The sequence below is a fragment of the Loxodonta africana genome, chromosome 10, assembly GCF_030014295.1.
Source record: "Loxodonta africana isolate mLoxAfr1 chromosome 10, mLoxAfr1.hap2, whole genome shotgun sequence".
NCBI classification, from domain to species: domain Eukaryota; kingdom Metazoa; phylum Chordata; class Mammalia; order Proboscidea; family Elephantidae; genus Loxodonta; species Loxodonta africana.
In genome coordinates this window covers 110129278-110396463 of record NC_087351.1, presented here as the reverse complement: position 1 = coordinate 110396463, position 267186 = coordinate 110129278, and the positions used below count along the sequence as shown (strand labels likewise).

Here is a 267186-nt window from a genome sequence, read left to right as displayed (position 1 = left end):
GCAAGTAGAAGCTAGAATCCTGGAACTCGAAGATAAATCACTTGGCACTAGTAAGTTTGAAGAAAAATCAAATAAAAGAATTAAAAAAAAAGAAGAAACGTTAAGAATCATGTGGGACTCTATCAAGAGAAATAACCTACGAGTGATTGGAGTACCAGAACAGGGAGGGATAAGAGAAAATACAGAAAGAATTGTTGAAGATTTGTTGGCAGAAAACTTCCCTGATATCGTGAAAGATGAGAAGATATCTATCCTAGATGCTCATCAAACTCCACATAAGGTAGATGTTAAAAGAAAGTCACCAAGGCATATTATAATCAAACTTGCCAAAACCAAAGATAAAGAGAGAATTATAAGAGCAGCGAGGGATAAACGAAAAGTCACCTACAAAGGAGAGTCAATAAGAATAAGCTCGGACTACTCGGCAAAAACCATGCAGGCAAGAAGGCAGTGGGATGACCAATTTAAAAAATTGAAGGAAAAAAATTGCCTGCCAAGAATCACATATCCATCAAAACTGTCTCTTAAATATGAAGGTGAAATTAAGACATTTCCAGATAAACAAAAGTTTAGGGAATTCGTAAAAACCAAACCAAAACTACAAGAAATACTAAAGGGAGTTCTTTGGTTAGAAAATCAATACTATCAGGTATCAACCCAAGACTGTACCACTGGGCAGAGCAACCAGAAGTCAACCCAGACAGGGAAATCCAAAAAAACAAAGCAAGATTATTAAAAAAAAAACCTCAAAACAGGGTAACAGTGATGTTATTATATTAAAAAAATACAACATTAGAGTAATAAAGAGGGACTAAGAAATGTAATCATACACCTTCCATATGGAGAGGAAGATACAGTGATACAAAGAAATAAAAGTTAGGTTTAAATTTAGAAAAATAAGGGTAAATAATAAGGAGACAAACTATCCTGCTCATCAAAATAATATACAAGAAAAAAATTGGGACTCAGCACAAAAAAAATCAACAGCAATGAATATGAGGAAAGGACAATATATAAAGATAATCTATTCAGCACACAAAATTAAGTGGAGAAAGAAACTGTCAACAACACACCAAAAAAAGATGTCAAAACGATAGCACTAAATTCATACCTATCCGTAATTACCCTGAATGTAAATGGACTAAATGCACCAATAAAAAGACAGAGAATGGCAGAATGGATTAAAAAACAAGATCCGTCTATATGCTACCTACAAGAGACACACCTTAGACTTAGAGACACAAACAAACTAAAACTCAAAGGATGCAAAAAAATATATCAAGCAAACAACACTCAAAAAAGAGCAGGAATGGCAATATTAATTTCTGACAAAATAGACTTTAAAGTTAAATCCATCATAAAGGATAAGGAAGGACACTATATAATGATTAAAGGGACAATACACCAAGGATATATAACCATATTAACTATTTATGCACCCAATGACAGGGCTGCAAGATATATAAAACAAACTCTATCAGCATTGAAAAGTGAGACAGACAGCTCCACAATAATAGTGGGAGACTTCAACACACCACTTCCGGTGAAGGACAGGACATCCAGAAAGAAGCTCAATAAAGACATGGAAGATCTAAATGCCACAATCAACCAAGTGGACCTCATAGACATATACAGAACACTCTACCCAACAGCAGCCAAGTATGCTTTCTTTTCTAGTGCACATGGAACGTTCTCTAGAATAGACCACATATTAGGTCATAAAGCAAGCCTTAGCAGAATCCAAAACATTGAAATATTACAAAACATCTTCCCTGACCATAAGGCCATAAAAGTAGAAAACAATAACAGGAAAAGCAGGGAAAAGAAATCAAACACTTGGAAACTGAACAATACCATGTTCAAAAAAGACTGGACTGTAGAACACATTAAGGGTGGAATAAAGAAATTCATAGAATCCAATGAGAATGAAAACACTTCCTATTAGAACCTTTGGGACACAGCAAAAGCGGTGCTCCGAGGCCAATTTATATCAATAAGTGCACACATCCAAAAAGAAGAAAGGGCCAAAATCAAAGAATTATCCCTACATCTTGAACAGATAGAAAGAGAGCAACAAAAGAAACCCACAGGCACCAGAAGAAAACGAATAATAAAAATTAGAGCTGAATGAAATGAAATAGAAAACAGAAAAACAATTGAAAGAATTAACAAGACCAAAAGCTGGTTTTTTGAAAAAATCCACAGAATTGATAAACCACTGGCCAAATTGACAAAAGAAAAACAGGAGAGTAAGCAAATAACCCGAATAAGAAATGAGATGGGCGATATTACAACAAACCCAACTGAAATTAAAAGAATCATATCAGATTACTACGAAAAATTGTACTCTAACAAATTTGAAAACCTAGAAGAAATGGATGAATTCCTAGAAACACACTACCTACCTAAACTAACACAAACAGAGGTAGAACAACTAAATAGACCCATAACAAAAGAAGAGATTGGAAAGGTAATCAAAAAACTCCCAACAAAAAATGCCCTCGTCCAGAGGGCTTCACTGAAGAGTTCTACCAAACTTTCAGAGAAGACTTAACACCGCTACTACTAAAGGTATTTCAGAGCATAGAAAATGACGGAATACTACCAAACTCATTCTGTGAAGCCACCATATCCCTGATACCAAAACCAGGTAAAGACACCACAGGAAAAGAAAATTATAGTCCTATATCCCTCATGAATGTAGATGCAAAAATCCTCAACAAAATTCTAGCCAATAGAATTCAACAACGTATCAAAAAAAATAATTCACCATGACCAAGTGGGATTCATACCAGGTATGCAGGGATGGTTCAATACTAGAAAAACAATTAATGTAATCCACCACATAAATAAAACAAAAGACAAGAATCCCATGATTTTATCAATTGATGCAGAAAAGGCATTTGACGAAGTTCAACACGCATTCATGACAAAAAGTCTCAGCAAAATAGGGATAGAAGGAAAATTTCTCAACATAATAAAGGGCATTTATACAAAGCCAACAGCCAACATCACCCTAAATGGAGAGAGCCTGAAAACATTCCCACTGAGTTCAGGAACCAGCCAAGGATGCCCTTTATCACCACTCTTACTCAACATTGCACTGAAAGTCCTAGCCAGAGCAATTAGGCTAGATAAAGAAATAGGGGGCATCCAGATTGGCAAGGAAGAAGTAAAAGTATTTCTATTTGCAGATGACATGATTGTATACATGGAAAACCCTAAGGAATCCTCCAGATAACTACTGAAACTAATAGAAGAGTTCAGCAGAGTTTCGGGATACAAGATAAACATACAAAAATCAGTTGTTGGATTCCTCTACACCAACAAAAAGAGCACCGAAGAGGAAATCACCAAATCAATACCATTTACAGTAGACCCCCAAGAAGATTAAATACTTAGGAATAAATCTTAACAGAGATGTAAAAGACTTACACAAAGTAAACTACAGTACACTTCTGCAAGAAACCAAAAGAGACTCACGTAAGTGGAAGAACATACCTTGTTCACGGATAGGAAGACTTAACATTATAAAAATGTCTATTCTACCAAAAGCGATCTATACATTTAATGCAATTCCCATCCAAATCCCAATGACATTCTTTAATGAGATGGAGAAACAAATCACCAACTTCATATGGAAGGGAAAGAGGCCCCAGATAAATAAGGCATTACTGAAAAAGGACAAAGTGGGAGGCCTTACTTTACCTGATTTTAGAATGTATTATACCGCCACAGTAGTCAAAACAGCCTGGTACTGGTACAACAACAGATACATGGACCAATGGAACAGAACTGAGAATCCAGACATAAATCCATCCACATATGAGCAGTTGGTATTGGACAAAGGCCCCAGAACAGTTAACTGGGGAAAAGACAGCCTGTTTAACAAATGGTGCTGGCATAACTGGATATCCATCTGCAAAAAAATGAAACAAGCCCCATACCTCACTCCATGCACAAAAACTAACTCAAAATGGATCAAAGACCTAAATATCAAATCTAAAACGATAAAGATCATGGAAGAAAAAATAGGAACAACGTTAGGAGCCCTAATACATGGCATTAACAGTATACAAAACATTATAAAGAATGTAGAAAAAAAACTAGATAACTGGTAACTCCTAAAAATCAAGCACCTATGCTTATCCAAAGACTACACCAAAAGAGTAAAAAGACTACCTACAGACGGGGAAAAAGTTTTTAGCTATGACATTTCTGATCAGCACCTGATCTCTAAAATCTACATGATACTGCAAAAACTCAACTGCAAAAAGACAAATAACCCAATTAAAAAATGGGCAAAAGATATGAATAGACTCTTCACTAAAGAAGACATTCAGGTAGCTAACAGATACATGAGGGAATGTTCACTATCATTAGCTATTAGAGAAATGCAGATCAAAACTACAGTGATATTTCGTCTCACTCCAACAAGGCTGGCATTAATCCAAAAAACACAAAATAATAAATGTGGGAGAGGCTGTGGAGAGATCGGAACACTTATGCAGTGCTGGTGGGAATGTCAAATGGTACAACCACTTTGGAAATCTATTTGGCACTTCCTTAAAAAGTTAGAAATAGAACTACCATAGGATCCAGCAATCCCACTCCTCGGAATATATCCTGGAGAAATAAGAGCCTTTACACAAACAGATATATGCACACCCGTGTTCATTGTAGCTCTGTTTACAATAGCAAAAACATAGAAGCAACCAAGGTGCCCACCAATGGATGAATGGATAAGTGAATTATGGTATATTCACATAATGGACTACTACGCATTGATAAAGAACAGTGAGGAATCTGTGAAACATTCCATAACATGGAGGAACCTGGAAGGCATTGTGCTGAGTGAAATTAGTCAGTTGCAAAAGGACAAATATTGTATAAGACCACTATTATAAGATCTTGAGAAATAATTTAAACTGAGAAGAAAACATTCTTTTGTGGTTATGAGAGGAGGGAGGGTGGGAGGGTGGGAGAGGGGTATTCACTAATTAGTTGGTAGATAAGAACTGCTTTAGTTGAAGGGAAAGACCACACACAATACAGGCGAGGCCAGCACAACTGGACTAAACCAAAAGCAAAGACGTTTCCTGAATAAACTGAATCCTTTGAAGGTCAGCATAGCAGGGGCAGGGGTTTGGGGACAATGATTTCAGGGGACATCTAAGTCAATTGGCATAATAAAATCTATTAAGAAAGCATTCTGTATCCCACTTTGGAGAGTGGTGTCTGGGGTCTTAAACGCTAACAAGCAGCCATCTAAGATGCATCAATTGGTCTCAACCCACCTGGATCAAAGGAGAATAAAGAACTCCAAAGACACAAGGTAATTAGGAGCCCAAGAGACAGAAAGGGCCACATGAACCAGCGACTACATCATCCTGAGACCAGAAGAACTAGATGGTACCTGGCTACAACCGATGACTGCCCTGACAGGGAATGACACAACAGAGAACCCCTGAGGGAGCAGGAGAACAGTGGGATGCAGACCCCAAATTCTCATAAAAAGACCAGATTTAATGGTCTTACTGAGACTGGGAGGACCCCAGTGGTCATGGCCCCCAGACCTTCTGTTGGCCCAGGACAGGAACCATTCCCAAAGCCAACTCTTCAGACATGGATTGGACTGGACAATGGGTTGGAGAGGGATGCTGGTGAGGAGTAAGCTTCTTGGATCAGGTGGACACTTGAGACTATGTTGGCATCTCCTGCCTGGAGGGGAGATGAGAGGGTAGAGGGGGTTAGACGCTGGTGAAATGGACACGAAAAGAGAGAGTAGAGGGAGAGAGCGGGCTGTTTCATTAGGGGGAGAATAATTGGGAGTATGTAGCAAGGTGTATGTACGTTTTTAAGTGAAAGACAGACTTGATTTGTAAACTTTCACTGAAAGCACAGTAAAAATTATATAAAAAAAAGAAGAAAACCAAAGACACAAGGGAAACAGTCCAAAAGACTAATGGACCACAACTACCGCATCCTCCAACAGACTGACTCCAGCACAACTAGATGGTGCCCGGCTACTACCACTGACTGCTCTGACAGGGATCACAATAGAGGGTCCTGGACAGAGCTGGAAAAAAATGTAGAACAAAATTCTAACTCACAAAAAAAGACCAGACTGACTGGTCTGACAGAGACTGGAGAAACCCGAGAGTACAGTCCCTGGACACGTTTTTAACATAGTACTGAAGTCATTCCTGAGGTTCACCCGTAAGTCAAGGATTAGGCCCATAAAACAAAACAAGACTAAGTGGGCACACCAACCCAGGGACAAGGATGAGAAGTCAGAAGAGGACAGGAAAGCTGGCAGTGTTCCTGGGGAACCCAAGGTAGAGAAAGGGAGAGTGTTAACACATTGTGGGGTTGGTAACCAATGTGGCAAAACAATATGTGTACTAATTGTTTAATGAGAAACTTATTTGCTCTGTATACTTTCATCTAAATGACAATTAAAAAAAAAAGTCAAAGTGGCTTTGTTAATGAAGAGATATACCCGTTTGTAAGGTTTTAAGTATAATGTAATTGGTCCCAAAGAGATTCCTTCTGGAACTTAATAAAATGCTTATAGTACAAAGATTCAAAAAAAAAAAAAAAAGAGAGAGCAATCACTGGGGAACTTCTCTCTCCTTGGTCAAACGTTCTGAAACAGACGGTATGTGAGGGGATCAGCCTTCTCGGTGTCAGCTGTGTGGACTGGTCACCTGCTCAGCTGCGCCGCTCAAGTCCTAAATGGATGGATAAGTGAAGTACAACAGGCCATTCACTGATGGTGGGAATGTAAAATGGTGTGGCCTCTGTGGAAAACAGTTTGGCAGTTCTTCAAAAAGTGAACACAGAGTTACCATTTGTTGCTGTTAGGTGCCCATGAGTTGGTTCCAACTCATAGCGACACCATGCACAACAGAATGAAACACTGTCAGGTCCCATGCCGTCCTCACAATCATTTCTATGTTTGAACCCATTGTGGCAGCCACTGTGTCAATCCATCTCGTTGAGGGTCTTCCTCTCTTTTGGTGACCCTCTACTGAGCATGATGCCTGTCATGGATTGAATTGTGTCCCCCCCAAAATGTGTGTATCAACTTGGTTAGGCCATGTGTAGTTGTCGTCCATTTTGTGATTGTAATTTTATGTGAAGAGGATTAGGGTGTGAGTGTAACACCACCCTTACTCAGGTCACCTCCCTGATCCAAGGTAAAGGGAGTTTCCTTGGTGTGTGGCCTACACCACCTTTTATCTCTCAAGAGATAAAAGGAAAGAGAAGGAAGCAGAAAGTTGGGGGACCTAATACCACTAAGAAAGCAGCACCAGGAGCAGAGTGTGTCCTTTGGACCCAGGGTCCCTGTGCCTGAGAAGCTGCTGACCATGGGAAGATTGAGGACAAGGACTTTCTTCCAGAGCTGACAGGGAGAGAAAGCCTGCCCCTGGAGCTGACACCTTGAACTTGGACTTTTAGCCTACTTTACTGTGAGGAAATAAATTTCTCTTTGTTACAGCCATTCACTTGTGGTATTTCTATTACAGCAGCACTAAGGCGATGTCCTTCTCCAGGGACTGGTCCCTCCTGATAACGTGTCCAAAGTAAGTGAGATGAAGTCTTACTATCCATATTCCTAAGGAGCACTCTGTACTTCTTCCAAGACAGAGTTGTTTGTTCTTCTGGCAGTCAGTGATATACCCAGTATTCTTTGACAACACCATAATGCAAAGGCATCAATTTTTCATTGGTCTTCCTTATTCATTGTCCAGTTTTCGCATGCATGTGAGGCAGTTGAAAACATCACAGCACGGGGCAGGCATACCTTAGACCTCAAGGTGACATCTTTGCTTTTTAATACCTAAAAGAGGTCTTTTGTAGCAGATTTGATTTCTTGACTGCTGCTTCCATCAGTGTTGACGGTGGACCCAAGTAAAATAAAATTCTTGACAACTCCAGTATTTTCTCCATTTATCATGATGTTACTTATTGGGAATCTTTTGTTCCGACTTTTGCATTCCAATCACCTGTAATTATCAATGCATATTCATTGCATGTTTAATCAAATGCAGGTTGCAAAAGTTGGTAAAAAGCTTCAATTTCTTCATCTTTGGCTTTAGCGGTTTGTGCGTAAATTCGAGTAATAGTTGTGCTAACAGGTCTTCCTCGTAGGCATGATGTTAACCTATCACTAACAGCATTGTACCTTAGGAGAGATCTTGATATGTCCTTTTTGACAATGATGCGACACTGTTACTCTTCAACTTGTCATCCTGGTAGAGTAGACTATATGATTTTCCGATTCAAAATGGCCGGTATCAGACCATTTCAACTCACTAACGCCTAGGGTATCGATCTTTATGTGTTCCATTTCATTTTTGACGACTCCCACTTTTCCTTGATTCATACTTTGTTCATTCCATGTTCCAATTACTAATGGATGTTTGCAGCTGTTTCTTCTCATTTTGAGTTGTGCCACATCAGCAAATGAAGGTCCCAAAAGCTTTGCTCCATGCACATCATTAAGGTCAACTCTACTTTGAGGAGGTGGCTCTTCCCCAGCCACATTTGGAGTGCCTTCCAACCTCGGGGGGCATCTTCCAGCACTATATCAATGTTCTGCTGCTATCCATAAGGTTTTCACCAGCTAGTTTTTTCAGAAGTAGGTCTCCAGATCCTTCTTCCCAGGCTGTCGTAGTCTGGAAGCTCCGCTGAAAACTGACCACCATGGGTAACCCTGATGGCATCTGCAATACCCATGGCATAGCTTCCAGCACCACAGCAACATGTAAGCCACCAAACCAAACTCACGGCCGTCGAGTTGATTCTGACTCACAGTGACTACATAGGGTTTCCAAGGCTGTAAATCTTTACGGAAGCAGACTGCCACATCTTTTTCCCGCGGATTAGCCGGTGGGTTCAAACTGCCAAACCTTTGGTTAGCAGCTGATCGCTTTAACCACAAACCACCACAGTCTGACAAACTGACAGACAAGTGGTGGGAAGAATTACCATATGACCCAGCAATTCCACCCCTAGGTGTATACCCAAAAGAACTGAAAACAGATACTTGTTCACCAATATTCATCGCAACATTATTCACAATAGCCAAAAGATAGAAACATGCTGTCAAAATGTCCATCCGCAGATGAACCGATAGACAAAATGTGACGCATAGAGTGTTACTCAGCCATCAAGAGAAATGAAGTTGTGATACATGCTACGACACAGATGGACCTTGAAAGCATCATGCTGTGTGGACTATCCACTGTCATCTCAACTTTATAGGACAGAGTAGGACTCCCCTATACAGTTTCAGAGGCTGTAATCTTTATGGAAGCAGACTGCCACATCTTTCTCCCTCAGAGCTGCTGGTGGGTTCGAACTGCTGACCCTTCAGTCAATAGCCAAGTGCTTACTTAACCGCTGCTTTACATGTGCACCCATAGGACCAAGCTGCATCTTAGAGTTCAAGTTTAACCCTCAGCATGAACACTATCTAATTACAACCTCTTGGACTTTTTGAGTCATTCTAAAACTTCCTCAGACAGTTCATCCCTTATCCTTACATTAGCACTTCCCGATTTCCCAAGGTCCATGGAATCAGCCATGAGGCTATGCTTGGCAGGAAGCCTCAGAGGTTGCTATTGTTACCTTCTGCTGAGCATCTCTCTCTTTTTTTTTTTTTTTTTTTGTACATTAGGTGAACGTTTACAGAGCATATTAGTTTTCCATTGGATAGTTCGTACATAAAGTGTTCCATGTGGCTTCATTCCCCACAATATGTCAGCATTCTCCCCATCTCTGCCCTAGGCTCCCTCTTTCCTTTCTTCCTGATTTTCTACCCCTTCCTGCCTTCTTATCTTTGCTTTTGGGCAAATGTTGCCCTTTTGGTCTCATATAATTGATTATTCTAAGCAGCATTTGGTTCCTCTCGGGTATTACTGTTCTGCTGAGCATCTTAATTAATGTTCAGACAAGGAAATCGAAGTTAGAAAGAAAAATGAGGTATGACAGATGTTTCACTGGTGAGGAGGGTAAAATGCAAATCTATCTAAAGATATTGGAAATTAGATTCATTTTAGAAAATAATAGATGTCAGTGGAAGCTCGGCCAGGGATATGAAATGAAGAGGGAGTGAGAAGACAATCGACAATTCAAATTGACACAAAGACGAGTAGTTAACCAAGCCCTATGAAAGAGATCGTGGTTGAGAGCAGACGTCAAAAACAGGTAAACCTCAGTGTCTTAGTCATCTGGTGCTGCTATAACAGAAATACCATAAGTGGATAGCTTTAATAAAGAGTAGGCTAGAATTCCAAATTCAGGGTGCTAGCTCCAGGGGAAGGCTTTCTCTCTCTGTTAGCTCTGGAGGAAGGTCCTTCTCATCAACCTTCCCCTGAACTAGGAGCTTTTCCATGCAGGAACCCTGGGTCCAAAGGATGCACTCTGCTCCTGGTGCTGCTTTCTTGGTGGTATGAGGTCCCCTGTCTCTCTGCTCACTTCTCTCTTTTATCTCTCTAATGAGGCCAGCTTAAAACACTATCTAATCTTGTAGATCTCATCAATATAACTGCCAGTAATCCATCACAGTGATAGGATTTACAACACATAGGAAAATCTCATCAAATGACAAAATGGTAAACAATTATACAATACCGGAAATCATGATATGATACACATATTTTTGGGGGGACACAATTCAATCCATGACTCTTGGAGTAGAGAGAAAATCTGCTCATCTCTGAGAAAAAGGCACTTGGGATAATACAGTTAGATTTTTTTTTTTAAGTGAAAAAAACCCATTGCCATTAAGTCGATTCCAACTCATAGTGACCCTATAGGACAAAGTAGAACTACCCCATAGGGTTTCCAAGGCTGCAATCTTGACAGATGCAGACTGCCACATCTTTCTCCTGTGGACTAGCTAGAGGGTTCAAACCACCAAACTTTTACTGAGCAGCTGAGTGCTTAACCACTGTGCCATCAGGGCTCCTGGACACTTTGCTAACTCAGAGCTGAAGCCACTCCCGGACCCACTTTTCGGACAAAGATTAAACAGGCCTATAGCAATGAATAAGGAAGACCGAAGAAGAATTGATGTCTTTGAGTTGTGGTGATGGCAAAGAATATTGAATATACTGTGGATTTGTAAAAGAATGAACAAGTCTGTCTTGGAAGAAGCACAGACTGAATGTTCCTTAGAAGCAAGGATGATGAGACTTCTACTCAGATATTTTGGACATGTTATCAGGAAGGGCCAGTTCCTGGAGAAGGACATCATGCTTGGTAGAATGTCAGCGAAAAAGAGGAAGACCCTCAACAAGATGGATTGACACAGTGGCTGCAACAATGGGCTCAAGCACAGCAACGATTGTGAGGGTGGCACACAATTGGGCAGTGTTTCTTTCTGTTGTACATAGCGTCGCAATGAGTCAGAACTGACTCGATGGCACCTAACAACAACAATGCAACATAAAACAAACAATAACACATATAAGGAATGTACTTCTTAGTTCAATCAAATATAGAAGACAAAATGGGTAACTCTTGCCCAAAAACAAAGTGGGAATGGACAGGAATTGGGTGAACGGACACAGGGAACCAGAGTGGAAAGGGAGGTAGTGCTGTCACATTGTATGGATTACAACCAATGTCATAAAACAACATGTGTATAAATTTTTGAATGAGAAGCTAATCTGAGCTGTAAACTTTCACCTAAAGCAAAATAAAACCAAAAAGAGAGAGGGAGAGAGCAGAAAAGGTTAAAATTCAGCTCTTAAATTGGTAGGGGTAGCCCCAACCAAGTGACAGGACCAATGTTTTCTCTGTTCTGTGAGGTGAGAATAACAGTACTCACTCCACATGGCTGTACCAGGTAAACCAGCTGCCATCAAGTCCATTCTGACTCCTAGTGACCTCATGCACATCAGAGTGGAACTGGGCTCCATTAGGTTTTCAATGATTGATTTTTTGGAAGTAGATCATCAGGCCTTTCTTCAGAGGCACCCCTCGGTGGACTCAATCCTCTAACCTTTCTGTTAGGAACAGAGTACATTTAACCGTTTGCACCACCCCAGGACTCCTCCAAAGGGCTGTAGTGAAGATTAAAGGAAATGTCTGTGAAGCACTGTGTAAATGCTGGTTGATTTTTGCTCAGAGTCCAGCACAGAACCTGGCACAGAGCAAGTACTTGGTAAATATTAATATTTGTTGAATAACCAAGAAGCCCATCACCTACTCTGTCTTTCCTCTCTGATGCGGGTTGGGCCAGATTTTAAATGACTACTGAGAATTCAGGACAAACTTTAACCTTTGACTGTTGTTGTTAGTTGCTGTCCAGTTGGTCCAATTCATGGCTACCCCATGTGCAAAAAACAAATGTTGCCTGGTCCTGTGCCATCTTCACCATTGTTGGTATGCTTGAGTCCATTGTTATGGCCACTGTGTATTTTGAGTGCCTTCCAACCTAGGAGGCTCATCTCCCAGCACTATATCAGACAATATTCAGTTATGATCCATAGGGTTTTCATTGGCTAATTTTTGGAAGTAGATCATCAGGCCTTTCTTCCTGGTCTGTCTTACTCTGGAAGTTCCACTGAAACCTGTCTGCTGTGGGTGACTGTCTTAGTCATCTAGTGCTGCCATAACAGAAATACCACAAGTGGATGGCTTTAACAAACAGAAAGGTATTTTCTCACCATTTAGGAGGCTAGAAGTCCAAATTCAGCTCCAAAGTCCAAAGCCAGCTCCAGGGGAAGGCTTTCTCTCTCTGTTGGCTCCGGGGGAAGGTCCTTGTCATCAATCTTCCCCTGGTCTAGGAGTTTTCACAGAGCAGGGACCCTGGGTCCAAAGGACGTGCTCTGCTCCTGGCTGTTGTTGCTTGGTGGTAATAAGCTCCCTGTCTCTCTCCTTGGGGCTCTGGTGATGCAGTGGTGAAGCATTTGGCTGCTAACCAAAAGGTTGGCAGTTTGAATCCATTAGCTGCACCTTGGAAACCCTGTGGGGCAGCTCCACTCTGTCATACAGGGTCACTATGAGTTGCAGTTGACTCCAGGGCAATGGTTTTTTTGGGTTTTTTTGTTTGTTTCTATGCTTGATTCTGTCTCCTTTTATCTCTTATAAGATAAGAGGTGATGCAGACCACACTCCAGGGAAAATCCCGCTTACTTCAAGTCAAGGGTATAACCTGATTCTCTCTAATACAACCTAATCTTGCCTCTTTAACCACAGGCAGAGACTAGGATTTACAACACATAGGAGGAAAATCACGTCAGATCACAAAATGGAGGACAACCACACAATACTGGGAATCATGGCCTAGCTAAGTGGGCACACATTTCTGGGGGACAAAATTCAATCCACGACATTGGCCCTGCTGGTATTTGACATGCTGGTGGCACAGCTTCCAGCAACGTAACAACAGGCAAGGCACCACAGTATGACAAACTGACAGATGGGTAGTAGTTAACCCTTGACAGGGAAGAATTAAACAGGCAGATGAGAGAAAAGCTTGGCTAAAGCGAGTTGCAGAAGCTATGTGGTCTGTTGTTAGAGACGCAGAGAGGTAAAGCGCTTTGCCAAGGTCATTTCACTTGCTGGCAGTCACCCTGGGCTCAGAACCAAGCCTTTGGCATCCAGATCCCTGCTCCCTTCTGGCTCTCTGTTGCACCTGTGTCACATGCAAAAGGGACAAAGAAGCTCTGTAGTCAGTGTACACACCTTAAGGAAGGACATTTTTGTAAAGTGCCTGGAACCAACTGGTTTGTTGTAGCAAATCAGAAGCAACATCTGAAAAATCCTTCTGTTTGTCTGTTTTTCTTTTGTGTCTTTTAACAGCTTCGACAGAGTAAATATTGTACAATAAAACATTTCACTCCTTGGCGTCTGCGGTCTTAAACGCTAGCAAGTGGCCATCTAAGATGTATCAATTGGTCTCAACCCACCTGGAGCAAAGGAGAATGAAGAACACCAAAGACACGAGGTAATTATGAGCCCAAGAGACAGAAAGGGCCACATAATTCAGAGACTACATCAGCCTGAGACCAGAAGAACTAGAGGGTACCCGGCTACAACCAATGACCATCCTGACAGGGAACACAACAGAGAATCCCTGAGGGAGCAGGAGAGCAGTGGGATGCAGACCCCAAACTCTTATAAAAAGACCAGACTTAACGGTCTGAGACTGGACTGACCCTGGAGGTCATGGCCCCCGGACCTTGTGTTAGCCAAAGACTGGAACCATTCTCAAAGCCAACTCTTCAGACAGGGATTGGACTGGACTATAAGATAGAAAATCATACTGGTGAGGAGCAAGCTTTTTTGGCTCAAGTGGACACATGAGACTATGTGGGCAGCTCCTGTCTGGAGGGGAGATAAGAAGGCAGAGGGGGACAGAAGCTGGCTAAATGGACATGGGGAATACAGGGTGGAAAGAAGGAGTGTGCTGTCTCATTAGGGGGAGAGCAACTAGGAGTGTATGGCAAGGTGTATATAAATTTTTGTATGAGAGACTGACTTGATTTGTAAACTTTTACTTAAAGCACAATAAAAATAAAAATAAAAAATAAAAAAATTCACTCCTGCTCTCTTTCCCTCTTTCTTCCCTTTTTTCCCCAGACTTGACTGGCAGGAAATCAGCTTCCACATTGTAAGTCTTTTGCTGTCTCCTCTGTGTGCAGCCAGGGCCTTGAGAGAAAATTAAAAAAAAAAAAAAAATGTAAAAAGACAGTTGGGGGATAATTCAAGGAAATTATTCAAGAGATAGACAAAAGACATGGTAGACGTGAACCACAGAAAAGAGAAGAAAATTTAGAGAATCAATCCAGGAGCTCTGACCCCTGATGAAGAATGTTCCAGAAAAAGAAAACAGAGACTACGGAAAGAGATTATTAAAGAAATAGTCCCAGAAACGCTGCCAGAATGGAAGGGTGTGTTTCCAGATCGAGAAAGCTCACAGAGTACCCAGCACAATGAATTTAAAAGTCATTTAACAAATATTTATTGAATACCTACTATGTGCCAGGCACTGTTCTAGGCACGTGGGATACATGAATAAAAAAGACCCGCATAAAGGAACATCTCCTGAAATTTCAGAGCAACAGGGATACTGAGGAGTTCCTAAAAATGTTGAAGAACAGGTTATGTCCAGAGGACTGGGTCCCTGCATGGCATTGGTCTTCTCAGCAGCAACGATGGGCAGAGAAGACAGGGCAGCCAGCCTCCAAGTACTGAGAGACAGTGACTTCTGTCCTAAAATCCTCCACACAGCCAATTATCAACCAAGGGTGAGGGCAAAAGAAAGATATGTTCAGACTTGCAAAGACTCAGAACATTTACTTCCCGTGTGTTCTGAATTAAATTGTTTCCCCTAAAAAGATATGTTGAAGTCCTGACTTTTGGTGCCTGTGAAGGTGACCTTGTGTGGAAACAGAATCTTTGAAGATCTTATCAGTTAACAAGAGTTCACATTGGAGTAGGAAGAGTCCTAATCTCATCCAAGTGCTGTCTTATAAAAGACATGAGAGTTAGAAGAGCGGCCACGTGACAACAGAGGCAGACATTACTGCAAGCCAAGAAATTCCACCAGAAGGTAGGAGACAGGCAGGGAATAGAAATCAACACAGCTGACACTCCGATCTGGGCTTCGAGCCTCCAGAAATGTGAGACAGTAAATTTCTGTTCATTAAAGCCACCCAGTATGTGTGATTTTGTTTAGGTAGACCTAAGAAATGAAGACATTCTTTCTTGGGAAGCCACTGCTGGATGTCCAGAACCCAAACAAAGGGTAAACCGAGAAAGGCAAAAACCTGGGATTGGGACACAAAACAGAAAAGTGGAAACATGGTAGGGGAAGGTTGGTGGTGAAGGGCAACCCAGGGTGAGTGGTGTAACCTGTCTGTCCAACAACCAGTCCAGATTGGAGCAGGAGGGTAGAGGGTTCTGGAAGGATGCATCCAAATAAAAAGGAACTGACATACCCTGTCATGCGTTTTATTATATTTAGTGGAGTTTCATGATGCCGTTAGAGGGTCCAAACCCAAAAACCAAACCCACTGTCGTCGTGTTGATTCCAACTCATAGCGACCCTATAGGACAGGGTAGAACAGCCCCATAGAGTTTCCAAGGAGCACCTGGCGAATTCAAACTGTCGACCTCTTGGTTAGCACCCGTAGCGCTTAACCACTACACCACCAGGATTTCCGTCAGAGGGTCAGTGACTACAGAAATAGAAAAATAAGCAAACCAAAAGTAGGAGAAAAAAGTTTTATGAAAGAGAAATGTGTTACAATGAGGGGAAAAATCGCACTCCTTACGGGTACAGCTGATCAGTGTAATTGCTGTCAATAAGTTGTACTCCTGTAAAAAGTTGTGTGGCAGATATATTTACAAGAACAAAAGAGCAGCTGCTGAGGCTGCTTATGTACAAGCAAACACCTCGTGGGATTTGGTTTCTTGGTTTGAAAGTTTAGAGTCATGGTTTCGTTGGACATCACAGTTAATAGGCCTAATATTGTGTTTAGTGCTTCTCCTAGTTCATTGAGTAGTGACTGGGGTCTTAACAGCTTGCAAACAGCCGTCCAAGGTACACCAACTGGTCTCTATTTACTCGGAGCAACGGAGGAAGAAATAGAGTCAGGAGCAGAAAGAAATGGAATGTTTGGCTAATTGCCTCCATGAACAACTGCCTCCTTTGCCATGAGATCAGAAGAACTGAATGGTGCCCAGCAACCATTAATGAACATTTTGATCATAGATTCTATAGATGAATCCTGATCAAAAGGGGGAAAATGCAGAACAGTATTTCAAAGTTTCAGGGAATCCATACTTTATGGAGCCATGGAAGCTGGATGAACCCCTAAAGCGACTGCCCTAAAATAATCTTTGAACCTTAAACCAAAAATATCCTCTCACATCTTCTTAAAACCAAACAATACTTTAGCTTAATTAGTAAAGAATGTCTGCCTTGAGCATTGTGCTCTTTCAAGAACTATCTACATGGGATCAAACTGACAACAGCAATTAAAATTTTAATCAGAGAATAAATAAAAGTGTATGTTTTTTATTTTCATACCAAAGATTCCAATTTATAAACAAAATGACACATTTCGTAAGTTCAGTCTAAAAAAATAACTGCTGATTAAAAACCCAAAGCAGCTGCCCGCAACCCCCACCCCCCTGCAGACATTTAAAAACCAAAGATACAATTTTGTGCCATTTAATTCTGATAATGTATAATTGTTCTTTTCTAACTCAAAGGCTGAACTATAGGGTTTGTCTTGGAAAAGCTGTGAGAAGCGGTGAGAAGTGGCGGGAGAGATCCGGAGTTTTAAGTCTGGCTCTGCCAGTAAGACCTCTGGCCCCTCGGATCCCTAGCTGCCTCCTCTGTGGGGTGAGATGCTCAAGCCCTAGAAGAGACACCAAAAAATGTCTTACTCCTTTGCAAGCCTCTGCGCTGCCCCCTGCCGACTCTGCTCAGTCACTGCGCCTTGGGCAGTGTGGGCCTGGCCTTGCTCACTCCAGATCCGCCTCCATGCAGGCGGTGAACTAACCTGGCTTCTTTCAACCAACTTTGATTGGCCACCTCCTCCACTTCCACCCCGCAAAGGCAGGGAAAGAGGAAACGTCGAGACTCAAGAGCGTTTACCGGGGTCATAGCACTAAACCAAACCAAACCACGCTAAATCCGTTGCCTTGGAGTCCATTCCGACTCATAGCGACCCTATAAGGCAGAGTAGAACGGGCAGGTTTCCAAGGAGCGCCTGATGGACTCAAACTGCAGACCTCTTGGTTAGCAGCCATAGCTCTTAGCCACTAGGCCACCAGGGTTTCCGAGCACTTGAGTCGGTAGTTCAGTCCCTCTGTCCAGCTCTACGCTTAGAAGCAACCTGGCACGTGGTTGATGCTCAATAAATAGACGTTGCGTGAACGAACCCTCAAGAAGTAACGTGGGATGCGCAAAATCTTCGCAGTTATCGTAGTATTTCTAAGCGTAAAATCTGCAATCGGTCCACGTGTCCATCCACATGCTCGTGATGGAGAAACAACTTGAATATGGATTGGGTTTTTCTGTTAATCGCGTTATGCAAAATAATGATATAATTTCCATAATTTAAAAGTTAACCAAGAGGGCAAAATAAAGACTTTTGCCAGACACGGAGGAAAGAAGGAAGGAGAGGGAAATCATGGCGTATCCACTTAATGAAACACAACGGAACCATTTGCGACTGCTTGGGGGTATGGTTTTGGGGGTATGGTTACGAGAGAATATTAAGTTAAAAAAAAAAAGATTAAAAATTACATTTTGTTTTTAGCAAATATCTATATTTTACTATCTACCCTATACAGTGAAAAGACTCCTGCGGCCGCTATTATTGGGTGGTGGGGAATTCGGTGGTTCCTCTGTCCTTTCTCCGGTTTTTTGTATTTTCTAAGCTTTACTTAACCTTGGTAAAGGCTTTTGTTGCAAGCTGTTTCCACGCTGCGAGAATTCTCGGAGATAAAAAACAGCACTCAGTTGGAATCTTGGAAAACAGTTTTACTCCCGAGCTAAGCCTCCTACTTAACAATTTGCATTTTTCCTGCAAAAACCCTCGACTCGCTGTAGGAAGCGGCTCCCTTCCCCCGGAAGCCCCGCGGGTCTCAGTTTCTGCGTCCAGCCAACGGGGACGACAGTGGGGGAAGCGCCGGGACGCAGCACGGAGGCGTGACGATCCTGGTAGGTTCTGTGGCGAAGAGCAGACGCCGGGTGGCCGGTTAGCTCAGTTGGTTAGAGCGTGGTGCTAATAACGCCAAGGTCGCGGGTTCGATCCCCGTACGGGCCACGGGAAGTCTCTTTTTGTATTCTCAAAAATATGCTTTTTGAGAGCCCAGAGCAGCGTATGGACAGAACAGAGCCGCGCGTCTTCATAGACTCGGCTCAGAGGTTGTTCCAGGCGGCCGGCGGGAGGAAGAAGGCTGGATCCCCGTGCCTGTTTGCAGGACTCCTGTCACCACGCTCTCAGTCGCCTGAAGGTCTTTTTTTTCGGAAGCCCTAACGGTTGGTCTTTAAAAACCTGTAATACTGCAAGAATGAGAAGTGGTTTTAAAGGGAACGCAGGCCGTCTGAACCGATGTAAACAAAGCCCCCCTTAAGTTTGCTGGAGGTGCCACACAAATGAAGACGACTTCTGAGGGTCCAGAGGCAAGGCCCCAGTTTTCATGCGGTTTTTAGAATTGAAAATTCAAGCCTGGAATTAATTCAGTCCATAAATATTGAGAGACACCCCCCCCCCCCCCGCATCTCAGGCAGGGAGCAAAACAGTAAGCAAACCCCTACCCCAGAGTGGGTGACTGGCCAATGACTGCTGTATTTCCCAATAAGGCTTCCACTTGTGGAAGCATCTGGAAACCTGTTGCTACTTTTTACTTTCCAGAGAGAGCTTTGTTGGTAGTCGCTATGAAGTTGGCTCCCACTCGTGTTGACCGCATGCACAAAAGAGGGAAACTGCCTGGTGCTGCAGCACCTCGCTGCGTTTGTATGCTGGATCCGCTGTTTCTGCCGCTATCTTGAGTGCATTCCAACCTGGGGGCTCATGTTCCCGCACTATATTTGACAGTGTTCTGTTGTGATCCATAGGGTTTTCACTGGCTGGTTTTTCAGAAGTAGATCGCCAGGCCTTTCTTCGTAGTCTGTCTTAGCCTGGAAGCTCCTTGAAAACCTGTCCACCATGGAGGACCCTGCTGGTATTGGACATAGCAGTGGCTCAGCTTCCAACATCCTAGCGACTTGCAAACCTTTCTCTTAGTTCTGCATTTTGTAGCCAGAAGCCGCTGGAGAAATTTCTCACTCATGGTTAAAGTCTCCATGCCTGGTCAGGTTTGTTTAGTGTAACAAAAGCCAGTCTCCTAGGGCCAATGTCGGGATCCAACAGAGGCTCCGGCCATTTTAGAAAAATCTCCAGTGAGAGCATCTACTAAATCATTCATTCTTTTCTCAAGTATTTGTTAAGGTCTGACTTCAGCAAGTAGGAGTTCAAATCCACACGCTGCTGTAGAGGAAACTCACCGTCTGAAAATAAATGGAAGGAGGTTTATTAAGGATTTGAAATCAGTTTAAACTGGGAACAAGGTGGCCCATGAAAATGACATCACAAAATCTTAGGCACAGCAATTTCAAAGACAATTTTATAGGGCTGAAACAAAGAAGGGAAGGAGGCTTCAATATTCTGATTGGTTATTCATTAATACATCATTGTCAAAGGGGGGATAACAAAAGCAGGATCTTTACAATGATTGGCTTAAAGAGTTTTTGTTGATATGTTACCACGTGGAGCAGTGGTTATAAGCTCAGGCTACTAACCAAAAGGTTGGCAGTTCAAATCCACCAACTGCTCCCTGGAAACCCTATGGGGCAGTTCTACTCTGTCCTATATAGTATCGGGTCACAATGAGTTGGACTCAAAGGCAATGGGTTTTAGTAACCACTTGGTGATATGTGTTTTGTTGATTAGCTACTGCTTAGTGACTATAGGGAGTTTACAGGAGACGGGCTTATAGGACATTTGCCAGACAGTCATTTCTGAAAATGTGGAGCTTCCATAAGCTCCTTGGGAACAATTTAAAAACATCTATTTATTGACTTGGTTACAAAGAGAATATTTCCTTAAATACTAGATAACTGGCACAGCTGCTCCGTAATTATTAACCAGCTCAGTTTTCTAGTTGCACAGATTTTCTACACAAAATGGATTTTGGACCTGGGCACCATCTTAGCTCCCTCTACTTTGGTCAAGCACCTCATATAGTTTTAGGGTCTCCATATCAACACCATGGGTGTAAAGTTGTTGGCAACTACTCAGTCTGCAGCAAAAGTGCTCAATAACACCCCTCATGAGATTGTTACTATTATGGGCAAAATTAGCTAGAAGCAGAACCTGGAGTTGCTGATACCTAGAGTAGTCACATGTAGACACATTGGATGTCACATCTTGGAATGCATGTGCTAGGCACTGTGTTAGTCACAGGGACACAACTGGTGGACAAGCAGCTGAGGTTGCTGTCCTCAGAGCACGCACTTCCATACACAAGGGCTACAAAGATTATAAAATGGAGTACATGTTCTAGTTGGGGTGGGGGAGTGGCTGGGGACAGGGGTTCTTGGGCTTAGGGACCAGAGAAGGAACTTTCTGATGCCTAAGGATGGGAGGATGAGAAAGACTTTGTTTCAAAAGTTAAAAATAATAATAAAAAAAAGGATTAAGCAATTGAAACAAATTCCACAAATCTGATCTTCCCTCCTGCAGATCCTTAAAGGAGGCTACTCATGAATAAATCATGCTGCTGGGAGCATGGTGAGCAACACTAGGGTATTGGTGATGATGATGATGGTCCTGTGCAGAGCCTTCACACAGACACCAGGCTGCCCTCCGGCACTCATAGTACTGTGCTGCAAATGCTAGTTTTCTCCTTCCTCTTCTTGCCTAGACTGTAGACCCCTCAGGGGCAGAGACAGCGGGGGCTCAATAAAGCATTGACCTGAGTGGCGTTACCAACCTCCTTGAAGTGGGAAGCCAAGACACGTGCAGCTACAAGACAAGATGGGAAGGACATCCAGGGGGTGATTAGGAAAAGCTGGGTTGAAGATGGGGCTGTGTAGCTGGGATGGATAGGACAGAAATGTGGGATGAGGTGGGGAGGTTCATTCATTTGCCCACCCATATCTATCCATTCATTCATCCGTCCATATCCATCCATGCATTCACTCAGGGCCTGTTCTGGGCACCAAAGGAGTAATACATAATTCTTGCCCACAAGGTGGCACAGTCTGGGTGGATGGATAGAGATGTTGTAGGTCTGGGGTGGGTGGACCTGGGGACGATTCGGGGGGCGTTAAAAATGCAAGTTGTGGGTCCTGCTCTGGGTTAAATTGTGTCCCCCATGACGGTTAAGGGAGCCCTGGTGGCACAGTTGTTAAGAGCTTGGCTGCTAACTAGAATGTCGGTAGTTCAAATCCATCAGCCACTCCTTGGAAACCCGATGAGACAGTTTTACTCTGTCCTATAGGGCTGCTGTGAGTCAGAATCAACTTGACAGCTACAGGTTTGGTTTTTTTGGTGATGGCTAAGGATGTGTGTTAACTTGGCTGAGCCATGATTCTCAGTAGTTTGGCAGCTGTGTAATGATGTAATGATTTCCATGATGAGATCTGTTATGAGCAGCCAATTAGCTCACACTTCTTGGGAGTGTGGCCTGCATCCAATATATGTGGACTTTCTGGCAAAGCTCACTGGTTTTTGCCCTGTTCTGGATCCTGCGTTCGGCTCATCATCATCTGGCCTCTGGTTCTTGGGACTTGAGCGAAAATCCTTCTGTCTTACCTGCTGATCTCGGATTTATCAGCCTTCGCAGCCTGTGAGCCATCAGCCTGCCACCTGACCTTTCAATCTTGGGTTCATCAGCCTCTGCAGCTGTGTGAGTCAGGAGAAGCCTCCAGCCTGATGCCTGACCCATGGACTTGGAACTTGCCAGCCTCTACAACCGCATGAACCATTTCCTTGATATAAATCTCTCTATATATACATACACATATACACACACACACACATATATATATACATACATACATCCATATATATATATATACACACATGATTTCATTTTACTTGGATCCACAATCAACACCCATGGAAGCAGCAGTCAAGAAATCAAAAGACACGTTGCATTGGGTGAATCTGCTGCAAAAGACCTCTTTAAAGTATTGAAAAGCAAAGATGTCACCTTGAGAACTAAGGTGCACCCGACCCAAGCCATGGTGTTTTCAGTCGCCTCCTATGCATGTGAAAGCTGGACAGTGAATAAGGAAGACTGAAGAAGAATTGATGCCTTTGAATTGTGGTGTTGGTGAAGAATATTGAATATACCACGGACTGCCAAAAGGACGAACAAATCTGTCTCAGAAGAAGTACAACCAGAATGCTCCTTAGAAGCAAGGATGGTGAGACTGCGTCTCAAATACTTCGGACATGTTGTCAGGAGGGATCAGTACCTGGAGAAGGACATCATGCTTAGGAAAGTAGAGGATTAGCGAAAAAGGGGAAGACCCTCAACGAGATGGATTGACACAGTGGCTGCAACAATGGGCTCAAGCATAACAATTGTGAGGATGGCACATGGGGTTGACTCGATGGCACCTAACAACAACATAGGAACCAAGTATGGAGTCCTGGTAGTGCAGTCGTTAAGAGCTGGGCTGCTAACCAACAGGTCAGCAGTTTGAATCCATCAGCTGCTCTTTGGAAACCCTATGGGGCAAATCGACTTGATGGCAACAGGTGTTCTGGTTATATATATATAAAAAAATATACATACATATAGGAGCCCAAAATTATTAGTGGTTACCAGGGGTGGAAGGGAGGGGAAAAGGGGAAGTTTTTGCCTAGGGGGCATTGAGTTTACATCAATGGTGGAATGATTTGGAAAAGGACAGTGAAAATGATTGTACAACTTGAATAATGTAATCAACTCACTGAATTGTTTATGTAGATATTGTTGAGAGGGTGTATGTTTTGTCATGTATATCTTCACCACAATAAAAGAAAAAAGAAAGGAGGAAAAAAAAAAGAGGTTATTAGGGTTGGCCCTAATCCATGACTTGTCTTCTCACGATGGGAGAGGCCCTGTGACCACGGAGGCAGAGACTACAAGCCAAGGCACTCCAGGATTGTTGGCAACCCCCAGAAGCTAGGAGAAAGGAATAGAACCAGTTCTCCCCTGGAGCCTTCAGAGAGCAGGGCTGCCCCACCTTGATTTCAGACTTCTGGCCTCCACAGTTGTGAGAGAACAATTTTCTGTTGCTTTAAGTCCATTATAATGATTTGTTATGGTAGCCCTACGAAACTCACAAAGGTCCCATCCCAGATCTATTAAATCAGAACGTCCGGGGTGGAGCCCAGGAATTTACACACCCAGACAGGAAATTCAGCTGACTCCGATGCACGGTGACTTTGAGAACAATGGGATGGTGTGATAAGTGCGAAGCCGGTGGTGGGGGTAGGGGTGGGTTCTGGATCCCCGAAGACCTCCGCCTGGGAGATGCGAGACGGCTCCTGGAGGAGGTGACATCTGACAGTGAGACACGGCCATGACAGGTAGTGAGAAAAGACAGCCTGTCTACTGAGTCCACTCAGCCCTCGCGAACTGGTGTAGGCAGGTGGCTGCGCCCTGCTCGCCGGCCGGGCGCGGTCGCCTTCCGATGTGTTTTGGCCTACGCGGCTCCCGTAGCCCGCCCCTTTTCTGGTGACGCACATTTCAGCCGCCGCTCATCGGCGGCTCCGCGACCCCGGTTCGAGTCCTCGGCTCGGCCGCCATGGGGGACGCGGAGCCGGAGGCTGAGGAGAGCAGCGAGGACGGCGGCGGCGGCGACCGCCGGGCTCCCCTCGGCCCGATCGGCAGAGCCGCGCGCGTGGCCCCTCTGGGGCCCGAGCAGGTGCGGCGGGTCCTGGAGCAGGTGACGAAGGCGCAGCCGCTTGCCGCGCCGTCGCCGCCGCCGCTCTTCGTGCTGCAGGACGCAGCGCGGCGGCTGCGGGACGCGGCTCAGCAGGCCGCCCTGCAGCGGGGCCCGGGCGACGAGCCCCCGCGCCCGCCACGCCTGCTGCCTCCTCAGGTGAGACACCGGGAGGGGCTGGGGAAATTGAGTCCCGGGGCCGGCCGGCCGCGGCCCCGCTTCACCTCCTCGTCGGCCTTGGAGCTGCCAGGCCCGAGAGGCCAGCCTCCGCCCGTGGTGAAGCTCAGGGCGCCCCAAAGCTGAGCTGCTTAGGAACGGCTCTCCGACCCCACCTGTCACGGCCCCAGCGCTGTCAGCATCTCGGACCCGCCTCTCTCTCTCTGAGCCTTTGCCTCGCTGGGTCCTCGGCCCGGGGCGCCCCTGTGCCGGCCTAGCTCCTAGAACAGGCCTGTGCTAATTCATTCAGCATTTATTGAGCACTTAGTGTTCCCGGCGGGGCCCGAGGGGAGGAGAGGCAGCCTTGAACACAGTAAATGAAGAATATGAGGCAGGGGCTGGGAGTGACCAGAGGGCTGCGTTAAGGGTCAGGAGTCCTGTAGGCCCGACACTGGGAGCTGAGACCCAAATGAATTAAAAGGAGCGAAGGTAAAGAGCTTTTCAGGCTAAAGGCAGGGAAATGGTGAAGTCAGGGACTGTGGACAGAATTAAGCATATTGTAGTAGTTTGGGAGTGGCAGTGACTGTGATCTGTGCCTCCACTACCGAGCACAGTGCCAGACGCACAATAGACTCCGGGTAACTTCTTAAGGAATGAAGTATGCAAAAGCACTCTGTAAGCTACCAGACATTGTCACACAGTGGAATTGTCCTGGGTCACACAGCTCTTGGCTGCTAAGAGAGCTGGATCTAGAACATGGATCTCCCAAGTCTAGAGGGTCCACACATCATCTATAAAACCACAATCCTTTTCCTCAATGGGGTGGTTAGTGACAGGATGCTCCTCACCCCCAAATTGCCATAGAGATGCTTCTTCCACTAGAAGAAAGAGGGTAAGGAACAAAAATCAAAAACCTTGATTGTCCTGGTTGGTCGACTGATTTATGTACTGACTGAATGATTTTGGCAGCTTAGGGTATACCTGGAGTCCCTGGGTGGTACAGATGGCTAAGGGGTTCAGACTCACCCAGAGGCATCTCAGAAGAAAGGCTCGGTGAACTGCTTCTGAAAGGTCACAGCCATGAAAACCTTACGGGGAGCAGTTCTACTCTGCACGCATGGGGTTGCCATGAGTTGGAATCTATTCAGCGGCAACAGATTGGCAGAGGGTGTATCCAGCTTGCCATCAAGACTGGAGTGTTGTCTGTCACTAAAGTTTGGGAAGATGAGTCTGATTCTGCCTAAACACTCCATCTGCAAGAGGTGTGATCTTGAATCACTCAGTCTCTTTGGACTTTGGTTCCTCATTTGCAGGTGGGATGGTTGGCTAGATGAGCTCTGGTTTGTACTGTCTGCAGAAGAATCATATGTCTCCCCCACAGGCTGTACAGCAGTGAGGCTGCAGAGGATTGCACAGCCCACCCCGTTCCCCCAGGATGGGGTCTTAGTGGTTGCCCAGTGCAGAGGGCACTGTGCTGGCCTGCTTAATTCTCAGCAGCCACAAAACGGTTGTTGTTTCAGCTTTTAGAGATGAGGAACAAGCTCAGAGGTTGAGTGACTTTGCCCAAGACCGCCCCCCCGCCCCCCACTGTGCCGTGGCTGCATTCCAGGGCCTGTGCACATCCTACCCAACCCTGCCTGCCGAATGTGGCCATGTGGAAATGGCTTTTTAAATTTGGTGTGGTGTCTTAGTTACTTAAGAAGAAACACAAGCGGATGGCTTTAACAACCAGAAATTTTATTTCCTTACAGTTTAGGAGGCTAGAAGCCCGAATTCAGGGTGCCAGCTCTAGGGGAAGACTTTCTCTGTCAGCTCTCGGGGAAGGTCCTTGTCTCCTTTCAAGATCTGTGGGCCTGCGTTCCTTGGAGATCTCCGTGTGTCTTGGCATCGGTCTTTCCCTGGATCTAGGAGGTTCTCAATGCAAGGACCCCAGCTCCAAAGGACGCACTCTGCTTTTGACTCTTCTTTCTTGATGGTAGTGAGGCCTCCCCCCTCAGTCTCTGCTCATTTCTCTCTCCTTTTATCTCTTGCAAGATAAAAGATGTGATCAAGCAAGGCTGTGACTTGAGTGATTTGAGCCTTGTAAGGCAGTGACTCAAGATACATTCCACACTGATCCTGCCTCATTAACATATAGAAGTTAGGATTTATAACACACCACAAAATGGAGGATAATTACATTAGATCACATAATGGAGGACAACCACACAATGCTAGGAATCATGGGCTAGCTAAGTTGACACATATTCTGGAGTGACACAATTTAATCCATGACATGTGGCAATTTGGGAAAGAGTCCAAAAATTACACACTTTCCATAAAATGAAAGGAAACTTAATTAAGGGTAGGCAGCAGAATGGGACTGTGTTCTGTCACTAATCTAATTGGAATGGCATCAGTTCTGCCTGCATTCATAGTAACGTGGTGCCTTTGTGCCCATTCACCTGACACTCTGAGCCCCAGCTCTGCGCAGTGTCCACAAAGGTAAGCCGTATGTGTGCTTTGACCCAGATAACTTCTAGACAAGGTCAGAAAGCTATAGATAAAGAAAAAGATAATAGGTACAGGATGAAATGCATTTAGAGGAAAAGCGAGATTATTTCTGGCTGAGGAGATTAGAGACTTGATCGAAGAGGTGGCATTTGAACCAGATTTGGAAGGGTGGGTCTGAGCTGAAAATGCAGAAGTGGAGAGGAGGGGTTCCAGGGAGGCACAGGAGAGAACCCAGGCAGAAGGTGCCACTGTGGGGAGAGTGGGGATCAGAAGCACAAACCAAGTAGACATTGCCCTATTGTTGGGCCTCGCCCCTGCCGCACGCCAGCCACACAGACGTTTCCAGTTCCCTCCACCACACTGTGCTCTCTCTCCAGCGTCCATGCCTTTGCACATTTTCCCTTACACCTAGAATGCCCTTTTTTACCTGGCGAACATTCTACGCAGCCCTCAAGGCCCCCTCAGATCACCTCGTCTGGAAGCCTGCCATCCCTGGGGTGTTCCTCTTCCCGTTGCTTGCTGTGCCATGATGTCACGGCTTTTCCTTCTGCCTGCTTGCCTGCCTGCCTGCCCACCCACCCTTCTTAGGGAACCTTGTCATCTTCAGAATCTCAGCGGAGCTTCTGAGAGCGCAGATCTCGGGCTCCATCCCAGGAGGTCCCAATCTAACAGGTGTGCAGGTGACTGAGGCATGTGGGGGAACCACCACCTCCTCAAGGGTGTGGCTAGGACTCTGCTCAGGTAGCTTATGTGTAGGGCATAAAATGTTCTGTTTATTTCTTTCAGGTTGTTGAAAGAAATAAACATAACAAAGTAGTGTTAGTACCCACATGGTAAGCCAGTCTGGAGAGCAGATAAATAAGTTATTACTTATTTAAATTTATTTATAAATAAGTTAGTACTTACTTATAACCTGCAATGCCACTGTGATAATCCTAAAACAGTAGGATTTGATGTGTATGTGTGTTTAATGCCAGTATGTGATGATGTCCCAAGAGTTTAGAGAAATATTCTAACTGACTGGTAGTAAAATGAAACAGCATGGATCTGGAGAGATGTGTAAAGTAAATCCAGTTGTCATTTGACCCACAATTGGCCCAGGGACACTGCAGGCTCGCGGGGCACTGGCACCGGCTCTGTACACTTCTTCAGAAACCGAAGTGTTGAATCGTCTGTATTTCTAGTAAGTCGTTCAGACAAGAGATGTATTCAAATGTGATTGCAGCGAGGGTTTTCATTCTGCCATATTTATTGACTTTCCACTTGGTAGAGAGCTGAGTCCAAAGAGAGCCTCTGGTGGCTGTAGATCAGTGGTTCTTAAACGGTGGTGACTTTGCCCCACCAGGGACTTGTGGCGATGTCTAGAAACATTTTTGATTGCCACAAGTTGGGGGGTGCTACTGGCATCTTGTGGGCAGAGGCGAGGGATGCTGCTAAATTTCCTACAATGCCCAGGACAGCCCCCACAGAGAGTCCCTGGCCCAGTGTCAGAAGTGCCAGGGTGAGTGATCTTGTTAGGCGGTCCGTCTCCGCTCCCTGGAGGAAGAGGCCCGTTATTTCTGCTCAGTGAGGGCAGGAGCCTTGTCTGTTTTGTTGTATCCCTAACTCCTGTCACAGTGTCTGGCATGTGGTCCTGCGCAGTAAATGTTTGTGGGATGCTGAAGGCTGCCCTCCCCAGTGGAGGGTGCTTTGCTGTTGACTCAGTGCTGCCCTGAGCCTCCTAGGACACACACCTTTGTCCCTGTGGGAGTGTTTCCTGTGGAATCCTAGCACGGAATTGCTGGGCCAAAAGGCATATGCATTTAAACTTCTGGTGGATTGAAAAAAAAAAAGAGGTTGTTGAAGATGAGCAGTCCTTTCCTTGGTGTACCCACAGGAGAATGGTGCACTTGTCCTGCAGGGAAAGTGGGTTACCAAGAGTCCCGTCCAACAACACGCCGGCTTTCACAGCAAAAAAGGGAGTGAGAAAAACAAACTGAAAAAAAAAAAAGGTCAAGTTGCAGAAGATGATATCATTTATATGAAGTTTAAAAACGTGTCAAATCTGCAACTACATATTTACCAGGGATGTCCATGTATGCAGCTAAAATATTAAAGTGCATGAAATAGCAAATAGTGTGTCCAGAGTAAAGCTTACCTGGGGAGGACGGGAGAAGGGCACGTAGGTTGGCAATAGTAGAGGGCTTCACCTGTACCGGTCATGAGACGTGTCTTAAGGCCTTGGGATACGTTGTTCTTTATGGCTTTTTGGTTTCCTAAGAATTTCATTAAAAAAAATATATATATATACACACACACACACGTGTATACACAGACACACACATATATATATGGAGCCCTGGTGGTACAGTGGTTAGGAGCTACGGCTGCTAACCAAAAGGCTGGCGGTTTGAATCCACCAGCCACTCCTTCGAAGCCCTCTGCAGTAGTTCTACTCTGTGCTGTAGGGTTGCTATGAGTCAGAATCCACTCGATGGCAGTGAGTTTTCTGTTTTATATATACGTAACGAGCCCACATATTAAATTGAGTCAATATGTTGTATTAAGAACTCAATAAAAAAGGATATTACAGTAAAACCTGTGAAAGCCGGAACCTGTGTGAGGCAGAAACCCATCAGAGAAGAAAGACTTAAATATTTTCCACTAAAACAAGCGATAGAGAAGGGGTAAGAATGCACCCTGTCGAAGGCAGAAAACTTTCCAGACCCATAAAAACAAGGCAGTCAAGTTCCGGCTCTCACAGGTTTCACTGTATTATTTCTGGATCATGAAATCAATTTAGTGGATTATGACTAGAATTTTTTAAAAAGTCATGCAGAATGGATAACATTAGAGAGCATTAACATAGAAATGGTAAGTAGTTTTATGAAATTTGTATTTCACTAGCATAAGCAAATGTTTATGTACGTGTATGCTAGGCTGTGATATAAAATGTGCTACTATGGTCTGTGGTCACAAAAGTTGAAAAAACACTTCCTTAAGCAGTACAGGTACATTATATTTTCATATACGAAAGATGTATTTTATAATTTGGAAAAAGAATTTGAATAGTGGATTTAAGATGAGAGCAAAATTGCCAATACCTTCGCAAGCGTAATGCGTCTGTCTCTTTCCTGTTCTCCTGTTTCTGTGTTTAAGCAACTGGAAGCCATCTGTGTCAAGGTAACATCTGCAGAAACGCGAGGCCGCGAGAGACCATTGCCTCCGCTGGCTGCCATCCAGCCCAGAATGGCACGGTCGAACCTGCCGCCTGGAAGGAACCACAGCCTGCTGGACCCTGGGGTCACCAGTCCTCAGCTGCTCAGGGTCCAGCCCCTGGTGAAAACTGGGCCACAGCCATGTCACCTGAGCAGCCCACCTCAGCCTCCCGTTCAGGTGTTTCTGCAGAGACCACTGCCCACCCTCAGCCCAGTCTCTGTGAAGCGAACCGCGGCCCCCAAGGCTCCAGGTGGACAGGGAGCCACGTCGGCTCCTCCACCGGCCTCCAACCCACTGGCATTAACGTCTCTTTCACCCAGTTCAGCAAATGTGTTTATTTCCAACTTGCATACAAAACATACTGAGAAACTGAAAAAATCGTTAAAAGTGAAAACCCGCTCTGGACGGATCTCTCGGCCTCCCAAGTATAAAGCCAAAGACTACAAATTCATCAAGACGGAGGATTTAGCTGATGGCCACCCATCAGACTCTGACGACTACTCAGAACTCAGTGTGGAGGAAGATGAAGACCAGAGGGGAAAGGAGGCACCCTTTGACTTTTCTAGCTGCTCTCTGCGGCCCAAAACCTTTAAGTGTCAGACTTGTGAAAAGTCGTACATAGGAAAGGGGGGGCTGGCCCGGCATTTCAAACTTAACCCAGGCCATGGCCAGCTGGAGGCCGTGGTGCTGCTGTCTGAGAAAGCCAATGGGTGCATCCCTCAGGTATGTGCAGAGCACAGGGCCATTGGCCCGGTCTCCCTGGAAGCGTCCGCCCCCGCCACCCTGAGTGAGGAAGGGGTCCTCTCACAGCATGCCGCAGAGGCAGAGTCCACCCAGGCCGGACTGCAGGTAACCTTTCTGTCTGTGTGACAGTCTCCTTACCCTGTCCCTTCCTGCCTGCCATTCTAAATTCACCTCGATGATGTCTGATGAGGGTTCAGGCAGAGACTTGAGCAGGACCAAAATTGTCATCGTCGAGCCCCTGCCCCCTCTAGAGCCTGCACCCTTGGCTGCAGTGCTTCCAGCCAGCGGAAGACAGGTGTCGTAAAGGGCCCTGAGCACTTCTGTTCGTCAGCATGATCTAGTGAGCGCATTTGATGGAACCCAGCCACAGGTTCTCAGTCCTGGTTAGTGAAAGCCAGCCCATAAAACCGCACTCCAGTCTGACGCTGACAGGACAGGGTCTGGGGAAGGTCAGAATTGAGGCGGTCAGGTGGTGCTTCCTGGCACGTCACCAGTGACATGCTGCTTAGTGCTTCCTCTCCCCATTCTTCCCTTCCCAGACTCCCATAAAACAAAGCAGATAGAAGTCAACATGAGTTTACATTACCACAGCGAAATTTACTTACTGGAATTTCTGGTCAGTGAACACGCGTGCTGTGTTATGTGATGTACCCAGTGTGAGTCATTTTAAAACGACGGGTCACTCGAACATGCCTCACAGGTCTCTGTCAGTCACCCCTCATCCCACTTTCCATTTCCTTTGACTGTGTTTGCTGTTATTTTTGTGTGTGTGTGTGTGTGTGGCTGTGTTCTTGGCTAGATAACTACAATAACGTTAATTTGTAGCATTTGAAATATTCGATAGAAAAGCCAGCACTGGAATGAGTGACAGGGAAGATGTGGAAAATGAGTGCCTGCCTCCTGGGGACACTGCAGTGCTCCTGCAGTGAACAGGGGTCTGAGGGCTGGAGCAGACATGTCTGGGCCCAGGAGATATGTATTTAGATCCAGTGTAGGACTTTGGGGGGGCCTTTGTATTAGCATTCAAAAAAGGACCTTTCCCTGTAGCATTACCCTAATAACAGACAACAATAATAGCTTCCTGTTTTGCATTGCATTATATGCCTACTTTAGGCAGTCTGTGTGCTAGGAGGATTAGATAAATGTTCTCAATCCTACGACAGCCCTGAAAGGTAGGCGTCATGCCTCCTACCTGAGATAAGGGCCCTGAGCCTCAGCAGGGATGACTGACTCTCTCCCCCTCAGGTCGTGGCATGTCTAGGAATCTGCCCAGGGTGGGGATTAGACCCTGGTCTTCTCCCTCCAAAGCCCACACTCTAGACCAGCCTACCTCTTAGGAGGTTCTAAGCCTCTGATTACTGGTAGAAACCCAACTTTTGTAAAACTTTTCTATTTTTCTGAAGTTGTGCTGGGGTGGGGGTGACCATATAGTTTATCATCCAAACCAGGATGTTTTGAGAATGAAAGGGACATGGTTCCTAATGGTGAGGAGCAGCAGACACACCCAGGACTGTCTGAGACAAACTGAGTGACCACCCTCACCCTGGCACTTCCAACTTCCTTCAATAAAGGAATCCTACAGCAGAGCAAAAGAAACTTCTGGAACTCTGTTTCCTGAGCATAGGCATCTGGCCTCTGGAGTGGTGGCCGTCCAGGTTGCTTGTGAGGCTGAGGGTTCCTGAGCTCACTCCCTCCAACTGCTGGGGTGCAGAGGGGTCTGCTGTGGAGGGACGTATGGTGCTTAACACTGTGGATACACCCAGTTCAGGGCTTCCAACTGGTTTGAACCAGTTCAGTCATGGCTGACCAAGTGAAATTGGAACAGAGCCAATTTTTTAAAAATTTGGGTGAAGCAGAACAATAAGCAGAATGAGAAAAATTACGGGTCAAAGCCCTGGAATGGGGGACTTGAAAGAGTCGTAGTGAGCCCTTTCAGGAACTTGATGCATGAGGTTGGATTATTGCCAGGACTGTGAAGCGCAAGACATATTCAAAGTGGGGCAGTCAGCCGCCGTCTTTGAGCAGGTCACTGCTGTTTTTCTGACTCTGCCGATTAAAAGAATTGGTTGCTATGCAACTCGCGTGCTGCCCTTGTTTTCTAAAAGGGGGATTAAGTTTCTAGCAGGGCTCAGACCTGTAATTTTTCCCATTTTGGTTAATGTTCCACTTCACCCACGTTTAAAAAATTCAGATCCGTTTGGGTTTTGCTTAGTTTGCCATGACTGAACCAGGCAGAACTGGTTTGAAGCCCTGGCCCAGTTCTCCTGAAGTGCCCATTGTAATTGGATATGTGGAGGGCAAGCTCTTCAGGGCCCAGTGAGAACAGTAACTAAGATTGGGGAGAATGTGCCACATGTCTACCATCTTGTGGAAAGCTGACCCTCCAACAGCCCTGGGAGGTGTAATGTACTATTATTCCTATTTACAGAGCAGGGAGTGGGCAAGGAATGAGGCAATGGAAAATGTCAGATCCAGAATTCTCTTTAAAAAGCCATACAAATCCATAGAGACAGGAAGTAAATAGTGGTTGCCAGGGGCTGTAGGGAGTGGGCACAAGGTTTGATTTTGGGGTGATAAGAATGTTATAGAATTAGATAGCACTGATGGAATGTACTAAATGCTACTGAATTGTACACTTTAAAAGAGTGTCCCTCGATTAAAATAATTTTTTTTTTTAGAGACCATAGATAAGTTATGAATTAGAATGTAAAATTTGGGTGCATTTTCAAGATGAAAGTAATGTCAGAGAAGCTTCTTGTTTCATTTTGGGTAACACCCCAGAGTTACAGTCAGCCCAGACTTACTGGTTGGCTAATACTTACCCAGTATCCTAAAGAGGTACTTTGTTAAGACACACTGATCATAGTTAACATGTCATAATTATGCAAATAAGAAATAATTTTGCGAGTTCGTTGCTTTCGCCTTGACATTTTTCTGCTTTAAGGTTTTCCCTGTGGCATTATAAAGCATGATTATTTTGTTTTGCATTTTGGGTGTGCATTCATTTAAAACGGTCAGTCTGTAGAAGTTGAAGAGGCTTTGGTGTCTGAACCAGAAAACGAAAGTTACTCAGCCCTTTGGGGACCAGGGAGACACCCAGGACCCAGAAGAGGCGGCTATTCCAAGGTCCCTGCCAAGTCTAGTGTAGCCGCCCTCCAGCAGAGTGGAGCAGCTCAGCCGCCCGTGGACCCTGGAGCTGAAGCGGAGCAGAGTGCGGCGAGGAGCAGAGCCAGGCTGAAGGAGGTACGTTGCCTGATAGCCCTATGCTTGAGCTTAGGCGCTGCGTTGGTGTGGTACGTCTTAGTTCACTGTTAGCTTTCTGAATTTCAAAGTAAAATACTCAGATCAACTGAGTATTCACCTGCGATGTACTTGGATGAAATATAATGAATTCAAGGACAGTGTTATCTGTAATAACTCACAAACTTACTTGTTCCAAATGACCCTAGGCCTTAGCTGTAGCTCCATGACTGCTTGCCTTTATGCATTTGGGAATAATTACAACCTGTTGTCTTAGTTATCTAGTGCTGCTATAACAAATACCACAAGTGGATGGCTTCAACAAAGAGAAATTTATTCTTTCACAGTTTAGGAGGCTGGAAGTCCGAATTCGGAGCACCAGCTCCAGGAGAAGGCTTTCTCTCTATGTCAGCTGTGGGAGAAAGTCCTTGTCATCAATCTTCCCCTGGTCTAGGAGCTTCTCAGCTCAGGGACCCCGGGGCCAAAAGACATGCTCTGCTCCCAGCTCTGCTTTCCTGGTTTTAGGAGGTCCCTCTCTTCTCTGCTTGATTCTCTCTTTAATATCTCAGAAGAGATTGACTCAAGATACAACCTAATCCTGTAGATTGAGTCCTGCCTCATTAACATCATAGAGCTAGAATTTACAATGCGTAGGAAGATCACATCAGATCACAAAATGGTGGACAATCACACAATACTGGGAATCATGGCCTAGCCAAGTTGACACACATTTTTGGGGGACACAATTCAATCCATAGCACCTGTGTTTGCACGAAAGCAGTTTAGAAAATAATGGAAATGGTTTTCTGTTTTTCCTTAAAAATCTTCAAGGGATCAAAGCATGTTTCGACTTTTGGACCCTAGAGTCTCCCGTTCCGCGTCCCTCAAAATAGGTTTATTAAGTTTAATTGAATCAGCTTGGGAAAGTGGGACCCTAAACTTACCCAGATGGTTTTTGCCTAGAAATGTATGTATTTGCTTGGTAATGGCAATATTTTAAAGAAAAGAAGTGAAAAATTATAAGAGAGAGCCTGAGATAATGTATTAATGAGACAAATGGCCTCAGAAAGAGTGGCTGTCAGGGGCCCAGAGCTTCCACCCTCCTACACACGGGGGAAGACGTGGTTTTCAGAGAGGAAGTGGGTTTCCTAGAAGGTTTTCTAGGCAAAATGTAATGTTACATTGTTAGGCTGCAAGTACAAACCCTGGTGAGTTATCTTTGCTCGCATTTTGGGCTTGTATAATGATGATCCCAGATGATTTGTTATTAGTAGTCCTTGGCTTGATTCCTTCACTTTGTATTCAAAATGGCTACCATTGTTTAGTAAGCCTTTTCTGTGTGGCAGCTCAAAAAAACCGAAAAAACCAAACCCGTTGCTGTAGAGATGATTCCAACTCATAGCAACCCTATAAAAACCCAAAACCAAACCTGCTGCCATCGAGTCAATTCTGACTCATAGCTATTCTATAGGACTGGGTAGAACTGCCCCGTAGAGCTTCCAAGGAGTGCCCGGTGGATTCGAACTGCTGACCTTTTGGTTAGCAGCTGTAGCACTTAACCACTACACCACCAGGGTTTCCGGAGTAAAACTGCCCCATAGAGTTTTCAAGGCTGTTGTCTCTACGGAAGCAGTCTGCTGCATCTTTCTCCCATGGAGCAGCTGGTGCATTTGAACTACTGACCTTTTGGTTAGCAGCCAAGCGCTTAACCACTGCCCAAACCCTGGTGCACCGTGCTAAGTGCCAGGCACACCTCATTTCATTCATTCCACAACAACCACTCTCCTAGCATACCATACTTCATTCATTCCACAACTGCTGTCCTAGGTTTACCTCACTTCATTCCATAACAGCCACTCTCCCTGGAACAACTCACTTCATTCATTCTGTAACCACTCTCTCAGGCTCACCTCACTTCATTCATTCCATAACAACCACTCTCTCAGGCTCATCTCACTTCATTCATTCCACAGCAACCACTCTACCGACTTTATAGGTGAGGAACCTGAACCTCAGCGAGGTTAAATGACTAGCAGGCAGGGGGCAGATGAGAACGTGAATCCAGGTTGTTTGGTGCTGACCCAGTAGGGGTATGTGAGGGGCGTTCTGGGGTTGGTGAAGCCAGCTGGTCTGCACATCAATGACTCTTATGTGCGGGTAATGTCAACTTGATCTGCATGGCTACACCTGTCACACGGAAAATTTGAGGACTCTAAACAGGACAATCATCTGACTCTTAGAGATGAGAATTTTCCAGAAACAGATATTTACACACCAAGTGTCCACCAAGTGGCAGGCCCTGCTCTAGGTGTTGAGGGCATAGTGGTCATAAGGTAGATGTGGCCCCCACATTCACGGTATAAACTCTGGTCGGGGAGAAAGACGAGTGCAAACCAGGAGTTGCCCAGCAGAGCTCAGGTGGGCTGAGTGCCGGCCGAGGACTGAGGAGCTCCTTGGAGGCTGGCACTAAGCTCATTCGAAATTTAGGCCGGGCTGTGCGAGGGACCCCTATGTTCTGACCTTTCCACACTACCTGTAGAGGTGGACTAGATAGGGCTCTCTACCTCCAGGGTTTTGGAATTCATAATTAAACATTCTTGTCCTGCAAATGAAAAGTTTCCCTCTGGCTTTTCTGACTGTTCTCTGAGCATTGTGCCTCTCCTTTGAACCCCTTCCAGTTCGTCTCAGTGTCCTAGGGCTGCTGTCACAGAAGTACCCAAGTGGCAGACTTTAAAGAACAGAGATTTATTTTCTCATAGTTCTGGAGGCTAAAAGTCACATCCGGGCCTTGGCCATGCCGATTCCTTCCTTGTCTGCAGCCCCAGATGTCCTGGCTCCTTGGCTTGCAGACAGTCCTCACCAGGCACCTGAACACCTGTTTTTCCCCCTGTGGGCCTCTGTGTCGGATCTACTCTTTTTATAATTTGGCAATGATTAGGTTTAGGGCACACCCTACACTTGTGGCTTCATTATCATAACAAAGAAAACCCTATTTCCATACGGGATTATATCCAGAGGCCTTGGGGTTAGGATTCCAGCACATATTTTGAGGGGACTCAGTTCAGTCCCTAACATAGTTGTTTGCAGCTCCTCTCTTCCTGATCCTGGTCTCATGACCTCTGAGGCGCTATCTCTTCCCTGTGCCTCAGAAGACTGTCTTTCTAAGACTCTCAGCTTCTCCTCACTTCCTGCCTCCCTGGAGCACCTCACCCATCCTGGTTTTACAGGCCATCTGCCTTGAGCCAACTCTCACCCTTACTTCCTGTGCCGACTTCCCTCCAGAGCAGCAGAGTTCATATTGCAAACATCTCCCTCTGGTGCCCTGGTGCCTTGGAGACCCCTCAGCCTCTTCCACGTCTGAACAGTACCACCTTCTCCACTCACAAGCTGGCTTCCTGTCCTACCTGCACATGGTCAAGAGCTCTGTCTGCCCAGGTGTCCAGGCTGGGGGCCTCAGAGGCATCTTGACTCCCCTTTCTCCTTTTCTCCGCCCACCCTGTCCATGCTGTCTAAGCCCTGAGCACTGTGCCTTCGTGCCCACCCATCCTGCCTGGGTCCACCGAGCCCTCGTGCCCACCTCGTCCCACCTGGGTCCACCATACCCTCGTGCCTGCCCCATCCTGCCTGGGTCCACCATGCCCTTGTGCCCACCTCCATCCCGCCTGGGTCCACTCTACCCCTTGTGCCCGCCCCATCCTGCCTGGGTCCACCGTGCCCTCGTGCCCACCTCCATCCCGCCTGGGTCTGCTGTACCCTCATGCCCACCTCTATCCCGCCTGGGTTCACTCTACCCCCTTGTGCCCGTCCCATCCCGCCTGGGCCCACCGTGCCCTCATGCCCGCCCCCATCCCACCTGGGTCCACTGTACCCTCGTGCCCGCCTCCATCTTGCCTGGGTCCGCTGTGCCCTCGTGTCCGCCTCCATCTCACCTGGGTCCACCGTGCCCTCGTGCCCACCTCCATTCTGCCTGGGTCCACCGTGCCCTCTTGCCTGCTCCATCCCACCTGGGTCCACCATGTCCTCATGCCTGCCCCGTCCCACCTGGGTCCACTGTGCCTTCATGCCCACCTCCATCCCTCCTGGGTCCACTGTGCCTTCATGCCCACCTCCATCCCACCTGGGTCCACCATGACCTCATGCCCACCCATCCCACCTGGGTCCACTGTGCCTTCATGCCCACCTCCATCCCACCTGGGTCCACTGTGCCCTCATGCCCTCCTCCATCCCACCTGGGTCCACCATGACCTCATGCCCACCCATCCCACCTGGGTCCACTGTGCCTTCATGCCCACCTCCATCCCTCCTGGGTCCACTGTGCCTTCATGCCCACCTCCATCCCACCTGGGTCCACTGTGCCCTTGTTGCCTCCTCCATCCTGCCTGGGTCCACCATGCCCTCATGCCTGCTGTCCTGCCTGGGTCCACATCTTCTGGAGCCCAGGTCTCCTGACTGTGCTGCCTCTGGGCCCTTCTCTGCACCCTTGTTCCAATGACTGCCAAAATCTCTCTCCTCTGGTACCTGTAGAAAGAAATCCAAGCCCTCGGGCCCCTTGCATCCTGCCCTGGACTTCCTTTCAGTCCCGCAGGCACTGCCTCTACTGCGCCACTCTCCTCTCCTCCTGAGGCCCAGCAGACAGCCTTGTCTTCACCTGGCTCCCGCCTCACTCGTGCCGCTGCTCATTGTGGCATGGCTCCTCTCTTTGTGTCTCGTCTCTGCACTAGTTGGCCAACCCGAGAGGGTAGGACCCATAGTTTCCCATCACAGTGTGGGCTCTCCAGGGCCTGGACACAGTCCATCTTTTATGTTCTGTGTTGCATCAATTTGTTGGCTGTTAAGAAACTCTTGAAGGGGGTTCAGAGATGTCAACTGCCTTCTTCTCTAGTTCCCCCAGCAGTGTGACCAGGAAGATGTGGTGGAGCCGGCTCTGCCTCAGCTGACTTCGCTTGTGACCGTGTATGAATTTCTTCTGATGAAGGTGAGTCTTCTAAACAACATCCGGGCTGGTTTCAAGTTACTGACCTTAGAAGGAGCCTGGCTGTTTGGCATTGTTCTGTCTCTGGGACAGAGCTGGAGGAGCCTGTTGGTCACGGCCAAGTGCCTGGCTGGGGACCAGATGACACGTGGCAGGGTCTCTCAGGCTGGCCACTTGTCTCGCTGGACTATGTTAGTGTAGGGAGAGGGGGCGGCAAAAGGGGCCACTGCAAACCGCGGCCAGCCCTCACACATTTCTTTCCCAGCCCCATCTGCCCTCGTGGACCCCACAACCTCGGGCTCTGCTCTCAGGTGAGCCCACTCTGGCAGTGAGACTGGGGGGCCAGCACCCCACACTCCACCGATGGCAAGCATAGTCCAGGGGGCACCGGCATGGCTTCCCTGTGTGCTAGCAGTGCCCCTCAGAACCGAAGGCTGGCCCTCCTCCTGCCTTCCAGGCTCGTGGACACACATCCTCTGGCTTTCCTGAGCCCTCCCCGATCCCTCAGCTGCCTTCCTGGAGGTGGCCCCACTTTCCACTCTGCAGTTATCGCAAGGGCCCCATTCCTTTTTCCCCCAGCGCAGAACACAGCTCCAGGACACAGCCAGTTCTTATGGGGAGGGAAGGAAACGCCTGAGGAGCCATATCCTTCCGTAGTTTAAACTTCCTCCGTGTTTTCCGTATCATTGCCCCGGGCTTAAATATTTCTGGCCATCTGTATCTTCACTAAGGTCGGAAGGAGTCATCTAGCAAAGCCTTTGTTCCCAGCCGTGTATAAGGAATTTGAAGAGTTGCATGAGATGGTTAAGAAGATGTGTCAAGATTACCTCCGTAGTTGTGGTCCTTGTTCCCTGGAGCCCCTGGAAATAAACAACAGTAAGGTAACGCGCTCACGTGGGCAGGAGAGCTTTGCTCTTAGCCAAAAGAAGGGTGTCCATCAGCAAAGGGGAGTGGGAGAGGGTGTGTTCAGTAGCGACATCTTCATAGTCAACATCTTTTTAGCTCTTTTTTCCATCAAATGGATTTTTTTCTTAAGCAACAAATGCTTGTTGTGTAAAACTCAGGAGTGCAGATGAGCTAAAGCCCCCATCAGCCTCCTGCTCACTCATGGTCACAATGAATACCTTGGTGGATCGCTTTTTTCTTCATGTAGGTTTTTAGGGTCGGGCTGTACAGGGAGTGATAGTTACTAAGTGTGGTCATTTTGACACAGTTCATGTTTCAGTGTCATTGTCACCTTCAAATTGCACTTAGCAATGTTGGCTTCTTTACAAACATGTTTTGAACTGATGTGGGTCTGACTTGTGGAGAATACCCTTTGCTGAGGGTGGAGCCCATCGTGTGTTCAGATCGTTGTTCCGGGGCCTCAACAGTGTGCGACCAGGAGGCGCACGGAGACGCAGCCCACTCATGCTCAGGGCTGACCCAGACACTGATCGCAGCGCCACTGGGCCTCTCTGGGTCTCAGTTTCCACCTCTGTCCAAAGAGAGCACTGAATTCCATTGCCCTTTCTGGCTCTCGAAATGCCATGGTTGTAAATATCCCTTGTTTATTTAAAACATTAACCACCACGTGGCCAGCAATAAGGAACGCTGAAGAAGGCCACGTTGCCTTTACCTGCCCTTGGCATCTGTTAAGCCCGCAGGTCGGCCTCTCTGCAGAATTAGCACTTTATAGAGTATGTAACTACTCTTTGGTAGCCAGAAGTCTTGATCCAAACTGGAATATGACACATGGTTTTTTGTTTGTTTTTGGCTTTTTGTGGTGGTTGTTACTTTTACACAAATTCAGTATTTACTGTATTCCCTAATAAAACTTTGTTTTGGTTCCTTAAATTATATTAAAAAGATAGGAGGTTTGCTGCTGAGCCTCCATAGTCACCCCAGTGGACAGTCATAATCTCCAGGGTTTCTAAGCTGTAAATTAAATGAGGGCATGAAGGCCAGGAGCCCCATCAGATCCGTCATTTGTAGGCGGTTCTGACTGTGCCATGGCCTCTTTGGAGCGACAGTAATGATCCATTCTGTCAGCTCTTTTGTCTGACTTTACGCTTCCTTCCATCGTGCTTGAAGGGACGTCACAGATCCAAATTCAGTCCTTAACTCTTCTGTACTGACGTGCGTTTGGGTACTTGCGTGGGTTTCTGCTAAAGCATCCCTTTCTCTCGGCCCCTTAGTTCCCTAGTACGCCTGTAACAGAGACATGCAAGTGGGTGGCTTTAAGAACAGAAGTTTACTTCCTCACAGTTTAGGAGGCAAGAAGTCTAATTTCAGGGCGCCAGCTCTAGGGAAAGTCTTTGTCTGTCTGCTCTGGAGGAAAGTTCTTGTCGCTTTTCAACTTCTATTCCTGGGTGCTTGGCGACCTTCATGTGACATGGCATCCATCTTACCCCACCTGTGCTTGCTTCTGTTCCTAAACTGCTCTTTTTAGATCTCAAAAGTGGTGGTTTAAGACTTACCCTGTGGCCTCATTAACATAACAAAAAAAACCCTATTCCCAAATGAGATTACATCTACAGGTATGGGGATAAAGATTCGAACACATTTTGGGGAGACACAGTTCAGTCCGTAAAAGCCCATTTCTCCTCAGGTTGCAGAGTCATTGGGAATCACAGAAGAGTTCCTGAGGAAGAGAGCGACACACACAGATGGCCTTCCAGGCAGGCGCACCGGCGGAGGGACGGACAGGGCGGAGCTGGCGGAGGCTGGTGGACAAAAGCGGGAAAGTGAGGTGGGCCTGAGCTGGGTAGGCACCCAGCTGTCCCTTGTCCAGTGTTGGATGATCGTGGGTTGGCTTCCTAAGCTCATGACACTGTTCTCTGGGAAGAAGGGCAGGTTGGCCTGTTTCTTCACCTTTACCACCAGCGATTGGGTCTTCTCTCCACAGATCACAGAGGAGGTGCTGGCCTCGGTGAAAAGGACCAGAAGAGAGTCTGTGCCCAAGGATGCCACGGAGCCTCTGGCTGCCCCCAGCAGAGGCCAGGAGAGGCCCAGGACTGAGTGTGTTCCAGCTGCCAGGGAAGGTAAGACCCCCAATGTAGTGTATGCCCCTAGGGCTCGATTTAAGAGACCCCTGGTTTCTGAAAAGTTGTGCCCCAGCTTCCCAGTGTTCTTATGTTCTGTATTCATTCCCTGTGAGTCTTGAGGTCTTTGAGGTTTTCTTGAGTCCCTTTGAAGTGAAGAGCCACCTCCTGGAGTGAGCGACTGAACCCAGGAGGGTCCAGAGAGGGTTGGGTAGATCTGAGAGGAGGGGCTGGGGACCAAGAATGCATTCTGTGTGTCGCTTGGCTTTCATGAGAGTTGTCTCTAAATATCAGGCTGTTATTTGACACTTGAGAACAAGACATGTCCTTGCTTTTAGTCTTGCTCTATGCAGAGCTTATCAACTAGACACTTTGAACAGTATGGCACACTGAGAATGGCTATACAACTTTCTAAAATCCTCGAGAACTGACGATACCTTGCCTGATCCAAAGGCCTCAAATTGGAAAAGGCTTTCTCTGCTTTAGAACTTAGGACTTCATTCCACCCCAGTGGGAGTATAAGTCCCTAGGAGGAGAGTGAAGCTCCCCGGGCCCTGGTTTGTAGCACTCCCTCCGCCTTCATTAGCCTGTATTTTCCCTTTATGCTTCATCCACGATTATCCTGCAGTCAGCATAATTTCACAGGCACTTCCCGAGGATCTGATGTGTGCCCCGCACTGTGGCCTGGGCAGGACTCGGTGATGAGTAAGGGGGCTTCCTGGCCCTTCAGCCACTCATGTCCAGGGCAGTGGTTCTTCACGGGGTGTCAGGATTGCCCAGGGAGGTGTTTGCGAGGTACGGAGGCTTGGGCATCCCCCATGAGGCCAACAGTGGGTCGGAAGGGTGGACACTCCGGCTTTGAAAAGCCCTCTGGTTCATAACCACCTGTCACTCGTTCAGGGTAGAGAAAAAATTACACTGCTAAAGGGCTCTGGGAACACATTTTTAATGCAATATTTGTCTTGTTGAACAGATATGAAGGACTAATACACAACAAATTTGCTGCCAACCCCACACAGTGAGGGGAGTTTATGTTTTGATTTTTTGTTGGCAAGAGAGTTAATTTGGATGTTTATTTTGGAGAGTGAATAGTGATGAGGCCATAACTTGACACATAGGTGCTTATCCTGCTCTTCTGAACCTTTAGGTCGTGGCCCTCAAGTCAGTGGGCACTCATCCTGCCCCTGTGGAGAAGCCCATCCGACGGCGGGTCCTGTCAGCAGTTGCAATGTGCTCCCTGCCAGCCAGGAGCTGAGAGTGTTTGGTGACATAGATGCCCAGAGTGGGTCTGTGGGCTCGGCTCTCCTGCCTCGGGCTGCCAGTGGGCTGGCCCTTCACACTCAGCTGGCCCAGGACACTCAGGAGTGTTCAGGCCAGCGTGCTGGGGTCAGCCCAGGTGGCTCAGGCCTCTGCAGCACCCTCGTGTCCAGTGGAGGGCCAGGGTCCCTGCTGTCTGGTAGGGCCGGAAGTGCAGGGGTTGGGAACCTTGGCAGTGAGTGCACCTGCCGCCCAGATGGCCCGCAGCCCAGCCCCAGCACTGTCACACTCACTGATGTCGCAACCCCGCTGCCCAAGACAGCTTTGTCCCCAGAGGCTCTACAGGTAGACCATGCCTCCACGACTGCTCCTGGGCCAGGCCCTCAGCCTGGCCTGGATGGGTCGCAGTCAGCTGCAACGGGTCTTGAAAGCCACGTAGGGGACTGGAGCCAGTTCTCCTGTGGGGCAGAGGAGCCTGCTCAGGAGACAGAGCTGGAGAACATTGTTGCTGTAGGTGAAGCCATGGCTTTTGAAATCACCAGTGGGTGCCACGAATTGTTTTCTCAGGGACAGGAGCAGATTTTTATTCAAACTTCAGATGGGCTCATCTTATCCCATCCAGGTACAGTGGTGACCCGGGAGGAGGACATTGTCATAGTGACCGAGGCGGAGGGGTCTGCCCTGCAGATGGGTCTGCCGCCAGAAGCTGTGGAGGCCTTCCTTGCCATGGGGGCTGAGCCCTGTCCGTGAAACCCAGTCAGAACCACAGTCCTGTGTTTGTATGTGTTTTTTCCGAAGGTCTATTTCAAGCAATGTATATTTTTCTAATGTGAATACTGACACAAATGCACCTTTTATTTATAAAGAATAATGTCTTTCCATCTTACTGTCTACCTTTTTCTATAACTTGCTCATCGTAGTAATGGTGGATATGCTACCTGATAACGAATCCCTCCATGCATCTAACTCTCAGAAGATTCTGATGACTGTTGCAGTGAACACTGCTGCCCTGTTACCACTATTACTTGGTTATCTGACCTGCTCCCTGCCCCCAGATCCATGTCCCCTCACCTCCTCAACAACGTGCTGCTTTTTTCACCAGACTTGGTCTACACTAGAAGCTGCTTCTGGATTCAATAAAAATAATAATAAGCTAGCCATTCTGGGTAGCATTTTCTCGGGAAGTGGAAAAGAAAATTGTTTTTTTCACAGTTGGTGGGTGAGAAAATGAGACATGAATAATAGGACAATTTTCTGGGGTTCCACAGGGAGACCAGGCTGAGTCTGCCCCGGGCCCACCACGCCTGCTGGTAATCTGCTTATCAAGCATTCTTTTCCTGGAGTGTTTTTATTGGCTATATTATGGGAAAGGAGCCCTGGTGGTGAGGAGTTAAGTGTTCGGCTGCTAACCCAAAGGTTGGCAGTTTGAATCTACCAGCCACTCCTTGGAAACCGTATGGGGCAGTTCTACTCTATCCTATAGGGTTGCTATGAGTTGGAATCAACTTGACAGCAATGGGTTTTTTTTTTTTTTTTTAATTATTGTTATTACAGGGAAAGTAGGGCAGAGTCATTTCTCCACACATGGACAGGAGTGTACCCAGGGAGCACTTGGCAGGGACTGTCGGGTGGGCCCCAATTAGGGAGGGCAGTGTTTGGGGCACTGGGGGTCACAGGCTGCCCCTCACCCTGGCCAGGCTCCCTCAGTTGCCTGGGAGGTGCTGACTTTATCCCAGGAAGCCCACGCCTCCTTTCCATGACTGAGGCATGTTCCCAGTGTCTCACTTGATGTCACAGCTGGGTTTAACAGAAGGGCAAGAGTCCTAGTGGGACAGGGATGGCCAGCAAACGAGCAAGCCACAGCCGCTTAGGTTGGCTGGATCAACAACATGACTGTGATGTGCAGTGCTGTTCCATTTGAGCCCTGGGTACACCGTGTTTACCTTTACGCTTTCCTATAGGTTCTTGTGTTTCCTTGAGTTATTGTTTTGTTTGTTTTAAATGTACTTACCATGAATTCATCCCCAAGCCCTTTCCCAATCTTGTTCTTTGCCTTTGTGGATTTCTAAATACTCTTCTACTGTCCAGGTGGCAGGATATCTGGAGGCAGAAGAGAGAACTGTGTGTGATCTATCTGTTGTGTTTAAGTGTCATTGTTAGTTACCATTGAATCACCCCTGATTCATGACAATACCATGTGCGTTAGAGTAAAACTGCTCCATAGGATTTTTATTATTTTATTGTGCTTTAAGTGAAAGTTTACAATGCAAATTAGTTTCTCATTCAAAAATTTATACACAGTTTGTTTGGTGACATCGATTGCAGTTCCCTAAACATGCCAGCACTCTCCCCCTTTCCACTCCAGGTTCTCCCATTTGCCCAGTTTTCCTATCCCTTCCTGCCTTCTCGTCTTTGTTTTTGGGCAGGTGTTGCCCATTTGGTCTCGTATGCTTGATTGAACTAAGAAGCAGTTCCTCATGCGTGTTATTGTTTTTCAGGCTTATCTAATCTTTGGCTCAAAGGGAGTGTCTTTAGTTCTGAGTTAGCAGGGTGTCCAGGGGCCATAGTCTCAGGGGTTCCTCCCATCTTTGTCAGACCAGTAGTCTAGTCTTTTTTTGTGAATCTGAATTTTGTTCTACATTTTTCTACCTTCTTAAAAGCTCGCGAGTAGCCATCTAAGATACATCTATTCATCCCATCCCATCCAGAGCAAAGGAGAACGAAAAACAACAAAGACACAAGGAAAAATATTAGTTCAAAGGACTAACGGACCACATGAACCACAGCCTCCACCAGGCTGAGCCCAGAGCTAGATGGTGCCCAGCTACCACCACCGATCTGACAGGGATCCCTCTCACTATCTAGGTGTATATTTAGGTGGCCACTTGTAAGCTTTTAAGACCTCAGATGCTATTCACCAAAGTAAGATGTAGAACATATTCTTTGAGCTGTGTTATGCCAATTGACCAGGTGACCCTCAATCTCAGTAACTTGGTCCCTCAAGGCATTTGGATGTGTCTAGGTTGGGTTTTAGGAAGTGTCATTGACTTTGCCTTGATCAAGTTGTGCTAACTTCCCCTATATTGTGTGTTGCCTCTCTTTTTACCAAAGTTAACACTTGTTTATCTAGTTAGTGATTTCCTCTCACCACCCCTCCCCTCACTCATAACCATCAAGGATTGCTTTTTTTTTTTCTGTGTGTAAACTTTTTCTTGAGTTTTTATAATAGTGGTCTTACACAATATTTGTCCTTTCAAGATTGACTTCACTCGGCATAATGCCCTCCAGATTCATCCATTTTGTGCGATGTTTCATGGATTCATCATTGTTTTATCATTGGGTAGAGTTCCATTGTGTGTATGTACCATAATTTGTTTGGCCATTCATCTGTTGATGGGCACTTGGGTTGTTTCCATCTTTCTGTTGCTGTGAATACTGCTGCAGTGAACATGGGTGTGCATATGTCCATTCATGTGAGGACTGTTATTTCTCTAGGATATATTCCTAGGAGTAAGACTGCTGAACCCTAGTATTTCTATTTCTAGCTTTTTAAGGAAGTGCCATATCGTTTTCCAAAATGGAATACCATTTTGCATTCCCACCAGCAGTGTGTAAGAATTCTGATCTCCCTGAAACCTCTCCAACATTTGTTATTTTCTGTTTTTTTCTTTAGTGCCAGTAATGTCAGGGTGAGAGGGTATCTCATTGTAGTTTTGATCTGCATTTCTCTTATGGCTAGGGATTGAGAGCATTTCCTTATGTATCAGTTAGCCACCTGAATGTCTTATTTGGTGAAAGTGTCTGTTCATATCCTTTGCCCATTTTTAAATTGGGTTGTCTGTCTTTTGTTGAGATGTTGAAGTGTTTTTTAGAGATTAGACCCTTGTCATATATGTCATAGCCAAATTTCTTTTTCCAGTCTGTAGGTTCTCTTTTTATTCATTTGGTAAAGTCTTCTGATGAGCATAAGTGTTTAATTTTTAGGAGCTCCCAGTTATCTAGTTTATCTTTTGGTATTTGTGCATTGTTAGTTATGGTCTGTATTGTATTTATGCTATATATTAGGTCCCCTAGTGTTGTTCCTATTTTTTCTTCCATGAGCTTTATTGTTTTTGGTTTTATGTTTAGGTCTTTGATCCATTTTGAGTTAGTGTTTGTGTACAGTGTGAGGTATGGGTCCTGTTTAATTTTTTTTTACAGATTGTCATGGATTGAATTATGTCCGTTCCCCCCGCCCCCCCACCAAATGTGTGTATCAGTTTGGCTGGGCCTTGATTCCCAGTATTGTGTGGTTGTCCTCTATTTTGTAACTGTAATTTTATGTTAAAGAGGATTAGGGTGGGATTGTAACACCCTTACTAAGGTCACATCCCTGATCCAATGTAAAGGGAGTTTCCCTGGGGTGTGGCCTGCACCACCTTTTATCTAACAAGAGATAAGAGGAAAGGGAAGCAAGCACAGAGTTGGGGACTTCATACTACCGAGAAAGCAGTGCTGGGAGCAGAGCATGTCCTTTGGACCTGGGGTCCCTGTGCAGAGAAGCTCCTAGTTGAGGGGAAGATGGATGAGAAGGCCGACAGAGAGAGAAAGGGTTCTCCTGGAGCTTACACCCTGAATTTGGGCTTTTAGCCTACTAGACTGTGAGAAGTAAATCTCTCTTTGTGAAAGCCATCCACTTGTGGTATTTCTGTTACAGCAGCACTGGATGACTGAGACACAGATGGACATCTAGTTTTGCCAGCACTGTTTGTTAAAAAGACTGTCTTTTCCTCATTTAATGGACTTTGGACCTTTGTCAAAGGTCAGGTGGCCGGAGGTGGATGGACTTATATCTGGGATCTCGATTCTGTTCCATTGGTCTACGTGTTTGTCATTGTACCATTGCCAAGCTGTTTTGATCACCATGGCTGTATTGTAGATTCTATTCATAAGGTCTTCACTGGCTAATGCTTTTCAGAAGTAGACTGCCAGGTCCTTCTTCCTAGTCTGTCTTAGTCTGGAAGCTCAGACTAAATATGTTTACCTGTGTTTTATTGACTATGCAAAGGCATTCGACTGCATGGATCATAACAAACTATGAATAACACTGTGAAGAATGGGAATTCCAGAACACTTAATTGTGCTCATGAGGAACCTTTACATGGATCAAGAGGCGGCAGTTCGGACAGAACAAGGGGATACTGACTGGTTTAAAGTCAGGAAAGGTGTGCATCAGGGTTGTATTCTTCCGCCATACCTATTTAATCTTTCTGCGGAACAAATAATACAAGAAGCTGGACTATATGAAGAAGAACGGGGCATCAGGATTGGAGGAAGACTCATTAACAACCTGTGTTGTGCAGATGACACAACCTTGCTTGCTGAAAGTGAAGAGGACTTGAAGCACTTACTAATGAAGATCAAAGACCACAGCCTTCAGTATGGATTACACCTCAACATAAAGAAAACAAAAATCCTCACAACTGGACCAATGAGCAACATCATGATAAACGGAGAAAAGATTGAAGTTGTCAAGGATTTCATTTGACTTGGATCCACAATCAACAGCCATAGAAGCGGCGGTCAAGAAATCAAAAGATGCATTGCATTGGGCAAATCTGCTGCAAAAGACCTCATCAAAGTATTGAAGAGCAAAGATGTCACCCTGAGGACTAAGGTACGTCTGACCCAAGCCATGGTATTTTCAATCACGTCATATGCATGTGAAAGCTGGACGATGAATAAGGAAGATTGAAGAGTTGACGCCTTTGAATTGTGGTGTTGGCAAAGAATGTTGAATATACCATGGACTGCCAAAAGAACGAAAAGTCTGTCTTGGAAGTGCGGCCAGAATGCTCCTTAGAGGCAAGGATGGCGAGACTGCGTCTTACATACTTTGGACATCTTGTCAGGAGGGATCAGTCCCTGGAGAAGGACATCATGCTTAGCAGAGTACAGGGTCAGCAGAAAAGAGGAAGACCCTCAATGAGGTGGATTGACAGAGTGGCTGCAACAATGAGCTCAAGCATAACAATGATTGTAAGGATGGCACAGGACCAGGCAGTGTTTTGTTCTGTTGTGCATAGGGTCACTATGAGTTGGAACCGACTCGATGGCACCTAACAACAACAACATTGTAGATTCTGAGATCAGGCAGTGTGAGGCCTTCAACTTTGTTCTTTTTCTTCAGTAACGCTTTGCTTATCTGGGACCTCTTTCCTTTCCATATAAAGTTGGTGATTAATTTTTCCATCTTGTTAAAGAATGGTGTTGGTATTTGAATTGGAACTGCATTACATCTGTAGATTGCTTTGGATAGAATTGACATTTTCACACAATGTTGAGTCTTCCTCTCCATGAGCATCGTATGTTTTTCTGTTTATTTAGGTCTCTTTTGGTTTTTTGCAGTAGCGTTTTGTAGTTTTCCTTGTATAGGTCTTTTACGTCCCTGGTTCGATTTTTTTTCCCTAAGTGTTTTATCTTTTTAGGGGCTATTATAAACGGTATTGTTTTCCTGATTTCCTTTTTGAAGTTCTCTTTGTTAGTGTTTTTGTACATTGATCTTGTTTCCTGCTACTCTGCTGAGTCTATTAGTGCCAGTGGTTTTCTTGTAGAATCTTTGGGGTTCTCTATGTATAGTATCATATCATCTGTGAATGGAGTAGTTTTACTTCCTCATTTCCAATCTGGATGCTCTTTATTTCTTTTTCTTGCCTTATTGCTCTAGCTAGGACTTTCAGCACAGTGTGAAGTAGGAGTGGTGCTAAAGGACATCCTCTTATTCCTATTCTCAGGTGCAATGCTTTCAGCCTCTCTCCATTGAGAATGATGTTGGGTGTTGGTTTTGTATAGATACCCTTTATTATGTTGAGGAATTTCCCTTCTATTCCTATTTTATTGAGCATTTTTATCAGTAAGGGTGTTGGACTTTATCAAATGCCTTTTCTGTGTCGATTGAGATGATCATGTGATTTTTTCTTTTGTTCTATTTCCGTAGAATTTTTAATGGCTGATTTTTCAGAAGTAGATTGCCAGGCTTGTCTTCTGAGATGCCTCTGGGTGGACTGAAACCCCTGACTTGGGGTTAGCAGCTGAGTGCATTAATTGTTTGTACCACATAGGGATTCTTGTGTTTAACTAGGAGCCCAGTATCTGTTTTGACTGTTTCATTGTCCCTTTTGATAGAAACTTTTCTGTTCAACATGCAGATCCCTCATTTCACAGTGTGTTAATGACTTTGGAATTAGCGAATTCAATCACCAGAGGTCTCTTCCTTAAGTTGGTGCCTCTTCTGTTTTATGCGGGATCTCTGGGTGAATGGCACTGGGTAATTTGTTCTTTACTTTGCCCTTTTACTTCTGTTTGTCCTTAGCAATATTAATCCTTCCCATTAAAAAAAAAAAAAAAATTTTTTTTTTTTTTATTAGTTCTCCTAGGGAGTTGCTGGTGGGTGTCAGGTGCTGCATCAAGAGCACATGAAATATCTTACAAAGGCCTGGTTGTGAGTTCTTCAATGTCTCCTCTGAAGAGTACTTATCCTTTAAGTACTCCCCTGTGATTGTTTAATTTTATGTGTGAACTTGGCTAGACCATGGCTTCCAGTGCTTTGGCCAAACACTAGTTGCTGTCATGCAGTAGCTACATGTGATTAAATCGGTTGATCTTGGGAGAGCAGATGATCTTCCATAATGTAATCACCTTCCATAATGTAATCTAATCAATCAACCAGTTGAGGTCATTCCAGTATAGGGTGGATCCTAAACCTAATCACTTCTGATTTATAAAAAGATCAGAATAGACACACAGATACACACACAGGGAAGATGACTGCATGTGAAGATTATCTGTAACAGAGTGTCTTCTTGTGTGTGTGGCTCTCTCCATGTCTCTTCTCCCCACTTAAAAGACACCACTCAGAAGGGACTGGAGTTAGGATCCACCCTACTCCAGTATGACTTAACTGATAATATCTTCAAAGAGAGACCCTATTTCCCCAAACAAGGTCATGTTCACAGGTATACAGGGGTTAAGACTTCAACATATCTTTTTGGGGGACACAATTCAATCCATAACAAGGGGTTGGAAGTAGTAGTTTTCTGAGGTTCTTCTGTCTATAAAGTCTACAGATACAAGTCCTTATTGAGTGAATTGAAGTTGAAATTGGCTTGATAAACATAGATAAGTGGTATACATAATGGCTAAACATAAAAAGCTAAAACAATGTGATTTAAAACTGTTATTTATTAAATACTGCTATGTAGACAGCCCCAAGGAATTTACACGGTTTGGGTTTGCCTTACTAATAAGGCAAGCACAGATGAAGAAACCATATAACGAGCACTGCCACAGAAAGGAACACACTTTAAAGTAGGCTTTTGGGTATCTTAGTATTTGACCAGCCTCTTTAGTCTCTGTTTAAAAACTGTTATGCTTTCCCTTATTCTCACGAAATAACGTTAACTATGGAAGTGGTTACAAAAATGTGCTGGACTATAAGCTTTGTGCCAGAATGATAACCTGGAGTTACTCTGCTTGGCCTGTCCTGTCCTCAAGATATAATCAGAGGCAATTTTTTTGTAGGTAGGTTCATTTCTACGATGCCAATCCTCCTGGTTAATGCCACAGTATTTTAAAGATTAGTTATAACTATAAAACTAATATAAAAATTTAAACAGTACAGACACATATCAAGTAAAAACATTAAGCCAGGGATTTTCTGTGCAAACGTAATATGTAAAATGTACCCTGTTTACAAAAACGAGATAACTCACTCACTCTCCTCAGTAACTCTTTTAATTTGCTCAGAAGCACTCTGGGACAGATCACAAGAGGTGCAGGTGATGCTGCGTGCAGTGTCCCCAGATGGGGGTGGCTTGCAGTGGCAGTTGATGCACAGCGAGCCTGCGGACAGAGGCCACGGGAGCTGGGGACAGCCAGTCAGGAAGACCCTGAGGAGTCATGGGCACAGCACTGCAGCCTGCATGGGAGAAGGAGATTCTGGCCTGTCCGCTTCGGGAGATGCAGAAGCAGCATGTGGCCCAGTGGCTGCAGGTGGCCATCATGAGCAAGGCTGTTTTGGGGTCACAGTGCTCGGTGCCCTGTTTCAAGCAGCATGCCTTCCAGAAGCAGCTGGCTGGAGTTCTCCACGTAGGGCTGGTGCAGCCACATTGACAAGTAGCTCAGGGCAAGGTCGTGGTCCGAGGAGTGCGCCAGCTCCTCAACAATGGTGCGCTTCAGGAGCAGCTCCTTCGCGTACATGTCCGAGAGCCTGCGGGAAACCGCATCTGGAACAAATGTGTTGCTACCGTTAGCTCCTGACTCATGGTGACCCCACGCACAAAGGACTGAAACGCTGCCCAGTCCTGTACCACCCCCATGATCGGTTGGGGATCAGACTATTGTGATCCATAGAGTTTTCATTGGCTGACATTCGGAAGTAGATTGTCAGGCTTTTCTTCCTAGTCTTAGTCTGAAAGTGCCACTGAAACTTTTTCAGGATCATAGCAACATTCAAGCCTCCACTAGCAGAGGGCTGCTGGCTGTGCATGAGGTGTGCTGGCCAGGAATCGAACCAGGTCTCCTGCATGGAAGGTGAGAATTCTACCACTGAACCGTTGCTGCCCCCTTTCCCCCAAGATAAATGTTAAGACTTCCCGTAGTGGTAATAATCAAGGAGGTGCTCTTGAATGGGGGTGAACCAACACTGTTAGAAGTGCCTTGTTAAAAGCCAGAATCACCAACAGCACTGAGGTAGAGAAGGTCGAGCTGGGTCTTTATCACTCCGGCTGGTGCAGATTAGTAGAATTAGATAACAGGAAGAGGATCATGAAATTAAAAATTAAATGTAACGTTTTCAACTTAATTCTTAGGTGACCTGCAACAGTAGATTCATATCAAATGGACAATATTTCAATAAATACATTACATCAGGAGATTTTATCCTTTTTTCCCTTATTTAAAAAGGGAAGTCTCAAATCAACATCAAATAGCTTAGCCCTTCTTTTGAGCTAATAAAGCTAATAGTTGCCCCTTAAGAAGAGTCTCTGAGAGCTTATTTGAATTTTGAGTTCCATTTCTCCCAATAGTTGTCCTCCTGGGGGCTGGCTGAACTGACCTCGATTTACCTTAATAAAACAAACAAAAAACCAAAACAACAAAAAGAAGCCTTTCTTGCTCCCCCCAAACAGGGTAAGATTTCTGTCCTTACAGAGGCAGTAGAGTTTGTCCCGCTCACTGGCTTTAAAGGGCTAATAATGGCAACTTGCTTAGTGGGTCTCTAATTGCATTTCATATTGATTACCAGTTGCTGTTGAGTTGACCCAACTCCTGGTGAACCCACATGTGTCAGAGTAGAACTAAGCTCCACATAGTTCTCAGTGGCTGATTTTTGGTAAGTCGATCACCAGGCCTTTCTTTCAAGGTGTCTCTGGGCACACTCGAACCTCCAGCTTTTCAGTTATTGGCCCAGCGGGTGTTCGCCCTTTTTACCACCCAGGGACTCCTTATTAGGTAACTAAATCCAAGAGGAAATGCTCATTTTAAGATGCCCCCATCTTGTTCCCTCTCAATGGTTCCTCTTGAATTCTAAAACCTTGTCAGCTTCTTAAGGCGTCATATCTAAGTGAGATACCAAATGCTCTTAAGATCTCTACCCCCTGAATATCGATGCAGAAAGAACTACTTACAGAAATCGGCAGTGGGCCACGTGTGGAACAGGAGCGGCCGTTGGCTCTCCTCTCCATAATGGTAATTTTCTAGGTCACAAATGCCTTTGGTGGTTGAAGTCAGCTTTTCCATCTTCACCTGTATTTTGGTCTGAAAAGATGTTAACTTGGAATATAAGAATATTACTTGAAATTTAATCCAGTAGGATTTCAGAGCTAAGAAGTATATAAGTCTGTTGAGACCAAACATCCAGTAATGAAACACTGTTAACTCTCTACATGTGGCAAATTTCAAGGGAGATGTGGGCAGAGCTGCTATGACTTCATTAAGCTGATTACTTAATAAACCCCAGAAGGGCAAGTGTTCCGAGTTCTGCTGCCCTCAGATTTCTGAATGGCACTAATTTTTTGCCTCCGAGACTGGGAGGGACCTGGGTGCCAGCTCTTGCTGTTTTTGTGAAATACAAGAGAGAAAAGGCATTAAATAAGGAGTGCACTTCTGTCTCACTTTTATTAACTGCTTCCGAGTATACAGAAACCTCTCAAGCCTCGGTTTCCTTAGTTGTAAAACGGTAATGACGCAAGGCAAACCTACACGATCCAGAGGAAGGAAATCATGATGCCAAGCTCCGGGCTCAGCCCTGTAACTGCATTATCTGCACAGCAACGTGGGGCAGATAGTCATATCATCCCCACAGTGCAGATGAGGCAGCAGAGGATGACAGGGTGCCTGCTTCCATAGGTTCAGTGAGTTAATATTTGTGAAGCATCTAGCTGGAGCTATCTAAGCATTTGCTGAAAGAACTGCAGAAAAAACTCAAGCCTTGAGTTGCAACATTGAAGGATTCTACGGGGAAAATACTAAACGATACAGGAAGCATCAAAAGAATATGGAAGAAATACACAGTCACTGTACCAAAAAGAAGTGGTCGACGTTCAACCATTTCAGGAGGTAGCATATGATCAAGAGCTGACGGTACTGAAGGAAGGAGTCCAAGCTGCACTGAAAGCACTGGTGAAAGACAAAACTCCAGCAATTGATGAAATACAACTGAGGTGTTTCAATAAAGGGATGCAGCATTCGAAGTGCTCACCTGTCTATGCCAAGAAATATGGAAGATAGCTACCTGGCCAACTGACTGGAAGAGATCCACGCTTGTGCCCAATGCAAAAAAAGGTGATCCAACAGAAAGCGGAAACTATAGAACAGTATTATTAACATCACGCAGAAGTAAAATTTTGCTGGAGATCCCTCAAAAGCAGTTGCAGCAGTACATTGATAGGGAACTGCCAGAAATTCCAGATGGATTCAGAAGAGGGCATGGAACAAGGCATATCATTGCTGATGTCAGATGGACCTTGGCTGAAAGCAGAGAATACCAGAAAAACGTTTACCTGTGTTTTACTGACTATGCAAAGGCATTCAATTCTGTGGATCATAAGAAATTATGGGTAACATTGCAGAGAACGGGAATTCCAGAACACTTAATTGTGCTCATGAGGAATCTGTACATAGATCAAGAGGCAGTTGTTCAAATAGAACAAGGGGATATTGGATGGTTTAAAGTCAGGAAAAGTATGCGTCAGGGTTTTATTCTTTCACTATACTTATTCATTATTCAGTCTGTACGCTAAGCAAACAATCTGAGAAGCTGGACTGTATGAAGAAGGATGGGGCATCAGGATTGGAAGAAGACTTATTAACAACCTGCATTATGCAGATGACACAACCCTGTTTGCTGAAAGAAGACTTGGAACACTTACTGATGAAGATCAAAGACCACAGCCTTCAGGATGGATTACACCTCAACATAAAGAAAACAAAAATCCTCACAACTTGACCAATGAGCAACATCATGATAAATGGAGAAAAGATTGAAGTTGTCAAGGATTTCATTCTACTTATATCCACAATCAACGTCCAGGGAAACAGCAATCAAGAAATCAAACAACACATCGCACCAGGCAAATCTGCTGCAAAAGGTCTCTTTAAAGTGTTAAAAAGCAAAGATGTCATCTTGAGGACTAAGGTGCGCTTGACCAAAGCCATGTTGTTTCCAATCGCCTTAAATGCATGGGAAAGCTGGACAACGTATAAGGAAGACTGAAGAATTGATGCCTTTGAATTACGGTGTTGGCAAAGAATATTAAATATACCATGGACTGCCAGAAGAACAAACAAATGTGTCTTGGAAGAAGTACAGCCAGAATTGCTCATTAGAAGTGGGATGGTGAGACTTTGCCTCTCATACTTTGGACATGTCATCAGGAGCGATCAATCTCTGGAGAAGGACATCATGCTTGGTAGAATAGGGGGTTAGCGAAAAAGAGGAAGACCCTCAAGGAGATGGATTGACACAGTGGCTGCAACGATGGACTCAAGCAAAACAACGATTGTGAGGATGGCCCAGGACCGGGCAGTGTTTTGTTCTGTTATACACAGGGTTGCTACAAGTTGGAAGTGACCTGATGGCACCTAACAACAACCCACTGCCGTCGAGTCGATTCCGACTCATAGCGACCCTATAAGACAGAGTAGAACCGCCCAACAACAAGCATTTGTTAAATAAATAGGTGAAGTAAGGAGCCCTGTGGTGAAGTTGTTAAAGAGCTCAGGGTACTAACCAAACGGTAGGCAGTTTGAATCCACCAGCTGCTCCTTGGGAACCCTGTGGGGGCAGTTCTGCTCTGTCCTGTAGGGTCACTATGAGTTGGAATCGACTTGACGGCATGTAACAGGTGAAGTAACTCTGGAATTGCAGACTTAAATAGTATTTAACCAGTTGCCATAGAGTCGATTCCAACTCATGGCGACCCCATGTGTGCAGAGCAGAACTACACCCCACAGCATTTTCAATGGCTGATTTTTCAGCAGTAGATGGCCAGGACTTTCTTCTGTGGTGCCTCTGGGTGGACTCGGAACAGCCAACCTTTTGGTTAGCAGCCAAACGTGTTAACTGTTTACACCACCTAGGGACTCCCAAAACTGTCAAGGTCATCAAAAACAAAGTCTGAGAAACTGTCACACCAAGTGGAGCCTAAGAAGACATGACAACTAAATGTGATGTTGGCTCCTGGGACAAAGAACATTAGGGAAAACGATGGAGATCTGAATAAAGTATGGACCTTAGTAATGATGGATCAATATTGATTCATTGGTTGTGGTAAATTACCAAACTAGAGTAAGATGTTAGTAACAGGGAAGACTGGGAACAGTTTTGGGGAACGCTGCACTATCTGCTCCATTTCTCAGTACATCTAAGACTCTTCTCAAAAATAGTCTATTCAGCACTACTTGACCAAGGGAATGTCATAGATGCTTCAGAGACACACCCAAACGCCCTGAGGGACTGAGTTACTGAGCTGAGGGGTGGGGGCCATAGTCTCAGGGGACATCTAGCTCAGTTAGCGTAACATAGCTCATAAAGAAAATGTTCTACATCCACTCTGGTGAGTAGCACCTGGGGTCTTAAAAGCTTGTGAGTAGCCATCTAAGATACTCCACTGGTCCCACCCTTTCAGGAGCAAGGGAGAATGAAGAAAACCAAAGACACAAAGGAAAGATTAGTCCAAAGCACTAATAGACCACATCTACCATGGCCTTCACCAGACTGAGTCCAGCACAACTAGATGGTGCCTGGCTACCACCATTGACTGCTCTGACAGGGATCATAATAGAGGGTCCCGGACAGAGCTGGAGAAAACTGTAGAACAAAAATTAAAATCACAAAAAAGGACCAGGCTTACTGGTCTCACAGAGACTGGAGAAACCCTGAGAGTATGGCCCCTGGACACCCTTTTAACTCAGTGCAGAAGTCACTCCTAAGGGTCACCCTTCAGCCAAAGATGAGACAGGCCCATAAAATAAATCAAGACTAAATGGGTACACCAGCCCAGGGGCAAGGACGAGAAGGCAGGAGGGGACAGGAAAGCTGGAAGAATGGGAATGGGGAGAGTGTTGACATGTCGCGGGGTTGGCAACCAATGTCACAAAACAAGTGTTTTAATTGTTTAATGAGAAACTAATTTGATCTGTAAACTTCCAACCAAAGCACGATAAAAAATGTCTATTAATAATAATAAAAAAACTTAATTGATGTAGGAACCTGGGTGTTAGGAAGCCTTAGAGGCCATGTGGTCCACTGTGTGCAGAGGGGGACCTGGGCACGGTGTTAGGAACCCTGAGCCACGCGCTGAGGCCCCCTACCTGCCCCATCTCGGTCCCCTTCCCGGCCTCCTGGTGAGGAGCTGTGAGCCTGCCTGCCTCTCCCGTCACGTGGGCTTGCTGCCCCTCTTTCATTAAGCAGGAGCAAGCCACAGCTCAGAGACCTGGACAGGGAAGCGGTATTCCGGTGAAATTTTTATGGCATGTTTTTTTTTCATTATTATAGAAAAACATTAGCAAATAATACAAGATAAGATAAAAACTGTGAGGTAGGTATAAGAATGGATTGACTTTGTGAATGCTGTTCTAGTTCTACCCAGGAATTAATTTTTTTTAATCCTTTTTAAAAAATATTTAGTTTTTCATTTGCTGACAAGTCCACTCTGACTCACGGTGACCCCACGTGTCAGCACAGAACTGTGCCCCAGAGGGCCCTCGATGGCAGACACGTCAGAAGTAGGTCACCAGGCCTTTCTTCTGAGGCACTTCGGGGGGACTTGAACCTCCCACCTTTTAGTTACCAGCCCAGCACAGTAACCGTTTGCACCACCCGAGGACCCCCTGGGAATCAATTCTAGAATGATCTTTTTAAGAAACCCACCAAATAATCATCCCACCTGTGGGGCACATTCCCAGTGAGAACATACCACCTTCCGGGAGCCCCTTCCGGATCTGGACTTAGTCACTGAGCTGTTCTCCAGTGTGAGCCAAAGCCTTATCTCCCTGCTCCAAGAACTCCAATGCCAGCATTCCTGCCCCACGTCCTGTGACAGCCTTTTGGCTACGATGGCAGTTGTTGTGTGCACCGGTTTCTCCATTTCTAGGCTAAAGCTAGTTCCTCCAAAGTCTGACATGGTCCTGTCTCCTCACTCACCACCAGTCCCCTCTGAGCATGTGCCCCAGGAGTCATACTGCCTGCTGAGGACCTGACCAGGAACAAGGTGGAGATGCCACCTCCTTGGCTCTCGTTAATGCTAGCAGGGCCACCCGGGCTTTCTTGGACAATCTCAAGATCTCCACAAGCCCAAACCCATCGGCTGCTTCCAGGACTTGTGCTGCAGGGTGGGGGACCCAAGGGCAGCCCCCCGCATTTCACCTGGTATCGCTCAGTCCACCAAGCCTACTTGCTGAGTTTTCTGGACTATGACTCTATCTCCTACCATATGAGGTACTTCTCCCAGGTCGTCCCTCCTCAGTTCTGGTCAGTCGGGCTGAGGAAGGAGTCCTGCTATACCAGACTGCTACGTCAGAACAGGAAGAACAAAGAATGAATGGTAAAAATCAATCGATCAAATTTGACAAGGGGTGTTGGTGAGCTGCACACCATGATTGATGTAATTGGGGTCACTAAATTGTACACCTGAAAAATGCTGAATCGGTAAATGTTGTGTTATGTATATTTTCACAATTAAAAAAAAAGAATGGGGAGAACCATGGATAGACAAGGAAAATCCATCCATCCATCCATCTATACACTCTCCATCCATCCATCTACTCTCATCCATACATCTACTCTCTACCCATCCATCCATGTATACACACTCCAACCATCCATCCATCCACTCTCCACCTATCCATCCATCTATATACTCTCCATCCATCCATCTACTCTCTACCCATCCATCATCCATCTATACACTCTCCATCCACCCATCCATCCATCTATACACTTTCCATCCACCTATATACTCTCCATCTATACACTCTTCATCATCTATCCATCTATACTCTCCATCCACCCATCCATCCGTCTATACTTTCCACCCATCCATCTATATACTCTCCATCCATCTATCTATATACTCTCCATCCATCTATCTATATACTCTCCATCCATCCATCCATCCATCCTCCAACCATCCATCCATTCATCCACTCATCACCCATCCATCCACTCTCCCTCCATCCTTTCACCCACCATCCATCTATATTCCATCCATCCATCCATTTTCCATCTATCCATCATCCATTTTCCATCTAGCCATCCACCCACTCTCTATGCATCCATCCGTCCGACCGTCCGTCTGTCCACCCACTCTCCATCATCCATCCACTCTCCATCCATCCATCCATCCATCCATCCATCCATCCATCCATCCATCCATCCACCCACCCACCCATCCGTCTGTCCACTCTCCATCCATCTGTCCACTCTCTCCATCCACCATCCATCCATCCTGTCAAGCCCCAAACTGAAGGCTCCCTCGTCTTTAAACACTCTTCCTAATGCTGCGTGTAAATGTATTGAGCTGTAAATTAGAATATGTGATCTAAAAAGAGCCACATGGCATTTAAAAACAAAATACTTTCCAGGTTTTTTTTTTTTTAACAATATATAAAAGTCACATCAATATGTGTCAAAAGCATTTTCATCTTAACACAGTTCTAAGATTCTTTGAGTTGTTTTATACCAGAAAGGAAGACAGTGGGTCAAGTGTGAGAGGTTCTGGTGGGAGCTGGTGGCATGTGGAGATGACGGCCATCGATAAGTGCCTAAATCTAACTGGCTGAGACAAGCAACTCTGGGCCAAGTGTCGTCAACTCTGTTGGCTGTTTAGATGATTTCAATATGGAAACTTAACCACTCAGTCTCTTCTCTTTCAGGAATAACAAGTGCATTGACTCTTCTGCCCATGCAAAAATACTTGCCATAATCAAATGGATGAATTTGGGAAAAATGCAAGTGGCCCATTTTCAATTGATTGTTATTTACTACGTAAATTTCAATTGATTATTCCATCTATGTTAATTCCCTACGGCTCCAGAAGTCCTACATCCAGAACTCACTTACCTGTAATACAGATGTCAACATGGAGATAAAACAAAGAAAACAGTTATCACGAAACCCACACACCTTATCCCACAGAAAAGGCACCTAGCAACGTTGGCCTGCCTATGAGTGATGCTCAGAATAAAGCTGTGGTATCCACTTAAGTGTCCAGGTAAGGAGGCTGGGCAGTGGGGCAACTACCCCGAGGCAAAGGGGAAGGCAGAAGCACAGAAAGCAGACACGACAATTACAAAAACTACTCCCTATCTGTCCCCGTGTCATACTGTCGTGGCTTGTGTGTTGCTGTGATGCTAGAAGCTATGTTACTGGTATATCTAATACTGGCAGGGTTACCCATGGTGGACAGGTTTCAGCAGAATATCCAGACTAAGACAGACTACAAAGAAAGGCCTGGTGATCTACTTTGAAAAATCAACCAATGACAACCCTATGGATCACAACAAAGTACTGTCCGATACAGTGCTGGAAGATAAGCCCCTAGGTTGGAAGTTATTCAAAATACACAGTGGCTGCAACAGTGGACTCAAGCATATCAACAATAGGGAAGACAGCACAGGACTGAGCAATGTTTCATTCTGTTGTACATAGGGTCTCCATGAGTCAGAGCTGACTCAATGGCAATTAACAATAGTTTACTTAGAGAAGTCAAACAGCGCCATAAACCTCAAAAAGTCCTGAAGACATCTACCATTTCAGTCATAAAGAAAAGGTTAAATTACCCAAATGTTCTCAATGTATACTTTTTTTCTGAAAATTATAGTGCTTCTGAAACCATTACACATCTTACAACTGATGTGATAGTTAACAGGATGGTGTTTCTTTCCTGAAAACCTCTTTGAAACCTGTCATCTTATAATTGCTGGAATCCTCAATCTGAGTAAGTGGTATCCTAGAGAAATGAGTTCTGTTTAAAAAGGCAAGGAAGTGTGTGAGGCATTAAAAAATTTTCATCTCACAACAGAGAACCCCTGAGGGAGCAAGAGAGCAGTGGGATGCAGACCCCAAATTCTCATAAGACCAGACTTAATGGTCTGAGACTAGAAGGACCCCGGTGGTCATGGCCCCCAGACCGTCTGTTGGCCCAGGACAGGAACCATTCCCGAAGCCAACTGTTCAGACACGGATTGGACTGGACAATGGGTTGGAGAGGGATGCTGGTGAGGAGTGAGCTTCTTGGATCAGGTGGACACTTGAGACTATGTTGGCATCTCCTGCCTGGAGGGGAGATGAGAGGGTGGAAGGGGTTAGAAGGCAGTGAAATGGACACGAAAAGAGAAAATGGAGGGAGAGAGCTGGCTGTCTCATTAGGGGGAGAGTAACTGGGAGTGTGTAGAAAGGTGTATATGGGTGTATATGTGAGAGACTGACTTGATTTGTAAACTTTCACTTAAAGCACAATAAAAATTATTAAAAAAAAAACTTTCATCAAAAAAGGTTAAAATGTAAAGATTTTGTACGTTTGCTGGCAAGCTTCGGCTATCCAAGTTAAAATATGAACAAACCTTATTGCCTGTGTCTGGCAAAGAGAGAAGGTGTTGCTATATCCATGTTTGGTGGCAGGCATGGTGGATGCTGAACACTCAGTCATTAATTCATTCAACAAACATTTACTGAGAGTCTTATATGTTTGATCAGGGACTAGTAAACTATGGCCCTTGGGGCAGATCAGGCCCATCACTTATTTTTCTATGACCTGCTAAGAACAATTTTTACCCTTTTAAATTGTTTCTGTTGTTAGGTGCTGTTGAGTTGTTTCCAACTCATAGCGACCCTATGCACAAAAGAACCAAACACTGTCTAGTCCTGCGTCAGCCTCACAATCGTTGCTAAGCTTGAGCCCACTGTTGCAGCCACTGTGTCAATCCATCTCATTGAGCGTCGTCCTTTTTTTCGCTGACCCTCTGCTCTACCAAGCATGATGTCTTTCTCCAGGGGCTGATCCCTCCTGATAACATGTCCAAAGTATGTGACACGTAGTCTCACCATCCTTGCTTCTAAGGAGCATTCTGGTTGTACTTCTTCCAAAGGCAGATTTGTTTGTTCTTCTGGCAGTCCAAGGTATTCAATATTCTTCACCAATACTACAATTCAAAGGCGTCAATTCTTCTTCGGTCTTCCTTATTCATTGTCCAGCTTTCACACACATACGAGGTGACTGAAAACACCACGGCTTGGGTCAGGTGCACCTTAGTTCTCAAGGTGACATCTTTGCTTTTCAACACTTTAAAGAGGTTCTTTGTAGCAGATTTGTCCAATATGTCTTTTCATTTCTTGGCTGCTGCTTCCATGGCTGTTGATTGCAGATCAAAGTAAAATGAAATTCTTGACAACTTAAATCTTTTCTGCATTTATCATGATGTGGCTTATTGGCCCAGTTGTGAGGATTTTTGTTTTATGTTGAAGTGTAATCCATACTGAAGGCTTGTCTTTGGTCTTCATCAGTGACTCCAAATCCTCTTCACTTTCAGTAAGCAAGGTTGTGTCCTCTGCATAACAAAGGTTGTTAATGAGTCTTTCTCCAACCCTGATGCCCTGTTCTTCTTCATATAGTTCAGCTTCTCAGATTATCTGCTCAGCATACAGATTGAATAGGTATGGTGAAAGGATACAAACCTGACACACACCTCTCCTGACTTTAAACCATGCAGTAAGTATCCCCTTGTTCTGTTTGAATGACTGCCTCTTGATCTATGTACAGATTCCTCATGAGCACAACTGAGTGTTCCAGAGTTCCCATTCTCCACAATGTTATCCATAATTTGTTATGACCACACAGTTGAATGCCTTAGCATAGTCGATAAGACACAGGTAAACATTTTTCTGGTATTCTCTGCTTTCAGCCAGGATCCATCTGACATCAGCAATGATATCACTGGTTCCATGTCTTCTTCCGAATCCAGCTTGAATTTCTGACAGTTCCCTGACGATGTATTACTTGAACTGCTTTGAATGATCTTCATAAAATTTTGCTTGCATGTGATATTAACGATATTGTTCGATAATTTCCACAATCCGTTGGATCACCTTTCTTGGGAATAGGCATAAATATGGACATCTTCCAGTTGGTTGGCCAGATAGCTGTCTTGCAGTGCTTCCAGTGCTGCATTCCTTTGTTGAAACGTCTCAATTGGTATTCCATCAATTCCCGCAGCCTTGTTTCCTGTCAATGCCTTCAGTGCAGCTTGGACTTCTTCCTTCAGTACCATTGGTTCCTGTTCATATACTTCCTGAAATGGTTGAACATTCACCAATTCTCTTTGGTACGGTGACTCTGCATATTCCTTCCATCTTCTTTTGATGCTTCCTGTGTTGTTTAATATTTTCCCCATAGACACCCTTCACTATTGCAACTTGAGGCTTGAATTTTTTCTTCAGTTCTTTCAGCTTGAGAAATGCTGGGCATGTTCTTCCCTTTTGGTTTTCTATTTCCAGGTCTTTGCACATGTCATCATAATACTTTGTCTTCTCAAGCCCACCTTTGAAATCTTCAGTTCTTTACTTCATTTTCTCTTTTTGCTTTAGCTACTCGAAGTTCAGAGTCTCTTCTGACATCAGTTAGGTCTTTTCTTTCTCTCCTGTCTTTTTAATGACCTGTTGCTTTCTTCGTGTATGATGTCCTTGACGTCATTCCACATTCCAGTGTTCGATGTGTCAAATCTATTCTTGAGATGGTCTCTAAATTCAGGTGGGATATACTCAAGGTCATCCTTTGGCTCTTGTTGACTTGTTCTAATTTTGTTCAGTTTCAACTTGAAGTTTCATATGAGTAATTACCAGTCTGAGCCGCAGTTGGCCCCTGGCCTTGTTCTGACTGATGATATTGAACTTTTCCATTGTCTCTTTCCATAGATGTAGTTGATTTGATTCCTGTGTATCCCATCTGGGAAGGTCCATGTGTATAGTTGGCGTTTATGTTGGTGAACAAAGGTATTTGCAATGAAGAAGTTGTTGGTCTTGCAAAATTCAATCCTGCGATCTCCAGCATCATTTCTACCACCAAGGCTGTATTTTCCAATTACCTATCCTTCTTCGTTTCCAACTTTTGCATTCCAACCACCAGTAATTATCAGTGCATCCTGATTATATGTTCGATCAATTTCAAACTGTAGAAGTTGGTAAAAATCTCCAATTTCTTCATCTTTGGCCCTTGTGGTTGGTGCGTAAATTTGAATAATAGTTGTATTAACCGGTCTTCCATGTAGGCGTATGGATATTATCCTATCACTGACAGTGTTGTACTTCAGGATAGATCTTGAAATGTTCTTTTTGATGATGAATGTGATGCCATTTTTCTTTAAGTTGTCATTCCCATTCCCAGCATAGTAAACCATATGATTGTCCAATTCAAAATGACTAATACCAGTTTATTTCAGCTCACTAATGCCTAGAATATTGATCTTTATGCATTCCATTTCATTTTTGACGATTTCCAATTTTCCTAGATTCACACTTCATGCATTTCAGGTTCTGATTATTAATGGATGTTTGTGGCTGTTTCTTCTCCTTTCGAGTTGTGCCGTATTGTTTTTTTCAACACTTTTAAGTGGTTAAGAAAAAAACAAAAGAATAATATTTTGTGACTCATGAAAATTAAATGAGATTCAAATTTCCACATCCACGAATATGGTTTTAGTGGCACACAGCCTCGCTTACTTGTTTACATATTGCCTGTGGCTGCTTTCTTGTTGTTCAGCAGAGTTGAATAGCTGTAACGGAGACCGTAGAGTCCATGCAGCCCAAAACGTTTACTCTCTGGCCCTTTACAGAGAGAGTCTGCCAACCCCTGTGCTAGGTGAACAACTTCCTATGTATGTCAGCCCGGGGGTAAGATGAGATATTAAATAAGTCACAACAAAGAACTGGGATGGATACTTCTATTATGAAAGCACTGAGCGCTTTGAAAAATGAATTATCCTAAGGTTCAAGGTAGCTTCCCTCTGGCAGTGGTGCCTCAGTTAGACCTGGAGGAGCAAGGCGTCAGATAAAAGTGGAGAAAGGGCCCCTTACAGAAGGTACAGGCCCAAAAGTAAGTAAGCAAGAGGGTGTGTGATGGATTGAATTGTGTCCCCTAAACTGGTGTGTTGGAGTCCTAACATCTGGCACCTGTCAAAGTGACCCTGTTTAGAAATAGGGTCTTTGAAGACAGAGTAAGGTGCTTTCCAATCAAAGAGGAAAACAGACACAAAGAGACAGACAGAAGGATGCCATGTGACTGAAGAGGCAGACATAGCTGCAAGCCAAACAACGCCAAGGATTGCTGGGTGCCATGGGACATTAGGGGAGAGGCATGGAACAGACTCTCCCTCAGAGCCTCAGAAGGAATCAACACCACTCAAACCCTGATTTCTCACTTCTGGCCTCCAGAGCTGTGAGACAATAAATCTCTGTTCTTTAAAGCCACCCACTTAGTGGCATTTTGTTAGGGTAGCCCCAGGAAACGAGGACAGGTTGTCAGAGGTTCATATGCTGTGCTGGAGCTGGGAAAAGAGTGGTGAAAAAACAGGCCAGAAACGGATGCAGGAGCCCAATTCTGGTGGACCTTGAAGCCATGCTGAGCAGAAAGCATGACAGAGAGAACGCCTGGAGAGCATGAAGCCAGTTAGGAAATGTGGGCGTAGAGAGAAGTGGCTCGATATAAGAATATTCAGGAGTGGAGCCACAGGGCATGGTGAGCAGTGGTAAGGCGAGAGCAAGAACCCAAAGATGGCTCTTAGGTTCTGGTGCTGATGTATGAGCAGGTGATGGTGCCACTTACAAGGACAGAGGGACAGGCTGATGGCAGGTGGAGCTCGGAACTCATTTTGACGTTCTGCATGTGCAGTGTATGAAGGAGAGGCATCTGAGTGGCTGCATCCAGCAGGCAGATGGTCAGATACAGCGGCAGCTCAGGGCATGCTGGGCTCTACGGATCTGGAGGTGAGCAGCACAGAGCCCTGGAAGTGGTTGAAATGGCCCTGGGCGACGCCTAGGACAGGAGAAGCAGAGGTTCTAGGACAGCATCTTGAGAAATATCAAGATTTATGGGACAGATAGAGGAAGGGAGACCAGCAGAGGAGGCTGAGGAGAGAAGAAAACAAATGGGAAAGCCAAAGGAAGAAACGGTCTAGAGAATGAAAGAATTGCCAGCAGTGTCGAGTGCTGCCAAGCAGTCAAGCAAACACCAAAAAATGACCATCGGACTCAGCAACAATGACTGGAGGCCAGAAGGTGTGGATCTTACCAGCCCATCCAAGGTGGCCTGCAGTTCCTCACACAGCATCTCAAGTTCCTTATTATATCCTGGATACGACTTTTCTTCATCTTTATCGGCAGCTGGGCTGCAGCTCTCTAATTCTACCTTGTCTTTACTCCTGGACAAAATAGAAAAGAACAGGAACAAAGTACACTCTTGAAGCTTACCTGCCTCCTTTTGTTATGATAAATCCTAAAGAACTCAATATCCACGTTATTACTTCTGACATTTTTTACTAGCACTGTTGTTTCATGCCATTATAATGTTTACTTATTATATTACATACACAATGAATGTATCTGTGAGTTACTCTATTTTGCACTAGATTAAGTCAGTTAAGTTTTGCCAATGGGTGGTATTCTTGGAGTCTGGTGCAGTGCTAGGGTGCGAAGACATGGATCCTGGCCTCAAAGACTTGATCATGTAAGATTATATGTTGCTTAAACTGAAAGCTGCAGCCCATGGGGCAGAAAGTACATCTAACAGGGTCACAATCAACATTTTAGAAAAAAATTAAGCAGATTAAAACAGAATAGAAAGTACCAGAGAGTATCACACATAGTAAGGGTAAGAATTGTTTAATGGAACTTGCTGAGCAGGATTCCACCAGGAAAAGACAGCAGAGGCTGAAAGTGTGTGATGTGTTTGAGGAAATGGCTCGAGAACAGGTTGGTGAGAGCCAGGGAATGATGCCAAGGAACTAAGACTCTAGACTATAGACAAAGGTAAGCCGGAAGATTTTTTGTTTACTTATGATTTTGAGAAAATAAAATTTATATATGTACATATTTATAGACATTAAAGTTACATATACATTAAAACAAAACAGTTGTGGTCTAGTGAATTCTGACTCACGGTGAGCCCATGCGTTGCAGAGTAGCATTGTACTCCCCAGGGTTCTCGTGGCTGTGACCTTTAGGAGGTAGATCTCCAGGCATTTCTTTTGAGAGTCCAAACCACCAACCTTTTAGTTAGCAGCTGAGTACTTAACCATTTGTGCCACCCAGGACTTTGTATGTTCTAAACATATACTTTATTCTTTTCATATATATACATGTATATCAGCATACAGGTACATACATATGTATACATATACATGTACGTATACACATATGGAAACCCTGGTGGCATAGTGGTTAGGAGCTACAACTGCTAACCAAGAGGTCGGCAGTCTGAATCCACCAGGTGCTCCTTGGAAACTGTACGGGGCAGTTTTACTCTGTCCTATAGGGTTGCTATGAGTTGGAATGGACTCGACAGCAATGGGTTTTATATACATATATACATACAGGCAGTCCCCTGATTACGAACAAGTTCCACTGCTAATGCTGTCTTTAAGCTGAATTTGTACGTAAGTTTGAACAGTTAGGTATGGTTTGTATCTAACGTCAACTAATCAAATGTTCGTCTTAGTATATAGTATACCTTTCTATGCATAAAAAACATTAAAGAAACACTTTCAGGTACACCAAAATATCTTTAACATTAATAATACAGTAATAATAATAATGTTTTGATGCATGTCCCAAAGTAGCACCCATTCATTACGATGAACCATGTATGTACCTTGAATTTTTAACATAGGCTTTATGGGGATTGGTTCATAACTACGGGTTTAAAGTAAGTTGGACGTTCGTAACCTGGGGACTGCCTGTATATATAGATCTGATTCCAACTCATAGTGACCCTACAGGACAGAGTAGAATTGCCCCATAAGGTTTCCAAGGAGTTGCTGGTGGATTCAAACTGCTGACCTTTGGTTAGCAGCCAAACTCTTAACTGTACTGTGCATATAAACACATTTAAAGAATAATAAAGCAAATCCTCCAATCAGAATTGGCATTTGCTAACATTTTTTCCTAATTCCTTTGTCTTCTTTTATGAAAGACATTACAGCTAAAGATGAAGTCTCCTTACCTACCACGCCAACACCCTTTCTTCCCTGAGTTACCACTATCATGACTTAGAGACTCTGGCTTTCCAATCTGGTTTTATAATTTTGTATAGAGATGTAACTGCAAATAATACATACTAATACTTTGTGTTTAAAAATATACATGTACAGTTCATACAGCAGGTATCATTTTACCACTTGCTTTTTTGCTCAATATTTTATCTTTTAATTTATCCATGTTGATAACTACAGATCACCCTTCCCACTCTAAAAGACTCCCACGAAGCTTCTGCTCCAGTTTTACAGGTGAAAAGCTCAGAGCGTGAGGAACTCTATACATACTTACAATAAACTGATCTTCAGGTTGGCAATACTGTTTGCAGTAGCAAAACCTGCATCATTGAGGGATTCCCATTTCAGGATTAAATTATGCCAATCGGCTGCATTGTCCTTAATTTTTCTTGCACTGACAGACAAAACAGGTTTTCTGGGAGTTGCAACTCCAAATGTCTTTGCTGATATAGAGTAAAAGAAAAATAGTCATTATAAAACTTAAGATCATAGCTGGACGCTGCCTTGAGCGTTATGCTCTTTTAAGATCTATATGGGATCAAATTTACAACACCAACTCAAACTATTAGACAGGAACCTTAGGGGCCAGTGAGTTTATGTTCTGATGAACAACTCAGAAAAGGAAGGTGAGCATGGTTGCACAACTCGAAGAATGTAATTAATGCCACTGAATTGTACATGTAGAAACAGTTGAATTGGTGTATGCTTTGCTGTGAATATTCTCAGCAACAACAAATAAAATGAATTATACATATTTAAAAAAGATCATAGTTGGAGGGCAAATGTCTTTATAACTTTCAATATTAAAACTATATGAAATGCTGTATCAACTAGACAAATAAATGTGGTGGAAACGAAGATGTCTGGGTGAATGTGAAAGTTTGTTTCCTGGAACAAGACAAAATAGAACTCTGTTTACGTTTAAAGACTCACCAGGTATTGTTGAAGATGACTTAACTCACAGGCTAGTAGGGAAAGAGGCCAGTAATGAGTCACACAACTCAGGCCAGAGCAAGGTAAGCATAGCGGCTAACAGCATAGTGGAAGTTTCTTAACCCAACCGGGCCTCGGATTCCCCATCTGTAAAACGGGGTTGATAGTAGGACTTCATGGGGTTACCGTGAGGCTCAAATGAGCTGACACATGTGCTTTTAACACTCCTCGGCACAAAGTAAGCACCCGCTGAATGATAGATTCTATTAGATATTTCTGATTGAGAGCTCAGAGAAGAATTTCTGGAGGACTTGGGCATGCAAGGCTTGGCAACCAACGTGCTCTGCTAATACTAATTTATAACGACGAGAATTACAATTAGAACATATGCAACTCAGCTAGAGCCTTTGCATACATCATCCCATCGCGTTGTCACTTTACACCTGAAAAACGTTAGGCTAGGCAAGTCTGACTGGCTCCTGGGCAGACTACAGAGCCCGCACAGGGCCAACGAGCCGGGGCTGGGGCAAGCGCACGGGCCCCCATTCAACCGTGAGGGTTTCCCGGGCTCTGCTGCAGTCCGCGGTCCGGGCCATTTAAGATTCGCAGCCTTCCCACCCCGGCCAATCGGCCTGTCTCACGCACCGTCCATGCCGCCGGCTGATATCCCGGGAACGAGATCCGAAGCCCCGCCCACGCCCGCCGGAAGCGCGCTGCATCACTTCCGCCGCGTCCGCTTCCACTTGGGCTCTGCCTCTCTATCTCCGGAAGGAGCGGCTGCTGGTCGGCGGTGCCAACCCCGTTGCCAGGGAACAGGCTCCCGGCAGGCCCCGCGGCCCCGAGTCCGTCCCTGCCTCCTCGGGCCCGGCCGGGCCGACGAGTCCGGAGGGGCCGCCCTGGGAGGTGAGTCCGCTATGCCGCGGGCGCCCCCACGCCCGGCCCCGCGCCCCTTCCTCTGCCGCGCCACGCTCCGCCGGCGCCTCGGACCACCCTTCCCTTGTTCGGCTCCTCAGGGTCTCCACTGCCCCTGCACCCATTTCCCCGGTCCACCCGCGGGGTGGCCGGACGGCCAAGTGGGACAACACATGGGAGCGCCGAGCTCGCCGCCTGACTCGGAGCCGGCGGTCACCGGGGGGAGCTGGCATCCTCGGCTGCCTGGGTCCCCCGACATCATTCTCAGGCCCGCTGCCTTGCGCGCCCGGTCTCCCCTCGCCCCTCCCACGCCCGCGCCGGCCCGCCCCATCTGCCCCACCCTGGCCCCGGGCTGCCGGGCTGCAAGCACTTCAGTCCTTTGGCGGATGTTGCCTCTGCCCGTTCCCAGCCCCCTGGCCCTGCATGTGCCCACCAGCGCGGCACCAGGCCTTGGCGCGTACCCAGTAGGCGCTCAGTAACTGTTCGTTGAATGGATACGTGGATGACTCCCACCTTGGCCCTACATTTCGGCCTGGGCCACTGAGCTCCATTTTCATTCTCAGTAGAATGGAGGTGATAATTGTTTCCATCCCTGGCTTGGTGATAGAGTTGAGTCAGGGCGTGGAAGATGCTTAGCACAGGTGCTTAGGTGCGGTAATATCAGTAATATTGCCGACACTTTTATTTTTGGGTTTTGCTGTATTGGGTTCTTTTTTTCATTCGTCCAGCCCCTTCTTCATTTCTCTCCTGACTTACTAGTTTCTCCTTTTACTCCCATTTCTCTTCAGTGCTCTTTAGTCTTTCTCACTGAAACGCAGGGATTTTATTTTGTTGATTCTGATCCATTTGTTGGCACGATGTGGGATACCAACCTGGGTGCACCCTTGCTCCACCTATCAGAGAGATCAGTTATTCTCGGGGTTGACTGCCTCTTTGCAGCCAAGGCCTTGCAAACCTTAAGAAAAGAAGTTATAGGAAATCCCCAAACCCAGATCCCAGGCATGGGCAGAATCTGGGAATAAAGTCCCTGTAGTTTCCCGTGGCCACCAGTGACTTGCTCCAGGTCTTTTAAGCGGCCGGTCTTTTTGTACTTCCTCACAGGCAGCCACCATGTACTTTGATAAGTCCCTAACCTTGCGTAACCCAATATATGTCCCACGTTTTTTCGTTCAGCAGGTAGTTATTTGGGGTCCGTAGTGTGCTAGGCTCTAGGGATGCTGTGGTAGACCAGACAGACCCAGTCCCTGCCTTCAGGGAGCTCACAGTCTGGCCTTTGCCCTTTCAAACCAGAGAACCAGCAGGTGTGGGCATAGGGGATGCTCTGTTTGAGTTTTCAGAACTGAATTGGAAACAGAAGGTGGAGAAAATGGCATAAGGAATAGTTTTCCTCTGAAGGAATGACTTGTTGCCGTCTAGTCGATTCCGATTCATGGTGACCCCATGTGTGCAAAGTAGAACTGCTTTATAGGGTTTTCAAAGCTATGACCTTTCAGAAACAGATCACCAGCCTGTCTATGGTGCTTCTAGGTGTGTTCAGACCACCAGCCTTTTGTTAGTAGTCAAGTGCTTAATTGCTAGTACCACCTAGGAAGTAGTTTTTATTGGGCTTAAGTTAGCCTCATTGCCCTTCAACAGAAGAAGGGTGGCTCCTCCTGTGTGTGTTTTCAGTTTTCCCTTTGAGAAGTTACCCTTCAAGTTTGAGGAGAGTCTTCTCTCATGTTAGCCACTACCGTGGAAGCGATTTGTACAGAATGTCTACTGGAAAAGAGGAAGGAAACAGGCATGGGGCAGAACAGTTAATTGAACTTGGAAAGGTAAAGAACCCATCAGGAAACAGGTATACACATAATGACAAGCTTTGGTGTCGAGCATGGAGCGATTTCTAGATAAAATGACAACATCTGGGAGCTTGGTAGAATCAGGAGGGAGTAGTTGATGAGCTTTGTGAACTGCTGAGGTATAAGTAAGCTATTGTTTACCATGTGTGTTTAGTTTAAAATGAGTGTACTCTAATCCCCCCTTATCTGCACTTCCATTACCTGTGGTCAGCCATGGTCCAAAAATGATAAATGAATATGGAGCATGATGAAATCTTGTGTAATCGCTCTCTGTTATTTACATAACTTTTATTACAGTATGTTGTTATAATTGTTGTGTTTATTATTAGTAATTGTTGTTAATCCCTTACTGTACCAGTTTATAAATTCAACTTTATGGTAGGTATGTATGCACAGGACAAAACAGTATCCATACGGTTCAGTACTCTCCATGGTTTCAGGCAGCCACGGGGCAGGGGGAGGTCTTGGAGCATATCCCCTGCAGATAAGAGGGGACTCCTGTATTATTTGGACCTGGACATAAGAGTGCAGTGATTTTTGCATAATGGATGAATATAGTTTAGGGAGAGTGGTCTTATATTTAGGGCGATCATACTTGGGCCGGTCTGGCACAGTGTTTTGAGAGAGAGAGAGATTATTGTAACAAATGCGTTTTGAATGTTGATTGTACCACTCTATACTGGTCTTTCCAAGCAGCACAGAGTGTACACTAGAAGGACAGGCAGAGACTACAAAGAGTCCATTCAAGGAGAGAAAACAGAAGATGACGGTGCTGTGAAATACCGCCCCCATAGAGTTCTAAGTATCTGAGGCTGTCTTCAAAGACTCCCTGGTAGAGGAGAGCTGGGTCTTAAAGGGTGTGTAGGGGGAACAGAAAAAGCCCTTGTGGTGCATTGGTTAAGTGCTCGGCTGCTAGAACCCACCAGCCGCTCCGCAGGAGAAAGATGTGGCAGCCTGCTTCCATAAAGATTATAGCCTTGGAAATACCAGTTCTACTCTGTCCTCTAGGGCAGCTATGCTTCAGAATTGACTCGACAGCTTGGTTTTGGTTGGTTTTTTAGAGGGAACGGAAGTGTCATGGTGTGGTCAGGGCTCCTTGTGCCTGGAGCCTAGAGTGTGTGGATTAAAGAGTGGCCTGAGAGAAGTGAGACAGAGACCAGTAGTCAGAATGTATAACTTTGGTGCTTGAGTTAGGCCTTAGCCTGGGAGCCCTGGCTGGCCAGCATGGATGGGGGCAGAACAGCGACAACGCTTCATCCTGTGTTCGGATGTAAGATTTTAACACTTAAAAGAATTAATAGATGTTGTAAGGCAGACTTTAAAAACAACACAGGCATGGAGGAGAGAATCCTTAAACCATTAGTGCTGTCACAGCTCTCTGGCAACACCTGATCTTTCTACTGCTAAGTGGATGATTTAGACTCTCCATTAGTCCTATCTCCCATTTTGAAAAACTGCCCATCAAGGTGGCACTTGGGTGCTATCAGTCAGCAATAAAGGCCAGCTGGTGGCTTCCAGGTTTATGGGATTGATGGCACTAATGGGGAGGAGCATTGTGACTTGAAGAAGAAATGGCATGGAGCTGTGTGTTTTTTTTTTTTCTTTTAAAATCTGAAATATCTGTGACCAGAGAAGCATTATTGAATTTAAAGAGTGAATTAGGAATATGATTTTGTGTAAGTATTCATTCAACAAACATTTACTGAGCATCTACCCTGTGCCAAAGATTTTGATAGATACTGGGAGTTACATAAAGGAACCTTGGTGGTGCAATGGTTAAGCGCTTGGCTGCTAACTGAAGTTTCGGCAGTTCAAACCCACCAGCCGCTTCACGGGAGAAAAATGGGTCAGTTTGCACCTGTAAGGATTATAGCCGTGGAAACCCTATGGGGCAGTTCTACTCTGTCCTGTACGGTCGCTATGAGTCGGGATCGACTGGACAGCAGTGGGTTTGGGTTTTGTTGTTTGTTTATAGCCAATTCTTAGCCTGTTTGGCTTTGGTGTTACATTGGTAAGCAAGAGAGACTTGGTGTTGCTTACATTCTCATGGGAGAAGTGGTCATTAAACTAGTTACAAAAGGAAGTAATTAGAGATTGTGGTCAGTATTGTGAAGGGCATAAGTAAGGTGGTGTGATAGAGAAAAGAGAGGACTGTAAAATACTTTTAAGTAATCTGGTCAGGAAAGCCTTTGGACACCAGGGCTGAGGAGATGCCCATTCTGGGCAAAGGAGTTCTCAGTCCTGAGGCAGGGAAGAGCAGGTAGGAGGCGGGGGGTGGTGGCTAGAGTTTGGAGGCCACGTGGAGAGGGGTAGAGATGCAACTGGGAGCCAGGGGAGGGGTCAGACAGCACAGGGCCATGGAAGCCACAGGTAAGGCATTTGGCTTTTATCCTTTAAGCACTGGGGAGCCACCAAAGGGTCTTGACTAGGGTAGGTGGTAGTAAGGTCTGATTTCGCTCTCAAAGAGCACATTCTTTTTTGGTTTGTTTTTTAATTTTTTGGTAGCAGCTTTATTAAGATATAATTCACATACCATACAATTCCCTCATTTAAAGTGGTTCCCAATAGTTTTCAGTATATTCGCAGTATTATGCAACCATCACCACAATCTAATTTCGGACCATTTTCATCAGCCCAAAAAGAGATCTCTCACCCGTTAGCAGGCACTCCCAGCCCCACCCTGCAGCCCTACCCAGCCACCAATCTACCTTCTCTACAGGTTTACCTTTTCTGATTTTCCATATAAATGGAATTATGTAATATGTCGTCTTTTTTACCTGGCTTCTTCCACTTAGCGTAAGATTTTCAAGGTTCAGCCAAAGTCATAACATGAATGAATTCTTCATTCCTTTTAATTGCCAAATAAATCCACTGAGTGGACATACCTCATCTTATTTGTCCATTCATCAGTTGGTGGACGTTGAGCCGTTTCTACTTTTTGGTTATTATGAGTAATCCTGCTGTGAACATTTGTGTACAAGTTTTTGCGTGGATGTATGTTTTCATTTCTCTCCAGTGTGTACTTAGGAGTGGAATTGCTGGCTGGTATGGTTAACTATGCTTAACCTTTTGAGGAATTGCTAGACTGTTTTCCAAAGCGGCTGCACCATTTTACATTCCTACTAGCAGTGTATGGGGCACCTATTATCTGACTTTTCGGTTCTGGCCACCCCGGTGGGTATGAAGTTGTATGTCATTGTGCTTTTGATTTGTATTTCTCTGATGGCTAATGATATTGAGCATCTTTTCATGTGTTTGTTGGCCATTTGTATATTTTCTTTGGAGAAATATCTGTTAAGAACCTTTGTCCACTTTAAATTGAGGGTATTCGTACTTTTTTTGTTGTTGAGTTGTAAGAGTGATGCAGTGGTTTAGTGCTTGGCTGCTAACCGAAAAGGTTGGCAGTTTGAGTCCACCAGCTGCTCCAGGGGAGAGAGATGTTGTAGTCTGCTTCTATAAAGATTACAGCCTTGAAAATCCTGTGGGGCAGTTCCACTCTGTCTTGTAGGGTCGCTATGAGTTGGAATCAACTTGATGGCAATGGGTAAGAGTTCCTTATGTATTCTAGATACAAACCCCTTACAGATGTAGGATTAGCAAATATTTTCTCCCATTCTGTGGTTTGTCTTTTCACTTCCTTGATGAGAAGCACAAAAGTTTTTGATTTCGGGTAAGTCAGTTCGTTCTGACTGGTGTGTATGAGAATAGGTCCTAGCGGGCGGGCGTGGAAACAGGAGACCATCCCTGGAAGACTGGCACAGTGGTCCGGGTGAGAGATGGGTGCGACCATAGAGTTGGTGGGATGGACCAGGTTTGAGGTGGGTTTGGAGGTAGAGTCGATGGAATAGGGTGAAGGACTGTTGCGGGGTGAGGGGGAGGTAGGAATCAAGCATGGTGGATTTCAGCTTGAACAATAACGGTGATTCAAGCTGTGATTTGGCTCTTACCTGGCACAGACTGATGATGGTTTTTAATCCTTGCTGGAGACTGGCAGGCGAGTTCTGCGCTCCCTCACAAGTTTGAAGTTGCTTTTGGTGCCATTATCATTGGTTGTGCCAAGGAGATGGTCCCAGGGACTCTGACCACCCATAATAGCCATTAATACCTCCTAAACCACTCCAGGTGTCCCTTGTGGTACAAACAGTTAAGCACTCAACTCCTAACTGAAAGTTTGATGGTTCAGGTCCACCCAGAGGCTCCTTGGAAGATAGACCTGGCAATCTGTTTCTGAAATGTCACAGCCTTGAAAACCCTGTGGAGCAATCTTACTCATTTCCCAGGGTCCCATTGGGTTAGGATCTGGATTTGGGTCTCTTTTTTAAAAAAAAAAAAAAATTTATTTTTTTGATGGAGGTATAATTTATATGGAAACCCTGGTGGCATAGTGGTTAAGTGCTATGGCTACTGACCAAGAGGTCCACAGTTTGAATCTGCCGGGCACTCTTTGGAAACTCTATGGAGCAGTTCTCCTCTGTCCTGTTAGGGTAGCTATGCGTTGGAATCAACCTGACAGCAGTGGGGTAGTATAACTTATATACAATAAAATGCACAGATATTAAGTGTTCAGCCATGTATACCTGTGTGACTACCACCATAAAACAAAGTATAGAACACTTCAGTCTCCCCAGAAGGTACCCTTCTGCTCCTTTCTAGTCAGACCCCTGTCCTTCCACCATCCCTTCTGACTTCTGTCAGATTAGATTTGCCTGTTTCTAAAATTAATATAAATGGCTTCATTCAGTGTACATTCTCATCTCGCTTATTTTGCTCAGCAGAGGATTTTTGACATACATCCAAGTGGCTGTATCAGTAGTTGTTGTTTTCTTATGGTAAAGCTGTATGTAACGAAACATTTGCTATTTCAGCTTTTTTTACGCATACAATTCAGTGACATTAGTTACGTTCATCATGTGCAGCCATCGCAGCTCTCCGTCTCCATATTCCTCCATCATCCTTAACGGAAGCTCAGGGCCCGCTAAGCAATGACCTGTTGCCCTCCCTTCCCTGTCTAGTAACTGCTAATGAGCTTTGGTCTCTACGCATTTACCTACTCTAGATACTTCCTGTTAGTGTGATCCTACAAAATTTGTCCTCCTGTGACTGACTCATTTCACTTAGCAAAGTATTTTCAAGTGAACCCAAGTCTGTTTGACTTCATTGTCATTAACGACGCCACCAGTTTTCCACAGTCAAGAGGGCTAATTTTATGATGGGGGTAGGGGTTGGGGGGGTGGTTGGAGCCTGTGGTCTTGTGTGAGGGTGGGGTAGTTGTTGTTAGGTGTTGCCATGGAGTCAATCCCAGCTCAGCGACCCCCTGTGACAGAGTAGGACTGCCCCATATGGTTTCCTTGGCTGTAAGCTTTACAGAAGCAGATCACCAGGTCTTTCTCCCTTGGAGTTCCTGGGCGGGATCGAAGTGCCACCTTTCAGTTAGCAGTTGAGCGCTTAACCATTGTACCACCAGGGCTCCTTGAGGATGGGGTAAGGGAGAGGCAAGAGGCCAAAGCAGGAATGTACGTGGAGTCTAAATTATTTTTTCCAAACCTCTCCTACGCCAGCCAGGCAGTGGCTCTGGAGGCCTTCCTCAGCCCGTTCCTCTGGAATAGGTTTTCTGGGAGTTGGCCCAGCCTGCTCCTCACATCTGACTGTTGGGCCAGGGCTGGTGGGCCTGGTGCTGACCTGTCCTCGAGGCCCCCAGGTAGGGAGACTGTGTGTGTTCTCATGTGCCTCCTGAGGCCTTTCTGGGGCACCTGGCCCCCAGCCCTGCTGCTCTGCCCCTCTGGTTGGTGGGAGTCACCGGCCTCTGTGTGCCTTTTCAAAAACGTGCTGGAGACATTCGCAGGTCATGCTGACAGCAGTTGATTCTTTTGTTAATTCAGCAGTTTTACCTCTTGAAATTTATTCTGATACGCGGAGGTTTGTCTGTTTTGCTTATTGTGATGGCAAAATTAAAACATTTTGGTTGAGAAAATTTTGGATTATCCATTTTCTTAGTCATCTAGTGCTGTTATGACAGAAATACCATAAGTGAATGGCTTTAACAAAGGCAAATTTATTTTTTGACAGTCTAGTAGGCTACAAGCCCAAATTCAGGGCATTGCTCCAGGGGAAGGCTTTCTCTCTCTGTTGGCTCTGGAGGAAGGTCTTTGTCATCAGTCTGCACCTGGTCAATGAGCTTCTCTGTGCAGGAACCTCGGGTCCAAAGGATGTGCTCTGCACCGGGCCCTGCTCTCTTGGTGGCATGAGGTCCCCATGTCTCTGTGCTCACTTCTCTGTCTTGTATCTCAAAAGAGATTGGCTTAAGACACTATTTAACCTTGTAGATCTCATCAATATAACTGCCGCTAGTCCATCACATCAAATCGTAGTGATAGGATTTCCAACACATAGGGAAATCCCATCAGATGACAAAATGGTAGATATTCATACAGCACTGGGAATCATGACCTAGCCAAATTTACAGATTTTTTTTTTATTAACTTTTATTGAGCTTCAAGTGAACGTTTACAAATCAGGTCAGACTGTCACATATAAGTTTATATACACCTTACTCCGTACTCCCACTTGCTCTCCCCCTAATGAGTCAGCCCTTCCAGTCTCTCCTTTTGTGACAACTTTGCCAGCTTCCAACTCTCTCTATCCTCCCATCCCCCCTCCAGACAGGTGATGCCAACACAGTCTCAAGTGACCACTTGATATAATTAGCTCACTCTTCATCAGCATCTCTCACCTACCTACTGTCCAGTCCCTTTCATGTCTGATGAGTTGTCTTCGGGGGTGGTTCCTGTCCTGGGCCAACAGAAGGTTTGGGGACCATGACCACCGGGATTCCTCTAGTCTCAGTCAGACCATGAAGTATGGTCTTTTTATGCGAATTTGGGGTCTGCAACCCACTGATCTCCTGCTCCCTCAGGGGTTCTCTGTTGTGCTCCCTGTCAGGGCAGTCATCGATTGTGGCTGGGCACCAACTAGATCTTCTGGTCTCAGGATGATGTAGGTCTCTGGTTCCTGTGGCCCTTTCTGTCTCTTGGGCTCTTAGTTGTCGTGTGACCTTGGTGTTCTTCATTCTCCTTTGCTCCAGGTGGGTTGAGACCAATTGATGCATCTTAGATGCCGGCTTGTTAGCATTTAAGACCCCAGACGCCACATTTCAAAGTGGGATGCAGAATGTTTTCATAATAGAATTATTTTGCCAATTGACTTAGAAGTCCCCTTAAACCATGGTCCCCAAACCCCCGCCCTTGCTCCGCTGACCTTTGAAGCATTCGTTTTATCCCCCGGAAACTTTTTTGCTTTTGGTCCAGTCCAGTTGAGCTGACCTTCCATGTATTGAGTATTGTCCTTCCCTTCACCTAAAGCAGTTCTTATCTATTAATTAATCAGTAAAAAACCCTCTCCCACCCTCCCTCCCTCCCCCCCTCGTGACCACAAAAGTATGTGTTCTTCTCAGTTTATACTGTTTCTCAAGATCTTATAATAGTGGTCTTATACAATATTTGTCCTTTTGCCTCTGACTCATTTTGCTCAGCATAATGCCTTCCAGGTTCCTCCATGTTATGAAATGTTTCACAGATTCCTCACTGTTCTTTATCGATGCGTAGTATTCCATTATGTGAATATACCACAATTTATTTAACCATTCATCCGTTGATGGACACCTTGGTTGCTTCCAGCTTTTTGCTATTGTAAACAGAGCTGCAGTAAACATGGGTGTGCATATATCTGTTTGTGTGAAGGCTCTTATTTCTCTAGGGTATATTCCGAGGAGTGGGATTTCTGGGTTGTATGGTAGTTCTATTTCTAACTGTTTAAGATAACACCAGATAGATTTCCAAAGTGGTTGTACCATTTTACATTCCCACCAGCAGTGTATAAGAGTTCCAATCTCTCTGCAGCCTCTCCAACATTTATTATTTTGTGTTTTTTGGATTAATGCCAGCCTTGTTGGAGTGAGATGGAATCTCATCGTAGTTTTAATTTGCATTTCTCTAATGGCTAATGATCGAGAGCATTTTCTCATGTATCTGTTGGCTGCCTGAATATCTTCTTTAGTGAAGTGTGTGTTCATATCCTTTGCCCACTTCTTGATTGGGTTGTTTGTCTTTTTGTGGTTGAGTTTTGACAGAATCATGTAGATTTTAGAGATCAGGTGCTGGTCTGAGATGTCATAGCTGAAAATTCTTTCCCAGTCTGTAGGTCGTCTTTTTACTCTTTTGGTGAAGTCTTTAGAAGAGCATAGGTGTTTGATTTTTAGGAGTTCCCAGTTATCTGGTTTCTCTTCGTTACTTTTGGTAATGTTTTGTATTCTGTTTGTTCCTTGTATTAGGGCTCCTAAGGTTGTCCCTATTTTTTCTTCTCTGATCTTTATCGTTTTAGTCTTTATGTTTAGGTCTTTGATCCACTTGGAGTTAGTTTTTGTGCTTGGTGTGAGGTATGGGTCCTGTTTCATTTTTTTGCAAATGGATATCCAGTTATGCCAGCACCGTTTGTTAAAAAGACTATCTTTTCCCCAATTAACTGACTCTGAGCCTTTGTCAAGTATCAGCTGCTCATATGTGGATGGATTTATATCTGGGTTCTCAATTCTGTTCCACTGGTCTATGTGCCTGTTGTTGTACCAATACCAGGCTGTTTGACTACTGTGGCTGTATAATAGGTTCTGAAATCAGGTAGAGTGAGGCCTCCCACTTTCTTCTTTTTCAGTAATGCTTTGCTTGTCATCCGAGGCTTCTTTCCCTTCCATATGAAGTTGGTGATTTGTTTCTCTATCACCTTAAAAAATGACATTGGAATTTGGATCGGAAGTGCATTGCATGTATAGATGGCTTTTGGTAGAATAGACATTTTTACTATGTTAAGTCTTCCTATCCATGAGCAAGGTATGTTTTTCCACTTAAGTATGTCCTTTTGAATTTCTTGTAGTAGAGCTTTGTACTTTTCTTTGTATAGGTCTTTTACCTCCTTGGTAAGATTTATTCCTAAGTATTTTATCTTCTTGGGGGCTACTGTGAATGATATTGATTTCGTGATTTCCTCTTCAATGTTCTTATTGTTGATGTAGAGGAATCCCAGTGATTTTTGTATGTTTATCTTATAACCTGAGACTCTGCCAAACTCTTCTATTAGTTTCAGTAGTTTTCTGGTGGATTCGTTGGGGTTTTCTGTGTATAAGATCATGTCATCTGAAAATAGAGATAATTTTACTTCCTCTTTGCCAATCCGGATGCCCTTTATTTCTTTGTCTAGCCTAATTGCTCTGGCTAGGACTTCTAGCACAATGTTGAATAAGAGCGGTGATAAAGGGCATCCTTGTCTGGTTCCCGTTCTCAAGGGGAATGCTTTCAGGTTCTGTCCATTTAGAGTGATATTGGCTGTTGGCTTTGCATAGATGCCCTTTATTATGTTGAGGAATTTTCCTTCAATTCCTATTTTGGTGAGAGTTTTTATCATAAATGGGTGTTGGACTTTGTCAAATGCCTTTTCTGCATCAATTGATAAGATCATGTGGTTTTTGTCTTTTGTTTTATTTATGTGGTGGATTACATTAATGGTTTTTCTGATATTAAACCAGCCTTGCATACCTGGTATAAATCCCACTTGGTTGTGGTGACTTATTTTTTTGATATGTTGTTGAATTCTATTGGCTAGAATTTTGTTGAGGATTTTTGCATCTATGTTCATGAGGGATATAGGTCTGTAATTTTCTTTTTTTTTTTTGTAATGTCTTTACCTGGTTTTGGTATCAGGGAGATGGTGGCTTCATAGAATGAGTTTGGTAGTATTCCGTCATTTTCTATGCTTTGAAGTACCTTCAGAAGTAGTGGTGTTAACTCTTCTCTGAAAGTTTGGTAGAACTCTGCAGTGAAGCCGTCCAGGCCAGGGCTTTTTTTTGTTGGGAGTTTTTTGACTACCGTTTCAATCTCTTTTTTTGTTATGGGTCTATTTAGTTGTTCTACTTCTGAATGTGTTAGTTTAGGTTATAAAAAAAGGTAGTGTTTTTCCAGGAATTCATCCATTTCTTCTAGGTTTGCAAATTTGTTAGAGTACAATTTTTTGTAATAATCTGCTGTGAATCTTTTAATTTCAGTTGGGTCTGTTGTGATGTGGCCCTTTTCGTTTCTTATTCGGGTTATTTGTTTCCTTTCCTGTATTTCTTTAGTCAGTCTAGCCAGTGGTTTATCAATTTTGTTAATTTTTTCAACGAACCAGCTTTTGCCTTTGTTAATTCTTTCAATTGTTTTTCTGTTCTCTGATTCATTTAGTTCAGCTCTAATTTTTATTATTTGTTTTCTTCTGGTGGTTGATGGGTTCTTTTGTTGCTCACTTTCTATTTGTTCAAGTTGTCGGGACAGTTCTCTGATTTTGGCTCTTTCTTCTTTTTGTATGTGTGCATTTATCGATATAAATTGGCCTCTGAGCACTGCTTTTGCTGTGTCCCAGAGGTTTTGATAGGAAGTATTTTCATTCTCGTTGCATTCTATGAATTTCCTTATTCCCTCCTTGATGTCTTCTATAACCCAGTCTTTTTTCAGGAGGGTATTGTTCAGTTTCCAAGTATTTGATTTCTTTTCCCTAGTTTTTCTGTTATTGATTTATAGTTTTCTTGCCTTGTGGTCTGAGAAGATGCTTTGTAATATTTCGATGTTTTGGATTCTGCAAAGATTTGTTTTATGACCTAATATGTGGTCTATTCTAGAGAATGTTCCATGTGTGTTAGAAAAAAAAGTATACTTTGCAGCAGTTGGGTGGAGAGTTCTGTATAAGTCAATGAGGTCAAGTTGGTTGATTGTTGTAATTAGGTCTTCCGTGTCTCTATTGAGCTTCTTACTGGATGTCCTGTCCTTCTCCGAAAGTGGTGTGTTGAAGTCCCCTACTATAAATGTGGAGGTGTCTATCTCACTTTTCAATTCTGTTAAAATTTGATTTATGTATCTTGCAGCCCTGTCATTGGGTGCATAAATATTTAATATGGTTATGTCTTCCTGATCAGTTGTCCCTTTTATCATTATGTAGTGTCCTTCTTTATCCTTTGTAGTGGATTTAAGTCTAAAGTCTATTTTGTCAGAAATTAATATTGCTACTCCTCTTCTTTTTTGCTTATTGTTTGCTTGATTTGTTTTTTTCCATCCTTTGAGTTTTAGTTTGTTTGTGTCTCTAACGTGTGTCTCTTGTAGGCAGCATATAGACGGATCGTGTTTCTTTATCCAGTCCGAGACTCTCTGTCTCTTTATTGGTGCATTTAGTCCATTTACATTCAGCGTAATTATAGATAAATAAGTGTTTAGTTTTGTCATTTTGATGCCTTTTTACGTGTGTTGTTGACAATTTCATTTTTGCACATACTTTTTTGTGCTGAGACGTTTTTCTTAGTAAATTGTGAGATCCTCATTTTCATAGTGTTTGACTCTATGTTTGTTGAGTCGTTACGTTTTTCTTGGCTTTTATCTTGAGTTATGGAGTTGTTATACCTCTTTGTGGTTACCTTAATATTTACCCCTATTTTTCTAAGTAAAAACCTAACTTGTATTGTCCTATATCGCCTTGTATCACTCTCCATATGGTAGTTCTATGCCACCTGTATTTAGTCCCTGTTTTTGATTATTGTGATCTTTTACGTATTGACTTCAATGATTCCCTGTTATGAGCATTTTTTTTTAATTAATCTTAATTTGTTTTTGTGATTTCCCTATTTGAGTTGATATCAGGATGTTCTGTTTTGTGACCTTGTATTGTGCTGGTATCTGATATTACTGGTTTTCTGACCAAACAATTTCCTTTAGTATTTCTTGTAGCTTTGGTTTGGTTTTTGCAAATTTTCTAAGCTTGTGTTTATCTGTAAATATCTTAATTTCGCCTTCATATTTCAGAGAGAGTTTTGCTGGATATATGATCCTTGGCTGGCAGTTTTTCTCCTTCAGTGCTCTGTATATGTCATCCCATTTTCTTCTTGCCTGCATGGTTTCTGCTGAGTAGTCTGAACTTATTCTTATTGATTCTCCTTTGTAGGAGACCTTTCTTTTCTCCCTGGCTGCTTTTAAAATTTTCTCTTTATCTTTGGTTTTGGCAAGTTTGATGATAATACGTCTTGGTGTTTTTCTTTTTGGATCAATCTTAAATGGGGTTCGATGAGCATCTTGGATAGATGTCCTTTCGTCTTTCATGATGTCAGAGAAGTTTTCTGTCAGCAGATCTTCAACTATTTTCTCTGTGTTTTCTGTCCCCCCTCCCTGTTCTGAGACTCCAATCACACGCAAGTTATCCTTCTTGATAGAGTGCCACATGATTCTTAGGGTTTCTTCTTTTTTTTAATTCTTCTATCTGATTTTTTTTCAGCTATGTCGGTGTTAATTCCCTGGTCCTCCAGATTTCCCAGTCTGCATTCTAATTGCTCGAGTCTGCTCCTCTGACTTCCTATTGCGTTGTCTAATTCTGTAATTTTATTGTTAATCTTTTGGATTTCTACATGTTGTCTCTCTGTGGATTCTTGCAACTTATTAATTTTTCCACTATGTTCTTGAATAATCTTTTTGAGTTCTTCAACTGTTTTATCAGTGTGTTCCTTGGCTTTTTCTGCAGTTTGCCTTATTTCGTTTCTGATGTCATTCCTGATGTCTTGAACCATTCTGTAAATTAGTTTTCTATATTCTGTATCTGATAATTCCAGGATTGTATCTTCATTTGGGAAAGATTTTGATTCTTTTGTTTGGGGGGTTGTAGAAGCTGTCATGGTCTGCTTCTTTATGTGGTTTGATATGGACTGCTGCTCTGAGCCATCACTAAGATATAAAAAGATGTAGTAGTGGTTTATTCTGTAATTGCTCACTGAGTCTTATCTTGTTTTGTTTTCTTTCAATGTACGTGGATGGGCTACTAGATTGTGCTGTCTTGTTTGTTGTAGCCCTTGACTTACTTATTACCTAGTACCAGCTGGTTTGGGCTGTTGCCAGATATATATGCCTGAGTCTATTCACTGTTCTTGAGTAGAATCTGATTTTGGGTCATCAAGTGTGTGCTGCACCCTAACACCTATCCACCTCGAGAAGTAGTGGTGATAGTTGTGTGCACCAGATTCTATTAGCAGCTGGGGTTCACCCTCCATGGGGGGCCGGATGCTGACAGGCTTCCCCCAAGTATCAGTGAGGTAGGTGTGTCTCTATTCCTATAGCACCTTGGTGGGAGGGCACTGCAGCTGTACCTTAGGCCCCCATTGCAAGTACCTCTACTGATTGGTAGGTGTCACCCTCCTTAGACCCCTAAGGCAAGAGGCTAGGTGGTCTGGGGGGAGCTTCAGCCCTCAGTTCCCTGTTGTGGTTCGGTTAGGGCTCTGTTGAATAAGCAGAGATATCAGACCTGGGAGACTTGTTTTTCCAGAAAATGCTAAAAAAAAAAAAAATGCAGTCAGATCCCTATCAGAGCTGCCTTTGGATTATAACCGCCACCTTATTCCCTGTAAGGATGAAAGTCCGAGATTTGGATCATATATGCTTGGCTGTAGCTGGTTCTGTGTTTTTAGTCCTATTAGGGATGGATTTTTGGTCCCTGGGTTTTTTGTGGTTCCTTCTCTCAGGCTGGAAGAATGGGTTAGGAAAAGACCAAAAAAAAAAAAGGGAAAAGCAAAGCCGCCGTGGAGCCGGAGCCGTTCTCCCTCTGGCTCAGGAAATTCCAATGTTAATGAAGCCGCCTGGGAAGGGTGGGGGAGGGTTCAGAGAAACAGGAGAGTAGCACTCCGGAATATAGCCAAAGTTGCTTATCTTGCTTGGAATGACTATTTTATCTGAGATTCCCGAGGGCCGTGTCGCCTGTGTGTGCTGGCTGTGTGGAGATTGCCCCCTAGGGTCTGGCCCACTGAAGCCGTGGTCAGATGCTCCGCTGCCAGTCCAAAGCCCAGCGTCAAGGTTCTGCTGCTGGGACGCTGCACTCCCGGCTTCAAAATCAGTCGCTGCCTCCCGGGGACTTCTCTTCCCGCCAGCCGGGTCGCTGCGCCGCCTCCGCGGACCGGCTGGGCCCCCTCCCGGGGTTAGTTCAGGGGAGTAGGCCTGCGCCCTGTGCTTGCACCGTGACAGTGCCTGGTCAAAAGCCCGGCGCCAAGGTTCCCCGGCTGGGACGCTGCACTCCCGGCTCCAAAACCAGTCACTGCCTCCCGGGGACTTCTCCCACCAGCCGCGTCGCCACGTCGCCTGCCCGGACTGGCTGGGCCTCCTCCTGGGGTCAGTTCAGGGGGGTAGGGCTTTGCCCCTTGTTTGCGCCGTCACAAGATTTTGTGTTCAGCTCCCCTGGGCCGAGACCTAAGCCCGGCGCCAAGGTTACCTGAGTGGGACGCTGGTTCCAGGCTCCGAAAACAGTCAGTTCTTCCTGGTATTTGTTCGTTCTCTGTCTCTAAATCTGTGTTTGTTGTTCAGGGTTCGTAGATTGTTATGTATGTGATCAATTCACTTGTTTTTCCGAGTCTTTGTTGCAAGAGGGATCCGAGGTAGCATCTACCTAGTCCGCCATCTTGGCCCCGTCTCCTTGACAGATATTTTTGGGAATACAACCCAATCCGTGACATCCATATAGTGCGTTCCTTGAAGTTTTTCTGTGTACTCATTAAAAATCATGTTGTAGAAGATCATTTAATGATCTGGAAAAGACACATGATTTATTAAGTGAAAAACTGTACACATATGTAAAATATCTCATATCTGTGTGTGAGAGGATTATGAGTAACTTTTATTTACTGTTTTGTAATTCCCATGTTTCTAAATCTGTAGTGAGCATTTATAACTTATGAAGAGAAAACTTTTATTTTTAAAATTACAAAAAGTACGGCACACTGGTGTGCACGCCGCATGTGTACATATGTGTACACTCATCAAGGAAATCAAAGCTCACTGCTCCTGGTGCCTGTCTTTATGAATAAAAATGTAGAGGAGATTTTTGAAATGGGAGCAGTTTCCTCATCTATAAAATGGAGAAAACAAGGGTACCTACCTTGCAGGATTTTTGTGAGGATTTAATGAGCGAATAAGTGGTGAGAACAGTTTCTATTAGCTCCTAGTGTTAGCTGTTCCCATTATTGCTGTTTTTGCTATTGCCGTTGTTATTATTTTGGGTTTCCTGCACCACGTCCGTAAAATGACCCACATGCTTTCCCAGGGTGCCTGTCCCCTGTATTTGGCTTTGCCCAAGAGCCGTTGCATTTTCATCGGATGTTGGGTTGTGTGGCTCTTGCCTACGTTTCTGTTACTTGTGCAAACAAGGATTGGAGAGCGTGTGCATCCCTCCGCCAGGGCCAGGTTGCCCTTGAGAAGTTGTCAGTGTATGAACCGTGCTGCTTTGTGGACAGGACCAGCGTTAACAGTCCACCTTTCTCTTGCACCAGGCACATAGGGCTGTGTGACCTTGGGCAAGCTTCTAAACCTCCCAGAGCTTCAGCTTCAGCTAAAACAGGGATATGATTCTTATGAATGCATCTTTAGGAAAGTCACCATGCATGGATATTTCCTCTGTGTACCTCACTCAATTGACTGTTGTGACTGTCAAATAAAGTAGAAGTGCTTTGGAAAACTGGACATGACCTACCCATTGCTGTCGCGTTGATTCTGATTCGTTGCGGCCCTGTAGGACAAAGTAGAACTGCTCCATAGGTTTCCAAGGAGCAGCTGGTGGATTCAAACTACCAGTCTTTTAGTTAGGAGCCAGGTTCTTAACCACTGTGCCACACTAGGGCTTTGAATATGCTCTACAGATGTAGGGAATTTGCTTCTTGGATTGAGTTGGGCCATGTTGGAGAAGAGATATTTTGCTTTCCTTCCATTCTTGTCGTTCATTCCTTCCTTGCAGGTGTTCCTTTTTCATAATTCATTTATTCAGTAAATACTTCTTGAGTGTCTCCTATGTGTCTGACCCTTTGCTGGGGGCAGGGGGTTGGGGGTGAGTGATGTCAGTGCCATGGGTAGGCAGAGGCAGCCGTCAGCAGGGAAGGAGGGTGTGGATAGAGTGCTGAGGGGAAGCTTCACAGGGACAGTCAGGTGAGCAGAGACCTGCATGTGGAGAAGCAGCAGAGCCGAGTGACATCTGGAGAAAGAGCATTCCAGGCAGTGGGAAGAGCCGATGCAAAGGCCTTGGGTGAGAACGAGTTGGTGACTTGATCAGAAGAGGTCTTGAAAGTCAGTCAGTCAGTCACCTAGATGAGCCTGTAGTCCAAACAAACTCTAAGTCCGCGTTCCAAGAAGTTCCCACTATAGGGGCTTGAAAGTCTCCATAGAGCGCTAAGGGCTAAAATATCCCTCCAGGTATAATCAGGTACAGAGACCTACCTAGGCGTGTGTGATTATCTGAAAGGGCTTTGATTGTACATTGGAGAGCGCCCAGGACTTGAAGTGAGAAGACCTAGATTCAAGTGTTGGCTGTGTGGTCTTGAGCAAGTCTCTTGACCACGATGGTCCTCAGTATCTTCATCTAAAAATAGGGAATAACGCCACCTACCTAAGTGCTTGATTGTTAACTAAAAGGCTGACAGTTTGAACCCACCAGCCATTCCCTGGGAGAAAAGACCTGGTAATCTGCCTATACAGAGATTGTTGTCGTTAGGTGCTGTCGAATTGGTTCTGACTCATAGTGACCCTGTGTACAACAGATTGAAACACTGCCTGGTCCTGCACCATCTTCACAATCGTTGCTATGCTTGAGCCCATTGTTATAGCCACTGTGTCAATCCATCTCATTAAAGGTCTTCTTTTTTGCTGACCCTCTACTTTACCAAACTTGATGTGCTTCTCCAGGGACTGGTCCCTCCTGATAACACGTCCACAGTACGTGAGACAAAGTCTTGCCATCCTCGCTTCTACAGAGGAAGAGACACCAAGGAGCATTCTGGGTGTACTTCTTCCAAGACAGATTTGTTTGTTCTTCTGGCAGTCCATTTGCCAACACTGTAATTCAGATGTGTCAATCCTTCATTGGTCTTCCTTTTTCATTGTCCGTCTTTTGCATGCATGTGAGGTGATTGAAAACACCATGGCTTGAATCAGGCATGCCTTAGTCCTCAAGGTGACATCTTTGCTTTTAAACACTTTAAGGAGGTCTTTTGTGGCAGATTTGCCTGATACAGTACATCATTTGATTTCCTGACTGCTGCTTCGTTGAGTGTTGATTGTAGATCCAAGTAAAATGAAATCCTTGACAACCTCAATCTTTGCTCCATTTATCATGATGTTGCTTATTGGTCCAGTTGTGAGGATTTTTGTTTTCTTTATGTTGAGGTGTAATCTGTACGGAAGGCTGCAGTCTTTTATCTTCATCAGTAAATGCTTCAAGTCCTCTTCACTTCCAGCAAGCAAGGTTGTGTCATCTGCATATCACAGGTTGTTAATGTAATCATAAAGATTACAGCCTAGTAAACCTTATGGGGCAGTTCTACTCTGTCTTATAGGGTCAATAAAGAGATGGAATTGACTCAGTGGCACACAACACCAGCAAGGATTAAATTAAGTTAGTGAGCACTTTGTCAATGATAACATGCTGGACAAGGGTTGAGTGTCTTTATTTTATTGTTGTTGAGAATATATACAGCAAAACATACACCAGTTCAAGTTTCTACATGGTCAGTTTTGTGATGCTGATTACAGTCTTCGAGTTGTGCAACCATTCTCACCCACTTTTCTGAGTTATTGCTCCCTCGTTAACATAAACTTACTGATCCCTAAGCCCCTTATCTAATATTTCAAGTTACTGTTGTTGATTTGGTCCCATATAGATAGTTCTTAAAAGAGCACAATGCTCAAGGCAGGCCTTTTTTACTAGTTAAGCTAAACTGTTACTTGGATATAAGAAGACTTTAGGGAATATTTTTGGTTTAAGGTTTAAAGATTATCTCAGGGCAATAGCTTCAGGGGCTCAGCCACCCTCCATGGCTCCAGGAAGTCTGGAGTCCATGAGAATTTGAAATTCTGTTTTGCATTTTTCCCCTTTTGATTGGGATTCTTCTATAGACTCTTTGATGAAAATGTTCAGTAAGAGTAGCTGGGCCCCATCCAGTTCTTCTGTTCTCATGGCAAAGGAGGCAGTTGTTCATGGAGGCCGTTAGCCGCTCATTCCATATCCTCCTACTCCTGACTCTCCTTCTAAGTGCCTTTATTAAGGGAAGCTCTGAATTCAAAGTGCAGAGAGGCATGGGTCTCTGTGTGGCACAGATGCCAGTCTCTGAGCGCTCAAGAGGCTGTGCACAACACTGGGCTCTGTTTCCTCCCTGTCTCATTGGTACAGTGAGCATATGCCATGCCTGAGATTGGTTCACAGTTCTCCTAGGACAGAGAGCGTTTCCTGATTTCTTGTACATCCCGTCCATCCTGGAGGCTTCCTGGTTCACATGTTTCCAGTGAAGTTTCCAATGAAGGCTCCTCTATTCTGACATTAATCCACACTGATCTTTCCATTAATTCACACTGATCTTTCCGTCTTCTCATCCAGACCCACAGCTCCTACTTACATGTGGCTTTGTATCTCTGCACTGTTTCATTTGCTTCTCTGGCTAGAACATAAGCTTCTTGAGAGTAAGAACTTTTTTTTTAATATTCTTTTCACCCCTCCTTAGAAATAGCATAAATTAGAGGGATCAGTCCATATTGAAGTACACTTTGAGCTAAAATACTCAAAAGTGATCTTAATGACACCTTGAGTGGATCGTATATTTTCACCGTTGAATTAAGCCGCAGCTGTAGTTTTTACCCACCTAAAAGTTCTGGGTTTCCGCTATTAAGCGTTACTTCTTTTTGGCATCACTAGGCTTTGGGAAAATGATAACGCCTTGTTCTTTAGCCCCCAGGTTTCCCTCGATGCCAGAGTTCCTTTTCCTGCCCGAAGGTCATCCGTGGACGCCTCGGCCATGGCGTCACTCTCAGAGCCTGTGACGTTCAGAGAGTTCTGCCCGCTGTACTATCTCCTCAATGCCATTCCCACAAAGATCCAGAAGGGTTTCCGCTCTGTGGTGGTCTACCTCACAGCCCTGGATACCAGCGGGGACTACATCGCGGTGGGCAGCAGCATCGGCATGCTCTACCTATACTGCCGCCACGTCAACCAGATGAGGAAGTACAACTTCGAGGTGAGTCTTGGTTTTCTTCACCTCTGCGTGCGAGAGCCCTGGCTGACCTCTAACACGTGTAAATGTGCTCTAGGTCAGGATCATTTATTTATGCCTCATTTGCCAGAAAGTGGCCTTGACATCTCACCTGAACAATACTTTAAAACTACCTTAAATCAAGCAGTGTTTTTAACTTTTTTTTCCCTCTGACTTCAAAAACCTAGCATCACTTTAAAAGAGAACACTTTATTGCTTTAACACTTGCTAGAAATATTTTGGAGGAGCCCAGGTGGTACAGCAGTTAAGCACTTAAACGCTAACTGAAAGGCTGGCCGTTTGAATCCACCGGAGGGCTTGTGAAAGACCTGCCTGCTTCTGTGAAGGTTACAGCCAAGGAAACCCTATAGGGCCATTCTGTTCTGTCACGTGGGGTGCTATGAGTCGGAATAGACACGACGGTGTACAACAACCACAGAAATACTTTGGAAGTAGGTTGTTTTTTCTAAGTGTTTTCTTTCTCAAAGTGCCTTGATTGACCTATCCGTAGTTATTGTGTTGTTGAAATTGCTATGAGAGAAGATTAATGTAAATAATGACTAGTTGTCAGAATATACAAATCTTAAATAGAATCACTTGTGTATGACCCTGATGTTAGAATCAGGACTGATCTCTGTTCTGTATTATTGGTTGACCCTGGTATACCTGTGTGTTGTAGATACTGGTGAGAGCATTGTCCGAGCAGGTTATAACTGACACCAAATGTTGATGAGCCGTAGTTTAATTCATCCACTTAGTCAATATCTGTAGCTTATTGAGTACTCAGTTGTTGTGAGGTACCCAAAGGTGAGGTAGGTGGCTCCTACGCCAAGGAGCTCATAGCCTCTTGGGGTGCTACTATGTGATTACTGGGCTTTTATGGGCCAAGTCAAGGCTTTTGTATTTAAGAGAAATGTTTAAAAATTCTTGTATTTTAATCAGTATTCAACTTACTGAAGTTTAAATTGAAAAAGTTAGTTTTTCTTAAGCCTCTGTGCTCAATTTAAAACAACAAAACTGGTCAGGCACATAGCACTTACTACATGCCGGGCATTATTCTAAACCATTACTTGTATTAAGTCATTTCATCCTTACCAAAACTTTGAGGTAGGCGGTGCTATCCCCATTTTACCAGGGAGACAACTAATAAATGGCAATGCCCTCATTTGAACTTAGGCAGACTGTTGTTGTGAGGTCCCGTTGCATCAACTCTGACTCAGTGACCCTGCAGGACAGAGTAGAACTGCCCCATAGGGTTTCCCAGGCTGTAGTCTTTATGGGAACAGGTAGCATGTCTTTCTCCCGCAAAGCCACCTTTTGCTTAGCAGCCAAGTGCTTAACCACTATGCCACCAGGGCTCCTCAGACTGATTCTAGAGTGTGTAATAATATTTTTTATATAAAAATTAGAACAGTCGCTATTCCTTTTCTTTGATTAACTGTTAGTGCGCTCATAAACATGATCAAATCCCCTAAACATTTAAGAGCATTTACTTGGTTAGTTAATCTCTAAAATACGGAGTAAAACCTGCAAAAGCTAGAACCTGTGTAAGGCGGAAACCTGTCAGAGAAGGAAAATGCAAATATTTATTTTCTCCTAAACCAAGGGATAGAAAAGTGGTAAGATTGCACCCTGTCAAAGGTAGAAAACTCTCGAGACTTCAGAAAAACAAGGCAGTCCCATTGAATTCCAGCTCTCACAGGTTTCACTGTAGTTCCAAACTTAATGTATTTGAAATCTCGCAAATACTTCAAGCTCTTAACAAGGAAGACTTAAGAATCTAATAGCGGCATAGTTCTCAAGCATTTAAGGCTTCCATTGTTGGCCCAGTAAATTAGACTTAGAAGTTTAGTAGATTAAATTTTCTTAATCATTTAAAACAGACAAGAAGCAGAGCTGACAAAAGCAGTATTAGGATTCTGAAGCTTGTTATGGTATTCTTGTCATCGTTACGTTAAAGCGGTTTTATTTAATATTTTACTTACAAATTTAGTCAACCAACCAAAGGAGATGAAATTGTATCCTCAGACCAGGAGAACTTATCTGGTTAAAAATAGACCCACAACACAGGCTACTAGTGAAAAAAACTCAAAATGTATAGAATTTGAATATTCCTTCCAAAACTATGCCAGTGGTTAATAGGGTGGACATTGTTTTCACAGTCAGATTTTTTTTTTTTTATGTAAACATCCTGCGTTTTTATTTATTTATTATTGTGCTTTAAGTGAAAGCTTACAGTTCAAGTTAGTTTTTCATACAAAAATTTATGTACAGTTTATTATGTGCCCCTAGTTGCTCTCCCTATAGTGTGACAGGAGACACCTCCTTTCCACCTCAGATTTCCCGTGTTTGTTCAACCAGCTCCTGTCCTTCTTGCCTTCTCATCTCACCTCCAGACAGGATCTACTTGGGATAAGAAGCATACTCTTCACGAGTCCAGTCTAATCTGTCTGAAGAGTTGGCTTCAGGAATGGTTTTAGTTTTGAGTTAACAGAGAGTCCGGGGCCACATCTTCCAGCATCCCTCCAGTCTCAGTCAGTCTGGTCTTTTTACTAGAATTTGAGTTCTGCACCCCGCTTTTCTCCTGCTCCGTCAGGGACTCTATGTTGTGTTCCCTGTCAGGGTGGTCATTGGTGGTAGCTGGGCACCATCTAGTTTTGGTCTCAGACTAATGGAGTCTTTCCTTTATGTGGCCCTTTCTGTTTCTTGGGCTAATATTTTCCTTGTGTCTTTGGTGTTCTTCATTCTCTTTTGTTCTACGTGGCTTGGGACCAGTTGATCCATCTTAGATGGCTGCTCATTAGCTTTTAAGAACCCAGATGCCATTCACCAAAGTCGGATGCAGAACATCTTCTTAATAGACTTTGTTATGCCAAATGGCCTAGATTACCCCTGAAAACATGGTCCCCAGACCCCCACCCTTGCTACTCTGTCCCTCAAAGTGTTTGGTTGTTTTCAGGAAACTTCTTAGCTTTTGTTTTAGTCCATTTGTGCTGACTTCCCCTGTATTGTGTGTTGTCTTTCCTTTCACCTAAGATAATTCTAGTCTACTCTCTGGTTAGTGAATACCCTTCTGTCTTCCCCTCACCGCCCGCCACCCTCATAACCATCAAAGAATGTTTTCTTCTGTGTTTAAACCTTTCCTTGAGTTCTTATAATAATGGTCGCATACAGTATTTGTCCTTTTGCAACTAATTTCACGCAGCATAATGCCTTCCAGATTCATCCATGTTATGAGGTGTTTTGAGGATTCATCATTGTGTTGTATTCCATTATGTGAATATACTGTAATTTGTTTATCCATTCATTTGTTGATGGGCTGTTCCATCTTTTTGCTATTGTGAACAGCACTGCAGTGAACATGGGTGTACATATATCTGTTTGTGTGACAGCTCTTCTCTAGGATATATTTCAAGGAGTGGGATTGCTGGACCATATGGTACTTCTATTTCTAGCTTTTTAAGGAAGTGCCAAATCGATTTGCAAAGTGGTTGTACCATCTTACATTCCCACTAGCAGTGTGTAAGTGTTCCAATCTCTCCACAACCTCTCCAGCATTTATTATTCTGTGTTTTTTTGGATTAATGCTAGCCTTGTTGGGTGAGATGGTATCCCACTGTAGTTTTGATTTGCGTCTCTCTAATAGCTAATGATCGTGAGCATTTCCTCATGTATCTGTTAGCTGCCTAAAAGTCTTCTTTGGTGAAGTGCCTGTTCATATCTTTTGCCCATTTTTTAATTGGGTTATTTGTCTTTTTTTGTTGTTGAGGTTTTGCAGTATCTTGTAGATTTTAGAGATTAGACCTTGATCGGATATGTTGTAGCCAAAATTTTTTTCCCAGTCCGTAGGTTGCCTTTTTAGTCTTTTGGTGAAGTCTTCGATGAGCATAAGTGTTTGATTTTTAGGAGCTCCCAGTTACCTAGTTTTTCTTCTGGTGTTTGTACATTGTTAGTTATGGTTCGTATTCTGTTCATGCCATGTATTAGGGCTCCTAGCATTGTCTGTATTTTCCTTTCCATGATCTTTATCATTTCATATTTAGGTCTTTGATCTATTTTGAGTTAGTTTTTGTGCATGATGTGAGGTACGGGTTCTGTTTCCTTTTTTTTCCCTGGTGGATATCCAGTTATGCCAGCACCATTTGTTAAAGAGATTGTCTTTTCCCTGATGAATGGACTTCTGGGCCTTTGTCAAATATCAGCTCCTCATAGGTGGATGAATTTATGTCTGGATTCTTAATTCAGTTCCAGTGATCTGTGTATCTGTTGTTCTTCAGTACCAGGCTGTTTTGACTACCATGGCGGTATAATAGGTTCTAAAATCAGGTAGTGTGAGGCCTCCCACTTTGTTCTTCAGTAATGCTTTACTTATCCAGGGCCTTTTCCCTTTCCATATGAAGTTGGTGATTTGTTTCTCCATCTCATTAAAAAATGTCGTTGGAATTTGGATCGGGATTGCGTTGTATCTGTAGATCACTTTGGGTAGAATTGACATTTTTACAACCTTGAATCTTCCTGTCCATGAGCAAGTTATGTTTTTCCACTCACATAGGTCTCTCGGCTTCTTGCAGTAGTGTCTTGTAGTTTTCTTTGTATAGGTTTTTTACGTCTCTAGTTAGATTTTTTCCTAAGTATTTTATCTTCTTCGGGGCTATTGTAAATGGTGTTGATTTAGTGATTTCCTCTCTTAAGTTCTCTTTGTTGGTGTAGAGGAATCCAACTGATTCTTGTATGTTTATCTTGTATCCTGATACTTTGCTGAAATCTTCTGTTGGTTCCAGTAGTTTTCTTATGGATTCTTTGGGGTTTTCTATGTATAAGATCATTAAAAAAAAAAAAAAACCTTGCCATCGAGTTGATTTCTGACTCATAGGAACTGTATAGGACAGAGTAGAACTGCCCCATAGAGTTTCCAGGGAGCACCTGGTGGATTCGAACTGTTGACCTTTTTGGTTAGCAGTCATGGCATTTAACCACTATACCACCAGGGTTTCCATATAAGATCATATCATCTGCAAATAGGGATACTTTTACTTCTTCCTTACCAATTGAGATGCCGTTTATTTCTTTTTCTTGCCTGATTGCTCTGGCAAGGGCCTCCAGCACAATGTTGAATAAGAGCAGTGATAAAGGGCATCCTTGTCTGGTCCCCATTCTCAAGGGAAATACTTTCAGACTCCGTCCATTTAGGATGATGTTAGCTTTTGGCCTTGTAGAAATGCCCTTTATTATGTTGAGGAATTTCCCTTCTATTCCAGTTTTGCTGGGAGTTTTTATCATGAATGGGTGTTGGACTTTGTCAAATGCCTTTTCTGCATCAATTGATAAGATTTTGTGGTTCTTGTCTTTTGTTTTATTTATGTGACTGATTACATTGTTTATCTAATATTGAACCATCCCTGCATACCTGGTATGAATCGCACTTGGTCATGGTGAATTATTTTTTTGATATGTTGTTGAATTCTGTTGGCTGGAATTTTGAGAATTTTTGCATCTATGTTCATGAGGGATATTCGTCTGTAATTTTGTCAGCTGTTTTTTGCCATGTCAAAGGTGCTTCCTAGATCCCCAGCTGTGATGGTTAAGGTTGTGTGTCAACTTGGCTGGGCTCTGATTGTCAGTGGTTTGGCAGATACTATGTAATCATCCTCCATTTTGTGATCCGATGTGAGCAGCCAATCCGTTGAAAGGGGAGTTTCCTTGGTGGTATGGCCTGCATCCAATATTTATGGATGTTCTGGCAAAGCTTGCTCCCTCTTGATCCTGTGTTTCATACTGTATTCACCTCGTCATTCTCTGACCTTCGGTTCTTGGGATGCGAGCCAGCAGCCTGCTGCCTGACCTACAGGTTTTTAATTCATCAGCCCCTGCTGCCACATGAATCAAGAGAAGCCTCCAGGGTGCCGCTGACCGCAGATTTGGGCCTTGCCAGCCTCTGCAATTGTGTGAGCCGTTCCCTTGGATCTGTCTGTATATTCGTATGTGCACGTCGCTGGGTTTTGCTCCTCTAGCGAACCCAGCCTGAGACTCCCTCCTTCAGCTGGAATTTAATCAACCGATGCCGCGAGTATTTTTCCTACGATCCAGGCGTTCTTTAAATTATTGTGGAGAAAGTGCCTAGGGCTGCTGATGAGATTTCTGGCTCCAGGTGAGATGTGCTAAGCACACTGCGTCCTTTGTCTGCTACTGAACACAGCCATGAAACCTCAGCAGAATACAGGAAGCAACTCTTCGAAGACTCTGAAAAATAAATAAACCAGAAACCCAAGCCCGTTGCCGTTAGTCGGTTCCGACTCATTGTGACTCCATGTGTTACTGAGTAGAACTGCTTCCGAGGGCTTTCCTGACTGTCGCCTTTATAGAAGCAGATCGTAGCCTTTTCTTCTGCGGTGCCACTGGGCAGGTCTGAACTGTCAGCCTTTAGGTTAGTAGTTGATTGCAAACCATCTGTGCCACTCAAGGACCTTCAAAAAGCAGCAGGCATTTTGGGGAAGAACACCAGAATTTGAGAACGACAGTGAGTTTACCATTTTTTTTTTCTCCAGTATCTCTCAGTCTGAACTCAGCTGAGCCCAAAAGCTGGAGATGGACACCAAGACACTGAGAGGTGCAGTAGACTCCCTCTAGTTCTGACTCAAATTGTGGGAAAGTAAACTCTTAATACTCAGATTATGTGGAAATCTCCCCTTTCCCCCACTTTCTTGGCTGTCTCACGCCTCAGTTCCCAAGCAGTCCCGTGGTGGCAGTGGTAGCTGGTACAAAGGGAGCTTACGGGAGCCAAAACTCCTGTCTGATAGGTGGAACTGGAGTTCCAAGAAGGGTGGGACCACCCTCTGTTCCTTGTTTTCCTCCTTCCGTTCTCTTGCCTCTTGGCCCTAGACACAGGCATGGTTGTGGAAGTGCACAGCAGAGCAGGTAGCTAAAGCCTCAGCTTTCAGGTAAGAAGACCGAAGAGACAGCCTCAGGGAACTTGGAAGTACTAGGGAGGTTGTGTAGAGGGAGGAACTTGGGAATGCAACCCCATAAAGTTGACCCGTGGGACAATAGCGAAAGGTCTAATGTGTCATCAGAGTCCCAGGAGGAGAGGAGAAAGAATGCAGTGCTCAATAAGTGTTTGAAGAAATAATAGCTGAAAATGTCCCAAATTTGGTGAAAGACATACACCTGGACAGTCAAGAAGCTCAGGGAACCCCAACAAAAGAAATCCATACCCAGACACATCACAATCAAGCTGTTAAGAAATAAAAGCAAAGAAAAAGTCTTAAAAGTAGCCAGAGAAAAATGGCATTATTTATAAAGGAGCGATGATTTGAGTAACCGAATTTCTCATCAGAAACTTGGAGGCCAGAAGGAAGAGCAGTGATAAATATGTGGATATAGACCCTTCTCCTCTTGGGTTCTTTAAAATACATTTTAAGCAAAAATTATAACATGGTCTGATTAGATTTTCAGTGTGTGTGGATGTTCTGTATAAGACAGGTATAACATAAGAGGGTGGTGTAGAAAGTCAAGGGACTTATATGGTAGTAAGGTACTTGAAGGGGTAAGATATCAATTCTAACTAAATCGTGAAAAGTTAAGCATCCTTAGAAAACTCTGTGGGACTGCTCTCTTCTGCGTGCCTGGGATTGCCATGAATCAGAATCTACTTGACAGCAACTAACGACAACAACAAAAGCAACCAGTAAAAAAAACTATACACCAAGGTATAGTAAAAAATACAGATGTTAAAAACAACCACCACCAAAACACTATAGGTATATCAAAATGGGATTCTAAAAAAATGTTTAAGCAATCCACAGGAAATTAGGAAAGGGGAAACAGGAAGGAGAAACAGAAGAAATGGTAGGAAACAAACAAATGATAGCTCTAAATGCAAACATACCAATAGTTGCATTAAATGCAAATGGTCTAAACTTATCAATTAAAAGACAAAAGTTGTCAGAATGGATAAAAAATCAGGAACCAACTGTATATTGTCTACAAGAAACTCAGTTCAAATATAATAATAGAGGTAGGTTAAAAGTAGAAGAATAGAAAAAGATGCACTGCAAACAGAAATCCAAAGAAAGTTGGAGTGGCTAAGATTTATACACAGTATTTTATCAGATATGAATATCAGAGTAGTCTTCTGAGCAAAGAAATAACCAGGGATAATGAGAGACATTAAACCAAACCCAAACCCCACTGCCATCGAGTCGATTCCGACTCATAGTGACCCTATAGGGCAGAGTAAAACTGCCCCATAGAGTTTCCAAGAAGCATTTGGCGGATTTGAACTGCCGATCTCTTGGTTAGCAGCCATAACACTTAACCACTACACCACCAGGGTTTCTATGAGAGACATTAGGTAAAGATATAAGGGTCCGTTTACCAAGAAGATAATAATCCCAAATGTGTATGTACCTAGCAACAGAACTTCACAATACACGAAGCAAAAACTAATACAACTGAAAGGAAAGGTAGACAAATCCACAGCTATAGTTGCAGACTTTAACATTCATCTCTGAGTAATATACTAAACCAAAAAAAAAAAACCAAACCTGTTTCCGTCAAGTCAATTCTGACTCATAGCGACCTTATAGGACAGAGTAGAACTGTCCCATAGGGTTTTCAAGGAGCAGCTGGTAGATTTGAACGCCAGCCTTTTAGTTAGCAGCCAAGCTCTTAACCACTGGGCCACCAGAGCTCCAAGTAATAAACTAGTAGATAGAAAATCAGCAAGGATATAAAAGAACTTGATCTAATTGACATTTAGAAAATGTTCTACCCAGTAACAGCTGAATACACATTTTCTTCAAGCCACGTGGAACATTCATTAAGATAGACAATGTCCTGTGTTTTAAAACTCACTTTAACGAATTTAAATTAGAGCAGGATTTCCAGGCCCTTGTGCTTTACTTATAGGGTCACTATAAGTCTGAATCAACTCAACAGCACTAGGTTTGTTTCTTTTGGTGCTTTAGTTATTTATTTACTCTTTTTATTGAAATACAACTTATAAAAAATATTGTATCTGAATCTTAAGCATGATGATTTTTTTGTGTGTGTGTGTGTATACACCTGTGCAACCACCCAGATCAAAATATAGAACATTTCCAGCACCCCAGAAGACTCCCTCATACCACCTCTGAATCAGGATACCTCCCCGAGATAGCCACTATTTTGACTTCTAACAGGATAGTGTCCTCTGGCCAGCTTCTTGGGTTTTAATTCACTACGGGATATCCTCCAGCACTGAGGTTACTATATAAGTGGAATGTGGGCCCCTTACTCAGGTTGCAGTTATACCCTTTTTTTCTTTTATAAACCACACCTCTCATTTGACTACCATTTTGTTGCCCTTTTTTTTTTTCTTACTATATAAATATTTTTTAAGATTTTAGCCACCAAACTCAAAAAAAAAGAAAAGTGAAAAAAAAGTCAAAAGAAAAGTGAAAGAGAGTTTAGCTCTCTCCAGAATGAAACTGAAAATTATGCTGCCAGTTTTGCCTAGAATCAGTTTTCTGCTTATCCTGTGAGGAGCCCTGTGAACTCTGAAGGCATGTGATATGCTGGGCAGCACCAGCAGGGTCGACCAGAGTTTGGGGGACACCAGGACAGATTACCAGACCCAGCACACCAGAAAGAGACCTAGGGAAGATCCCATGTAAAGATTTTTCTCTGATTCTCCCATACTGAGGAACCTTAAAAAAAGTGGGAGGGGTTTCCTGGGGCCAGCCCAGTTTATCAGACACATTTTTGGAGTAATCATTGTATATAAAACACAAAATTTCTAACTGTAGAGAATTTCAGGGAAATAGAAGATAAAGACCCTGTCTTGGTAAGGAACAGAATTTGGAGTTAAGCCTTGAAAACAGTTAAATATCTTATGTAAAACACACAGGAAAAGGTGTGTAGGAATACCCCCAACTTGTTCATCAATTACTTAACTTTAGGTGGGATTGAGCATTGGGATAGGGTGAAGGAGGGAATACAAAGGAAAAATATCTTTTTTTTTTTTTTTACTCTCTTGTGGAATTATTAGAATTTTTGGTGATAGGAATGTATTCTTAAATTACTTGTATAAAAACAACACAAAGAAAATTTTGTTTTGAGCTCTGGCTGCCAGTTATAAGCAGTGTGATCCTGGAGATGCATTAAATATTTACATTATTATCCGGGTATGAGAATCATTTGGTGTAATTTCCATATTTTACAGATAACAAAACTAAGATTCCTGCTTGTTATGGATTGAATTGTGTCCCCCAAAATATGTGTTGTAAATCCTAACCTTATGGTGGTTATGGAATCCTGATGGCGCAGTGGTTAAGAACTTGGCTGCTAACCAAAAGGTGGGCAATTCGAACCCACCAGCTGCTCCTTGAAAACTCTGTGGACTAGTTCTGCTCTGTCCTATAGGATTGCTATGAGTTGGAACAACTTGAGGCCAGCAGGTTTGGTTTTTTTGGGTTATAGTGCATAGAGATGGATTGACACAGTGGCTGCAACAATGGGCTCAAACATAGCAATGATTGTGAGGATGGTGTAGGACCAGGCAGGTTTTTTTTTTTTTTTTTTTAATTTTTATTGTGCTTTAAGTGAAAGCTTACAAATCAAGTCAGTCTCTCATACAAACATTTATATACACCTTGCTGTATACTCCTGGTTGCTCTCCCCCTAATGAGACAGCGCACTCCGTCTCTCCACCGTCTATTTTCGTGTCCATTCGGCCAGCTTCTGCCCCCCTCTGCCCTCTCATCTCCCGTCTAGTCAGGAGCTGCCCACATAGTCTCATGTATCTACTTGATCCAAGAAGCTCGCTCCTCTTCACCAGTATCATATTCTATCCCATAGTCCAGTCCAGTGCCTGTCTGAAGAGTTGGCTTTGGGAATGGTTTCTGTTTCGGGCTAACAGAAAGTCTAGGGACCATGATCTCCAGGGTCCTTGTAGTCTCAGTCAGACCATTAAGTCTGGTCTTTTTACAAGAATTTGGGGTCTGCATCCCACTGCTCTCCTGCCCCCTCAGGGGTTCTCTGTTGTATTCCTTGTCAGGGCAGTCATCTGTTGTAGCCAGGCACCATCTAGTTCTTCTGATCTCAGGCTGATGTAGTCTCTGGTTTATATGGCCCTTACTGTCTCTTGGGCTTATAATTACCTTGTGTCTTTGGTGTTCTTCATCTTCCTTTGCTCCAAGTGGTTGAGACCAATTGATGCATCTTAGATGGCCGCTTGCTAGCATTTAAGACCCCAGACGACCAGGCAGTTTTTTGTTCTGTTGTACATGGGGTCGCTATGAGTTGGAAATGACTCAAGGCACCTAACAACAACATAGAAGTTGTCCCATTTGGGAATGGCTTTTCTTTGTTATGTTAATGGGGAAATATTAATACAGGGTGTGTCTTAATCTTTTTTGAGGTATAAAAGAGCAGATTAAGCAAGTGAAGAAGCAGAGAAAGGGAAGGATAGATGACATGCCACATGAAGATCACCAAGGAGACAAGGAATAGAAGCAGAGATAAGACAAGGACTTTCCCCCAGAGCCTACAGAAAGAGAGCATTCCCCTTGACCTGGTGCCCTGAATTTGGACTTGTAGCCTCCTAAACTGTGAGAAAATAAATTTCTGTTCCTTAAAGCCACCCACTTATGGTATTTCCCTCATAGCAGCACTACCTGTTGCCATCAAGTTGATTCCAACTCATAGTGACCCTGTAGAACACAGTAGAACTGCCCCATTGGGTTTCCAAGCAGCAGTTGGTAGATTCAAACTGCTGATGTTTTGGTTAGCAGCCAGGTTTTTAACCACTGCACCACCAGGGCTCTGTATCAGCGCTAGGTAACTAAGAATCATTCCATGTCACATAACCTGGTTGTGTAACCATTGTGCCCCTTCCTATAAGAGGAGGCAGGTCTTCCATGCAAGTCTGTAGATTTGGAGGTCAGTAGAAACCATGGTGTTCCTCTAGATCCACGATCTCTTTGGAACTTCCAAGTGAAAGTTGAGAGATACAACAACTAGTTTAATTTAGAAAAAATGTGATGTTTTATGTGAAGGTGAATAAAAAACAAATTCCCTAATGAATCCACATTTGGCACGGGTGAAAAACCATGTTTTTAAGTGAAGTTATGTTTCTAAAGAAAAAAGCAGACCTTTTATGTGGTAAATATAGCCTGGCATGCATGTTCAGTAATGCTCCTGGAAACTTTTTCCCACAGAAGTCAGTGGGAGAGGGCAGATGGAAGCATAAGAAACTCTTCCTACCTAGTGCCAAAAGCACTGAGAAAATGTTGTGAGGAGCTAATAACAAGTACAAAAATGTTACAGACTTGTTAAATATATGGGTGTGACATGTGTAAGAATAGACCAGAAAGATGACTTGAATTTTTAATTTTTCTGTTTTGAAATTCATATTCTCTCTTCTTGGCATTCAGCAAGTTGTTGAAATTTTATGGATTTGCCTTCAGGACTGTCTTTGCACTAACTACTGTAGTGGTACATGATGGCGGAATGCTAGTTCTCATTTCTGTGACTTTTCCAGGCTTGCTCTCCCAGTTAATTCTTTCAGCAAGTATTTGTTGAGAGCTTTCATGGGCCAGGCCCTTTCTAGGTCCTGGAGATACAGTGGGGTATGCAATAGGCAAGGTCATTGCCCTCATGATGCCTAGAGTGCAGTGGTGAGAACCAGACAAAGAAATAAGTCAACCAGGTAAATACACACCTGAACAAACGAGGTGGTGAGAAGTGCTGAGGAGGGAAATAAACCAAAGAAGGGGAAGGAGATAGCAGAGTTCAGGTAGGATTTGGAGGACAATAGAAAATATGGTGCTCCTCTAGATCCATGATCTCTTTGGAACTTCCAAGTGAATACTGAGAGATGCAACAACTAGTTTAAGGAAAATTTAATATTTTATTGGAAGGTAAATAACTGCAGGGAAGAAGCTCAGTGTCTTTGTTATTTAGTACTGCTCTAACAGAAATACCACAAGTGGATGGCTTTAACAAAGAGAAGTTTACTCTTTCATAGTTTAGGAGGCTAGAAGCCTGAATTCAGGGTGCCAGCCCCAGGGGAAGGCTTCCTCTCTCTTGGCTCTGGGGGAAGGTCCTTGTCATCAATCTTCCCCTGGTCTAGGAGCTTTTTAGCACAGGGACCCCAGGTCCAAAGGACAAGCTATTGTCCTGGTTCTTGTTTCTTGGTGGTATGAGGTTCCCCTGTCTCTCTGCTTGCTTCTCTTTTTGATAGCCCTAAAGTGATTGACTTAAAATACAACCTAATCCTGTAGATTGAGTCCTGCCTCATTAGCATAACTGCCTCTAATCCTGTCTCATTAACATCATAAAAACCCACTGCCATAGAGGTTAGGATTTACAACACAGGAAAATCACATCAGTCAACAAAATGGTGGACAGTCATACAATACTGGGAATCATGGCCTAGCCAAGTTGACGTACATTTTTGGGGATATACGATTCAATCCATAACCTTCAGGGAGAAGGTGAGAGTTTAACAAAGACCTGACCACAGTGGACAGCACACCATTCTGATATATCTAGGTGGAATATTCCAGGTAGAGGAAGGAGAGGCCCTGTGTGAAAACATACCTGAGATGTTTTCTTCTCAGAAAAGTCATTCTTCAGAATGTTATGACTCCTTCATTGATTTATGCCCTTGTGTGTGTGTGTGTATTTATATTTGGTTTGTTTTTTTAATTGTGGTAGAATATATATAACAAAACATTGGCCCTTTCAACTGTTTTTACATGTACAGCTCAGCAGTATTAATTACGTTCACCGTGTTGTGCAACCATAACCACTGCCTGTTTCCAAACGTTTTCGTCACCCTTAACAGAAACTTAGCGCCCTTTAAGACAACAGCTTCCCCTTTGCTCCTCCCACTCGCCTCTGGTGACCACTAATGAACTTGGGTCTCTATGCATTTGCCTTTTCTAGATATTTCATATAAGTGGGATCATACAATATTTGTCCTTTTTTATCTGGCTTTATTTTCACTCAGCATAGTGTTTTCAAGGTTCAGCCATGCAGTGGCATGTAGTAAGACTTCATTTCCCTTTATGGCTAAACAATGCTGGCAACTGGCATTCTTAAAAGAAAACAAAAAAAACTGTTGGAATCAAACTGAATTTATAGATTAATTTAGGGAGCATGGCCATCTAATAAAATGTATTTTTTACTGTGAAATTAGAATGGGTCGAAAATAGTTAAGACACTAATGAAAAAGAAGAACGAGATGGGAGAGAAGTTGCTGTACTGGATAACAAGACTTACAAAGCTTCAGTAATTAAGGCAGTGTGATGTTGGCATAAGACTAGATAAATAGATGAATGGAACAGAATGGAGAAGTCAGAAGACCCGTATGTGTATAGACAGCTGAGTTATTGCAAAGGTAGTACTACAGAGTCCTTCAGTAAATGGCTTGGGACAGTTTAGTATGAATATGGGACAGGAAATGAAACTTGATCCGTATCTCATGTCATGTCGTTATGTGGTGTTACCTCCTTAAGACTTCTGCTGGCAGTCTACTTGTTTTCCTTTATAGATAATCTCCCTTTTTTCTCTCGCTCTAAGATGTCCAGAGATAAAATTCCGGACCTTCTGATTCCTAATTTTAAGTCCAGGGGAATTCCCTACTCCATTTTACCCTGTGGACTTAAGCAAATTATTCAAGTAACGTAGATGCCTGTGTTTCACTTTTAGATCATTAAAAAGTTGTCTAGGAGTCCATTCACTTCTCTTGTATGGATTCAGCTCAGGTGTCCAGGTAGCTGGTCATCAAGTGTGTGGTACAGGCTCTGTCCTACAGTCTTAGAGGGGCAGGGGTGATTGGTGTAGGTACCAGTATGTGATTGCAGCACGGGGTCACACTCTAAGCAAGGCAGGGGGCTGAGAATCATCCCCCAGGTGACTCTGAGGAAAGCGTGTCCCTCTTCCCTAGAGCGTACAGGTGGGTGGGTTCTGCAGACGGACCATGAGCACCCAGTGCTTTTGGTTGTAAGGACTGGGAGGTACCAGTTATCCTTAGACCACTGTCACAGGTAGCTGGGTGACCTGAATGGAGCGACCATTCCTTAGGCCCCTGATGTGGGTAGGCGAAGACCCTGTTTAATAGGCAAAGTGATGTCAATCATCAAACACCCATCTCTGCACCGCACAGCTGAAACAGTTGCGATCTGCCAACAAGGGCCTGTTCTCATGAAATAGGCCCACACAGGTCCAAGCAGGGGGGGAAGGTATTCAGAGTCCATGGACCATTTATGCCTAGACAGGAGCCACTTCTGTCCAGAGCTCCCCAGGTTAGTGGAGCTGGCAAATTATCTTTTCCCCCAATTGCAAATTTTTTCCTTCTCCAGGGCCGGGAGGGTGGCTCTAGTTGCTCAACAGTGCCTATCTCAGGCCCAGGGAATTCAGCCACTGAAGCCGGCTTGGGGGCGGGGATGGGGGGGCACGGTAAAATATACGCAAGTACTTAGCTTTTGCCGAGAGTGCCGTTCTTCTCAGGTTTCGGAGATGTGAGTAGGCTGTGTGGCTGGCTGCTTCTCCCTGAGGAAACTGAGGCCGAACACTAGTACCATCCTGCCGCCGCGGCTCTGGGAATGGTGCTTGAGGGCTCCCCATGATTCAGGTCCAGCAACTCCTCTCCGCTTCTGAACCGTCTCTCCCTCCCCCTGCCTTTGATGTTCCGGGCTCCTAGCTTGTCATAAATATAATCGTTTCACTTGATTTTTTGGGTTTTTGTTGTAAGAGGGATTGCTGGAAGCGACTGGCTATTCCGCCATCTTGGCCCCGCCTCTGAGTACTCAACTTTCAACGGCTGTTTTTTGTTAGTAAAAGGAGAAAGACTGGTAAGATAATCCTTATGAACTGAATGGTTTCATTTATTTGAGTCTTCTTAAGTATTTCAGAATATTTCTGATCTTGGTATGCTAGCAGTTTAGACTGGAGGTTAAACTTCGGCCTACCAAAAGAAGCTCATAAAGAAAGCTTTGTCATACCCCACGGTTGCCATGAACCTGCTCACAAAGACCACTGCTTCCCGGACGCTGTTTTGTCTTGTTTATGAAAGGAACGCTGCCTGCCAAGGGGCCTAAGAAGGTTAGCAAAGTGCAATCCCAGAGGCGAAGTGTTTGCCCAGAAAACTACTCCTGGTACCTTCCCATCAAAAGCCTTTTTTCCTTAAAGTTTTTAATTACTGGATTTCTGTGCAAGGAAATTACGGTTGCTACAATGAAGGCAACAGTGAAGTGCTCCCTAGGAAGCTGGAAATTAGAGAAATACGGGAGCTAAAAATACGACAGACAAGATCAAAGACAGGCAAAGAGACAGAAGAATGGCGCCCAAGGCTGGACTGTCGCCACATGTAAAGAGAATGTGACAGAAGGAAGTGGGGGATGCCCTTTGAATGCTGTGATCCCCTCAGCACAGTGAGGGGGATACCTTTTGAGAGCTGGGATCCCCTCGACCCGGCTGACCCCGGACAGGAGTGTGTATCTCAAGTCACTCAACTGCAGGCCCTTTCCTGAGCCTTCACACGCTTAGGGGGGCTTGACCAGGAATTGTTCCATGCTTCAGGAGATTTCGTGTCAGTGCCAGCAATGCTTTATTCTCGTATTTCTTGGTGCATCTTGCTCCTTTTCCTAGCCTGCGAAACCCCCTTTTTATGTCCCCCACAGTCCAGCACAGTGGAGCCGTCAGTAAACATTTAACTGCACAACCCTTCTTCGGTCACGTCTCATTTTAAACTTGAGCAGTTATTTTAAATAGGCTATCTGATGCTCTTCAGGCCTATCTCTATGTGTGGACTTATATGAAAGACAGCCCTAGATTGGTATTTTAATGAAGTTTACAAAAAAAAAAAAAAAGCCCGTTGCCATTGAGTCAGTTGTGACTCGTAGGACAGAGTAGAACTGCCCCATGGGGTTTCCAAGGAGCAGTGGGTAGAATCAACTTGAAGGCAGTGGGTTTTTGTTTTTTTTTTTTAATCCCTTGCTGATAACCTAATTTCAGTAATGATCTCCTGCTTTGGGAATCGAAACTGATGGACCATCCCAGCTGCTGCACTCTGCCCCACCACCGCATTCATGCGAAGGCCACACTTCCTGCCGCTACGTCAGCCAGTGAGAGCGCGGCAGCCCGTTCGTGTGGGACAGGAGACTCCTTTGCAGGTGACTTTGGCTCGAGGCTTCTCCAGTGGCTTAGCCAGAACTTTAAGCTGCACTGCAGTTGGAGATTGGTTCACGTATTTTAAAGCATCTCAGGTGTCAGACCTGCAACGCGATCCCACAGTTCTTCTGCCTCCTGTACCTGCTTCCCTTTTTTCCCTCACAGGCATTTTCCCAAATAAATGTCTTACATGTCTGATTCTGTCTTCAGGGCCTGCTTTTTTGGTGGAACCAAGCTAACACACGAGTATAGTTTGTCTTTCTGTAGGCTTACTGATTTGGAGTTTACTTGTTCTGTCAGTTGCTTTGAGAGGAAGAAGTGTTGAAATCTCGAACTGAAATTGTGGATTTATTTCCCTTAGTTCTGCCAGATTTTGCTTCATGTATTTTAAAGCTTTGCTATTAGATAATATCCACATTTACAAGTGTTATGTCTTCTTGTTGAATTGATCATTTTATCACTATAAAATGTCTCTCTTATCTCTGGTAGTATTCCTTATCCTAAAGTTTATTTTGTCTGCTATTAACATAGCCAGTCCTTTCTTATAACTAGAGTTTGCTTGCTGTACCTTCCTCTCTATTCTGTTACTTGTATCTGTGCCATTGTATTTAAAGCACATTTCTTGTAGTCAGTGTAGAGTCGGGTCTTACTTTTTTATCCAGTTTGACAAACTCTACCTTTTCTTTGGAATATTGTTTTTGTTGTTAGGTGCCATCAAGTTGGTCCTGACTTACAGTGACCCTATGTACAATAGAATGAAACACTGCCCAGTTCCTGCGTCATGCTCATAGTTGTTGATATGTTTGAGCCCCTGGTTGCAGCCACTGTGTCAGTCTGTCTTGTTGAGGGTCTTCCTCTCTTTTGCTGATCTTCTACTTTATCAAGCTTGATGTCCTTTTCCAAGGACTGGTCCCTCTGGATAACATGTCCAAAGTACGTGAGAAGAAGTCTCACCATCCTCTCTCCTCAGGAGCATTCTGGTTGTACTTCTCCCAAGACAGATTTGTTTGTTCTTCTGGCAGTCCGTGGTATATTCAGTATTCTTCTCCAACACCATAATTCAAAAGCGTCGATTCTTCTTTGGTCTTCTTTATTCATTGTCCAACTTTCCCATGCATATGAGCCAAATGAAAATACCATGGCTTGGGTCAGGTGCACCTTCGTCCTTAAAGTGACATATTTACTTTTGCACTATAAAGAGGTCTTTTGCAGCGGATTTGCCCAGTGCAATACATTGTTTGATTTCTTGATTGCTGCTTCCATGGGTGTTTATCATGGATCCAAGTAAAATGAAATCCTTGACAATTTCAGTATTTTCTTTGTTTATCATGATGTTGCTTATTAATCCAGTTGTGAGGATTGGAATATTAGGCCACTTTTATTTAATGTGATCGTTAATATAACTCAACCCAAAGAAAGCAAACCATTTGCTGTTGAATTGGCTCGGATTCACAGTGACCCTATAGGACAGAGTATAACTGCCCCATAGGGTCTCCAAGGCTTTAGTCTTTACAGGAGCAGACTGCCACATCTTTCTCCCATGGAGTAGTTGGTTTCGAACCAACGACTTTTTATTTAGCAGCTGAGCACTTACTTAACCACTGTGCCACCAGGGCTCCAATTTTTAAATTAAAAAACCAAACCCACTGCCCTCGAGTCAATTCTGACTCATAGCGACACTATAGGACAGACTAGAACTGCCCCATAGAGTTTCCAGGGAGCACCTGGTAGATTCAAACAGCCAATCTTTTGGTTAGCAGCCATAGCACTTAACCATTGCACCACCAGGGTTTCCATTATTCATGTACCAAAAAAAAAAAAAAGGCCAAAAAACCAAACCCATTGCCCTCGAGTCAATTCCGACTCATAGCGACCCTACAGGACAGAGTAGAACTGCCCCACGGGGTTATTATTAACATTAAAAAACCCAGTGCCGTCAAGTCGAACTTGGTGGGATTTAAATCAGGCTTTCTCAATCTTGGCACCATTGACATTTTGGTGAATAATTCTTTGTTGGGGTGCTGTCCTGTATTGTAGGATGTTTAACAGCATCCCTGGTCCCTATCTAGTAGATGCCGGTAGCATCTCTTAAGTTGTAACAACGTTCAGATGCTGCCAAATGCCCCATGGGTGGCAAAATGGCCCCTGTTTGAGAACCACTGGTTAAGTGTGCCGTCCTGCTGATTGTTTTCTACTTATCCTGTCTATTCTTTATCCCTTGTTTTCTTTAGTTCTGCCACCTTTTGGGTTAATTCTTTGACATACTTTATCTCCATTATGGCTTATTAGGCTCTATATCTATGTTTTATTGTTTTTTAGTGGTTTCTATGGAAACCCTGGTAGCATAGTGGTTAAGTGCTACAGCTGCTAACCAAAAGGTTGGCAGTTTGAATCTGCCAGGCGCTTCTTGGAAACTTCTCTGGGGTAGTTCTACTCGATGGCAGTGGGTTGTTGTTTTGTTGTTGTTTGGAGGTTGCAATGTGTGTCTTTAACTTAGCACAGTCTGTCCTCAATAATATACCACTTCACAGATAATGTAAGAACCATCTAACCCTTCTATTTCATTTTTGGATTTTTTCTTGGTGGCGCAGTGGTTAAGATCTTGGCTGCTAACCAAAAGGTCGGCAGTGCGAATCCACCAGCTGCTCCTTGGAAACCTTATGGAACAGTTCTCCTCTGCCCTTTAGGGTCCCTATGAGTCAAAATCAACTCAATGGCAACCAGTTTGTTTTTTGTTTTAGTATATAGAAATAAATCCTCGTGGCATAGTGGTTAAGAGCTACTAACCAAAAGGTCAGCAGTTCGAATCCACCAGGTGCTCCTTGGAAACCCTATGGGGCAGTTCTACTCTGCCCTTTAGGGCCCCTATAAGCAACAAGTTTATTTTTTTGTGTTAGTATTTTTTTTTATATAGAAATATGGTGGGTTTTTTTTTTATATTTTGCATATATCCTCTTTTGTAGATTTCTGAGGGTTTTCTAAATAGATGATCCTGTCTGTCTATGAAGAAAGACAGTTTTACTTCTTCATCTTTTCCCGCTTTTGTGCCTTTAAAGTTTTCCTTGACTTCCTTACTGACTAGGACTTCCAATATAATTTTTAATAGAAAATAGTCAGAGAGGACATCCTTACCTCAGCATTAATCATCAACTGTTAACGTGAGCTGTAGGTTTCTCATAGCTGCTTTTTGTTTCTGTTTATTTCTATTCCTAGTTGCTGAGAGTTTTTTTTTTTTTTATCATGAATGGATGATAAAATTTGTCAGATACTTTTTCTGAATCTATCAGATAATCATATTATTTTTCTCCTTTATCCGTGGTATATTATGTTTATTGATTTTTAGATATTAACCCAACCTTGTGTTACTGTGATAACTTAATCTGGCTCTATTCATTTTACTAATGTTTTGTTAAGGATTTTTGTATATATGTTCATGAGGGGTATTGGTCTGTAGTCTTATTGTAACAGCTCTGGCTTTTCCCATCATCCAGGTAACTGCCTAGTATTTTAGTTTTGTCTATTTTTAACCACTCACCTGGACATTATTGCATTTCATAGTTGGGTTTTATAGTCGTCGTCTAGATTACCTTACGTTTTTACCAATTTGCTTATTATTCCTTCTATCTCAGCCCTTTCATTTGCAACCATTTTTCTTCTTGGAATACCTCCTTTAGGAGTTCTTGTACTGAGTTTTTTTTTGGTTGTAAGTGCTTTTATTTTATTTTTTTGTCTAAAAATATTTCTCTCTAGCTCACTTTGAATTGTTTATACAGGTATACTACTCAAGTTTAACAGTTTTTTCTCTTGGCACTTTGAAAGTGATATTCAGCTGTCTCCTGGACTCCATTGTTAATGTTGAAAAGTCTGTCATCTTAACAATTACTCATCTTTGGTCATTTGCCTTTTTTCTCTGACTACTATTGTATCTTCTTTGTCTTTGAGGTTTTGCTGTTTCACTACAAGATGTGTGTGTGTTTTATCTTTTTCAGGATATGTGCTTCTGAGGATACATGTCTTTCATTAATTCTGGACAATTTTTAGCCCTTATGTCTGAAGACGCTACATTCCCCTGTCCTCTTCTCTTTCCTTCTGGAATCCCAGGTAGATGTAGATTGGATCTTCCAGCCTATCCTCTACATTTCTTAACTTCTCTTTAAATTTTTTTTTTTAGTGTCTTTTCATCTCTCTTTGTCATCTAAGTAGGTGATTTCCTTAGCTCTGTCTTCTAGTTCAATAATTTTTTTTCAGCTACAATTAATCTGCTATTCAAGCCATCCATTGAGATTTTAAATTTTTTCATTTCTATTTTTGATACTGTCTTGTTGTTTGGTTATGCTTTCCATTTCCTTTTTCATTTCTGTGAACATTTTAAGTCTACTTATTTTATGTCCTGGGTCAGTTCAATCTAAATGAAGTGCTTGGGTGGCTGGGGGTTGTCCAGTCCTATTACTGGTTGTTTCAGTTGACTCTTCTTTATGAGGGCCCATTTCCCTATGACGATTTCTAATTGCGCGCTATTTAGCTATCCCTAAAATGTGGGAATTCCGAGAGGCCCGTTTCAAGGCTGTGTTCCACAGATGCAGTTTATGGTTTTTTCTGCCAGTCACCTTGGAGTGCTACTAGCACTTCAATTTAACTACTTGGCTTGGAGCTTCCTTTGAGTGGAAAGAAAGAATAAATTCAAACTCAGATGCTGTATAGGGCAGGATTGTAATTACAGTTTCTCCGGAAGTTTCTTTTTTTTTATTCATTCCAACCTGATGACTGAGATAGGCAAATTTCGTTGTCAGCTCCATTTGTAGCAAACCAGTTTTTCCCTACCTCACTCTTTCACTGAGGGATGTCAGTTCCAGCTCCCCACTCTGTCTGACCTGAGGCCTTGTCTTAATTAACCCTGCTTAGCTCAGGAAAGCAAAGGCTCTAGGTGTTGCCCGGTAGTCCCAGTGGAGCCTGTAGCTTCAGGTCTGCCTTCTGTTCCCGTTGACAGCACTCTTTTGTATGCATATATATATTTGTTGTTCTTGGGTGCCATTGAGTTGGTTCCAACTTACAGCGACCCCGCGTACCACAGAACAAAACACCACCTGATCCTGCGCCACCCTCATAGTCACTATTATGCTTGAACGCATTGTTGCAACCACCGTGTCAATCCATCTCTTGAGCATCTTCCTCTTTTGTGCTGAGCCTCCACTTTGCCAAACATGATGTCCTTCCCCAGGGACTGATCCCTTCTGACATGTCCAAAGTATGTAAGACGCATTCTCACTATCCTTGCTTCTAAGGAGCATTCTGGTTGTACTTCTTCCAAGATATGTGTATATATGTATATCATTATATTTATTTTGTTGTTGAGAATATACTCAGTAAAACATACCAATTCAACAGTTTCTACGTGTACCGTTTAATGACATCCATTACATTCTTTGAGTTGTGTTACCTTTCTCACCCTCCTATTCTGAATTGTACCTCCCCCAAAAAAACCAAAAACCAAACCCACTGCCGTCGAGTTGATTCTGACTCATAGCTACCCTGTAGGACAGAGTAGAACTGCCCCATAGGGTTTACAGGGAGCACCTGGTGGGTTCGAACTGCCGACCTTTTGGTTAGCAGCCATAGCTCGTAACCACTGCATCATCAGGGTTTCTTGCTCCTCCCCAGTTAACATAAATTCAGTGCCCTAGAGGTTCCTATCTAATCTTTTGAGTGCTGTTATCAGTTTGATTCCATGTATAGATAGTTCTTAAAAGAGAGTAATGCTCAAGGCAGATATTTTTTACTAGTTAAGCTAAACTGTTGTTTGGTTTTAAGAAGACTTCAGGGGATATTTTTTGTTTAAGGTTTAATGATTATCTCAGGGCAGTAGTTTCAGGGGTTCATCCAACCTTCATAGTTCCAGAAAGCATGAAATCCATGAGAATTTGAAGTTCTGTTCTGCGTATTCTCCCTTTTGATCAGTATTCTTCTATGGAATCTTTGATCAAAATGTCTGATAGTGATAGCCTTGTACCATCCAGTTCTTCTGGTCCCATGGCACAGGAGGTAGTTGTTCATGGAGGCAGTTAACCATGGTGATGGAAATGTCACATCAGTTAAGGGTAGGATTACACAACTGATTATTGTAGTTATTGTCCATAAGTTGTACACCTGTAAAAAGTTAAACTGGCGAACGTTGTGTGATACATTTACCATACCAAAAACCAAAAAAAAAAAGGAGGCTGATTATGTACATCCGAAAACCTCATGGGATTTGGTCTCTTGGTTTGTAGGTTTAGGGTCATGGTTTCCTGGAACATCCCAGTTAATTAGCCTAATAACACGTTTAGTCTCTCAGTTCTACCTCCTAGTTCTATACGGAGTACCTGGGTCTTAAAAGTTGCAAGCGTCCATCCAGGGCACAACAGTTGGTCTGTATTCACCTGAAGCAACAGAGGAAGGAGAAGCAGGAATAGGGGGAGGATATGGAATGTGTGGCATCGTTCTTTTTGTTCTTTGCTTCCGTGAATTTTTCCTGCTTTCTTCAGAGTGCAGCTGTGCATTTAAAAGGATGCTTTATGAATCTTATCCAGCATTTCTAGGTGTTTAGAGGGGGGATGTTTTTGGGATAGCTAGATTATTGTATGGCCTCATATTTTGTTTCTTTCTGAAACTGTAGTTTATTATTGACAGTCTGATTCTGGGGCTCTTTTGGTTCTTAGATAAAGAACCATGACATTTATTGATAATCATATTAAATAAAATTAACTCAAGCTTAATACGCTGGTTTGTTTAAAAGCCTTTGTACAAGCACAGCACACAGATGATCAGGTTTCCAACCCATCTGAGGGATGATTTTTATTTTGAAATTCTTCATTCAGAAAAGTTATGTAACTGTCTTGAACTTGTGCTGAGACATGTGGCGAGATCTCCAGTAAATGGTTGGGATTCCTGATGTTGTGGCTGTTTTTGTAATTAAAAGTTCCAAGGGACGATACTCTATTTTCAACACCTTGCTACTGCATCCGAATTCCGTGTATCTAACACATGGATGTCACCTCGCCCTCAAAGCACTGCCACTGAATTCCTCTGATGGTTCTGGCACTCCCGTGTCACCCACGCTCTAGACCCTAACGAGTCCACCAAGCCTTCCATCAAGCCCTGTGGCTTCCAGGAAGAAAGCACCAGGGCCTCTGGAGATGGTCTGCCAGGCTTGAGTCCTGACTGACTCTCACCAGCTGGGTGGCCTTAGCCAGTCCCCTAAATTCTCTGGAGCTCAGTCCCTTATCTGTAAAGTGAGGATAACGGTAGAACTACCCTCCTAGGCTGTTTGAGGATCACCTGGGAGCGCATGTAAAGCACTGAACAAGTTGCCTGGTGGACAGAAATGCTCAGTGAAGGAAAGCTGCTGTGCTATCCTCATTTTTGCCATCCTTACTGTGACAAGGCCTGAGGATTCTTTCTTGACTGTGGTTTTTACAGCCTTTGCTCCCTTTCTATTTGCCATTTTTCTAGACTAGACCCTTACTGCTTCAGGCCTGAGCTGTTGTGAAAGGTCTGCAGTCTTTCTGCCTTACCCTGCTACCTCCTTCCTGCTCCTAGATTGGGTTATCAAAACACCGCTTTGGCAGATACCCTAGCAAAATCAGGAATCTTCAAGGGCTCCTATTTTCCTTCCTATAGCTTAAGATCCAAGTTACGTAACCCATATCATAATCTGGCACCAGAAGTATTTACAGCCCGTGAAACTACCCTGAAAGCTTTAGAGTCCCAAATGAAAGTAAGCTCTGTCATTACCACTCCCACGCTTTGTCCGGCATCTTTCCATGGGCCTGTCTTATTGCTACAGCAAGCTTTTAGAGGCAGGACTCTGACCCATTTTAGCTTATTTTGCCAGAGCAGCTCAGTAGGTACCATGAATGTGGAAGGCAGTCTTACATATCTGACACATTGCTTTCTATCTAAATTGCTATATCAGGGATCAAAACGATTTACTGGAGATTTTGCCATACATCTCTGATAAGTTCAAAACTTCCGTGTAATTTTTTTGAATCAGTGGTTTCAAAATAAAATCATCGCTCAGATGGCTTGTATAAGAGCTTTTTAAGAAGTCAGTGTTTGAGGATAATCGGATCCCGCTTCTCCGTTACCAGCCATGTAAGGATCAGCCAGTGCAATCTATTATCAATTCTGTTCCCCTCTGTTCAGACACCAGCCACACATGAAGTACTTCTTCCTCTGACCCTAACCACTAGAGCTAGGTCAGCCCTTCAGACTACCAAGTTGGCCCAAGATCTCAAATGCCAGCTGTAAGCTTAGAGTCCCTGTGACACCCACATTTCTGACTTGCTGGCTGTAATTCAGGGATTCCCATTACATTACCCTTTCAGGATGCCAGCTATAAGCTCAGGGCTCCCCAGGCTCCCCTCACTTCTGACCTGCTGACTCCCACTACTCCCTTAGGTTCAGTAATTCACTAGAATCACAGAACCCAGGAAAGCATTGTACTTATGATTAAAGTGTTATTGTAGCAAAAAGAACGTAAATGAAGAGATACATAGGGTGAGATGTGGGAGCTTCCATATCCCAAATAGGGATGTGCCACCCTCCCATGCACATCAGTGTCTTTCACCAACCAGGAAGCCCAAGGAGCTTTCATGTCCAGAGCCTTTACAGGGGCCTCATTATGTAGGCATGATTGTCTGAGCCATTGCCCACGTGGTTGAACTCAGCCTCCAGTACCCCTCCCCTGACGCTGGGTTGATATCACCTCGTAGGTCTTTCTGGCTCTGCCAGCCCTTACCTGAGAAGTAACTCATTAACATAAACTCTCAGTTGTGGTCTGGAGGCCTCATCAAAGACATACTTCGATTGCTGGGGAGAGGTTACCTCTCAGGAACCAAGGACAAAGATCAAATTCTTTGGGTAAAGTTAAATTCTTTACCCTCACACAATGCATTAAGCTTGAATTAATGTTATTTAATAAGATTGTTCATCTAGGAACCAGGAATCTGTTTATAAAGCACTTTCAGGCATATCATCTCATTGATCCCTGCAGCAAGCCTGTGAGGCAGGTAGCCCACAGACAACAAGCTTCAGGTTCAGAATGGCTGAGTGACTTGTCCAAAGTGAGACAGCTAGAATAAAGCAGAGTGTGGATTTGGGATAGCTCTCCTGACACCACGATCCGTTTGTGGGGAGGTACCTCTCTTGTAAAAGCTCCTTGGTACTCTCCGGATAAGAGTTCAGTATGGTCGTACTTGTAAGGAGCCCTGGTAGTGCAGTGGTTAAAAGCACTTGGCTGCTAACTGAAAGGTCATTGGTTTGAACCCACCAGGGAGAAAGATGTAATAGTCTGCTTCTATAAAGATTATAGCCTTGGCAACCCTTAGGTGCAGTTCTACTCTGTCCTAGAACAAACAAACAAACCCTTTGCCCTCAAGTTGATTCTTACTCATAGTGACCCTATAGGACAGAGTGGAACTGCCCCATAGGGTTTCCAAGGAGCACCTGGTGGATTCGAACTGTGCCAGCCTTTTGGTTAGCAGCCAGGCTCTTAGCCACCAGAGCTCCTAGAGGGTCACTATGAGTTGGAATTGACTCGATAGCAATGGGTCTGGTTTTTTGGGATAGTTGTACTTGATTGTCGTACATTTCCTTCATCAAAAATGAGGTTTTTTGTTTTATCATTGGAAATGTTAAAAACCTAGAAAGAAAAGGGAGGCTTTTAACAGGTTGGATTGTCTTTCTGATTTTTGTTCCTTTCCAGTCAGGAAATAAAGGCTGTCCCTGATGCAGTTCTCATTCTATCGTAGTATCTTCCTGGTTTTGCTCTTGAAAAAGCTACCTGGTGGTAGGTTCACTTGATTGCGAATGTCCCTCTTTCAGGGCAAAACTGAGTCCATCACGGTGGTGAAGCTGCTGAGCTGCTTCGACGACCTCGTGGCTGCAGGCACGGCCTCGGGCAGGGTGGCAGTGTTTCAGCTTGTGTCTTCACTGCCAGGGAGAAATAAACAGGTGAGTATTCAGCTTTGCGAGAAGCCCTGGTATAACTGTGGTTGAGCACTTGGCTGCTAACTAAAAGGTTGGCAGTTTGAACCCACCAGCTCTCCACAGGAGAAGAATATGGCAGCCTACTTCCGTGAAGATTTACTTACGGCCTTGGAAATCCTGTGGGGCAGTTCTACTCTGTCTCTCAGGGTTGCTGTGGGTTGGAATCCACTCGATGGCAGTGGATTTGGTTTTGGTTTACTCAGCATTGCAGCATATCTTAGCTTCTTACCAAATTCCTCACGGACTCTGAAATGAGGAATTCTCATCTGCCTAGAAAATTTATGCTCCGAGAAGTTTTGACATCATGCTGTTTATAACATTTTTGTTCCTGACAGAAAGCACATACAGGTAGTTTCAGTTCTGTTTAATACTCTGGTACATTCTCTGTGGGTTTTGAAGGTAAAGAGACAGATGGAGCCTCATGCAGGTTTGTGCACTGAAAACAAGGCCAGGAAAACCAAGCTCCTTCATGGAGAGGAGGAGGTGTGTGTCACCTTGATGTCACAGTTTTGTCCTTCTCTTTTCTTTGTATTTTTTTATTATTTGTAGCTTCGGAGGTTTGATATCACCGGTATTCACAAAAATAGTATCACAGCTCTGGCTTGGAGCCCCAATGGGATGAAGCTGTTCTCTGGAGATGACCGAGGGAAAATTGTCTATTCTTCTCTGGATCTAGACCAGGTAAAGTTGTTTCCAGAAATGTGGTTGGTTTTTATCTTCTGCCAGTTGGAAAAATTACAGATTTGTATTTTTAGTTAGCTTGCATTCTTGATCACATTCCCTTTATAATCTCAGTTGCTATTTGTAACATTTTCTTTCAAGGTCTTTTCTGGTGGTTTCTGAGCTCCCACTTCTGTGACTAAAGAGTTCTTGGCCTTTGTTTCTCCTGGAACATTGGCTTTTTTCATTCTACTCTTGTCTTTTCCACTACTTAGAAACGAAGCCGTTGTCTTTCCTAATTCCTTGAAAGGTTTGTAGGAACGATGGTAAGCATTTCCTAGTCACAGTTATGGGCAAAAGTCCGTTATTTCACTGGATGGAGCGCTCACCTTTGGCCTGTGAAAGAACAAATGGGATGGAATGGCAGGTTGTTGTTCTCTTTAACCTCACCACCTGCTCTGATATGTGTGTTCTTACCTGTAAGCACTCAGTGAAGACACCAGGCTCAGAGAGACCCAGTAATACACCCAGGATCACAGGCTAATCCTGCCAGAGCTGAATTTCAAACCAAGGTTCTACTCCAAAGCCCACACCTTGTCCAGTGCACACATTGCCTGGCCTTGTCAGTCCTCCTGTGTGTCTGTCTAGCCCCATGATCCTTTTCTTGTTTGTAGCTTTCATCCCTAGTAGGTTTTCAGCATTTATTTACTGTGAATGACTTGATTCTTCTGATCTAAGACTGAGCTGTCTATTACAAATACTCACTAGCAGTGCTTGTCCTACTTTTTCATCTCCGAGCCTATTACTCTCTTAAAAATTACTGAGGAGCCCAAAGAGCATTGGTTTGTGTGGGTTATATCTATCTATCTATCGAGTATACTGTTTTAGAAGTTAAAACAGAAATTTAAAAATGTTTGCTAATTTATTTAAAAATAACAACAACAACAAAAAAAAACCTATGAGAAAAAAAAATGACATTTTTTGGGAAAGATAACTGTTCTCTTAAAAAAAAAAGGACTAAAAGGTGTGGTATTCCTTTACATTTTTTGCAAGTCTCTCTAACGTCTGACTCCACCATATTAAATCTGTTGCAATACATTGTTTTGGTTGAAGTGTGTAAAGAAAATCCGATCCCATACAGACATGTAGTTGGAAAAGGGAGGGGTATTTTAATAATCTTTTTAGGTAATCACGAATATTCTTCTTTGACAATACCCCCAAACCTGACAAATGGTAGTTTCTTCCAAGGTTAGTTCCCGTGGGCAATCTGAAACATATTGATGTACTTTTGTTGTCTTACACTTCAAATGGATCTCCTACCCAGACACGATTCTATAACATCATGCATGTGTTGGTCATTTGGAAAATACTGGTCCACAGTGATGTAGATCTTTCAAATGTTGACACATTTTATTACGCAGTATCAAAAAATAACCTTTGCTAATATTGCTGTCTTCTGACTAGAAAAGTCTTTAGCTAATGGGAAGCCATTAAGGGGCGGATACAAGTTTCCAAAGTTACAATCTTCACTGGAAAGCTTCAGTTTTATTATCAGCAACAAATACCATCCCCTATTTTCCTTGAAGTAACAGGTTCGCTTTGTTCTTTTTGAGAACATGTCTGCCAAATACCCAAGCTTGAATAATGACGGTATCTCACGTAAAAATGGCATTTTGTGGAAAAAGCAGCTGGTGCAGCTGACAGCTTAAACCATCACACGAAAGCTTTTCCTTGAGGGACCGTTGTGCTTCAGGTGCCACACCGGGCTGTGCCCCAGCGTCCCATTTTGTCACGTAGAATAGTACAGAAGATGTGCAGTCAAGGGACAAGATTTAATAACATTCTTATTTTTCTGCTTCATCAAAAACTTTTTTTTTTGGCAGGTTTATACACGCCAGAACATACACCACTTCAACAATTTCTGCATGTACAATTCAGTGACATTGGTTACATTCTTCCGGTTGTGCCACTCTTGTCGTTATCCTCTTCCAAATTATTTCAGTATTGTTAACACAAACTCACTGCCCCCCCCCCCCCCCCGCCGTAGGCCGCGTAACTAGACTTCCTAGTTGCTGTTGTCAGTTTGATCATGCACAGATAATCTTGAAAAGAACACAGTGCTCAAGGCAGACATTCTTTACTAATTAAGCTAAACTATTGTTTGGTTTAAAGATGACTTCAGGGGATAGTTCTGGTTTAATGTTGAAAGCTTTCCTCAGGGCAATAGTTCTGGGAGTCATCCAGCCTCAGTGGTTCCATAAAGTCTGGATTACATGAGGGTTGGAAGTTCTGTTCCACATTTTCCTCCTTTCGATCAGGATTCTTCTATAGACTCTTCATCAAAGACTCCTAAGCGAAACTCATTTTTGTCTGCAAGTGCGCGATGGTGAAGAGTACAGTGACTGCTAGTGGAGTCCTGGTAGCCTGTCCCACCGTGGCTTCTGTACCATCGGTAGAGTATCAGCCTGGTGAAAAGGCAGACAACGTCTTAGTGTTTCTCTGATAATGGTTTTGATCTCACAGACCCCTTGAAAGGGTCTTAGGAACCCTCAGGGGTCTGCAGACCACACTTTGAGAACTGCTGCTTCCAGGAAAATGTTTTGTTGAGGTCGTGAAGGGTCCTGTGTATTTGTACTTCCCTGCTTGCCGAAGATGAAAACTGAGGTAGTCTCTTATATCCTGCAGGCCTGGAGTAAAACAGTTTTTATTGTGTCTACCAAAATTGTAAAAGCTTAGATTTTGACATATTCCCACTTTGACTAGATCCTTGTGAGGGGAGAACACAGCCATAATTGTTGCTTTGTGCCCCTCCACTCCCCAGCCTCTGTGGGCAGGCAGCCCTGTGAGGACACAAGGAATGCCATCCATCACGACCATTCCAGTAGAGCCAGAGAGACTCAGATGCAGGCAAACGGTCCTTCGGGGCCCTGGTAATTTTTTTAAAGACATAAGTACTTCATGAGATTTGCAAAAAAAGAAAAGGACACGGGAGGATGCATGTTTTGCAGAATAGATGATAATATGCTTAATCCCCACTACAAGGTAAATTAGAAACTTAAAATCTACATCTCAGTCACTGTAAACACGTGGGAAATCTGCCTAAAGAGTCCATGATGTTGGAGAGTAATGAAAGTTTCTCTATCTTGATTAGGGTGGTGGTTACACAATGGTACATATTTGTCAAAATGCATAGAATTGTGTACCTAAGAAGGGTGAATTTTGCTGTATGTAAATTTTACCAATAAGCGTGATTGTTGTTTCTCCCCTGCCTCAAAATAGAAAGGTCTGTGATGTCACAATATTTCTTAAATAATTTAGGAACCTGATTCAAGAGTGAGCTATAAAAAAAAAAAAAAAAGACCAAGCTTACTGGTCTGACGGAGACTGGAGAAAACGTGAGAGGATGGCCCCAGGACACCCTTTTAGCAAAGTAATGAGGTCACGCCTGAGGTTCACCCTTCAGCCAAAGATTAGACAGGCGCATGAAACAAAATGAGACTGAAGGGGCACACTAGCTCAGGGGCAATGACTAGAAGGCAGAAGGGGCCAGGAAAGCTGGTAATAGGGAACCCAAGGTTGAGAAGGGAGAGTGTGGACATGTCATGGGGTTGGTAACCAGTGTCACAAAACAATATGTGTACTAATTGTTTATTGAGAAGCTCGTTTGTTATGTGAACCTTCATCTAAATTACAGAAGCAGATTTTTGACACTGAGAAATATAGTTTGTTTTAGCGGTAAAATGCCTTCCAGAATTTCTCCTTTGTTCTTTACTGTATATTAGTACTATTTTAATTCATTTCTTTCTAATGTCCTGTTTCCTATGACCCTTTCAGCTGGCAAGGATTAATTCTTCACAGTTGCTTCAAACTCTTTGCCGGGGGAGCAAGGGAATGTGAATCTAAAGAACGGAGCATTGTATTTTCTTGAATATTTTATTGTGTTTTAGGTGAAAGTTAACACAGCAAATTCGGTTTCCATTTAACAATTTTTATATGAATTGTTCTGTGACCTTGGTTACAATTTTCACAGCGTGTCAGCACTCTCATTATTTCCCTTTTGTTTGTTCGGTTTCCATTGCTCTAGCTTCCCTGCTCTTCCTTGCTTTCTCATCTTTGCTTTTGGATAAACGTTGACCGTTTGGTCTCATATAGTTGATTATTTAAGGAACCACATTACACATGGATGATATTTATAAGCCAGTCTATTTTGCTGAAAGGTGACCTCCATCAGCATCTTCAGTTCTGAGTTCAAAAGGTATCCTAGGGTGATAGTCTCGGGGGTTCCTCTTGTCTCTTACGGCCTAGTAAGTCTGGCCTTTTTTAGGAATTTGAATTGTGTTCAACTTTTTCCTCCTTTTCTATCCAGGACCATCTGTTGTGTCACTGGTCAGAAATATCAATGATGGTAGCTGGGCACCATCTAGTTCTTACGGTCTCAGTCTCTTCTAGAAGAGTCCGTGGTTCATGTGAGCAGATCATTGTATTTTGAATGTGTATTTTTTTGAGAATAAATGAGACACAGTATAACGTATAAAAAAAGAAAAAATTTTTTTCCTTTATAGATTTTTCTTTGAACTATCTACTGAGCACATTCAAAAGAAATTATTATAAAGAATTTTTTAATGTTTCCTGTTAAACTTAAAATGTGAGATAGATGTTGTTGTTATTAGGAGCCATAGAGTTGGTTCCGACTCACAGCAACCCCCCTGTACAACAGAACAAAACACTGCCCAGTCCTGCACGGTCCTCACAATCGTTTTTATGCATGAGCCCATTGTTGCAGCCACTGTGTCAGTCCATCTTGTTGAGGGTCTTCCGCTTTTTCACTGACCCTCTACTTAACCAAGCATAATGTCATTCTCCAGGGATTGGTTCCTCCTGATAACATGTCCAAAGTACATGAGAAAAGCCTCACCATCCTTGCTTCTAAAGAGCACTCTGTACTTTTTCTAAGACAGATTTGTTCGGTCTTCTGGCGGTCTATGATATATTCAATATTCCCCACCAACACCCTAACTCAAAAGCATCAATTTTTCTTTGGTTTTCCTTATTCATTGTCCAGCTTACACATGCATATGAGGTGATCGAAAATATCCTGGCCTGGGTCAGGCACACCTTAGTCCTCAAAGTGATATCTTTGCTTTTTGAGCACTTTAAAGAGGTCTTTTGTAGCAGCTTTGCCCAATAGAATATGTCCTTTGATTTTCTTTACTGCTGCTTCCATGAGCGTTGATTGTGGATCCAAGTAAAATGAAATCCTTGACAACTTCAGTCTTTTCTCCATTTATCGTGATGTTGCTCCAGTTGTGAGGATTTTTTTTTTTCTTTATGTTAAGGTGTAATCCATACTGAAGGCTGTAGTCTTTGATCTTCATCAGTAAGTGCTTCAAGTCCTCTTGACTTCCAGCAAGCAAAGTTGTGTCATCTTTGTATTGCAGGTTGTTAATCTTCCTCCAATCCTTATGCCCTGTTCTTCTTCATATATTCTGGGTTCTCCAATAATTTGCTCAGCATACAGATTGAATAAGTATGGCGAAAGAATACAGCCCTGACGCACACCTTTCCTGACTTTAAACCACGCAGTGTGTCCCTGTTCTGTTGGAACGGCTGCCTCTTGATCCATGTACAGATTCCTCATGAGCACAATTAAGTGTTCTGGAATTCCCATTCTTCTCAGTGCTATCCACATTTGTTATGTTCCGCACAGTCAAATGCATTTGCATAGTCAATAAAACGCAGGTAAACTTCTTTCTAGTATCCTTTCAGCAGTTCCCTGTCGATACCGCTGCGACCACTTTTGAATGATCATCAACAGAATTTTACTTGCGTGTGATATTAATGATATTGTTCTATACTTTTCCCATTCTGTTGAATCACCTTTCTTTGGAATGGGCAGAAATATGGATCTTTTCCAGTCAGTTGACCAGAAAACTGTCTTTCAAATTTCTTGGGTAGATAAGTGAGCACCTCCAGTGCTGCATCTGTTTGTTGAAACATCTCAATTGGTGTTCCGTCAATTCCTGGAGCCTTGTTTTTGTCAGTGCTTTCAGTGCAGCTTCAACCTCTCCCTTCGGTACCGTTGGTTGCTGCTCACATGGCACCTCCTGAAATGGTTGAAGGTTGACCAATTCTTTTTGGTTAAGTGACTTTGTGCATTCCATCCATCTTCTTTTGATGCTTCCTGCGTCGTTCAGTATTTTCCCCATACAACCCTTCACTATTGCAACTCGAGGCTTAAATTTTTTCTTCATTTCCTTCAGCTTGAGAAATGCTGAGCTTGTTCTTCCCATTTGGTTTTCTAACTCCAGGTCTTTGCACATGTTTTTATAATACTTTGTCTTCTCAAACCACCCTTTGAAATCTTCTGTTCAGTTCTTTTACTTCATCTTTCTCTCATTTGCTTTTGCTATTGAGCATTAAAGAGCAAATTTCAGTCTCTTATGTTCATTTTGGTCTTTTCTTTCATTCCTGTCTTTTTAATGACCTTTTGCTTTTCTTCATGTATGATTGTCCTTGATGTCATACCACAGCTCGTCTGGTCTTCGGTTATTATGTTAAAGTTGACTGTTTTCTCATTGGTAAGGACTTTTCCAAGTAACTTTGCTGGGGTGGGTTGACAGTGAATCTAAAGTATATTAAAGCATAGATTTTAAGGTGTAAATCAACCTAAATACAAAGAGTAGAAAGGGTGCTTAATATCATAGAGTAAGTCAAGTTCAACACTGATGTTAGGTTTAACTAGACTCTCTTTAACAGGGTGTCTGCAACTCCCATTTGGTGTTGGAAGAGCCGTCTTCAATCGTGCAGCTAGATTATAGCCAGAAAGTGCTGCTCATCTCCACCTCCCAAAGAAGTCTGCTCTTTTACACTGAAGAGAAGTCTGTCAAGCAAATCGGCACACAACCGAGGAAGACGTAAGCTTTATATTCTGTTCCAGTTTGGTTTGCATGTTGGATCAGGTCACAGAAAGCGATTGTTTCCCCTAGATTTCCTGTTTTCTATCTGGAGCCTACAGCAGCAGTGTGCCTGCCTAGGACGCCTGTTCCCACTTGAGACAGAGGAGGAGTGAGTCCTTCTTGGTGAGGCGCCTCCAGAACCTGTAGACAGTCCATGCTTTGCCTAGGAGGTGACCTGGTCTGTGCGCATTCCTTGTGCAGGTATTTCTTCTACCACAGTCCAGGCGGGTCAGGCGTGGGGCTCACGCCTTGATCACCCAGTGCTTGCCTGGTACCTTTGTGGCACTGTGGTACTTGTATGCTATCTGCACTGCAGTACCCATGTGCCCTGTGCACCATGTACCCATACGCTCTGTGCACTGCGGTACCTGTGTGCCTGTATACTCCGTGCACTGCGGTACCTGTGTGCTCTTGTGCACTGAGTGTCCCTCTTCCTGGCCAGTATGATACTCGTGTGCCTGTGCACCGGGTGCCCGTATTCTCTGGCCAGTACAGTACTCATGTGCCTGTGCACTGGGTGCCCATATTCTCTGGCCAGTACGGTACTCGTGCGCCTGTGTACCAGGTGTCTGTATGCTCCAGCCAGTACAGTACTTGTGCGCCTGTGCACCGGGTGTCCGTATTCTCTAGGCAGTACAGTACTTGTGTGGCTGTGCACTGGGTGTTTGTATTCTCCAGGCAGCACAGTACTCATGCGCCTGTGCACCAGGTGCCCATATTCTCTGGCCAGTACAGTACTTGTGTGCCTGCGCACCAGGTGCCCGTATTCTTCAGGCAGTATAGTACTCGTGCGCCTGTGCACCAGGTGTCCGTATTCTCTAGGCAGTACAGTACTTGTGTGGCTGTGCACCAGGTGCCCGTATTCTTCAGGCAGTATAGTACTCGTGCGCCTGTGCACGAGGTGTCCGTATTCTCTGGCCAGTACAGTACTTGTGTGCCTGTGCACCGGGTGTCCATATTCTCCAGGCAGTACAGTACTCATATGCCTGTGTACCGGGTGTCCGTACACTCCAGGCAGTACGGTACTCGTTTGCCTGTACACCGGATGTCCATATTCTCCGGGCAGTACAGCACTCGTGTGCCTGTGCACTGGGTGCCTGTATGCTCCGGGCACTAAGGTGGACCTCAGGAGAACCTGAGTAAGACAGGTGTGTCCCTGTCATGTGGAAATGTGCCAGAAACTTAGACAAAAGAATTGTTAATGATTGTGCTAACTGCAGTTCACTGTAAGAGTTTAAACAGACTTTTGACCCAGGATAGGGATTGGGAAAGAATTCCTGAAGAAGTGGGACTGAGGAATGAGTGGGAACCTTGGAGGCACAGTGGTTAAGAGCTACAGCTGCTAACTGAAAGATCAGCAGTTCGACTCTACCAGGTGCTTCTTGAAAACCCTGTGGGGCAGTTCTACTCTGTCCTGTAGGGTCGCTTTGAGTCAGAATTGACTCGACAGCAATGGGTTTGGAAGGAATGAGTGCAAATTAGCCCAGAGAAGGGAAAGGAAGGGCTTGGAAGGGGTGAAGGGTTCCCAGCAGAGAGACTGTCCCTCCTTGACCCACTAGCTGGAGGAAGGAGAGCAAATGGTGGGAAAAAAGGCAGGGAACACACAGGTGACCTGGGATTCACAGTGCCCACCACACCCTGAAAATGTTCTTGTTGAGCTGTGTGGTGCCAGATCACGTGGGGTGGCAGTAAGCGAGCTCGGCGGTAGGTAGAGAGGTAGAGTGGATCCCCCTTACCCTGAGAAGCGGTGGGTCAGGGAGCAGAGCTGGGCATCGATGCAGGCAAGCTTGTGGGCTGGGTCTGGGAGTTGCTGGGGTTCCCGTCTGAGACTCCCTTTCTGTCCCCCAGTGAAGTAGCATCACTGCCCACAGAGATTCAGGGCAGGGTACAAGGGGTGCTGAGTGTGGGGAGGTGCCGTGGAGATGGAAAAACAGGCCTATGTGGAAACGTGGGGAGAGGCCAGGTGTTGATGAGGGCTGCGGCCGCAGGCAGTGCCCGTTTGTGGTGGGTTAGGGGGCTGAGGCTGGCACTGCCTGTCTGTGACCGGCCCAGGAGCAGTCAGTGAGTCAAATGGGGGTGCCAGCTCCTGTGGCTGCATTCACCCCCCTCGTCCTGTGTCCTGTGCTTGGCAGCAGCATAGTGAAGCTGATTCTGTTTTCTGCTTGGCAGCCCTCCAGCTATTAAAGATGCTCATTCACTTCTCCTTTGGCCTCTCTTCCCCAGACTGAATCCCCTCTAATTCTATTCACAATGTGGCCCTTTTATGCATAGTCTCCTGTTTGACCCCTTCAGCACTCAGCAGAATTTGTAGCTTGGGTTTAGATTGTAGAATTCCATGCTGACTTTCCTTCTGCCAGCAGCCTGTTCTTCTGCCTCATGTTGCCAGCTCCTAGTTCATCTGTTAACATTTTACTGCATTGTATCTTTTTGGAAGGACCAGCCAATTGCCATGAAGTTGACGTGGACTCATGGTAACCCCATATGTGTAAAACTAGAGCTGCACTCCATAGGGTTTTCAGTGGCTGATTTTCAGAAGTAGATTGCCAGGCCTTTTTTCCAAGCCACTTCTGGATGGACTGGAACTTCTTACCTTTCAGATAGTAGCCAAGCTTGTTAACCATTTGACCACCCAGGGACTTTTTGGAAAGAAGGCAGAGTGTAAGGAGAGATTTATGAATCAGTTACCTTTTGCATGGATTGCATACCTGACAGTCTTTCCCTTCAGACCTGCTCCCCTAACCTCTCGTGGGGAGACCTGAACACTCCGTGACCCTCTTCTGGTACGTGGGAGCAGTCGTGTCTCTTGGTGACATTGATTGGAAGTATACTCTGCCAGGCACTGTCAAAGGTTACAGAAATGAGTCAGTGTGTCCCTGTTCTTGGAGGGAGGTATGTTTTGTTGAACTTCAGAGAGGTGGAGGATAACAGTGAAAGTAAATGGGAAACAAATTTTAACTTTGTGTGTCTTAAAGGCTTGTTTGTTCCTCTGTCATCTGCTGCTTTCTATTATACTTACAAAAGGACATCAGCTGTGTCTGTCCCTGGAAGCAATGCTTCATTCAACATTCACTCATTCATTCAGCAAGTGTTCACTGATGCCTTGTGTGAACACAGTGCACAGCGGCCCAGCAGTGAGAGGACAGACGAGGTGATAGGTCCCTGCCCTCAGGGGCTGACAACACAAGAGACAGTCCATGAGCCCGAGAACCGTGCAGGTCACACCAAATGCTGTAACTTAAATAGTCAGGGTGAAGTGTTGGAGAATTTCTAGGGCTGCTTCCTTCAGACTGGATCAGTGGGGAAGGCCTCCACAGGGACGTGCTGTTGGAGCTGAGGCCTCAGGCTTGGGAAGGGCGTTCCAGGCTAAGGGAACACTAGTGCCGCAACCCCAGGTCAGCCAGGGCTTGGAATGTTCGAGGAGTGGGAAGGAGGCCAGTGTGGCTGTGAAGAAGTGGGCGGGGGCGCTGACATACGGTGAGGCTAGGAAGGAGGCATGAGGCTGTTCCGCCTTCTGGCTTTCGTGAACAGTGCTGTAATGGGCATTGGTATACGCAGATCAGCGTTCCTGCCTTCATCTCCTCTGGGTGTGTGTGTACCTGGCTAAGATGGTAGTTCTGTGTTGGTCAAGGAACGCCCACTTCAGCCTTTCAGGTGGGAGTTATTATCCCTAGTTTACAGATTAGGAAACTACGATCCAGAAAGTTTGAACAACTGCACAGACCACATAGCTGTTAAACAAACACCGTGGTGGGAAATCGAATCCAGCTCTTGCTCTGAACTCACTACTCTTTCTACTGTTCAGCTTAGAGAAGTATTTTGGAGAGAGAATCAGCAGAACCTTAGAACTGAAACTGAAATGTGGACTCTGGTAGGTGTCTGAGCATTGGCGAAGATGGGGAACAAGAACGCATAGATTACTGATGGGAGCGTGCATTGGTGTGATCACGCTGAAAAAACATGAAATTGTCTTCTGAAGTTGAATGTGCTGTCACCCAGCAACCCACCAATCCCACTCCTGAAATGACCTTGATAAAGCCCTGATACCTGTGTGCTAGGAGGTACGTGTAAAAATGCTCGTAACAGCATTGTTTGAAATAGCACAAAACCGGTCATCACCCAAGTGTCCGTCAGCAGGAGAGTGACTAAACTGTAGAGTACTGTGCAACGGTGAAAACGAATGCTCTGCGGCTTCCTTTTATCAACAGGAGAAACCTCAGAAACAATGTTAAGCGAAAAAAAGCAAGTCACAGAAGTGCACAGTGTCGCAGTAGTTTTTTATAAAAAAAGAAAAACGATACCAAATTACATAGCGTTCGGGAATACATAGACAAAACGATAAAGAAAACCAGGGGGATGACACCTAGTTCAGCCTAGGGGTCCCCTCTAGGGGACGGAGGAGCAGGGACTAGTAGGAGCATCAGTGGTTTATTTCTTAAGTTGAGGAATGGGTTCCCAGGGTGCATTGCATTTTTAGGCTTCATACATATATGTGCTACCTATGTTCTTCTGTATGTGTTAAATATTTTATAGTTTTAATGATGGGAACGTAAAAAACCCATCACATGTGGGTAACACAAGGGAATGTTGCCTCTGGTGGTTTCAGAGACGTTCTGGAGGACAATGAGGTAGCCGGGTCGTCCGGGCTCCAGAGGTGAGGCTTGCTCACTCAGGGTGCTGGAGCGGGTCGCCCGGCTTCCAGACGTGAGGCTTGCTCACTCAGGGTGCTGGAGCGGGTCACCTGGGTTCCAGATGTGAGTCTCGCTCACTCGGTGCTGGAGCGGGTCGCCCAGGTTCCAGATGTGAGGCTTGCCCACTCAGGGTGCTGGAGCGGGTCACCTGGGTTCCAGAGGTGAGGCTTGCCCACTCAGGGTGCTGGAGCGGGTCACCTGGGTTCCAGATGTGAGTCTCGCTCACTCGGTGCTGGAGCGGGTCGCCCAGGTTCCAGATGTGAGGCTTGCCCACTCAGGGTGCTGGAGCGGGTCGCCCAGGTTCCAGATGTGAGGCTCGCTCACTCAGGGTGCTGGAGCGCACAGAGCATGTTGCCTGGGTTCTAAGCGTGAGCTCATTCACTCAGGGTTCTGGAGCGTGCAGAGTGGGTCACCCAGGTTCCAGACATGGGGCTCGTTCACTTGGTGCTGAACAGGTTACCTGGGTCCCAGATGTGAGCTCACTTGCTCACTCGGTACTGGAACACACAAAGCAGGTCCCCTGGGTTTCAGACATGAGGCTTGTTCATTCAGGGTTCTCGAGCAATCGCAGAGGAGGGAGAGGATGGTCAGCCCTGAATTTACCGCCTTCTGCCTCAGTTTCCTTTCCCTAAAATGGGGAGCCATGGTGTCTGCTTCATGGGTTGCCGTGAGGATTGAACGAGCGAGAGGAGATGACAGTGCTGCAGTGGAGCCACAGAGGGTGCAGGAGACCGTGGTGACCACCCGGCCGTGGGCCTGCAGCTGGTGGTGTTAGGTTATAGGGCAGCCAGTGCCCTTGTCCCGTGGCCCCAGGGATGATCGAACCAGTGCCGGTTGCCGTCCAGACGATGCTGACGGGTGGCGGCCCTGTGTGCAGAGCAGAGCCACAGCCCGTGGGGTTTGGGTGGCTGACTTTTGGGGAGTAGGGTGCCAGAACTTTCTTCCAAGGCACTTCGGGTGGACTTGAAGCTCCAGCCGCTCCAGCCTTTTGGTTGGCAGCTAAGCACATTTACCATTTACACCACCCAGGGACTCCACGGGGATGACAGTGTAGATTAAGTAACTAAAAACAGAAGGTAGAAAAGGGGGAAAATTCAATCTTGTTTAGCCTTAGCCAAAAAAATTCCTGTTGTAGTTCATTTCAGCGCTTTACAGCTGTCTCGTTAAAACAGCCTCTGTGTCTGGTTTTTTCTTTCCTTTTTCTCCTCATTTCAGCGCTGGGAAGTTTGGTGCGTGTTTTATACCGGGTCTCTGTAAGCAAAGTGATCTAACACTGTATGCGTCGCGGCCCGGGCTCCGTCTGTGGAAGGCTGATGTCCAGGGGACCGTCCAAGCCACATTCATCTTAAAAGACGTCTTTGCTGGGGGAGTCAAGCCATTCGAACTGTACCCACGTCTGGAAGCCACCGATAGGGGAAGCTGCAGTGTGCCCGAGAAGCACCTGGGCCTGGTCTCCTGCTTTTTCCAAGAAGGCTGGGTGTTGAGCTGGAACGAATATAGTGTCTATCTCCTGGACACCGTCAACCAGGTAACCACAGTGCTGGCACCTCGTCCATGGTGTCTCAGGGCAGAATGTCGATCCATGAATGAGTCTGCTTCAGCCTTTCAGAGTGAGAGACGTGACAGTGTTGATTCTCACACTTGACTTCTTTTGGGGGCCATCAGTGAAATCAAATAAAGTTTTGGTAATGTAGAGGAGCCCTGGTGGCTCAGCAGGGTTAAGCACTCAGCTGGTAACTGAAAGGTTGAGGGTTTAAACCTACCCAGCAGCCCTGTGGGAGAAAGACTTGACAATCTGCTCCCATAAAGATTACAGCCTAGAAAGCCCTATGGAGCAGTTATACTCTGTCATGTAGGGTTCCTATGAGTTGCAGTCGACTAGATGGCACCCAACAATACAACAACATATATTGCTAAAGGAGCCCTGGTGGTACAATAGTTAAACTCTTGGCTGCTAACCAAAACATTGGTGGTTCGAACCCACTCAGAGACTCTTCGGGAGAAAGACCTAGCAATCTGCTGCCATAAAAATCACAGCCTGAAAAACCCTATGGGGCAGTTCTACTCTGTCACATGGGGTCACTTTGAGTCAAAATTGACTCCACGGCACCCAACATTTGTAGATTTTAAAAATGACTTTGTTTTGATACTCAGAGCTCTACCCATGCCAAGCTATGAGTTGGAATCAACAGCAGTGGGGTTTTTTTTTTTTTTTTGGTACCCCTGCCAAGAGCCCTGGTGGCACAGTGGTTAAGTGCTCAGTTGTTAATCAGAAGGTTGGCAGTTTGAACCCACCAGCCATTCTGCAGGACAGAGATATGACAGTCTGCTTCCATAAAGATTTGCAGCCTTGGGAACCCTACGGGGCAGCTGTACTCTGTCCTGTAGGGCCACTATGAGCTGGCATCAACTCGATGGCAAGGGGTTTAGTTTGGTGTTACCCCTGCTAAGAAATGGTATGTATGTATTTTAAACACAAAATTAAACTTGTTTTTTATAATCTATTCGCATTGTGTTTTTTCTGACTGCCAAATTACTGTGAACGCATTCAATGAAAACTCTAATGTGGTAGAAATAAGAACATGGAGAAGGGTGACCTCTGAGGCCCTCCCAGGACCAACAGCACCCAGAGAAGGGATCCCTTGGTCCAGCTTTCTCTCTATTACATTCTTTTGCCTGTTTTTTCTGACCCAAATGGAGCCATGTTATTTTGCCACTTGTTTTTGTTGCATTTTCTTCCCTTAATGCTGTACCTTGGACAACTTTCCAGCATCATAAAATCATGGTGGGAAACAGTTTCTCTTTAAAAGAGGGTGATAGCAGATTACCATTGGAGATCGATTTAGAAAGTTCTGAAAAAAGCAACTGTTTCAGTTTCTTGTTTTAAGAGCAGGAATAAATAACCCCTGTTGCCTGCACCTCAGATTAGACTCCACCCGGCTCCTGTTCCTCCTTGGACCCAGCAGGCCTCTGATGGGCACCTTTGTCTTCTGTAAACAGAGATTTGTTTTGGGTGTGTCAGCAGAAAATGAAATTTGTAGTCTTGTCTCATCTGCTCCTCATTGAAGTCCTCAAAATTATTGTTATCAGCCATGCCTGACAATACTGGTAGGGTAGGGAAAAAGGTGACCAGGGAAGGCAGAACCACGCTAGAATCTTCTACCTGATTCTGCCTGCAGCTGTTGTTGTGTGCCGTCAAGTTGATTCTGACATGTTACACCCCTGCAGGACAGAGCAGAACTGCCCCCTGGGGTCTCCGAGGCTGTCACACCCCTGCAGGACAGAGCAGAGCTGCCCCCTGGGGTCTCCGAGGCTGGACGTCTTTACGGAGGCAGACCGCCACGTCTCTGTCCCACAGAGCAGCCGATGGGTCCCAGCCACCGTCTGGTGGTTGAGCAGCTGAGTGCTTAACCATCACACCACCAGGGCTCTTTTGCCTGAGCTTAGTTTCTTTATCCGTAAAATGGGGAAGGCGCCAAACGGACTCGAAAATAGCGAGTGGGAAGAAGGAATGTGCGGTCTCACTGGGGGAGACCAACTAGCAGTATATAGCAAGGTGTATATGAATTTTTCTATGAGAGACTGACTTGATTTATAAATTTTCACTTAAAGCACAATAAAAATTAATATATATATTAAAAAATGAGGAAGGCGGGGGTTTGAATTAAGTCATCACCAAGGTTCCTTTCAGCCTGAATTTGTTTTCTTTTGTTAAGGGACATTTTGAAAAACATTTTTGCCCTGTTCCCTAGTTACAGAGAACCTAACTTTTCTTCCTTCCCTGGCTACTTTTTGAACTTATGCACACTTATTAATTAGTGGGGCCAGGATACTTTGTGCTTGTACATCAGTTCTTTTCATCCAGCCAATGGGTATAATTAGCCTCATTTTATAGGTAGGAAAATGGAGACAGAGGGGCAGTTAAGAATTATAGGTCTGTCCATGATCGGAGGTTGCTGGCCATCATTAGAGCCTGCGCCTCTCCGTGGAAACACCACATGATTGGCAGCTCCAGAAATGCATGTCATGTTTCTAGCTGGTCGTTAGGATTATTTAGAATTAACAAAGATCTTAGACTCCCTTTACCTTCCATAATGAAATGGCCTCTTATTTGCACTGTGGACTGAAAAGCAAGAGCTTTTTTTAAATCTCTGTTTACTCAGGATGTCCTGTGTGCTGTTTACCATCTGCTTTCAGATGGTGGCAAGGGGCTCCCTCCGCCCCCCGGTCATTTAATCCTCAGAGCTCTGAATGGCGGTGCAGACTCGTCTCGCCCACAGGAGCACACACTGTAGAGGGGCCAGATGACCTCACATCGTTCCAGCCGGCCCAGGGGCTACGTGCCAGGCAGAGGTCTCCCTCTCTTCACCGAGCGCCTGTGGGCCTTGGTACCTATTTATTTTTAACCAGTTTTGACTTACCGTTTACCTCGCCACAAAGTAATAAATGTTTTGAGCTGCTGAGGAGCCCTGGGTCTTTCTAGGGGCAAGCTGCTTAGGGAAAGCTTCCCTCAGAGGTGGCATCTGGAGAGGGTTGGTGTCTTGGTCATCAAGTGCTGCCATAACAGAAATACCACAAGTGGATGGTTTTAACAAAGAGGTATTTATTTTCTCACAGTCTAGTAGGTTACAAGTCCAAATTCAGGGCGTCAGCTCCAGAGGAAGGCTTCAGCTTCCAGGGGAGGTTTTCTCTCCCTGTCAGCTGTGGAATAAGGTCCTTGTCCTCAATCTTCCATGGTTGAGGAGCTTTTCAGGCTAAGGGACCCCATGTCCGAAGGACAGGCTTTGCTCCTATTGTTGCTTTCCTGGTGGTATAAAGTCCCCAAGTCTCTGTTTGCTTCTCTTTTATCTCTTGAGAGATAAAAGGTGGTGCAGGCCACACCCCAGGGAAACTCCCTTTGCCTTGCCTCAGGATGGTGACCTGAGTAAGGGCGGTGTTACAATCCCACCCTAATCCTTTCAACATAACATTACAATCACAAAATGGAGGACAATCACACAATACTGGAAATCATGGCCTAACCAAGTTGACATGTATTTTTAGGGGGACTCAATTCAACCCATGACAGTTGAAACAGCCCAAGTGAACAGGGAGAGGGGAAGGAAGTCAAACAGAAGGAAGAGCGCCTACCAGGCACAGCCATGGAGGACAGGTGCATCTGAAGCGTGGATGGAGGGGGCAGTGGTAGTGGTGTGAGGCCAAGAGGCACAGACAGCAAAAGACCTGCCACAACAAGGAGGATGAGCTCCATTTCCCGGGGCGTGGGGGTCACTGGTCCCAGAGGGACTAGAGGTGGGAGAGACTGCTTTCTCTGTCATGTAAATTCACTGCTGAAAGGTACCACTACAAACCATAGATGTGTCGGGTGTGACTTAATTTTGGATTGAATTTCTCTTCAGACTTTCCAGAAAATTGTCACAGCAAGTGCCATTATTGTTAGACTTACTTGGATTCTCACACAAACTTCTATGTTCTACACTCTTGCTATTGCCTGACTTTGTATTTTTTTTGGCAGGTCACAGTGGCAGGTTTGGAAGGATCAGGTGATATCGTCTCTGTTTCCTGCACAGAAAATGAAATCTTTCTCTTAAAGGGAGATAGGAACATTATCAGAATTTCAAGCAGGCCTGAAGGATTAGCGTCAGTAGGTTTGTATTCATCGTTAAATGGACTGTACGCATTAGGGAAAATACAGCACTCTGTTCTATGTAATTGCAGCTTATAAAACTTACCATTGTTTTGCTAGTTTGAAATTACTGTAGCCGTATTTAAACAAGGAGGTATTTGGACGGTTTCCTGTGATTCTCTTCACGGTACTTTCCTCCAGTGACCTGACATCAAGGCTTGCGCATTTGGTAGAGTTGCTTCCAAGGGAATGGGAGGTGGGAAGGTTGGGTTAGTAGAAGGAGAAATCAGAACCTTTTTATTGATCCCTGATGCCCTGTCTGAGACAGCAAGTGATAAGACATTAGCACATTTAGTCTGTCATCAGGGACACATCTTCTACCCTTGATACCGTTCTTCCTCGTGGGATCCCTCTCTGTGCTGCTGACTTGTAATTCCTACCAGCCCAGATTCTGCGAGCAAAGAGCCCTACCATGGAGTCTCGTGCACACCTCCACGTGCTTTCAATATTTGGGGCCCATTGGTCAGCTTGTTCCTGCCAGTGACAACAGCAGCTGTGCGGGCCCTTGCTTCTTCCTCATTGTCGTCCCTTATGTTGTGCTTACTCTGCCCATAACATTCACGATCTCATTAAATCTCCAGAACAGCCCCATAAGGAAGGTACTGATTCCAGCGATAAAGAAACTCAGGCCAAAGGCACTGCCACCGAGGTGTCTGAGCGGTGTGTCCTGGGGTGTCTGGCTGGCCCCAGGGCCCCATTTTTGGGTAGCCACTAGAGTTTGAAAGGTGGTTTCCCAGGTGTCCTGTTGGACTCTTACCACAAGCCATTTAGGAAACTTGAGACAGGTTTCCCTGCCAGTTCGACTTTGTCTTGTGACTGGTGTGGCTGGTCCCCCGATCCAACCCTCCCCACCCCCGGCTCACAGACCAGGTTCCTGTTGCCGTCTGTGGAGTGGTATGTATGACCCCCACAACACCCACCCCCGCACACTGGCAGAGGGATGCTCCCCACCTTGGTCTGCATTTGCATGCCACGCCCCCTGCCTGACAAGCCTTTCCCTCCTCTGCACCCACACTCACGATCAAGCTACTCTGTCCCTCTCTTCATGGAGTACCTCTGGGCATTTTTGTTTCTTATTTATTTGTAACCGCTGTTTTGACTTAGTGTTTACCTCCCTACAAAGTAAGAAATGTTTTGAGCCCAAGGGTCTTGTTTGACTCACCTCCACGCCTGTACACAGCACATGGCACGTAAAAGGCCCCTTAGTCAATGCCTGGTAATAAATGGTGTCCTCTTTTCACAGATTAGAAGCAGGCGGGCAGTGAGTGACGGGTGAGCCTGAGGTCACCAGGCCCCTCACAAGGTTTCCGTTTCAGTCCCTGTTCTTCTTGGGCTAGGGTCAGACGGGCCAACCCTTGGCCACAGCTTCGACAACACCGTTGGTTCCCTGGGGTCTCGTGGCCACAGGCAGGGACACCTTCATTGTTGCTTCCATACTGGTCAGCATCCCTAACGTCTGAGTGGCTGCAGAGAGGGAGCAGAGCCTAGACAGAATGGGTGGAGTAGACTGTAAACCCCACAGGCCTTCAGGGAGCGGGCAAGGAGGCTAAGGAAGGGGAGCACCATCCTCTGAACACTGAGGGGCAAGGTGGGTAGGCGGGCACCTCGTCTTACATGGAGGCTTAACTTAGAATGCACTGTACCCTTTGGTCTTCTTGTAGTCACAAGCAGAAAGTGTAGCTAACGGGGAAAAATAGAAATGTCTCATGTGGCAGCCAGATATTTACCACCTGAAAAGATGAAAATGTAGCATGAGCTGTCCTGGCTATGAAGTCGAAGGGCGATACGCCTACCTAGCCAGCAGTGTTTCCTAAGCTGCTGAGGGCGACAGAGTGGCTTTCATTCAGCGTGCCGTGGCCAGTCAGAAGGAGTGGGAGTGTAAATTCCGGATCTCAAGGAATTCACATTCCTTTAAGAGATGGGGAGAAAAGGGAGTAAATTACCTCTTAAGTCACAGGGGCAAAGTTAGGAGGAATATCATTCCAAAATCATCGTTTTTATACCCAGTAAATGAGCTCTGGCTTTTGGTTTATGAGCTGGAGACCCTGAAATGGTGTCATCAAGGGCCAGTGTGGCTTACAGAAACATGGAGCTCAGAGGCCAAGCTCTAGGCCACCGCTGTCTAATAGAACTTCCTGTGCCAAGGAAGATGTTTTCTGCCCGTGCTGACCCATAGGTGGCCACTAGCCACATGTGTCTTTTGAGCATGTGAAATGTGAGTAGTGCAACTGAGACACCGAATTTTAAATTTTGTTTAATTTTGATTAGTTTGTATTTCAATAGTCACAGGCAGCTGCCTTGTTGGGCAGCTCAGCTGTAGACCAAGATCTGTTGTGAACTTATGTGCTCTCAGCAATTCACCTCCCTGTTTTGGGCTCCAAGCCCTGCTGTCATTCTGCGGCACACTCTTGGCAGCCTCCATTCGGCCTCTACAACTCCCGAGGGCAGGAATTCCTGTCTGTCTTGTTCATTTGCTGTACCCAGGACCTGGAACAGTGTCTGGTCACTGTAGGGACTCAACGGAGGGATGACTGATGGGTCACAGTGGTCCACGGCCCTGTGTGGAGGGGACCAAGCTGGAACCAGTCTGTCCCTGATGGCCTCCTAGTGTTATGCTGGGGGAAGGAGCAGTTTCCCCCAGCTAGGGACTTGCTGGCTCTTTGTCACTTAGAGCCCTGGGACCTAACATTCAGCTCCACCCTCACTCTACTCTTGACTTGCATCCACCTCGACTTCGTTAATGTACTTCTCTGTCCTGAGTTGATTCTAGTAGAAAATTACCTTCCACTTCTTGAATTTCAAGAAGTTTAATTATAGGCATGTGTGTACATGTATTTTTCAATGCCCTTTGAGTAATATTAAAGCATATTGACAGGCACAATGTAAACATGAGGCCTCGCTAAGCCCTGTTTTGTGTACACTGGCATCTGTTCACTTATAAATTGAAGTGAGAATGCCCCATACTTAGCGGTATTTCCGTAATATTAGGTTATTTACAAGACAGCTGTGGGAATCACGTCGTTTTACTGATTTTGACATATGGGCTTCCCTGAGAACAATAAACCATTTATGGGGGTTTTTACACGATTATTACACTTTAGGTTTTATTATTCTTTTCGTTTTGCCAGTTTCTCTGAATTTAACATTGCTGGTCTATTAGCAGCTGGAGCCTCAGTCCCCTCTGTGACAGCCATGACTAGGGGGGCCAGCCTGACTAAGAGCATGTCGACTTCCTCTCGGGTAGCCTGTCGTAAAACCGAGCTTTTCTTTCTTAGGGAGAGACGGTCTGGAAACGTCAGGGTGTGTGGAGCGTGTCCATGTACAGCGTGTGGAGAAGCCGCCAGGGGCCCCAGTGTCTGACACGCGACTCCGGGGCTCTTCCGTGGCCAGCTCGGCAGCCAGCGAGCCCAGGAGCCGGAGCAGCTCGCTCAACTCCACCGACAGTGGCTCCGGGTTGCCATCCGGCCCCCAAGCCGCCTCCGAGCTCGGGCAGGACAGCCAGCCCTCTTCACAGAGATTCAGCGTGATCAGCTCGGAAGACTTTGACCAAGAGCTTGTTGTGAAACCTATCAAAGTGAAGAAGAGGAAGAAGAGGAGAAAACCAGGTACCATCTCTAGCAAAGCACACACATGCTCAGCTCACTTTGGGAGCCTCCTCCTTTGCGTGCTGAGTGTCTCTGCAGGCCAGAAAGAAAGCTTCTCACTAAGTGGGCCCTTAGAGACCAGAGGAGCGTTCCAGAAGTGAGCACACGCCCTCCCTCAGAGCAGAGAAGGGTTCCAGAAGTGAGCACGCCCCCTCCCTCAGAGCAGAGGAGGCTTCCAGAAGTGAGTACGCCCCCTCCCTCGGAGCAGAGGAGGCTTCCAGAAGTGAGCACGCCCCCTCCCTCAGAGAGCAGAGGAGAGTTTCAGAAGTGAGCACGCCCCCTCCCTCGGAGCAGAGAAGGGTTCCAGAAGTGAGCACGCCCCCTCCCTCAGAGCAGAGGAGGCTTCCAGAAGTGAGTACGCCCCCTCCCTCGGAGCAGAGGAGGCTTCCAGAAGTGAGCACGCCCCCTCCCTCAGAGAGCAGAGGAGAGTTTCAGAAGTGAGTACGCCCCCTCCCTCAGAGCAGAGGAGGCTTCCAGAAGTGAGTACGCCCCCTCCCTCAGAGAGCAGAGGAGAGTTTCAGAAGTGAGCACGCCCCCTCCCTCGGAGCAGAGAAGGGTTCCAGAAGTGAGCACGCCCCCTCCCTCAGAGCAGAGGAGGCTTCCAGAAGTGAGTACGCCCCCTCCCTCGGAGCAGAGAAGGGTTCCAGAAGTGAGCACGCCCCCTCCCTCAGAGAGCAGAGGAGAGTTTCAGAAGTGAGTACGCCCCCTCCCTCAGAGCAGAGGAGGCTTCCAGAAGTGAGTACGCCCCCTCCCTCAGAGAGCAGAGGAGAGTTTCAGAAGTGAGTACGCCCCCTCCCTCAGAGCAGAGGAGGCTTCCAGAAGTGAGTACGCCCCCTCCCTCAGAGAGCAGAGGAGAGTTTCAGAAGTGAGCACGCCCCCTCCCTCAGAGCAGAGAAGGGTTCCAGAAGTGAGCAGCCCTCCCTCAGAGAGCAGAGGAGGCTTCCAGAAGTGAGTGTGCCCCCCTTCAGAGAGCAGAGGAGGGTTCCAGAATTGAGCGCTCCTCCCTCAGCAGAGGAGGGTTCTAGAAGTGAGCACCCCCGCCCCTCAGAGCAGAGGAGGGTTCTAGAAGTGAGTCCCCTACCTCAGAGAGCAGAGGAAGGTTCTAGAAATGAGCACCCCTCTCAGCAGAGGAGGGTTCCAGAAGTGAGTGTGCCCCTTCCTTAAAGCTTATCCATGTATGCCATTTGTCAAAGCAGAAGCTCTGTCAACGTGGATGGAAATAGTGAAAAAACGTACATTGCTCTCTAGGTAGAACAGTTTATCTTTAGTGTTGAATATGCTACCAATGATGGGATTTAACATTGAATGGTTTAACTTTTCACTCCTCGGTGCCCATTAAATTCCTCTAGCGAAAGATCACTGCCATACTGAAGGGAAATCTCATCAGATTCCTAAGCGTTTTAATTAAAAAAAAAAAGCGTGAGATCCAGTTGAGCATCTTGCTTTGCCGCTTTGATTTCCTTAGTTGACATTTCTCATGTGTGATCTCCGGGTCCATCAGTGTGTGGTTCTTGCTCACAAAACATTCCTGCATTAGGGTTGTTGTGTTTGAGAGGCTTTGTCTTCACCAGCTAAAAACGCTTCGTGTAGAATTCGTGTTTTATGGAGCCAACATTTTGTTTTACTTAGTCTCTTCCTGTTCGCAGAGTCGGACCTTATTTGAAACTTTCTTGTTTTAAATCAGAAAACGGGAGCAGGAGCGCCTGCCACAGCTCCCTGGAGTCGACCCCCTGCTGCGAGCTTCCCAGCGGGAGCCCGCACTCCCTGACCTCAGACTTGCTGTCCATGACCTCCAGTATCCTGGGCAGCAGTGTGGACCAGCTGAGCACAGCGTCCCCCGACAAGGAGAGCAGCCTCTGTGGGGAGCTGAACGGTGGCCTGCCAGGGAACAATGACTCCGAGACATTTAGTGTGCTGGAGATCCCTGAGCCCACTCCTGACTTCCTGGGTGAAGAGAGTGAGGACAGGACTGAAACCCCACAGTGTGACCCTACAGGTGGTACGGACACACGCCGGGGATGGCATGATGCACCCTTGTTCCTGGGGGACGATGTAGACACAGAACTCGGAGAGGAACAGGGTCCTGTAGAGGATGGGCCCAGCCGAGAGCAGTCACCCTTCCAAGAACAGGACAGCTCTGCTGAGTTGCACGAGGCAGATGAAATGGAGCCTGACGCCCCCCTCCTGGGCCCTCTCACTGAGCCTTCTAGCCTTGGCGTAGCCACAGGTGTGGAGCAGCTACCGCCTGGGCCCAGGGCTAATGGGGGCTGCGCCACAGAGCCCAGGGAGGAGCAAAGCTTCCTGATGGGTGTTGGGGGCCCGAGCCTCCTCAGCCCACATCCCTGGCATGGTGTTCCCAGAGTTGACACACCTCATGCAGAAGTGGCTGATTGCAGATGTGACCAGGGGAGCACAGGGGGAGAGTTGAATCTTCCAGTCTCTGCCTCGGCACTCAGTGTCCACGGGCCTCAGCTCGAGCAGCCATCACGGGACCAGGTTTCAGCATCCAGTGACGAGGAGGACATCTATGCCCACGGGCTTCCCTCATCATCTTCTGAGGCCAGCATGACGGAGCTCGGAGGCAGCCGCTCCCTCCCGGACCTGGCTCAGCAAGGCGCAGGCGCCACCGGGCTGCTGAAGGCAGACCAGGTACGTTAGACCAGACTCAGGAGGCACGCCACGGGCCTTATTCTTTCTGGCAAGAGTGGTTCTTTCCTTCTATTGAAAGAAATCCTGTTCTTACTGTAAAACCCATAGGCAGGTGTATTTGGAAGTCTGGGCTTTAGGAGGATTTTTACAAGGGCCCACCGTGCACTCAGTGATTGCTTCCCCACAGGAATAGGGTCCCGCTGTGTGCTCAGTGACCCTGTCCCTCAGGAGCAGGGTCCCACCATGCCCTCAGTGACCCCTGTCCCATAGGAGTGGGCCCTCCCATGAGCTCAGTGACCCCTGTCCCATGGGAACGGGCCCTACTGTGTGCTCAGTGACCCGTGTCCTTCAGGAGTGGGCCCTCCCATGAGCTCAGTGACCCCTGTCCCATAAGAATGGGCCCTGCTATGTGCTCAGTGACCCCTTTCCTGCAGGAGTAGGCCCTCCCATGTGCTCAGTGGCTCCTGTCCTACAGGAGTGGGCCCTGCCGTGTGCTCAGCGATCCCTGTCCTACAGGAGTGGGCCCTGCTGTGTGCTCAGTGACCCCTGTCCTACAGGAGTGGGCCCTGCTGTGTGCTCAGTGACCCCTGTGCTATAGGAGCAGGCCCTGCCATGTGCTCAGTGATCCCTGTCCTATAGGAGCAGGCCACATGGACCCCTGGACTCTCAGTGACAGTGATCTGTGACATTGGCTGAGCTGTCACTCTGTGCAGACTCCACGCTAAGCACCTCACAGGTTAGCATTGGCCTCTAAAATCAAAACTATCAGAGAGGTCCCATTAATGCCTCATTTTACAGAGGAGGGAACTGAGGGTCAGGAAGGTACATGGTTGCACAGGGTCACACAGCCAGCGATGGCAGGGCTGCCCTAGGACCTTCCTCAGCCTTAGCTGAGCCGTGTTAAAGGGAAGTGTGCAGCTTACTTGCTTTGAGATAAAAGCCAAAACAGTAGCCCTTCCGATCACTCTTCCTGTGGTTGTCCATCGGGCCGATAGTGCCTCCCACATGCCAGGCGAGGACACGGATACGTGCTTGTACCATCACGGTTGAGTGGGCCTCAGGCTATGGTGATGAGTGGGCACGGGGGCATAGGGGGCATCTCCCCAACAATGGAATGCTTGCCAGGAGGCCAGGGCTGGGGCCCAGGGCTGGGGTTCTAGGCCAGAGATTTAGGTGGGAGGGATCCTGGCTCTTTGAAGGGCCCACATCAGCGTCATCTCCCTCCCTGCTCAGGTTGTAGGAAAGCCAAGAGATCTAGCGAGAACTTTTTTTTAGGCAGCATGGTGAAGAGGGTCAGGTCGAGAAGGGGTGGGCACCATTCTCTTTGAAACAGTGAACCTCCATATGTGGGTATTTGTGCAAACCCGTTGAGTTCCTTTGCAGTTTAGAAAATGATGAAAGACTCCCAGCTGCAAAATTCGAGCAGACAGGGTGTCCTGGCCCAGCCTGGCCTGCAGCAGCCTTCCCACATGGCGTGCCACATGTCCAATGGTGGGAACGGTGCTTGAAGACACAGGGTGAGAAGAAAGCGGCAGTGCTGCCCCTGACGCAGCTAACAAGGGTTAAATGCACAGAGGTCGGCGTGCCTGCTTGCGGCTGAGAACACACCTCTGTGTAGGGTGGTATAGCCCTAGCCTAAAACCAGGTCTTTTTCAGTGGATTTTGATGATGTGTTGTAGACGTTAGGAAGTTTTCTGTAATATGACAGTGTCACCCAGGGATGTTATCGGGTCCTCAGAGGAATGACAGCTCCCATTTCAGGATGCTTGGAATAGATGGGAGCCCAGAGGGAGCAGGGCAGGCTCTGCCTGACTTCTTAGCCATCCGCTCAGCTCCGCCACCCTCATGGTGTCCTGTACACTGTTCTCACTGAACAAGGGCAGCCCCAGCCTCTGCCGCAGACTCAGCTGCTCTGTCCTTGTCAGTTTGCAGAGAGCTGGATGGGCTACTCGGGCCCCGGCTATGGCATCCTCAGCCTGGCAGTCTCCGAGAAGTACCTCTGGTGCCTGGACTACAAAGGCGGCCTGTTCTGCAGCGCGCTGCCAGGCACGGGGCTGCGGTGGCAGAAGTTCGAAGATGCCGTCCAGCAGGTGGCAGTCTCGCCTTCAGGTTAGAGTCGCAACAGCTTTCATTGTCCGCTCCTGCCTGCTGATGGGGGCGGGGGGCACCTCTCGCGCCCACCCCTTACCCCCATGGGCCAGGGACCGATGCTTACTGCTGCACCTGTCGCGAGTTAACAGGTAGCATAAACAGACGCTCAGGTGGATGCTTCTTTTTTTTTTATTTCTTGCAATGGTGACACAGGAACATGTTTTTGTAAACTACAGATAGGTTGAATTTTGTGGGGTTTTTATTTTGAGGGATATTAACATACAAGCCCCTTATAAAAATAAACGTGTTCCTTTTCCTCAGTGTTGCCTTGAAGCAACTAAATGAATAAAGACTAGCCTGTAGTATGTTGGGTACGTTCATGTGATTTCGTTTCCGTTTCAGAAAGTATTTTTTCATGGGCTCTATGCTTTGGGTGAATAGTTACTCCCTGACGGCAAAAAGGAAACCCATTCGTTCTGTCGTGCCATCGTCAGATCAGTTCTGGTGAATTGGAGTGGTGGTTCCTGAGTGACGCGCCCTGTGAGGTTGCTGCCTCGCTCTTCCCTCTTGCTGCTGGCCACTTCATTTCCTGTTCCGAGGGGAGGAGCGAGTCGCAGGAGAGGAGGTACCAGGAGTCTGTGTGGGTTTGACTGCAGTAATCCTGCAGTGACCTGCTTCATTGGTTAGGTCACGGGAACAGACGGCCGACTGAAGGTCTGCAGCGTACCATTGAGGTCGTTACTGTGACTCGTGCTCTGTAACTTTTTTGTGCCTCAAGATGAGTCTCCCTCCTAGTCATTTGTTCAGGGTTGCTTTTCTTTTCCTTCTCTCACCGCTCATTTGGGAAATAGTTTTCGGTAGAGACTAGCTGAGATAATAGCCCTCACCATGAACTGGCGTGTAGTCACTGTGGGTTTTAATCCTTTTTCTCTCCCTGTCTTACCCGTAGACTTTTCTCCCTCGCCCCTTAGAAACTTGGGCTCTTTCCTGATGATGATAATTACTTTGTGTTTCCAAACCACTAAATCTCCTTGCTCCCAGAGCAGCTCCATCTCCACTGGTGCCTGCTCTCAGCTGAGGCCCTCTCAGGGCCCCCAGAGCCCCTGTGCTGGCGTCAGGGTGGCTGTGGGCTCTGGCGCTGGGCTTGCCCCTCTGATCTTCTTTCAGCTACTCACAGCAAATGCTCCAGCCAGCCGAGCTGCCCTGGTGGTAACACCCTGACAAGGTCTTGCTCTTTCCTGCATTGTCTTGTGCCACCACTCTCCATTTGAAGTACCATTCCTGCCTCCCCTCCCCTTTCTCCCCACTTCACCTCAGACTATCCAGGTCCCTTTCCAAGTGGAGAAGGCCCCTTCGCTGACATCTGGAGCTGGTCCAGAGGCGGCCCCTTCTTTGCATCTCTGCGCCATGTCGTCACCAGTCACCCGTGGCCTGAGGACACATCTCTGGGTGCTTGTCTTCCAGACTGGTGCTGTTGGCAGTGCTGCTCCTCTGGGTGGTGATGCCTGGTGCACCCAGGTCTGTGGGCTGCTGGCCTAGGCTCACCTCTGATTTTTACAGTAACCTGTAAGGGACAGATCACCCCCATTTTACAGATGAGGAAACAAGGCTTGGAGATGTTAAGTAGCAGGATGTCTAAAGCCTCACAGCTAGTGGGCAGCAGCTTTGTCAGACCTGGCGGAGTGGGCTCTTCCCACCTCGGGGTCTGAGCTCTCCCCATGGTACCTGGAATGGAGCTTTGCGTGCAGATACTTCTCAGTACCTTCTGGATAAGGAATAGAATTATTTTCTTGCTACAGGAGCCCTTCTCTGGAAGATTGAACAGAAGTCCAACCGCGCTTTTGCTTGTGGAAAAGTAACCATCAAGGGAAAGCGGCACTGGTATGAAGCTCTGCCCCAGACAGTATTTGTGGCCTTGAGCGATGACACAGCTTGGATCATCAGGACAAATGGAGATCTGTACCTGCAGACAGGTGAGTGTGGGGTGGGGCTTACCTGCAGACAGGTGGGTGAAGGCAGGGTCAGGTGCCCATCAGTCCTGGTAAAATTGCTTCTTGCTGTGCCCTGCTTTGTTAGTGACGTATCTAGTACAGTCACGGTGATTAAGATGCTGAAAATCAGTTTACGTTAAAACACTTCTGGAAAAAGTATTTGCCACTTGGAATTTACAAAGTTTCCTCTTATCGACATGAATTCAACCCAGGATATATTTGGGGCAAGAATTAATAAGATGGTTTAGTGAGGTACAGAAACAAAGTCATCTTCTCCCTGTGGCTAACCTTTTGCTGATCACCTGTCCTGCAGTATGAGATCTTAAGGAAAGAATACAGAGAAATAACGTTAGAGCCAATTATTCTGCAGCACAAAATCTTAAAGAAAGAATATAGAGAAATAGTATTAGAACGATTTTTCCCCCTTTAAATGTAAGTGATTGGATTTTTCAGCCAGGTCAAAGTCAGCGTCTAGGTCCTTATTTACATGTGGGTCAGAAAAAAGCAACGAGAAATAATTGGCTCGTAATATTTTTTAATAGCAGTTCACCTTGTCCTAGGAAACCGCCCTGAGGGAAACCTTTAGCTGCTGGAAGAGGCGCAGTGGGGCTTGTTTATTAAAAATAAAGTAACGAGAATCTGTGTTCACGTGCTGTTGGCAAAATGGGAAGTGATTTTCCAAAAGCAGCGTGACTTGTCAGTGTTGGGGAGGAATCTGGGCCAGAGCTGCTGTTTGGTTGTCAAGAGGCTGGATTGGATTTAGGTAAAGATCAATCTTCTAACAATTTAATAGTGCAGATTGCAAGGGAGCGTTTCGACCTCTGTTACAAACTGTTATAATTTATTGGGGAGAAAATATGAGTAATAAGACCTGATAAGACTTAAGGTGCAGGCGGAGGCTGCGGACTGGGCTTTTGGTGCTGGCTGTTAGCCAGTTCCCCTGAGGGTGGCCTCGGAGTGCAGGTAGCCGTGCCTGACCAAGAACCCAGAGGAGGAGGGGAGGGCCCTGACTGTGTGGATGGACTGAATCCTGGCCCCTCTGGGCTTCAGATGTCGTCTAGGAAATCGAGGCCTTACACTAAAGGACCAGCAGCACACGTGTCTTAGGCTTTCATTTTACCAGCAGAACTTTCACTCCCTACACACACCAGGTAAAAGCCAGGAGAAGGGGACCCGCTTTGTGGAGGGCAGATGGAGGCCTTAGACGCCCCCTCCATTCCAGCAGCAGCTGAGGCCCCTCTGGCCATCAAGGCTGCAAGGAGCACAGCTGTTCAGAGCAGGAGGCGGCCTGCCCAGCTGGCCAGCAGCTCTGAAGGCTGCCCTCGGCCCTGGGCCCTCCTGGCTCTGCCTCGGCTGCTCTCCTGCTCTCGGCTTTCACAGTTTCCTTTCAGAACTTCCTAAGCTACTTCAAGACAGCAGAGGATCCTGAATTGTCATTGCCTCATTTTTCAAAGAGTTCCTGAAATTGCTTCATGTAGATGTTACATTTAAGCAGAATTTAACCATTTTACATTGACTAAACCTTAAAAAGTACCTATTATGAAGGTAGATAGCAAAATATCAAGAAAGGGAAATAAGCAAACAACAATACAAATGAGGTGTGCAGTCCTAACTATTGTCCCATTTGTCATGGGGCCTCCCTGTCCATCTCTCCGGCAGGCCTCAGCGTGGACCGCCCATGTGCCAGAGCCGTCAAGGTCGACTGCCCATATCCGCTGTCCCAGATCACAGCCCGCAACAGCGTGGTGTGGGCGCTTACGGAGCAGCGGGCCCTGCTGTACCGCGAGGGCGTGAGCAGCTTCTGCCCCGAGGGCGAGCAATGGAAGTGTGACATCGTCAGGTAGGAGGACCAGAGCTTCCGTACCCTTCCTGTGGCTGTAGCCTGACTTGTGGTGAGGCGGTCTTGCAGGACTTTACTGGGAAAGATGGTCCCTGGAGGTTTCCATGGCAGTGGTGTTCTCTTGAGTCCTTAAGAGCGGCCAGATCCTGAGACACTTGTGTGCCTTCATTGGCCCAGGTAGCCTGGATGGGCTGAAGCTCAGTTAGAAACTGCTGCTGCACAAGCAGGCATCGGGCGGCCCTGTATCTCCTGATGGGCTCTCCATCCAGGGCTGCCCCTTGTCAGGCATTTTCTGCTCAGAATCTGGAGTGGTTTAGGGCCAGGTGTTTTTCTTTACTTTGGTCTAGTCAGTTGAAATTAAGTGATTTATTGGATCACTTTTAATATTCAAGATTTTAGTTACAGAATTATCAAATCAGTTATATTAATAGTCCTCAGAAAAATTAGATTGGCATATTCTTGGTTTGGGTTTAGCAACCCGGGAAGCTTTTAGTGAGTACCGGAGTCCCTGGGTGGTGCAGACAGTGAAGGTGCTCGACTGCTAACCAAAAGTTGGAGATTTGAATCCACCCAGAGGCACCTGGGGAGAAAAGCCTGGCAACCTGCTTTCGAAAAATTGGCTGCTGAATACCCTCCGGAGCACAGATCCACTCTAAGGCGCGTGGGATCGCCATGAGTCAGAGTTGACTTGCCGGCAACTGGTTTTGGGGTTTTATTGTGTGCCAGGACTCCGCTGGGGGCACAGGGATGCCTGAGATACAGCCCTGCCCTCACAGAGCTCCCAGTCCAGCGGGGAGACACCGAAGTCATCAGTGCCAGTTAGCATAACCAAAAACCCATTGCCGTCGAGTCAATTCCAACTCAGCGACCCTATAGGACAGAGTAGGTCAGTTAGTGGATGGTCCTAAACACGAGGAGGTGAGGGCGGGGTGCAAGGTGTTGAGGCCTCCCGACTGCCTGCAGGGGTTGGGAAGGCAGCATACAGAGTGGCCTGTGGACGAGGATGTCCCCAGATGGACAGGGTGGGGCAGGCGTTCCCAGGCGAGAAGACCGCACCTGCCGCAGATAGCTGCCGAAGGGCCTGGCACATTCAGGCACTTGGAGTCGCTCATGTGGTGAAGGAGGCGTAAAGGGATGGAGGTGGTCAGGCCTCAAGCTACTTACGTGCCTGCTTGTTTTTTCTTAGGTCATTTTCTTGAAGAGCATTCCCTACCTTTTGGGTCTTCACATAAGCCGTTCAGAAGCTATTATGCATTGGAACAATTTATGTTGCCATATAATTTAACTCAAAACTCAAGTCCCCTGCCTCAAAAATGAGGATAAGCTCCTTGAGAGTAAGACGTGCTGCCATAGCTTCCACACCACATCCTCCTTGGATGGTGGATGCTGACTCATAAGCTCTCTCATTTCCAGTGAGAGGCAAGCGTTGGAGCCTGTCTGCATCGCCCTTGGGGACCAGCAGACACTCTGGGCCCTGGACACCCGCGGAAACCTGTGGTTCAGAACCGGCGTGGTTTCCAAGAAGCCTCAAGGAGACGACGACCATTGGTGGCAAGTAGGCATTCTGCTCAGCACCATGTGCTCGGGGCCTCACTCAGCGGGTGCACACCCCCTTCCAGCCCCCTGTGTAAGGAGATTGGAGCGGTCAGGTTAAATGGTAGTAGTCACTCTTGCTGTCCGGTGGGCTGGACTTGGCTGTACATGAGAAACACCAAGGGCTTTTCATTACATCCTCTTTACTTAAATAAAGCAGGCTTTGTTTTTTGGTGTTGTGTAGAAGTTTATCATTATGTTCTAAGTAAACCCAGTAACATCCATCTGAAGATTTAGGTAATGATGGTGTTTAATTCTGAAAAAACATGCTAAGAAAAGAACTAGACAATAGGTTTGAAAATCCCAACCCACAATTAAAATTCATCTCTCTCTGCATGTTCAAAAGCCCTCTAAGTAAATGGTGTTGCAACAAAGAAAGGCATTTTCTCACATGCTCCCAGAAACGGAAACTTTGAGAAAGAGGAGGGTGCGATCAGGTTAACCTTCCGTGACTTGGTCCCGGCAGGGTGACTAAGCTGTATTTCTGAAGGAGCGGGTATGCTCTTCTCTTTGCTCCACTTAGTGCTAACTGAGTCTCCACCGTCTCCTGCAGTGATGAGTGCAGGCTTTGCTGGCAGGCAGCAGCTCTGGAATGTGCAGGGGGCCTTAAATACTCACCTCCATCGGCTCAGGTTGTATCGTCACCACAAACTCGCCCTGAGAAGGCACGCGGGAAATAACGTATCTGCTCTTTGATGAATATGTAGAGTCTGCATGTGTCTCTAACTAAATACACTAGATGATGCTTGAAAAGGTTACACAAATGACTTATAACACTTTCTGTTTTTAGAACTATATTTGTGTGTGTGTTATGTGTTTACACACGTGTATGTATAAACATATTTACCAAATTCTGTTTTTAAGTAGGATAAAGAAAACCAAATGTCATTTTATATAATATTCAGAACATTACCTTTAGAGAAATTTAATTGAGAAGAACCATCTTTAGAAGTGGAGTTATTTAGTTACTAGGGTACTGATTTCTTTGTTGTGCTATGTAGCCGGTTCTTTTTTTAATTTGTGTCCTGCTTATCTGCAAATCTTAGATGCTAGGACCTGATCTGTTATAGATTTTCTGTGTGACCTTGGCAGGGTCCCGAAGTCCCCAGGCTGAGCAGGAGGGATTAGCTGGGCCCTGTACAAGCACCCAATGCTGAGGGTGTGGATACGCAGTCTCAGGAGGCAGCCTAGTAGGCACAGAAGCCCCCCAAGCTGCCACACACAGCAAGACGGGCACACTCCGAGGCCCCAGAACCCAGCTGGCTTCCAGAGGCAGCGGCATCCCAGCACTCTGTGGGTGGTCTGTGGGGACCACCCACCTAGGCATGCTGTGAGCTCATGGAGAACATGAGATGGGCTACAGGCTCCGCAGCAGAGCCCCTAGAGGGTCCAAACCCCCCAACATTAATCAGGGCTGAGTCCAGTCAGGGTAAGGTGTTGCACACTTACATTATTTGTACGTGATTTGTGCAGGTAATAAAGTGCTTGTCTTTGATTATCATGAATTAAATTCCCTACGATAAATGATGTCACTCCCACTCACCATTTCATTGTGTGTGCCCTGGCAATGTGGCCTGCACGAGGTGGTTATAGGGACAGGGCCTTTGTGCTATGGACCTCCTCTATGATCAGAACCCATAGGGCTGAGTGAGACAAATGAGGGAAAGCCATGGGGAGTCAGAACTTCTAAGGCCAGCGCTGACCAGCCAGAGAGCAGCTCCTCAGATGCCCAGGTCGAGGCTGGTTTATGCTGTTGGCTTGCTGTAGTCAGTAGTCATCCTGGTTTAGATCATAAATCATTTGATCACCTTACTTATGGGACCTTTTTCAACCCAGATTATGATTCTAAGTATTCTACACTGTTGTCCATTGGACGTACCTAAGTTTAAAAGGAAAATTATCCTTTCTTACTCTGATTAGAATGAAAGGTATTGTGGGAGCCAGTGATATTTAATTACAAACGTAATGCGTTCTTGCTGTGACATCTGTGGACTGGTAGCAGTAATGACAGTTGGCAGCACGATGGTGTCCTGGTGGCCTTGTTTTGACCCTTACGCAAACGTGTGTGAGTGCACGCGCGAGTGTCTTGGTGTCTGGTCATCTGTGACTGGACATGCAGAAGCGTGGATGAGGCGGCTGGCTCACAGGAGCCACACGTGTTGGCACTGAGAGCCGGTCTCTGCTCGCCTCCCTCTCCAGGTGAGCATCACAGACTACGTGGTGTTTGACCAGGGCAGCCTGTTCCAGACAGTAATCCATGCCACGCACTCGGTGGCCACCGCAGCACAAGCGCCCGTCGAGAAGGTGGCGGACAAGCTGCGCATGGCGTTCTGGTCTCAGCAGCTGCAGTGCCAGCCCAGCCTCCTGGGCATCAACACCAGCGGCGTCTGGCTCTCCTCGGGCAGGAATGAGCTCCACGTCGCCAAGGGCAGCCTCATAGGTGGGCGGGCTGTGGTCTTCTCCACGCTGGCTTCATGGGTAGCCTCACCGGGGTGCAGACATTTAAAGAGGAGCTTTACAAGCTCGACTTTCGTATTTAATTCAGTGCCATTGGTATGAATGTTTGTAATCGAGGCATGGTTTATGCTTTGTGAGCACTTGTCGTTTTTTTCTTTTTTTGGAGGAGACATTTCAGCTTGTGTTTTATATCTTTTTAATTTGTGGTAAATATATAGGTAACAAAACACTTGCCATTTTAACATTCTTCACATGTATGATTCAGTGACATTAATCATGTTCACGTTCAACCATTTTTATGTTTTTACTCTTCACTCCTGAGTCTCAGAATCCCTGTGTCAGGATGGTGTGTGATCTGTTACCCTTGGGAGCCCATTATGGTACAAGAAGAGCAGATGAGCCCATTGTTAGGTTAATAGTTTCACATTTCAATGAGAAATTCCACCCAAACCTAAAACCTTTGGAAGACCCTTATAAGAGAAGACTTCCATTCCCCAGAGAGAAAATAGAACTGAGCCCTTGTAGTGCTGTAGTTAAAGTGCTCATCTGCTAACCAAAAGATTGGCGGTTTGAACCCACCAGCCGCCCACAGGAGAAAGATGTGGCAGTCTGCTTCTGTAAAGCTCAAAGCCTCGGAAACGCTATAGGCAGTTCTACCCCGTGCTGTAGAGTCATAAGGAGTCAGAATCCGTTCACCAGCAACAGGTTTTGTGGTTTGGGTTGAAAATGGAAGGCTCTGGCCAGATCTGTGACGAGGTGTGAATTCACAAGGATGGGTGCGTTTCTGTGAAGGGCTCCTCAGCTCTTCTCTCCAGTGGGCCTACTCCAATGGGCAAGGTCGTGGGTCTGCATGGTGGCACCCACGGAGAAATGGAAGATGGACTGTTGCTCCCTTGTCTTTATCTTCCTAACTTAAGGGGACTCCAGGATTCGCTGTAAGATGGCAAAAACAGTTTACACTTGGCTGCCAACTGAAAGGTTGGTATGGTTCGAACCCAGCCAGCAGCGCCACGGAAGAAAGGCCTGGCGATCTGCTTCCGTAAAAATTACAACCAAGAAAATCCTATGGAGCAGTTCTACTCTGCAACGCGTGGATCTCTATGAGTTGGGATCTGCCCAGTGGCAGCAGATTGGGTTTTTTTAGAATTCACTGTAAGAGGCTTTGCAGGCCAGCTGTTGTCTAGAGCTTTAGCTCTGAAGGGGATTTTTTCTTTCTCTCTTTAACATATTCTTCCTGTTTATTTCCAGGCACTTACTGGAATAACGTTGTTCCCCGTGGGACAGCTTCTGCAACAAAATGGGCCTTTGTACTGGCCTCTGCAGCTCCCTCAAAGGAAGGTCGGTCCATCTTAGCTTGGTTGAGAAATACGGGGCACAGGCTGGCAGTGAGAAAAGTTAAAACTGTGATCCGAGCATGGCCATGTTGGCGATGGAGGGTGCAGCTGCGTGGGCCTCTGAGACAGACGATGTGGTGTCATGGGCAAGCAGCCGTGTTAGCTGAGTGCCTGGCTGAGCCATGGGCCCCAGCAGCTGCACAGGTCTGGCCAAGGGAGCCACTGGGAAGGGCTTAAGTGTGGTGAGGCTGCCTGAGTCTGAAGGGGGGCACGGTGTGGCCGATAGAGCCGTGGCAGTGGCTGTCAGCAGCACACAGGGCCATGCATAGCTGCCCGTGGAGAGTGTGCTTCCTTAGCACCTCCCCATCACTCCTGCAGACTCTTCTGTCACCTCCTAGCACCCTTTCTAGTTCACAGCCTCTGGCCAGCAGGACCCCCACATTCCTGCCTCATGAAGACAGACCTTCCCCTGCAGGAGATGCCTCCTCACCTGCCATTTGGTCAGAGCGCACAGTCCCTCACAGAGCCAGGAGAGCCAGTATCCTCTTCCAGGACTGCGCCAGGGTCAGGTCCTGGCCAGCTTAAGCCATTTGTCCTGCTCGGTTGCGGGCTTAGTGCATGAGCACTCACTCCCCAGCTCGCTTTGGCCAAAATCCTAAAATCCAGAAAGCTCTAAAGACCACAGGTTATTTCCTAAGTTTGGTATAAATTCATTTGGCAGCAAAACCTGACCTGAGCTGATGCGAGACTCTTTTCAGTCTGGATTTGTCGTTTATCGTGACTCTTCCCCTACGCTGTGCTACAGAAAGATGAGCCCGCTTCCTCAGGGCTCTGCATCCATATACGGCATACCCATTACATTAGGTTCTCAAAACCCAAAATAAAAACCAAAACCTGTCTGACCACAAATCGTAGATAAGGGACTGTGAAGCCCTGTATTGTTTTATGACCCAGAGTGGGACTTCCATGAGGGTTACTTACATTTTGAACAGAATCTGTTAAACCTAAAGGACCCCGTATAAATGGTGGAGCAAATAAAGGATGTACACTCACTCCTCACTCCTCACTTATTGACATGGTTAGGTTCCTTATGTGAAAATTGGCATTACGCAAAAATGGAGGACAACCACATCAGACACAAAAGGGAGGATGACTACCTCATTATGTAACTGCCAAATTACATCATTACAGAACTAACTGCCAAACCACTGAGACTCATGGCCCAGCCAAGTTGACACATAAACTTAATCATCACAGCCAGCGTCACTCTCGCCTCGTGCCTCTGTTGTTTGTTACTGCCAGGCGTATGTTGTTAATATGCAAAATAATCAGTAGATTGTTTACTATTGTCGTAAATGCAAAATGTTGGATAACAAGATAGTCAATAAGTGAGGAGTAGGTATAGCTTAGAGGTGAAGCTGGGAAGGAAGACTTCCCAGCTCCTGAGGCTCCTCCAGCAGCTCTGCCTGTGACCAGGATATTTCTGGAGTACAGGAGCCTCCTTACCAAGCGACTGCTGACCCTGATTCCCCAGGGCTGCCTTTCCTCTTGGTAAAATTTAACATTCTGCTTTTAAAATGCTCTGATGACTTTGCTCAAGCCAAAGACTCCCCAGCTCATTCTAAAATGTCAAGGTCAGAGCCATTAAGCTGACACTATTAAAAAGAAAAACAGTTGTGTCTAATTGACTCTGACTCATGGCGACCCCATATGTGTCAGTAGAACTGTGTTCCGTAGGATTTTTAATGGCTCATTTTCAGGAAGTAGATCTCCAGGCCTTTCTTCTGGGGCATCTTTGGTAGACTCGAACCTCTAACCTTTTGGTTAGCCATCGAGCGTGCTAAATGTTTGCGCCACTCAGGGACTTCTAAGCCAACACTATAAAACCAAGCACACTATAGTCTTCGTAAAATCTCATATGTCCGGCTTCCTATCCATTAAAAAAAGAAGAATCCTGGGTTCGTTTCTTGTTAGCTGGTAGGTCATAGTGCTCCTCTGACTTCTCATTTCAACCCCACAGACACACCTGCTGGGGATGGAGTGAGGTGGAAGCAGCACCGTGTTTGGGGCCAAGGGGCCCTGTGTGTTGCAAGCGGGCAGCGTGGGCAGTGCCCCTGACACCCTGGGCCTTTCCTGCAGGCAGCTCCCTGTGGCTGTGCCAGAGCAGCAAGGACCTCTGCTGCATCAGCACCCGGAGCGCCCAGTCCCGCCCCTCCACCGTGCAGCTGCCCCCGGACGCCGAGATGAGGGCCTACGCCGCCTGCCAAGACGCACTGTGGGCGCTGGACAGCCTTGGCCAGGTGTTCATCAGGACACTATCCTGGAGCTGCCCCACAGGGATGCACTGGACTCGGCTGGACCTTTCCCAGCTAGGTATGGCTGTCTGCATGAGCTCCCTGGCGTCCTTCCTCTGCTTGTGCCGGTCCTGTGTGAGTTCTCAGCCCTGGTAGAAGCTGCTAAGTTTTAGAAGAGAGTGCCTTACTCCTTAGGAATGGCTGTGCCTTGTCATCTTGTTAGGTGCTTTACTCTCTCCTCCATTAAAACTTGCCTTGTTTGCATATGCAGGTGCAGGGCTGTGCAGGCAGGCTGCACGCATGCCCAGAGGGTTACATCAGACCAGACCTGTGACGGTCAAGTTGATGCCGACTCATAGCAACCCTGTAGGACAGAGTAGAACTGCCCCATAGGGCTCCCAGGGAGCGCCTGGTGGATTTGAACTGCAGACCTTTTGGTTAGCGGCTGAGCTCGTAACTCAATTTCTAAGCAGTTCCGGGGTGTGAGTTCTGATCCAGTATTTGGCTTGTTACTGATAGTCAAAAATAAAACTGCGCAGCATGCTGGCGCAAGATGTCCTTACAAGTAAGTAGCCTGGCCCATGACACAGCTCACCTCATGGGAGAGGTCTCGGCTTGGCTCCGGGGCCTGAGGCAGGTTCCTAGAAGCAGTTCATAGGGACGGTTTTATGTCTGTCCTCTCCAGCTCAGTCTTGTCTTTACGTATGTTCTGACATTGGAAACATACAAAATGGAAGCCCATCTTCCTGGTGAAATAGACAGCAACGAGCAGCCCTTGCCACCCATGTGATCTATATAGCCTCGATGACAGCCTTGACTTCAGGTAGGGCCAGGCCATTGTAAGGTCTGGAATGTTCCTGGTCTTCTCTAAAGCGAAAGCAAAAATTTCACTGTCGGGGATGATCGTAGCTAAGTGTCAAGTCATGAACATGGTTTGACCTTTAGTTCCTTTTTTAAGACACAGCATTCCCTCTCCCCTCTGCCCAGTACAAACTATCACTTCAGCTGCTGCTTTCGGATTAAATAAAGAGAAGTCTTAAATTAGAGGCTAGATACGGAACATTGCAGTGAGTTATCACAGTCCTAGTTTTTGGAAGAAAATCTGCATCGCTTAACAGATACTTAAAATGCTTTCTAACGTTTCATTTCCCAGTACACATAAATATGCACTGTGTCAGGCAGTGGAATGTTTACCAAACTAGTGTAATTTAATTCTTCTGGGCACGGTGGTAAATGAAGAAATAGTCGGTGTCTGCTTATGCCTTTAGGTAACAAATAGGATTACATTATGCAGTAATTTATGTGGAAAAGTTTTATAAATAATAAAATACCAAATAACGGTCATTTTCTGGTTAGAAAACAAATGTTTAAAAATCACCCTAAAGGGAAAATGTCTGCACTGATGAATACAGTACTGGTTTAAAACTTTTTTTTTTTTTTTTTAAATGGGAAGCAAAATAAAACAGAGAAAGGAGGGACGTGGCAGTGTGTCTGCTGGGCCATGCCATAGCAGCACCCGCAGATCTCAGGGGCCTTAACAGTAACTCTTGCTGTCCTGCGCATGTGAGTCCATCTGCCAGTCTGCTGGTCGGTGTCCTCCAGCAGCAGTGTTCTCAGCCAGGCTGCCTGGGTCTGTGGCTCCCCACCTGATCTCGGAGGGCCCCTGCTGTTGCTTTTAGGCTTCTGTTCAGAAGTAACAGGTCACTTCCGCTCCGTCCCACTGGTCTGCACAGGTCACAGGGCCCCACTGAGTCCAGGGAAAATGCTAGGTGGTCTCTGCCACCCCCTTGACTGTCCACTTAGAACAGTCTCAGAAACCTTATATGTCAGGCGCTTGCCTTTGCGGAAAAGCCCTTGAGGAGGCTTTTCCACGTCTGACCTGTATCTTCAGTTCAGGGTAAGATGACTGATACACTGAAGTAAACATCCTAGCAGCCTGTCACAGTCGTCCTAAAGGAATGCCCATTCCATGTTCTGCTGAACATACTGCTGTTGACCACTGACTCTGAAAGGCCACCTGGTGGGTTTTTGTAACCAGGTGGCTCTGTTAGCACAACCAGTCACTGCATACGCATCTTCTCCTGGCGGGTTGGGGCTCCAACATGAGGTGTTTTTTTTTAATTGGCATTTGTTTCTCAGCTATTTCTAGAATCCACTGCTGAAGGTAATTTATTTTGATTGGTACAGATTCTTCAATGTGCACTGCTAGAGTTCCAGAGAGTCGGCTTGAACTCCCTGGTTAGGCCATTTGATGAAAAATTAAAGGAGGAGAAAACACACTGAGGTATCGGAGAAATCACCGTCCTTAGGAAGCACACAAGGGAAGTGTGACTTTTATGTGGTGGTGAATTCAGAATGTTAAGTCGATGTCATAACTGAAGGCACAGGATGAGAGGTCCCCAGAACAGAGTCCTAGTGCTGGCGTGTCCCCTGCGTCAGCCCCAGGTGTGAGAGGTAGCTGGGCACAGTGCCCATCCGTCTCTGTGCTTGCACTCAGACATGCCCCGGGGCCGGCATCCTTCCCCACGCCTCCCCGAGGCAACATCCCAGCCAGTGTGGGTGCACCATTTTCCTGCTTAAAAGTCAGAGTGACCCATCAAAACAAAACACTTCTACTCATCAAAAGACGCTGTTGAGAAAATGAAAAGGCAAGCCCCAGACTGAGAGAAAACATTCGCAGTGTGCGTATCTGCCAGCAGTCTTGTATCCAGAATGCACAGAGAACTCTCTCACTAATGAGGAGATAGGCTGTCCAGTTTTAAAAAGGGACAAAAGACTTAAACAGACACTTCACAGAAGAAGATACACAAATGCCTTTAAGCACATGAAAAGACAACGTCATAGTTATCAGGGACATGCAAGTGCAGACCATGACAGGACATCACCCCACAGCTTCCAGGATGATGGCATGAGATGGTGCCTCTAGACACCCAGTATTGGTGAGGCGCGAGCAGAAAGAACGCCCACAGCCTGCTGCGGGGGAAACTGGCCACTTCTATGAATGTCAGACTCACATCTACCCCATAGCCCAGCAATCCCACTCCTATTTATTTATCCAAGAAAAACAGAAAAACACCTGTTCGCAAAAAACCTCTAGGAATGCCCACGGCAGCTTTATTCACAATAGTGAACACTGGAGGTGGACCACATGTCTATCCACGGATGAATGGATAAGCTAACTGTGGGATTTTCATGAAGTGAAATGGTAGGTGATAGGTAGGTAGGTAGGTAGATAGATGATAGCTGTTGTCGACTCTGACTCGTACCACTGCGTAGAACAGAAAGAAAAGTTGCTCCATCCTGCGCCGTCTTTATGATCATCAGCACATTTGAGTTCATCTTTGTGGTGATTGTGCCAATCCATCCCACCTTGCTGGTTCTCTGCTTCGCCAGCCATCCCCTCCTGGTGATGTGTCCAGAGCAAGCAAGCCAGATAATGTTCTGTTGTGACCCAGAGTATTTTCATTGGCTAATTTTTAGAAGTAGAATGACAGGCCTTTCTTCCTAGTCTGTTGTACTCTAGAGGCCCTGCTGAAGCATGTCCGTAATGGGTGACCCTGCTTATATTGGAAACACCAGCGGCATAGCTTCTGCATGACAGCAACATGCAAGCTACCACGGTACAGCAAAATAACAGACGGGTGGTGGAGTGGAATAATACTCAGCAATGAAAAGGGGTGACACCGTGGATGAATCTCACCTACATTAGGCTGACACAAAAATACATACCTTATGCCCCTGTTTATATGAAGTTCTGGCATAAGCTAAGCTAATCTATGGTGATAAAAAGTCATTCGAGTGGTTCCCTCGGGGTAGAAGGTATTGGCAGAAGGGGCTTGGCCACCTTCCTGAGATGATCCAGACGTTATCTATGATAGGGTGCGGGTTACCCAGGACCGTTAAGGTCTGTGCATTTCCCTGTGTGTCACGTCGTGGCTGGGGTCGTATCCGGAGATCAGGGGACCACACCTGGAGTCCAGCAGGCCTGGGCACAAACCTTAGATCCACCCCTTTTTGCCTCTTAGCCAGATCTATTTATCTCTTAAAGTCTGAACCTCCGCCTCTTCCCAAGCCCAGCAGAGTCTGCACACCTGATGTGAATGGGATAGAACAAATTGTAAATTGTAGAAACAAAACAAAAAAATTGCCATTGAATCAGTTCCAACTCATGGCAACTTCATGTGTGTCAGAGTAGAACTGTGTTCCATGGGATTTTAGTGGCCGATTTTTGGAAGCAGATGGCCAGGACTTTTCTTCTGAGGTTCCTCTGGGTGGACTTGAACCTCCAGCCTTTTGCTTAGCAGCCAAATGCATTAACTGTTTACATGACCCAGGGCTCCTCATGTGTTAAGTGGGGTCATAATAACTATACAGCATTTTATGAGGCCAGAAATGAGGACAGCTGAACCTGTCCTACACAGTTGCCCAGTAACCATTGGCTTTTGCTCCCATTGCTAGGTGTAGACTACTGTCAAACGTATTTTCTCATTAAAGCCTATTCCCATTTCCTTTCCTCTTAAAATCAACTTAATCAACAAGGAGAAAAATAAAAATGAAAATTCTTCAGGAGATGTCTTAGTTATCCAGTGCTGCTATAACAGAAATACCATAAGTAGATAGCTTTAACAAACAGAAATCTATTTTTTCACAGTTTAGGAGGCTAGAAGTCCAAATTCAGGGTGCCAGGTACGGTAGAAGGCTTTATCAGCTCTGGGGGAAGGTCCTTGTCATCAGTCTTCACTGGGTCTGGGAGTTTTTCAGTGCAGGGACTTCCAAGTCCAAAGGATGTGCTCTGCTCCCAGTTCTTCTTCCATGGTGGTAGGAGGTACTTCTTTTCTGCTGCTTCTCTCTTTTATATCTCAAAAGACATTGACTGAAGTTACAATCTAATCCTGTAGATTATGTCCTGCCTCATTAACATAACTCTCAAGCCCTGCCTCATTAACATCGTAGAGGTCAGGATTTACAACATATAGGATCATTATATCAGATCGCAAAATGGAGGACAACCACACGATATTGGGAATCATTGCCGAGCCAAGTCGACATAGTTTTTTGGGGTACGTAATTCAGACCATAACAGCAGGCTTAGATAGCTCATCTCAGTTCTAATTAGGATCGGGATTAACTGCTTAAATGTGTTCCCTCTCCCTGAATACAGAATTTGCTGCCAATACTCATGAATTGATGGAGTTAGAGATGGGACCCACGTTGAGATGTTTTGTACTAGTGCCCAGTGGTTCAGGTCCTGTGCTGATGGCATCTGGACCACTTGCCCTGGCCTAGGAGGGCCATCAAGTGGCCCCCAGGAGGTGGCAGGGCACCAGAGGCCTTCATAAATATCCTGTGTTGGAGTCTTCCCGAGCCCAGCAGAGTTTGCACACGTGATGTGAATGGGCAGAACCGATTGAATGTCGTAAAAATGGCGCAGTGGCATCAGAGTTCCTCTAACTTCACGAGGGGAAGAGAACATCATCAGCGTCAGCCCAAGGCTGATGGTTCCTGTGAGGTAGAGATCAAACACACCTCCACCCTCCGTCTTTTTACCAATTCTGACAGCAGCCGCCCCCCTGCCCCGCCACACACACACACACACACACGGCAGTCTCTACTTGTCTGCTTGGTTCGATACTTCGTTGCACGGCAGTCTCTACTTGTCTGCTAGGTTTGATACTTCGTTGTAGCAGCCACACAGAACTCACAAACCATACTCACGTTTATGGGGTTTATTAGGGAAGTAAAACTAAACCAAACCTATTGCCATCGAGTCGATTCTGACTCATGACGACCCTATAGGACAGAGTAGAACTGCCCCATAGCGTTTCCAAGAAGCACCTGGTGGATTCGAACTGCCGACCTTCTGGTTAGCAGCTGTAGCTCTTAACCATTATGCCACCAGGCTAACAGGTGACAATTCAGGATCAGGAATGACTTAGCATACAGTTCTTTGGTCAGGAGAGCTTCTCAGTCATGCCCTCAGGAAGGCCTCTCTCGGCCCCTTGGCCCTCAGCCTGACCTCTGCATTACTTGAGCAACTGTTACAAAGGTCTTTAGCTCCACCAGTAAGTGCCTGGGGGCATCCCACTCCATCAATAAGCCTCCCATCCAAAGATGCTCAACTCCCTCACTCCATGGGTCAGTGAGCCCACTGTAGTCTCCTTGCTCTGTGGGCCAGGAAGCCCACTGCACCATCTACGGCTGGTCTCATGGTTCTACCGCACTTGCTGATCCTGCTTGTTGCCTCGCGCCGGTCTCTTGGTTCTGCTGCTGCTGTTTCTCTGCCACCACTTTTCGCCATCTCATGGTGTCTCTGGTGTTAACGGCTCTCTCTTTATCTCCTGGGTCTAGGAGGTTCTCTGTGCAGGGACCCTAGGTCCAAAGGATGCACTCCACTCCTGGTTCTTCTTTCTTGGTGGTAGTGAGGTCTCTGTCTGCTCTGGGACAGCTCATTTTAAGCCTAGTGAGGTGGAAAACCTGACCAGTACCCTCGTTAGGGTTCTATACACCTCATTTGCATGGTCCCATACCCACAGGTGTACCTTACCTGCATTACTGGCAATGTTGTCCAGTCCCCTTGGTGGGCCATAAGCGTCTTATTTACAGTCCCACCCAGTCCTTTTGTAGGAGTCACAAGACATGGTGAGAAAAGCTGTATAAAAGCGATTCATCGCACTGCAAGAATTCATCCCAAAGTGCTGTCTCCTCATTCGCTTTGAAGTATAGAATCAAAGTTCACAGATGAAAGGTTAGTCCTTTCCCAGAGGTGGTTACAGTGTGTGTACTTTCCCTCTGTCTGCAGGAGCTATAAAGCTGACAAGCTTGGCGTGTGGAAATCAGCACATCTGGGCCTGTGATTCCAGGGGCGGTGTTTACTTCCGTGTCGGAACCCAGCCTCTGAACCCCAGTCTGATGCTTCCTGCCTGGATAATGATTGAGCCACCTGTCCAGGTAAGGAAAAGTTCACTGATGGGGTCTTGCTCTTCAGTAAGACAGAAGTTATTAGGGTGCTGTTGTTGGGAAACAGGAATGACAGCCTTTTACATGGGCTTCCCAGCAAATGCGGGGAGACACGTGCCCAGGCAAGACCTGGCCACAGTCAGCACTCTCTCATTCATCAGCATGCCAGTTTTGGAATCTGAGATCTGTGAAGTGTAGAGCCGAACAGATCTTCAAAGATCATCTGAGCCAACAGTCTAATAAAAATGCTTTGTTTCTGACTTTTTACAAAATGAGCATTATTTTTTTTTAAATCAAACAATATCCAAAAGTATAAAGAAGAAAGTGAAAGTCACATAAAATCTTGTCACCTGGAGAGAACCTATTATCAGCATTTTGTGAGTGCTTTCCCTGGTTCGTGGAAGACATCCCACTTCCTGCCCACCCTGACCTCTAGCCCCAGCCATATGGGTTTTTTTCTCTCGACTGTTCCACCTCAAATCAAAAATCCGATTTTAGTGCACTCTGGTGGTGTAGCGATGAAGAGATCAGCTGCTGACCAAAAGCTTGGCAGTTTGAATCCACCAGCCACTTCTGGAAACCCTGTGGGGCAGTTCTACTCTGTCCTATAGGGAGGGTCACTATAAGTCAGAATTGACTACATCAACAGGTGGAGGTATTAGTCTCTCTTAAGGATCTATTAGGCTAGGCTGCCATGCTAAGCATATTTCTGTTTAAAATGTGTAATTCATAGGCTGGGCCTTAATGAGCTATTTGCTCCAGCTCCCACAAATCCTTGTTTGGAGGCAGCAGCAAGGCAGGAATGGTTAATCCTTGAATAATGAATCCTTACTTACGTGGTATCTTAGTTATCTAGTGCTGTTATAACAGAAATACCACAAGTGCATGGCTTTAACAAACAGAAATCTATTCTCTTACAGTCTAGGAGGCTAGAAGTCTGAATTCAGGGTGCCACTCTAGGGGAAGGCTTTCTCCCTGTGTCAGCTCTGTGGGAAGATCCTGTCATCAATCTTCCCCTGGGTCTAGGAGCTTCTTAGCATAGGGACCCTGGGTCCAAAGTACACACCATGCTCCCAGCACTTCTTTCTTGGTGGTAATGAGGGCCCTCTCCTCTTTGCTCAATTTTCTCTTAAATATCTCAGAAGAGACTGATTCAAGATACAACCTAATCCTGTAGATTGAGTCCTGCCTTATTAACATCATAGAGGTTAGGATTTACAACACATAGGATAATCACATCAGATCACAGAATGGTAGACAACCACACAATACTAGGAATCATGGCCTAGCTAAGTTGATGTATTTTGGGGGGACACAATTCAGTCTGTAACACATGGGAACAGGAAGTCAAGGGTTTAGGTAAATGCCTGTGTTCATGACTTCTACGTTTTGGGCATCACAAGCCATCAGGGGCTGGGGTGACAATAGGGGCACAGGGTGCAGGGCTGGTCATGAAGGGCACTTGGTCCTGCCCATCCGAAATGGGAGACCCCAGAATTAAGTCAGGAGTCTGGTCAGGATTCTGTTCCAGCCACTTTTCAGTGGCCGTGACCACAGGAGGAACACTATGTCCTCATGGGCGAGTCTTCCCCCTCCGAAGGCTATTGGGAGAGTAATTAGAATGATGCCTATGAGGGCCCCATGTGATTATAAAGCTCCGTGCAAACATGAGGTTATACCTGATGAATTATAATGCTCCATGTCTCCTCCGCACACAGTGGAGTGCTAACAGTGTATAGTGGGAGCGGGCCACCCAGCAGAGGGGACCAGTATCACTGACATCGTTTAGCATTGCTGGTGCAGTGATGATGAAAAGCAAGCTGACTTGGAGTGGGTTTTAGTATGGTGTTTAAATTCTCTTCAGACAAGGCACCTTCTTGTTGCCTGTACCCAGATAGCCTCCTTTCTTTTGTCACTGTCTACAGATTCCTTTTTTTTAATAACAGCTTTATATTATTTTTTAATAGAGGTGCAATTCACATACCATAAAATTCACCCTTCTGAACTGTACCATTCAGTGCTTTTTAGTATATTCACAACGTTGTGTGACAATCACCACTGTCTCATTCTAGAACATTTCCATCTCCCCAAAAGGAAACCCTGTAGCCATCAACAATCATAGTCACTCCCCATCTCTGCCATCCCCCCAATCCTTGCCAGCCACCGATCTGCTTTTGTCTCCATGGATTTGCCTAGACTGGACATTCATATAAATTGAATCACATGTGGCTTTTTGTGTCCAGCATCTTTTACTTAGCGTAGTGTTTTCAGAGTTCATGCATCTTGTAGCATGTATCAGAACTTCATTCCTGTTTATAGCTGAATGATAGTCCATTGTATGGATATACCACATTTGCTTATCCCTTCATTCACTGATGGACATTTGGATTGCTTCTCTTTTTTCGTTATTACGAATAATGCTGCAACGAGCATACACGAACACGTTTTTGTATGGGCACGTGTTCTCATTTCTCCTGGATGTATACCTGTGAGTAGAACTGCTGGATCATATGGCAGCTCTGTATTTAACTTCTTGAGGAACTGCCGAACTATTTTCTTCAGCCTGCCATTTTGTATTCCCACCAGCAGTGTATGAGAGTTCCAGTTTCTCCACGTCCTGCGAGTACTTGTTATTGTCTGATTTTTTTTATTACAGCCATCCTACTGAGTATGATCTGGCATCTCATTGTGGTTTCGGTTTGCATTTCCCTGATGATTAATGATGTTGAGCATCTTTTCACGTGCTTGTTGGCCATTCGTGTATCTTCTTCGGAGAAGCCTATTCAAATCCTTTGTCCATTTTTTTGTTTAAATTGTGGTGAGAATACCCATACCCGTTGCTGTCAAGTTGATTCCTACTCATAAAGTGACCCTACGGGACAGAGTAGAACTCCCCATAGAGCTTGCAGGGAGCAGCTGGCGGATTTGAACTGCTGACCTTTTGGTTAGCAGCTGAGCTTATAACCCCTATGCTACCAGGGCTCCGTGGTGAGAATATGCAAAACAAAACATTTACCAATTAAACAATTTCTACATGTAAAATTCAGTGACATTGGTTACATTTTTCATACTGTTCTTTGCGCATTTTTTAATTGGGTATCTTTACTCTTGAGTCCTAAGAGCTCTTTATATGTTCTGGATGTTGTTGTTGTTGTTAGTTGCTGTCAAGTTGGCTCTGACTCCTGGTGGCCTTACGTAGAACTGAACAAAACGTGGCCCAGTCCCGAGCATCCTCATGATCGTTGGTACGTTTGAGCCCGTTGTTGTGGCTGTTGTGTCAATCTGTCTCATCGAAGGTTTTCGCTCATTTTCACTGACCTTCTGCCAAACATGATGACCTTTTCTAGTAAATATTCGGGATACTAGACCCTTATCAGATATATGGTATATAGATATTTTCTCCCATTTTGTTAATTGTGTTTTCAATTTCTTCATTGTGTTCTTTAATGCACAAAAATTTAAATTTTGATTAAGTCAGATTTTCTGTTTTTTCTTTTGTTGTGCTTTTGTTGTCAGGTTTAAGAAATCATTGTCCAATTCAAGGTCACAAAAATATACACCTATATTTTCTTCTAGGAGTTTCATAGTTTTAGCTCTTTAAATTTAGGTTTCAGATCCATTTTGAGTTAATTTTTATATGTCGTGTGAGGTAGGGGTCTGCATTCATTCTTTTGCATGTGGATATCCACTTGCCCCAGCACCATTTGTTGACAGACTACTTTTCAGGGGACACAGTCATGAAAGCTTCTTAGCCGTAACCATACACCTCCCAGGATTTAAGGGCTAGGAACCGTAGTCTTGGGACATCTAGATCAATTGATACATTATTATCCATGTAGACAGTGTTCTACATCCTACCTTGGTGAGTAGTGACTGGGGTCTTAAAAGCTTGTGAGTGGTCATCTGAGATACAACAATTGGTCTCTTCCTGTCCAGAGCAAAGAAGAGTGAAGAAAACCAAAGACTCAAGGAAACTATTAGTCCAGAGGACTAATGGACCACAGGAACCACAGGCCCCACTAGCTTGAGACCAGAATTAGATAGTGCTTGGTGACCACTGCCGGCCACTCTTATTGGGACTATAATAGTAAGTCATGGACAGAGTGGGAGAGAAAGTAGAACAAAATGCAAACTCATAAATAAGACCAGACTTACTGGTCTTATAAAGACTAATGGAACCCCTGAGACTATAGCCCTCAGACACCCTTCACACTTGGAACTGAAATCACTCCCGGAGATCAGATTATAGCCATACAATAGACAGGCCTATAAAATGAGTAATAACAGCAGGGAGGAATGTACACCTCAGAACAATCAACTATACAAGACCTAAAGGGCAGCATTTGCCCAAAAGCAAAGTTCAGAAGGACGATAAGGGCAGGAAAGCTGGGTGAATGGACATGGGTAGCCCAGGGAGGAAGTGGGGAGAATGCTGACACATTCAGGGTTTTGCAACCAATGTCACGAAACGAAACAAGCTGTGTGTAAATTGTTGAATAGGAAACTGATTGGCTCTGTAAACTTTCACCTAAATAATACAATGTTCAAAAAGCAAAAACAAAAAAAGACATTTCTTTCCCCCGCTAAATTAAATGGTCTTGGTACCCTTATCAAAAACCAACTGACCATAAATGCAAGAGTGTATTTCTGTACTCTCATGTCTGTTTTATTGATGTATTTGTCTATCCATATGCTGGTATCACACTGTCCTGATAAATTATTTGAAGTCAAAAGCGTGAGCCCTCCAAATTCTTCCCTTTGAAGATTGTTTGGCCTATTCTGGGTCCCTTGAATTTCCATACAAATTTTAGAATCAGCTTGTCAATATTTGCAAAAAAAAACCCAGCAAGAGTTTTGAGAGAGATTGCATTGAATCTGTCGATCAGCTTGGAGACTGTTGTCATCTTAACAGTTTTGTTTTCCAGTCCATGAACATGGGATGTCTTTCCATTTATTTTGGTTTTCTTTAGTTTCTTTTAATGTTTTGTAGTTTTCAGAGTATAAGTTTTGTACTGTTGTTAAATTTATTCCTGTTTTCTTCTTTTTGGTACTATCATAAATGGAATTTTTTTCTTAATTTCATTTTCAGATTCTTCATTGCTACTGTATAGAAATACAGTTGATTTTTGTATGTTGAACCTTGCTTAAACTTGACTATTAGTTCTTATAGTTTTTTTGTGTGTATTCCGTAGGCTTTGCTACATAGAAGATCATGTCATCTGTGAACAAAGATAATTTTACTTATTCCTTTTCAATCTGGATGCCTTTTATTTCATTTTCTTGCCTAAGTGCCCTGACTAGAACTTCCAGTACAATATTGAATAGAAGTGGCAAGAATGGACTTCTTTGTCTTGTTCCTGATCTTAAGAAGAAAGCATCCAGTGTTTCACCATTAAGTATGATGTTGGCTGTGGGTTTTTCATAGCTGCCATTTATCAGGTTGAGGAAGTTTCCTTCTGTTTCCATCTTGTTGAGTGTTTTTATCCTGAAAGGGTATTGGATTTTATCAAACGTTGTTTCTGCATCCATTAAGATGATCCTGTGGTATTTGCCCTTTATTAATGTGATATATTACATTGATTGATATTCTGATGTTAAAGCAACCTTGCATCCTTAAGATTAAACCCCCTTGGTCATAGTATATGATTCCTTTATGTGTAAGTTGTTGGATCCAATTTACTAGTAATTTGTTGAAGATTTTTGTGTTTATATTCATTGAGGGATATTGGTCTGCAGTGATTTTCCCTTGTGATGCATTTGTCTTGTTTTGGCATCAGGCTAATAGTGGCCTCATAGAATGAATTGGGAATGTTCCCACCTCTTCTGTTTTCGGAAGAGTTTAGGAGGGATTGGTGTTATCGTTCTTTCTTGAATATTTGGTAGAACTCACCAGTGAGATCATCTGGGCTTGGGCTTTTTTTTTTTTTTTTGGAAGTTTTTTTGATGACTAATTAAATCTATTTGTTTATTATAGGTCTGCTCGGAATTTTCTATGTCAATATCTTATGTCTTTCTAGGAATTTGTTCATTTCACGTAAAGTATCTAACTTACTGGCATACAGTTGTTCGTAGCATTCTGTTATAATCCTTTTAATTTCTGTAAGATCAGTAGTGATGTCCTCTTTTTCATTTCTGAGTTTTTAGTAATTTCAGTCTTCTGTCTTTTTTTCTTGATCATTTTAGCTAAAGATTTGTCAATTTTGTTGATCTTTCAAAGAACCAACTTTTGGTTTGTTGCTTTTCTCTATTCTTCTGTCCATTCATTTCTTCTCTAATCTTTACTATTTCTCCTACATGTCTTTTGCTCAGTCCTTCGCTTGTTGGTGATTTTTCTTTGATGGTTCCAAGTGCTCTTTGTCCAGTAGGGACACTGGACTGTGGGGGCTTGTGGTGCTCTGGCACTGGCTACACTGAGAGTAGCGAAGAGCTGCAGAGAGGAGGAGTGGGAGCCACAGGCTGCGGGGCTGAGCATTGGTGAGTGGGTCCAAGCACACTGTGCCAGCCTCACCTATTTCCCAACAAGCCAAAGGCCAGGGCCAGGCGAGTGGATACAGCCAGTGACCTCCAGGCAGGTGGCCTGTGCCATTACCCCACTTCTGCACGTGGACATCAGTCAGCAGCAATAGGGCCACCCAGGCACCTGGCAGAGATGTGGCTCAGTGATAGCGTTACATTGAGGACTACATGAAACCCCAAATTCCTAGTCCCTTGTCCTTCTGCGTTGTAGAGTAACTTCTAGAAAGCAAAACTAAAATTGCGGGAAGAAAGCATTACTGGAGTATTCTGTTGGCTGTAATGACCTGAAGCCTTGCCCAGGAAAATGGCCAGAATGGAGCAAATTCCCATGATAGGGCCTCAGAGCTGTGCTCTGAATCAAGTAGTGATTGCTAAATGGGCCGTTAAATATTAACTGCTTCAGGGAGTTCCTGCTGACTGGGACCATGTTTCCTTACTCTTAACTTGTAGTGTATCGAGAAGACATGCACTTTGCCGTGGACCTTGTGGGGACAGAATGCTTTTTAAACTGGCTCCTCGTGGAAAAAAGCAGCTTTCATGTGCGCAGGCCTTTACACCGCACTCCCTAAACCCTGCCCACCTGTCTCCTCTTTCTACCGCAGAGGTGGAAGGTTGGGGGAGTCCTCCCCACTTTGTTTCTACCCTGAGGGGGAGGTGGAAGGTCAGGGGACTCCTCGCCACTTTGTTTCTACCTGGGGTGGGGGAGGCGGAATGTTGGGGTGTCCTCCCTACTTTGTTTCTACCCTGGGGGGGATGTGGAAAGTCAGGGTGTCCCCCGACTTTGTTTCTGCCCTGGGGGGGAGATGGAAGGTCAAGGGAGTCCTCCCCAATTTGTTTCTACCCTGGGGGGGAGGTGGAAGGTTGAGGGAGTCCTCCCTAATTTGTTTCTACCTTGTGGGGAGAGGTGGAAGGTCGAGGGAGTCCTCCCCAATTTGTTTCTACCCTGGGCGGGAGGTGGAAGGTCGAGGAAGTCCTCCCCAATTTGTTTCTACCCTGGGTGGGAGGTGGAAGGTCAAGGAAATCCTCCCCAATTTGTTCCTACCCTGGGGGGGAATGTGAAAGGCTAGGGGAGTCCTCCCTACTTTGTTTCTACTCGGCGGGGGTGTGGAAGGTCGGGGGATTCTCTCTTTGCAGAGGAAACATTTCACTCACAACAGCTACATGACTTGCCTTGTGTCACAGCCTGAGCATGGCCAAGCTGAGCCTGGGAGCCAGGTTGCTGACCCCTGGCCCGGAGTAGCCCCAGATGGCTGGGACTGGCAGGTGCTGCTGCTGAGCTACACCTGGGTGGGGCTTATGCTGTGAGTGTATCTTTCCATCCAGTCTTCATGACCACTGGTCGGTGCTGTCACACCCCAGTGCCAGCTCAGAGACGCTCCAGCCTCGTAGCCAACAGGTGGCACAGCTGGGATGCAAACCCAGTGTGTGACACCCTCCTATGGCTCTGAGGACCAAGGCTTGGGCCAGACACCGACTGCAGGAGCCGTAGTGGAGTGCCACGCCACCATGGAATGTCATACACTCAGTGACACCCACACATGGTGGCTCAGGACCACGCTCCTGAGTCTTAGAATCACAGGGGTTCCCTGAGAAGATGGGCCAGGAGCATGAGAGAGGTGGGGGCTTACAAGAAGGATCTCGAGAGTCAAGATGGTTTATTTGAATCCATGTGTTAGAAAGTAATGGGCTTTACATGTTTTTATCATCATCTACATCTTCCGGCTTCATTTTGTTTATCCCTCGACTTGAGCCTCTTGGTCTGCATGTCAGATGTGTTTGCAGTTAAAACAGTACTGGAAGTGGGTGGAAGAGAGTTTCATGCTAAAGGGCACATGAAGTTGAAGCCACAGAAATTGTTTAAAATTAGCATCAGCTTTTCAATTTATTTTTGTTTTCTGTCCTCTTTTCTAGTAAAACCTCCCTGCCTATAGTAGTTTTGGAGTAAATTTGTAACAAAGTACTCAAAACAAATGACTCAGTTTTTCAAACTGCTAACATTTGGAAGGCTTTGGAGAAAATATTTATACTTGTCTTTCCCATCTTACAAGTTTGGAGCTTACTGCTTCAGTTAGAGAATGTTCTGCACAGATTAGAGGTGCCTCTAACACGTCGTGGCCATGCAATGGTCAGCACCGTGGCCTCCACATTGTGGACATGCAGTGGTTTGGGCACTGTGGCTCTGCGCCATGGACATGTAGTAGTCTGGGCACGTGGACTTTATACCACGGATGCGTGGTGGTCAGGGCACTGTGGCCTCCATGCCTTGGCTGCGCAGTGGTAAGGGCACCTTGGCTTCATGGTGGTCAGAGCACTGTGGCCTCGTGCTGGGTGAGCAAGTGGAGGAAGAACACAGTCATGCCCCACTTCAGCTCGACTTCACCCCTTCATTTGCTGTTTGCCACACTGTCTGGCGCATGGTCCCCACCATCCACCTTCTGTCTCTGGAACAAGCCCTGCTCCTTCCTCAGCTCTTTGTGCATGGTCCCATGTGCTCAGGGCTGTGCCTCAGCCACTTCTTCCTGTTGGACTGGCCACCAGCCACCGTCACTGCTCCAGAGCTGCCGGCTCTGCCTGGATCATAGGCTCGGCCTAGATAAGAAAGAAGCTGGGAAACCTGGGCAAACAGCCAAACTCATGTTTTTTTAACTTCTTTTTTTTTTTTTTTTTTTTAGCTGATTTAGGTATTTTTAGATCTTAGAACAAGATATAAGATAACTGTAAAAACATGAAGGTGGGTGGTGTCAGTGACAATGCTGGGCTGTGATCACTCAGACTTGGCCTTTAGGAAAGTTGACCCCTCATGGCGGGAAGGCCCACGACCAGTCTGCAGTAAAGAAGGTCCACCCCCCTTTCCCAAATCCAGCGAAGAGGAGTGACATTCAAGATGGCAGCACAGAGATGGTGCTGGAGCCGTTATTCCCCATTGACTGCAGGATAGGCAGCACTTACACTCCCCACTGTTGAGCAGGGAGCGATTTCAGTTGTATGAGCGGCCCCATTCCCCCTACCTGGCAGACGTGGTGTAGGGGGCTACAACCCAAGGCTGAGCTCGGGGAGTACCCTCAAGCACCCACTTCTAAGGGTTTTGGAGTCGTCTGACACCTCATATTCCCTCTGCTGGGCCCTGGGGACAGTGAAACCAGATCTCTCTGACCTCGTTTGGGACATGCTGGGTTAAATCCTGATGAAGAACATTAAACAGCAAGTCAGCTAATTTCTAGACAGACACTTCTCACAGGAATTTCCCTGACATATGTGTCTCATCCTGGGGCAGCGGGTATGATTGGCTCCTGGGGTGAGCACACAGACCTCATGTGACCAGAGCAATAGACAAGAATCCCAGCTTTTTAATAAAAGAAAGAAAAGGTTAATAAATCTGTGATTAGTGCCTTGGAGGTCTCCAGGCCAGTAAGGAATGTTACCAAGGATTTGGTGTAAAGGGGTGATGGATTAAATTATGGTATAGCCCTATGATGAAATACTCAACATACTTCTGTGTTATTTCAGAGGAGAGTTTTTATCTCCATGGAGAGATGCTCATGGTTCATCAGGAAGTAAAGTCAAGTCAGTTCCAAATAGCATGATTGATAAGGTTCTACTTTTGTGTGAAAAAAGATATTCACTGTTGTAGCGTAAGAATGTCATAGAGTAACAACCTGTGCTCCATTTAAAATAAACTCAAGAAGTTTGTTAAAGACACAGTTCTAGCTGGGAAGAGACTGAATTCCACAGAGTGAAAGCCAGCACTTCAAAATGGCAAAGCTGTGGGGACATTTTATGAGGAGAGAACAAAGAAGGTAAAAGTACACTCCTTGATTGGTAGTTACAAACCTAGATCATCGTATGAAGGGGGAGGCTCCAGAAGCAGGAGCTCATAAGGTGGTACTTCCTGTAGTGGGAGCTTATAAGGCAACTGGCTTAAAGTACTTCATGTGTCTTTCTTAGATTGCTTACAGCATGGTAATTGCAAGGGAACGTGACAGGAGGGGGAGTCACCACTTAGATCATAATTAACAAACATCCCTTCCTTGGAAACAGCCTGCTCAAACGGAACTTTTCCTGTGGGTATTTGCATGGGAGATTTAGATAAGGTTCGGTGCCAAGGTCTCCTCTCTGATGTTGTTTTTACATCCTTAACTTTATCACAGAGGAACAACATTTTTAGTTACATGATCAAGTCTTCACAGAAGATGGCTGTTGCTAGGGTGAAAACAGCACTAACAAAAAGGAGTTGAACCCAGACCTCAAGCCAGGCATTTCAGATTTTACCAGGTACTTCAATTCTGAATTTCCTTACACATTCCCTCCTTTTGATCAAAGACTTTGAGAGAAATTCTTTGATTAGTTCATTGGCTACTATTGTAAAAGAAGGCTTTCTTCTGCATGCACTTCAAGCAGATGAATGTTCTGGATGGCTGCTTATTTAACAAACCTTTAAGACCCAGATGCTGCGTGTGTGAAAAGGTAGCCAGGCACGTCTTCACTGTGCCATAACAGCCTGTTGCTTCTGTGGTCTCACTAGGTGAGGGTTATTGCAGGGCAGGCCCCATTAGACGAATAACCTGGCATCCGATGCCTTATTCAAGGAGTGGGCTCAAGTCCATCTGAAAGGTAAGTACTTTCTATATACATCATGCTTCTTGTAGGCATTAAATTGATTCTTTGGATAACATTTGTCAGAAATTTCATACAACATTTAATAGTTCCTGCAGTTATCATAATGATGATGTGTATCGTTAGTCCAGTTAACAGTATAGACTTAATCCATGAGCCAGTGCCTGAGGGCAGCCAGCTGAAAATATCTGGAAAAAGGGAATTTGACATAGGGGGTACTTGAAGCCAAGTGGCCTTTTGGCGGACCTGTCTCATGTCTTGTTCTTCTGCTGAAGTATTTATCCAGATGCAGCAGGAGGTATTGGCAACTGCACAGACTCCTCCTCCTTGTTAGGCTAAAAGAAAATCAAGTGCAATTCTTGAATCTAGTACAACTTTAACTAAAGAACATAGGAATTTCTGTTGGGCATCTGTGCTGTCAGCAAGCTTCTCAGTTATTTGGACCATAGTAGATAAGTTATGAATAGATTTATCAAGTTCAGGAATACCAATAAGGGGTAGGAGGTATCTTAGTTATCTAGTGCTACTATAACAGAAATACCACAAGTGGATGGCTTTAACAAACAGAAGTTTATTCTCTCACAGTCTAATAGGCTAGAAGTCCAAATTCAGGGCATCATATCCAGGGGAAGGCTTTCTCTCCCTGTTAACTCTGGAGGAGGGTCCTTCTCATAAGCTTCTCCTGGACTAGGAGCTTCTCCTCACAGGAACCGTAGGTCCAAAGGATGCGCTCTGCTCCCAGTGCTGCTTTCTTGGTGGTATGAGATCCCCCTGTCTAACTGCTCGCTTCTCTCTTTTATATCTCAGAAGAGGTTGGCTAAGACACAGTCCAATCTTGTAGATTGAGTCCTGCCTCATTAACGTAATTCCCACCTCATTAACATCATAGAGATAGAATTTACAACACATAGGAAAATCTCATCAGATGACAAAATGGTGGACAGTCATGCAATACTGGGAATCATGGCCTAGCCAAATTGATACACATATTTTTTGGGGACACAATTCAATCCATGATAAGAGACCTCAGAGAAATGCCCATCTGTCTCCGAGTATAAGAATGGATATCTAGAGGGCCCCTAAAACATGTAACATACATTGATTCGTCATATTCCAACCATCCAAACAGGCTAAAATCCAGATATGGGACTAATCATTTGGAGTGGCAATAGTTTCGTATCTTGATCCTCCACGTAAAAATAGGTACCCATTTTGATCCTCCATGTAAAAATAGGTACCCATTTTGATCCTCCACATAAAAATAGGTACCCACATGGGGCACATATTATGCTGGTCCTGGTGTGTTTATTTGGGAGAGGGATGGTTTGATTTATTTGTTCAAGCCAATTTTCTGTCAAGGAATTGTTACAGGTAGGCAGTTATCTTAATTTTAGTCAGTTCCACATTTGAATACAAAAAGGCATCTTTCCCTGTAAGCATGATGTTAAATTTCCTGTAAAAGACTTTGCAAAATCTGAGAGGGGCAGTATATGAAACTGAGTGCTCGTTTTTACACTTTGAAGGGTTTCAGGCCATTTCAGACCAATCCTTAACTCTAATCTGGGTTAGATTGAAACGTGGAACCTGGAGTTGAGCTGGTAACCCAGGGAGATACTGCAGTCTCACACATATGGATCACCTAAGAATGAAGTTAAACTTGATGGTAGACTGGGAACAAAACTATAGTCAGTATGGGAGAAGCTAATGGATCTGAATTAGGGTAGATTTTGAAATTTGATGGCAAATCCAGCAGTGAGACAGATTACTAGTACTAGCTACTGTCTGGGCTGTTCTGTCAAATGCATTGTCATTCCAAGAGTTGACCAGAGTGAGAGTTAATAACACGAAAATCATGAGGGTAAATTTCATAACGGAGAAAAATTTTCCAACACTTGTAAAACAAGGCAGCCAATAGAATAATAATGATTATAACTAAACAATAACTCTCTTCAAATATCGTGAGGAAGAAGCTAACTTAACAAAAAAATAAATCCAAGCTGATAAAGCAAAGCTACACCAAATGTGATGAATATTAAGCAAAAGGTAACAAATTCTATAGTCATTATTGCCAAATCCTCCAAGTAATAAGAACTACTTTGTGGAAAACAGAAAGACAAAAAAAAAAAAAAACACACATAGTAAGTAGGAAACCCAGTCCAATAATTTCAACTGCCTGAATTTCAACTGTAGTCTTGGGGTGAACTGTCTACTCACAATTGTGCACTTCTCACCATCCAGGCAGCTGAATTTTAGTTTGAGTTCTTGAGTTGTTCGGACCTTCCAGGTGGGAGCCGTGGTCTTCTTTAATTGGGAGAGATGAATCCAAGTTTTAACTCCCTGTGATTTAGCAGCACAAGGTTTAGTAAAGAGAGCTACATATGGTCCTTTCCAGCAAGGCTCTAGGGAATCTCGTAGCTGATGTCGTTTCTAATATACGTGGTCTAATATACATGATGTTGTTACTAATATACATAGTACCAGGCAAATTTGGGGATTTTGATTTTCAGCTGTCAAAGGCTCCTCTAACCTGTGAAAGTATTCCTTAAAGTATTGGGTTAATGCTGACAACATTTTACAATATTAGGGTCGGTATAAGCAACATAAGGGAGGGCCATTTGGTCTGAAGAACCGTTTCTCTTATCATAGCTATTTTACTATTCATTTCCTGGAGTCTGTGACACTTCTGAATATATTTTAGTCAGAACTTTGACACAAGTCATGACATCTTTTAATTCATAGGATATTCCGTAACCACCGTAGTGGTATTAGTTCCTGAAAGAGCTAATTCCTACATTAGAAAAAGGAAAAAAATGATTGCTTGTATCTAGAAAATAGAGCACTGTATATTAGTAATGTTCTCATTTAAATCTTATAGTAATTCTTTTACTCAGTTCCATGTAACCAGTTTTTGTACTTCGCTATTCTGAATCAGCAGCAACTTGAAAAAAACAAAACCTGGCAGTGTCTGTATAAAAGTTTTGAAAATTCCGATTTAGTTCAGTTACATCCATGTTCAAAATACTGTACTCCTCTTTATGAGTCTGATACAGTCCATTTTTGTTGCATTTCCAGTGAATCAGCAAAGTAAAACTTATCTCTGAATGATAAACTTAAAAATGGCTATGGTTAACTTACAATTCTTAAAAGTGAAAAGACTTAATGGGAAATAACTACAAAAGTAATGCATAGCCAAATGAAGTTAGTTTTAATTTAAGACAGAAATATCAATCAACATAACAATTAACCTTATTTCCAAAGAGCTTCAGGTACAAAACATAATAATCTTGAGACATACTATCATAGAGTTAGGATATGTCAAGAATATATTAATAAGACTCTAAACTTTTGAATGGTAATAAAAAAAAAAACTTTATGGGTAAACAATGTGAATTTTCCCATTTAAAACCATTGGCTTTGATCATGCTAGATATAAAAGAAAAAGTCTAAAAGAAAGTCGTGACTAGGTTATCAATTAAAATAATAAAATTATGACATAAGTCCGTGTTGTCTAGTATCAGACAAATATTACTGATATAAATTTTAACTTAAAGAAAATTTGGCACTTTTCCTTATTTGACATGTTTCATGTAATTTATAACATATTAAATGAATTTTTTGGCTTTTTGCTTTTTTATAAAACAGAAAAAAAATCCTTTGAGGCTTTCTGTGAAGTTTTAAAGTTGTAAGGTGTTTATTATATATTACTGAGAAACAATACTTAAGTTATTTAAATCAAAGATTTTAAAGGTAAAAAACCTTAGTTTTTTCAAAACTGTGCTGCTTGTTTTTGACTCAGGAATCTTATTCTAATGAGTGGCCGAACCCTGTCTTCGAGGCAGATTACACAGAGAATATATTAACTCTTCAGCCCAGTAATCAAAGAAAATTTTCTTATTTTAACAGAGAGAAACCCAATTCTTTGTTTCCTAATGTTATTTGATACTAAAAGTTATTTAAAATCTCATAAATTCATCAAATTTTAGCCAGAGAGATAAAAACTTTGATTATATCAAATAAATTTCCTTTTTTATAAATCCTTAAAATTTTTGTACAGCTGTTCAAGTGGCAATAATGAACGTATTTATCAGCAGATCTGAAATACATGTGTGCATGTGTGTATGTGTATTATGTGTGTGTGTGTGTGTGTACATCATGGATTGAATTGTGTCCCCCCAAAATATATGGCAACTTGGTTAGGCCATGATTCCCAGTATTGTGTGGTTGTCCTCCATTTTATGATTTTCTCAGGTGTTACAAATCATCTCTGCCTGTGGTTAAAGAGGATTGGGGTGGGGTGTAGCCTGCATCACCTTTGATTTTACAAGAAATGAGAGGGAAGCAGGCAGAGAGTTGGGGACCTCATACCACCAAGAAAGCAGCACCAGGAGCAGAGCACATACTTTTTACCTGAGATTCCCGTGTGGAGAAGCTCCTAGTCCAGAAGAAGATGGATGACAAGAACCTTCTTCCAGAACTGACAGAGAGAAAGCCTTCCCTTGGGTCTGACACCTTGAATTTGGGCTTCTAGCCTACTACACTGTGAGAAAATAAATTTCTCTTTTTAAAAGCCATTTGCTTCTATTATTTCTGTTATAGCAGCACTGGATGACTAAGACTATACATGTATATGTATATATACCTGTATAGGAAACCCTGGTGGCGTAGTGGTTAAGTGTTACGGCTGCTAACCAAAGGATCAGCAGTTGAAATCCGTCAGGCGCTCCTTGGAAACTCTATGGGGCAGTTCTACTCTGTCCTTTAGGGTCGCTATGAGTCGGAATCAACTTGACGGCACTGGGTTTGGTTTTGGTTATATATACATATCTGTGGTATAAAAAGCAAAAGAGTATAACTTGGATATTAATATCAGTAAGTTACTTAAAGATCTTGTAAATTATTTTATGCTTATATACCATAAAATAATTACTGTCGAAGTAAAATTTTGTTTAAATAGTCTATATTTTTTTTCAAGGAAACCCTGGTAGCATAGTGGTTGAGAGTGATTAAGAGTTATGGCTCCTAACCAAAAGGTTGGCAGTTTGAATCCAGCAGGTGCTCCTTGGAAACCCTATGGAGCGGTTCTACTCTGTCCTATAGGGTAACCATGAGTCGGAACTGACTTGATGGCAACGGGTTTTTTAATTTTTATTCAAACCTTTTACCTTTTTTTTTACATTTTTTATGTATTGTACTTTAAGTGAAAGTTTACAAATAAGTCAGTCTCTCATGCAAAAATTTATGTACACCTTGCTATATACTCCTAGCTGCTCTCCCTCTAATGAGACAGTACACTCCTTCCCTCCACTCTTATTTTCGTGCCCATTCGGCCAGCTTCTGACCCCTTCTGCCTGCTCATCTCCCTTCCAGACAGGAGCTGCCCACATAGTCTCATGTGTCTACTTGGTCCAAGTGAGCTCACTCCTCACCAGTATCATTTTCTATCCCATAGTCCAGTCCAATCCCTGTCTGAAGAGTTGCGTTTGGGAATGGTTCCTGTCTTGTGCTAACAGTAAGTCTGGGGACTGTGACCTCCGGTGTCCTTCTAGTCTCAGTAAGACCATAAAGTCTGGTCTTTTTACGAGAACTTGGGGTCTGCATCCTACTGCTTTCCTGCTCCCGCAGGGGTTCTCTGCTGTGTTCCCTGTCAGGGCAGTCATCGGTTGTAGCCAGGCACCATCTAATTCTTCTGGTTTCAGGTCGATGTAGTCTCTGGTTTATGTGGCCCTTTCTGTCTCTTCAGCTCATAATTACCTCGTGTCCTTGGTGTTCCTCATTCTCCTTTGCTCCAGGTGGGTTGAGACCAATTGATGCATCTTAGATGGCCACTTGCTAGCGTTAAAAGACCCCAGACGCCACTCTCCAAAGTGGAATGCAGAATGTTTTCTTAATAGATTTTATTATGCCAATTGAGTTAGATGTCCCCTGAAACCATGGTCCCCGAACCCCTGCCACGTTGTACCGTTTCATTTTAAGTGTTTCTCATTGTAATTTCTATGTTTTGGCTTCTTAGAATTCCTCTATGAAAGAACTTGTTTACAATTCTTTAATGGTGGGGCTCCACCTAATTTCTGATAACTGTAGAAAGACTCAACTGCTTATCTGTCAGTTTGTCATACTGTGGTGGCTTGTGTGTTGCTGTGATGCTGGAAGCTATACCACTGGTATTTCAACCACCAGTAGGGTCACCCGTGGTGAACGGGTTTCAGTGGAGCTTCCAGGCTCAAACTGACTAGGAGGAAGGGCCTGGTGGTCTACTTCGGAAAAAATTGGCCAGTGAAAACCTTATGAATAGCAGTGGAACATTGTCTGATAAATAATGCCAGAAGATGAGGCCCTCAGGTTGGAAGACACTCAAAATACGACTGGGGAAGAGCTGCATCCTCAGAGTAGAGTCAACCTTAATGATGTGGATGGAGTTAAGCTCTTGCTGCTATACCATGACTTCATTTGCTGACATGGCATGACTCAAATTGAGAAGAAACAGCTGCAAACATCCATTAATAATCAGAACGTGGAATGTGTGAAGTACAAACCGAGGAAAATTGGAAGTTTTCAAAAACTGAAGCGGAATGTGTGAAAATGAGTATCTTAGGCCTTTGTGAGCTGAAATGGACTGGTATTGGCCATTTTGAATTGGACAATCATATGGTCTACTGTGCTGGGAATGACAGCTTGAAGAGGAATGTTGTTGCATTCATCATCAAAAAGAACATTTCAAGATCTATCCTGAAATACAGTGCTGTCAGTTGATAGGATACTATCCATATGCTTACAAAGAAGATCAGTTAATACAACTATTATTCAAATTTATTCACCAACCACTAAGGCCAAAGATGAAGAATTTGGAGATTTTTACCAACTTCTGTGGTCTGAAATTGATGGAACATGCAATTAAGATGCACTGATATTTACTGGTGATTGAAATGCAGAAGTTGGAAACAGAAGGATCAGCAGTTGGAAAATATGGCCTTGGTTATGGAAATGATACTGAAGAGTACATGATAGAGTTTTGTAAGACCAACAACATATTCATTGCAGATACCTTTTTCTCAGCAGCATAAGCAGCAGTTATATACATGGAACTACACAGGAATCAAATCGACTACATCTGTGGAAAGAGAATATGTAGAAGCTCAGTATTATCAGTCAGAACAAGGTCAGGGGCCAAATGCGGACCAGGCCATCAGTTGCTCACATGCAAGTTCAAGTTGAAGCTGAAGAAAATTAAAACAAGTTCACGAGATCCAAAGTAGGATCTTGAGTGTATCCCACCAAAATCTAAAGACTATCTCAAAAATAGATTTGATGCATTGAACACATATGACCAAAGACCAGACAAGTTCTGGGATATCAAGGACATCATACCTGAAGAAAACAAAAGGTCATTAAAAAGGCAGAAAAAAAAGAAAAAAACAAAATGGAAGTGCTCACTCGTCTATGCCAAGAAATTTGGAAGACATCTCCCTGGCCAACCAGCTGGAAGAGACCCGTATTTATTCCCATTCCAAAGAAAGGTGATCTAATAGAATACAGGAATTATCGAATGTCATAAATATCACAAAATTTTGCTGAGGATAATTCAAAAGTGTTGCAACAATATATCGGCAAGAAACTGCCAAAAATTCAAGCCAGATTCAGAAGAGCACAAGGAACGAGGGATATCTTGCTGATGTCTGATGTATCTTGGCTAAAAGCAAAGAATACCAGAAAGATATTTACCTGTGTTTTTTGACTGTGCAAAGCTATTCAATTGTATGGATCATAACAAATTATGGATTACATTGCGAAGAATGAGAATTCCTGAACACTTAACTGTGCTTATGAGTAACGTGTACCTACACCAAGGGGCAGTCATTCGAATACAACAAGCAGATACTGCATGGTTTAAAATTAGGGAAGGTGTGCATAAGGGTTGTATCCTTCACCACACTTATTTAGTCTGTATGATGAGCAAATACCCTGAGAAGATGGACTGTATGAAAAAGAACATGGCATCAGGATTGGAGGAAGACTCTTTAACAACCTCCACTATGCAAGTGACACAGCCTCACTTGCTGAAAGTGAATGGGGCTTGAGGTATGGATTACACGCCAACATAGAGAGAAGAAAAATTCTGGGCCAGTAGGCAACATCATGAAAAATGGAGAAAATATAGAAGTTGTCAAGTATTTATTTCATTTTTCTTGGATCCACAATCAGTGCCTGTGGAAGCTGCAGTCAAGTGACCTATTACACTGGGCAAATCTACTGCAAAAAACCTCTTTAAAGTGTTAAAAAGCAAAGATGTCACCCTGAGGACTAAAATGCACCTGACCTAAGCCATGGTATTTTCAACCACCTCATTTGCGTGCAAAAGCTGGACAGTGAATAAAGAAGACTGAAGAAGAATTAATGCCTTTGAATTATGGTATTGGCAAAGACTATTTAAAAAAAAAAAAATTTTTTTTTTTTTTTTTTTTTTAATTTAATATACCACAGACTGCCAGAAGAACAAACATGCCCATCTTGGAAGAAGTACAGTCAGAATGTTCCTTAGAAGTGAGGATGACAGGACTTTGTCTCACATGATTTGGACATGTTATCAGGAGGGATTAGTCTTTGGAGAAGGACATCATGCTTGGTAGAGGATCAGTGAAAGAGAGGAAGACCCTCAAGGAGATGGGTTGACACAGTGACTGCAGCAGTGAGCTCAGGCATAGCAATGCTTGTGAGGACGGAGCAGGACTGGACAGTGTTTTGTTCTGTTGTACATAGTTGTTAGCTGCCGATTGATAGCAGCTAACAACAACAGCAGGATACAGTTAGACTACATCTTATTTTCTTTTGTCTTAAAAGGTTTTCATTTACATGGGAGGGGCCTTTCAAAAGCTCCTTTGAATTTACATATCCTCAATAGCTGGGGGTAAAGGAGGTCTGATCCTACCTAGTCCTACTTATCTTTTGGCTCATGGTTAAAGACAAGAATTAATTATTTCAATTTATTTACATAATTTTAAGTTGGTCTAGGTATTTTGAAAGACAAAAGATAACCAAGCTCTTTCTCTTTTATTAATCTCTTGGTAAGCAGTTTTGCCTTTTCTTTATTACAGCCTTTACTTACCCAGCAAATACCAAAGCGCTTTAGCAAAAATGAACTTGTTGATTCTTGGAAATTACCCCTTATACTTAAATAACACATATTTCATATAATATCTAACTTAAATTATTTAGAAAAGTTTTACATTTAAGATTTGACATACTATAGAACATACAAATCTTTTTCAGAATAAATCACTTTCATTAGTTTCCTGGAAATATTTGGACTATTAAACTTGTATAAGTGCTTACTTATTGTTAAAACAGTGTACTTTCTTTGAGGAAATACTATAATAATACTGTTTGGAAGTAGGAAATTATTACATTTTCATAACCCTATCTTCTCTATGCTTTATAGGATCCTTTGGAGAAACAATGTAGAATAATTTGTCATGTTTTTTTTTTAAGGCCTTGCTATCTCAATCAGAAGTAACAGTTTATCCTTTTTTTTAGTGCATTTTTTAAATCTACCGATTTATGTTAAAGTTTCTCAAAATAGCTATTAGAACCTTGAGCACAATAAGCATATAAGACTGCCTTATAATGAGGAAAAAAACTAATAACTGCTGATCACATCTTTCTGAGACAGGACAAAAAAAAAAAAACACACAAGATAAAAATATTACATAAATTCATAGGTCTGTAAGGCCAGCTCAAAAACCAGGCTTATGCAGTACCACACAAAACAAATATATGGGACATTCTTTGGAATCTAATTTACTTTGCCAGCTAGAGATCTAGTCTTTTATTTTAAACATGCTAGTTTTTCTAATTGGAAAGTGCCCTCAGCATGCATAGTAGGACAGATTTTAAAGGGGCAGGTAGGAACAGGCCTTTGATATTATAGCTCTTTGTTTTATTAATTTGGATACAGTAACCTGCAGTGAAGCAATTCTGCTTTCTTGTTGTCTCTTAGAAGCTTCTTAACTCAGGAGCCTTCCTGTTCTAATTTTACTGTGCAGAAACATTAACTTAATTAGATGAGTGCCCCACAGTGGCCATTAGTCTTTTAAATTTCCCTAAGCACATGCTAGCAATCTAGATACAAGACCAAACTGGGGCCATAATGCTTGTTCACATAAGCTGTAGGAGTCTCATCAGGGGGTCCTGCTTCAGTCTTGGATGTGGCATTCCCCATATTACTTAAACTTGCAAGTATTAAAGACCTAAATGCACGCAGAAACCTTAGAATGCACCAGAAAGAAAAGGGAGTTGAGTAAAATGAACTGGCCACTAAACGGCAGCCCCACTGTGATGGTTAAGATTGTGTGTCAACTTGGCTGGCCATGATTCTCAGTGTTTTGGCAGTTGTATAATGTGATCACTTTCCTGTTGAAATTTGTATGTTATCACCTCCATGATGGACTCTGCTGAGTGGTACTGGTGGGGGTGGGGCCTGTGGCGGCTCACCACCCCCTCAGCCTTCATCTCTCCGCCTTCTGCCGCCAACTTCCTTTTCCTGCTCACCTTGCAAAGGTTGTTGCCTTGTTCTGGATCCAGCAGCTGTCTTTTGTCTGACCTCCGGTTCTTGGGACTTGAGCTAGCAGCTTACCTGTCCATTTCGGGTTTGCCGATCTTCACGGCCTGTGAACAAGAGTCCTGCTCCCTGACCTGCCTGTCTTGGGTTTGCCAGTCTCTGCAGCTGACTCAGTAGAAACCTTGCAGTCTTGCTGGCCGACCTGGGGGATCCCTCGACCGTCACAACCTGTGAGGGGGAGCCCTGCTGCCCAACCTGCTCACCCTGGATTCACCAGCTTCTGTGGCTCAGTGAATTAGGAAAGGACTCTATCCTGATCCAAGGACTTGGGACCTTCCAACCCCTACATCGCGTGAGCTGTTTTCCTAATATAAATATATATGTATTTATACACATTACTGGTTTTGCTTCTCTAGAGAACCCACCCTAAGGCACCCACCAAACTTAATTTGGCAGTGAACCCAGGAAGACACTGAGGAGACCGGCAGAAAATGAAAGGACAGTGAAAAGATCAGACAGTAAATCTCCCGAAGAGCCGTCTTTGCAACACAGTGGAAGCTCAAGATTCAAGAGGGCTTGCCTTAAATGGTCCCTGAGATTTTGAGGAGACGGTCTGCGAATAAGGGGCTCATGCTTGGTACCAGAGCAGCTGGATCCCCGAGAAATCGGGAAAGCAGAAGGTAATGCTCCTTTGAATCCTGTAACTGTACCAAAGAATGTCATAGAGCAACAACCCATACTCTGTTTAAAATAAAATCAAGAGATTTATTGAAAGTAAAGAGCTCAAACTGAGAAGAGATTGAATTCCACAGAGCGAAAACCAGCACTTCCAAATGGCAAAGCTACCGGGGACATTTTATAAGCGGAGAACAAAGAACCTAAAATACACTACTTGACTGGTAGTTACACTTAGATCATGGTGAGGTGAGGGGCAGTGAAGGGGGACTTCTGGTCGTGGAAGCTTGTAAGGCGGTTGGCTTAAAGTACACACCTGTCTTTCTTAGACTGATCATAGGAGAGTCCACTTAGCAAATCATCGCAATGACAACTTTTAGAAATAAAGGATTACTGCGAAAGGCCCTTTAAAATCATGTTTTTGGAGAGTACTGATACGGAGAATTGTGCTGAGTAGGTTAGTGTTTTTTGTGGCTCTGGGTTGACTTCAAGTGCCACCTAGACAAGTGGCGCCTCCTTGCTTGGAGCACAGGGTGCCTCCATCCCTCATGAGGCACTGTGAGGGTTAAAGGAGGGGTGCGTGCAACCTGATACGGTGTATCTGTGTGAGACAAAGGATTTGGCCTTTGTCTCAGGTTTCTGAAAATACCCTTCAAATTCTGGAGCAATCAAGATACCTTTGTTTTTCTAAAACAGCTGGCAACACTTAAACATGTGCAAATGAGCAGGGGCTTCACAGTCCCCACCCTGAGGCCTCAGGAGCAGAAGGGGAAGGGGCATGAATGCCGCTCCTCAGGTTCCCTGATTCATGGATGTGTCTTGGGCTCCGGTTATGCACATACATTGAGGCCCCAGTGACTAAGGGACCCTTACTCTTTTGGGGCTTCCTGGGTTGGTGAAAACATACCTGCTGGGAGGGAGGGCTCTGAAGACAGTGGAAGCCTCTTGCCTCAACCTCTCCCAGGCCTTGCCTGATGCTTCTCTTCACTTACATCCTTTCTGGTTATGATAAATGGATAACTAAGTGTAGGTAATAAAAACCAAAAAACTAAACCTGTTGCTGTCAAGTTCATTCCAACTCATAGTGACGCTATAGGGCAGAGTAGAGCTGCCCCATAGGGTTTCCAAAGACTGGCCAGTGGATTCCAACTGCTGACCTTTTGGTTCGCAGCCAAGCTCTTACCCACTATGTCACCGGGGCGCCAGTATAGGTAATAGTAGTCTCCATGAATTTTGTGAGCCGTTAACAAACCCACAAGGGCCGACGAGACTCTTAACTTAGCTCAGGGTGGCTAATTCGGAGAAAGGCTGTGTAGGCAGTCAGTTTGTGAAGACCCAGCTCTGGGTGGCTCAGTGAAAGAAAGGCTTCAGGAGCAGCCCATGAAGAAGGATAGACATTCTAGCTTGTGACCTAGCCCCAGAGGCCGGGTGGGGGCGGGGGGGGGAACGGCTGGTCTGAAGTGGGGGGGCGGGGGGGGGTTGTGTGAACTAGCCCTGGGTGGCAGGGATATTTTGACCTGGCTCAGGGTGGCCAGAGAGAGATCCAGACCCAATTGGTGGTTAGTGTCAGAGTGGAAGTGGCTGGCGAGGAGGATCATGAGATTTGGGAAGGTGAAGCCTGGATTCCTTTCCAGGTGGTAGTTGATTCATCGTGATCTTGGCCATGCAGTTAGTGATAAAGGTGGGGTTTGCCCACCCCACCCCTTTAGTAGTGCAGTTAGTGACAGTGCAGTATGTGTGATTCCAGCCTTGTAAAAACAACAAAATGCCGTTAAAAATGTAGAAGAAAATACAACAAAGATTACTATATTTGATCAAAGAATTGTGATTATAATATTCATTTCTGTTTTCCATATTTGTCTTTGATGGGCTGAACATTGCTTTTATAATCGGAGAAAATATATGTATTTCACAAAGACGCCTTCTTATGTGGGTCAGCTTGTAGCCCGTACAAATCTGAATGCTCGAAGTCCCCTTTTCCCCCCAGAACTTTATATCTGGAAGGAGAAATTGGAAAACACATCGTGTAGCCCCCTTATCCTCAGGTAGGGAAAATACAGCCTGGAGAATGCATGCTCCTGGGTCTCAGATGGTCAGCAGCCGTGCAAAGCCTTCAGTCCTCTGTGTGGAGGCCAGCCGGTCACAGGCTGTACTGGGCAGGGGCAGCTGTGCAGGTGTGTCCCAATGGGGGACTCCCACGGAACACCACAGAGACACACACCACGCACTGCTGAGTCTTCAAACAGATCCTTTTACCTGTGCTCACAGAGCAGGGCCAAGAGCCATGAGCAGCGGAGCGAGGGAGTACAAGGGACACTTCAGGCTAACGGAGCAGGGTGCACGAGGGGCTGCCAGGTTGGCCGGGCCAAGTCAGGGAGGCCTGGGGAAGTCCTTGTTATCTTGTCACAGTGGAGGGACGCTGAAAGTTTGAAGCAGGCTGAGCATCCCATGAGACACTGTTAGAAAGCACGTGCTGGGGGTGGTCGAGGAGGAGTGGAAGGAGACCACTCAGACCTGTGGCACATCCCCCGTGACCAGCCGTGAGGTCTGTTGTTCTTAGGTGCCATTGAGTTGGCTCCAACTTGTAGTGACAGGATGTATAACAGAATGAAACATTGCCCAGTCTGTGCCATCTTCACAATTATTGGTGTTTGAGTTCATTATTGCTGCTAACGTGTTATTCCATCTCATGGAGGTTTTTCCTCGTTTTCATTGAGTCCCTCCTTTACCAACCATGATGTTCTTTTCTAGCAATTGTCTAAAGTAGGAGCACCGAAGTCTCACCATCCTCGCTTCTAAGGAATATTCTGATTGTATTTCTTCTTCTAAGACTGATTTGTTTGTTCTTCTGGCAGTCCCCGGTAGGTTCAATATTCTTTGCCAACTCCACAGTTCAAATAAGTCAATATTTCTGTCTTCCTTTTTCATTGTCCAGCTTTCGCATGCATATGAGATGGTCTATGGCTTGGGTCAGGTACACCTTAGTCTTCAAAGTGGCATCTTAGCTTTTTAACACATAAAAGAGGTCTTTTGCAGCAGATCTGTCTGATGCAATGTGACTTTTGATTTCTTGACCGCTGCTTCCATGAGCATTGATTGTGGATCCAAGCAGAGTGAAGTCCTTGACAAATTCAGGTTTTCCTCCATTTATTATGATGCTGTTTATCTGTCCAGTTGTGAGGATTTTCATTTTCTTTATGTTCAGGTGTAATTCATATTGAAGGCTATAGTCTTTGACCTTCATCTGCAAGTGCTTGAAGTCGTCTTCACTCTTGGCAAGCAAGGTTGTGTCAATCTGCATATCACAGATTGTTAATGAGTCTTCCTTCAATCCTGATGCCACGTTCCTCTACATATAGTCTGGCTTCTCAGATTATTTGTTCATCATACAGATTGAATAATTAAAGTGAAGATACAACCCTGCCAAATACCTTTTCCAGTTCTGAACCATGCAGTGTCCCCTTATTCTGTTCAAGTGACTGCCCCTTGATCTATGTACAGTTTCTACATGAGCATAGTGAAGTGTTGTGGAATTCTCATTCTTTACACTGTTATCCATAACATTACAAAGGTCTTTTCCTGGGCAGGAGAAGGGAGAAATTTGATAGATCTGAAAGAAAGACATTTGTCAAAACGTGTTGGCCACTTGTGTGTTGGTGGGGGGGTGTCAAGTTGAATGAGAGGGGCAAGAAGGGGATAGAGAACTGGCAGTGGGTGGGTGGGGTTTAAGGAAGCCAACAGAAGGAAGAGAACATGGCTGGTGGCTGCAGGGTCACAGGGAAGTGCACTCAGGGGCCAGGTTGGGCTGTGTAGGGAAGAGGGGACACTGGCCCTGGGGTGCTACCACAAGAACCCAGGTGGGCTGGGGGCCGCTTGCATGTGGCCTTCCAGAGGTAACATGCTGTCAGAAAGAGGGCCTTGCACGAGGCCTTCCCTTAGCGGCTACTGTTTGATCAGCTGTCAGAGGCTCCTGGCCGAGTGTAGCCGGAATAAAGTTTCTGCTGTCCTCTCGTATCCTGGCAACGCAGGGCCCCACAGCCAGTCGTGCAGCCAGTGGGGACTGGTCTCAATGACAGGGTCGGGGGCAGCGGGCAGAGGCAGTAATCCAGACTGGCGTGGCAGCCCCACTCAAGAAGGATAGAGAGGGACAGCCGCCCAGGAAACCTACCCGAGTGTTTTCTTCAGCACATCTAGCCGAGGCTCGCTCTGCTGGGGACTGTCAGCGGTGCGGAGCAGGAGCCAGGGGAGCATTCCGCATCCAGAACCCAGCCTTGGCGCCTCACACTCTGAGCTCAACTGTTTTCCAACATTGTTTAGCAGTGGAACCCATTCAACAAATTAAATCTTGTTCTGATGTCAGTGTGTTTTAACAGCAAAGCTGCTCCTGAGACACTGCTGGGATGTCTCCTGCAGGGGGCGCAGGGCCCCCCAGGCTTGTTGGGAACCATTGTGCTGAATGTCAGAGGCCCAGAGGACAGTCCCCCGAGTCCCAGGGTCCGTGCGGGGGAACTCAGCATCCAGAGGAACCTCCCAGGGTACCTGGCCGAGGGGGAACCTGTCATGGGTCACACAGTGAATTGGGGCAGGTGTGGCCCGTGCCCAGGCTCCCTGACTCCTGGATCCCGCTCCTTCCAGCGTGTCTGCCTCACCCGCAGAACCGACTGCTGCTTTAAATGCAGGCCTGGTGTCCATGCCTTCTTAAATTTAGAAGGACTGGACCAGAAGCAGGAAGAGGGCTGCCACAGATGGGGAAGATGCCGAAGAACCAAAAAGACCCGGCAACAATCAGGAAGCACACCAAGCAGCCATTTGGTCAGGGCGGGCAAACGCACAACCCAGGCACCCCGACGACAGTAGTGGGGCTCGGTGGGGGTTCAGGCCTCAAGGAGTAGTGGAGCTCAGTCTGTGTCGGGTGGGAGGGAGGGAGGCAGCGTTGGAGGGAAAGGCAATCCTGAACACTTCCCCAGTCACTGCTGCCTTTTCCAGAGGCGGCCCCCCAAGTGGGATGTGGTAAACGCACCTTCTGCCCATGAAATGTCCCTGTGAGTTTGATCCCAGCTCATAAAAGGCCTATACCAAAGTGATTGTCCCCATAAACATGTCCTTGAGCTGGGAAGTTCTCAATATGTCTTTCCTTTCAGCCCAGGTTTACCCCCATTCTGGCAGCTCACCCAAACCCAGTGCCGTCGAGTCAATTCCGACTCATAGCGGCTCACAGTCTTGGAAAAACTGATAGAAAACCAATTCCGGGGAGAATAGGCTGATGGGGGTGGGGGTGATTTTTGCACAGTGTCCTTGCTGGAAGCTTCTGCTGGCGAAGGTACTCCCTGCGAGTCAGAGGCCACAGAACACGCTGGCCAGAGGGCCTGCCATAGCATAGGCCATTTATCTGCAGGGAACCAAGGTGGTTCCAGGGGGACCTAAGATGAGATGGTTGGATGACGTAAGAGTTAACAAGCACTGCATTTTACCTCAAAAACAAGCCTGTTTTGATTCCAGGAAACTGGCCCCAGTGGCCTGTTTCTAGCTTATCTAGGCAGAGCAGCACTTGGACTGCACCTTACAACTAAGATAGTCCCTGCCACTCCTGGGGGTGGGCGGGGCAGCCTCCCAGGCTGGGAGTCCTCTCCCACCCTAAAATTTGGACCTTAACTTGAGCTTCCTGTCTAGTCAAGATCTCAGTATATGAAACAAAACTCTGCCGAGAGGCCATAGACCCTGAAAGAGTATGGTTCATCCTGTGATACAGTGGTTTGGAGTAAACAAAATCTGGTCTCACTTGTTTTGACCTTGAGAACTTGGGATAGCAGTTTGGTTCTCCCCTCCTCTCACCCCTCATGAAGTCTTGTCAAGGGAAACTTTACCACCGAGAGGAGCCCTGCTCTGTCACTGTCAAAACAAGAGACATCATTGGGCACTCCCAGGTGGACTGTGCCTCCAGTGCAGAGGGTGGGGCTTGGGCTCCCTCAAATACCTTCCCAAAGGAGCTAGGGCCTGCTGCCCCCCTCCCTGCACCCTCCCTCCTCAGCTGTGGGTGAAGGTCCCTCCGCTGCTCCCCCCCACTCCCTCCCGCCTGTCTTAGTCATCTAATGCTGCTGTAACAAATACCACAAGTAGATGGCTTTAACAAAGAGAAGTTTATTCTCTCACAGTCTAGTAGGCTGCAAGTCCAAATTCAGGGCTCCAGCTCCAGGGGAAGGCTTTCTTTCTCTGTCCACTCTTGGGGAGGGTCCTTGTCATCAATCTTCTCCTGGTCTAGGAGCATCACGGCACAGAGACCTCAGGTCCAAAGAACACCCACCGCTGCCAGGTGTGCTTTCTTGATGGTATGAGGTCCTCCTATCTCTCTGCTGGATTCTCTCTTATATCTCAAAAGAGACTGACTGAAGACACAACCTAATCTTGTAGATTGAGTCCTGCTTTGTTAACTGCCTCTAATTCTGCCTCATTAATATAATAGATCTAGGATCTACAACACAGGAAAATCACATCAGATCACAAAATGGGGGACAACCACACAGTACTGGCAGTCATGGGCTAGCCAAGTTGATACATTTCAATCCATAACACCGCCTTCGCCGTGGGTAAAGGTCCCTCCACTGACGCCCTCCCTGCAGCCCCCTGCCTCAGCCGCGGGTGAAGGTCCCTCTCCTGACCCCCTCCCCACACACTCCCGCCTCAGCCACAGGTGAAGGGCCTTCCATTGCCCACAACAATGGCTTTTGTTGTGGTTTTAATTTTTTTAAACGTTTTATTTTGAGAAAACTTTAGACCAACAAAATGTGCATACGTTTCAGTAAACTCCCACAGAGCTTTCTCCTTGGCTGACCCGTCATTCACGTTTCATGTTTGCCATATGTCCAGGTATGGAACTGCAAGTATGCGCCTGCGTGTCTGCATCTGAGAGTGTTGCAGAGGCCTTCCTCTTGCCCCTGACCTGTTCCCATGTCCCCCTCAGAACAAGGCCCCTTCCCTTGTGTGCAGCACCCACAGTATTGTGGTCGGCCACAGAGCATCCAGGTCCAGCCGGGTGCAGCACTTGCATCTCAGCACCCCTGTGTGCCCTCCTACCACCCCATCACGGTTCCTCACAGCTGCGTGCTGCTTCTAGCTGCCCAGCAGCTGTCACATTTCTTTTCGTGTCTTTTTTGTTGCTGTTGCCACTGGATCAGCTCTGGCTCATGGCGACCCCGTGTTCAGCGCAGTGAAATGCTGCCCAATCCTGTGCCCCCTTCACGATCGTTGGTATCCTTGAGTCCATTGTTGTGTCCACTGTGTATTTTCAGTGCCTTCCAACCTAGGGGGCACATCTTCCAGCACTATATCAGACAACGTTCTGTTGTGATCTATAGAGTTTTTGTTGGCTGATTTCGAGAAGTTGATTGCCAGGCCTTTCTTCCTAGTCTTAGTCTGGCAGCTCCACTGAAACCTGTCCATCATGGGTGACGCTGATGGTGTTTGAAATATAGATGCCACAGCTTCCAGCATCACAGCAGCACGCAGGCCACCACAGATGAGTGGTGGAGTTTAATTTATAAAAGGGGATAATTGTTTGGAAGAATTGCATCTGCTACACTCACAAGTTAAGCTAGAATTAGAGAATAAATGAAACTTTCATACCAGAGATTCCAGTTTATAACCAGAATGACAAATGTCTTTTTCTTTCTCTTTAATCTGGAAGCATCTTCTCATGACTTATGATTTTGGGGAGTTTGGGATTGTTGTTTGATGGATCGTCCCTTAGTGTGGGTTCATCTGACATTTTGAGAATGATTTGATGACTGTCTTTCTTCTATGGGAGACCATGCTCTGAGGCCAGGGGCTGTGTCCTCTGTCTTCAGTTGTGCCCTCACCAGCTCTCACCCGGCCCACACCTGGCCCACACTTGGCCCTCACCTGGCCGCTGGCTCCTGCCCTTCCCTGAGTCAGCCTGACCATGGCACAGGCTCTGACATGTCCTCTGTCCTCCCAACTTCCATCTGTTCTTCCTTTCCCCACAAATATTATTACCCCACCACCTCCTTCCCTGAGGAAGATCCCTTCCTGCTTCCAGCCTGCTGGGGTCATCTTGGTCAGCGTCCACTCCAGTCCCAACGACCAGATGCTTTGGGCCATTGACAGCAAGTGGAACGTGCACGTCCGCACTGGGATCACCGAGGAGATGCCGGTGGGGACCGACTGGGAGCATGTGCCAGGTATAGACAGTGGCTCCCGCTGCCACTTTCCACCTGTGTCCAGGCAGCCCCGCATACGGCCAGTCAACACGGAGGCGCTTCGTGGTCACGTGGGGGTACCCCCCTCCCAGCATCGCTATCGGTAAAAGCAGCCTCATGGGCACATGGACGTGCTGACCCCGCCTCTCAGCACCACTGTTTCTACTTCTCTCCTAAGGCAGGTGACAAGTGGCCATGAACTCCTGTGGACCCGCCCCAGGCCCTCTCTGTGTTAGAACTTCAGCCTGGTCCTTGGAACCCTTCTGTGGGCTGGTGGTCCTTTGGCCTTCATGACCTTTGGCCTTCATGGCCCTGGGACCCTGCCCACAGGGCACTCTGTCCCCAGGCTCCTGCTCTGTCCCTTCCAGAGGGCGCTGGATGCCCCACAGCCCCCGTCCCCTGGGATACACAGGGGATGCACTGTGTCTGCCCACAGGGCTGCAGGCCTGTCAGCTGGCACTGAGCGTGAGGACTGTGTGGGCCCGCTGTCCTAATGGAGACCTCGCCCGGCGGTACGGTGTCACTGACAAGAACCCTGCTGGAGACTACTGGAAGAAAATTCCTGGAAACATGTCATGCGTCACAGGCAGGTGCCCGGGCATGGGGAGCGTGAGGCGCGAGGCTGCGATGTTCCTCTGGGGTTATCGGGGCCCCTGTGGAGGGTATGGGGGGCTCTGAAAAGTGGGCTCGTACTGCTCTACTGGCCTCCACCTCCCAGGATGAGGGCGGTCCCCTGCAGGAGCCCAGCCTAGGGTCACACCTGAGGGAGGGCATGTGAGGAGGCCAGGGCACTGGGCAGCCCTTTTTGAGGTGGAGAAACTGAGGCACAGATTGGGGAGTGGCCTGCCCAAGGTCCCCCAGCTAGAAAAGTCTGCTGTGGGCCAGGTCTCTGACCCCATCGAGCTCTGGCCCCAGGCCCGGTGACCTGAAGTGTGTGACAGCTCTTTCCCCGCAGTGACTGCTGCAGACGAGCTGTGGGCGGTCGGTCCACCAGGCTACCTCCTCCAGCGTCTGACAAAGACATTCAGCCATTCGCTCGGCACCCAGAAGGGCAGCCTGGCCACCGCCACGCCCCACCCCGAGGACTTTGAGGATGAGTGGGAGGTCATCTGAAGGGGTGCTGGCCAAAGCACTTGGGAAGGGGGCTGCGACTTCTGCAGGGGACTCGGCGGGGCTGAGCCACTCACACGGACGTGCTTCATCTGCCTCGTCTGGCCAGGCCGGCCACACTGCTGTCATCTGTTTGTCTCCATCTTGTCTAGAGCACACAGCCTCTGCCCAGTGGCCCCGGCACCTCTGGGCGGTAGCTGCTTCCCAGATGTGTGCACAACAGTCCCCGCATTCTGTAGACACATGCTTGTCGCGGGAGGTCCGGGTCCCACTGGGGGGGGGGTGGCGACAGGGGAGCCTCGCTGGGGCAGGGGAGGCCGTAGCTGGGGCCAGTGGGAGTGGAGGCGACACTCTCAGCACTGAATAGTTCCCACCCCAGGGGGCCCATTGCCTCCTGAATAGACAGGTTCTAGTACATTCCATGTTAGACTTCCACCTGGAGAGAGTGAGGTGCGGGGCTACACATGGATAAAGAACACACATCCATGTGTGCACACAGCACACAAGCCACACACACATTCACGCACTCCTCAGACACCACAAACAGCACCGGGCAGAGCAGGGCAGCCTTCTGGAGCCCATGCTTCCAAGTGACAACAATAAAGGCCAATGGATGCAAATGGAATATGTAAGTGTGCACATGTATGAAAGTGTATCCCCTCCCCGAGGCAGGGACAGTGTAGGGTCCGGTCAGGTGGGGGTGGCTGAGCGATGTTAGCTACTCCAGAAAGGTCTTAGCAAGCTCTTCAGAGTGACATTTAGCAACACTCCTGGTGGGCACCATGAAAACCACAAGCCCCCTCAGAGGATGAATCTACTCGTTATTGCCTTTTTTGTTTGTTGTATTAGAAACCTGTGTAAGATACCTCATCTTAAATCAGATCTTACAAATTTGGAGAGACGTGTATTTTCTGATACCAGTGGGAGGCCTTTTGACCTCCCTGGCTTGCCCTGAGCTGGTGCTGCCCGCGGCTGCAGCGTTGAGGGTGCACCTCCTGTGGCCTCGGCTCACAGGGTAGTCCCATATGCCGGCCGGCTCCATGTGCAAGCCCAGCACCTTCAGCGGGCGGTTCAGGCCAACAGCCTGGAACTTGGACCCGGTGCCTGCTGTGGCCGTGCCAGAGGCACTGGGCCTTGGGACCAGCCTGCAGTGCTCATCCCACTCTCTGGCATCTGAGCATGGGGACCGGCCAGCCAACCATGTGTCTGCCCCAATCCATGGCCCTGTCCCTCCAGCGAGCGCTGTTTTTAGCCAGCCTTTGGCCTGTAGCCCATCACTCAATACCTGTTTTCTATATGAATAGTGTGCCAGGGAGCCCCAGGCCACAGGAAAGCAACAGATATGTTCTCTGACAGGGCCTACCAGCTGGGAGGAGGAGTGGGTTTTCTAGGTCCAGTGAGGACAAGAGGCCGAAATCCCAGGTCTGTCTTCCACTCACTTTTGTACAAACAAGTTCAGTGATCAACAGGCAGCCGGCTAGGTTCTAGGTGCCGGCGGAGTTCTCCCAGCCCCGCGGGATGGTAGTAGAATCCCACCCAGGTCTGGTCTTTGTACACTTGTCATTCTGGCTTTGATTTTTAGTTGTGCTTTGACACAGTGCAACAGACTTTTTCAAACTAGCCAAGTCCGCTGTTTTGAGGAGGGGCCCTCAGCAGACACTGCTGAGGCTGGCGTCCCCTCCCACGCTGGGAGGGGTCTACCACTGATGTCTGCCCACCGCCCACTGCCAGGACTTGATGGCCAGCTTGGGGTGTGGTCACTCCAGAGCTGGCTCTGCCGCAGTAGCACATAGGGAGGACACCTGACTGAGACCGAGCGCTGGTTTTCTCCTCAGAGGCCTCAGGCCCTCTTTGAGGAGTTCACGCCCCTGGTTCAGTAAGTCTCCATCCAAGAAACAAAACTGAGTACCAGAAGTTCCCAGTGGGAAGATTAACACGCGAAAAAGACCACATAACAGCAGCGAGAGATAGTGGGCCCGGTACAGAGAAGTGGCTCAGCTTTAGGGAAGACGGAACACTTGAATCAATGAAGACATGTTTGACTAGGTACACGTAGGTGCCAAGACATCAGTCCTTTCAAGAAAGTTTCTAGGTTTCATTTCTTTTTAGTCAAAATCCGCACTGGGATTTTTTTGTTGGAGGGAGGCAGGAAGGAATTCATAGCACCCACAAACCTGCCCCCTTGACTGTGCCAGGCATGCCCTGGGCCTCACACGTGCAGCTTCTAGTTATCTCCCCACTGCGCCCTGCCCCACAAGGCTCTGAGGCTCAGTGACCTGCTCAAGGTCACAGGGAGCCCTGAGACTGGAGCCAGTTTCGTGGGACTACAGACCAGTGATGTTTGTTGCCACACGGCCTCCTATCAGCCCTGGGAAGAAGAAACAGGTGAGACTCACCCAGAGGGAGGACAGATAGGAGCCCTGTGGGGTCAGCATGTCAAGGATGACCTGGGCCCAGAACAGTCACAAGGACCAATGAGATAAAGCAGCACCACAGCTCTACCGAGACTCAGCATCATAAAACTGTTGCCGAGGCAACGGGGGAGCACAGTTTCCCTGCTTAGTTATTTGGACAGAAAAAATCAGTTGCTTGCTGTCCTCACACAGTATACCCAAATACATTCTAAGTGGATTTAAATACTAGAGGGTAAAGCAAAGTCAGGTCTGGTCTCTAGATGGCAAGCATTTTCTAAACTCTAGAGTTATTGGAAAAGCCACAGAGGAAAGTAAGTGTATAGACTTCGTTTCTTCAAAATGAAAAAATGCTGTAGATTAAAACCCCACGTAAACTCTAAAGGGAGAACAGTTACAACAAACGGACTTCAGCGTCGAGGATGTACCTTAAACGCGCGTCAACGTCAGCAGGGTCAGAGAAACACCGAGATGCATCTGGACAAAGGAGGTAAAAGTGCAGTTCCTGAAACAACAAAGGCTATCGGGTAATGAACTTGAGGCCCACAACTGAACGAGGGCAGGGCCGAGCTCCACACACAGGGACTGCTGGCTGACAACCCCACCTTTCTGGTGAAGGTAGCTGATGGTGCCTCCAAGGCCTTAAAGACACCCCAGCCAATGAGCCCCACTGCTGGCGGTCTCCCTTCAGAAATGCACCCTAAGTCAGGCTGGACGCAGTGCAGCCTTGTTTCTCGTAACACAAATTAGGATGTTTTCACCCTGACATTTCAGGGGGCCGTGGCGTTAACTCTGGCACATTCTGCTGATGAAATAGTATGCAGTTGTTAAAAAGCAACGTACCTGGTGGTAGAAATTTGCTGTCAGCCATCCCTTGCATAATGTTACTGTATCAGTGTTCACTTTCCTGGATACGGTCGTGATACTGTGGTTTGGAGATGGTATATGCGCAGAGAGAGCAGGAGAGGTGGTCACGCAGTGGTGCAGCGGCTCCAGGCACTCTTCCAACTACTGTAAGGTGGAGCATTTTTACGTTTCAAGAGGGGGCGCAGGGGGAGGCGGAGAGATACAAGCCCCTCAACAAGAAGCCGGGCACAGTGGTTGCCTGCATTCTGTATCTTTTTGTACCTTTTGAATTTTGAGCCAGGTATATGTATTATTTATTCTAAAAATAAATAAAATGTAAAATCTAAAAACTTTAGCCCTCTCTGCATGAACTCTTTATGCTATCAACAGTTGCAGAATTTCACAAACACACCAGAAATCATACTTGCAAACTGCTTTACAACATAGGAAATGTTCACTTACAGTAAGCTTGAAAATACTAAATTGTGAGCGATATGATCTCATGTATGTAAAAAACCACACATAGAAAACTTTATATGTAGAGAGAGAAAACTGGAGGACCATACACCAAAATGTCAGCAGGGGTTGTCTTGTGGGGCGGGATTATGGTGTTTGCTGCCTTTCAGCTTGATACTAGACGCTTCTTTAATGTGGGTCCCTGCCCCCAGGAGCTTTGGAGTGGGAATCCAGTGGGTAGTCTTTTTCCTGAGGGCTCTGCCCGCCTGCCCTGACAGCTGTTGCTAACCCCAGTGTTCTTCCATGAGCGTGAATGTTATCCAAAGTTTTTAAAAATCACTAGACAATCTTTCTGGAATGATGGAAATGTCCACCTTGATTGAGGGTGATGGTTGCGTGCTCGTAGACGTTTGTCATAACTCGTCAAATGACCCTTAAAATCTGTGCATTTTAGTCTGTAAATTTATGCCTCAATATAAAAAAAAAAATATATACGGGGAAAACCAGTCACTGCAGAAACAAGCACAAATACCAGTAGCTCTTCCCTGACCACATTCCCTGCCTTCCAGGAAGCAGCTCTCCTTACAGTATTTGAAAATCTAAAGAATTGGGAAGAAGGGCTCAAGGGAGGAGGACGTGGTGGCTGGGTGAGGTCAGCTCAGAGGGCTGTGGGGCCCAGCCGGCTGGGAGGGGGGTTCAGGGGCAGCCAGGGCAGGGCTGGAGGAGGCTGAGCAGGGGACCTTGGTCCCCACAGCACCACCGCCCTGCACAGTGCTGCTCCCCGGCCATTCTTCAATGCCCCCTCCCCCAGGTGTTCTCAGGCAGACTTCAGTGAGCCCGAGAGGTCACTGTCCGGGCCAGGCGTCTGGAGTGAGGACACTGGGCGCTGGGGGGAGGGGCAGAGCTGGCAGCAGCCGGGTTTTCCTTAGAAACAGTCGGAATGAACAATTGGACCAATGAGCTTCGGCCCAGAGGAGAGCAGGGCTTGGGGTACAGCCTAGGCGTCTGCCCTGAGTCCTGTACACTCGTCTGCGGGGGCAGGGGATGGGAGCCAGGCAGCCCTGCCCAGGCCGGTAAGTCCCGGCGCCTGGCCCCTCCTTCCGGCCGGCAACGGTGCACATCAGATACCCCGCAGCCAGCTATGCACCCTGTCCCTGGGTTCTGCAACAGTGCTAGGGTGTCCAGGTAAGGCCAGGAGGCACCAGCCGGCATGGGCCTGGCCACAGGGCAGGGTGGCGCTGGCCTGGCCCCGTGAACTCTGGGCTCTGGGCCTCAGTTTCTAACACCTTCCCTGCTAACTCCCCTCGGGGGCAACCCACTCGGATGATATCCAGGGCTAATGCCTTGGGCTTCCCTCCTCCTGCTGCCCCAGCCTCAGGACCCTCACCCCTCCAAGGCATAGGGGCTAAGGGTGACCCCAGTCATCCAGCCAAGGGACCAGCCCCACAGCCACTGCTCTGCCTCAAGAGAGCTGCTTTCTGGTCCCTCACCTCTACCCCCACCTTGCAGAACCAAACCACCCCTCCTGGCCCCAACCTTCGCTGCACCTTTACGGGGGCTGGGCCCTTGCACCATGACACCTCCTGTTTCTCCTGCCTGGCCACCCTGCCATCCAGGACCTGCCCAGGTGCCTCCTCACCTGAGTGCCTGACACTGGGCTCCATGGGGTCCTGTCCTGGTAGTTTCCATCTGACTGACCCCCCCACCCAGGGCCTGTGTCCTACCTAGCCACCAGGGAGCCCTGGAGGAAGGGATAGTGCCCCACCATGTCAGCTTCCTCAAGACCCAACCACAGGAGCCACCACGGCCTGCTGTCCTGGGCCCCTCCAGGGGCTCAACACCCTTTCTTCATGGTGTCGGTTCCTGACCTGAGGACCTGGGACCTCCTGGAGGACCCCAGGGCCTCTCAATATTCCAAGTTTTGAGCTGGGAGAGATGTATCCACAGGACAAGGTTCAGGGCAGAAGGCTGTTTAACTAGCCCAGGACATGAAAGGGGAGCCCTCTGTAACCAGAACCTAGGATCAGCAGTGAGCTCTGCCCCCTCTCCCACCCTCACTCCTCCCCTGCCCCTCTATCCTGCCCACCTGAGGCAAGTCAATGAGTGGAACCCCAAGGAGGACTGGCCGTACAGCCGTGTTGGATGCTCAAGGTTTAGTTGCTCTCACTGATCCGGATTCCAGTGGGACCCCCCATTCCAGCCTCACACTTCCCAGAAATGGGATCACACATTCTATTTCTGGTAGGGAGATAGCCCAAAAATTCCTCAAAGACAGAGAAACTGAGGTCCAGGACAGGCACTTGTCCAAGATCACTGAGAGTGGTTGGCAAATCCAGACCAGAACCAGACTCCCCCAGGCAAGGTCCTCCTGCTGCCCAGCCCCATCCCACCCTCCCTCCTATGGCCTAGCACTCTCCAGGTACACAGGCATACTCCCCTCAGGAACACCAGGGGTGGGGCGGGTAGCAGTTGGTACCCCCAGCCAGCTGGTCACTCCTTGCCAGGCAGACTTTCAGCCTTCGGTGCCTGGCAGGACACAGCGGCCCTTCCACCCGGGCCAGTGCAGGTTAAATTTCACAGCCCTGCAGAATTCCCGGGCACAGCAGCCTGGCCAACCTCCCTGGCCCCAAGGCTTCTCAGGGTGCGGCCCCACCTGCTCAGCCACAGGCTCTTCCCTGAGGGTCCAGCGTGTATTTATTAGCTCCTTCGCTCATTCATGGAAACCCTGGTGGCCCAGTGGTTAAAAACTTGGCTGCTAATCAAAAGGTTGGCAGTTCAAATCTACCAGGTGCCCCTTGGAAACTCTGTGTGGCAATACTACTGTCCTATGGGGTCACTATGAGTTGGAATCGACTCCATGGCAACAGGCTTGGTTTTTAGTTTGGCTCATATAGTCACTTGGGAAGGAGACACAGGGAGCCCCAAGGATCCAGCAGAGGTTCTGGGAGGTGGGTAACCCTGAGTCTCAGCACACCCACAAAAACAAGTCTCCATTTTCAGAAATTTCTTTCAGAAACCGGCTCTCCAGGTGGGGCAAGAAGGCACATCACAGGGTGATGCAGCAACTGCTGCCTCAGTCACTCGTGGGTGTCACCTAACACCCACAGGAGGCCAAGCCTAGGGCACACATGGGAGCCCACCCCAGGGCTTGGACAGAGTCAGCCTCGGGTATGGGGGAGGGGCAACAACAGCTGCAATAGCTGGGGCGAAAGCAGCAGGTGCCTCCTAATGGGGAGAGCAAGAGCAGAGACAGGGACCAGTGTGGGCCTAGGTAGGGTATGGGGGAGGGGCCCACAGGGATACCCACGGGGCCGGCGACCAGCTGTGGGGGGACAAGAGGCATAGGCATGCATGCTTGGTTAGGGTGAGGGTCCAGGTGGCAAGGGCAGCTGGTCTGGGTTAGGGGAGGCTGGTACAAAGGGGAAAAGGTTTCAGAGCCTCAGGATCCAACCCTCCAAGACTGGGCTGAGCCTCCAGAGTGGGCACTCCTAGAAGGCCCTGACTACTCCGCCACAGGCCTGCCCACCCCTCCCCACCGCCCGGGGTCAAGTCCAAGCTGACTGGGGAGTTTACAAAGCCCTGAAGGACCTACTTGCCTCTGCTGTGCTGACGCCCAGTTGAGTCACCTCTTAGAACTCACAAGGGGTCCCTCAGCCTCCAGGCCTTTGCACATGCTGGCCCCCTACTTGGAAGCCCAGTCGCCCCCACCTGTGCCTGCCCAACTCCTTCGTGCTCAGTTTAGCTGGAGGATCTAATCATGGTGGCAGGCCGGTCCCCACCCTTAGGGGCTGGCTGGTGAGCTGAGGGCAGGGCTGGCCCCTAGAAAACCTGCTGCTTAGAGCCCGGCTTGACAACCCAGGCCCAGCGCCATAGATGAGGCAAGACTCTGCTGCACAGAAATCAGTCTATGTAAAGTGCCGGGTACAACGCTCAGAAAAATAGTTTTACCCACAAAGCCTGCCCCAGGGCACCCCGTGGTCTAGCCCTTTCCCGTGAGGTCCAGCGGCTGCAGGAAAGGTGGCAGCGGCAGTTCGTCCAGGGCCTCCGGGAAGCGGCCGGGAGAGATGGCGGTGACCAGCACCTGCATGGCGCGTGCAAAGAGTGAGGGCGGCGCCAGGCCCGCCAGCCACTGGAACTTGTCCTCACCCAGCAGCCGCTGCCAGCGCAGCCGGTCACCCAACAGCTCGCGGCGGGTGGGACCCGCAGCGCCCGTAGGCGTGTACAGCGCCAGTAAGTCCAGCAGCAGCAGGCGGCGCTGGCGCGGTTCCCCGGGGCCGGTGGCGCCCGGAGCCCCGGCAACAGTGCCGGCGCTGGAGTCGTGGCCCAGCTGGCGCAGCAGCAACTCCAGCGGCGTGAGGCCATCGGCGTTGCGCAGGCCTGGCGAGGCACCATGGCCCAGCAGCAGGAAGAGACATTCGGGTCGCGCCAGCTCGCAGGCCACGTGCAGCGCAGTGCCACCGCCTTCCACGCGGCTGCAGCCGCGCCGGTCAAGCAGACGAGCACGCTCCTCAGCTGGGAAGTCGCGCACTGCGCGCAGGATGCGACGCAGCACGCCCACGCGGTTGTATCGCACGGCCAGCGCCACATGCGGCCCCGGCGCGGCGCAGCAGCGAAAGCCAGCAGAGGGCGGCGCGAGTGCCCGGCGCGGGAAGGTGGCCAGTAGGTAGTGCGCATAGGCCTGGTGATCGTGCACGAGCGCGTAGAGCAACGCCTCGGACGGCGAGTAGGCGGTGGCGCGGCCGCGCTCGTCCCAGTGAAAGGCCTCGCTGGCTCGCATGTCCTCAAGCAGCCACACAGGCAGCAGGTCACGCACGGCCTGGTAGAAGGCGAACGATGACTTGCGGCACTGCTTCTGCGCCCGTGAGCGCGCCGGGCCTACGCCCTCGGGTCCACCGTCCGCGCCTCCCCCAGGCCGCCGCGCATCCCACGGCATGCTGGCAGCTAGGCGCCTCCTGGCCTCACGACATGGGCCTCCAGACGACCACCTGTGGAAGGAGGAGCTACAGTGAGGGATCTGGGAAATGGAGGCCAGCAGAGGGCTCCCATCCACCGGTCTCGGTCTCGAGGACCCACCCAGCCTGACCCCTTTGTCTGGGACACTCCAGCCACCATGCTTCCAATCATTCCCCACTGCTCTCTTCTTTCCTAGACCCTGAACCACCTCCGGCATCCTTGATCTAACTACACCTGATCTCCCTCCCTGAAATTGTCTTTTTCTCTGTTCCTTCTGCTCGAGATGCCTTTCCTGCCCCCACCCTCACGGACCCACCTCACCAAGCCCTTCAGTCCTGCCCCCCACCCCTCTCCACCCCAGGCACACACTGGAGGACAGAGTTCCTGCTCCCTCCTGGCTCACTCATCCAACCTCTAAATAAAGAAAAGGTAAGAAGAAATACGAAAGCTGGCACCTACCTCTCCAGCTGAGCCAAATCCAGACTCTGGCCCAGACTCCCTGCCCCCAGCCCCACCTAAACCCTGACCACGCTTGTGGCCGTAGCACTTCCACTCGTGCCCCAGTCACCTCCAGCCAGGGCAGCGGGCAGAACTCTTGACGAAGATCTACCTTGTTCTGCAAAGATGGCTACATCACTGTCCCTCGCTGGGCCACAGCTTCGTTATCTGTAAGAAGGGGGCAAGGTTGTCAGCCCCAGCCGAGGTAAGTCGGGGCAGTGGGTCCAGCACTTCACCCGCAAACAAGTTCAATGTTGGCCAGCACCCCTAGAGTTCCTGAGGGGAAGCAGGAAGGCGAAGCCAACGTAGAGACTGGTGGGTGCAATATTTGAGTCTGCACAGCCCCGCCGGGTCTGCTGCTGTCTGGATCCTCCCAGCCACTGGATGAAATGGGTACTGCCGTCCCATTGAGAAGAGTTTGTCCAGGGTCAGCATGCCTAGCGCCCAGGCTCCTGCCTCCCATTTTGGACTCATCCCAGACGTGGTGAGGCCCCCTAGATGCGTGGAGCCCAGATGGAGCCCGGCCCTTTGAGCCCCGGGCCCCTGCCTGCGCCCTGGCCTCGGAGCCCTGGCCGCAGCCCAAACTTCCGACTGTCTTCTCTCAAGGGTAAGCCCTTGGTTACAAGGGCCTGGGGCAGCGGACAGGCCAGTTCGCACACACCGGACTACTATCAGTGGCGGTAACTGAACTGCAGAGGGTGGCGCAGTGGGGCCGCGGCCACAGCACCCCTCGAGGCAACATCACGAGTGGAGTCTCCTTACCAAGCCTGAGCCTGCGCGCCCCAGGTGTGACTGTGTGGGCAGGCGTGGGGCGCCGGGCGGTTACGTAAAGTTCGTCCTCCGCCTCACTGGGCAGCGAGTGGCGGCCGCGGCCCGGTGACTGGAGAGGGGCCGGGGCCGCCGAGGGTGTGAAGCGCTCCTGGGCGCCCGAACGCCCCTCCCGCGGCACGGCCCGACCTCGGGCGGCGGCAGGCCGCGGGAGGCGCGCCGGGGGCCACAGCGGCCAGGGCTCCACCTGCGTGCGCGCGTCCCCGTGGCAGAGCGGGTCCCGCGGCCGGGGGCGACGCCCGGTACGGGCGGGGCGCGGGTGGGCCGAGGCACTCACCGTGGGGGCGGCGGGGCCGCGAGCCTGTGTCCCCGCCCCCTCTGCCGGCCGGAGCGCGCAGTCCCCGTGCGGCCGCGGGGAGGGTCCCACGGTCGGGCGCACGCACGGAGCCGCCGCCGCCCGCGCCCGCCGCAGCCGCACTCTGACCGCCCGGCCGGGTCGCTGGGCGGCGGTGCCGGCGCCGGCGGCGGGCGGGCGCGGCGGGCGGCGCACTGCGGCCGGGCCGGCAGGACCGCGGGCCCCTCCGCCGCCGCCATTGGCCGGCGCCGCCGGCCCCCGCCGCTGCCCATTGGCCACCGCTCTGCACCATTGTTACGTCACTGGCGGCGGGCGGGGCGCCGAGCGGGCGGCGGAAAAGTTCGGAGAAACTTGAGGGCGCGCGGGGGGCGGGGCGCGGCCGGGGAGCCCCAGCTGCCCTCGGGAGCGCGCCCGAGACGCTGTCTAGGTGCGCGCGCGGGTGCCCCGGCTTCCTCCGGCGCGTGACTTTCTTGTTTCCATCTCCTGTCCCAGGTCCCTTCTGTCCTGACCCCCACCTCGTGACCTCGGGGAAGACCTCGGCCGGCAGTTGTCCCATCCGTACGTGGTGGTGGGGGAGCCGTGACCCCTGAGGAGTCCCACCGCGTTCGGTCATCCCAGGGTCGGCCCGCCGAGCACCTGCTCCGGGCTGAGTCTCCAGGGGATAGATGGGTGGATGAGTGGAATGGTGCTGGGATAGGGCAGGTATGGCAGGTATGGCACCCGCCCTGGGCTCGTGGCGCCACTGAGCAGTTTCTGTTAACCCGGTGTGGCCAGCGGGATCTCCACGGAGAACGACGCCTATGGCAAGCCCTGAGATTGCAACCTTGTCCAAACATCAGACACCTCTCTTTTATGGCTTTGCCATAATATCAGCTCAAAAATTTAAGTCGAGCGTGTTAATCTTTTAATTAACACATTACCGTGTTTAAGGAAGGACTTGGGGCCGTACTGCATTAATAGAAACTGCTTGGTGGTGCCAAGTGCCCAGGGCCGGTGCAGTACCCTAGATACACCAATTGGGGACATCTGTTTATTGGGCATCTTCTGTGTGCCCACCACTGTGCTAAATATGCCTGACTTCATTTTCACAACCATCACTAGAGGTGGGAATGACGACCCCCAGTTTACTAGGGGCAAATCAAGGCTCAAGGAGAGAGGCCTCCAGTGAGGAGCAGCGGGGAGGAAGGCAGGTGTTTCCCTGGAGTTCCACAGACATCCATGGTGCACCTAGGCCCTGCCGCCCCAGCCTCCAAACAAGGGGTCCAAGGCTGGGGGACATGACCTCGGGGATCAGGCCCCCTCAGGAGCCTGGGTCCGGCTGGCTGGTTTCCATTCCCAAAGCATTCTTTTTTAAAAAATATGTATATTTATTGTGCTTTAAGTGAAAGTTTACAAATCAAGTCAGTAGCTCATATAACTTATACCTTGCTATGTGTGCTCTTAGCTGTTCTCTCCGTAATGAGACAGCACGCTCCTCTCCACCGTGTATTTTCTGTGTCCATTCAACCAGCCCCAGTCCCCCTCTTCCTTCTCATCTCGCTTCCAGACAGGAGTTGCCCACATAGTCTCATGTGTCTACTTGAGTCAAGAAGCTGACTCACCAGTATGGTTATCTATTTTATAGTCCAGTCCAATCCCTGTCCGGAGAGTTGGCTTCGGGAACGGTTCTAGTCCTGGGGATAACAGAGGGGCTGAAAAGACCATTGAGTCTGGTCTTTTTACAAGAATTTGAGGTCTGTATCCCATTGTTTTTCTGTTCTATAGGGGATTCTCTGTTGTGTTCCCTGTTGGGGCAGTCATCAGTTGTACCTGGGTACCATCTAGTTCTTCTGGTCTCAGGCTGAGGGAGTCTCAGGTTTATGTGGCCCTTTCTGTCTGTTGGGCTCATATTTACCTTGTGTCTTTGGTGTTCTTCATTCTTCTTTGCTCCAGGTAGATTGAGACCAATTGATGCATCTTAGATGGCCACTTGCTAGTGTTTAAGACCCCAGATGCCATTTACCAAAGTGGGACCAAAGCATTCATTTTTGCCTAACCCACCAGCAGCTGTGCAGGAGGAAGACCTGGCAATCAGCTCCTAAAGGTTACAGCCTAGGAAGCCCTATGGGGCAGTTCTACTTTGTCCTATAGGATCATTTTGAGTTGGAATCGACTCAACAGCACCCAACAACTCACTCCAGAGGCCAGGAGTTTTAGGACTATATTATAGATGACAACATCAAGTCTCAGAGAGGGACAGTGATGGCCTGGCCCCTCCACTGGATCCCCACCCTGTATTCTTAGGCCAGGCAGCCGGGACACCCATGGTGAGACTCCTCACACTGTGCAGGCCTCCTGGCCTGCTCCCCAGAATGCTTCCCCTCCCCCAGGGCAAAGGCAGCAGCTTCCAAGCACTTCCTTCTGCCCCTGCCCAGAGGGGAGGGAGCCCGGCTTGCACACACACTCAGCCCTGCCCCAGCTCCTCCATGTCCACTCATTCAGAGCAGGGGTTGGGGGTCCTGCCTGCACCTGAGCCTCACCAGGTCCCTCTGAGCAGGATCCTGCCCTGTGCTCGCCCACTCTCATACATGCACTGTACACGCATGTGTATACACGAGCTGTGTGCTGGCATACCTGTGCCCTGGGGGGCAGGGTAGATAGCCCCACTAGACAGACGAGACTCAGAGGCCCCCAGAGGGGCCAGGCAGTATTCCTGTGCACCCTGACCAGGTTGCTGCGTGGGAGATGCAGCTCACCACAAGACACCCCGCCTTGGTGCATTGAGAATATACAGGCCAAACCCTCTGAGGGGGTCCACGGGGACCACAGACGGACAGAAGCTAGGTTGTTAGCCAGGAGTGGGGTGCAGAGAGCGCTGGGATCGGGTCGGCATTCAGCTTTTGGAGTCCCTTAGACCCTTCGGGCATCCTAGGAAGGTGGCACCTAGGTCGACCACCTGTGGCCCAAGGTTCTGGCCATGGTGATGCCTTGCCCCCACCCCACACCTTGATGGCTGGAGCTATGACATCACAGCCGTCTCCGTGGCCACCAGCAGAGTGGGGATGAAAGCATCCCTGCAGGTGCCGCATATGCACTTGCCCCAGCACAGCTCTCCCCACCTCTCCTTGCCAACCCCCAAACCTGCCCGCCTCACTGGGCCCCAGAGGCCTCTTTCCAAAACTCACATCTGACCCCATTCTTCCACTGCTTAGAAGCTTCCCGTGGACATGGACGTGGCCAGAAGGACCAGGTCGGGAAGAGGAGAGACCTTCCTGGCAGCCTGAGCAAAGGTCTAGGTGTGGCAGAGGGAGGCTGCAGAGGTCAAGGGGTGGACCAGGCCAGGGAAGAGCCTTGAATGCTGGGCAAGGAGCTTGGGCTTTGTCCTGAGGACCTGGGGTGGAGGTGGAGGGAATTTGGAAGTTATTTTTAATTGTTTTTGGCGTATGAAAAATGAATAATGAACACCTGGGCACTCTCATCCGGTTTAAAAAATAAAACATCGGTAAATCTGAATCCCTTTCCCTCCGTCACAGCATTCCATCCCCATTCTGTGGGGGTCTCTCCCACTGCAGTGGGGTACCTTGCAAGGCTTATCACATGTGGTATCACTCTGCCTTCGTCCTTAGCAGCTGGCCTCTCCCACTTAAGGTTGCTTTGGGCTCCATCCTCGCAGTGTACGCATCCAGCGCCGGCTCCCTGTCTTTGCTTCTCATACCCTGCCCACAGGCTTATGCAGAGTCTCCAGACTTGGGCCACTACAGACAGTGCCTCCCTGGGGACCGCAGTGGGTCTCTGCCTGGGGTAGAAGTGCCCCTCCGCAGCTACTTCCTCTGCCAGCAAGCTGGCTTCCCTACCAGGCTGCCCCCTGGGCCTCAGGGTCAGGCTTGTTGGGGTGCTGCCCAGCCCTGGCTGCTCACCAGCCTGAGTATTTAACCTCTGACCCACAGACCCGGGACTTACTCCCTATCTCCCTCCTAGGGGAGCTTGCCCCGCTGGGCTGTGTCAGGGCACGGTCTGTGGTCCAGGCAGGGGGTGAAGGCAATGTGGGGGGGAGGCTGCAAATAGGACCACCCTGGGGGTCAGTGAAGTGGGGGGCAGGAGGGCTCTGAGCCCAGAGGGCCAGGAACCGACTTAGGTTTTATGGGTTTCCGTGGTCTGCTGGCTGAGAACAAGTTGCAGGAGAGAGGGTGGAAGCCCCCAGACAGAGGCCACTGCAGCCACCAGGGTCAGGCAGGACTACATGGAATCCCTGGGGGGAAGCGGCTGCATTTGGACAGGTTCTGACCAACTGGGTGTGAGCGTGGGAGGGAGAGGGGAGCCTGGGAGGCCTCCAGGGGTTGAGGCTGAGCACCGGGAAGGTTGGAGGTGCTGGATGAGATGGGGAGGCTCAGGTGGGGGAGCACCTGGGGGCAAGAGCCCAGGACAGTAGTGTGGTTTCCGTCGCATCTTTGTTTGAAGACGCCCAGCAGCCACGCTGAGGTGTGCACTGGCACCTGGAGGCTGGAGAGGAGTCCTGACTGGTGGAAGACAGCTGGGGTCATGCATAATAGGCGGCAGTCAAAACCATGACAACCACCGGGACCACTAGGGAGGCCCTGGGCCTCTTCTCCAGCAAGTGAGGGTGGGGAAAGTAGGAGGGCCCCTGAAGGAGGCTGGGGAAAGGTCAGCTGAAGCCAGAAGGGTCCTGGAAGCCAAGGCAGGTGTCCTAAGGAGGAGGGAGGGGCTGGCCAGCTGGAGCAAGAGGATTTGGCAACACATAGTAGGTCACAGGTCAGCTTTACCAAAGGTCATGGATGGGGGCCAGGCCTATTTGAAGAGGATCCAGGAAGAGCAGGAGAGGAGCTGGAGAAAGCTGAAAGGGCATGTCAGGGGAGGGAGGGGAGCTGACATGTGAGCGGGGTCAGAGGATGAAGGAGCAGAAATAGCGCACACGTGTGTGTGTGCGCGCATGTGTATGTGTGTACACGCGTGGTGTGTGCATGAACATGTGCACGGCTTCCGAGTAGGTGTGCTTGTGTACACGTGTGTTCGTGTGGGCTTGTGTAAATGTGTGTGCGTGTGTTGTGCCTGTGTGTGTGACAGAAGGGGCCTGTTGGAGCGATGACCTTGGGGGGTCATGGGACCTGCCCCACGTGGCAGGTGACTTTAGCGGGGGGTGGGGGTGGCAGGGACAGTTCCTCCTGGTGAAGGAGTTCAGTGTTGGACACAGCTACAGGTGAGTCTGAGAAGTCCGCTCTGGCAGCTGCTGTTTTCAAGGTCATCAGCTGAGCGGGGAGGGGGTGGCAACACTCACTGTCCATTGACTGCACTGAGCTCCCGCCGACCCCAGCCCAGGAGGGCCCAGGAGGGTGCGCAGACACCTGCCTTGATTCAGGTAGAAGGAGGAGGGTGGGACAGGAGGAGGCTGGTGCCTGACTGGCCCTATCTCACCAGATCCTACCCAGCTGTGGGATTTCCGGTGAGGAGCCCCACCTCTCTCAGCTCCAGTCTCCTTACCTGGGAGGTGAGGCAGGCGGATTTGGGCATCTCAAAGGAAGGTGTTCTGGGTGGCAGGACTGGGCAAGGCTGGGAGGAGAGGGGGCCAGGACCAGCACAAGGCTGGGGTGTGCCACCACCCACCCACTCCCCACATCACCCCGCCACGGTCCTGCTCCTCCATCACCTGCCTGGAAGGCTCTCCACTCCTCTGGCATTCCCAGGAGGGCTGGGCCAGTCCCCACCTCCACACCTGTGCTCAGGTTCTCCCACATGCCTCTCCATCCCATCCAACCAGTCTTTCTAGGCTAAGCTTGACTCAAGTACAGACCAGAGACAGGACCAAACAAGGTGAAGACAATAGACATTCTGGGAGCAAAAGGGTCCAACACATAGCAGACCAAGGAGTGACATTCACAAGGGATCGCAAAAGGTCCCCGAGTGGTGCAGACAGTTTGCACTTGGCTGGTAACTGGAAGGTTGGTGGTTCGAACCCACCCAGTGGCTTCATGGAAGAACCAGGCCTGGCGATCTGCTTACAGCCAATTTGAGTCTGTAATACACGGGCTCTCTTCAAAAGGAACAGCATAACAGAAACAAAACAACCAACAGGAGGTATCGCGAAGTCCGTGACTCCAGTTAGGAAGACTCACCCAGTAGGAGAACGGGCGAGTGAATAGGTCATTCACACGTCGGCCAGTAAATTCATAGACAGTCTGCTTTGCCAGAAACCAGCAAATGAAAAATAAAATGGCTTCTTGTTTTGCCTAAAGGGCCTGGGTGGTGGAATTGGTTTGCACTTGGCTATTGACCAAGAGGTTGGTGGTTCACACCTACCCAGCAGTGCCACGGAAGAAAGGCCTGACAACCTGCTTCTTTAAAGAAAACCCTATGGAGCAATTCTACTCTGTAACACATGATGTCCCCACGAATTGGAATTGACTTGAAAGCAGTGGGTTTTCTTGTTTAGCCTATAAAAAGATGGACAAAAGCTACACGGGGCCTGATGGTGCCTGTGCTGCCCAGGTATCAGGTGCTCCCGTCACACAGGTTGGCAGGGAGGGTGCCTCCCTTTGGTAGGTAGGCATCTGTATCACTGTCACAGAGCTGCTGTGACAAATGCCATGATTGGGTGACTTTAGACAACAGCATTTTATTCTCAGTTGTGGAGGCCAGAAGTCCAAATTTAAGGTGTTTGCAAGGTTCCTTTATTCTGGGGGCTCCAAGGGAGAACCCGTTCCAGGCCTTTCTCCTAGTTTCAGGAGCTGCCAATGATCTTTGGCATTCTTTGGCTTGTAAACTCATCACTACAGTCTCTGCCTCCATTGTCACGTGGCATCGTCCCTGTGTGTCCCTGTGTTTCTTAAAAGGATACGGGTCGTACTGGGTTAGGACCCACCCTAATGACCTCATCTTATCTGCAAAGACCCTATTTGCAAACAAGGCCACATTCACAGGTACTGGGAGTTGGGAAAGGAGCCCTGGTGGTGCCAGTGGTTATGTGCTTGGCTACTAACTGAAAGGTTGGTGGTTCGAACCCACCAGCCACTCTGCAGGAGAAAGATGTGGCGTTCTGCTTCCATAAAGATTTACAGCCTTGGAAACCCTATGGGGGCACTTCTCTGTCATATAGCGTCACTGTGAATTGGAATTGACTGAACAGCAACAGGCTTGGAGGTTAGGACTTCAACATACCTTTCTGGAGGACACCATTCAACCCACGGCAGCATCTGTCGCAGACAAATACTTGCCCACGGGCTGAGTTACACGTATGAGATGCACCCTGTTGCAGTTTTTTTATTTGCTTAATTCTTGAATGTTTTATCTTTAAAAAAATTCAGCCTTATTTTCACCACACACACAAAAACTCAATCTTAAATTTATATTTTATTTCTAACCATTTCACTGTTAAACCTTTGAAGAGGATACAGGTGTCTACCAAGTGCCAAGAAGGTAGGGTCCCTGCTGTGTTTTTAAAAATGAAAAACTAGAAACCACCTAAGTGACCATCAAAAGAAGAATGGCTAAAAAAAATCAAGGCACATCCTGACCACCTGCGACTTCTGCTGGCCGCAGCTCTCCTGCTGGGCTTGCTGAGAGGCCAACGTGTACGCATCGAGCCTGGGGACCCTCTCTGTTGTGGGTTGAATTGCGTCCCCCAGAAAGATATGTTCAAGTCCTAACCCCTGCACCAATGAATGTCACCTTGTTTGGAAATGGGCTTTGAAGATCACTTAACATGAGGATTTACTGCAGTAGGCTGAGTCCTAATCCAATCGGGGTAGAGTCTTTACAAAAGAGAAGAGACACAGAGACAGCTGTAGTGGAAGGAAGGTCCTGTGAAGATGACTCTACAAGGCGAGGAAGGCCTGGGGCTACCAGAAACTGGGAGAGACAACAAAGGACCTTATGCTAAAGACTTGGGAGGGGGCATGGCGCATCCTACAAGCCAATTTGGACTTTAAGCTAACAGAACAGTCAGAGAATAAATTTCCATCAGGGCTTCGAACCGGTTTGTTCCAGTTTCCACCCCTAAATATACTGAATCAGAATCTACATTTTAATAAGATTCCCAAGTGATTTTCATGGATAATAAATTTTGAGAGCCACTGCTCTACTAGTGGTTCTTGGAATGGGTCCCTAACCAGTAGCATTAGCGTGGCCTGGGAACCTATTAGAAATGCAAATTCTCAGCAGGGTTTTGAACCAGAACAAACCTGTTCAAAGGCCTGATTTTTGTTCTTATAAGCTGCTCACATTATGGTTCTTTGTTACGGCAGCCCTAGAAAATGCATGTAGTCTTCCTCAGGTGCCCAAGACTGCAACCCTGAGATGGGGGCAGAGCAAAACAGTCTCCCTGGCATTGCTGGAGCCTTGTCTGACCCCTAGATCAGCCATACCTGAAGACCTAGACTTTCCCGTTAAATGATCTGGTAAATTCTCTTTTTTGATTAGGTCAGCTGGAGACCTGGCCCATCACTTGAAAAAGCCCTAACTCATTAGGGGGCTTGCCCAAGACTGTCCCTGTCGTCCTAGCATAATTATCAATAGCTTCCACTTCACTCTCACCAGGCCCTGGTTTAGGACGTAAATCCCATGGCTGCCATGTGACTAACGTGGGAAGCAGGTATCTTGCAGCCACAGCCAAGCATGAAGGTGTGCTGGGTGTCCTCTGCCCAGTGGAGAGGACAGCGAGAGTTAACAGTCCTCACAGGATACAGAGCCCAGAGGGCAGAGAATTTGCCTCAAAAAATGGGAGCCACTAATAGTAGTGTTTTATTTTAACAGAAATATTAAAAGAAAAAACACGTTATTAAAAAAAAATACTGGAAGCTGCGTGCTGATCTGTTGATGGCAGTACCTGGGAGGGACTCGGGCCCTTTGGGCTTTTATTCTCTACCCTCGCTATGTGGTTTGAGCCTTTCACAAGGGCAGGCACACGTCCAAATATTATTTGTGTAATTAAAATTATTTGTTTTAAAAGAGGCAGGTATACGGGTGAAATGCTGTTTCACTGCCTTTTTCTCATTGAGCTTCCCCTGTGAGGTAGGTCGGATTGTCAGCCCCACTGTACAGGTAGGGAAACAGGCTCAGAGAAGGGGCAGGACTCCTCCCACACAGGTCGTACTGGGCAGCTTCATCCCATCTCGGGAGGCGAAGGCTTTGGTTTCAGGAGTTCCTATAACCTCTCTGGGGTTCTAGACTCCTTTGTAAGCCAATGAGGCTGTGGCCCTTCCCTGGGGAAATCTCTCCACTCACAGGATAGGAGGACCTCAGACAGAGGTTGGGATGGTGGCTGGACACCTCTGTCCCTGGTCAGGGGAGGCAGGTGGTCAGCCGGCACTTCCGAGCAGCTTCACTCATTTATTTATTCGACAAACAGGCCTTTGGTGTCTGCTCTGAGGGCCAGAAGCGAGTAGGAATGGGGAGGCTTCCTGCATGAAGCATTGACACTTGGCCGTTGTCACCTGCGTTGCCCCGATCTTGGTCAAGTCCTGTGGGCTCTGTGTCCCAAGCACCCTGTCCCCACCCTCCTCCAGAATCTCCCCTCCGACCCACCTGCCACCCTCTCTGTGCCCAGCCTCAGACCCACCTCCCGTTCCCACCCCTGCCTCCTGCAGCTGAAGGGGTCCTGTCAAAAGCCAGGTAAAATGAGGCCCCTTTTCTGCTCAAAGCCCTGCCTGGCTGCTCATCCAGACTAACCCCTACCTGAACCCAAGGCTGCCTCCACCCTGCTTCACGACACTCCAAGCCACAGGGCCCTTGCACTTGCTGGTCCCTCTGGGCTCGTCCCCAGCTGTCTGCATGGCCTCTCTGCAATTGTCACCTGGCTGAGGGGCCTCTCCTGGCTTCTCGCCTGTCAGCCCACAGGGTGGGGCCTGCCTGTCCCTGCCGGACCTGTACAATGCCCAGGGAGGCTGGCAGGTACCCCATAAATGCTTGATGACTAAGTGGAGAAGGAGTTAATCAGCCAAGGCTGCCGGGGGTGCGGCGTCCTGGAGGGCAAGGAGGACGTGCGTGACTCACGCCAGGCCGTGGCACAAGAATCCCGGTCACTCAGGGCCCTGGGCAGGCCGGGTGAGACCTTATTGGTGGTAGCCAGGACACAGACCTAGAGACTGGGGTGGGTGGCGGGGAGGGGAGTTAGGAGGGGCAGGAATGGGGGCGGCGCGGCAGCAAGCGCTCCCTCCCTGGCCCGCCCGGTTCCGGACTCTAGCCTCCAGCCTGGCGGGTTGACCGTAAGCGCGAGGGTGGCCCCCAGGGCAGGGAAATCCTGCTCGGCTCGGGGCTCGCCCCTTCGCGTTCCGGCCTCTGACCGTCCAGGGAAGCGGCAGCACCTCCTCGCCAGGGCCAGACACCCTGCGCCTGCACCCCTGCTCTTATCCTGCACAGCCCCTTACGCTGTGCTCGGGGAAATATACGAGGTTTGCAGTGAGCTGAGTCAGATGGAGAAACTGAGACCGAAGGGCCGGGCCTGGTCCAGGCAAAGGCTCAGAAAAGCCCTAAAAATAAGAGTGGCCCCTGAGTGTCAGCCCCGCTCCCTCCGCCTTACAATCACTTTTAAGTAACGAGGGGAAACTGAGGTTCGGGAAGGCGGAGCCGCTAGCCCAAGGCCTGGAGCAGGGGTGGAGAAGGGCGGAGACGTCGACTGGGCTTATGAGACCCGTCAGGCAAGGGCTGGGGAGGGAGTGTCCCTTGTCGGACCCCGCCGCGCGGCCTCAGTATCCCAAGGGCGCAGCAGACCAGCGGGAAGCAGCGACTCGTCCCGGTGCCCCCTCCACCGCCTGGCGCGGCCCGACACCGCCCCCTGGCGGCCGCGTGCTTCACCGCAGCCCACAAGGTCCCCGGGGCCCCGCCGGAGGGCGGGCTTCCTCCGCCCAACACGTGGTCGCCGCAGGCCTCTTCCTACTCCGGCCACTGCCCAGCCCCTCCCGCGCCTTGGGCCGCGCGGCCCCCCACCGCGTTTTCCGCCTCCACACGCCCCGCCCCCGGATTAGTCACTGCCTCCGCGTGGGTGGGGTCAGGCCTGCCCTGCTCTGGCTGGCCAATCAGGAGCTCCCAGGCCGTGAAGGGGCGGACGACGGCCGGACGCCAGCCTGCGGGGGGCGTGCCCGCGCCATCGCCCCGCCCACCCTCGTGGCCCCTGTCCCAGGCCCCGGACTGGTGCTGCTGTGGGGGCAGCGTCCGGCTTTCCCTCCTCCACGACGCCTCCTTTGGGGTTCCTCCTACTTCCCTACCGGGCGACCTGGGACCCGGGCACAGCTCGGGATGGGAGGGCAGCTTTCCCAGCGCGGAAGAGGCGGGGTAGGGGACCGCCTCAGTTTCCCGGTCTGGGTGTGGGCTAGGGAGCGGCTCCCACGCCCCTGGCGCCGTCGCCCTCCCGCGGTCTGCGGGTGGAGTGGCGCCGGTGGCCCGAGGCCTTCCGCTGCTACTTTCTGCACCCTCGGCAGCCCCTTCTCTGCCCGGTGAACAGACCTTCGCACGAACCGTACCCCCACCCCGGAATGCCGTCCGCCCAGCCGAGCTGCCCGCTCGAACTGCGCCTCCCGAGAAACTTCCATGGCCCCTGCTCCCGCCGCCCTTTCCCTCGTCTCCCCTCCTATCCCCCACCCCCCGTGCCAGCGCGGCCCATTTCACAGATGCAGACACTGAGACTAGAGCTGTCTGAAGAGCCTGCCCAGGGCGCCCAACTGGGAGGTGGCTGGGCTGAAACTCAAGCCCAGCGGTCCGTGTGACCCGCTGCTGCATAGCCCCCATGTCACTGCGCCCCAAGCCTACCATCTGCCCTCACTAGCGATCCCCAGGTTGCAGCGGCCCGGTCCACCGATTGTCCAGCGCTGCCCATAGAGTGACCCCTACCCTTCCGGAGACAGCCAGGCTCAGGGCTGATTGTGGGTGTCACCCTCAGCTGCCCTTTGTGAACCGGGGAGGCGAGGCCTGGATGGGGTGGGGACAGGCCCTGCCAAGTGTGGGCTTTCCTTGAGCTCCTCTGATGAGCAGACAGGTGAGCGAGGCTGGGAGGGACTTCTGGTCCAGAGGAGGGGAGAGGTCAGGTGAGCTGTGCACCTTCGGAGATCACGGACAGGAAGGGGGTGAAGGAGGGTGGACAGCTCATTTGTTTAATTGGGAAATAAAACAGTATGCAGGAAGTGCATAAAACATAAATGTAAGTTATCTCACTATTGTAAGGCCCTGGTAACGAAGGTCATGGAGCAGAACTTTGTCAGCACCCCGAAAGCAGCTCTGGTGTTCTCCCTGTCACAGCTTCCTCTCTCCCACCGAAGGCAGCGGCCACCTGACTCTTTTGCCTAGCACTTTCCTCATTTCCTTTACCTCTCCAGTACTCCAGCTTGCACCCCAAATGCTGGCTTAGTTGTACTTGCTTTTGAATGACATATGGATGGAGTGCTACAGTATGGACTGTTTGTCTGTCTTTTTTCACCCAGCATTAGGTCTGTGAGACTTGTCCATGTTGGTTTTGTGGCTGTAATTAACGAATTTTTATTGCCGCATAGTATTCCGCTGGAGTCCCTGCAAAGATTGGCAGTGTGAACCCACCCAAAGGTACCTTGGAAGAAAAAAAAAAAAAGGCCTGGCAAACTGCTTCTGAAAGGTCACAGCCTTGAAAACCCTATGGAGTACAGTTCTACTATATACACGTAGGCTCACCATGAGTCAGAATTGACTTAGTGGCAACCTCTTTATAAAGTCGTATTCCAATGTATAGTGATGTGTTTAGGCTTAAGTTTACCTGTTTACTCAGCCTCCTGCCTCTTCCACTTTTCTCTCCTTTTAGATTGTTTTCTTAATCCTGATTTTTTTCTCTGTTATATTGGAAGTTATGTGTGTTTTCCTCACTTAAATGCTATTACTGTCTTGTGTTTTAATTCTAAATTAATTAATCCAACAAGACATCGTAACCTTGGTTCTGTTGATGTTTGCATTTACCCACAGTCACCAGTTTATTGCTCTTCATTCCTTCTTCGATCTCTGACTTTCCAGCCAGGATCATTTTCCTTCTGCCTAAAGAACCCCCTTTAGAATTTTCTTTAGTGCCTGTGTGGTGTTAGCGAACTCCTAGTGTTGGTCTGAAAATGCCTTTATTTTCCTTTCATTCTTGAAGGATATTTTCCCTGGGTATAGAATTCTGGGTGGACAGATATTTTCTTTGAGCAAGTTGAAGACTTCGTTCCTGGTCTTCTGGCTTCCACTGTTGGGAAATTAGCAGTCAGTCTTGCTTTCACTCCTTTGAAAGCAACCTGCCCTCTTTTTTTCTCGCTGTTTGTAAGATGTTCTCTTTTTCTTTGGTTTTCTGCAGCTTCACCGTGATATGTGTAGGTGTGGATTATCTTTTTTTTTTTTTCCTATTTATCCTGTTTGGAGTTAACTGAGCGTCTTAAACCTGGGGTTTGGAGACTTTATTTCTTCTGGAAAATGATCCACCCAAGAAGGAAGAGCTGGAGGTAAGGCCAGAGAACGAATGGTGGGGCTATCGACCAGGTACTATAGTCCTCCTCTACTGGGCTTCTCCACATGGCTCGTGTAATGGATTGAAATTGTGTCCCCAAAACGTGTGTTGTAAATCCTAACCCCTATACCTGAGGTTGAGAAGCCCTGGTGGTGCAATGATTAAGCACTCGGCTGCTAACTGAAAGGTCATTGGTTCGAACTGACCAGCTGCTCCGTGGGAGAAAGATGTGACAGCCTGCTTCTGTAAAAATTACAGCATTGGAAACTCTATGGGACAGTTCTATTGGTTCTTTAGGGTCACCGTGAGTTGGAATTGACTGGACAGCAAGGGGTTTGGTTTTAGTTTGGTAGTTATAATCCTATCTGGGAATGGGTTTTCTTTGTCATGTTAATGAGACTGTATTAGTGTAGGGTGTGTCTTAGTCAGTTTTGAGATATAAATGAGGTTAAATAAGCTAGTGAGCAAGCAGGGATGGGAGGAAGAGAGATGCCACACCACATGAAGACCACCAACGAGCCAGGAAATAGAAGCTGAAGAGACAATGACCTTCCCCCAGAGCCGACAGAAAAAGCAAGCCTTTCCCTGAATTTGGACTTCTAGCCTCCGAAATTTCTGTTTGTTAAAACCACCCACTTGTTTTTCTGTTATAGCAGCACTGGATAACTAAGACAGATAGCTTGGGCTTCCTTAAACATGACAGGTTGCAAGAGAGAGTATTCCAAGAGGACAAGCCACAGTATGCAACAGCCTAGCAAGCCTTTGCTATGCTTGCTAATGTCTCACTGGCCAAAACAGGTGACATGGCCAAGCCCAGCATCAGTGTGGTAGGAGACCTTGCCAGGGCATGAACCAGGAAGTGTGGTTCACTGGGGGTAATGGTGTGGCCTACCTCAGTGTGATAGGAGTGCAGGCAGACCATGGACAGTAGACATTCGTGAGCCAAAATGACCAAGGAAGGCTCTTGGAGGAAGAAGGGCTTGGCTAAAGAGGGCCTGGAGCGCCATTGTTCTCCCCTCTGCTCCACATCTTTGGGGCCCCGTGGAGACTGTAGGATGACAAGTAAAGATGTAAACTGGAAGAATGTCCAACTATAGTTAAGTGCTCTGTTAACAATGAAAACGGTGATGTAATGGTGTAATGGGATGCATGGGGGAGGAGTAGTCAAGAAAGTTCTTCTCTGAGGAGGGGTTGTTTAGGTTGAACACGGACTGACAAAAGGAGCCAGGTTTGAGGAGCGAAGGGAGCAGAGGAGAGGGTAGAAGAGAATCCCAGGCAGAGGGAGCAGCTAGTGCAAAGGCCCTGTGGTGGGAACGAGCTTGGTACACTTGAGGATTAGCGAGAAGACCAGGAGTGGGCAAGGGGGCGAGGTAGGTAGGGCCAGGTCTTGTTGGGCCTTGTAGGCCTGGGCAGTGAGGTTGGATTTTTCCCTGAATGGGATGGGATGCCAGCTGAGGAACATAAGACCTGATCCAGCATATAGCTAGTGAGGATCTACTCTTTGCCAGGCACTGTTCTAGGCACTTAGGGTCATTGGTAAACAAAACAGACAAACATCCCTGCTCTCATGTAGTATGATTTGATTTGGGGATTTAAAAGACTGCTGCTGAGAGGGGATGCAAGTGGGGTGTGAAGGGTGCCGAGTAAGAGGAGGGCGGCAAGGAGGTATAAGTGCCAGGCCTTGGAAGTGGAGGGGAGAGGGAGAAGAAGGTAAATTCACGAATGCACTTGGGAGAAAATCTTTGTGACATTAGGTTAGGCAAAAAATTCTTAGATACAACACCAAAAGTGTTGTCCATAGAAGAAAAAGTAATAAACTGGACTTTATGAAAACCAAAAGCATGTGCACTTCAGAAGACACCATTGATCAAATGAAAAGATAAATCACAGAGAGGAAATATTCGCAAATCCAGTATCCAGAACCTACCAGGAACTCTTACAACTTCATAGACAAACAACACAATTTAAAAACGGGCGAAAGACTTAAACAGACACTTCACCAAAGAAGACGGACGGATGGCCAATCAGCATATGGAAAACATGCTTAAGATCATTAGTCACGAGGGAAATGTAAGTTACAACCGCAAGGAAATGCCACTACATGCTTGTTAGAATGTCCAAAATTAACAACTGGCCATACCAAGTGTTGACAAGGACGTGAAAACTCTTATGTATTGCTGATGGGACATCAGATGGTGCGGCCACTTTGGAAAAACAGTCTGGCAGTTTCTTAAAAAGTTAAATGTAAACTTGGCAAATTACCCAGCAATTCCACTCCTAGGTATCAACCTGAGAGAATTTACGTCCACGAGAACACTTGTACGTGAATGTTCATAAACCCATTGCGGTAGAACTGGCCCATAGGGTTTCCAGTGAACAGCTGGTGGATTCGAACTGCTGACCTTTTGGTTAGCAGCCAAGCTCCTAACCACTGCGCCACCAGGGGTCCAATGATTGCTCATAGCAGCATTGTTTATAATAGCCAAAAAGTGGAAGCATGGCCGTTAACTGGTGACAAGATAAATGTTGATGTATGCATGCAATGGAAAATTACACAGCAATAAAAAGGATCCAAACTACTGACACATGCCAGACCGTGGATGAACCTCAAAAACACTATGCGAAGTGAAAGAAGCCGAACGCAAAAGACCACGTGTTGTGTGATTCCATTCATATGATGTGTACAGAAAAGGCAAATCTATGGAGTCAGAAAGCAGATCAGTGGTTGCCGGGACAGGGAGTAGGGGCAGGGATTGACAGCAGATAGGCTCAAGGGAACTTTGTGGGGTGATTGAAATGCTCTGAAACTGGATTTTGGCAATGGTTGCATAAATCTATGTACTAAAAATCACTGAATTGTACCCTTACAATTGGATCAATTTGATGGTATGTAAATTAACCCCATTGTCATCGAGTGGATTCCAACTCAAAGCGACCTTAGAGGACACAGTGGAACTGCCCCATAGGGTTTCCAAGGAGCGCCTGGTGGATTTGAACTGCCGACCTTTTGGTTAGCAGCCGAACTCTTGACCACTATGCCACCAGGGTTTCCATCAGTAAAACTCTTAAGAAGAAAAAAGGAGCTAAGGCTAGGACTTTGGAGTGGGCTGTAGCTTATCTGAGAGCCAGGCGGCACTGGGGGAGCCCCCAAGCCTCCATATTTCAGCCCCTAAACTCGAAGGGACTGTGTAGGGTTGCATGCCCTGGGATGCTACCTCATGTCCCTTAGGTCAGGAACCCCAGCTGGGTAGCTGCCTTGTGAGCTGTTTACAGAAACTCCCTGTAAGCCAATGAGGCCTGTTTTGAATGATAAACATTCTAAACCCCAAGGAGTTCAACCGGCAAGTCTGAATTCTCCAAATTCGGGAAATCAGTTTCCTTCCGATAACAAGCTTGAGGCCCAGGGGAGGCGTGGCCCAGCTGTGCAGGGGAAGAGAGGAATAAGTGCAGGGCAATTAAGGACACTAGTCCTTGGGGTGAGGCCTGGCCCTGGTAGGCACTGCAGGGAGGGAAGATCTACTGGGAAGAGCAAGCAGGGGTGGTGTGACAGCCCTTACTGCCCACAAACTGTCTTGGAAGGGGTAGGAGGGTTGGTATCCATGGGTCCTGTGCTCACAGACTTGCTGAAGGCCCAGTGCTGAGGGTTCAAGAGCCCAAACAGGAATCCTTAGGACGTGCAGCTAGGTCAGATAAAAGCTCAGGGGCTGAAGTCTTCTCTGTCGGGGTACCCCGTGTGATACAAGGTGTGCTGGCGAGAGGGCATGCGCTGCCCAGAAAAGTGGGGGTGCGGTATCACTCAGGGAAGGTCTTTGTGGGTCTGGGAGGTCCTGGGTTCCCCACACTCCCTCCAACCACCTCACGTCACACCGAGTCCCAGGTGCCTTGTTACAGGAAGGGGCTCCCAGCTTGGTGCTGGGTGGGGGTTGGGGGGTTCAGACGAGGGGCAGGGCTCTTCTCCACTACAGCTCCTGCCTTGATTATCATTCAAACTTGGGGTTCAGAAAGTGGGTGAGCCATCCTTAGCCCTTGACACTCAGGCCTGGTGCCTGCCTCAGACCCTCCAGACCCCTGTCCCTGCAGCCCCCATCAGGCCCCGGGGGGCCCTATTAAATCTGCAGAGGCCCAGGCACCACCCTGGAGAAGCCCTGGAGGCTGGGAATTTACAGGAAACTCCTGACCACTGGGAGAACTGCCCGCAGTAAGTACTGCCCGAGTTACCCAGGAGGAAGTGAGATGTCACAGGAGCCAGAGTGCCCCACTGCTGATTGAATCAGGCATGGACACCTGACCCAAGGGGAGCCTGTCCATAGGCTGGTCAGTGACCTATCGGGTGGCTTGGGGGAGCAGGGCCAATCAGATGCTTCCCTGGGATGGGTGGAGGAGGGGGGCAGTGAGTGGCCCTAGCTGCCCTTGGGGAGAGGAGGGCAAGCAGGGGTGGAGGGTGTGGGCCCTGGAGGGGAGAGGCGGAGAGAGCCCTAGGCTTCACCACAAAACTCCTCTTTGCTTGACCCAGCTCAGATGGTCTCAAACAAGCTGTCCCCACAGCCCTGCCTCAGGATTTGCATGTCCACACACCAGTCCACTCTCACACCATGAACTTTTGGCTTTAAATCAACCTGTAGCACTTGAGCCACTCCTTGGGCATTAGTATCCACAATGTTTGGTGTGCTTGTTAGGTTTGCTCAGATATGTGTGAAAGGATTATGGATTAAATTTTGTCCCCCAAAAATGTGGGTCAACTTGGCTAGGCCATGATAGCCAGTATTGTGCAATTGTCCACCATAAGAAGGGGACCTCCTACCACCAAGAATGAAAAACCAGGAGGAAAGCACATCCTTTGGACTTGGGGTCCCTGCTCTGAGAAGCTCCTAGACCAGGGGAAGATTGATGACAAGGACCTCCCCCCAGAGCTGACAGAGAGAGAAAGCCTTCCCCTGGAGTGGCACCCTGAATTCAGACTTCTAACCTTCTAGGCTGTAAGAAACTAGTTTCTGTTTGTTAAAGCCATCCAGTTGTGGTATCATAGCAGCACCAGATAACTAAGACAGAAAGTGAATTCTTAACCATCAAAATAATGCTCCTCTGTGCGCCCCGGAGCTCATTCTTCACCAGGATCTACACACCACCACGGGACACCTAGAGCCAGCCTGGGGGCCTCTGACCTGCATGACCAGAAGTGTGGTCACCTGGGGGGCTCACTGTGGACCCGGTGGGCAGGACGGCCTCACCCTTCCAGGCCCTGAGACTGGCGGGGGGGGGGGAAGGGTGGAACACCAGGCACCTCACTCCCTGCAAGGAGACATCCCAGTGGTGGGGTGTCCAAGTGGCCACAGACTCCCCAGCTAGACTGACCCGTTCAGTTTGGAGTCAGAAGAACAGGAGGAGAGAGTCCCCGAGGGCTACCTGGGCCCTGCTCCTTAAGGCACCCCCCTGGAGAGAGGCCTCCAAGGCAGCTCCTTCCAGGCAAGGCAGACAGGCACTACCCATGTTGACCTCCGCCCCCCCCCCCGCCCTTCCCAGCTTCTTGAGGCTGCCCCAGACCACTGCTGAGGGACGTGGATTCTCTTTACTGAAGGAAGCCCTCCAATGCAGCGTCTTTAAGGTTCTTGAGGGATCATTTTGTGCCAGGGGAGGAAGCACCGTTCTAACCCTCCCTGCTACCACACTGGCCTCACTGGGGAATGGAGGCAGAGAGGTTAAGTGCTGTGCCAAGGGTCACCCACCTGGTGGCATCAGAGCCACAGTAGGAACCCAGCCACTCTGCAGGACTCACGCTTTCCCCAAATCTCTGCCTCTTGTCTAGGAGTAGGAGGGAGCCCAAGGGATGCAGGAGCATGCCAGGGGTGAGGCGCAGCCATGAGATAGACATGCACCGGCTTCCAGAGTGCCAGGTTTATTCGGACAGCGGGGGTGGGGGATGCGGAAAAGCGTCAAACATAACTTTTGTGTGACAAGCATTCCCATGTGAAAGGGGCAGAGCACAACACCGCCTGGACTTTGAGATAAACCCAGGGCTTTTATGCTAGCAGCAGGGTCTGTCTTTCCATAATTCCGAAAACTTCGGTGATAAAGCTCAAGAGGGCAGTGGCCATTTTTGGAGAGAAAGCAGGACGCTATGGGGATGTGGGACAGAAGGATGGTGGCAGTGATTCCCAGTATTGTGTGGTTGTCCGCCATTTTGTGATTTTCCTATGTGTTATAAATCATAATCTCTGCCTGTGGTTAAAGAGGGTTAGGGTGGGATGTAACACCCTTGCTCAGGTCACATCCCTGATCCAGTGTAAAGGGAGTTTGCCTGGGGTGTGGCTTGCACCACCTTTTATCTTACAAGAGATGAAAGGGAAGCAAGCAGAGAGTGGGGGACCTCATACCACCAAGAAACAAGCACTGGGAGCAGAGTGAGTCCTTTGGACCTGGGCTTCCTACATGGGGAAGCTCCTAGTTCAGGGGAAAATTGGTGACAAGAACCTTCCTCTAGAGCCAACAGAGAGAGAAAGACTTCCCCTGGAGCTGATGCCCTGAATTTGGACTTATAGCCTACTACACTGTGACAGAATAAATCTCTCTTTGTTGAAGCCATCCACTTATGGTATTTCTGTTATAGCAGCACTAGATGACTAAGATAGACAGGTTCCCTGGAATGGAGTCAGCAACGGTGTTCTTTGCAGCTGCCCCAGGTTGGTGGTACAAACAGATGCCAGCCCCTCACCCTGAATTCCCACCTCATCTGATATCTCTGAGTGTCAGCAACAGTGAAGGAGATGGGCAGGGCGGGGTGCTGTGTGGGCACTCCACTGGGTAGACTGAAGCCCAGAGAGGCAGGGGCCACGCAGAGCAGAGGGGACATGGAGGGGTAGCATGCTGAGTTTGTTGGAGGAGGAGAATGAAAGGACCTGGCAGGGGGTGTGTGGTCCCCACCCTCGTGCCCCCTGAGCTTGTCTCTGATTCCCAGCTGCTGAGGCATCCAGGGGCAGCAGCCTGGAGAGGGTGGGCCCTGGTGTTCTCACACCCAGCACTGTGGGGTGGTAAGGTTTGGGGAGAGGCTCGGCTAAGCCCTGAGTCCCTGAAGCCTGGGCTGCCCTCAGGGTGACAGCGCCATAGCCCCAGCCCTAGGGTAATGGTAGTCTGTGCCAGTTGTCTGTCAGTCTGTGTGTCTGACACCCAGGGACCTGGGTCTCACCACCCTAGGGTCCCTGTGTGTCAGACATAGACAAACACAGATGTTGCTTCTGGGAACGTAACCCTGCAGACACTCTGTACTCTCAGCAGCGGGCTTTGGAGCCAGGGAAGATGAGTGGGCCTGGCTCCCAGCCTTCTTCTTTCAACTGGAGTTCTTCTGCTTTAAGAAGTGATTTTGTTGTTGTTACTGAACTTCTGACAAAGATTTCCTGTGAAAAAAAGATTAATCTACTAAAAACTATTTGCTTCCCCTATGAGGCATTATGTCATGAGCCCCAGGACCTGCTCTGCACCAAGACCTCACTGTCATTGCACCTCCTGTGAGCAAATACTTTGAGGACTAAGGTGCACCTGACCCAAGCCATGGTGTTTTCAGTCACCTCGTATGCATGTGAAAGCTGGACAATGAAAAAGGAGGACCGAGGAAGAACTGATGCCTTTGAGTTATGGTATTGGCTAAAGAACGTTAAATATACTGTGGACTGCCAGAGAAATGAACAAATCTGGCTTGGAAGAAGCACAGCCAGAGTGCTCCTTAGAGATGAGGATGGCGAGACTTCATCTCACATGCTTTGGACATGTTATCAGGAGGAACCAATCCCTGCAGAAGGACATGTTTGGTAAAGTAGAGGGTCAGTGAAAGAGAGGAAGACCCTCAACGAGATGGACTGACACAGTGGCTACAACAGTGTACTCAAACATACGATTGTGAGGATGGCTCAGGATCAGGCAAATTTTGTTTTGTTGTACATAGCGTAGCTGTGAGTCAGAGCCAACTTGACAGCACCTAACAACAACAACAAAAACAGAGAAGACACCCCAGAAGAATACAAACCTAGAGCCAAACAGATCAACAGAAAACCCAGGATCACAGCGGCTTAGACAAGTAGAAGTTGATATTTCTCTCATATTCAAGATATTTGGAGGTGTTTGGGGCCAGCACAGCACTCTACGGTGTCACAACCTGGACTTCATCTAAACTGTGGCTCTGACATGCATAGTTTTCATTTCCAAGAGTACTTTATGATCCAATATGGCTGCTGAAGCGCCAGCCATTATATCTACATTCTAGGCAGCAAGAAGGAGAAAGGGGAGTAGGTATGCCTCACCTTTTAAAGATCTTTCCTGAAATCAGACGCTCTTACTCACATCAGGGCCAGAACTTAGTCATATGGCTATACCTAAGTGTAAAGGGCTGTGAAATGCCTTTCTTCCAGGCAGCCCTGATAAAATATTAAGGATTCTATTCCCTAGTCCTCTTGAAGCAAAGATCAAAGACCACAGCCTTCAGTATGGATTGCACATAAATAAAACAAAAATCCTCACAACTGAACCAATGAGCAACATCATGATAAACGGAGAAAAGATTGAAGCTGTCAAAGATTTCATTTTACTTGGATCCACAATCAACAGCCATGGAAGCAGCAGTCAAGAAGTCAAAAGACGCCTTGCATTGGGTAAATCTGCTGCAAAGGACCTCTTTAAAGTGTTGAAGAGCAAAGGTGTCACCTTGAAGACTAAGGTGCCCCTGACCCAAGCCATGGTATTTTCAGTCACATCATATGCATGTGAAAGCTGGACAATGAATAAGGAAGACTGAAGAAGAGTTGACGCCTTTGAATTGTGGTGTTGGCGAAGAATATTGAATATACCGTGGACTGCCAAAAGGACGAACAAATCTGTCTTAGAAGAAGTACAGCCAGAATGCTCCTTAGAGGCAAGGATGGCGAGACTGTGTCTTACATACTTTGGACATGTTGTCAGGAGAGATCAGTCCCTGAAGAAGGACATTATTCTTGGCAGAGTACAGGGTCGGCGGAAAAGAGGAAGACCCTCAACAAGGTGGATTGACAGTGGCTGCAACAGTGAGCTCAAGCATAACAACAATTGTAAGGATGGCTCAGGACCGGGCAGTGTTTCCTTCTGTTGTACATAGGGTCACTATGAGCCAGAGCCGACTTGGCGGCACCGAACAACAACCACCACCTGGAAACTGATGATGACAACCCGGAAGGCTCATTGCTGGGGCAGGCTGGAAGGTGCCTGGAATCCCAACTGCCAAGAAGAGCAACGGCCCTGAAGGCAGGTAGGGTGGGCAGGAGAGGGGGACACAGGGAACGGGGGGCTAGGCTGGGGGTTGAATGTCCTCCTGAAGCAGGAGGGGCTGAGAGAGGCCGCCCAGAGTGGAAGGGACAGGCCTGAAGGCTGAGCATTGCTCTTAGGGGCACAGAGGTGGCTGAGAGGTCCAGCACTGAGGGTGGGTGCCATAGCAATGAAGGCCAGTGGGCAGGGAGGTGAGGTCACCACTGGGAGCTGAGAACAGTCTGCTGGGGGCGGGAGGGGAGAAACAGATCGTGACGTGCTTTCCCTCCTAAGCCCTGTTACGGTTTTCTTTTTCCTAATCACGTCCTCGTGTCACTGTGATAAAAGACAGTAAAGAGTTCTGAAGAAACGGAAAGAATGAGAAGTCGTCTGGCAGGCAGGCGTCAGGGGAGCAAACAACGTGTGTGGCTCTAGGAGACTCTCTCCAGGGCCCCCGGGGGCCACCTCACCCCTTCCATTGAAACCACTTACTGTTCTGAGGACTCAGGGGATGAGTGAGAGGCGGGCGGGGGGTGCCTGAGGGAGGCCTAGGGGGAGGCCCACATCCTCCTGAGGTGGGAGTAGCTGAGAGACGCTGCCTGGAGCGGAGGGCTAGAAAGAAGCAGAAGGGATCCTGGGAGAACTGGGGGGGTCGCGGGGGAAATGGGAGGAGGCTGGTACCCCAGGTCTGGGGAGTGGGGAGGTTGAAGGTAGGCTGAGGCCTTTCTGGAGCTGCTACCCTGTCGGTGAGCCTTCAGTAAACGCATCCGAAGTGTGCACTAACCAAAGGGTGATGCCCTGGCGGCTGCGCTCTCGGAGCCACCCCTCACCTGCTCCGGTCCTCTCCCCCCCTCACCCCCCCAGTCCCCTTGCCCCCTCACCCCCCTCCCGTCCCCTCACTCCCTTCCATTCCTGTAGTGGCCCCAGCAGAGAAGGGCATCCATGGGACAGAGCTCATTTCCTAGTTTTTCTCCAGGCCAGAGGATATTCCCGAAGTAAGGGGCCTAGGGAGCAAAGAAGGACATTCTCTCCATAGCAAGACGGAGGCTCAAGCAGTTTAATGAGAGACAATATATAACTTTAGTGATTAAGAGCTAGGGTTCTGGGCCAGATGGCGTGGGTTCAAATTCTGGCACCTATACACACCAGCTCTGTGACCCTGGACAAGTTACATAACTTCTCTGTGCTCTTTCTTCATCTGCCCAATCAGAGGTTGTTAGGGGTTAAGTGAGGTCCCCTATAACAGCCCTCAGATAAGCTAAGGCGAGTGTTTAGTAGATGCTCTTAGCTTAATGAGCCTTGAGGATGACTAGTGACAATAGGGAAAGTATGGGATGACTGTTGTGCGTCCCCCGTGTCTCTGACAAGCCTGACCTGGCCCTGAAAAAAGCCGAGGGCACAGCCAGACTGCAGACAACATAGATATCTGGTCAGACTTGGCCACACAACAGCCTTGCAGATATGCCACATGCACACTGGCCTATGGCTTCTCCAGGTGAGGCAAAGACAGGGATAAAGCCCACAATCCTGTCTAGCTCACCTGACTTAAACCCAGGCTCCATGTTCTCAAAGTGTGGTGTGAAGGTACCTGCATCTGAGTGTCTTGAGGTGGAGGTTCTGAGGTGAGGGTTTGTTAAAGGGGCAGAAGTTGGCCTTCTGCTGCCCGTGTCCCCACCTGGACGCTCCATTGGTAACAAGCTCCTTTCCACGTAGGTGCTGAGAGTCGCTGGGCTGGCAGTTCAGGTCAGGGGCCTCCTGGGGACCCCCTACTCCCTCAAAGCTCAACTGCTGTGGAGTGGTGGCCCCCAAGGTGAGCACCTCAGGGGGAAGGGTTGGACATGAGCATCAGGGGTGCCCAACACAGTCCTCCCCTTGAAGATGGAAGGCCCTGGACCTGCTGCCCTGTCCCAGGCCAGGGGCAAACTGGCTTTCCTGATGTTGAGCCCCTCTCTCCATGGGTTCTGGGTGTGCACAACTTCCTTCCTCAGCCAGGAGAGGAAGCCCACCACCTCTTCCTCCTCCCAGGCCAGGGTCTGGAGTCTGCCGCTGTGTCTGTCACCCTTGCTCTCCACATTCTGCAGGCAAAGGGGCCAGCGCTGAAGGCTTGCCATCTGCCCCCATTCCCAGCTCTGCCACTTCTGGGCTGTGTGGTCTCAGGCAAGTCACTTAACTTCTCTGAGCCTTTTCATCAGGATTCGACCTGTATGTCTCCGTCCACTCAGACTTTCATGTCGTCCACCAACCAGCTTCTATGCCCAGGGCTGGATTACGCAGTAAGCACGGTGAAACCCAGGTGAAATTGTGCACTACAGATTAGTAAATAAACACAATTAAGCCCGCGCCTCCCTTGCTTACTGTAAGCCAGTGCATACGGTACTTACTGGTTAATCTGCTCGCGTGACCGTGCCATGCCCTTGTCTCCTGGAGTGGGAGACTCGGGCTGGCCTGCAGGGTGCACCCACTTTGGTGGGGGGACAGGCAGGGAAACAGGTGGTGATGGCCAGAGTGGGGTACGCTCCTGGGAGTTTGGTAACGTGGGGCAGGGAGGTAATTCTAAGTGGGAGGTATGGAAGAAATATTTGAAGGACAGGCAGATGGGGTGAGGAGGAAGAGCCTTGCTATGGAGGATCCAGCACGGACAGAGGCCTGGGGTGTGGACACGTGGGGAGGAGGCAGCAGGGTGCCCAGGGCCTGGGAAGAAGGCAGCAGTGCCATCTTGGGGGGTGATTTGTGGGGTGGGGCCAGGCCTGAGGGAGACCTCAGGCCTCCAGGCCAGGGGCCTGACCCTTATCATACCCACAAGAAACTGAAGCCACAGGCAGAATCTGCTCTTGAATCCCGGCTAACACCCACCAGCAGTCTGCCCTGCCCACCATCCTTCCCAGACGGGCTGGGTGGGGACTGGGCCCCAACCACCCTCCCTACAGAGAGGCCGGACTTCATAGATGGTTCCAGATGTCCAAATGCCCAGCTTCCACCCAGAAGCTTCCAGTTGAAGTTCTGGCACATTCCTGAGGCTGCTAGGCTGGAGGGGCCCGTAGACCCATGGTGGGGTGCACACAATGCCTCCACAATGGCTGGGCCATGACCCACAGGAAAGCACCTTTTCCCCCTTTGGAGCCTTTTCTGACATGGTCCCCATCCCGATTCCATTCAACGGAGAGAAGGAGGGGTGATGGCTGCCCACACGCACTCCTGGCCTCCTTACCACCATGCCCTGGTACCCTGGGAAGGGGAGGGGTGCCTGCTGGTCTGTTGGGGCCCAGGCAGCCAGGCCTGGGGCTAGTGTTATCTGATCCTCGCCACAGCCCTGTAGGTGGGGGCATTCCCATCCTACGGATGAGACTGAGGCCTGGGGATGGGCACTGGGTGGTATGAAATACCAGGCTGCACCCAGCCCCCCAGAGTCCTTGGAAGTGTAGACAGTAGGCCCAAGGCTGTGCCAGGCACCCCACTGGCCTGGCACAGCTGGTATTTGGGGTCCAATGAGGTTCTCCAGGGGTCGAGGATCCAGTTAGGACATCATTTGGGAACCCATCCAGGGTGGCTCCTCCCAGGGCCTCTGAGGACACTGGTTAACAACATTGGGATGGGTCCAGGGATGTCCTACGTGCCCATGACCGTGGTGGTGCTGGGGCTCCCCCTGGCAACTGAAGGGGGTGTGGGATCCCTGGCCCAGCTTCTCACACAGCCTTGTGGGATGGGGTGGGGTGGGGGTCCATTACATCAGCCACAGTCATCAGCAAGCCTGAGGAGGCCAGAGCAGAAAGCTGATCAGGGCCCTGCCCTCCTCTCTGTCCTAGAGCAGCTGAGCACTTGCTGGGGAGTCCCTGAGGAGACTGACATCTGGGGCCTTGGTATCCTCGTCAGTAGATGGAACATTGCTCTCTGCTGGTGATTCCTAGAGCTGGGAGCAGCCCGGGGTGGGGTTCAACACCCACAGGTGGAGGAGCTGAGTCACCCCTTGTCGGAGCACTGGGTTGGAAGCTGGAAGTTTCTGGAGAAAAGGCCCCGAGATTCTGCAAGAAGATGGTCCACTAGGGCAGACCTGGCTTCTGGGGCCTGGTCTTGAAGTGACTGAATGAGAAGCGTGTAGCCTTAGGAAGGACAAGGGAAAATCGCCGACACACCCAAGCTCTCAGGGAACATTTTCAGTCTAGCATTCCCCATTCTGGAGTTCCAGAGGCTGGGATCTTGCAACCTGGGTTCTGAGGGCCTGAGTCCTAGGGCCTGGGGCCTGCAGCTGCTTCCAAAGTCCCAGAGATGTGGTGGGGGAAGCCTCAGAGGGCCAGAGTACTCAGTGCCCTGGGCCTGCCCAGAGGCTGGCGGGGTATCAGAAGTGCCCCACTTTAGAGAAGTAGAGACTTAGGCCCAGGCCTTTGGAGATGGACAGGGAGCAGACCCAGAGCTCCTTAGGGCCTTGCAGGGAAGAGGGGCTGACCCCTGGCCCTCAGACATCTCCTAGGGCCAGCTGGCAGCCTGGCTGCTTCTCAGAGGGCACTGCAGGCTGGTCTTTGGAGCCCAGAAGCTTTTCTTCTCCCCGCCCCCCGCCCCCGGCAGGCTGCTTCTTACCTGGCTCCCATTCCGCACCGCAGCCCTGGGGCCTGCCAGGGGGGCCCACAGACTGCCAGGCCAGGTGTGGAGGGCCAGGGGGGCCGCACACATGCCTGGCTGCCCCACCCCTATCCGCAAAGATATCTCTTGGTTCTGGGCTTATCCTCTGGAAAGAACTGAAGCCCTGAGAGATCTCCCTTGGCCCTAAGGGCCTGCAGGAGTTTCCAGACACTCTTTGGAAGCGTGCTTCCCCCACCTTCTGCTCTCAAGCAGTGAGAGGGTGGAAGGGAAACTGCCAGGCCTGGGGCCAGGATGGGGCTGGGAGGAGGCTGGCTGGGATCCCATGGAGGTCTGGCTGGGAGAGAGGCCGGCCCCTCTTTGCTCCCTCCTGATCCTGCCCCCCAGGCCTCAAGGCTCCACACACGGTTCTCCCAGAGGACCATCAGCCAGCTGCGAGGATCCAGGGCCTGGAGAGGGGCACTCAGGGCTGCCTATGAGCCCCCACACCGCAGGCTGCACAGAGGAGGGTCTCAAGGGACCTGGGTAGGCTCAGGGCTCGGGGCTGCTGGCCAAGCTAGGCCTCTTGGGGAGGGTAAGCCTGGCCCTGTGGTTTTGTCCCCAGGGTGCCTGACAGGTGGTGTCTGAATTCAGAATGAAGGTCAAATGAGGGACCAAGCATGTTGTTCCACCTGCTCCGGACTGGCCACTGGTGTGTGTGCCCCGGCGGAGTTTTAAAGTGCGTGCTTGCGTCTGATCTGGATGTGCTGGGCCACAGTTATGTGTCCACTGTGGGGGGAGTGTTCGTAGTGTGTGTTGGGGGTGGATGGGAGTGCTCCATGAGGAGAGAAGTCTCTGTTGCACTCACACAAGTGCACACACTCATACCAGACCCATACCTGGCACAGCGCTGTCTGGGCGGCTTCCTGCCCCAGCACTCCTCTGCCCTCCAGGCCTTGCCTGAACTCCACCCTACTGGTAGAGCCGCACTTCCCAGCCAGGCCCCAGGCTGGAGGCTGAGGAGGCCCAGGTGGGCTGCAGAAGGCCTGGAGAACAGCTTCTTGGACAGAGTCCCCCCCAGCCTCTCTTAGCTGCAGTTTCCTCACCTGGAAGGTGGGTGGGTTAGGTGTTCCCACTCAAAGGAGTCAGTGCAAGGACCCACGTGAGGATGGTCGGCCATGTCAGCCGGTGCTCCATGCCTGGGTGGCTGCTTGTGCCACTTGGGGGAGGCCCTTACTTTCCCCCTTCCTTCCCGCCTTCCTGCACAGGCTTTCCCCAGCTCTGGGGCCCCGTCAGCCAGAGACCCTCCCTGGCAGAGGAGGGTGGTGGCTGTCCCAGCTGCTTGTCCTGGGCCCTCCCTAACCCGCCATCCCAGCAGGCTCCAGCTCCCTGTGCCAGTCCCAAACCTCTGTTTCACCAGCTGTGGAAGCAGGCATCCATAAGGTTAATTTTTGGAAGTAGATCAGAAGTAGATCTTCAGGCCTTTCTTCCAAGGTGTTTCAGTTAGCGGCCAAACATAACTCAGGGGCGCCTCACCAGCTGGAGAAGGAGGAAGAGGGTTTCTTCAGCCTCTGTTGGTCTTTTCCAAAGGTTTTCTTGTATCTGCTTCCTTCTGCTCCCTCTTCCTTTCCCACTTTATTAATCCCTGATGCCCCGTGATGTCTGCCTCGTTTGAGCTGTGTGCCCAGGTCCGAGGGACACTGGACATGGGCAGGGAGCCCGTGTCCCAGCAGCCAGCATGCTCACTTTCACAATGGCTTGCAACTTTTTTTTTTTTTTTGCAACGTGGGTATAATCACACCCGTTTTAGAGGTGAGAAACTGAGGTCAATCTTGTTAAAAACGTAAGGTCCCAGGGCTAGATTTGACTTTCATAGGCACTAGGCACTTTTGCCTTCTGGTTCCCTTCCTCCATAAAAAGTATTAAAATTTTTATTTTATGGCTGCACTGGCACAAAGACAAATATATTAGTAGTATATATTAAAACTTTTTCTTTGCCTTGAAACTTCTTTTTTTTTTCTGATTTTAAACAAAATTAAAACATTTCATGGGTCCTTGGCACTGAGCCTAAGGGGCAAGAATGGCCCCTCTTTGGTAAGTAGCATCTGGGGTCTTAAAACCCTATGAGCAGCCATCTAGGATACTCCACTGGTCCCAGCCCTTCAGGTGCAAGGAAGAATGAGGAAAACAAAGATACAAGGGAAAGTTTAGCCCAGAGGACTAACGGACCACATCTACCACGGCTTCCACCAGACTGAGTCCAGTAAAACGAGATGGCGCCCAGCTACCACCACTGACTGCTGTGACGGGGATCATGATAGAGGGTCCTGGACAGAGCTGAAGAGAGATGTAGAACAAAATTCTAACTCAAAAAGAAAGACCAGACTTGCTGGCCTGACGGAGACTGGAGAAACCCAGGGAGTATGGCCCCCAGACACCCTTTCAGCTCGGTAATGAGGCCACTCCTGAGGTTCACCCTTCAGCCAAAGATTGAACAGGCCCATGGAACAAAACAAGGCTAAAGTGGCACACCAGCCCTGGGGCAGGGACTGGAAGGCAGGAGGGAACAGGAAAGCTGATAATAGGGATCCCAGGGTTGAGAAGGGAAAGTGCTGACATGTCATGGGGTTGTTAACCAATGTCATAGAACAATGTGTGTACTAACTGTTTGATGAGAAACTAGTTTGTTCTGTAAACCTTCCTCTAAAGTCAATTAAAAAAAAATATGTGGGGGAAAAAAGATTACAAAAGGATAAGAAAAAAAAAAAAGAATGACTCCAGCAGGTGCCTCCCACTGGAAACCAACTGACACGGGACTTGAACCCAGGTCTTCTGCATGCCCTGCCTCCAGCCACACTCTTTCCACCCCCGTCCCAGCTGCTCTTGTTGATTTCTCACATTTCTTGATAGCCATCCAATGGCTTTGAACATCTTATGTCTGAATGTTTTTAACAACAATGATAATAATAGTATTAACAGTGATGATTGCTGCTAGGTGCAGTTGAGTGAGTTCCGACTCATAGCAACCCCACGTACAACAGAACGAAACACTCCCCATCCTGCACCATCCTCACAATCATTGTTATGCTTGAGCCCATTGTCGCAGCCACTGTGTCAATCCATCTCACTGAGGGTCTTCATCTTTTTCGCTGACCCTCTACCAAGCATGATGTCCTTCTCCAGGGACTGGTCTCTCCTTATAATGTGTCCAAAGCACATGAGACAGAGTCTCGACATTCTCTCTTCTACTAATTAGGGAGCATTCTGGCTGTACTTCCAAGACAGATTTGTTCATTTCTCTGGCAGTCCATGATAGAATTAATACTCTTCACTAACACCACAATTCAAATGCACCAGTTCTTCTTCCGTCTTCCTTATTCATTATCCAGCTTTTGCATACATATGAGGAGATTGAAAATACCATGGCTTCCCCGAGAGTATGGCCCCTGGACCCCCTTTTAACTCAGTCCTGAAGTCACTCCTGAGGTTCACCCTTCAGCCAAAGATTAGACAGGCTCGTAAGACAAAATGAGACTAAACGGGTATACCAGCCCAGGGGCAAGGATGAGAAGGCAGGAGGGGACAGGAAAGCTGGTAATGGGGAACCCAAGGTCAAGAAGGGGAGAGTGTCATGGGATTGGCAACCAGTGTTACAAATAATATGTATACTAATTGCTTAATGAGAAAATAATTTTCTCTGTAAACCTTCATCCAAAATACAATAATAAGAAAGAAAATACCACAGGTTGGGTCAGGCCCACCTCAGTCATCAAAGTGACACCTTTGAGATGATAGTCCTTTACAAAGCCCTCAACATTTCTCAAGCCCTTTCATCTGTTATCCCATCTTCCCAACTGTCCACCAAGGGCAAGGACAGCCATTGTTACCCCATTTTACAGCTGAGACAACTAGGCGGGTACACCGAGGATGGGTAAATGCATACCCCATCCAACCCCCTCCTCCACTGATAAGACTAGAGCCCCAGACCCTTTGCACACTCTCCACCTGCAGCCTGGGTGAGCAGATGGAAAGGAGGGGGCACAGCTTGGAAATGCTTGGAGGCAGGAGCCTTTGGGAGTTGAGAAAGTTTAAGGGCAGGACGGGAAGGGAGAGAGGAGGCTGCAGGGTTGGGTAGGGTAGGTCACGAGGACAAATTAAGGGGAGGAGTGGAAATATGTAAACAGAGGAAGAAGAGACTCAGCCCGGCTGTTCCTGAGATGGGGGAGAGCCCACTGCAGATTCGTGGGCTGCAGAGAAGGAAGTTGGGCTATAAGGGGAGGGGTGCTGAGAGGGAGAAAAGAGGACCCCAAAAGATATCTGGGAGGCACAACAAGACTTGGTGAGTCTGGAGTCTTAAAAGCTTACAAGCAGCCATCTAAGATACAACTACTGGTCTTTATTTGTCTGGAACAGAAGAGAAAGAAGGAAACCCAAGAATCAGAGAGGAACTGGACTACAGGACTGGCTCCATGAACCACTGCCTTCTCCTCGTTGAGACCAGAAGAACTAGATGGTGCCCAGCTACCACTAGCGAACGTTCTGATCAGGGACACAATAAATGAATCCTGATAAAAAGGGAGAAAATGTGGAACAAAAGTTCAAATTCCTAAAGAATCCAGACTATTGAACCTGTTGAGGCTGGAGTCCCTGAAACTATGGCTCTGAATTGTTCTTTAAACCTTGAATTGAAACTACCCCATGAAGTCACCTTTAAACTAGTAGTTTAGCCCAAAGAGTAGACAGATTGGCATCCTTGAGTACTTTTTTTTTTTAATTATCTATAAACTCTATGGGACAGTTCTATTCTGCCCTATAGGGTCGCTATGAGTCGAAATCGACTCGACGGCACTGGGTTTGGGTTTTATATAAGACTAAAGGTCAACAGCTATTTTATTTATTTATTTTTTAATTGTGATTTAGGTGAAAGTTTACAGAGCAAGTTAGTTTCTCATTAAATAGTTAATAGGCAAATTGTTTTGTGACACTGGTTGCCAACCCCACAGTGTGTCAACACTCTCCCTTCTCCACCCCAGGTTCCCTGTTTCCATTCATCCAGCTTTCCTGTCCCTTCTGACTTCTCATCTTTGCTTTTGGGCTGGTGTGCCCATTTAGCCTCATATACGTGGTTGAACTATGAAACACATCTCTCAAGTGTGTTGTTTGTTGGCCTTATTTAAAAAAAAAAAACATTGCCATTGAGTCGACTCTGACTCATAGTGACTCTATAGGACAGAGTAGAACTGCCTCAGGTTTCCAAGTAGTGGCTGGTGGATGCAAACTCCCCACATTTTTGGTTAGCAGCTGAATGCCTAACCACTGTGCCACCAGGGCCCCAGCTGGCTCTATACACCTGTCTAATCTTTGACGAAGAGTGAACCTCAGGAGTGACTTCAGTACTGAGTTAAAAGAGTGTCTGGGGGCCGTACTCTTGAAGTTTCTCCAGTCTCTGTCAGACCAGCAAGCCTGGCCTTTTTTGCATGTGTGTGAATTTGAATTTTGTTCTATATTTTTCTCCCACTCTGTCCAGGACCCTCTCTTGTGATTCCTGCCAGGGCAGTCAGTGGTGGTAACCCAGCACCATCTAGTTGTTCTGGGCTCAGTCTGGTGGAGGTTGTGGTAGTTATGGTCCATAAATCCTCTGGACTAATCTTTCTTTTGTGTCTTTGGCCTTCTTCATTCTCCTTTGCTCCAGCCGGGATGGGACCAGTAGATATACCTTAGGTGGCCACTCGCAGGCTCTTAAGACCCCAGACGCTACTAACCACCGTCAGATATAGAACATTTTCTTTATAGGCTGTGTTATGCCAATTGAACTAGATGTTGCCGGAGATCATGGCCCCAGCCCTCAGCCCAGTAGCTCAGTCCCTCAGGGTGTTTAGATGTGTCTGCGAAGCTTCTGTGACTTTGCCCTGGTTAAGTTGTGCTGACTTCCCCGCTATTGTGTACTGTTTTGCCCTTCATCCAAGTTACCACTTATCTACTATCTAGTTAGTGTTTTTCCCTCCTCATCCTTTCCCTCCCTCGTAACCATTAAAGATTGTTTCTTTCCATGAGGAAACATTTTCATACAGTATATGTCCTTTTATGATTGACTTATTTCACTCAGCATAATGCCCTCCAGATTCAGCCATGTTATGTTTCCCAGCTTCATCCTTGTTCTTTATCATTGCGTAGTATTCCATTGTGTGTATGTACCATAGTTTGCTTATCCATCTATCTGTTGATGGGCACTTAGGTTGTTTCAGCGGCTATCTTAAAGCATAGATGAGAAAGTTGGGAGGCAGAGAGTTTAAATAAATGGAAGTAAAACAACTAGAACAGAAATAACAAGGACGTTGACACAATGTGATGAACGTAACCAATGTCACTGATCATTATGTCTAGAAGTTGTGGAGTGGGAGCGGGTTGTACTGTGTATATCTTCACCAAAAATAAAAAAGACTTGGTGATTAATGGGACATGCAGGTACATGGGGAGGGGGTCGGGCTGACGGAGATGCCCCTGGGTGAGTGGGATTTAGGCCTTTAGAGGCCCCAGGCCCTGGAAAGACCATAGCACCAATAGGTAATTAAACAACAACAATGCAGCAGAAGCTTTCTTAACTCAGTTGCCCTTTACCAGTTCATTACTTTGGGCCATGCCAGAGCCAGGTAAAAAGCTGACGGTGCTATTGACCTTTCCACAATGCACACATGCCCTTCCACACCGAAAGTGGGTACTTTCAAGGCGTACCTGGAAGTTTTGAAGCCCATCTACAGAGCCCTGGGGTCCTGCACCTCAGCTTAGGAACCCCTGCTATGGGCCACTTCTGGCCTGCCCAGCTTCTGCCCTACCCACTGAGAGTCACATGTCTGGCTCCCTAACCTCTTTATACCTGTTGAACTTATTAACGTGAGGGAGTTCATTGGTGAAATAGTCTCTAAGCTGTTGAAATATAAGAGCAAAAAGAGCTGCTGTGTCAACAAAAACTAAGTTGATGCTCTGGAAAGATTTGTTAAAAATAATCTGATTTTTAAAATTGACTTAGGTGCAGATGAGACCATGGCAAGTGTAAATCAGGGAAACGTGAACTCCTAGAAGGCCCCTGAGTCCAGATTGCTGCCCCCTGTGGCTTCAAGTTCTCACCACCGTAGACTTTATGTCATGATGGTATTTTGTCTTAAAGAGCTGGGGGACTCCAGCCAGAGGCCCAGCACGAAGGGGCCTGGGCCACACATCCAAAGGCTGGCCAGTGATTATAGATATGTCAAGTTAAATTTTTTAAATGTGGCCGAATCCTCTGGTTATGATTCTCTACTTTAAATGACTTTTTCAATCAACCTCCATATTAGCAATCTATTTCTGTGTAACAAATTACCCCAGAACCCAGCAGCTGAAAAGAACACGTTTTTTTTATCTCACAGTGTGTGGGGGTCAGGTATCACAGCTCAGCTTAGCTGCCGACTGGAACTCAGGGTCTCTCACAGGCTCCAATCAAGGCATCAGAGGGGACAGCTGTCATCTCACCCTGGATTCAGGGAGGATCTGCTTCCAAGCTAACTCACCTGGCTGCTGGCAGGCTTCAGTTCTTGGCCTTTCCACAGGGTGTGGTGGCTGGCTTCCGAGCCCTGAAGGAGAGGGCAAGAGAACTAGAGAGCACTGTAGACAGGAATCTGAGTCCCTGGGTGGTGCAAATGGTTATCCAGCTGGGCTGCTAACCAAAAGATTGGCTGTACGAATCCACCCAGAGGTGCCTCAGAAGAAAGGCCTGGCAACCTACTTCTGGAAAATCAGCCAGTGATAACTCTATGGAGCACGGTTCTACTCTGACACACATGGTGTCGCCGTGAGTCGACTGCACGCCCACTGGTTAGAGGTAAGTCTTTCAGCCCCGCCCATACTGCAGGGAAGGGGATTCCACAAGGGTGTGAATACCAGGAGGCGGGTCATTGGACACCATCCTGAAGGCCTCACCCACAGCCTCCCAGTGAGGAGCCTGGAAACGTTAGACAGGGGTCTTCTCCTTACCATCAAAAAAGATCATCACTGAGCACTTACTCTGTGCCAGGCACTGTTCCAAGAACTTCATGTTGACCCTCACCACTAGCCTATCAGGTCGGCACTATTATTAGTCCCATTTTATGGATGAGGAGACTGAGGCACTGAGTGGGAAAGTGACTTGTCCCTAAATCCCACAGCTAGTTAAGAGCTGGAGTCTCTGAGATAGGAATCTGGGTTGGGCAGGTGAGCCTGAGGAGCCTTCAAGGTGTGGGTGGGTGGGGCAGGGGTGGGGGTGGGCAGTGTGCCCTCTCACAGCATTGGGCACTGGGGTCTGAAGCTCAGGGGGAGGCAGGTCAGAGCTGGCACTGTCGGAGGTGGGGTAGGTGTTGAATCCAGGCAGGGAGCTCAACCCCCAGGAAAGTGGGAATAGATGGGACTAGCAGAGGGCTGAGGCCAAAGCATAGGGGCTCTGTGTGGCGGTGGGTAGGCCAAGGAGGGCTGAGGAGGTGGCTTGAGGGTCACCAGGCCTGCCTGAAGCAGCTCTGCCTGTTGTGTGGACAGGTCGCTGTGTGGATGGTCCCACGTTGGGTGAAGCTGGAAGTGGCCACGGATTTGACAGGCCTTGGCCTGCAGTGGAGCGTGGGGAAACAGGGGTGGGGGGTGGGGGGTGGGAAGCAGAAGGCAATGAGGGCATGGGAGGGGGTAGGGAGGCACCAGGGTGTGGCTATCTCTTAGGAGCAGCCTGGTTGTTGGAGGGCACAGGGGGCAGGGCAGTGTGGCATCAAGGGGCAAGAAGGGGGTTGAGGTTTCTGTTTGGGTGGCTAGGTGGGGGTCGGGGAAAACCCCATTCCTTGGGGCCCTGGCTATGGCCACACCCCTGCCCCCTCAGCAGGGCTCAGGCTGCCTTGGACCCCACCTAGGCTGACAACCGGATGTGGCCTCCCAGGTTACCAGCCCCAAGGCAGCGAGTCAGGAGCATGTCATGATGCCCCACCCAGAGGCTGTGCCCCCCCAACCCAGCGGGTCCAACCCGTTTGCCCTGCATCCTGCCAGTTGTCCTCTGCCCTCAGCCCCTACTGCCCTGGGAGCCACCACCCTTGATGGAGCAGCCAGCCCCTTCAAGTCAGGGGCAACACTGCCTGTAGCCTCCTCCTGCAGGGAGCCCATCAGGCCTCCTCAACATTCCCAGCCCTTTTCAGGGTGCCAATGAGGGATTTGTGCAGAGGGCTGCAAATTCCAGCCCCTCCCCAACAAATGCAGCTATGTGGTTTCTTCCCTGAACACTCACCAGTTGCCAAGGTCTGCCCTGGCTCCCAGCCTGTTCCGCCCCCTCCCACCAGACTCAAAATATCTCTGCAAACCCTGACCACCCTCCTGGCTGATCCTGTCCAGCTCTCTAGATGCCTTGTGCAGGTGGAAGCTAACATGCCCGGCAGTTGTTCAGGCCTCCACCCCCTTTCTAAACCCTGTCTCCCAGCCTCCCTCCTAGTTTTTGTCCAACTTTTTCCCCTGCCCAACACACCCACCATCCCTCTCCCCAGTCCACACCTTTCCCACCCTTCAAGGCTGAGCTCAAGGCCACATGCTGGGAGTGAGACAGCAACCTAGCCTCTCTGGGCCTCAGTTTCCCTGGCTGTATCAGGAGGCGGGGAGCCTGGAAAAGGAGGCAGAACTGCTTGCCCAGGCTGCTCCCCAGCCGGGCCAGGCGCTTGCTACGCCCTGCCAGGTGGTGACTGGCCGCGGGCGCCCCCAGCAACAGCCCAGGGCCCTCGACCGCGGCCCGGGCGCCCCTGCGGGACAGCATCTGCGGGAGCTGCCAGCACAGTGGCCAGCTGAAATCCGAGAGGCCCGGCGCCAGCTTTCTGGACGGACCCGGCTGCACTCCCGGCCCTGGGAACCCCAGCCCCGCGGGCACGGCAAGATGAGACGCGCACAGCCTGCCCCGGCCCTGGGTGACCGTTTCTGCCCCTCTATGGCCCGGCGGTCTGCGCTCCCTCCTCGTCGGGCCCCCGGGAAGGACCCACCCCACCCTGCTCTCCAGTCGGTGAAATGAAGCCGCGTCGGTACTGCCCGCCTCCAGAAGTGCGTTTCAGCGTCCAATACTAACAGTTACTGGTAAGAACGGAAAATACAGACAAACACACCCAAAAATGACTGTGGTGTAACTCCACCCCAGCCCAGCGACGGCCGAGCTGCCGCCCGGAACCACCTCGGATTCCGGGCCTGCGCGGCGCCTGCGGTCCGGGGAGCCTCTAAGGATCTCGCCAGGCAGGTGTTGTCATTGTCCCCATGTTTCTTTCAGGCGAGGGAAGTGAGGCACTATCATAGCATTGGGAGTTGTCGTCGACATTTGAACCCAGACTCCAGCAAGGGCTTTACCGTTTCCCTGAAGGTCTCCAGCGAGGGCTCTACCGTATTCCTCCGCAAGGTCGCGCCAATACTTCACCTCCCCTGCCCCAAGTGCCTCGCTCACCACCCAGCCCGGGTACGAGCGGCGTATCTGCACCCCACCTCCCCCGGCTTGCTGGGTGCGGGTGTCTTTGTGTGGACGCGTGACTGCTGGCACCCATGGGTGAACAGCTCGCCCAGGCCATTGCGCGTGCGCCCTCTGCCTCCACCCAGAGGAGATTCAGTGGGGACTTTGATCTCTGTCGCCGAGCCCTGTTGGGAGGAAATAATCCGTTTGGTTTTCAAATCCCAGCCTCGCCTTGCAAACTAACTCCTCTCCTCGGCCCCTCTGCCGTTGATCTCTATGTCCACCTTCCAACCCACTCCACTGTGGGGCCTGGAAAAAGGCCTATCCTTCAGTGCCTGGGTTTTTCCGCCTGCAAATGAGGGACAGGTCCTTCAGAGCTGAGGGAGGGGACCTTACTTCCTGGGGCCTGAGGACTGCTCCCACTCCTCTGGTGTTGCCTTCAGGGGCCCTCTGCCCAGCTTCCACTCCCCCTTATTCGGATAAGAACACCCTGGTTTTCCAGGGAGGAACCCTATCGGTCCACCCCTACAAACTGGTGTAGTGGGTGGCACCCTCACCCAGCTTTCAGGCCTGGCAATCAGCATACCCCTCCTTTGGTTTGGGATGGGTACCTGGCTTAGCAGGCCTTGAGACTCAGGCTGGACACTTCAGTGCCAATGGGAGGGGAGGGTGGGAGCTGGTGCTGGGAGGGGGGGGCCGCAGAGGCCCTGGAGCAGGGAGCTCACAGAGGGGTGGAAAAGCGAGGGCGAGCCTGGCATCTTAATCTGGGTGTTTTAGAGGAGCAAAGCCAGTGAAGGCTATATAAGCCAAAAAAAAAAAAAAAAAAACCCAAGCCCAGTGCTGTCGAATCGATTCCGACTCATAGCGACCCTATGGGACAGAGTAGAACTGCCCCACAGAGTTTCCAAGGAGTGCCTGGCGGATTCCAACTGCCGACCCTTTGGTTAGCAGCCGTAGCACTTAATCACTACGCTGCCAGGGTTTCCTAACCACTACGTATGGGGAGAGAAATTTACTTCAAGGAAATGGCTGACGCAATTGTGAGGAAATGGCTCATGAAATTGTGGAGGCTGGCAAGTCCCAAATCTGTGGGTCGGGTGGCAGGCTGAAGGCTTCTGCTGGTTCCCGTGGTTGCAGAGGCTGGGGAATCCAAAATCTGCAGGTTGGGTGGCCAGCTGAAGGCTTCTGGTGTCCCAAGAACCAGACGTCAGGAACTAGAAGAGTGCAGGGTGAAAGGAGGGTGAGCTTTGCCACAATATCCATTTGTATCCTGGAGGTAGGCCGCAGCCCCAAGGAAACTCCCCTGTCAACGGATAGGCTGCTGACATCAGGTCACAAAAAGGAAGGTGATTTGTTACATAGAGTTTGAGAATTATAGAATTATTACTGAGAATTATAGCCTAGCCAAGGTGACACAGAGCATTAACTGCCACACCTGGTGTCACGGAGCCCTGGGGCTCAGCCCTGTCTGAGAGTAGGTCTACCACCTGGACTTGTCCGTTTGGCTTCAGGCTGTTTGAAGTCTCCGAGCCCCACATGGACTCTGAGCACCGACTGGACTTCTTTATCTTGGTTATTCGAGCCAGCAGAGTGGGCATCTCTGTCCTTGAGTTCCAGACTCCTGCATTCCTTCAACACGAGGCCTGAGGCTCCCTGAGATAGCTGGGGATGTGTCCTGAGCAACCCAGACACCGTCCTGCCCCAAGGGGCTTACAGCCTGGGGCCGCACCCAAGCCTGTTAGTTACAAAACTATGGTGGGGGTGTCACAGGGGTGGCCTGGCAGGACCCCGAGTTCCCTGAGGAGGTGACGTTGAGAGGCTGCAGGGTGAGTTTGGACCTGACTAGTACAGGGGTCCCTAGGTGGCACGTATGTTTGCACTCCACTACTAACCTAAAGGTTGGTGGTTCAAACCCACCCAGCGGCGTCGTGGAAGAAAGTCCTGTCAATCTGCTTCCGTAAAAATTACAGCCAAGAAAACCTTAAGGATCACATAGGTTGCCATGAGTTGGCATTGACTTGAGGACGTTGGGTTTGGTTTGGTTTGGTTTGGTTTGGTAGTAAACGGAAGGAGGCAGTGGGGCTTCAGTGCTAGAATTCTCACCTTCCATGTGGGCTGGATTCCTGGGTAGCTGCCACCAGTCAGGGCAGTGAAGGCTTGTGTTTTGCTATGACACTGGACTAGGAAGAAAAGCCTGCCAATCCACTTCCAAAAATCAGCCACTGAAAACCCTATCCGGTTGTACAGAGGACCGCCATGAGTCAGGGGCCAATTCCATGGCAGTTAACAGCAACAGTGAAGGGGCAGGGGGTGGAGGAAAAGAAACTGGTCCTGATACGGGAATGGATTCATGGGTTACCATGGGTGAATGACGTGGGGTGGGGAGAAGAGCCTGGACCGTGCAGGGTGTTGTGGGCTGCACAGGCCTTTGGATGCAAGCCCAGAAGCACAGAGGAGCCACTGCCAGGTTTCAAGCTGGAGTGTCACGCAGCCCGTTAAGACTGGAGTCGATCCTGCTGGCCTCCGTGTCTGCCCCAGGCTCTGCCAGCTTGGAAAGAAAAGACAGTTGGATGATGCTTCCTCACCTTGACTTGGCTTTGTGGGGAGGACGAGGGCAGTGGGAGGGATGCCCGTTAATAGAACCTGGTGTGATATTGCGTGGGTATGATGGAGCTGAGAGGACAAAGGGCACGAGTTTGGCCTGTTTCAGTTAGGAAGGCTTCCTGGGGGAGGCGCCCTGGGCTAGAGATGAGTAGGAATTACCAAGGGATATTCCAGGAGGCAGGTTGAGGGGTGAAGAAGGCACCCCAGATAGAGGGAACAGCATGTGCAAAGGCACAGAGGCAGGAGAGAGCACATTATGCTGGAGAAACCCCTAAACCAGAATTTTGGAGTGTGAAGCCACTGGTGGAGTCTGTCTGTCTGTCAGTGTGGCTCTCTTGTTTGAGGCTGCTAGGGTGCCAGCAGGGAGCAATCAGAGGACCCTGTGTTTGGGTTGGAGGAGGTGGGTGATAGGGGATGGCAGGGAGGGGGCAGGGAAGACCACATCACAGTGGAGTCCTGTCAGATGGGGAAGAGTTAGCTGGTCAGACTGAAAATCAAAGAACCAAACCAGTGGCCGTTGAGTCAACTCTAACTCATTGTGATCCCATGTGTGTCAGAGGAGAACTTTGCTCTATATAGTTTTCTTTTTCTTAATCTACATATTTAATTTTTGTTATTGCAAAAACAGTACATGTGCATCATAGAAAGTTAGAAAATACAGAAAAGCAAACATAAGAAAATAAAAACATATTCCTACTACTTAGAAATCGCCACTCTTAACACGTTAGTATATATCATTCCAGACATTTTTGTGGTAGTTGTTGTTAGGTGGCATTGGATCGGTTCCAACTCAGTGACCCTATATACAACAGAATCAAACACTCCAATCCTGTGCCATCCTCACAATCATTGCTATGTTTGAGCCCATTGCTGCAGCCACTGTGTCAATCCATCTCATTGAGGGCCTTCCTCTTTTTTGCTGACACTCTACTTTACCAAGCATGATGTCCTTCTCCAGGGACTGGTCCCTCCGATAACATATCCAAAATACCTTACATGAAGCCTCGCCATCCTCCCTTCTAAGGAGCATTCTGGCTGTACTTCTTCTAAGACAAATTCGTTTATTCTTCTGGCAGTCCATGGTATATTCAATATTCTTCACCAACACCATAATTCAAAGGCATCAATTCTTCTTCGGTCTTCCTTATTCATTGTCCAGCTTTCAAATGCATATGAGGTGATTGAAAAATACCATGGCTTGGCTTCAGGAGCACCTTAATCCTCAAAGTGACATCTTTGCTTTTGAACACTTTAAAGAGGTCTTTTGCAGCAGATTTACCCAATGGAATACATTGTTTGATTTCTTGACTGCTGCTTCCATGGGTGTTGATTGTGGATCTAAGTAAAATGAAATCCTTGATAAATTCAGTCTTTTCTCTGTTTATCATGATGTTGCTTATTGGCTGAAATTTTTGTATTATGTTGAGGTGTAATCCATACTGAAGGCTATCGTCTTTGATCTTCATCAGTAAGTCCTTTAAGTCCTCTTTACTTTCAGCAAGGAAGGTTGTGTCATCTGCATATTGCAGGTTGTTGATAAGTCTTCCACCAATCCTGATGCCCTGTTCTTCTTCATATAGTCCAGCTTCTTAGATTAGTGGCTCAGCATACAGATTGAATAACGTTTTAGTTATCTAGTGCTGCTATAACAGAAGTACCATGAGTGGATGGCTTTAACAAAGAAAAATTTATTCTCTCACAGTTTAGGAGACTAGAAGTCCAAATTCAGGGTGCCAGCTCCAGGGAAAGGCTTTCTCTCTCTATTGGCTCTGGGGGAAGGTCCTTGCCATCAATCTTCCTCTGGTCTAGGAGCTTCTCAGCACAGGGACCCTGAGTCCAAAGGATGTGCTCACCTTCTGGTTCTTCATTCTTGGTGCCATGAGGTTCCCATGTCTCTTTGCTCACTTCTTTCTTTTATATCTCCAAAAAGATTGACTTAAGACACAACCTAATCTTGTAGATTGAGTCTTGGCTCATTAACATCATAGAGGCAGGATTTTCAACATACAGGAAAACCACCTCAGATGACAAAATGGCAGATAATCACACAATACCAGGAATCATGGCCTAGCTAAGTTGACACACATTTTTGGGGAACATAATTCAATCCATAACAAGTATGATGAAAGGATACAACCCTGATGCACACTTTTCCTGTTTTTCAACCACATAGTATTCCCTTGTTCTGTTCAAATGACTGCTTCTTGGTCTATGTACAGCTTCTGCATGAGCTCAATTAAGTGTTCTGGAATTACCATTCTTGGAAATGTTATCCATAATTTGTTATGATACACGCAGTTGAATGCCTTTGCATAGTCAATAAAACATAGGTAAACATCTTTCTGGTATTCTCTGTTTTTATGCACCAACCATTAATGCCAAAAATGAAGAAACTGAAGATTTTCCCCAACTTCTGCAGTCGGAAATTGATCAAACATGCAATCAGGGTGCACTGATAATTACTGGCGATTGGAATGTGGAAGTTGGAAACAAAGAAGAAGGATCAGTAATTGGAATATATTGCCTTGGTGATAGAAACATCGAAGATTGCATGATAGAATTTTGCAAGATCAATGTCCTATTCATTGGAAATACCTTAACTCAACAGAATAAACAGCAACTCTACATGTGGACCTCACCAGATGGAATACATAGGAATCAAGTCGACTACATCTGTGGAAAGAGACAATGGAGAAACTCAATATCATTAGTCAGAACTAAGGCCAGGGACTGACTCTGGAACAGACCATTAATTGCTCATATGCAAATTCAAGTTGAACACTAATGACAGAAGACCAGATCAGTTGTGGAAAGACATCGAGGACATGAAGCATATATATATATATACATATGTATATATATATATATATATATACATATAGGTATTTCTTACCAAGTATTGTCATTTCATCCATGCTATATTCTAATCTGTTTGCTTAATTAATGATCTAAATATTTTCATTTTATCTCATAGCCAGATCATATTTAAGTTTCCCCAGTTGCTCCCCAGAATGTCTTTGAAATTTCAGTTGGTGTTTTCAAACTAAGATACAATGTAGGACCATATATTGCACCTGGTCGTTATACCCCTTAAGCCTCTTTTTTTAAAAAAAAAAATTTAGTTTATTTTTGTTGTTGCTGTTGAGAAAATATTCAGAAAAATATACACAAATTCAAGTTTCTACATGTATAATTCAGTGACACTGATTACATTCTTCAAGTTGTACAGCCATTCTCACCCTCCTTTTCTGAGTTGTTCCTCTCCCATTAACGTAAACTTACTGCCCCCAGGCCTTTCTTCTAAGGTGCCTCTGGGTGGATTTGAACCTCTAACCTTTGGGTTAGTAGCCTAGCACTTAACCATTTGTGCCGCCCAGGGATTCCTGATCAGACCGACCCATTGCTGACTCACAACGACCCTATAGGACAGAGTAGAACTGCCCATAGGGTTTCCAAGGCTATAAAACTTTACAGAAGCAGACTGCCACATTTTTCTCCTGCAGAGCACCTGGTGGGCTCAAACCGCTGACCTTTATGTTAGCAGCCAAGTTCTTAACCACTGTGCCACCAGGGCTCCTTGATCAGATGGGGGGGAGGTTAAACATGGAGGATCAGCTATGTAATAACTCTCCTTCCTCCAGAAGCTTCATTGAAATGATGGCAAATAAAAATAAAAAGAGGCATAAACACAAGAGGAGATTACCACGGATGAGGGGTCCAACATGTGTTAAGAAGAGTGAAAACTGGTGGGAGTGCCTCCCTGGGGTGCCAGCAAAAGCACCCATGTACCGGCAGGACCTGGTGGAGACACTGGAAGCTGTGGGAGGCAGGAGTGGGATGAGATGACAGTCTGTTCACAGAATAGTTACAGCACCTGTGACCGACAGACCCAAGGTGACCCCAGTGGTTCCCCACCTCCTGGTGCCCACACCTTAGTCCAAGGCCTCTTAGAGTGCATGCAGAATCTGGGACTTTCTTCTAACCTACAGAATATGGCAAAGGTGGTGGGGTGTCATGCCCATATTATGTTACAATATTTAAGACTCAGACTTAGCACACTGGAGTGGGATTTTCCTTGTTAGCTTGCTGAAGTCAGCAGCCATGTTGGGGGTGCCAAGTGGTCAAGGACCGTGATGGCTTCTGGGAGCTGCAGGCAGCAAGTCCAGCCTTCAGCCTCTAGCCAGCAAAAAGCCAGAGCCTGCTGCCTCACAACGCAGGAAGTCAATTCTGCCAACAACCAGAATGAGCTTGGAAGCAGATTGTTCCCCTGATGAGCCTTCAGATGAGCACACTGTGGGCGACATGTCGACGGCAGCCTTGTAAGACCCTGAGCTGAGGACACAACTTAGCCTAACTCTAACCTATGGAGACTATGAGATAATAAGTGTGTGTTAAGCTGCTAAATTTGTAGAAATTTGTTAAGCAGTGTGGATAACTAACACACCCCCAAGTCCTCTGGCAGCCTCAGCCAGTTGGCTCTACCCACTCCCTCCCTCCACCCACTCCTGCAGAAGACAAGACTTGGAATCTCTGGAGAGAGACTCCAGGATTGGGGCCATCAGGCACAGCAGAGGCAGGGGAGAGGTGTGGAGCTGCTAAAAGGGACTTGAGTGGCCTCTGCACGTGGAATAGCAGCCCCCTAGAATGCCAGGAACCAAGCATATATCCCCCCAGGCAGGAGATTGGAGGAGGGGTCTTCTCTGGAGACCAAATGACACTGCCACTAATTATTCACTACCCCTGGCTGTGAGAGGCCATGTGACTTACTCTGGCCAATGAAAAGAGTGGAAGGGGCATGTGTCCCTTCTGTGTGGAAACTTGAAGAGCTGTCTCATGGTCCCGCCAGTGCTCTTTTCCCTCTGCTACTAGAAAAGCATGTCCCAGATGGAAGCTGTTCCTTCATCCTAGGTCCCAGAGTGAAGAAGTCCTGGTGCGGAGCTGCAGCAACCCGCACACACAATATAACACAAATCAGAAATAAACCTTTGCTCTTGTAAGCACCTGAAACTTGCGGATTGTTTGTCACTGCAGCATAACTTAGCAAATCTGACCAATACACCAAACATAAAAGTGGTCTTGATACTTCAACAGTGAATCCTTCCACACTCAGAGATTCCAGCTGATTGTCCATGCTCCACTCTAGTGTGAGGGGCAGCCCAGGGTTGATAGACATTAGAGAAAAACCTCCAATAGGAAGGACACAGACCAAAATGGAGAGAGAAAAGGAGCCAGGATGAAAAGAGTTGATTCAGAGAACAGAATGAAGTGTCAAAATAAACCCAAATTCCTAAGACAGGGCATTAAACCGGAAGGATGTTATTTGTTTTAACAGAGCAAAGAATTTAGAGAAAGCTTGTAGAAGTTTAGAATATGATAGTCAAAATAAAGGGTGGGAGAAAAAGTTAGGGAAATCTCCTGAAGAGTAGAACTAAATGACAAAGAAATAGAAAATAGGAGAGGAAAATCACAAAAATTAGAGTGCTTAAATCCAAATACAGGAGTCCCAGAAGCAGAGAACTGAGGTCTCCAGAGTACAGGGACCCACCATGCCATGCATAGCAATTACAAAGTGCCCAGAGAAGGCACCGCATCATGTTTTGGTGGAGTCTTCTTCAGAGCACCAGAGATAAATCAAAGATCCTAAATGTCTCCAGAGAGGAAAAGCAAGTCTCATGCAAAGGATCAGAATGGCTGTGGGTTTGCCAACAACATCCCTGGAAGCTAGAAGGCAATGGAAACATGCCTTCAAAATGCTGAAGAGGATGATTTCCGACCTGGAATTCTATACCTAGCCAAGCTATCATCAATCATGAGATTAGGATAAAGATCTTTTCAGATGTGTAAAGATTCAAAAAATTCTATGTCCCTTGTACCTTTTCTCAGAAAGCTACTGGAGGATGTTCTCTAGCAAAATGAGGTAGGAAACCAGGAGAAAGAAAGACATGAGATCCAGGAAACCAGGATCCAACCCAAGAGAGAGGTGAAGGGAAAACCCAGGGCAACAGTAGCTGTACCACAGGCCCAGAGAACAACCAGAAGGATTGTTGTAGGAGAGGGGTCTCCAGGAGGGAAATCATGAGACAATGGTGGGGATAGGATACGTGATGTGTAGAAAATGGTATTGAGAGATTATTGGAGCATTGGGAAGAATTAGATAGGTGAAAAGAAAGCTGAAGTCCCTGGGTGGTGTAAGCAATTAACACAATCGGCTGCTAACCAAAAAGTTGGAAATTCAAGTGCATCCAGAGGCACCCTGGAAGAAAGGCCTGGTGTTCTACTTCAGAAGAATCAGCCACTGAAAACCCTGTGGAGCACGGAGTTGTCGTGAGTTGGAACCAACCGGATGGTAACTCTTTTTACTGGTACAAAGAAAGTTACGTGTATCAGTAATCTATGACTGCATAACAAATTACCACAAACTTAGAGGCTTAAAACAGCACACATTTGTTATCTCACAGTTTCGATGGGTCAGGAGTCTGGGCGTGGCTTAGCTGGGTCATCCGCTTAGGGTCTCATGAGGCTGCAATCACGGTGCCACCTGAGTCTCATCTGAAGCATGATCGGGGAAGGTCCCACTTCCAAGTTCACTGAAGTTGTTGGCAGAATTCAGTTCCTTGAACAGGGGGCTTCGGTCTCTTGCCAGTTATTGACCAGAGGCCGCCCACAGCTCCTTGCCACGTGGACCTCTCAACATAGGCAGCCACAACGCGGCAGCTTGCTTCTTCCACACCAGCGAGAGGGCAAGATACTCCAGCAAGACCTGAGCTACAATATTTGTCACCTAATCATGGGTACCCTGTCACCTTGGCTAGAAGTAAGTTACAGGTCATGCCACACTCAAGGAGAGGGGGCTATGAAAGGTGTGAACACCAGGAGGCAGGGTCATTGGGAACTATTTTAGAAGCAGCCTACCACACTAAACCAAACCAAACCCGATGCCATCAAATCAATTCCAGCTCATGGTGACCCTGTGTACTACAGAGTGGAACGGAGCTCCAGAGGGTTTTCTTGGCTGTAATCTTTGTGGAAGCAGATAACCAGGCCTTTCTCCTGTGGTGCCTCTGGGTGGATTTGAACCTTTTGGTTAGTAGATGAGCATAAACCATTCATACCATTCGGAGAACTACCTACTACACTAAGCAACCAAAAGCAGGTAGTTGTTAACTTCGGGAAAAACTAAACGTTAAACCAGAAAGGAAATACAATTATACTGTATTACTCAGCTCAGTAGCGAACAGTGTTTATATAATCATTATGATGAAACAACTGAACACTGGTTTAACCAAAGATCGTTGCATGTGGCTCCACCAGAGAAAACACAGGGACAGTATGTGCCGGTTGTGTTGAAGGGAGGGGGATAAGACAGTTAAATCCTCATTGTCCGTGATGGGAAGTTAATATAATGGCTCAAATTGATGAATCAAATAACAGCGGCCCAAGCCTGTTATTTATAAACACGGAGATAAAGTCAGAAAGAGTTGAAAGCGGTTGCCTCTGGGGATAAGGTCTGGGGGGCACCAGGTGGGAGGGGCCTCCTGCTTGTCATTATAGGCCTATTTTGTGTATTCTGTGTGTGTATACTTTCAACTATTGCATTACTTGGATAAAAATACACATTAATTAGTTTAGATAGAGACAAGGAAAGGGAGAAACATCCCCACAGAGGGAGCAGTGAGGTTCCCAGGGACCCTGAATAATCATCAGCTGAAGCCCTTAGTTTTTTTTCTTACCACAGGGGCTCCCATTCCAAAGAACAGCCCCAGGGAACACTCGAGCTGGTGCATACTCCAGGGAATACGGTAACCCCAGCTTCCTGGGGGAGAATACAGTAACTGCCTTGGGGACTGGGGGGGCCTGTGCTGGGTGGATGGGGGGCAGGTTGGGATGCTGCAGGCCCCGGGGTGGGATCCCCCTACAGGTGACCCCCATCTCCACAGACATTTCTATGGGAGTCTCTGAAGCCCTCTCCTCAAACAAGCTTTGTTTTATTTTGAATTCAATAGATTTGAATACTTTGTTTTTAATCAAAGTAATAAACATGTTTGGTAAAAAACATTTGAAAAGCAAGAGATGTCTGTTAGGCTGTCTGGTGTCCAAGTGTCCCTCCAGAGCCTATCAACCTCTCTCTCTCCACCCACTGGGGCAAAGAAAGCCTGGCAGAGCGTGTGGAGGGGTCCCAGCTGCAGCAAAGCTATGACAGCCAGGCCCTGCGCCCGCCCTGCAGGCCCACACTGGCCAGCACAGATGGGATCCCAGCAGGTGCTACTACAGGCAGCAGCATTACAGGTCACAGGCCCCAAGCAGCAACTTGAACGGTCTCTACCCAGCACATGACAGGGCTGAATTCATACCCGGCCTCCGACCCCAGTCCGGGTGCCAACCACAATCTGCTACCCAGCAAATGAGGCTCTTCAATGTCCCTTCTGACCACAACCTTCCTCTGCTGAAAGCCCTTCCTTGCCTCTGCAGTGCCTTGGAGCGGGGCCAGCTACGTTATTTGCTGGGCCCAGTGCAAAATGAAATTTCTGAACCCCTCTTTCAAAATGTACTGAGGATTTCAAAATGGCAACATTAGAGCAGAGGAGGGGTCCTTCTGAGCCTGGGACCCTGGGAGACTGCATGCCCCCAGGCCGCTGTCCCCCCACCTTCTGGGCTGCCACCAGACTTCTCTTTAGTTTGGCTGGGACTCCAGGGTTCTCTGGGCCTTTGCCCAGGCTGTTCCCTGGTGAAATGCCCTTTTGGGCGCCACCAGCTCAGCTCTGATGAAATCCCTGCGGGTGTGGTCAGGTGTAGTCTGGGTAGCTGCCGCTGAGCTTGGGTGGGGCGGCCTGGTCGGGTTCCAGGCTGTCCCTGCACCAGCCAGGCCGGCCCTGGACGGCCCCTTGGGCATTTGTTGAATGAATTCACTCAGCCCGTCACCTCGTTTTCATTAGAATAATGACAGTAGATACCAAATCTTCAGCTATGACCCAAAGCTCCTGTGACCTTTCCCCAACCACGTGCACCCGTTTGACCTGGGCGGGGATGAGCTCAAGGTCACTGAGAGGGGGATCCTGGGTTGGGGCTGGGATCAGGTCATAGGCTGGGGGCCTGCAGGGTTCTCGGACCCAAGGGGAAAAGCTGGCTCTCCTCCTTCCCGCGCTCGCGGCGCTTTTCGCTTCTTCCCAGCCACCCGTTTGCCTGGTAAGGAAACTGAGGGCCGGCTGGAGCGGATCCCGAGAATCTGAACCAGCCCGGAGGGCCCGGGGCCTCAGGGTTTCCTCCGGGACGAAGGTGGCCGGCCGGGGTGGAGTCCCTCTCTCCCCCCACCCCCAGGCTGGGTGGCCTCCCCCAGTTCCGCGACCTAATAGCAGCGCCCGCGGCCACGTCCTGGCCCCGGGCCCCGGAGTCCTCTCTCCCCGCGCGGAGGAGAAATCCCGCCGGCGGCCTGAGGAGGCGGCGAGCCGTTTGGAGCTGACTGGAACCGTAGTCATGGTGACCGCGAGAGACAAAGAACAGGCGGTGGCCAGCGAACGGGGGCGGCAGCAGGGGGAGACCGGCCTCGCGCGACGACCCCCATGGAAATTCCATGGCCCACATCTGCCTGCCTGCGGCCCTGGCCAGCTAGGTGGGGCAGCGGGCCTGTCCCGCCCTCCCTGGGCCTCAGTTTCCTTATCTGGACAGTGGGGGCAGGGCTGCACCAGCTCCTCCCACTTATGGCTTATCGGTGGGTTTGGCTGCACTTTTCTTTCTGTTCTCTCCTCCCTCAGCAAAAATAAATAAACCTGGAAAGTGGGTACGAGGGGGCTGGGGAAGGTGGACTGTGTTCTGGGGGGCCCAACCTCCTCCACCATCATATAGTGGAGGGGACTGAGGCTGGCAGATGGGCAAGGAATGGTCACCTGGACCTGCTGGGACCCAGGGCAGCACTCCCAGCTTCAGGTCTGGGGGTGGGGCGGCAGGGGTGACTCAGGGCACAGGGCAGGTCCTTCCTGAGCAGCGGAAGGGAAGGGGGGACTCAGGTGTGGGGTCTGGGCTGAAAGCCTGGGGTTGGGTGTGGGAGTACAAACCCTTACAGGAGGCCTAGGAGGCTTAGGGGTGTGAAGGCAGCAGAAGGGGTGGCTGCTGGGCCCAGCCTAGAAAGGCAGATCTGGAGAGGCTCCCCCACCCTGGGGGTGCCCCATGGGAGGCAGGTAAGAAGCCAATAGTGGCCTTGTGTCCTGTCCATGGGCTAGTGTGAACTGCGATTTGGGAGAGGGATGCTTGGAAGTCTCCAGAGTGGAGGTGGCACCCCAGGGAGAGGACCTAGCACGGCAACAGGGGGCTCAGGCGGGCCTGAATTGCAACTACCCACGTACGAGGGAGTGGGGGAACCCACCGCCAGCTCAGGCCCTGAAAGGTCCAGAGCTTTGTCTTTGACCTTTCAATACTCAAGAGGCTTTTCTGGCCTGGGCCAGGGGCTCCCAGAGGGAACTCCCCATGACCCCTTCCTTGGGGTAGCCCTTGGGTCCTACCCTCAGCCGCTCTCCCCTTCTGAGCCCGTCCTGGACAAAGGGTGCTTCGGATGATGTCTTTCGGTCCGGACACTCTCCCCCTTAGCCTATCCCTGTCCCTAGTACCTGCCACAACCCAAGGGCCCAACAGGACAAAGAAGTGGCACTCTTGTCCTGGTGGCAGACACCCAAGTCTCCCTGCTTTCAAGACACTCATACCCTCCTAGTGAGTGGGCAAGGCCCTGCCTAGGCCACCTGGCCCCTTCCCAAGAGCCCCTAGTCACAGGCTGGGGAACACTGGCCACGCCCTTTACTCCCAGCTGGGCCTTAATTTCCCCATCTGTAAAAGGGGCTGGATGGAAGTTTAGACTCCAGCCTCTCCCAGCCCTAGGACTTCCAAGGCATTGTTTCAGTCACCACACCTGGTACGGGGTATACTAGTGAGGTGGGTCCCAGGACCCTCCGCCCTGGGTGAGCCTGTGTGCAGTGGGCGCACCCACCCTGGGTACCTGAGGAACAGCTGCTGGTAGCAAGTGTTTCCTTCCATCCCCCGCCTGGGCCAGACTCTAAGCCAGGGGCCAGGCCCCTATGAGGATATGGGCCTGGTCCCTGCCCGCACCCCCCAGAGCCCACAGAGCCAGAGCCAGGCAGAACCAGGCAACACCTGTGGGGCCCTGGGCAGCTTGGCCACTCTGGGCTTGATTTCCTCACTGACACACCTGGGTGACCAGTGCCTCCCTGAGTGTGGTGGTGAGGGTGATCACGTGCATCGACCCTAAGAGGCACATTCTCTTCTACAATATAATATCTCTGAAACCAGGCTGTGTGTTTGGGTCGATGCTGGCCAGCAGCAGAGGGACCTGGCTGTTTTTGTCTGTGCATGCATGGACGTGGTCACTGTTCCCTGTGGCCTGACTGGACAGCAGCCTCCCTCGGCAGTAAACAAGCCAGTGAAGGACCTTTCAGAGGTTATCTGAAAATCTTCCAGGGACATCTTCTGGGGAGATAAGGAAAGATCAGTGTCACGATGGGATGTTTTTCAGCCTTAAAAAGGAATGAAGTACTGATACATGCTACATCATGGAGGAACCTTGAAAACGTTGTTGTTGTTAGGTACCGTTGAGTCAGTTGTAACTCATAGCAACCCTAGGCACAACAGAATGAAACACTGCCTGGTCCTGTGTCACCCTCACAATCCTTTCTACATTTGAGCCCATTGTTGCTGCCACCGTGTCAATCCATCTCATTGAGAGTCTTCCTCTTTTTACTTTACCAAGCATGATGTCCTTCTCCAGGGACTGATCCCTCCTTATAACATGTCCAAAGTCTGTAAGACAAAGTCTTACCATCCTCGTTTCCAAGGAGCACTCTGGCTGTACTTCTCCCAAAACATTTGTTCGTTTTTTTGGCTGACCATGGTATATTTAATACTCTTCGGCACACCATAATTCAAATGCATCGATTCTTCTCTGGCCTTACTTATTTGTTGTCCAGCTTTTGCATGCATAGGAGGCAATTGAAAATACCATGGCTTGGGTCAGGTACACCTTAGTTCTCAAAGTGACGTCTTTGCTTTTTTATGCTTTAAAGAAGCCTTTTGCAGCAAATTTGCCTAATACAGTACATTGTTTGATTTCTTGACTGCTGCTTCCGTGGGTGTTGATTGTGGGTCCAAGTAAAATGAAATCCTTGACAACTTCAATCTTTTCTCCGTTTATCATAATTTTTTTATTGGTCCAGCTGTGAGGATTTTTGTTTTCTTTATGTTGAAGTGTAATCCATACTGAAGGCTGTGGTCTTTGATTTTCATAAGTAAGTGCTTCAAGTCCTCTTCACTTTCAACGAGCAAGGTTGTGACATCTGCATATTGCAGGTTGTTGATGAGTCTTCCTCCAATCCTGACGCCTCATTCTTCACATAGTAGAGCTTCTCGGATTATTTGCTCAGCATACAGATTGAATAAGTATGATGCAAGGATACAACCCTGCTGCATACCTTTCCTGACTTTAAACCAATCAGTATCCTCTTTGTTTGAACGACTTCCTCTTGGTCTATGTACAGGTTCTGCATGAGCACAATTAAGTGCTCTGGAATTCCTGTTCTTAAAAATGTTACCCATAATTTGTGATGATCCACACGATGGAATGCCTTTGCACACTCAGTAAAACACAGGTAAACAGCTTTCTGGTATTCTTTGCTCTCACCCAAGATCCATCTGATGTCAGCGATGATATCCGTTACACTTAGTGAAAGAAACCGGATGCAAAGGTTACATACCGCACGATTGGTGATTGATTGGCAGACTGGTGACTGCCAGGAGCTAAGGAGCTGCGGCCATGGGGAGTAACTGCTTAATAGGCAGGGAGTGTTCTTTTGGGGTGAGAAAATGTTTGGGAACTAGATAGAAGTGGTTGAACAGCGTTGTGCGTGTACTCCATGCTGGGGAATCGTTCACTTTAGAATGGTTGATTTCTTGTTATGTAAACTTCACCTTGCTAAAAAGAATAATAAAAAAGAAAGAAAGATCAGCGTTGAAAGTAACTGAGCGGTGTCTGGGGCTTGGAAGAATATTCTGGAGAAGACAGTGGAGCATCTTTCCAGAAACACCATGTCACCCTGCTCTCAATGGCCCAGAGATGGATAGTGTACTGGAGTCAGGGACATAGATGACTCAGAGCCAAACGCAATTCAGAAGCATCAGACCTGAATATGAAGACACTTCAGGAATGCCGTAACCAACTGTTTGCCTTTTTATATATGGACCAAAGTGATGTATGATTAAAAAAAAAACTCCAAAGTCTGAATAAGCCTAAAACCCTAAATGATAGAGTGTGTTGTGTTATAATTCACTTAACCCATTGCATTGAGTCAATTCCGACTCATAGCAACCCTACAGGATAGAATAGAACGGCCCCGTCAGTTTCCTAGGTTTTTAATCTTTACGGAAGCACACTGCCACATCTTTCTCCCTCGGAGCACCTGGTGGGTTCACACCGCCAACCTGTTGACTAGCAGCTGAGTGCTTTAGCCATTGTGCCACCAGGGCTCCTGTAATTCACTTAGTGGTGTACAAAGTGTGTCTTCCGGCCCATGCACCTTAGCTTCCACGACAAATGGATAACTGAGACTACACATGGACACAATGTGCCTGCAGAGTGGGTGCCTGGTAAAAGGTACAGTCTGTATTTTATTAGAAATTGAGATGAACCTGAGAGGGGCCCACAGAAATCTCTGGAGTCCCGAGGAAGGGGAAGGCTCAAGGGGACTTCCTGGAAGAGGCAGTGTGGGATCTGGGGATGAGTCTGACCAGTGGGGTTGCGGGTAGGGTAGGGAGCAGGGAAGAGCAACAGTTCATCCTGAGGGTCATCAAAGAGGCTCAGTCAGCCCCGCTGGTCCAGCCCACTCCCTGGGGTACAGATGGGCTTATTGAGGGCACCAGGATCCTCTGCGGGTGTGATGCCCTGGCCGGCTGGGTGACACGATGCAAGTTCTGCCCCTCTCTGAGCTCTATGTTCTCTCTTCCAACATTGCAGGCAGCAACAGGGCCGTGATCAGGCAGCCAGTGTCCTCCTGCCCTGAAGGTCCCCGCTCCCCGGCAGCCGTCAGGCTCCCTTGATCCTGGTCCTTTGCCTGCATTCCTCTTTTTCTTTGGTACCTGGTCCCCTGAACCCTGCTTGGAACACCTGAGGAGTAGCCTGTGATAGAATGGGGCCCCTGCACCCCCTGCCCGGCCTCCTCCACTCCCCAGCAGCAGCAAGTAGCCTAGACCAACATACGAGGTTTGGGGCGCTGTCTTAGTTACCTCGTGCTGCTATAACAGAGAGACCGTAAATGGATGACTGAACTGAACAGACATTTATTTTTTCATGGTTAGAAGGCTAGAAGTCTGAATTCAGAATACTGGCTCTGAGGGAAGGCTTTCTCTATCTGTTGGCTATGGAGGAAGGTCCTTGTTCTGAGCTTCTGCTCCTGGGCCATCTTCATGTGCCTTGGCATCTCTCTTCCCTCATCCCAGCTTGCTAGCTTGCATTTAATCTCTTTTATATCTCAGAAGAGATTGACTCAAAATATTCCCTACACTAATCCTGTCTTATTTACGTAACAAAGACAGCCCATTTCCAAATGGGATTATAACCACAGGCATAGATGTTAGGAATTACATATTTTGGGGGACACAATTTAATCCATAACAGTGATCAGCCATCCAATCAACAAGCACATGGAACAGCCAGTACACAGGTGTGGGTGTGGGGAGACAGGGAGGGACACAGATAGGGGCAGCCAACCCTCTCCTTCCTAGTTCAGGGACCCTGGCCCAGCCTCCCTCCCTGGGAGTACCCTGGGTTCAGGACTCACTCTCTTGACCATCACTAGGGTCTGCCTCCTTGCCATACCTGGGCAAATGGCTCCAGCTGCTCTGCTCCCAGCTGCTAGGAGGAAGATCCCACCTGGGCATCACTTCTGTGGTGACTCAGGGAATGCGCACGACACGGCCCTCCTCACGCCTACCCTGCTAATCCAAATGGAGGGAACATCCTGAGTTATCTGGTCATTGAGCTCCGTGGCCGAGCCTGCTGTACAGCAGGGCCTGAGCAGGAAGGAGCAGGAGGGACCTGAGGCAGGGGGCATAGGCTGGACAAAGGTGCAACAGCTTTCTGGCAGCTGCAGGGGATGGCCTGCCTAGAATAGAGACTTCAGGGTACTGGGGGTGGGGTCTTCAGCAGCCCATCTTCTCTGCTCAGTCATAGCCAGTCCCAGAATTTGTAGCGATCAGATGAACATGCTGGGTTTCCTCATGTATAACTTGTGATTCATACCACTCAGCTTTCCAGAAAGAATTAGCAGCAGCCTATGGAAACAATCAGACATAATCAATTTACAATAATTAAAATCGATAATTTTGAACAATCAAGAATGTGGGGGGACGTGCATCTATCCAATCCCAGAGCATTAATGATTGGTAATTGGGTGACAAGCAGCTGTGAGATCCCTGGCAGGCAAGGGCCAAAGGGAATGAGAATGGGCGGTGGGAACTTTGCTATTTGGTCAAGAGGTGACTCATGCTGAGTCCCAGAACAAGAGTCTTACACCCCAAACCACAGGCAGCAGGTGTGTTGTGGGGATGGGGAGGAGAGACAAGTTTTCTGTCCAGCCCCTGATGCGTGTCCTTCGAGGGTGACAGCTGCTGTGGACTTGATTTGCTGTCCCCCTGATCATGTGCCCAGCCGTGATAGAAAAACTAGAAGTTTACCGTGGGAGCGCCTCTGGGACCAGAGGACAGAGGTGGCTGTGGTCTGTGCAGGCACCCTTGGGGACAGCCTGCTGTGTGGTCCCAGGGGGGCCACCTGCCATCTCTGGGCCCAGGCTAACAAGGCTAACCCAACTCTGCTGTTTCCGGTCTCTGGGGCTCAGAACTCTGGTGGCCAATCATCAGGAAGTCTGCCCTGGGAGCTTCAACCTGGCTCCCCACCTCTGCACTCCCTGCCCCTCCTACTTCTGAAATGCTCCCTGAGGACCGGTGTGGGCTTGTCTCTCTGAGGGCAGAGGCTGTGCTCACACTGTGTCTCCTCCCTGCCTTTGCAAATGCTGTTCCTAGCACCTGGAATGCCCTTCCACCCTTATCTGCCAGGCAAACCCCTACAGGTTTAACCTCTGAGCTCTGCTGCGCTGACTACACAGCACCTCCTCACACCCTGTTGTACCCTGACAGACAGAGAAAGGGCACCCCTTTGCAGGGGGCTCTCTATCCCTCTAGTTACCAGCCTGAGCCTGGCACCTGAGAGGCCAGGTCCAGCGAATTTGTGGAATGCCATAAGTAGAGACTGTCCTCTGAGTAGGAAAAGGCCTTAGGTTCATCAGCCCTATTGTACAGATGGGGAAACTAAGGCCCTGAGATGGTGAATGATGAGTCCAGAGGCCATCCATTGAGTGGGCCAGAGCTGAGGCTGGAGCCAAGGCAGCCCCTGCGGTGGAGACCCCAGTCTGCAGCCTGAGAGAATGGGGGCTCTGTGTCCTTGGCCAAGCTAGGACATTGTTGAGGTTCCAGAGACACCACAATTTTATTTGGGGGTTCAGCTGCTCCCTGTGCAGCAGCTGCTGGCAGTCTCTCCAGGAAGCCACAGCCGTCCTCCTGAGTGCGACAGGTGGGGGCAGGGGGTGCCTAGTGCACCCGCTCAGGGGCCCTCTCAGACTGTTGGGCAGTGCCCAGTCAATGAGAGACCCCAGATCCAGGACTGGGGGCCCATCCAGGCCAGAGTCCCCATTCCACAGCATGGGGGCTGAGGCCAGGGATGGGTAGCTAGCCCTAGTAGCCTACTCGCCACTAGCTGTGTGCCTCTGGGCAAGTCACTTCCCCTTTCTCAGGGTCTCCTTCCCACCCTCACGAAGGGTTGAATGATTTCTCCCACAAAGGGCTGTTCTGAGGACCCAGTGGGATCTCGAGCAGGAAGATGCTTTACAAACTCCAAAGCTGGATCAAAGTGAAGTGTTCTTACACTAATATGCCATGTTAGGATTGAATTGTGTCCCCTAAAAATGCGTGTCAACCTGACTAGGCCATGATTTCCAGTACTGTGTGATTGTCACCATTTTGTCATCTGATGTGATTTTCCTATGTGTTGTAAATCCTACTTCTATGATGTTAATAGGGCCCAGGTGGCACAGTGGTTAAGTGCGATTGGCTGCTCACCAAAAGGTCAGCAGTTCAAATTCACCAACTGCTCCTCGGAAACCTTGTGGGGCAGTTCTACTCTGTCCTATAGGTTCGCTATGAGTCAGAATCAACTCAGTGGCAGTGAGTATAATGGGTGCAATGTTAATGAGGCAGGATTAGAGGCAGTTATGTTAATGAGGCAGGACTCAATCAGCAAGATTAGGTGTATCTTGGGTCAACCTCTTTGGAGATGTAAAAGAAGGAAGGGAGCAAAGAGACGGGGAGCCTTACACAACCAAGAATGAAGAATCGGGAGTGGAGCTCATCCTTTGGACCAGGGGCCCTTGTGCAGAGAAACTCCTAGATCAGGGGAAGATGGATGACAAGGACCTTCCTCCAGAGCTGACAGAGAAAAAAAGCTTTCCCCTGGAGCTGGCACCCTAAATTTGGACTTCTACCCTGCTGGACTGTGAGAGAATGAATTTCCCTTTTTTTAAAGTCATCTGCTTGCGGTATTTCTGTTATAGCAGCACTAGATAACTAAGACACACCATGTCCAGGCAGCTTGTTGGACTCATGGGCTCCCCCCAAACCTGGCGGGGGACCTGGCACAGATCAGGTGCTCAATGAATATTTGCTGAGTGAATGAAAGAAGGAATGAATGATTTGTCAGTCTTCCCTTTCTGACTGGTCTCCCCTCCTATCCCAACCCATCTTAGCCCTATGTTCTTGTTCAAACTCATGATCAGCATTTTCCAAGGTGGCTCTACACCACCAGGGTGTAGATAAGTGTTAATAAGGAGGAAGGTATACCAGCCAGGATGGACTAGGCTAGGTGGTAACAAACAGCCCCAGAATCCCTTTTTCTGCTCAAAATCCTTTTATTGCCTACAAATTATATATATATATATATATATATATATATATATATATAATTTTATATTGGGTTGTTTCTCTCTCTCTCTATATGCATGTATATGTATAACAGGTTTATCAAGGTATAATTCACATACCATACAATCCATCATTTAAAGTTTATGGTTCAGTGCTTGTTAGTATATTCGCAGTTGTGCAACCACCACCATCGTGAATTCTAGAACATTTTCAATCACCCGAAAAGAAACCCTGTACCCATTAGTGGTCGCTCCCTACCTCCTCTATCCCCCTGCCCTAGGCTACTAATCTACTTTCTGTCTCTATAGATTCCCCTAGTCTAGACATTTTATATAAATGGAATCATACAATCTGTGATTTTTGTGGCCGACTTCTTTCATTAGCATAATGTTCTCAAGGTTTATTCACGTTGTTGCCTGTTTTCATACTTCGTTTCTTTTTATGATCAAATAACATTCAATCATATGGATGGATATACCCCATTTTATTTATCCTTTCGTCCCTTGATGGGCTTTGGGTTGTTTTTACATTTGGTCGTTGTGAATAATATTGCCATTAACATTTGCATATAAGTTTCTGTGTTGATATATGTTTGCATTTCTCTTAAACCCAAAAACCAAACCTGTTGCCACCGACTCAATTCCAACTCATAGCGACCCTATTGTGACCCTACAAGACAGAGCAGAACTGCACCCTAGGGTTTGCAAGGAGCGGCTGGTAGATTCTAACTGCCTGCCGACCTTTGGGTCAGCAGCCGTAGCTCGCCATAGCTCTTAATCACTGTACCAGCAGGGCTCCATTTCTCGTGGTTATGTACATATACATAGATATATATATACACCTAGGAGTGGGTTTGCTGGGTCATATGGTAAAGCTATGTTTAACTTTTTGAGGAACTGCCAGCCTACTTCCCACAGCGGCGACACCCTCTTATAATCCCACTAGCAGTGCGTGAGTTCCAGTTTCTCCACATCCTCACCAACTCTGGTTATTACCTGTCTTTTTTTTTTTTTTGATTCTAGCCATTCTAGTAGGGGTGAAGTGGTGTCTCACTGTGGTTTTCATTTCCCTGATGGCTAATGATATTGAGCCTCTTTTCATGTGCTTATTGGCCATTTGTGTATCTTCTTTGGAGAAATATCTATTTAGATCCTTGGCCCATTTTTTAATGACGTAACAACACACAACAATTCATTGCACGCTCTAGCTTCATGTCAGTCACACTTCTGCAGGGTCTCTGCTCCCAGTCCCCTCACTGCAGGACCCAGGCTGATGGAGCTTCTCTGGTTGCCATGGCAGGGGGAAGAGGAAGTGGCGAGTTTCCCACTGGCTTGGAAAGCTTCTGCCCAGAGATAACACACGTCACTCCCAATCACATGTCAGTGGCAAAGCAAGTCACACAGGCATGCCTCACTTCAAGGGGCTGTGTGCCTGGAAGGAGAGAATGCAAATATTTGTGAACACCCCTAATGACTCACAGAAGTTGAATAAGTTTCTTTCCTGCAGGACTTACCGGTGTCTTTACTAGCCATTGTTCATCATCCCTGTCAAGAGTGAGTGGGATGCGGCAGGCAGAGCAGCCCAGGCTTACCTGATTGAGGAACCTTTTTCTCATAAAACTTCTCATAGGACATGTGTCCCCAGGAATCCCCTTTGGGAAACGCTGCCTTGGCTGGTGACCACTTCCTAGAGCAGTCGTCAGCAAACTTTTTGGAAAGGGCCAAACAGTATATATTTTAGGCTTTACAGGCCATAAAGTCTCTGTTATAACTATCCAGAGCTATGGTTGTGGCATATAAGTGGCCATGTGTAATATGTAAATGAAAGGATGTGGCTGTGTTCCAAAAACTTTGTATTTATGGACACTGAAATTTAGATTTCATATAATTTTCCTGTGTCACAAAATAGTCTTCTTTTTTTACTTTTATTTGTTTTTCAACCATTTAAAAATGTAAAAACTATCCTCAGCTCATGGGTCATACAAAAACTGGCAGTAGGCTGGATTTGGCCCCTGGGCCATAGTTCGCCGACCTCATCCTTGGGATAAAGCCCAGGAAACGCCTGGCATTCTAGTTCTTCACATCCCCCAGCTACCACATCTCCACATAGAGCCTGGGTTCCAGCCGCGGTGGACACTTTTCCAGGAACAAATCACATCCTGTCACCCCCTGGGCTTTGCAGAGGCTGTTTCCTCTGCTACAGTGTCCTTCCATCTCCTCTCTGCCTGGAAGTCCTGAGGCCTCTCCTGACCAGGGTACAGCCAGTATCTCCTTTGTTGTTTGCTCCCTTACACTTTCTAATGCTCAAGGTGCAGTTGCCTTGTGTTCTAATTTTCTGTAGATATATTTGCTTCCCCAACAAGGCCATGAACTTCTGGAGGGCGGGACCTTGTTTTCCTGTGCTCTGATCTCCAGGCCCAGAGAAGGGAGACCTGGCATAGAGTAAGGGCTGCTGAAGAGTGCAGGACATGAGAGCAAGTGGGGAGGGTGTTCCAGATGGGGGTCCCAGCCCAGGCAGATGTGCAGAGATGGGAATGAGTTTGGAACACTGGAGGGACCTGGAGACCTGCCTGCTACAGGTGGGTTGGAGGGTGACAAGGGACACATGTAAGTGCTTAGGGTAGTGCTAGAGTGGGTAGGCTTGATGCAGTTCAGCAGTGGGGAGCCATGGAGAGTTCTTGAGCAGAGGAGTGGCTTAATGAAATTGACGTTTGAGGGCAAGGCCCTTGTGGTGGCCTAGCTCCCACCCTCTG

The 267186-nt window shown here is 47.2% G+C and overlaps 4 protein-coding genes and 1 non-coding gene across 18 annotated transcripts; 3 read left to right on the top strand and 2 right to left on the bottom strand.

The window, feature by feature from the left end:
* Positions 1 to 18735: 18735 nt before the first annotated feature.
* TRNAI-AAU (transfer RNA isoleucine (anticodon AAU)) lies at positions 18736 to 18809 on the top strand. The gene has a single exon. It is a non-coding gene; the product is annotated as a tRNA-Ile (tRNA).
* A 5522-nt stretch (positions 18810 to 24331) lies between these two features.
* On the top strand, positions 24332 to 44985 carry ZNF839 (zinc finger protein 839). Of its 2 annotated transcripts, none has more exons than XM_064292952.1 (8): positions 24332 to 24628; positions 30257 to 31165; positions 34079 to 34303; positions 39183 to 39275; positions 40004 to 40153; positions 41863 to 42003; positions 42160 to 42295; positions 44175 to 44985. In XM_064292952.1, exons 1-8 carry the CDS (start codon positions 24332 to 24334, stop codon positions 44300 to 44302), a joined length of 2079 nt encoding a protein of 692 aa, XP_064149022.1. In that variant the 3' UTR covers positions 44303 to 44985. The 2 variants fall into 2 exon arrangements, with proteins under 2 accessions (XP_064149022.1, XP_010587233.2); XM_010588931.3 differs by having other exon boundaries at positions 43443 to 44982.
* A 6602-nt stretch (positions 44986 to 51587) lies between these two features.
* Positions 51588 to 71056, bottom strand: CINP (cyclin dependent kinase 2 interacting protein). 2 transcript variants are annotated; one of them, XM_003408608.4, is made up of 5 exons: positions 70928 to 71056; positions 69624 to 69792; positions 67372 to 67501; positions 54217 to 54346; positions 51611 to 52815 (listed from the first exon to the last, which is right to left on the bottom strand). In XM_003408608.4, the coding sequence occupies exons 1-5, from the start codon at positions 70932 to 70934 to the stop codon at positions 52613 to 52615; spliced, it is 639 nt and encodes a 212-aa protein (XP_003408656.1). In that variant the 5' UTR covers positions 70935 to 71056; the 3' UTR covers positions 51611 to 52612. The 2 variants fall into 2 exon arrangements, with proteins under 2 accessions (XP_023402317.1, XP_003408656.1); XM_023546549.2 differs by lacking the exon at positions 69624 to 69792 and having other exon boundaries at positions 51588 to 52815; positions 70928 to 71051.
* On the top strand, positions 71054 to 199986 carry TECPR2 (tectonin beta-propeller repeat containing 2). 8 transcript variants are annotated; one of them, XM_064292944.1, is made up of 20 exons: positions 71054 to 71185; positions 91831 to 92116; positions 119150 to 119278; positions 119864 to 119995; positions 126731 to 126888; positions 132834 to 133146; positions 137134 to 137266; positions 140580 to 140909; positions 142633 to 143597; positions 145523 to 145706; positions 147488 to 147661; positions 149339 to 149519; positions 150933 to 151074; positions 153312 to 153552; positions 154818 to 154907; positions 157043 to 157276; positions 163997 to 164145; positions 194565 to 194706; positions 195161 to 195314; positions 195680 to 199973. In XM_064292944.1, the coding sequence occupies exons 2-20, from the start codon at positions 91898 to 91900 to the stop codon at positions 195813 to 195815; spliced, it is 4206 nt and encodes a 1401-aa protein (XP_064149014.1). In that variant the 5' UTR covers positions 71054 to 71185; positions 91831 to 91897; the 3' UTR covers positions 195816 to 199973. The 8 variants fall into 8 exon arrangements, with proteins under 8 accessions (XP_064149014.1, XP_003408907.2, XP_064149015.1 ...); XM_003408859.4 differs by having other exon boundaries at positions 195161 to 195310; positions 195680 to 199972; XM_064292945.1 differs by lacking the exon at positions 119150 to 119278 and having other exon boundaries at positions 195161 to 195310; positions 195680 to 199986.
* A 3448-nt stretch (positions 199987 to 203434) lies between these two features.
* ANKRD9 (ankyrin repeat domain 9) lies at positions 203435 to 206197 on the bottom strand. 5 transcript variants are annotated; one of them, XM_064292949.1, is made up of 3 exons: positions 206104 to 206197; positions 204960 to 205166; positions 203435 to 204532 (listed from the first exon to the last, which is right to left on the bottom strand). In XM_064292949.1, exon 3 carries the CDS (start codon positions 204478 to 204480, stop codon positions 203527 to 203529), a length of 954 nt encoding a protein of 317 aa, XP_064149019.1. In that variant the 5' UTR covers positions 204481 to 204532; positions 204960 to 205166; positions 206104 to 206197; the 3' UTR covers positions 203435 to 203526. The 5 variants fall into 5 exon arrangements, with proteins under 5 accessions (XP_064149019.1, XP_064149018.1, XP_064149020.1 ...); XM_064292948.1 differs by having other exon boundaries at positions 205111 to 205166; XM_064292950.1 differs by lacking the exon at positions 206104 to 206197 and adding an exon at positions 205761 to 205912.
* Between the last annotated feature and the right edge of the window lie 60989 nt (positions 206198 to 267186).

Coding starts and splice junctions, on each gene's coding strand:
- ZNF839 (XM_010588931.3), top strand. CDS start 24,332: ATGGGGGACGCGGAGCCGGAGGCTGAGGAGAGCAGCGAGGACGGCGGC. Junction 24,629..30,256: donor CACGCCTGCTGCCTCCTCAG/GTGAGACACCGG, acceptor TCTGTGTTTAAG/CAACTGGAAGCCATCTGTGT. Junction 34,304..39,182: donor GCAGAGCCAGGCTGAAGGAG/GTACGTTGCCTG, acceptor CTTCTTCTCTAG/TTCCCCCAGCAGTGTGACCA.
- CINP (XM_003408608.4), bottom strand. Junction 54,347..67,371: donor AGGCCACCTTGGATGGGCTG/GTAAGATCCACA, acceptor ACATCTTTTCAG/ACCAAAATACAGGTGAAGAT. Junction 52,816..54,216: donor GTGGCCCACTGCCGATTTCT/GTAAGTAGTTCT, acceptor CATTTGTTCCAG/ATGCGGTTTCCCGCAGGCTC.
- TECPR2 (XM_003408859.4), top strand. CDS start 91,898: ATGGCGTCACTCTCAGAGCCTGTGACGTTCAGAGAGTTCTGCCCGCTG. Junction 92,117..119,149: donor TGAGGAAGTACAACTTCGAG/GTGAGTCTTGGT, acceptor TCCCTCTTTCAG/GGCAAAACTGAGTCCATCAC. Junction 137,267..140,579: donor TGAAGGATTAGCGTCAGTAG/GTTTGTATTCAT, acceptor TTTCTTTCTTAG/GGAGAGACGGTCTGGAAACG.
- ANKRD9 (XM_064292949.1), bottom strand. CDS start 204,480: ATGCCGTGGGATGCGCGGCGGCCTGGGGGAGGCGCGGACGGTGGACCC.